This window comes from Cinclus cinclus, chromosome 5, assembly GCF_963662255.1.
Source record: "Cinclus cinclus chromosome 5, bCinCin1.1, whole genome shotgun sequence".
Lineage (NCBI taxonomy): Eukaryota > Metazoa > Chordata > Aves > Passeriformes > Cinclidae > Cinclus > Cinclus cinclus.
This window is the reverse complement of record NC_085050.1, coordinates 29536381-29813929: the sequence shown is the minus strand read 5'-3', so window position 1 is coordinate 29813929 and position 277549 is coordinate 29536381. Positions and strand designations below refer to the sequence as shown.

The 277549-nt window shown below is 38.1% G+C and overlaps 6 protein-coding genes across 14 annotated transcripts; 3 read left to right on the top strand and 3 right to left on the bottom strand.

Annotated features, from left to right (window-relative positions):
* The first annotated feature begins 9413 nt into the window (after window positions 1-9413).
* Window positions 9414-12823, top strand: LOC134044355 (general transcription factor IIE subunit 1-like). Its single transcript, XM_062493543.1, has 4 exons — window positions 9414-9858; window positions 11109-11310; window positions 11826-12040; window positions 12429-12823. The coding sequence occupies exons 1-4, from the start codon at window positions 9414-9416 to the stop codon at window positions 12821-12823; spliced, it is 1257 nt and encodes a 418-aa protein (XP_062349527.1).
* A 2596-nt stretch (window positions 12824-15419) lies between these two features.
* On the bottom strand, window positions 15420-55957 carry PCM1 (pericentriolar material 1). Of its 3 annotated transcripts, XM_062492817.1 has the most exons (39): window positions 55839-55957; window positions 52057-52175; window positions 51215-51460; window positions 49811-50083; window positions 49114-49284; window positions 48822-48938; window positions 45437-45614; window positions 44336-44445; window positions 43687-43903; window positions 42256-42439; window positions 41781-41957; window positions 40820-40977; window positions 40392-40606; window positions 38655-38806; window positions 38444-38573; window positions 37638-37772; window positions 36998-37188; window positions 35624-35821; window positions 34514-34736; window positions 34247-34392; window positions 33174-33364; window positions 31827-32010; window positions 30819-31174; window positions 30130-30288; window positions 27971-28143; window positions 27761-27889; window positions 27051-27168; window positions 26607-26744; window positions 26225-26358; window positions 25038-25172; window positions 24302-24499; window positions 21976-22035; window positions 20650-20788; window positions 19823-19968; window positions 18839-18914; window positions 17618-17868; window positions 17293-17385; window positions 17055-17178; window positions 15420-15893 (listed from the first exon to the last, which is right to left on the bottom strand). In XM_062492817.1, the coding sequence occupies exons 2-39, from the start codon at window positions 52150-52152 to the stop codon at window positions 15868-15870; spliced, it is 6147 nt and encodes a 2048-aa protein (XP_062348801.1). In that variant the 5' UTR covers window positions 52153-52175; window positions 55839-55957; the 3' UTR covers window positions 15420-15867. The 3 variants fall into 3 exon arrangements, with proteins under 3 accessions (XP_062348801.1, XP_062348802.1, XP_062348803.1); XM_062492818.1 differs by lacking the exons at window positions 48822-48938; window positions 49114-49284 and adding an exon at window positions 29306-29362 and having other exon boundaries at window positions 30819-31177; window positions 36998-37191; window positions 42256-42454; XM_062492819.1 differs by lacking the exons at window positions 43687-43903; window positions 44336-44445; window positions 48822-48938; window positions 49114-49284 and adding an exon at window positions 29306-29362 and having other exon boundaries at window positions 30819-31177; window positions 36998-37191; window positions 42256-42454.
* Window positions 55958-72686: 16729 nt separating this feature from the next.
* Window positions 72687-87210, top strand: FGL1 (fibrinogen like 1). Its single transcript, XM_062493542.1, has 7 exons — window positions 72687-72752; window positions 77960-78140; window positions 80526-80685; window positions 81411-81508; window positions 82445-82533; window positions 83030-83217; window positions 87051-87210. The coding sequence occupies exons 1-7, from the start codon at window positions 72687-72689 to the stop codon at window positions 87208-87210; spliced, it is 942 nt and encodes a 313-aa protein (XP_062349526.1).
* A 50427-nt stretch (window positions 87211-137637) lies between these two features.
* MTUS1 (microtubule associated scaffold protein 1) lies at window positions 137638-219183 on the top strand. 6 transcript variants are annotated; one of them, XM_062493535.1, is made up of 16 exons: window positions 137638-139626; window positions 140169-140171; window positions 141768-141954; window positions 153671-153853; window positions 157586-157717; window positions 158965-159069; window positions 160244-160291; window positions 191793-192010; window positions 204575-204641; window positions 212472-212686; window positions 213208-213313; window positions 214005-214078; window positions 214181-214276; window positions 216802-216918; window positions 218117-218214; window positions 218967-219183. In XM_062493535.1, the coding sequence occupies exons 1-16, from the start codon at window positions 137638-137640 to the stop codon at window positions 219181-219183; spliced, it is 3855 nt and encodes a 1284-aa protein (XP_062349519.1). The 6 variants fall into 6 exon arrangements, with proteins under 6 accessions (XP_062349519.1, XP_062349520.1, XP_062349521.1 ...); XM_062493536.1 differs by lacking the exon at window positions 140169-140171 and having other exon boundaries at window positions 158965-159054; XM_062493537.1 differs by lacking the exon at window positions 140169-140171 and having other exon boundaries at window positions 153671-153857; window positions 157593-157717; window positions 158965-159054.
* Window positions 219184-224947: 5764 nt separating this feature from the next.
* PDGFRL (platelet derived growth factor receptor like) lies at window positions 224948-246140 on the bottom strand. Its single transcript, XM_062493640.1, has 10 exons — window positions 246137-246140; window positions 244498-244709; window positions 244265-244445; window positions 244038-244100; window positions 240330-240341; window positions 237611-237896; window positions 230133-230284; window positions 228552-228845; window positions 228128-228267; window positions 224948-225136 (listed from the first exon to the last, which is right to left on the bottom strand). Exons 1-10 carry the CDS (start codon window positions 246138-246140, stop codon window positions 224948-224950), a joined length of 1533 nt encoding a protein of 510 aa, XP_062349624.1.
* A 5130-nt stretch (window positions 246141-251270) lies between these two features.
* Window positions 251271-267275, bottom strand: SLC7A2 (solute carrier family 7 member 2). Of its 2 annotated transcripts, none has more exons than XM_062493534.1 (11): window positions 266891-267275; window positions 265499-265654; window positions 262362-262527; window positions 261885-262021; window positions 261006-261228; window positions 258405-258544; window positions 254572-254674; window positions 253172-253371; window positions 252717-252883; window positions 252015-252123; window positions 251271-251449 (listed from the first exon to the last, which is right to left on the bottom strand). In XM_062493534.1, the coding sequence occupies exons 1-11, from the start codon at window positions 267264-267266 to the stop codon at window positions 251271-251273; spliced, it is 1956 nt and encodes a 651-aa protein (XP_062349518.1). In that variant the 5' UTR covers window positions 267267-267275. The 2 variants fall into 2 exon arrangements, with proteins under 2 accessions (XP_062349518.1, XP_062349517.1); XM_062493533.1 differs by lacking the exon at window positions 258405-258544 and adding an exon at window positions 257863-257999 and having other exon boundaries at window positions 266891-267266.
* Window positions 267276-277549: the final 10274 nt, after the last annotated feature.

Sequence of the window (277549 nt, the reverse complement as noted above, 5' to 3'; positions counted from 1 at the left end):
GAGCCTGAATGCCTGTGCTGCTAAAAAAAACAAAGCTATTCAAAAACAAAACCCCCAACAACTGCCTTACTGTGTCTGCCTTAATATAAAAAAGTGATGAATGTGATTAATTGCTCATCGACTTAACCTTCACCTGTCACATCTGAAAGTTTTCTCAAGCCAGACAAAAAGTTTAATTTGCTTTTGTTACGGATAGACATATCTATTTTAAATGTCTATTTTTACTGCTTTGCTCCTCCTGCTCTAGGCACAGTGATGGAAGCTAAGACCATTTCAATGAAGAAGTGTTTGCAGCTACTTGCAATGTTGGGATTTCATTTAGCAGCCTTTCATTTTATACAGAAAGACACAATGAGAGTGGGTGTGATTTTTCATATTAATTTGCTGCGCACATAGTTGAGATACTTCACAAACACTGAGGGAGTGGTCTGATTACTTTTTCTTAGATTTGTTTTTTTCCCCAGGTTAAGTAACCAGACATATATATTTTCCTCTTCAAGTTTACATAAGAGATTTTTGCAACTTTCCTAATTCTCTTGTGAAAAACAATCAAATTGCTGAAAAAAAAGTCAATATGTAAGCAAAAAGAAAAACATACTTAACTTTTTGATTGTTACTGCATAGCCTAGTTCTAGAAAAACCAGCCTCAGTCTCAGCTTCTAGCAGATTTACTGTTTATGTAAATACAAGCAGTTAATCCAGTTTACTGTAAACTAGATTAAATAAGGTGTTACAGAAGAGACCAAGCTGTTTGGGCGCTGGAATTTAAATGGGAAAAAAAGAAAGTCCAAAAATTTGCCAATTAAATTTTTCACCTTTATGGTTTCAGGAACCCATGCAGTAAAGCCCCATACCATTTCAGAGGAAGAAAGAATCTCATCTCCCATGTTAAAAAGCAAAGCTGCATTTTGGCAGTTAATGAGGACAGGAGAAGGCAGGAATTGGAATCTTGTCAAAATCAAGCAGTAGTTCTGGGACACATATCCAAGTGAACTTGTTTTAGACTCAAATACAAGTCAAGGCTTTGCTTAGAAGCAAAACTCCAGAGCAGGGCCCACAGATGTCCTGGCAAATACCTGCAAGGAAGGCAGCAATAGTAAATAAAAGATTTTCACTGGAGTCAGCCAGTGGATAGAGAGTGGATGGACAAGAAGCAGGTGAGAGCTTAAGGCAGGCTCCAAAACTAAGGAAACACTCCTTCCTCCCAGCACAAGCATGTGTTGTCCTGCTTTCACACAGCCAGCTCTTTGGGCTACAGGTGCAAGGAGAAAGAAATGCAGAGAAAAAGCTTGGATTTCACTGCAGTGGATGGCAACAGCAGCTTATGGCAAGATCCTGCTTATGGCATGGATCATCAGATGAACTCTTCTGCTTTTGGAGGACCAGAAATGTTAGTGAGAAGGGCACACCCAAGTTCTCTGAGCAGTTAAACCTCTCATCCTTTGGACCAGAAGAACAAGATGAGGCAGGAGGAATGCTCAATCAAAGAAGTGGCACAAGCCACAGTTTGCCTTGGAAAGAAAACTCAGATATTTATGCATTTTGTAAGAAGCTGCCTTTGACAGTTCAGAGTCTGGAAACTGAACATACCAGTTGGCCAAAGGCTGTGATCTAGAACCAAGTGGACCATGTGGTTGTTCCCTGCAGCTCTGCCTACCAGTTTTTCAGACCATTTTAAGTTGGCAGAAGCAGAGATTTTAAAGGCCCTTTGTAACTATGTCTGCTCCCACACAGTAACTTACAGGGGAGGATAATAATTAAAAAGGAGCTAGGCTGTTTGCATAGCAAGAAGCACTATACTCAGGACACTTTCTGATCTGCAGTGAATCAGCTCTGAATTCCATTAATTGTTTATGGGACAATCTCAGTCTAATTTGTTTTGCAAAGTCTGTTCTCCTTGCTCAAGGGTTACACATGAGCAATAAAAGGCTGCCAGTGAGACTGCCTCTGTAGGAGATTCTGCATTTAAGGTAACTCCAGTCTTTGCTTAATGTTTTGTACTATTAGTCTTGTCTTTTAAACTTTCTAAATTTTCTCTTTTTGGCAGATACACAGTGTAGAAAAAAAACAAACATCCCGGTGTTTTTTTCCTCTTTATGTTTCAGTGAAAATGGGTCATCTCAGTGAGAAAGTTTTTTTTTTGTCTGCAGTAAAAAAGATTAGCTCACAAGCAGTGAGTTGTAGCAAGGTCCTGCACTGCCATCTTGTTTTTAAAGCGGAACTTTAATTCAGGTACCTGGAGGTGTTTGGATTAGACATAGTCTTTTCTCAGGCTACACCCACCGTCTGAATTGCACCAGTATTTATTTAAACCTTTGAGTAGTTACATATAATTTGCATCAGCTTAGTTTCCCAAATGCTACATTTACATTCCTGCAAGAGGTGTACAGGCATCCTCCCCGAAGAGATGGAACTATTCTATTAAGACAGCCATATCCAGCTCCATGAAATTTCATCCCTTCTGTGTGAACCAGGTGGGAAAAAGAAGTAAAAGTGACTGGATGGAAAGAAGAAAACAAGGCAGAAGAGGAAGAGAAAGAAAAAAAAAAAAAAAGAGTAAAAGGAGCAAGAGCCAGGGGTCAGGAAATGTCAGAGGAAAGAGGAAGTAAAACAGCACAAGAAGACAAACAATAGTGGCAGGCTGTGAAGATTTAGCAACTGCAGTATGTTCCTCTACTGACCCTTCCTCTGCTGTCAGCTGAATCCCCAACCAAAATGTGCCTCCTCATCTGCAACAACTGCTGTCACCATGTATTTTCAAATTATGCTGAGAGACAGTAGATGTAAACTGATTCTTTAAGAAAAGAATATTGAAATTAAAAATGCATATTATCTCAAAACAACTGTTCTTCCAATTTAAAATCAAGATAAGTTGCATTACAAGTATACTCAGGCTGTGAAGTGGCTAGAAGCATAGAAGCCATTCATTCCCCCTTGTTTTTGAATCAGATACAGTCTCTTTGTATGATCTCAAAATTCCCTTTACAGAGATCCCTTGTTTCACTCACTGCATAGGATGGGCTGTGTACCTGTAAAGAATGAGAACAACGTAACAAAGGAGAAACCTGTTCCAGTTTTCAAGACATTTCTCCTGCAAGAGGAGAGGAGGGATGATGTTACAGACCAGACACATCCCAGTACTTATTGGGTTCACTAAAGTCTCACCACCCCAGTTCTGCCAGGTGCTGCACAAGGCAGTAGGCTATGGTGTCTAGTGCTACCCACTCTGTCATACCAGGGGTTGTATTTTGGAAGAACTGATCACAAAGGCAATTAAGATGCAACTATACTGCAATCCTATAAAGTACTGTAAAGTGAATCCTATTTTTTTACATCTCAGTTCAGGCTCTCAAAACTATCCAGCAGTCTCAATTTCAAACTCTGTGTGTCAGAGCTCCAGATGTAACACAGGCACAATATTCCCTTACTTTTCTCATTATCAGGAAGATAAACAAATGAAAAAAGTCTAAAGCTGTCAAAGAAAGTTGATTTAGTTTGATCCCAGCAAGCCTTCAAGGGTCACAGAAGGGAGAGTACCATAGGAAAACTGATAAAACCAAATCACTTCAGTGCAAGGTTTGGATGGTTCACAAAATAAGCAGGGCTCAGAGCCACACCCTCCATGCTGAACATGTGCTGGACCTCCATGCTTGGCTGAGGCATTGACTCTGTGAAAGGGCCAGTGCAGGGAAAAGAGGAGAGATGTGACTATGGTTAAGAGCCCTGTGAGCTCAGGGCAGCAGGTTACATACAGGTACTTACTATGATTCTGGTGTTTTCTTATTTTCTAGTGCTTGAGTTGTCTGAGCTAGACAGGTCAAGATTTTATTTTTTAAACTAAGGGCTGGTATTAATTGATGAGGAGAATGAAAGATATAGGAGATTGTGGCTTCCATGTGCCTGTGTGAGAAAGAGAGACAATAAAGGAACTTGACACAGATCCCATTTACTCAAGGTGTGCACCACAACCTCCCACCATGCCATCTGCACCAGCCTCTACTCTGCCAATGGCTCAAGCATACCACATTTGCTTTCTGCAGACCTTCCCTATACCTTTGCCCCCCAAAGCAGCAGCCCACTTATTTTCTCCTCCAACCTCTGATTGGACTCTATTTTTTCCTCCAGAGAGTGCTCAGTTATTACTCCTTTCTATCAAGTAGCCTGCAAGTGCAGTGCATGCCCATAACATTCTAGATAAACATCCCAGCCACCCAAATGGGTTTGAAAGGAAGCCAAGTGACTTTGCCTATCCCCGTCTCAAGCTCCCACTTTCAATAATGTCTGTGTTACACAACATCACAACAACATACCAGCACAAATCCTGCTTCCCACGGTCCTTGGTGCCAGGGCTACCTGCAGTCTGAAATACCTTCTCAGACTGCACTTTCTTTTTTCTTTTTTTGGCTTGACTCTGAGTGTGCAGAGCTGAGCAAGCAGCTGTCTGCTACATGGGGGTTAGCTGTCCTTGCCAAAGGAGTTGTCAGCCACAGCATGACAGGTGCCTGCCATTTCCTGTTTCTGAAAGCAGTGTTGCCAGCCACATCATCCCTCTCCTTAATTTAGAAAGCTGTTTTGTTGTCATCTGGTTCTACACTTCCACATGCAGGCTGAGGGCTGTAACAGGAATAACAGCACTGAGGTTACACGACACTTTCCCTGTTCAAACCACTGGGCAAGGAAACCCACAGGAATTCTTTATTGTAAATGTTTCCCACAGACTAATTCCAACAGGTAGCAGCAAGCAGTCTTGCTCCCCTGCATTTCTAGTGCAACATGACAGCAAAGGAGCATGCTCAAGAACCACTGTATGGAATGAGACATATCTCTTACATTTTACCCTGTGGACATTCTGCATTTGCAGTTGAAGATTTATGCCAAATATACTTCTCATCTCTGAGTATCTGCCAAGTGGATTCTTTTTAATGAAAAAAAAAAAAGCGCAGTAGCAGAATTTTTCTCAGCATAAGGGATGAAACCAATCTCTGTTACTATAAACTGCAAGCAAGACCAGAGCTAATCTCAGAGATTTTTATTTTTTATGATCACCTCTTCTTGCACTTTCTAAAAAGCAGTCTCAAACCTTTGAAATTTTTGAATCTAAATTCCTGCTTGCAAGTGTTAAAATGTGAAGAGGATTTTTTCTGGTATCCACCAATTCTCAGAGCCACTACCTCCTGTAGTGACATTACAGATGCCATCCCACAGTCTGTCCTATGCAGACAAACACCCACACCTTGAGTCCTCGGTGGACCCACGTGCCTGGTAAGTCAGGGAGTCAGAAATCCAGCAACAAAGAGCTATAGCAGAAGCACAATACATGCTGCAACACGTACAGTGGAAATGTAAGTCGCATCACTACAAAACATTAGCCTCCACTGTGTATATATATTAAAAAAAAAAAAATCCTGAAAGAGGCACAGATTTGAGATGAAATGTAATGGTCACAATCCTAATAGAATTCAGCATTTTAGCTCTGTACAGTACAATGTCTGGCAACCTTATTTCAACATTGTTTTTAAACAGAGATGGCTAATCCATAAAATAGTATCTATAATTTTGTTTATAGTATCTAAAACTTTATAACTTTTGTTTTGTATAACAATTGCTCTCTTTTTCCTTTTCAAGACATAAACCACCTAATAGGATTAATAAGTAAAAATATGGGAACTAGTAAACATTCCAGTTTTTCCTTTAAGACATTAAAATTTCCAGATTGGTTTGGTTCTGAAGGCTTCTAAACAAATTATGCAAATTACCTATCCTAAATACGTGGTTCACAACAACAACAGAAGTAGTTAATGATGACATTACTGTTAGTCTTCTAAAGTTATGCTAATGAAAACACTAATCAAAGATTGCAGTCACATTTTCAGTCCTTGCCGGTTGTAGGTGGATTTCATTGAGCAATAAGATTTATAACTTCACCATGACACAACCTATATAAGGCTGAACTCATTCAGCTGCTAATGAATTGTGATTTGGGGACTCTTGCACCAGCTGGGTGATGATTAGGGCTTATCACAGATAGGTCTAGGAAAAGGCTGGGAAATACTTAAGCTTGTTTTGCAGTTGCTTTGAGCTCTTAGGAAAGGAGCAATTTCTCTACATCAGCCTGAAGTTTTCTGCCTATACAAGAGAGGTAATAATAAGGTTTTTAACTGACTTGCAAGTGATAGGGTTATATGAAGTCTGAGAAAATCCTACCGAATCTTTCTGGTTTAGTGTCTTTTAAATTGTAAATTGCCTTTTAAGTTTGTCTTTCCTTGTCAGGTAAAACAAAAAAAAAAATTAAGCAACTGGCTCCAGAGAAATCTTGCAGAACTTGCTCTATATGATGACTCTTGACTTGAAATCCTGCTTTTAATAGTTGCCTGCTGGCACAAGCAACTCTAGGTTTCCCACAGCAAAAAGGGGATCCTAAATGTAGTTTCTGCTTATGGGAATGGCTCCATATAAGCTATAAGCAGAAGGGCTGCTCAAACATCTAAGTTACTGAATAACTTTAAAAATAATCAGTGCAATAAGAAGGTATCTCCTACCCTCATAACAATATTTTAAAAGCAGAGGAAGTGCAAATTTAAACCCTGATTTTTAAAATATCTTGTCCATCCATGCTATCAGCTGGGGGAAAGAAAAGGGGAGAGAAATCAATGTGAGTAGCAGAATACCTGTCTCCTTAACACAGACTGTAGCTCAGCTACGATTTTGATTGTTTTGTAGCCTAAAGGAAGATTTCTTGATGGGGGTTGTTTTTTCCATGAGTGTCTCTTATTCAGGTCAAATTCAGTCGTTTTTGTATAAGAAAGCCATTTCATTTTCTTTTGAACCAAAGGCTTGCATGTTTTAAATTCCCCTGCAAATGGAAAGAGGGTTCTATGGATTTGTTTTTGAGAAAGAACTGCTCACTTGTATCTTGGATTATGTTAATGATATTTAGAGTATGTGTTTAGGTATGGCAGGGAGGAAGGTTAGGCTCTGTGTACGAATGTGGTGGGGTTTTCTGGAGTTTGAGGGGTTTCTGTTTGTTTGGTTGTTCTTTTTTTTCTTTCCATGACTACTTTACTTGATTGTAAGTCTGTACCTGACAAGCTTTCAATATCAAAGTGTTCAGAAACACTTCAGAGTAGTGCTTGCTTTAGAGGTGCAAGTAGGCAGTGCCAGTCTGAGATAAGGAGTCATCCAGAGAACTGATAGGTCAGCAAACCTCCTGCTTACAGTTCAGGTCCTGCTTCTTCCCTAACCATGTTACCTGCTTATCACACTCCCTTTGAAATAATTTCATTCTGTATTTGAGTTAGGGTAAGAAAAAAGAGTAATGAGAGCTGTACTGACATATTTGCCAAGAACTAGATGAAGAAACAGTCTTGCTCGTTGGTTTAATACTGCCACAATCCAACTGGGGGTCATATGACACAGAAGGCAGAAGGCACCTGGCCCCTTTCTGAGTTGTATCCCACACCAATGCACATGAGTGGTAACTCTTTGATAGGGATGCTGGAGTTGCCCTTGGTGTTCCTCAGTGGGGCTGGGCTGGGTTACAGAATTCCATGGTGGCTGCTTTCCTTTGGGCCTGTCCTGGAGGCTGTAGTGCCTCCATTCTGTGGACTCTGCCCAGTGTGGAAGGACAAGGCTCAGAGCTCTCCAGAGCACCTCCCTGAAGAAGCCCAAAGCCATGCTATTCTTCTCTGGAACTGGCTGAGGACATTGTCTATTCTTTCCTTACTGCTAACTGTAAAGCACTGTACACAAAAAAGTTCAAAATTAGGCCAGAAAGAAGTATATGTTAGCATATTTTTTTCTGTGCATTAAATCTGTTATGCCCCTTTTGAGGATGAGGGCAAAGGAGAAGTGAAAGAATAACATAAAAATAATAATAACAACAAAACAAAACCAGCATTTTTTTTAAAAGTGCTTATTCACGAAGGCTTTTGTAGGAAAGCATGGAAATGCTGCTCTTAGTCTGAGAAAAATTGTAAAGGAGCAGAGTGACATTGCCAAAGCTTCACTCCTTACTTTTGCTAACTTTAACTCTCTTGGAACAGAAGAATTTAGGTTAGGAGGAGGATCTGGAGGCCATCTGGTCCCTTGCACATGGCAAAACAACTCTCAAAGCCAGGTCAGTCTGCTCCAGCTCTTGTCCTGTTCAAGTACAGAGACTCAACCACTTTCCTGGGCAGCCAATTTCAGCGTTCCTTCCCCTTTCCTGTAGGAAATTTAGGTCAGTGTGATACTATCACCTTTAGGATTTCCAGACTCAGACCAGCAGTTTTCCACTGCCTTTGTTTTCCATAAGGTGCACTGTGTGAAGTACAAATTTAATTATGGCCCAAGTACTAGGCTAGTGCAAGTGGCTTTGTTGGTTTAACTAAAGGATTTCTGACAAAAGTTCCCTGGAAGCTCTGATAGCAATATGCAGTTACCTGGGCTGGAGCTTTGCCACTCTTTGCAGTAGGTGCCAGGGCTGGATGTAGTGTGTCATAACATGCCACCCTCTACCAGCTCAGCTCTTGATGCAGTGGCTACACCACCACTCTGGCTGTGCATTGCATGGCTCACTGCAAAGTAATCTGGCTAGATGCAGCAGTGTCAAACACTACTGTAGGATTTTAACACACCTCAAAAAAGGGAATTGGGATTTATCTTTGTAGAAGATTACCTTACATTTTTTTTTGTTTTCCTTCCTTACAAATAAGAAATGGTTAGAACAGTTACACTGATTAAAATGAGTTACTTTCTCATTAATGAGATTAGGAATATGGCCAGAAGTCCTACTTCTAGAGGAGAAGAGCACTGAGAGATAAAATGTGCTACCCCAAATAACCTGTGCTGAATGAGGGCCAGATAACTTGGAGCATCCTGTGCCCCAGCTTTGCAAAATTTTTGATCACAGCAGCCAGCAGAAATACTGCAAAGCATGTGTGAAGAGGTGCTCAAATGCTTCTTGTGGCTTTGCCACTAAGGCAGATACAGTTTCAACTAAGATTTCTTGTCCAGAGCTTTATTTTTGAAGGCATTTCTTTTACTTCTGCTCTTACCTAGCTGGGAGTGAATGCAAGTAGGCAGACCTAGACATGCAAGTTAAATGTGCTGTCTTCTGGGAGGATTATGAATTTTCTGTAACACATTTCCCTAGATATCTTCTGTTGATTATTACACAAGAGGATACTAATATTTCAGGTGTAACCATTATACTTCAAGATTAGATCATTCCTGATGCCTATTAATACCTTTCCCATCCCAAATGCAGTTTAAGGATTCTAGATTCCTCTGTTCAGTGAAGACTCTTGCAGAAGTGCAGCACAGCAAATGACCTGTTTCACACCAGCCAGTGAGGGCTAAGAAGGGTTTGCTACAGCTCACCTCCCTTGTCTTTGTTGTACAGCACTTCTCCACTGACAGTGGTTCAGCTCCTGATGGAGCAAAACGCTCCCAGTGAGGTGCCAGCAGCCCTAAAGCGCCTGGCCAAATACATAGTGCGTGGTTTCTATGGTGTGGAGTGTTCCCTGGCCCTGGATGTGCTGATCCGCTACCCCTGTGTGAAAGAGGATGACTTGTTACAGCTGCTCAAGTACGAGCGTAAGCAGCTGCGCGCTGCCCTCAACATGCTGAAGGCGGACAAGCTGGTGAAGCTGCGGATGCGAGTCGAAACGGGGCCTAATGGGAAGAGCATGAGGCACAATTACTATTACATCAATTACAAGGTGCTGGTGGATGTGATAAAATACAAACTGGATCAGGTACGCCGGAAAATAGAAGCGGATGAGCGAGATTCAACTACCAGATCCTCTTTTAAATGTCCATCTTGCTCTAGCACGTACACGGACCTTGAAGTCAATCAGCTCTTTGATGCATTTACAGGTGTGTTATTTATATTGCTTATTTGCTGTTAAAGAATAACCCTGATAAGACAAAATTGCTTCCTAAGTGAATTTTGCAATAAAAGCGTATTTGTTAGAATATGCTTCTTGTTTGCTGGTGGACAAGGGTTTGGAACAGGGAGGTAAGGGTAAGAGAAGTACTGCCTCTATACCACAGGCTGAACAAGAGGAAGATTAATCCCGAATGTCTGAGCTGGTGTTGAGAACCAGATTCAGGCCTCAGCTTTGCTTTGAACCTGGTTGAGTAATCTTAACTCATCCAAGTCTTGTGAGTCTCACTTCCTCATATGGAAATACGAACACAGTACTGTCTTTGTTTTGAATCTCTTAGGTAATCCATTTTTGTGGTCAGTCTTTCAAAGAAGAGTTGGACAAGATGGGTAAAATTTTTGGCAGTCACCTACTGTAATAAGCATCTTGCAGCTCAGTGGTACCAGAGCAGAGCTGTTCTGTCACTCCTGGGCTGGGAAGTTCAGGCTCCTCACAGGTCAACACAACACATCCACAGCAGAAGTAGTGTCAGAGCTTGTGGATTTTTCTTCTCTAAAATCAGAATAAATAAATAGAGTTATTTTGAAATGAGTCAAAATGGCATCATAGTGCAGTACTTTACTCAGAGCACAGCTACTGCTCTGATGTCTGGGTCATGGGATCTGCAAAGGATGCCAGAGCCAGGCAGAATGAGCTTTATATGTGATTAACCTAAATTCCAGTGGTGAAATTTGTGTTCTTCCAGTTAGCAGAATCACCCCTTTCTTCCAAATGAAGGGACTCTCAAGTTACTGAAAAGCAAATGTTGAGGCTGGTGATATATTTTCACAGAATAAGCCTGAAGTTTTGTTTGTTTTCCTAAAGATATAAATATGGGGTTTTAGCATATGTCTTGACTCAGACTCTGGAACAACCAGATATTACTTATGCTTGAAAATGTCTTTACTTACGTTAAGAACTGAGAAGATGAGTCTGGAGAAGAAGAAAATAAGTTGATGGTAGTACACATCTATCCAGTTTAAATTTCTCTCCTGAGACATTTGTCACTTGCATAACAAGTGTATAATACCAGTCTGTCTCAAGTTTGCCTGTAGAATTGAATTCCCCTACTTAATGTGAACAAATGGATAAAGTCAGAATGTCTGGGCAAGTATCCAGGCTGCAGACTGCTTAACAAGGTACTGTTGATCTTTTTGCATTCTATGAACATGAATGTTCCCACTTTGCAAAATGTTGCAGAGACCTTCCGCTGCACTTACTGCAACACTGAAGTAGAGGAAGATGGCTCAGCATTTCCAAAGCACGACGCTCGAACCTTGCTGGCAAAGTTCAATGAGCAGATTGAGCCTGTCTTTATGCTGCTGCGTGAGACTGAGGATATTGTGCTGCCCTATGACTTGCTGGAGCCTCAGCCAACAGAAGTACCAGAATTATCAGAAAGGTATGAACACCATCCTAGAACTTATGTTCAATGCAAATCCCCCAACAATTTTACAGTTGTAAAATCTCTGGAATACTGAACTTGCAGCCTATGTACTCCATTCTGCTTTGTTCAGTACAGTCTGCTGTTTAATGAAGTCTGTAATATCTAAGGCATCCTAAATCATTGCTATAACTTTTTAGTTTTTTGATACATTTTAGTAAGTAATTTATTTCCCATATTACACGTTCAGCTAATGTTCATAGCCCTTTCTATAAGAAAGTAACATTTCTCTATCAAGTGTGTTTCATCTGGAGATGCACTACTGAAGTGACCTTGCAAGAACCAATGGTTCAGAACCACTTGCCTCTGAGAGAGGTAAAAGGGAATCTAAATTATTAGAGTGATTGTTAAAGATAGTCTGCTGACATGTTTTTGGGGTTGGCTTGTTTGTGATATTGTTGTTTCTTTTTAATGGGAACTGGAAGGGGTTCTTGCCTGAATTCTACCTCTTCAAAATTCGAGAACTCATTCAACTCTGATCTGACATCAGGCTCAAGTGTGCTGGAATCCTGCAGCCCCCCTGAGAAATGGGCACACAGTTCTGCTTTTGGCCTTACATATGCCCAAAACTTAACTATTGATATCCAAAACTCAAAGCAAGAGAAGAAAAAAGCAACTGAAAAGCAACCTATCTGGTTGTCACAGAGGACTATGGAAGGAGCAGCAACAGCTACCAATAATAGTATTGGTAAGTTTACTGAATTCACAAATTAATTCAGCAGCCTTAGCGCAGTTAAATACAGCTTTCCCACTGAAAATGTAGTGAGCTTGGTTTGGAAGACAGTGTTTCAATTCTGTGTTAGTGGTTATCAGACCTTAGTTTCCAAAATCTAATTTTAAGACTGATTGAAGTTACATTCCTAAAGCCAGAGGTCAGGTGGGTCCTGAAACTTCTGGCTTTAGCCATGCAGTAATTTTAGTGGTAATCTTTACAGTGGAAAGCTCTCAGAAATGTCTGTACTTTTCAAGAGAATTCTATTGTGGGTAAAAAAGATGCAGAGTAGAAAAAAATCATCTAGGTAGGATGCCTGTGGTAACTGTGATTGATCCCTCTAACACTTAGTGTTGTGTAATAGGAGTAAACACTTCTGAAGAAACTGAAAAAAATGTTAAAGAAACTGTCACTGATAATGAAATAATCAAGACTCTTCTGATCCATGAATCCAAGTCATCATCTAGCACAGACCAGGCTCCTATTGTCAAAAGGAAACTCCATGGATCACAGAGTGATAACAGTGAGTTTGAAGAGAGTGCCAAGCACTCAAGAGGAGCAGAAATGCAAGTAGCTGGCAGCAACTTTGAACAAGAGGAGGAACAGGAAACTCTGGGTCCTATTTTAATGGTGGCTGGCCAGCCCTGTTCATATGGTGAAGTTAGTGAAAACCCAGAGCTTGTGTCTCTCATGACAAATGAAGAGAGAGACGCTTATATAAAAGTAGGACAAGAAATGTTCCAGTCTGTCTTTGAGTAACTACTGTAGGAATAGCCAACCTTCTATAGAATAGATGAAGGCTTCTGACTTATGTTCTTCTAAGTTTACCACTGAAAGGTTTTGTTTGAACTTGCTCTTAAGCAAGATGGTAATCCTGTAGTAGGTAACTACAGTTCAAATATTATCATTGCAGCCAAAGCAAGTGTTGTTTGTTGTTGCAATGCTTAGACTTTGTGGATGATGTAATTAGTTTTGGAGCATGAATCATTGCAGGATACATTTTGATCTGATTAAAATAATATTTGAAAAGCAGTGATGCAATCTATAGTAAGAAATAATTTTTCCACCTTCCTCCCAGAAGTAAGTTACTTCCAGTAGTGACAGAGTCTAAACCCAGTATGACTTGGTTTCATTCCCTATGTGTTTTCCACTGGTTCATTAGGTAACTCACTGTACAACAGTAAAGAACAGGTGTCACACAACAACCTCCTCCTAAGGGCAGAGCTGTTACTAAATTGCATTAACAACAGAGGAGAAGCAACTGGGCTCTGAGCTTTCATCCTGAGAATAGTTTTTCCAATTCTTTGTACACAGGGCATTACAGAACTGTCTTGAGCGGGGGCATTGGACAGTAATATGCAACATTTCATTTTGGTCCAGACAGTGAGGGAGCAAGCAATGTATGAAGCACAAGACTCTGCTTCTTCCATCTCATTCCCATATTCCCCAGTGTTCTTTTTAAGCAAGAAACAAATTCTTGAAATTAACGACATGAGAAAGACTGGCACTAGGCATGAGAGTTTTTAACTTCTTCAGCAGTTCCACTACTTGAGCAAGAGATAATGAAAACAGACTAGAAGGGCACAAAGCAAAACACAGGAGGTTCCCCCTGAATGTTAGGAAACATATTTCACTATAGGGGTGACAAGCACGGGCAGAGGTTGCCCAGAGAGGTAGTCACCCACCAGTGAGATTATCAAAAGCCACTTGGGCAAAGATCTCTGTTTGGAATCTGTGCTGGAAATAAGTGTCAATGACACAGAGATGTTTTCATAACTGCTGAGCAGCACTTGTAGAGAGTCCAGACTTTCTTGCTAATCACCCCATGCTCCCCCTGGTGAGAAGGCTGGTGATGCAGTTAGGAGGGGACACAGCCAAGGACAGCTGCCCCAAACTGACCAAAAGTCTACTCCACACCATAGGGCATCATGCTCAGCATATGGAGCTCAAAGAAGGAACAGGGGACTGGTGGAGTAATAGCATTTGTCTTTCCAAGTCTATTCACCATGGAGCCCTGTCTTCCTGGAGATGGCTGAACACCTGCTTGCCATTTTGCTTTGCTTGCATGTGTAGCTCTTGCTTTACCTATTAATCTTTTTTTCAAATCCAAATTACTTTGTTTTCCCTCTTCCACTTCTCTCTCTGATCCCACCGGTTGATGAGAAAGCAACCAGCTGCTTGATGCTCAGTTGCTGGCTAGAGTTAAACCCACCATTCCAGGGCAAGAATTCAGGAATGGGGTGTGCTTAGGTTTTCTTGATCTCAGAATTTAATGATTCAACATATAAACTAGACTTATTTCCAATGTGCATACGTAATCTCACTCTAGTTTATAAATAATATCCTATTATAGGTCTGAGTGATTCTTGTGCTAAATTAGTAATTAGAACTTTGATTGTTTCAGGTTCACAGGTTTGCCTTTCTCACAACATATTTCTTTACCATTCTGAGGACCAAAGTTTATTCTGTCTACAGTAGTAGCACCAGTTTATAAACCTGCAGAGTAACCAAACTATCTTCAAACCTTTTGCTAATCTACTTTCATCCTAGGAAATGAGAGGCAAGTGACTATAATCTGCCAATTCAAAATTCATTCATAAAACCTAGAGGTACTCCAAACTAGAAAAAAAAAAAATCACAGAAGAATTACACTCTCATTTTATTTAAACTTCAAGTATATTTAGGCTTCACCATCACTATACTGTCTCCCATAGTATATAGCCATATTATCATACTAACTTCAGAAGCAACACAATCCTGAATTAAAGATGACCAGTACTTTTTAATTACTTTCAGAAAAGCCTTGTGTTTAATGTAAACAGGATCTGCTGAATAAGCTTCTTGTAGCTCAGTTTTATGACTTGGTGGTATTAGCAACTCTGACCTGAAAAACAGTATGTTTTCCCAATCTACTTTTCTGTAATTCTAATTCCACCTTTATCATTTGACTCCATGAGGTGCTGACTTCAAATGTTTCTTAAAAACATTAACTTTAATTGTAGTTTCCTAAATTTCATTACAAAGTCAAACACTTTAGAACAGATTCTCCAGACATTCAATTGCAGCAACTTTAGGTGTTAGCTATGAAAAGACACTAACATTTTCAGACAGATTTAATCCTTTGAACATCAAAAGGATTCTGCAAAAGCAGAAAAACACAGTGGTTTCTGCAGTTATCTACAAACGTGAGGTATTAACTTCACCTCAGATAAATGTGATGATGAAATGGAATTCCACAGGCCATGAACAGGAACTTTTCTGTAACAGACAAGCCTTTAGGGGCTATAAAGACAACATGTAGGTATGTACTGTGTCTATACCTTGTATTTCAAGATGATGCAAGAAACGTGGAGAATTTATTGTCCCAGGAAAATTAGCAGTGTTTCTTGTAAGAGAAGAGCAAACTGTTATAAGCATGCCAACAAGTCAATTAACTTCCAGCAACAAACTCAGCATACCAGTTTGTAAGCCAAAGAAAATTTTTCAAAAGAGAAAACTTACAGACAAGTCCAAACTTTATTTAAAACTACCATTTTGAACAATTTTAAAATTACCAAACAAGTCACAATAAAAAATAAAAAATTAGGACAGAAGAAGAACACTGCAGCAAAACTGAATAGAAGTGGATTCAATTCCAGCTGTTTAAACTGCCACAGGCAGAAGACCACATACCTATCCTAAGAGGCAGCGTGTTAAAAATTTTACATTTTTATACACTTCCAAAATTCTGGGAAATTAGTGTTGATCTTCTGTATGCATTTGTGTATGTAGAATTTATGAATACAGACATCTTCAGGTTATTCTTATGCATTTTGAGCTCCAAAAGTTTCTGTAAAATAAGAATAAAATCATTGTCTAACATTTACAAGGCAGCAAACCGCTCATGATCACATTTCAACTGCTCTTTTATCCTCACAAGCATTTTCAGCCACGATTTACTTGAACAGCTGCAGCCATCCCCCATACACAGCTTAAGAAGAGCTTAGAGCTAGCTCCAGCTTTAGTATGGCATGGCATTCCTGGTCAGACTCTTCCCACAGCAGGCCTGGGCATCAGTATCCAAATGGGCACAACAGGCTTGTGCTGGCAGAGTGTGACAAGCAGAATGCTGACAGGCAGTGACCAAAATGGAAGGAAAGATGCACCTTCCCTCACACTTTGTTCAGGAAAAAAATCTATGCAAATCACTGCAAATGCATTAAATAGGTTCATCAGCTTATACTGTTTGAGGAATTGGAAGGAGGCAAACTAGCAGAAAACTGCTACTTTCAGAATACCCAGTCCATGCCTTTATATATATGCCATTACTGTACACTCCACTGATGAATTACAAGTCAAACAATAAAATAATAGTCTTAAATACTGTAATTTTGTCACAATATTATAGAAAAAAAAAACAGGATTTTTTTCTGTGACCTGCATTATCATTAAGTTTTTGTATCTGCATAAAAAATATTTCATGAAAGTGAAAACATTTATTGCTATCATACACAGTGGAACTTTTTTTCTACCACATGGTATACTTAATATGAAAAATAATTTCTTTTGCCCTGAGGAGATGTTTTGCTATTCTGAAAAGTCTCTTGGATGTTTCTATCACAGAAGCACTAAGCAGTCTGTCAGGAAATTATACTGAGTACTATTAAATCAGATAATAGGAATTATAATTTACAGTATTATTAAACCCAAGCTTGTGTAACAAGAAAAAAATACTGCTCTGGATAAGTTTCAAAACCATTATGTTGTGACATGCACTTTAAATATGCTAATTTTTATGACTATCAGCTACAGAATCTAAAAAAGCATACAGAAGGGAGATGGGCAGCAAGATAAAATCCCTTCATATCAATATGACATTTTCAAATGCATGATAATAAAGCCCAATATTTTTACAGCACCACAGTAACTGCTTACTTCAGTCAATGATATTTAAATTCTAGCATTCCAGAGTGTTTTCCTAATATGTGTGCAGAATATAGAAAATAATTACCAGGTTCCTTCAATGTTTGGCCATCTCCTGCTAATTCTTGATCTTGAGCTCCACTTCCACCCAGTAATTCATCAGACAAGGTCTTTGTTTGGGCCTCTGTTTCCATTTTCTTCATTAAATCTGCCTTTGTAACAGAAAAAGCAAATCTTAAAATTCTGGATAATTCTTACTGATGGTTAACAGAGACATTTAGGGTATGCATTTCTAGACAATAATCCCACAAATAATAGCAAAATACCTCTGAATACACAGCAAGTTTGAGGGGCAAGTCTTCAACTTTCACAAAGTCGTCTTCATCAGATTTTTGACTTACATTTCCAGAACCAGGTTCCTGTTAATAAAAACTGTGGTTATTTAAGAAGTGCTATTTTGTTCTCTTTTCACTCCAAAACTATTAAAGTACATAAAAAAGCCTAATGTACATATCAAATCTGTAGATGGAAACAAAAAAAAAACCACCCAAATTTGCAGATGGAAAAAAAGACTGCAAACCAAAAAATAACACTGAAATAGAAAAAAGCTTGTAATTTCTCTTGGATGCATCTTAACTAAAATATACACACATATTCGTTCACTAGCACAGGTGACTCTGTATCAGGGCTGCCAGCCATGGAGCTTTCAGAACTTGCACCAGATTTGTTTTCTGCACACATGGTATCCTGTGTTTGAGTTTCATTCACTGCTGAAGAAGAGCTTGATCCTTCAGTTTTCACAGTGGCTGTTACAAAGGATTCTGGGGTAACGACTGTTAAAGCTGGTGTATTCTCCATGACACTGAGGTAATGAGGCACAACCGCAGCCACATCTTGTTCACCTAAAACCACAGAATTGCATTTTAACTAGTAGAGAGCAGAGATAGGAAAATCTTCTGAACATAACAAAAAAAATGCCATATTATTATTATTCTTTTAAAAATTACGATCCAAAGCTACAAGTGAGCAATGAAAGTGAATAATAGCCTCTTAGAGCAATACAAAGCCAACGGAAGTGAAACATCAGTTATTTGTATCCTTACACACTTAAGTATTATCAATTTATCCCATGAGAGTATGCAATTTGATTTCTGACTCAAAAAAGTTTCGAAAAACCCAGAGAAAACTACTTGCAGAACTAAATGACCTACTGTAAAATATTCACTCTAGATATGAGGAGATGTAATACAAAACAGTAAATTCTTCAATATTTTGCCACTCTAATATTGATTATTAGTCTACAAAAAAAGCACAAGAACAAAACTAGTGTTTGCAACAGAAAAACCCAGGGAAGGTGGTAGTACCAACAGTTACACTAGAAATAACATTCACACAACCCAGTAATGCTCCCTTCTTTCAATGGAAAACAATTTCTTCATGCTTAATCAGTTACATTACTCACAGAAAAAAAATATGAGGTAATTTCAATAACTAGTAAAATGGTAGTAGCAGAAAAAACAAGTACAAGACAAATCTAAACATCAAAACACTGTAACACACATCAATTCTGATACAGTTGTGTGCCAAGAGCTTCAACAATCAGCTAAAATTTTTGCTCACATCAAGCATCAAAATGACATCTACCTAAGTAAGATTATTCCATGTTTCTTCTTTAAAAGGATTTATTATTGTGTCAATATCAACACAGGTACATCCAGGCAACTGATACAGTTCCATGAAAAAGACAGTCCACTACATTTGATCATCATTCTCTTAATTACATGTATTGCAGGCACTGTCCAAGACAATTCTCACCATATGCAAATTCATATGGAAGTGTATAATCTCTCAGTTACTCCATACAGGGCTTACCTTTAACATTAACAGATTCTTGTTCAGAAGACAAAATCTCACTGCTTTTTGCCTTACTCAACTCTTGGTTTGAAGTCTATTGGGGAGAGTAAAAATGAGTTAGAACAAAATTTTACTAATCAGCTTCATAGATTATTGGCTAATTTACTAACTAGAAAGACATTGTTCACTTGCTTCATGAATTTGTCTTTTCATTAGTTTGAAATAAAGACAGCAAGTTCCTATTTGCCAGCTAGTCAGCAACAGTTTACAAAATCATTAGCACTGATAGGTATGTTTTATCTGAACATTTTCTTTTTACTGCAGTAGTTCCCAGATAAACTCTTTGGCTGCACTTAAAAGATCTACTGTTTTAGCCTTTAAAGAAAAATGTTACAGTTACATCCTTGCCTAATGTTAATACCTGTTGAGCAAACCGAAGTTTCAACAGATTGCCAGTCTTATTTAATATGTAAAGAACTGACAATTCTCCAAAACCAGGTCACACATATTTAAATGTTTTGAAGAAAACTAACAGTGAAATTACAATCATACCCAATAACATCTCACCATTGTTCCAGAAAAAAATATTACAAAAGGGAGGGAAGACAAACAAAAGACATGCTAGAATACAAGAGTGAATTATTCCCAATTAGAACTTGATCTCAGCAAGCAGAACTACTTAAAGGTTTAAAATTCTGCTTTTTTGAAAGTTTAACTTCTCACTTGCAGCTTAACATTTTTTCCTCTCTCATAGCAGATGTAAACATTAGTTTTGTCTCTGTCAATTCATCCACTTTGGCATCAGCTGTAATAAATTTAGGTGAGGAATGCTATATTTTCCATGTAACAGCTACTGGTTATCACACAATTTCTTGTATTGTTCTTTTACTTTCAACAGTATGAAAACATTGCAACAAGAAAAAATGAAGTACATATAAATATGTACTGAAAACCTGTGCACTGCAGAACAGGTTTTTTCTGCTTTTACAATTTTGACGGTACCTGTTCATTTTCAGTTGTTTCACTGCTGGCTTGTAGTGATGTTTGCACATCAACAGGTCCTTCCTCAAATTCTATTTCTTCATCTTCATTCTCATCTTCTCCACTGCCATAGTTAGTCAGAGCTTGGGTTTCTGCCTTTGATAAACCTAAAGGCAAATCAATGTAGAGCCACCTTTGAACTGACAAATCCTGCTGGAGAATTTAATGCAATGACACCCCTTACTTCAAAACATTCTTTAAGATACAGTAACGACTTAACTTTCAAAGATCTGTATGTTTCATATCAGCTATATTATGAACAAACACCCCTGTATTAGTGTGAAATGTCAAAGTTATTAAACAAGTTGATACAAAGAATGTAAATGGTAAAGGAATCCAAGTCAGAAGTAGTTGGTGTAAGACCAAAAAAAAAAGGAACAAAATAAATAAATCTATGCAAGCTTTACTTTAAAGTAAAACCCCATTTTAAAAAGCCACATTACTTAAATGAAAACTGCATAGAATTTGCACAGCTTTCGCATCACTCAGGTTAAAGGCTGAGAAACTTGGAGTTAAGCTGAGACAGGCTATATAACTTAATGAATCTGTTTCTAATATATTTTTACAGATCTACTGATTGCAAAAAAAATGAGCTCCTCTAATTGGAATATTTAACCCTTAATATAACACTAGGAACTACAGTACTGCAAAACTTTCACTGAGAAAGGACTGACTAAAATCTGCGAGAGAAGGTGTCAAACAGCACTACTTCATGCAAATCTTGTAAAATTAGCTGGTCAAAACTACAGTGGAAGCACTGAATAATGAACTATATAAAAGTGCCTTACTTATTGCCACTGGACCTCTTTCACTTTCCTCATCTTCCTCTTGATCAGATGCATCAGATCTAATACTTTCAGGCACCCCGTTACCAGCACACACTTCTGAGTCCAGTACTTGTTTAGTGGTTTCAGTCTCATCCTTGTCCTAGGAAAACATGGAATACTGTGCAATTTCATGTTTATCTGAAGACTACACTAAGGTTTCTGCATAAAGGAGCTCTTTCTCAAAAGTTAAAAGTATCTACTGAAAATCTGTTTAAGCAGTCCTTATGGCCTTGAAATGAATACAGCAGAACAACACTCCTAAAACAGAGCATCAGAACTTCCTGTAAGAGATTATGGCACTGTTCAGACACAGCTTTCAAGGAACTCATAACTACTGAGTAGTTATCTGAAAAGGTTGACATTGATCAGCATGCTAGGTTAAAAAAAATCCTTCAAATTAGATTTGTCATTATCAAGAAGTCAGTCACACCTGCATTATTACCTTCCAGCAACTTCCTTACTCCTCCTAAATGAGGAGTAAAAATATTCCTAACTGCAGCTTTAGCAGAAAGACTCTCCTGAGCAGTCTCCCTGCTGAATAATTTGCTAAATATGCTGAATGAGAACATTCTGTTCTTCCTATATTAACCTCAAGTAAAGCCCTAAGTTTGGGTCCAAATCTTGAAAGGACTCTTCTACACTACAGCAACTGTTAACAAGTGAAGTACAACTATCTACTTTTACTTCCAAAGCAGTGTGACAAAAGCTCTAAGGCCTAGAAAAAAAGCACTGACTCCACCCCCACACATGCCTACTCCTATACCTATATCCACTTAGGAAAGCAGTCAGCATTCTGCTTGGTATATACACCTGTCTCATCCCCTTGGCTGGAGAAAGCTGAACATTCCAGCAGACCATTTAAAAGTTCATACACATTTCCCCAGTGGTATCAGTGGTTTTCAAGAGAAATATGAAAAGAAACAAATTCTGAGCACTAACATTTCATATTCAGAGCACAGCCAGGTTGGACTCTGAGACCTCAAATATCATGTGTACCAATTCAGAACATCTACCTTCTCCTGAAGATGGAAAGTAAATCAACTTACTCCATACCACTAAAAAATACAATGTTAACTGCTAAAAATTGTTGTCCTTAGAAATGGAAATTATAATTTACTTTGTTACTTTGATAAGTCACTGAAAACAACAGAGAGGACATTAATAAATTTCTAAAGACTGGAAAATGGGCTGCTTACAGATACTTGATTCCTATGACAGACATCAGTAAGACTAAGTGACCTATGAACTTATCTGAGGAATAAAGACAGTTGAAAGGCATACACATACTTTGTCCTCATCAAGATCTTCAACAGAAGAACAAACATCCACCTGGAGACCTTTTTTTGCCTAGAAGAAACACAAACTTTCTTCAATTCTAAACAGAAATAACTTGGAAATACTGAATCAAACTACAGCTTCATGAAAGCCAGGTTGAAATGCCAATCTTACTAAGAACTGCCATCTTAGAACAGCAGGAAGCCACAGGGACTTTTGTACACACAGGTGTCTTCAAAATTTCAGAGGTGCAAAGCATTAAAAATATCTGTGCTAACCCTTCTAATTTCAACGATGTTTATATTGGACTAATCCTACAGTCTGTAGTTGAAATATATCTAGGAAAAAAATTATATACATCATAGCAGTGGAGTTGAAACTGGATAATCTTTAAGGTCCTTTGCAACTCAAACCACTTATTTATTCTCACTCTGATCAAGACACAGAGATGTGTTTTCAGCAGTTACTGGACTCAAGAGAGCCAGAAAACTGAGCAAGATCAAGTATGTCTGCATCAGGATTCTAGAGTTGAGATTGTGAGAAGACCATATAGTGATAACTGTGCACATCTGTAAAGCAACCAGGACCTACCACTTCTGGCTCACCTCTGGCTTTGTTGAACCTGAACTTCTCCCACAGCAATGAGGCAAACACTGACCTTAGCCCAGGAGAGAAGAAATGCTGAATCTAAGCTGGCTCTATGCTTTCTCACAGCAGGTATAAACCAACTCTTGTAACAAAAGCCCAGTGGGAAACCTCAGGTAAAACAGGAAGTCATGTCTAAATCTTTCTGGATTCAGTGCTCCTTTGGCTTCTTTACAAGGCACTCCACAGTATTCCTCATACCAGTCCTGCTACTGAAATATCTAAATTGATAATCTTGAAATATAGCTGGTGGTACACCTAAAAATACTTGTAGGACTTTATAACAGGTTCAAAAAATATCTTCTGCTGGTATTTAAAAATTAATTAAGGGTTTGCTTTGGTATTTGTGTTTCTAGAAGAAAGCTCAAAGGACACTGAAATCATGAATACATGAACATGATCTGGTTTATTGTGTGTTTTGTAAACAGATCATATAACTTTTAAAAAAGCAGCTATGCTCCCAACAAAAGCAATACTAAAATTAATAATGTAAATGATGTGAAACCTAGTCAAAGCTTGCTTTTTAGAGCAAGAATATGTCCTACAGTCTCAAATATTTCTGAAGACTTTATATGTATTTTACACACAAAGTCCAGTAACTGATCCTTTCTGCATCAACAAACCAACTACATGACAACATGACAACTTCAGAGTATTTACTCCAATTTGTTAAAGAAGATGCCTAACTAAGCTACTGCAAGGAAACCAGCAGGCAAACCTAAAGAGATGATGAACTGGGACCTCCAATATCTCAAAATACTTAGCTGGGTGTAGCGGGGCCATGCAAAAAACAATACACTGGGATAGAGTTAAACTTCTTCACAGTGGATAGTATGAGGTTGTGTTTTCAACTTGTGCTGAACACAGGGTTGATAGCATAGGGATGTTTTCATTACCACCGGACAGCATTCCACAGAGTCAAGACCTTCTCTGCTCCTCACCCCACAACAAAAGCAACAGGTCAGAGTCCACAGCACTTGGAGAGGACACAGCCAGGGAAGATGATCCTCACTAACCTAAGGAATGTTCCATACGACATGGCATGATGCTTAGCATATAAAGCTGGGCAAAGAGTGAAGAAGGTGGGGGGAGATCCAAAGTGATGGTGTTTGACTTCCCAAGTCACCATTACATGTGATGGAGCCCTGCTCTCCTAGAAGTGGCTGAACACCTGCCTGCCTACGGGAAATGGTGAATGAATTCCTTGTTTTGCTCTGCTTGCATGTGAAGCTTTTGCTTTACCAATTCAAGTGTTTTTATATCAACCCACAATCTTCCTCTGTTTTACCCTTCTGATTGTCTCCCCATCCCACAGAGGGGACCGAGTGGCTGTGAGAGGCTCAGCTGCTGGGGTGAAACTACTCAATGGCCCCAGGTGTTAAAACTATTTCAACACTTGTTTATTCCTTCCTGTGTTCACATATAACCATTAGAAATTTCCTCTAAATTATGAACAAAGTCTGTACAATTAGGTATCTGCAACAGATACTCATCTGTAACACAGGAGTTGCCCTTACTGATGAAAATCAGTTCATACCCCTACACAAACAATACTGTGATTAGACAGCAACTGGTAAAATAAATAAACATAAATATATAAGGTATAAAATAAGGTAATCAAACTAGTTTAGAAAATACACATATTTAGCAATCTCAGAAAAGCTACATTTTTCAAAAATAAAACAAAACATACCTCTTTAGCATAAGACTGCATTACTTCAGTAGCTCCTATTTTTCGCTTACATCTCTGCTTTACAGAAATACTGTTGTTGTCCAAGTCTTGCATGAGTTTAAAAAAGGCTAATTCATTGAATAACACTTCAGAGATCTCCACAAGAAGATCCTCCCCACAATCTTTTAATTTTCTACCAGCAAATTTTGCCAGTGAATCCTGTGAAGAGAAATAATTCTTCAATTTCTGAAACAGGCTTTCAAGCTTTAAAGACTAATTATTTTTCATATTTCTAATAACTCGGAATTAGTTATGTATATATTAGCTCATTTAAAAAAAGTTTTAGCATCCTAAACAGATTTTGCATGGAATCTCTAGTCATGTAACATAGACTTAACAAGCTCATGATTTAAACTCCATGCTTGTTGAAAAAAAAAGCAGAATGAAAAAGTGCAGACTACAGATTTTCAGAAATTTACACAAGATGTCCATGAAAAAAAAGCATCACCAGAGCTTTCCATGAAGACAGCCACAGGCCAGAGATACACCTCTCACTACCTGGCTGTGACAGCAAAGATGTTCTGTGTGCAGTAAATCACTAGTTTAGGAATAAATAATACCTCATCACTGTATCAAAGCTGAGGGAGGACAGCAGCTATGCTATTCAAGGTATAAAATACAACTTCAGAGAAGTTGGGTTATTTGTTGCTCAACAGCCAACTTGAGTGTTGCAAATCAGCACTGAAAAACTACTAACCTGAAGTATACTGCCAAGCTGCTTATGAAAGAACTTCACAAATTCTTTACTTTCATCATTTTGTTGTGTAAGAGTCAAGACCATACGTCTTACTGATGTCAGTAATTGAGAAGAGCATACTTCATCCATGTGTTCCTACACAAGTATCACAGAATGAACTTTGTTACCACTTCAAAAGAAAAGCTAGCCATCAACTCAAATACAGAAATAATTTATACAAAAACACCTGTCCAGTGAAGGAACAGCACACCACAAAAAAAGTCCTAATTAATCTTACAAACACTATACTTGATGAATGACTGATTGGTCACAACACACAAAGATTAATCTCAGTTTTCCAGTACATGAGTATTTGGCATCTTATAATATTTGACTAAACTAAAAAGCTTCATATATTGTGGCTGTGTACATACGTGTATTAAAGTGCATATTAAGATATCTACTTCTATATGCAGCCCTAAAATTGCAAATAAAAAAAATCTACAGGCACTCTGACTCTGGCATGTCAACAACATACTGTTTTTAGACAGCATCAACAAAATACCTTATTAGACAAACCTAGGTTTATACACTCTGCACACTATAAAAGGAAACAAGGATAGGTCTTAAGCATCTTACAACTCAATCATCTCTGCTCTCCAATCTTGCACTGTGGCTATTTCTCCTCCTTTAAAAAAGAATATTTCTTCTCTGTAGCCACAGAAGTTAAAAAGCCCTATACAACTTTAGAGATATTTATAAACAGGAGAAAATAATGCTAAAAATCAACTACTCAGAGGTATTATTCAAAAATACCTTATTACTGTATGTGTAACAGTTTTAATTAGTGATCTCACTTCTGTCAGCTAAAAGGCATGAAATATTTCAGAAGTATGTACTCAAGCATTGCTACATTTAATTTTGTCAGCTCCAAAGCAAGCAGAGTCTGTTCGTGTTGATTGTCAAGTCCACCCACCCTATGAAACCTAGAAACCTCACCATTTATTTCTCCTATTAAAACTACACAGAATCTTTCTGTGGGGACATCTAATTCTTACTTCATCTTCAACAGTCTGCAACTGAACATATATTTATTGGCAGCTGTTTCTAGGGGGCAAGTTTTAGATTTTAAATAACATTCTTCTGTGCAATTATGCAAGTGCTTTTCTTACTTTTCTAATTCACACTGTATGACAAAGACCCTTTACCTTCAGAAAAGGAATGACCTCTTTCATAATTGCTTTAATCTGCCGGTCAAGCTGCTGAGTATCTATGCGAGGACATGGAACTGCAGAAACATCACCTGACTGTGGCACAGACTGACATCCACCAGTACCTGGACCTCGTTTTAAATAAATAAAAAGCAGTACATTTAATACATTCAAGATTACTATTAAAGAAATACCACTTCCAAAAAACTAATTTTCTATTAAAAAACAAACTTATTTTCTTAAGTATGTACATATCCTTTCAAACTTTGCTAAGTTGAAACTTATATTTTTTCAATATAAATAAAGAGGATGGAATTTAACTTGATAGTTACTATAATTACTTTCTAAAACTAAGCAAAATATATGTATATGTGCATACCTTCTAATTTAGCAGCAGAAGGACCCTGAAAATTACTAGAGCAGCCCTCAGAGTCAAGGGTACTTTCAGCTTCAACTTTCATACGCTCATATTCCCTCATCCAAGACAAAGCTTTATCTAAGTGAATCACTGTGTTGCCTAAATTTAGAATAAAAACACTTTTTAATCTAAATAAAAAGTTTGCAATTTATAGACAAATAAGCAATGATAAAAATGACTTTAAGGCCCCAAGTTTTGAAATCTACTTATAACTAGTTATAATATTCTAGTAGAAACTTTGATAAATTCAGTGTTTCACAATTAGCTAATTTAACTATGTTTTGTCTCACAAAACATGTGATTATACACTAAAAATCAAGTAACAGTGTACTAAAGTGCAGACAATTGCAGACATTTAGGGAGGGAGGGAGTAACACTTAAAACACTAAGTCACAAGATTCTCACCAAGGTCATCAGTGGCAAATGGTTCAAAATTTGAAGAAGTAGACATAGTACTCCCATTGTCTGCATCAGGTTGTTCACAATCTTGACATGCTTCTGTAATGTTCTTGCCAAAAGTTTCCTAAAAAATACCAGACAACTGAATGCAAAGAAGGAACACCCCATACTCTCACAGATGTCTGAACAAGCCTGCAATTCTTTTCAGTGACTTGTTGTGGTATCAGCGTTTGGCAGCCATCAGACTGCCTGACTGGAGAACAACCCTACTTCCAAGATATAAACCCATTAGGCAAATCTACCATACTTGCTTCAAACAGTTCAAGCACAAAACACGTAAGAAACTGTACAGAGGTGTAAGTGATTTCTTAAACACAAAAAAGTAAAATTTTTGGAGAATCATGTGATCGGTACTTGCCCTGACCCTACTCAGAAGAGGATTTTGGCTCTTTCTGAATGTATCAGTTTCTGATTTACATCTGTCTCCATGTTTCATTAATCCCTGACACATTACTCATCCGCAGGACCAAGAATCCCATCATATTTTATCACTTTTGCATTGATTTGCTTGCCACCAGTTGTTTAGAAAAGTCTGTGTAAGTCTATACTAATTTTAGCGAAATTCAGTCCTCCGCATATTTCAGCAGACAAGCATACACGTGTGCCAACCGAAATACAGGAAAAGCTGTCAGTAGCTTCTGAATTTAAAAACTTACATCATCTGTAGAGGCAAGGCTTTCACTAGGAGTGAGTTCAGAATTTGAGGCCACCCATGTTGCAGAATTAAGTGATTTTGCACACTTTCCTTTTTCATTTTTCTCAGCTAAATGTCTGGTCACTATATCCTGGAAGAGATAACCTATGCTGTAAAAAAAAGATCTAAGGTTTGCTTGATTCACATACAAAATCAAATATTCTGTGCATACCTGTAGAGCATATAGAGCCCTTTGCCTCAGATAATCTGTATTTAGCAGCTGAAGCTCATGGAAAAGTTCAATAAGAAAGTGGGGACGAGACTCATTTTGAGAAATAAGTGTTGCCACTTCAGAATAAATTGTGTCTCGCAAAGCTTCAAACATAGAAAGATCACTACCAGTTTCTGTAGAGAAAAAGAAAGGAACTTGTTAAGTCCTTGACAGGCATCCATTTAACAGACAACTGCCTATCAGTTACAGGTATACAAATTATGTGTCAATCATTGCAGATTCCCTAATACAGCTGCTTTCATAAAGCCTACTAATTTCCTGAAGGGCAAACATTCTTAAATTGTACCTTACAAAAACTTTAATATATGAAATAGAACATAGAGCAATCATAACAATTCTTTTCTTTGCACTTCTGAACAACAGCTTTAGAAATTATTCTTTATAAAAAAGAATATTGCACACACCACAATGAAGCTTTCAGAATAGGTATTAAACACCGAAAATGGAGTTTTAAGACATTTCAAGAAAGAGAGCGAAAGGTCTCAGGTTTATAGAATATAAGAAGTCCACACTTCTGCAACACAAGCAGCATTAAGAAAGCTTTACTCAAGAAAGCCACTCTTTCCCAACATAAATGCTATGTTCTTATACATGTCTAGTATCACTCCCAAGTTCACAAAAAGCCTCCTACCCTTAAACCTATTACAAATGTACGAGAAGACAGTGTGTTCCCTAATAAATCTTCCATTCATTTGAAAATTAAGGATTATCCTTGTGTCACAACGATCAAATTATTACACACATTCTTTGGAAAGTGCTGAATGGAAACATAGTTAAATTTGGAAAACTCAGTTTAACAGATGTGTAATTGTTAGTATTTAAGTTAATGAAGTTATTAGCGATACAGCAAACATTACCATGCTATTTGATTATCTGCAAATAGTTCACCAACTTTTAAGCACAAGCAAGCTTTTTCAACCTTTGAAAAGTTACCACAAATTGCTTCCCTCCCCCATTACTAATATTTAATAGCAGCTTTTGAACATGCTAAAAACACCTACTGAAATTAGGTTTTTAATGTAGTATCTGCCACTACATTTTTTACTTGTAATTGTTACTAACAAAGAACATGGCAACCACGTTCTCCACACATGTGATTTAAAGCAGTTTGTAACACTGCATTTTTTGCAATGTTACTTCTCTTGTCTTGGTTATAAAGAAGGTGCTGCAATAGCACTAATCTTAAACATCTGCTAAACAGTGAGTCATAGGACCAAAGGTAAGAAAAGAAAAAAAAAATAGGATATTGTTGAAGCTAAGCAGTGAATGCATTACCTGGCGCTTCAATGCATGCATTTCTGTTAGACTGCTGCAGAATTCTCCTAGCATGCGCTGTAGGAAAGTGGGGATAGACAGTGATAAACACAAAAATGCGCACCAGAAATAAAGACAGGGTCTATACAAAACAGCAGGAGGAAGACTGCTTAGTTATCCAAACCACATCAGAGCTGCTTATTGTGAGAATGAGAACTTGACCAGTGAAGTTTATTATGTACACCAATAAACAGCTCCTAGTGTGGACACAGCTACACTGGCAAAGCTTTATATTGTGCTATGACGACTAAAATTTCCGCATCTCTCAAACAAAACAGAAATACTGGCAGAACCAAAAAAGGCACAGGAGAGGTTTTATGATCTAGATACAAGAAAAGCAGCGCAGATGGCAAAAATGTAAGGGTTTATGTGATGTTATAAGACTGAATTTGAATGACATTTGATGGAGCTCATTTAAGCATGAGTAGGAAGAAGACATGTATGCAGTACAGGATGTAGTTTAAACACTAAGCAAAGTTTTATCTCCATAAAATCACCAACAAATGGGTGAGACTGGCTATATTACTGCTTGTTGTACTGTAACAGGTTTCTACATTACTTTAATCAAGTACTTAATATGCAGAAAACACCCAAAAGCAATTAGTATCCAGCTTTTTACACACTTACATTTACAGCATAATTAGAAATTAAAATGCAAAATCCACATACTAAATATACAGTCCCTTCTTCCTTCTTAAATGCACTGCATTTAAATAACAGACTAGCAACTAAGGTCCCTTACTCACAGAAGTTGACAAAATAATTAGATGTTTAGAAAAGAGTACCTGAAGACATTTCTGTAGATCTACTGTATTTAATTATTTTTTCCAATTGTTCCTGATTCCTTTTACTGAACACCTTTGCATGAACCACATCATCAGAGTGTCTGTTTTTATTGTTCTTGCAGGGTTCACACACACTAGAAGCACTTGCACTTTCATAACCTAAGGGGAGGAAATGAAAAGGAATAAAGAAACTGATTACAAAATATTTTTATTACTTTAAAAAAAATCGTTCAAGGGCACTCTAAAAGATGCCAAATACTAATTATGTTTCCTAGAGTAAAATCTTCCTCTGTACACTGAAGCCATACATTAGTACTAAATCCTCAGCAACCCCAAAAGTACTACTATATTAACTAGCACTGTCCCTCTCTTCTCAGAATTGTAATGAAGCATATTTTTCAGCAAATCCAGTTTGAACATGAAGACAATGAAGACTGTACTTGCTACTTCAAATCTCCATGTATCTGCATCCATGATACTTTGAAATCATGGTATCTCAATTGGTTATTCATTTTCTACTTACTGAAATCCTAAAAAACCTTATGCAGTTGCATTATATAAAATGAAGTCATTTCAGTAACTTATTTTCATTATTATAGGTACTATTTATGGGAGAGTAAATTCTCTGGAATGTAATGATCATAATCCAAGCCAAGTTTGCCAATATCCAAGATTACAGTACAACCTACCAGTATTTTTAGTTCTGCCTTTTAGCTGAGAAGAACTCTTCCTCTTATTCTTTGATCTGGGTGTCTTATCTTTTGATGCCAGGCTTGCTTGCGCTGATGCTTTTCTAGATCTAAACGTCTTTGTTACAGTAGTTGGGTCTATTGGATCAGGCATGCTACTGAAACTCTCCAAAGACTCTTCATCAAACTCTCTTCTCCGGTTTGTATCACACTGACTTTTATGACCAGAAGCAATGTTTTGTACTGAAACTGCAAAACCTGCATTCAGCTGAGACTGATCATCTTTTTTCATTTCTTGGCTATCATCAAGCCAAGCTGATCTGTTTTCCATTTCCTCTTCAGGTTGTCTATGATTCCTTCTGTCAGAAAAAAATATCCACAGACCAACCTCAACATACCATAACCTTATCTCTCAGATAGCAACATCATGTATTACCAGGCAAACAGTTTATCATAATGCAAATTATCTGCCCCTGTTACTTAGACATCAAATGAATATTGAAAAATAAATCACTCCAGAGAACCCTTCCAAAAGGAAAACAGAAGAACTTCCCACCTATCTCTGGTTTCAACATGAATATATTTATGCAACTACTGCTGTGCTCAAACAGTGCTACAGGTCAAAACATTTCTTAAAGCAACATTCAGTACAATCTACAGTAGCACAAAAAAATAAGCTTTCACTGAAACGATATTCTCTAGTTATTCAAACAACTCAGTTTCAAAATAATCCCACAGAAACAGAATCTTCCTCCACTTATAGAAAGTGTTACAAAACCACTCCATGACTGGATTTGATTTTAAAATGTTCATTAAATGATACATTAATTAATAAATAGAAAAGCAGAACACTACTGAAAAAATGGAAGAAAATAAACTAGAAGTTACAAAAGTAAAGCTCATATTGTAATTCCACAATAAATTCACTTAATGAATGATGAATTCCCACAAGCCCCAGAAAAGGGAGGAGAAATTATTAAAGGAGAGCTGCAGTTTGAGATTAAATACCTTTGTTTTTCTGCTCCATTAGAGGAACTGCTTTCAAAGGGTTTGGGGAATGCCATATACTCAGTTTTCCCAGAAGTATTATGATCTAGAGGATGTTGTTGCTCCTGCTGCTCGCTGCTGCGCGGTGACACGTTTTGTGCAAAATCTCCAAAACCAGATGGGAACGTTGGATTATAGTTAATACCTACAAAGTAAACAAGAGAGTCAGAAGATCCTACCTCATTTATTTTTGTAGTAAAATTCAAATTTGAGACATACTGTGCAGCAGCATGAAATTATGAAGCGAAAATACAGTGTTGAAGTAAGCAAGAACTGTTTTTATCCTGAAAGTACTGTAAACAATCAGAATTTATCTTTAGAGCAGATTTCAAACACTACTAGATACTACAATTGCATCAGTGGACATAAAGGTCCTTCAAGAAATTCCAGTAAAAAACTCCTAAAAATGAAAGTAAAAATAACAACATTTCCAAAAAAAGGGAGAATTCTATCTGCCTAAAGACTTCATCAATACCTCAATCACCATCAAATTGACAGGAAAATTCCAACGGTTCAAGTACTTAGAGAGCCAAAGAAGTCATAGATTCATACTACTTCAATTTTAAAACCAGAATCTTTATGAAGCGGCAAACTGAATGCAACTATTCTTCTGGGCAGGATCCGTGTAACTTTAAAAATGTTATTAAAGAGAAAACAGACTTTGCAATCTGAAAGTTCTAATCTAGGCCTATGCCTACTTCCTGGTTTCTTAATAAGACTGAAATATATTAAAACAGTTTTGTTTACTTTGAATTATACAGCAAAACACCAACACAATTTTCCTCCAAATTCAAAAGCAGATTAGAGAAAGAGATTAGGAATACTTTATGCAAGTCAACAGGTACTGTATAACTCTGATGGGAACTAAAATTGGTTAACTTGCTCAATTTACAGGCATTTATAACAAACATGAATGTTTGAAATTCTAAGAAAAACAGAAATAATTACCAAGTGCCACCTTCCAATTACATGGTTCACTTAGAACACAATTTCAACTATGAAATTATTGCTGAAGGTATGTAAAAGCTTTTAACACTACTTTTCATATATTGGATGAAGAACATTTGAAACCTTACATAGAGCAAGCATTTTCAAGTACAACTAACTTCATACTGAAAGTCTTGCTCTTCATACTGAAGTAAAAATATACAATAATTCAGCAATAAATAGTAAACTTCAGCTTAAGACCATTTCAATATAAAGGAAAAGTAACAGAGTTTCATTAAGTTCATGTTACAATTTCAATTAAATGAGAAAATGTCAACTTTTGACATTCATATTACTCCTCATACCTACAGTAATACTCACCTGGAGCAAAGGAAGAAAAATTAGTAAATCCTGGAACACTGAAGAGGTTCACAGGTTGTGGAGCGAAGTTGAATGGACAGAAAACAGGAGATGGAGGTGGTGGTGCACTACTGCCTCTCTCTTTTCGTGATGGTTTCTCTTGACACTGCTGTTCTTGTTGCTGCATAAGATCACTTAACATTTGTTTCAACCTGGAAAATAAGAAAAAATAATATCATGGGGAAAAAAAAGAATATTATGGGAAAACTTTAAATTTATACGCAAGTAATTTGAGCTTCATATTATTTCACCTACATCATGTAGTGTATATAAAGAAGTGCTCTATTTAGCTAATTAAAAACCCTCAAGACAAAAATTACTTATATTTAATCCTGAGTCGGTTTAAAATCAACTGCTCTGTACTACTGGTCATGTACACGCAGGTTAAACATCCTTGCAAGAACAAAATCAATTGACTAGCTACTAAACAAATAAGCAAGCTGAAAACTTCAATAGAACAATCAAATACACAAAGGTTGAAATTAATTTTAAGAACTGTAAGAGGAGAGCACTTATATACCACTTACCAAATACAAAACAGAGATAAAGAGCTTCAACTTTTATGCAATAAATTAAAATGACTATTACATCTTTTTTTAAAAAATATCATTGTTCAGAAGGCCAATGTAGTATATCCAAATGGAATGTAAGAAGCATAAATTCTAACTGAAAACACTAAAAAAGGACAAAAAGGTTTTTTGCTGTATATTACCATTAGAATGCAGAATCTTGCCAGGTAGTTAGTGAAGACTACAGACACAAAAGCATATTAAAAAATAGCTATTGCAAGAGATTTTTGCCAACTTTTGGTTCTCTTCAATGAAGATTACTAGAAAAGTACTTTTAAGGGTGTTGAAGAGGTGGTGGGGAAAAGAAAAGACAACCAGAAATGCCGCATACAATTTCCAAAGCTCGTACTCAACTCAGAAATTAAAGAGTCTCATAGTTAACCATTACCTGTAATTTCTTACTCACATAACCATGTTCCTGTTACTGAAGCATTTCAAATTACATAGTTAAGCACTAATACAAACCTTTGGACATTATTCTGCTGCCACGTCAGTTGAGTGTAACACTGGTTTAATTGATGCATAATAAGATGTATTTGCGAAGATGCAACATTATTTGACATCATACCATAGGGGCCTGTTAGCAAAGTCTGTAGAAGGCAAGAGAGGGTCTGCAGAAAGAAAATACGTAACAGTGACCAAATTACAAAAACCAGGAGCTATTGCTAGAAAGAGTTAGAAAGAGAATAAAAGGCAAGTAAGAACAGCAAAATAACTGTTATTTGTATCTACCTGCTGATCCTGCATCAAAGTTTGACAAATGCTGACACTAAATTCATGCTGTTTCTTTAACTGATTGATCTGCTCTTGCCATCGTTCCTTTTCTTCCACATAGGAAAGCTCAGACATCCACCGAAAGTTTTCCTGACGCCGCATACTTATGTTTTGTTGTTGCCTGGCCTTAGACACTGGACGATAATTTCCATCTGCTGAAAGGGGACGGCAATTTTTCCACCTGGGTTGGAAAAATGTGAAGAATAAAGACAAAACCAGATCATTCAAACAACTAATGATACTTCCATTGTTCAAATTATGTTTAAGTTGTACATCAAAAACTCACATGGCACACGCCAGATAATCACACATGCCATTTTGTCAATCCAACATTATCCTAAACAAATGGAAAATAGGAGCCTCCCACCCGAACACAACAGTCAAGATAGAAGGGCTAAGGATGCCTCTGGGTCTCGTTTGTAGTATTTTCCATTACTGCTCTTTAACATGTACTTGATGAAAATAGAAGCCACCAACATAATACATTGACCGGTCTAGCTGTTGATTAGCCCACTGTCTACTAAAATTATTTTGATATCCAAACCAGAAGAAATAAGTGCAGATATATATACTATTTTTAACATGGCATTTTCATTTAATCACAGAAAAGTTATGAAGAAATTCAATCAGGTAAACAAGAGTTGAAATAACTCACAACAATTAAGACAAAGTTTTCACAATGACAAAAGCCAGCAATTTAGAAGGAAAAATTTCAAAATTAGTTTAGTTCTCTGCACTACTATTTTTAAGAGACTGATCTATACCGCAAAAATTTCATACAGATTGGTTATCTTTTAAGCTGATTAAAACTAAATGGGAACACCAGGAACCACTGCCACACAACTGGAGAGCTCAATGGCAAACTTTTAATAAGACTGAAAACAAAAGAAAACACCAAATCAGTTATATGCGTTGCAGCTACAAAGACTCAGACAAGAAACTGTCACTACACACAGCTCCCTAACAAGCCAAAAGAAATTTTCCTTTGCTGTAGTTAATTCAATGCTTCCTCCACCCTCTTCCAAATACACCCAGACAAGCATTTGATCAACAAAAAATGCTACTAACCTGTCTTTGTTTCCTTTAATAAAATAGGCATTTTCTGGTATGTTGTTATTGGGATAAACAGAGAAACTGTCATTCAAACTCGATGCATCTTCTTCCTCTTCTTCTGCCTGACCAACTCCATCAGAGAGATAACCATCTTCATCTCCATTTTCTTCCTCTAGGGCACACTGAGTAGAACCTCCCCAGGTAGCCATTGTCCTAGTGAACATTGCAGGGTCAGGGAGAAAAGGGGTGTTTGGAAAAAGAGTATTTATAAATATTGAGATATAAAATTATCTACTTATAATTGCAAGTCTATCTGCAATTAATCAAGCTGCACCAAAAAGAGTTAAACCGTTCTTAACATAAGCCAGCAGTGTGCCCACATGGCCAAGAAGGCCAACAGCAACCTTGCCTATATCAGGAATAATGTGGCCAGCAAGAACATGGAAGTGATTCTTCCCCTGTACTTGGCACAGGTGAGGCCACACCTTGAGTGCAGCATCCAGCTCTAGGCCCCTCAGTTTAGGAAGGGTGTTGAGATGCTGGAGCATATGAAGAGAAGAGCAAGAAGACTGGTGAGGGGTCTGGAACACAAGTCCTATGAGGAGTGGCTGAGGGAGTTTGGGTTGTTTAGCCTGGAGACCATATTGCTCTCTACAACTGCCTCCAAGGATGCTGTAGCCAGGGTGAGGGAGCCAACCCATCTCCCAGGCAACTGGTGACAGGACATGAGGACAGTCTTAAGCTAAGACAGGGGAGGTTTAGGCTTGACATTAGGAAGAAGTTCTTTGCAGAGTGACTGGGCATTGGAATGGGCTGTCCAGGGAGGTGGTGGAGTCACCGCCCCTGGAAGCATTTAAGAAAAGACTGGATGTGGCACTCAGTGCCATGGTCTTGCTAGCAAGGTGGTGTCAGGTCATAGGTTGGACTCTATCTTCAAAGTCTTTTCCAGCCCAGTTGATCCTGTGATTCTCACTAATGCAAACTTGAATTCTACTTCCAATACTGGGACAGATAAATGAAATCAATGTCCATTTTGGAAATACATTACTTTATTATGCTATAAAATGGGTAACGATGAAAAAAAATTACTCTGATCACTTGGCATTTTCTACGCATTATGCATTTTCTTCTTCTGAGGTGATTCTTTCCCCCATTGGTAGAACAGGAGAGACTAAATATGCTGGGAAAATCCAAAAAACTAGCAAGTTGCTAAACAACACTCACTTTACAAATCAAGAAATTAATTTCCTGCTCTGTTAAATCACCACATTCAGTGCTCAGATGAACACAGAAACTGTCCCCAACACTGACATCCCAGTACACAATGGAAGCACCCATTGCTCAATACAGAGTAACTTGTGCTCAATACAGAGTAACTTGTGCTCTTACTTTTCAGTCCTGCTCTGCTGTGGAGTACACCGAGCTTCTGACCCTTCACTTTTAACAGATGCAGCAACAGTAGATATTGTTTCTGCGAGCTCTCTCCTTCTCTGATCTTCAGCCATTAAAGCTTCGAGTTGCTTTCTTCTCTGTCGCAACTCTTCTCTTAAAATCTCATCTCTTCTCATTTCAGACCATAACTGCTTGCAGTAAAATAAAAGAATTAGAATATAATGCTAGAATAATTTTAAGAAAGAGTAAGTAATATCAAGATCATTATCAAAGACAAATACAGGGGAAAAGGAAGGAAGAGGCAATGATAAATCAGGTTTCAACAAATACTTTCATCATTTTCTCCAAGGATGACCTGCCTACAGTATACATTATCAAATGTTCATGTAAAAATTCAAATTTAATTCAACTTTCACATTAATATTTAGTAACAAGTGCTATACTTGGGGTAAAATGTCTTGCCAGTTCAAGTCAGAATTCCTTTCTTTCCAGTTTATGAAATAAATAAGTTATACATGCTTTGTTAAAATAGCTACTACTTCACTTCCCAGGCCAGCTACTTAGAATGTGTCCAGGCAACCTGAAACTTCCCCTTTCTAAACTCTTTTGAAGTTACTGTATATCAAATATGAAATACCTCATTGCCTGCTAGTACAGATTCACCACACTCAAATAAAGGCTTGCCAGCTGTGTTACACTCATTCATGGCTGGAGTTGACGTTACTTGTGAAGTCTGTCTATTTGCTGGGCAGTTACCCAGGCCAGCTGACAACTGAAAGAGAAAGCAAAATGGCAAAATAGAACATAATAGCTTTCTAAAACTTACCTGCAGTTAAAACCAAAAACAGTTAAGGCTTTATAAGGCTAGAAAGTCAGTATCCTGGAAAAAGGATTTTTGAATCAAGGCAAAACGTTTACTTCAAAACTTACCTAGGAATCAACATAACTTATGTATTATTACATAATGTTCTAGATGTACTGTGTTGATAATTTATTCCTCACTTCACAGAAAGAACTTAATCAAAGAGCATGAAACACAGTAAAGCCCCGTAGAAATGAAGTGTTGATCATGCTTACAAGACACAGCATTGCTCCAAAATACCAGCAAATGACTACTAAGAGAATTAAAGAAGCAGTGGCTGACCAGTATGGACAAATTTCAGGCTAAAAATAAGACAGAAGGTTCTGCATCTTTGAAGACTCTATCAAGGCTTTTTAAGACAAAGTACAGTGAAATTAAGATATACTAACCACTGAACAAAAACCATTGAAAAGTGAATGACATAAGCAGAACTCTAAGTTTAGAAGTCCACCTGCTTACAGTATACAAGTATTACCACTTTTAAGTTTATTCTAATTTTCATAGGGAAAAAACAGCAACCAAGATATTTTAGGTTCCTTTGCTCAACACCTTAAGACAGCAAAGAAATACATTCTACCTACTTGAAGGTCAGGACAAGCTTTCTGTAACACTTGAATTTTTTCCTGGATTTCAATCAGTTTTCTTCTTTCTTCCTGTAACTGCTTAAGCTCCCGTTGCTGCTGCTGAAGTTTAGCTTCATAGAACTTCTCTCTGTGCAAATAAGTTATTCACATGTTACTTGCCAAGAAGTTACCTAAAGCACAGCTCTCCCATCCTCTGACAAAGGCTCACCTTGCTTTTTCATTTAGTCGCCCATCTTTTTTCAACTTGTTGGAACTTGCTCGGACATTATTTGGTTGTTGCTTTGTCTCTTCCACCTCACCCAACAAGTCACCAATATTAGAGGCATTTGCAATTGCTCCTTGAGGTTCTGGATCATCATCCTAAAAGGATGTCAGAAAGGCAGTTAGGCTGTTTTCAGGTTGATTAAAAAAATATAACAAATCAATTTTGTCAGGTTTGTCTAGTTTGATTTTTTCAAAACTCATCACCCTGAATAGCTTTGTCTTTAGTACAAATGAAGAACTGATTTATCACCATGGCATCAAGGTAGAGTTCATGAGAGAATTTAAAGTTATTTAGCTCAACCTCAACTACTGAAACTTCCACTACAAATGCATATAATTTGTCTCATTCTGGAAGCATAAAACACTTGCCTGTGATTCAGTGGACAGAAACATACAAGCATATGAAGAAACAATAGGGGAGGTGGAAGGAGGAACAGAAAGAGACTGATGTGAACAAGACTGTTTATTTACTGCAGTCATTGAAGCTAAATATTAGTATTAGCAACTTATTAATAACAAAACTACTCTTGAAAACTAAATCTAAAATATTTCAGAAAGTCCTAAAGGTTCTCTATTCCAGCTTTATTTTTTTATAATTTCTGTATTTTCATCTCTCAATTTGAAAATATGAAAGCTGCAGCCACTGCTGCTTTTGTTTTCCATTGTGATCATTCTTCATAAAGACTCCGCTGAACAGGAGAGATCACTGGTGACCAAGAATGACACACACCTACTAGCTCACACACCTACTGTATCTTTGCTGAACACATACACGTAGCAAGCCTTGGAAATACGATGATGGAAGGTATGTCATTAAATGTCATTAATTAGGTTATTTATTAAGGAAGCTGCTGAATCATCTCTAATTCCAATTTATACCACAGCACAGTTAGCATCTCTATAGTGATCATAAAAAAAAAAAACACTGATCTAGATGCTGACATATTTCTGATAGGAGTATTATCTTGAAATAACAATATTGTGTTTATGCTGTTGCTATTGTAAAACATAGGCTCCAACTGAGCTTGATCTTAAAGTTCTCACATAAAGCCTTTTCATTTCTGGTACACCTACGTGTATTCAATATGCAGACATTACATTAGATGGTGCTCAAATGTGAGTATTCTGAAGGGACATTAGATCCGTGACATTGTGCTGTTCGCATCACTAAATTAGCATGAGATATTCTAAGTGAAAAACACTTTGAACTTATAGCTGGTCCTCAAAACTCATGAAATAAATAAAACCACAGCCCCCAAACCAAAATACTGCAAGTCAAATGTTGCAACATCCAAAGATTTTACTGAAAAATTTTCATTGACTGGACAGTGTTGTAAAACCCAGGGTTTAAAAACCTAAATGTGTTGAATATTCACCATAATCTTAAATGTCTAGTATTTAAAAAAATAATCCTGATCTGCTTCTTGGTTTGTATTTTGTAATCCAGTGCTAAGGTCAAATATTAAGACCATCGTTCTCTCAGGCTAGCATCCTCCAAGAAAATCCCTGAATTGAACTTCAGGAGTAGCACCCTTGAATTCAGAAAAATCAAACTATCTCTTTTTCCCTAGCCTAAAAATAAGCAATTCAAATGTTGCATTAAGCAAGTCTTCCCACTCAGAAGTTCCACATCACATGAAATAATGAATGCTCGACTGTTGTGCACAAGTTTAAAACATACCTGCACCATAGCAGCAAGGTTTTGTAACTGTCTAAGCTTCTGTTTTGCAGCTATAAGCCTATTGATCTTCTGCTCAAACTCAGCATCTCCAGCAACATCACCCAGGCTGCTTCTGTGACTAGATACGGAATCTTCACTAACTCTATCTTCTTCCACTTCATCATCTTCATCTTGGGGTAGATCGAGGTGTTTGTCTTTCTCCCTATTATGACAGTCTGGAAACAGGGAGAGAAGGAAACAAAACAATACCAAAGACACATTATTGAACTTCTGAAGTCCACTGTAATTAATGGACATTAGAAAAATATTAGCTTAATGATCAGGTTCTTAAATATTCTGCTCATCAAACAAGGATCTCCCGAAGTCTGTGCAGCTATCAGAGTTATCTGCACTAAGAAGTAAAATTACTGGAAGATTTTAGAACATACCTAAAGCAGAAGATGTTTTTAGAGTCCTTATATTAGCAGCAGATCGGTTGTTTATTTCACAGTCTGTATTAAGATGTCTTCCGTCTCTATTATTAGTTCCACATTGTACATTTGAGCTGCTATTTATTTCACTCCAACCACTGATTCCTTGAGGGTTCCTAGGGTAATATAAATCACTCATGATAAGTTTTTAAAACTGGTATGGATACAATTTTACTTTAGCCTTTTTCTACCTAGCTTTTTTAGGAATGGGTGTTCTGACACATCCCCCTAAAAAAAAAAAAAAATCAGCAAAACCCCAAACAAGCAAACAAACAAACTTGAACCCCATATAAAATCAGTCCAGGCATTGGGAGTTTTTCCATATTCATCTCTTCAACAGAATACTTGTTTATTTAAATAATCAAAGCAGCTTTAAATTATGCCCTGCTAGATCTGCAAAAATACATTAGGACTTACAGGTATATTATTTATAATTATATTATATTATAAAAGCTTTACATGATGCATAGCTAAGTGACTGCTCATTTCTACCAAGTGAAGATTCTCAATGCACACAGGTGCCTATAGCTGTATATATATATATATATATTTCATATACAGACTATAGCTGTAAATGCCTCTGTAAACCAAAGGGGTTTTTTACTCCAATTCTCTACTCTAGGACTGTAATCTAGTGAGATTCCACACATATAATTCAGTATTTAAACCTAAAGGAATTACCGATTTTTGAAGTCTTATAGTAATTTTTTTATGTTTGCGCTAGTGTAAATAAATAGGACAACCACGGATTAGATAATTATTAAATGTCTGTGTAATAGTTGCCTCAAATTAAAAATAAATAATTTTGGTAATGTAATAAGCACAGATTTAAGTTACTTCTGGTTGACTCAACGTATTGCAGGTTTCTTGAAGCAACAATTCAGCTACAAAGACTACAGATAACAAAAAATATAACAACCTAATATTTGTAGCAGGCTGTGGATCCTCACGTTCAGAATCACTTTCTGATTCTTCTGTTTCATCCTCCTCCTTAGTGTTTTCATTCACAGCATCTGTCATCATATCAGATGTCTGCTCATAGTAGTGAACTAACTCACGTAACTCATTCAGCCTCTTACGAACCTCATTTAGCTTCCTGAGGAGGAAAAAATGAGTATTTAATCTGTTTTGCCATATTAAGCCAATCTATTTAGAGTTAAAAAGAAAATATATACTTTTAAGTTCTTAGAGTTTACTCCTAGTTTCCAAGCAATAAGAACTTTCCACTTGAATCTCTGAATTCAGTTAACTGTATCAGATTGTTTACTATGTAGTCTGTAATATTAAATTAGGCAGATCAAAAAATGGAAATAGTTACTTAACACAAAACTTATTAAAAAAGTAATACTCCAAATTACTAAAGCAAATGGTGAAAAAAATTAAAGAATTTTTACTGAAGCTTTTCTGTTGGATTTAGATTTTCGTCTTCTTCACTCTCATTTTGAGAAACCAGGGAATCAGGAGGATAGGGAGCAGATGCCAGACTATTTGATTCACCGTTGACAACAGTTACTATGCCTACAGGACCAGAAGCAGCTGAAGTTGTACTTCTTTGATCAACGCTCCTTTGAGGAGAACCTGAAGCAGGAAAAACTACAGAAAGGAAATACAGCTTATGTGATTAATTAGTAATAAGGAAACATCTTGATGGAATTATATTAAAATAATGACGGAAAATATGACCAGTAGACAAAACAGCAGTTAATAACTTCTTTCCTTAGCAAAACAAACTTTGTTCTTATGTTTTGTTGCATGCAATGTCAATAGGGAGTGAGTAATAAGGTAGCTTTTGTGAACAAGACTTCTCTTACTCCCTTTTAGCTTTATCAAATGTCAGTAGTAGAGGCTTTCATGCTGTGAATCTGCCCATGGAGGTTTTTTAAGGTTTACTTAAAGCTGCATTACTTTTTCATAAAAAGTTAACATTTTAGAATTTTGATTAAAAGAAAGATCTTAGTAAATTTTTCACCTCTGCTAAAGTCTTTTGTCCATTAGCTGTAAAACAAACTGGATGCTTGCTTCTTCCAGCTACATGAAATCATATCCAAATATGTTCATATTCCATGCATTAAATATATACAGAAAAATTGGGGTACAGTAATGATAACTATTAAATCAGCATGTCCTTCTCCAAGTGCATACTTCAAGGCCTCATTTCTCAATGCTAACTAGAATATGCTGTGATCACCCCTCAGAAGTTTCCAGCTGCAAGACAAACTTCACCAGTACAAAAGCACTGCTAGAAACAGAGAGTGAGAGCAGCAAGTGGATAGGCCTGCACTAATGAGGAGAGCATTAAAACACCATTAAAAGGCCAAAGCTCTAGTCCAGTCAGACAGGTAAGGCCCTCTAGAATGGCCTGTGACTGAAGTCCCTGCCACCAGTGCACATGAAAGCCTTTTGGCAGAGAGGGAGCAAAGCCACATTGCCATAAAGCTACTAACACGTGGAAGTGCCGAGCACACAAATGCAGATGTACTGTGATAAAAAGACACAAAACTCAAGTTCATATGGCACTTTTTTCACAAGTCAGATGTGTCACAGACAAGCCATGAAGAAAAAACCCACCACATCCTCATTGGTCAACTGACTAATTAGTCAATTTCAATGTTATAAACCAAAGTGCTAAGAGACATCATCATTACTTGAAGTGTTCTTCATTAGGACAGAAACCTCTACAGCATTAAAAATCATTTACATTAATATTGCCCCAGCACAGCTTTTATGTCACTGACCAATTGCAATCTGAAAGGCAACATTACAAACATGCACATTTAAAGCATTGTATTCATGACAAAAATACAATTTTGCCTATACTGACTTACATGAAGAGTTATTTAGATGTTGGTCACGAAGTGTATGAAGTTCTCCTAATAGCTGATCCATTTTTTGCTTTTTACCCTGCAACATTCGCATCTTGTTAAAAAGCTGTGCCTTCTCATCTGACTGGTGTTCAGACATTGAAGAGTTCCTGCTTTGTGAAATCTCTCTGGTAAGTGAAAGGCTTTCTGCTTGCCTTCTATTGTCAGGCACAGATTGTGTCTAAAAAGAATAATTCCATTTTTATTCAGAGTACTACAAAAAAAGGCAAATAAATTGGAAGAAACAAAAAGCTTTCTTATGGGCCTTCTTGCAGAACACCAGAATCAACACCAAATCAAAGAATATTATAAAGGGAAATACACCGAGAACATTCTAGTGACATCCCAATTATATACTGAGTTAATAATTAGACTGCAATAAAGAAACTACTTCTCTAGACCTTCATGGAAACCCATGAGACACAAAGCATATATCAATCAGCTAATAACTCTTAAGAATTTTTAAATTTGCTGAGTTTTCAAGTTTGGGGGGAATTTTGATAACTTCACTGGCAAGTACACACAGATGAGCAAGACAAACATTGAACTGCCTTGTTAAACAGAATAAAAACTGATAATGGCAAAATCTACACAGTACAATCTCAGGACTGACCTGAGAATCATGAAGTTGGTTGTGAAAGCGTTGAATTAAGTCATTCAATTCTTCATTCAGTTCTGATGTAAGACTTACTCCTGAAACACTACCTGTAGTTTCTGTTACAACTGGGCATATGGAAAAAGGGGAAAATATAAGTATTTTTCCACAGCGATGGAATAAAGGCTATTTAAATAAAAATGTGTGGCTTCATTATACATCATTATACTGACCCTCTAAAAACACAGCACTGTATTTCTAATTTTGTATCCTTTCCACCAGCTTTACTCTTGAAAGTAGACTTCTGCAACTAACAAGACAACTCAGAGCTGTTTTGTAAAGGACCAAAGGACAAAAGGACTTTAGGGTTGTACTACGTTTTGTTAAAAACATCAGAGCAAAATGAAAGCAACCCATTTGCCTAAGGCTGATAGAAATTTATCAGAAATAAAACTGCAATTTTTAATATAGCTAAACTTACAACAGTGCAGGTAATTTCACTTTCTCAAAACAATAAATTAATAGGACACCAAGCTTTCATATCAGTATAAGTTGCAATATTTAGATCTGCAAATGGAGTCTTGGAGTTTTGGTCTTCAAAAAGCTTTATGAGAGAAATGAATTTAAAATAAAGCTTTTCTCCCCTGCCTCAAAGTTCACATTCAAACAGTACTAAATATACAGCTGGCAGTTGAAAAACCCCGATTATTCTTCCTATTTCCCTCCAAATACAAACCAACAGTTCATAAGAAAAATAAAGTGCAAATATTCTTTATTTTCCCCATAGATTATGAGTTCATTACACACATAGTAAAGTTTCACTGTTTTCAAATTTTGAAAACATTCATTCTGCCATAAGTTGAATTTGAATCTTAACATTGGGTAGACCAATTCTTATGGGAAAAACCCATGCTTTTAGGATTCTTACAAGTAAACTGCAGTAATTAGCTCTGGGTTTTTAAATGACACATAACTTTATAATGTTACATTGTCAACTCTTCAGAAAGAGAGGCTTTCCAGTAAAAAAAGCCTTTTTAATGTATATTTCACAATTCCACCTTTAATCATTCAGTCAACATGCTAACATGATATAAGTTGAGACACCATCATTCCACATACCAGAATCATCCAGGACAGCAATGGCTTGTTCTGCTTTATGCTGCAAAGCAAGAAGAGCTGCTTGTCTTCCTTGAAGGGCTTTTAATTGCTCCTGCTGTTCTAGCATCCTTTTCAATAAATCATGCTGTTTCTTCAAGTTCTCCAACTCCTCTTTAGCCTCCTGCTGAGGATCTCTGGCCTGAAAGAGATGAAAAAAACATTACCACAACTAGAACCATTTACCTGTTAAGAACTAGTAAAAAAAGTGTCAAAGCAAGCACAACTTGCATATAAATGAACAGCTTGGTTAATGGAAAAAAAAGTAAAATTGAAGCAGCTTCACCTTTCTGATAGTGCATTATTAAAAAAACGTCAGACATCCAAAAGGAAGAGGCCTGTACCACCAAGACATGTTTATACCTCCTGAGGGTTTAAGTTTTCTTTACAAAGCCAGTAAGCTGCCCTAATATGACCCAAAGACTAACCCAAGCCTCCCTCTGTCTTTTAAATCATAACAGAGAGTATTAACCTTTAAGACTGCTAAAGGTAAGCAAGATAAGGCATTGCATCATGGAGCTATATAAAACACAAGATCTCAATTGGCCTAAAAGCTCTTAAAATTTTCAGCAGAATGTTTTAGGCAGATTTAGGCAGTAACTCCTTCTAACCTGTAATGAAAAGAATGAAAGCATGCTGAGCAGTTAAAATATATATAAAAATTTGGTTATTTTCCTCATCCTATGCTAATTCGGAGCTGGAGATTTGGATCAAACTTTTACTCAAGTATTTTAATGAGACATCTGCAGTTAAGATCCTGATCCTGACTGAAGTTGCATTATTGCACTTTGCAGATGAAATAATGGAAAATAGCAAGCATTTACAAAGAACACTACTAACTTGAAAGCACAATCTTCTATCCACATAGTATTAAGTTTCTAAAGTAGAAAATTCAGTCCAAATACTCAGCATCAAATGTCAGAACAGAAGCAGGCATCTTATTAACTAGATCTGGGTACTAAGGAATGCTCAACTTTCCAGCAGTGAAAGCTGGAAACATCCAGAATTCTAAACTCTTCAAAGTGCCACGAGAAGTTGCACTGCAATTCACACTGATGATTGCTGTTAAACTCTCACCTTTCATATGAACAGCAGAGTAGAGTCAAAATAGATCACACACTGAAATCAGCACAGGAACAAACAAGGGGAAGAAAGGGAACAAGGGTATGTGTCTCAGTCTCACCCACCCATTAAATAATCCAGGCTTTATCTGAAGTACCAGATTTGCTTTGAGTTCATGAAAATTGCATTAACAAATTTTTCAAGCTTAGTTCTACATTTAGACTAGTAAGCTTGACAAAACATTTAATTTTAGGGGAAAAAATATTGAATTTAAGACTTTTTAAAAACTAAATCACACGAAGGACAATGATATAGAAAAGCTCATAATGGGTAAAAAAGACCTTTTATACAATGCACCTCTTGAAAGTCTTCCCCCATCAACAAATATTTACATCAACAGCTAAACAAAAACATTTGTGGAACATATAATGGCTACTAATTTCTAATTCATGTTGGTATTTGGTATTAGTTTAAATATGCATTGGCATATTAGTGTAACCATGACAAGTGTCTGAAAGTCACATTTACAGTATGTTTTCCCAAGAAGGTAACAACAAAACTTAGAAGGATGATCTATATAAAATCACAACACCTGCTGTACAGTCACATCAATGCTAACTGTCAATGCTAACAATTCAGAAGAAAAAGCCATGAAACATTCCTATTCAATGAAAAAAATTCCAGGCAAAGAAGATTAATTCAGTGAAAAGACAGCTGGATACAGATGAGCAATCCAGTGGAAACATTCATTGCAAGTAACAAGTACATTTGAAGCAATTAACACGGGAGATGGGGGGAGGGGGAAGACTAGCCTGTATAAACCCTATTTAAGGCTAAAGGAACATTTTGAAGTGTACCTTTGAAAGCAATCCATGATCCTGGCTATTAATCCCACAATGCCAGATTTCCCTGTCATTCAGAGCAGCTCTCTCACTTTTCCCTTTAGGGCTTGGTGTAACATCAGTGTCTGTAACCTGTTCTCGTGAAGCTGAATTCCCTAGTTTGTCCTCAATGCGGGGCCGACAACTCAAACTAAAAGATACCTCCTATATTGGATAGTTTAGTATGTTAGATTTTGAAAATGTGCTCCAACTTAGCATGCATTTTTAAGTTACAAACCTACCCACTTTATCTTGTCAAATAATCAAAACGAATACCTAATAACATCTACTAAAGAGTGAAGACATTTTTAGTAATTCTTAGAATTTGCATAACAATAAAGGTCCATATAGCAATCAACATTTTATGACCGGAAGTATGCACTCCACATGTAAAATATTCAAGCTGCACGTAAAGAGAGCTTAGATGCAAAATTAAAAGCCAACCAAAAAAACTTAACTGCAAATTTTGCAAATATTAAGATAAATGCAAGTTCACATGGATACTTCTTTAACAATGTACCTTTTTCTGAATTTTTCAAATTTAATTTAAGTTAAAAGTGCATCTTCCATGTCTATCAATATATTTCTTTACAGGGATAGGAAGAGTTCTTATAAAGCTAAAAATAATTACAAAAGCTTCTTAATGTTTTAACTGTTTTATTTCCAAGCAGGTAAATTCTCTTTATCCATAGGACATTCAGTGTGCTAACTGGCCAGAAAGAGTACCTGCTCTCTGGTACTTTTCCTCAGTGTAACAGAACAGAAGACCCAAAAGTTATTAAAATGCTTTTGTATCTACTACGAGACATGTCTACCATGTTAAAAAAAAAAAAAAGTTTTTATAAATAGAAAGGAAGACTGGACTGCTTGTCTCAGCACAAAATTCAGAATACATTTTCTAAAGAGAAACCCACCTTTCCAAGAAATGAGAGAAACTTCTGTGTTAGGTCAATACTTTTATCGTATCACTAGAAAGATGCTTGGACAATAGCCCACTAACAACACATTTCTAACCCTCCACTCACCCATCTTCCAAGTTTTCCCCACTAACAGAAACAAACCTAGAGATGAAAAATTGTATAGAGGGGTATTTCTTCCCAATTAAGCCAGTGAATTATCTACCAAAGTACACATTTAATTCTTTATTGTACTTTGAAGAAAGAATAAAGATTTAAAAGATTATTCCTTGCTGTGACAGAATCATTACTTTTTTTCTCACATTAAAAAAATAAATCCACACATGCATGGACACCTGCTGAATGGAGTACTTGGGGATTTTTAACTGTTTTAACTGTTTAATTTTTAACTGTTTTTTAATTGAAATGCAGATTATAGCACTAATAAGACCCATGAAAAAAACAAAATAAAGCCCTCATTTCTACCTTAATTACTAGAAGGCAGCTTACCGTGGTATCTGAAGCCTCAGACTGCACATCAATGTTTAACGATGTGCTCTCACCTACAGAACCAGATCCCACAGCTGAATCTATAGTTCGAACATCATCCTCCTCATTTTCTCTAACCTGAAATATTTCATTGGCACAAATCAAAAGCTATATAAGGGGGCAGTAAAAATGAATTATGGAAGGTACTACATACGAAAATCAACACCCTCAGTAGCACCATCAAAACATAAATGGTCAACTCCTAAAAAAAGCTTACAGTGCAGAAACAAACATATTACGTTCTCAAACTTACAAGCATCTTTTGCAAAAATTTCAGATAGGATTTCTCCTGCTCTTTAAGGTCATCTATAAGGTGTGATAAACGCTCAACATTGGCCGATCTTTCATTTTTCTCTACAAGATCATCCCGCATGGAGCTGGCCTTAGCAATATAGTCGCGAATCTGAACTAGTCTGCTCACAATCTGCAAAGACACTGAAGTTACTGGATGCATTCAGCTAGAGCTGCAATGTATTCAATGCACAAGACACAGTGACAGCAACAGCAAAGGAGTAATCAACGGGGGACATGTTAGTACTTTCACTCCTACAAGCACTCTTCCACAAGTGGTTAAAAGTCAACAGCATTTATAAGGATATATTTATGCATGCGGGCAGTTGCAAGGCTGAAGCACAGGGCTTCTGGTCAACACAGGCCAAAACACAACTGAGCTCATCAACACAGGAAAAAAAATCAACTGTGAGAGCACTTTCTGGAACCATATAAAAGGGAACCAACCTCTAAAATAAAAGTTATTATTACTCCTGTTACCAACAAGCAGAATTTTAAAGAACAGTAGATTACTAAGTTTGGTTTCACATTTTCTTCAAGTTTCAGAAGAGTAGGAAGTAAAATATTTCCCATAAAGATTTATACTTTGAAGAAATTTAGAAAGAACCCCTGAAGATTAAGAGTCAGTATTTTGTAGACTTTATAGGCTGTATAAATACCTGGCTACTATCCATCGCTCGTTCTCCCCTTGCATCTTCTTGAGCAGACACTTGACAATTTTGCAAGAAATCCTTGCTTAGAGCAGCTCCAAACAACTCTTTACATTGTGCTGATACCCCACTTTCCTTCTTTTGGGAACCTGAGGCAGGATCTTTGCTTTTATTAGTGTTAATCTGCAGTGACAGGAAGTTGAATGGCTTTTTGTTTTCATTAAGTTGACGTTTGTTATTAGCAGCCGTTGCCCGGCCTTGAGAATCACTTCCAATGCTTCTCTATATACAAACAAAAGAAAGAACAATTGTTTTATTTTTTCATTCAATATGTTCTCAAAACTGCTTTGTTTCCCTGCTTGTATTACTATTTCTAGGGTATTATTAGACTGATTTTAAAGTTATTAATCAGTCACCAACTGGCAAAAAGCTAGTTGAAGACAGTGTCAATGACTTTTTGCCATGAAGTTTTCAGAAAAAAAAATCCATCATTCCAGAAGAAAGAGAAGCAAAAACATTCTATAGTTTCTAAGAATTTAGTTCCTCATTTTTGCTGTGACCTCGATCTTTACTGCAGCAAAAGGCATTCTACTTCCCCAGGTACATTTGAGAAAATAATAATAAAAGAGCAATATATTCCTGTGCAGAATATAATACCTCAGAACTTCAGCTTTTCTTTAAAACCTTGTGAATAGCAACATGTTGCCCTAACATATACTTGAGGAGGAAGTTATGCCCAGCCTCTAAACTGTAAATCAACACAACAAATCACACTGGAAAGAATCTTCATAACCAAAGAAGTTAGCAACAACCTTTGGTAAAGATGAACTAGCCTCTGTTCTGAAATTGTTGACACAAATTTATGCCTTGTTCCAAAAGAATTAATACTTCATACTTTTCCATAGTTTTGGATAAGCGAAGGAATGAATGCGCTATACTTCCAAAAAAAGTAGTTATGGCTCAAGAATTTGTGCCATAAAAATCTCTAATCTGCCGAGGAGCACTTTTTAATGATAGTCCTCTGCTTAACAGACAAGGGTAACAATGTTTGGGATCACAAACTGGCAGTTGAAGAACAGACTTTCAAAATAAGGTAACAGATATTTTCAAGTAGAATATAAGCATGATGAGTAAAGAAATACTGCTCCAAGGACCCAGAAATTTGTTAACGGCTGAGAGAAAGAAAGTGAAGACAGCCAGTACACAAGCAGAGGAAAGCCATGGTAATGAATTTTTTCTTATTTTCTGAAGTTCAAAACCAGAATTTTCATTTGATTGTCATGGTGCCTATAAGGTTGTCTTTTTTTACCTTGATCACTTGTAAAAGGATTCTTTACTCATCTGTCTTTATTAAGAGATAACTGAATCCATTTTGGAGTCACATTTCTAGTGGGAGCTAGTATTCACACAAACCTGATCCAGATCACTGAAGTTTATTCTTTGTTTAAGCCTTTCTAGTTCAGCCTGCTCTGGAACAGACATCTGAGTCATGTATCGAGCATGAGGAAAGCTATGAGAAGTTCTGGTCCTCCGTCGTTCCATTCCAGGTGAAGATTCTGGAGATATGTCATTGGTAAGTCTTGTTTCACCTTCACCACTAAGCTTTTTCTTGTTTTTTTCTGAAGATCTATTTGCTTTCTTCTGTTGACCTCCCCAGTCCTTAAGGGGAAGGAGAGAGAATATAAAGTCATATTTGTTATCCACACAGACAAAAAGCAAATGTTTGTATTCTGTCAGAAAGCTTACTTCCATTTTAGAAGTACAAACAGCAAGCACACATTGAAATATGCACTAAGTTTTCTAGAGCAAACATCACTTTACAAAATAAAATTTTCTCAATTGCATAATTAAAAATAGCTTGTCAGGAAATTTAAAATGCATTTCATCCTAAATGCATTAAATTAATTTCAAATGAAGCTCAAGTTCTATTTTTCTTCTTTGCTGGGGACTCTTTCAGGAGTTCAGAACTTTTTAAATTATAGCTTTTACTTTCATGTCACCTACAATGCTTTTGTGTCTACCTACTTTATTTACCCAAAACACTTGCCATAAATACCTCGAGACCTCACATTCTTTGAATTATACCCACTGTTTGCTTACCTCTACCTTAGGTTTTCCAGGTAAAGCTGTGCTGGATGCAAAGCCCCGCATGATGAGGCTTAGGGGTTTGCATTGTTACCTGCCACTAACAGAATCTAGCTGGCAATTTTAATGTGCAGCATCAAATGGCAACAGAAAGAAAAGAATAATTTTACCGTGTTGTTCAGCCGGTCATCAAGGCTCTCATTGCTCCAGTTGGGTAAGTCCTGATCATTCATGTGTTCTTCAAAGGGACCACCTCCTGCTGCCATGACAAGCGATCAATAAAAGCAATCTATAAGAAAGAGTTGAAAGGAATGTGATGTATTAAAATCAGTTTACATAGAAAATTTTAAAGATTCATGATAAGATGCAAACACAAAGCTGTTTAGGAAACTAAACTCCTCATTCACTACCCCGTGTTACTAGAAATGTATCAATGAGAAGAACACAGAAACTGGCATTAAAAAAACGAAGAAATAATACTTGTGGGTTTGGGCTTTTTAACCTCTGAGCTATGAAAGAAACTTTTTTTTTTGAGGATTTAAATTCTCCTCACTTTAAAACTAACTATACAGTACTCAGAAAGGTTGCTTTTTAATTCATAAAGCCTACACTTTCAGGCTCAGGGTGATGTCTATTTGATACAAGTGACTTTGGAGACCCAGTAAGTCAAACTTTCACATTCATTTTAATACTGAGATGCTGACAACAGAGTACTGAATGACACACTTGAAAAAAATACAAGGAAAACAGACATCAGTAAAAGGATTTGTACTTTTGTTACCACACATTAAGCTATTTAAGCAGTGAATGACCTGCCACTTACATTACAGTTTCTACCAAAACCAAACAAAATAATGTGGGTTTCACAGAGCTTTGCTGCTCTCCATCTGCATCACTCCGTGCAATATAAAGCAACTTAAATGCGCCAAGTTTTCATTTTCACTTCTTGTTTTGACATTAGAAATAAAAAAAATTGTTAAAGTTAAAAGATCAGAAAAAGTATTCCTTTATGAGAGTAAAATTACATTAGCCTGTTCCGAAAGGTGAAGAATTCGTAATTCTATTTGCTAAGAGCCACTGGCACGATTCCACTGCAGAAAGCTACAACTTTACCTATGAAGAACTGTAACAGATGCAGAAGAAAAGCAGTCTTGCAGAGACTTACTTTTTCCAGCTTATTTCCACTGCAATGTTAGGACATAATCCTAAACTTAACAGAAAAAATAAAAATATAGAAGTTGATAGGAATGACTTTCTCAACATGTATATAATAAGTTTGTTGTTTTTTCTTTAATACCAGTTCCAGAAAGGAGAACAAATTAATCTTGAGTTTAAAAGCTGTCCTAGGACACCTATCTTGCTTAGGTACAAGACTCAATCAAAATCACACACTACAGCCCTCTCAGTAGGCACACTTGCACAAAGCAGTGTTCCTATGCAAACACAGCCTATTAGTAACTCACAGAGGAATGGCATCTACCAGGCACGCTCTTACCCCATAACCACATCTCCGCTCGGCAGTGTGCCAGCCCAGGTCGTGGTCATGCAGACAGGAGTCATGCTGCTTGTGCACCTCACAGCCATGACCAGAACACACACAGAGCAGGTCTAAGTGCCTGCTACTTTGGGAACTTTGCCCTACTGTCCCTTCTTCATCCCAAAAGATGTGCCCACTAGGCCATGCAACCAGAAGGTATCACCTATGAACTAGATGGCCAACAAATAATAACAGAATTAAAAAAAACAAAACCCAGACATGTTTAGAACTTCATAAACTTCCTGATGTACCGAACTTTATGACCACACAAAAACTGTAGGTTCCTTCTCTGCAGCCTTCAGGTAACCTGTCTGATTCAGCTGGAAAATTACAACACAATGACCTTCCACATTTTGTTTATTTTCGTGTAGAAACACAAGCATCCTATAAAAAGTTCACAGGGAAGCTGATGCTAAAATTTACAAGCATTCAAAGCAAATGCATAGTTATCAGTTTTAAAAGAATCATAATTTTAAAGAACTTTCTTCAGTTACAGATGAACTGTTCAGCTTTGTCAATGTGCAAGACCCACCATTTCAACAGACTCTGTATCCTGACCTGCCACTGAGCATAACGAGGAAGATTAGAGGCCATCTGGGTTTACAGTCCAATTCTGTAAGCTGTTTCCTCATCATCACGTTATATAATTCTACTAAAACCAGAGCAAAAGTAGTTTTTCCCTACCATCCACTGTAAAAAGAAGATGCAGTATTCATCTTTACATAATACAAGTAACTACTCACACTTATTTCTTTTAAAATTTTCACAAAACCCATTCTCAACTACCTTTGCTGTAGGAGACTCTCATTACATCTGAAGCAAATTCACTGTCCCAGACGAAATGTCATGAATAACACGACTCTCAATAAAGGAGACCAGGCATACACCAACATGCCCTGATAAATATGACTCAAAAATAACAGTACCTTCATTATTTCCAGCAAGCGGATTCTAAAGTGTTCTAACAGAACTGTGCCCTTTCCAAAAGTTTCTAAACATTCCTATTATAGTCTTTGATACCTCCAAATTAATTATAATCAAGCAAGTTTAAGATCAGAGAGCTCTGATGGCATTTTATCTCTTTAACTCAGCTGAAAAACACAAAGAGGTTCAGCTAAGTTTTTTCTTCTTTCACGTGAAGCTATGCTTTCCACCTTCACACACACACTTCATCAATACGCATTTTTTCTTTGCTTTCATTTTACCAGCTATTTCTAAAAAAAATCCTCATCTAAAAGCTTTGCTATCATGCCATTTTCTACCTATCTATCTACAGCAACCCATTGCCAATTTCAGGTTCTTGCAAGTCATAGGATCTGTATAAAAGCTTTTGAGTATGTACCTATTGCCTTACAACATTTACCAGGGATTTGAGAAAAAAATACTTTCAGGTATACTTTCTACAGAAATAATAACTTCAAATAACATGTAAATGGAGATATATGTTATGGATAATATGTAAGTAGGAGAAACATGTAAGATTAAAGTCAAAACATATTCTGTGCATGTAACAGCAATATGTAGATTGCACGGAAGAAACACTACTTAACATGCAAGCAAAACAAAGGTATGTACTTCAAAAGCCTTTTTTTTAAGAGTAAAGATGCTCTTGAGAATTTTTTCCTATAGCACTCATGTGAATGCAAGAGCTCTTTAGAGCACATAATGATCAAAAAAGAAAACTTTTGGCAAAAAAAAATTAAATGGAAAATAGAAAGTCGCAAAAAGCCATCATACCACCATAAAGGCTGAAAATGAGGCCAAACATTTCTTTTTACGTTTAGCCTTTTAAGACGTGCGCTCCTCACTGGGCATTAACTCCTTAAAAGCAAACCATAGAGTATCATCACACAGAAGCAGTCAACAGAGCAAATCCTGCCCCACCGGACAGCGCTCACACGAACCGCACACTCACACACCCTGGCTAGGAATTGTGTGCCGGGTACTTCCAGCTTCCAGAGCCGGGGCCTTCCCAGCGCCCCGCAGGCTCCGTCGTCCCGACCTGCTCCGATCCCAGGGCGGGCGCCGAGCCCAGGCCCGGTGGGTCCCGTCGCCACCAACGGGGCTGGCGGAGCAAGCGATGGCCCGGCGGCTCTGCCGGCCGCACCGCTCGCTGCCTGAGGCGGCGATCCCGCTCCTTCCCGGCGCCAAAACCCGGGCGCCGCGGGGTGCGTGGGTAGGCGGGCTCTGCTCAAGGCGCCTCCACTGCCGCGAACGCGGCGGCGTCTCCTTGGAGAGCGGATAACGCGCCCTGCCCTGTGCGGGGGGCGCTGCCCGCACGGCCCGCTGCCACCGCGCGGTTTCCCCGCCGCCCCGCGGGCCGTCGCCCTGCCCCAGCGCGGCCCCAACACCAGCAGGGGAAACCGACGGGGAAGGGGCAGCGCGCCGCGCGAGGGGCAGGGGAAGGCGGCTCACCCCGCGCCGAAGGGGAGGTCACCCGGCCCGGCTCCTCCTCCACCGCCACCACCCGCGGGGCCCGGGCTGCCCGGACGAACGTTTGGCCTTCGGGCAGCGGAGGAGCGGCCCGGCCTCGCTTCGCCCGACACGGCGGGACAGGGCTGGCGGAGGCGCTCACGGCGCTCCTGCCTCAGCCACCACCGCCATCTTGGCCGCCACTCTGCCGGGGCGCGGGGGCGGTCCCTGGCGGAGGGATACAGACACAGACAGACGGACGGACACTCACCGTTACCTGGTAACCTCCGCCCGCCCAGGCCCTTCCGCACTGCGCGTGCCCCGCCCGACCCGGACCGCGGGGCGCCTGAGGCTCCCCCGCGCAACCGCCGGGGCGGTCGGGACAAGAGCGGTAGGCGAAGAAACTCCAACTCCCAGCGTGCATTGTGCGCGGGCGCGGCGCTCCCGGGGCCGGCGGCGGTGCCTCCTGGGAGCGGTAGTTTTCCACTTAGGGCACGGCCGCGCCCCAGGGCCGGGCGGGCTCATCAGCCGCTGTTGTGCGCCCGGCAGGGATTGCCGAGCGTGATTTTACTTACGAAATACAAAAACGGCGATGAACTCTGTAAATGCTTTTTCCTGATTGGAAGATGAGGTAAAATCACGTCGAAACTCTAAGCGTGGACAAGGATCAGCTTTTGCCCTCGTTTCGATCAGCTCTGTTCCTGCCAGCCTTTGGCGCGTTTTGCTCCTTGATTTATGGCATGGAATTTACGCATCTAGCTCGGTTCTTTACACTTTCCTTTGGGGGAAAATATAAATAGAGGGTCTGGCATAAAAAAAAAAAAAAAACAGTAGCTGTGTGTATAAAAGTCTGTGTGCTGTGCTCGGTATTGAACCGAAGTTGTTATCAGAATCATAGAATATGCTGAGGAGGAAGAGACCCTTAAGGATCCAACTCTGTCCCTGCACAGGACGCCCCAAGAGTCACACTATGGACCTGAGAGCATTGTCCAAACGATCCTTGAGTTCCTCCAGGCTTGGTGCTGTGACCACTTCCCTGGGGAGCCTGTTCCAGTGCATAACCACCCTCTGGATAAAACACTTTTCCTAATACCCAACCTAAACCTCCCAGGACACAGCTTCAGGCCGTTCCCCCGGGGGCTGTCACTGTCACAACAGGGAAGAAATCGGTGCCTGCCCCTCCTCTTCCCCTCACAAGGAAGCTGTTAGTCCTTCAGGGGCCTGGGCTTGGACAGCACACTCGGGATTTCTGTTTCAGTGAAGCTGGTATCATTTATATGACTTTAATTTGAGGGGGACGGTCCCTTGTCAAAATGGAAAACCCCAGCATTTTCAGCATTTCTATTACACTTGAGTTTCTAAAGCGAAAGTATTTAGCATTCACATAGGCCTCATAATTGATCTTGCTAGAGAAACATTCTACTGGTACAACATGGAAATGCAGTTAGTCCCCAGTTCTCCCATATTAGGGCTTAAATACTAATGCATTTAGGTAAAGAAGAAAAAAAAATGGATACATGAAACCTTTTCAATGACCCATTAATCTATCTATAATCTAGAAAAGGAACTAAATAATTGGAAAAGCGTCAAAATAGAGATGTTTCACTGAAAGTAATTTTGTTATCTCCAGCACATTCCCCCATATCAAAGAAAGAGTTCTGGACAATACTGAGTGAGTGAAAGAGGTGAAAGTAAGATTGCCTATTACAGCAAAAATCTCTCTCCCATTTCTACCACGAGCTACTTGATGGTATAGCCACAAATGAAATCACTTTGAAAACAATCTGCTACAGTTTGATGGAAGCTCTCTGTGTGATGAATATATATTATCAATCTCTACTGCAGTCATGCAACTAATAAAGAAATTAGCTTATCAGTATTTTTATTATACTTTTAACTAATTCCCTATTTTTCTGAACTCAGGTATTATGTCTGGGTATTCATCATGATATTGGCAGTGTTGCTGTTGACAAGATGCTTTCTGTTGTTGCAGTGACAAATCTCCCACAGCGTTGTAGGTGGAGCCAGAACTTAAAAGAAAATACTGTGCTTAGTAAAATAACTATAAGGTTTTTTTGCTGTCCCTTATTCTTAAAATGCAGCTCCCTCATTCTTATTGTTTCCTGCAGAATAAAAACCCCAACAAACAAACTTACATAAAAAACCACAATACATTGTTAAGAAAAAAACCCCAAATTAACTGTAGTATGTTTCAGTAACAATGGAGTATTTAAGTGTAATCCCTTATATGTCACAACTGCATGTTTTTCCTTAGCACAGTATGAGCTTGCAGCATCATTACTCTGATTCCTGCTTGACATTTGGAGGATGATTTCTCTCTTCTTGTTTTCTGGCCCTATCCTGGAATTGTCTGCAAACATGTTTTTGTGGTTTTTTTTTTCTTTTTGTTTGTTTATTTGAGAAAGGGCTCCTTGTATCCATTTTTTCATTTGGGATGGAGAATTCAAAAAGATACAACAGGCACAAAGGAACTATGGATTGTACTGCAAGAAGCATTATTTCCAGTAGGTGGTTCTCCACTACTGTTGTAAAATAACATCTCCATATCCAAACAGGATTTGAATGATTATGAGGCAAAACTCATATGGCTTAAAGAATGTCTTGTTAATTAAACAAAAGAAATATTTGGGGGGGAAGTCCTATATCAATGCTAATGAGCCTCTAGATAGACAGCAACTAAACCCCCCTACAAAGATCTCTGTTAGAAGCACTTCTCTCAGCAGACATAGTAATGAGTGCATCCTCACAGAAACTGAATGGATTATCTTTGAGATAGCCCAATTAAATTAGGATTGAAGGCCATGTCAGAGATGTAATTATGTTTTCCGTATACAGCTGATGGCTGTACTGTGTTAATTTTACTTTATCATTCCAAAGTGAAGGAAAACAAAATACAGGCGTGTAAGGACTGGAGACAAAAAGAAGTGAAAAATTGATGTTTTACTGAGACAGAGGAGAGGTGAGAAGCATCTGGGGAGAGAGATTTTGAAACAAATATAGTAATTAATTGAGCATTTGGTTCAAGCAGTAGTTGTCCATTTCCCCCCTGATTTTATGACAAAGACATTTTTGCTGCAAAATTTAAACTGGCCAAAAATTATCAGTCTACCATAGTATGGTTGCACACTGACTACCAAGCTACTATGCTAAAAACATTTTTTCTTTCTTTGTATAACTTTAGGTTGGAAAGGTCTTTTAAGGCATTAACAAAGCATTTCAAGTTGGTTTATATCAGAAGATGAAGTGTCCACTTATCCCTATGAGGTCTGATAACAAGTTAAGCAGGTGTAAGGGGAGAGGCACAGGCATTTAAGATCACAAAGCTAAGCTTTAGGCGGGTCAAGATTCACCAGTTTAATACTAGTGAAGAAATTAGGACAAAAAGGAAACTGTTTCTGATGATCTGCTCAAGCAAAACAGTTATCAGAAACAATAAAGGAAAGAGGAGTGATTGGAAGATAGGTATTAGCTGACTTAGTCAGATCCCAGGGAAAAAACCTCAGATGAAGAATGGGCAGGATCCACACTGTAAACCTTTTCTACATCCTTAAGGGTGCTTTTAGTACTGCTATTATCTCACCAATCTGTAACATTTGCTGTTATATGCACTCCAGGTATTACATTCTAGTAAAATATTATTGGCTGGAGTCAGACCAAGTGATAAAGTGATGGATGGACCCACAAGACATAACCAGTTTTGTTTTATTAAAAACACATATTTCACACAACCAGAACACATTGGGATCACCAGTGCTGCCCTGCCTAGAAGCCCTAAGACCACATTTTTCTAATTGTCCTCTTTGAAGTCAGACTCCTTAAAACCTATTTTAAAAACTATTTTAAAAGAGGTCTATATAGCACAGAAGTTGGCAAGGTTATGAGTATTATTTCACTCTTTAGAAATTAAATAAAATTTCATGAGCAGCAAGTATGGGGTTTAATCTGGATGTTCCTCTATGTTTTTTCATTCATCATTATATTTGATACATTGTACTCTTAATTACATAATCTGGTGTTTTTTTAATTTTGTTTTTTTAATTTTATTTGTAGTCCATTAGCATTTTCAGTTTATTCCTTGGCCAACTAAGATGAATCAAGAAGAAACATAATACTTCAGTTGTTCTGGAATGACATATTTGACTTAACAAGGTATACCTGCAGATTCTTCAGAAAAGTGAGTAGGAGCAACCTTTAATTCACAGTATCTTGGGTGGTTGTTTTATATGACAATATTGTCTAGCCACTTCCACATTATTTAGATTCCTGGAGTCACAACATAAATATGTGCTACATTGAACAAATAAGTAAATTAAAAAGTGAGTAGGAAAAAGAGAAAATTATAGTACAGCTTAAAAATACCACAGATTTTTTTATCTCTGAATTGATTCAAAGAATAAGAATATGAAAGAAGTGACCCCACCAGAAGTAAGTGACCCCACCACACATAGAGAAATGTTCAGAACCAAGAATTCTCATTTGCAAATTAAAATTTGAAGAGGAACAGTTGTAGATTTCTCTTCCCTATTTTTTGCTTTGTAGCTGGCAATCTGCAATATATCTGATATCAGTCACTCCTGTATATTCATAACTAATCACTTTTTCTGCGCTGTGTGGCCTCAGTTATGTTGAAGACTTACCAGCATTAAAATAATTAGCATATAAATGCTACAGTGAATTCTTCAAAGCTACCTAATATTTTTTTTCATATGTGTTTATATTTCCTTAAATGGGAAGAAGTCTGCTGAAGCTGTGAGTCATTTTACAGCCATTAAGCAGTTTGCAAGTGAACATCCAGTCCAAAAAAAGAAAAAATTCCAAATAACTATGTGGCCTTTTCTTCATAATTAGTTATGCTGATTTTATAAGGTTTTATAAGGAGTTCCACTGTAGCTAACAGAGTTGATTAATTGTATGATGTTCTGCTTTTTGTCCTCTGTCATTAGTTCATTTGAAATAGATACTTGCTTTTGTAATACCAGTTTTGCAAATAGAAAAAGAAGAAGTAGAAAAGGAAGAAACCAAGTAACCAAGAATGAAGGCCTTGCATGTCCAATGACTATATACACACATACCTACATATATATATATATATATATATATATATATATATATATATGCAAATATTTAAATTAGAGTAACTTTGGAAGGTTTTAAGTGACTTTTTAATCTAAAGCTTTCTGTCACATTTCCAATTAAATTACTTTCCTGATTCCTTTCTTTTTCTGGTGCTAGACAGGTTCCAGTTATACTATTGCTTAGGGCCGGTACACATGGACCACAGAACTAAACTGATCAATACCACGGAAGAGAGATTAGTTGGTACACCTTCCCAAAGGCATTCCATACTTTTCAAAAAGTAGAATATAGGAGAAGGATGTCTTTGAAGAGGGCAAAAGGAAAACTGAGGCCAGCAGGAAGCTTCCTGTGTAAAGGCAGGAGAAGGAAGGATATTTAAGATGTTCTTCTAAATAAGGCAGAAGATTATGGGACATTTTCTTTTCTTACACTCACACTAAGATCTTGAGCAGGTCACTTTGCCAGATACATTTCCTCACAGCATAGTTTAAGTCATATTTTTTATTATTTTGAGGGTGATGAAGAGAAGATAAACACCAACAATGGAACTTACTGTGATTTTTTTTTTATAGTTCCTATGGGCCTTCTCTGAGTCCACTGTTTGTTTGTATTCTGCAAAGATGTGTACAGACCTAGATGTTTGTTAGATCTTCAACTCCATGATGTATTCCACCTATGCTAGTTACACTGTCTTTACTACTGCCTATTGAAAAAGATGGGTGGAGCTGCTTATTTATATTTCTAATAAGAACTGAGGATTATTTCCCATATTTGGTATGTGATAAAATAATCTCTAAATATGTTGAATTTATTGGTCTTACTATCCATGATAATGATATGCTGCTGATTTCTGTATTATATATCTGAAATGACAGATTATGAAATTACTAAATTATGCACCTATTTCTTAGAACCCTACACAAAAATGAGGTAAATTATTTAAAACCGGGATTTATTTTTGTATATTTTATCCATACATCAAAAAATAAAGTGCCTTCATTCTGTTTATTCAGAATAGTAAGAAGTTCTTTTCTGCTTATCTCTTGGTCTCATTAGGGAATTGCATTTATTGATGTAACATTTCAAATTGATCATGTGATTATGTAACTTACAGATCACATGCTTTAGAGAACACATACACAGGTTGCAGTAATAGGCCCTGGTCACCATGTGCAATATGTTTGGTGAATATATAAATATGGCAAAATCTTCAGAAGTTTATAGGTGCATTGTTGTATTTTTGGTGCAACTTATTTCTACCACTGCTTTCATTAGGATTGTGACAAGCATGCTAAAGAAAAAGAGAAGAAATTTAAACAATTGTGAAGCCTCTTACTTGTCCAAAAGTAAGCAAAGTAGTGGCTTGCAGTACTCTGACTCATCTAACGTTGAAAAAGTAAAATATTACTAATAATGAATACAATGAAAGAAGCAGAAGCTGAAATACAGGAAGATGGCAACAATGTCCCAGACTGAGACAAAAAAATCAGTAACCCTCAGCAAACAGTAGTAGCTAAGTGGAGAATTGGAATAGTGAATAATGATCCTGCTTTCTTCCATTGATCATGTTGTGTTTGGTACAACAGAACTCTTCATATACTTCATATAATTCCCCATGAATAAGTGGAATTCCCTCGAGGAGGTCAGTTATCAGAATCTCATGAACTTTAGGGATTGGTACTGGCAAGAGCATGTCATTTTAAATTTGATCTTTCATAGCTATTCTAATACTCTGGTACAAGATTCTTGTATATAAATGAGACAGTACAGAAAAGAAAGTTGCTGTCACTTGACCAAGCAGGACTCAGTTAAACTGATATAGGTTGCTCCAAAGGAATACTGAAATTCCATATTGCTTTATTAAGAAGAAATCCACAGAATCTATTCATGCAGAAGTAAGTATGATAGACTCTGGTTTCTCACCTCCAAAGAAACATAAAATATTAACAGCTAATAACTATAGGTAACTTTTAAAAGCTTAGTGGATAAAATTGTTTACAGCAGTCCAAACTGTTGATTAAATACAGTGTAGCTTTTTGTCATTTTATTATCTTGTATATGTGGATCATCTCTTATGTAAATATAGTTGAAGTGAACTGTTGAACAATCTAAAGTAACTCCACTTAAGCAGATAGAGTTGTACTCACTTTCATCAGTAGCCTGATGTTGGAAGGCATTTATCATCCATCAGCTATGCAAACCTCCACAGCTTTATGTGTGAGAATCTTGTACACAATGCTTTTATTTGTAGAATACACTTTAAAAAAGTAAAATATAATAGTATGCAGTAAACAGGCACATCATAAATTATGATAATTACTTAACTGGATTTCCTTGAAAAAACAACATGCAGTTCTTAACATCAGTCTATAAAAAGTACACACTTTGAAAAGAAGGCTACCTTTAAAAACACTAACATGCTGAGTTTTTTAGTCATAAAGCTGAGTATGGCTTATCTTTGATTTCAGCTTTGTTCTGTTTTGGAAACAAAATATTGGTATGGAAGTACCCACATCATTACTATTTCTTGTAAAAAAACCTCTGAAGTTAAGTTTACTCAGACATCATGATTTTCATAGAGCTGGTCAGGATGGGTTTTGGAGTTGTTTTGTTTTTTACCTGCTTTTACCCCTCAGGGAAAAAAAAAAAAAAAGCTTAGCATCTAAGCTATGAAACAAAGTATCATATTCCATTTCAAAGTATTTTCAATTTATTATTGTAGCAATTTAGCATGTGTGAAAAACCATTTCTTTATGGTGGTTGTACAGTGTTGGATGTACATTTTCAAATGCATAATCTCAGCCAATCCTAGAATGAAATACATTACATATTCTCTATTTTGTCCTTAGCATTACACAAATGAAAACAATGCGGAAAAGTGCATAAACAAATGAATTTATAAAAGATAAAATAAAAGTACATTTTGACAAACACAATCAATGTATACAATCTTTGACCCTTCAATATTTCTATCATGCCAAGCTGAAGGTGATTTAAACTTTCCTGAATAAAAATTATACACAAAAATCTATAAAGGTATACTTCTTCTCATTTTTAACACCTATCTAACAACTCAGAAGGGAAGAATCTGTGGTTTCTTGTATTATTAAAATTTATTGTTTGCTAGCAACTTCTTTTGAGACTGAATGACAAAGAATCATATTATGAGTACACTATCTTGTATTTGCTAATTTACAGTCATGGAATTATAAAATTATTTGGCTTGGAATGGACCTTAAAAATAATCTAATTCCAACCTCTCTGCAATAGACAGACTCTTCCACCAGGCTAGGTTGCCCAAAGCCACATCCAACCCGGTCTTGAACACTTCTGGGGTTAAGGCATCCACAGCTTCTCTTGGGAAGTGTGTTGCAGTGTCTAACCACCCTCAAAGTAAAGAATTTCTAATATCTAATCTAAACCTGTTCTTTATTCGACTTAAAGCCATTACCCCTTGTCGTATTAGTACATGCCCTTGAGAAAAGTTTCTCTCCAAATTTCTTGTAAGCTCCCTTTAGGTACTGGAAGGCTGCAATTAAATCCCCCTGGATCCTCCTTTTCTCCAAGCTGAATGACTCCATCTCTCCTATCCTGTCTTTGTAGGAGAGGTGCTTCAGCCCCCTGATCATCTTTGTGGCCACCTTTGGGCTTGCTCCAACAGAGCCGTGTCTTTTCTCTGCTGAGGGTCTATGAGCTGGATGCAGTGCTCCATGGGGTACTATTATGAGAGTGGCATAAAGGGCCATAACACCTGCCTTGACCTTCCAGCTGTCTCTTGATGCAGCTTAGGATTCAGTTTGTTTTCTGGGCTGCAAACACATGTTGCTGGCTCTTAATTAGTTTTATGCACTAAGCCCATGCACTAAGCCCATCTCTTAAGATCTGCTCTCAATTCACCCATCACCAGCTCGTATCCATGTCTGGGATTGACCTAAATTGTTAAGCTTCTGTCAGAAGAGGTAAAATACCTGGAGAGGTACTCAGCTTCAAGTGCTAAAATAATGGAAAAAAACCCCACTGATTTCTTGTGCTAGCTTTTTCTTTTAAACTTCAATAAAAAGCTATACAGTGGACATAATCCAACTGAATGTTTTTGCTTTGCTTGGAGGAAGTCTAAACATCTTGATTTAGTAGAGAAATGAAAAAAAGTGTTTTATCCTTTATATATACTCTATGAAAAAAATGATAGAAGGGTTATTAATGATCTTTGCAATGTTTTCTTTCACTTTTCTCCAAACTCTTCAAAAACAGCAAATGTAAATATCTGTGTGAACGTCCAGTATTTACTGGCCATTAAGGTCTCTGACATTGTAGAGCCTCAGATCTCACTCTGAATTTCTTAAAAGGGATGAAGATTCTTTTACATACCCTGAGTCAGATATGTGCCAGAAAATATCAGGAAGATATTCTTCAAGAGGTCAAAACAACAAAAACTTTCCTGTCAAACTTCAGAAAATCAGTGAACTTTGGCAAAAAGTTGAAAACAACATTCAATCAACAAAAAGCATTTCACAATGCAATAACTTAGCAAACACTAACCCACCTAATTTTAAGTTAATCAAACTTTGAGAAGAGGGAATTAGGGGGAGAAGAAAGTAAAATGCAGAAGAGATACAAATATAGCTACTCCTCCTGGTTCTAGCAGTTATTCAGCTGATCAAAACCCAAGGGAGGTAGGGTCAAGACAATATGTGTGCCTTGTGCTCTGGCTTAGGTACATTTTGGCTTTCCTGGGCCCTTCCCCAGGTGGGACTTCTGGTCTGGTAGCTACTGAGGAGCTGGGTTAGGGGCTTCAGGGGCAGGTGTGGAGCATGGTCTCTGGTGTGCCAGGAATTGGCAGCCTCTGTGGGGGCTGGGATACAGGCCCCAGGGATGGGGTATGTGGAGCAGAGTGTTGCCTTGCCCGGGTAAGACTTAGTCTGCCCCTTTCCCCACACAGGAGCCTGAAATTTTCTGAGCCAGCCACCTCCTCCAATCTCTCACAAACATTTGCCAGTTTTCATTATGGAATGTTTTCAACAACTAAAAAGACATTTCACTCTTCCTTTTGTGCTTATATGATGTCCATCTGTATATTCTTTAAAAATCTTGTATTTAGTATGTTTATTTTTCCAAAACTATTCTGAAGATGGGTAGCATATAGACTTCTTGAATAACACAAATCTCTGATTTGACACTGTATATAACTCTTGTTTAACTGAACCATAGTAATGTATTTTAGCCATCTAGTCTTTGTTTAAAGCCTTCAAGTGATGGACAATCTACTTATAACCCTCAATGATTTTTAAATTTTATTTCTTAATTTGATTGATTTATTGTTAAAAAATCCAACTGTAAAATGCTGTGCCTTTTTTTACACTTTTTAAATTCAGAGCCCACCCACTAAGTAATTGTTGGTTAGGAGTCACACTATGAACAGGTTTGTTCCTCCTTGTAACAGTCATTAGTCATAGTAAGATTCTCAGTAAAAATTATTTGCTGAATGATTTTGAATTTTTGAGTGATTCTTACTGTAGGTTCCTCAGGAGTAGTTTACTGTAATTAATAAAGATTTGAAATTCAGAATATGAATTTAATTAGTGGATGCAATGTAATGTGTAAAGAGAAATACTGCCAGGTAACCAGATTCCAAATAATGCACCAGAAATTATTCTGAGGAAGTTTGCAACAAGTGTTAGTCTTCAATAGGAGGTACGTGAAGGGCAATACAAGACCCTGAGATTAGCTCAGTTGGTCTGATTAGGGGTGCTAATGATGCCATGGTTGCAGGTTTGATCCCTGTGGGCTATTCACTTAAGAGCCAGACTCAATGATCCTTGTGGGTCCCTTCCAACTTAGAACATTCTGTGATTCTGAAAAAAGATGGAGAGAGACCACTTACAAGGGCACGTAGTGACAGGACAAGGGAGAAGGACTTTAAACTGACTACTACTGAGAGTAGATTTAGATTAGATATTAAAAGAAATTCTTTGCTGTGAGGGTGGTGGGACAGAGAAATTATAGATTGCCCCATCCCTGAGAGTGTTTGAGGCCAGGCTGGATGTGGCTTTGGGCGACCTGGTCTGGTGGGGGGTGTCCCTGCCAATAGAAGGGGGTTTGTAACTAGGTAACCTTTGAGGTCTTTCCAACCCAGGGCATTCTATGATTCTGTATTTCTCATGTAATGTAAATGTGAATCTCATTTTTATGGCTGTTGTTCAGTATTTCCTTAAGACTTCTTCCAGCACATTCCTTTAAGCATATTCATTTATTGAACTCTTTGGGAAGAGCCAGCGGAGAAGACAGGCAAACACTCAAAACAGATTGTATTTTAAAACGTTCTTTGATATATTCATCTGGCTCTAAAAAGCTTGTCTAGAAAATGATTTTGTCTGATGAAGTCACTGAGATGCTGTGCTTCTTGATTAAAAAACATATTATACAAGATTTTTTTGGTACATTTTTCTTGTTCCCTTCAGCTTTATCCATGCTATATTTGTTACCTTGGGTTAGGTTTTATTTAGCATATTTCTTTTTTTGTTACACCTCTGACATGTAACTTCTATTCTGAGTGATTACTGGCTTTTTTCTTAAATCCATTGAATCTGTTGCACTCTCTATGCACCTCTGAAGCCTAAGAGATTTAGGCTGTGACTATGGAAGGGACTGGAGAATGGAGTATGATACAGAGAGCAATTTCCTGAATCACAACAGTGAAAGGGAATAGATGATCCTTTGTTATTTTTGGTTTATTTTTGTTTCAGAAGTGTTGTGTTAGGCCCAGAATTACCGTCATCCCCTTCTTATGTTGCAATTTAGTCTTGATAACTGCAACTTCTCAGCAGCATTCCAGCCTGGTGACTCATTGCAGATGTAAGCCTCAACTGCAGAATTTAATAGCAAAAACATCCGCAGATTGGGAAGGGCTCTGGAATTATTTGCATCAGTTTACGAAGATTTAACAACTTTGAGTTCTGTCCAGAAGTTAAAGGTAAACGTTTAAGGTACCTATAAGAGAAGAAGGAAGAAGTTTGGCTAATTTCTATAGTTATGGTTTAAAAGTAATTTGTTTTTGAAGGCCATATAACTGGTGCAATGTCGATAATTATGTGTGGATGTTTCACCAAGATCTAGCTATTTTCTTGTATTTCTATGTAGTTAATAAACCCAGTATTTGAACTTGCAGTTTCTTAATTTGTATTAGTATAGGGCTATATTAATAAGGCTATTTTAGAACCTAAAAGTAAATCAAATCATGAATTGTTTTTCAGATGAGGAAAATGACAATTTTTGTACCACCACCAAATTTAAACAAAGCAAAATCTGTGCATGAGGTTAATCATTTGAATTTTAAGAAATCAAACAAAAAGCTTTCCAGTAATTTTCTATCCTTTTGGCAGATTCTATCTTACTATTATTGTATTTATTAGCAATGGAAGTCTTATTGACACTGTGCCAATAGCAACAGGCATCTGTATTCCGTCTAGTTTCCTGTCTCTTAAATTCAAAAAATATAAGAACATTATAATGGCTCAAAAAATTAATAGCACAGAACTTCTTTAATGTCATCATATCTATTTAGTAATTTGTTATTTAAAGACTTGGAAAAAACATCAAATTCAGGGGAAATTTCAATATAGGATTGGTTGTTTTTGTATCCTTTAAAGAAAGCCTAGGCACAGAGAAGAAAAGAGATGTCTTTCTAGAATTTTGATTCCATAGCTTTGGAGTAAAATTTCTGCGCAACTGTAAAACACATATTCCAGGTGCAACCTTGGAATAGTAAATGAGTAACCCCTGGGAAAAATTATCAAGGTTTCACAAGAATTGCACTTAAATTTAATTTCTTTAAAACAGAAGGTGATTTTTTTTTCAGCTAACCGTTAAGGGCTTGTGTTTCAAGTTGAAAATATAACACCAACTTTTTTTCACACTAGCATGATGTGTGATAATTAATCCGCATGTCTACTGTCTGAGATTAAGATTTTCCTGGAAAGGGATATCCCTTATACAAATTTGTGGGTTTTTTTCTCTTTTTGTAAAATCAACCTAGGTGTTATAAAAAAGGGTCTTGGAAGTCCCTCAAAACTTATTAACTCTTTGGGTTCCTCTGAGACAGATTAAAATTTGTAATTTTTTGCAGGTTTTTTGAGTGAAGGATTTTATTCAATTGTGTATTGTCAGAAAATAGCTATATAACAAGGGTAAATATTTAGAGAACTGAAGAAATTAGTTTAAGAAACTGACTTTCAAAGGAGTCTTCCTAGAACAAGATGTTAAGCTGCTCTTGAACAGAAATTTAGGTTTCCATGTTACTGAAGACCATGGATGTGCACCTTCAGAGATCTGTTACTAATAAGTAACTAAGTAAAAAGTTACCCACATTCATTCCATGTCTGAACCTGATGATGTAGGTAATGTGTCAGAGTGCTTTGAGCATGTAAGGGGCTTGATCCTATTTACCACTTTTTTATCACTATAAAGTTGCCCACTCAGTGAATCTCATGTCACTGAAACTGTGAGGTAGACAAACTACATGAACAGGAGTTTATGACTGCTGAGAAACTGGCTTAAAGCACTGCTGATCGTCCTCTACCTGGTCTAAGTCTACCTGATGGGCAGTGACAGAAACAGAGGAATGCTTTAAAGTCACTTTTAAGCTTTTAAGAGCTTGAGTTTTCAGGTCTCCCTACTACAGGTCCTTCTGTGTTTTGTTTTTTTTTTTTACCCTGTGTCCTCTGTTTCAGTCTTCCTTGTTTCTGACTGGTAGATCTGCCAAACGAAGCTCTCAGATTCTCCCTCTTGTCTTACATTCATAGTGAGCTTATATTGTGAGTGACTACAGGGTCAATACTCCATCTTGAGTTCATTGTCCAGCTTGCTTTCTTAAAAATGAAACTCCAGGACTAAAATCTCTTCACCAATTTATTTAAATTGTCAAATTTAGAAATTTATGAGACTATTTTTATATTTTGATATATCTTTTGAGCATGTTTTAGTTCAGCACTAAAGCTGACATGCTAAGTTGTCTCCCAAGTGCAGCCTTTATGAATTTTCCCACAAGAGGAACGTTCTATAGAAAGAGGCATCCTTAAATAAAAAGGTGACTTCATCTAAAAGATGACAAACTAAACCAACTGTATACACTCTACACTCCTCAGCTATTCATTCTTTTTGTGCAGCCTGCCCATAGCAGCTCATACATGCTGGAGGGGACTTACCTGTCTTTATTGTGCCTCATAGTGTTCTGGTTTTTTTTAACTAGCATAAGTCTCTGAACAGTATGCAAGATTTACTTGATAGTCTTTAAAAAAAAAGAATACTGTAGTTGTAAAGCTGTGCAATCCATTTAAGATTAGGGATTTTTTAAGATTGATTGTGGTGTTCAGGTATTCACAGTCAGTGAAATCGTGATAGAACAGTTCTAATACTAAGGCTAATGTGAGGGAGGATATTGTGGTTTCATAATTATAATGTCAGGGATGAAGTAGAGTATATGAAATATGAATCTTCCGGTGAAGACAAGAGAGTCCCTTCTCTCTTAGAAAACATATTTAAGGTAGGCAAGGAGTCAGGACAGCAGTTAGCAGAGGCAGATCATTTGCAGGCTCTCCAGATGTACTCTTTGGTCACTCCTGTCACAGACAGTGTCATCCCAACAGATGGCAATAGCTGCTTTCAAAACAGAAGTGACTGTAATAGCTATAATTACTAATGTTGTAAGGTGAAAGTGTATGTTTTATCATGGCAGAAACTTCTGACATTTAAATAACTGATTTAGTGACAGGTAATTCTTGCAGATTCCTCACACACACACCACCAACACCCATTTTTTAAGCCTGTAGTTCATAGAATTTACTCCTTCAAACAAAATCAAAACTTGTTCTGAATTCTAGTAAAGTTTCTAATTAAAATGGTATAACATTTATTTGGTTAGCATGAAGAGCAACTTACAGTTGTAAATTCAGAAAGTTTATGGCATAGAAATAACTTAGCCTAAGATTTTCAGTTCACATTTTCACTCAATAAACATTTTATAGGTAATTTTTAATGGATTCCTTTGGAATCTTCAGAGAAAGACATCAGCGTAGTATAGTGTTTTTCAGCTTAATGATAGATATATGTCCAAAATGCTTAAAAAGACTTCTGAATGCTGTAACATGGGTCAGTGGGAACAGAGTACCTCAACACTTCGTGTCACTCTTGTGCAAGAGGTGGGATGAGCTTTGTACAGATACACTTGGGCCTCAAAACTCTATGCTTTCAGATATGATACTTTCAAACAGCAAACAGCAAACTTCAGAAGTGAAAAAAAAACAAACCATCACCAAACCAATGTTACTTACTTAAATAACTGTAATTTTTAAAAGCATCGTAAGTATTTTATAGGTAAGTGTTGAAATCTGAGATTTGTCTGGGCTGTAATTTCCAGTCTTGCATTAAGTTTTCAGAAACTGGAGAAAATACAGTTGGACTTGTCCAATTTTGCACGAAGTTAAAAACACACTTCACATAAGCACCTTGCTTATCTTTGTACTGTAAAAATCACAGTCTGCCAAAGTTCCATTCATGTTTTATATTAATTTGTGTAGAAACATGAGTAGAAATTTTTGTAAAGTTGATGTTTCAATAAACACATGCTGGTATTGAATTATTAGTCTCTATTATAAGCCTTACACTTTGTCTAACCGCAAATGTTTTAATGTGTCACCATCCCTGAAAGCATTCAAAAAATGTAGATATGGTGCTTAGGGACATGCTCTCGTGGTGGACCTGTTAGTCTTGAGTTAGTGGTTCAACTAGATGATCTTGGAGGTCTTTTCCTTAATGACTCTATGGTAGGAAAAGCAGAGTAAACACATATTCCGGTTTAATTAGATGTTAGCATGTGCTAAATGAAAATATTTGTAGTTACAAAAGAAAAAAAAAGATACCTCAGTTGATAGCTTACAGAAGGTTAAGTAATTAATTCAGAATAGTTTATGTATAATCTGTGTAAATATTTTACTGACTGGAGACTCTGGTTTCTCCTTTGTGAAAAGCACATATCTGTTTTACAGAAGTTCTATCAGCTAATATTTGCAAGGCAGTGAGATACAATGGTGATTGGTTAGGCCTATAAAATAATTTTCATAAGAAGAAATGGGGTTTAAAATGCTATGGATCATACAGTACAAAGTATCCATAGTGATCAGTTTAAAGATGTCATCCTTATCACCATTAGAGTAAAAGCTGATAACTATTTTTGATTTTCCTTCCAAATTACTCTATGATAGTAAAATTATCTTGATGTTCTCCTGGTGCACAAAATTTGAACAAATCTGTAGATCAAGGATAACTAGTCCAATTCAGATTTTAATTACTTGTCTATGACAGAGAGCTTTATCACAAATTTAAAGGACCAACAAGGAGTATTTCCCTGTTTTTCACCTTGTTTAAAATGTTTCTTTTGCTTTTGTCTTGAAAATAAAATGTGTGAGTTTGAATCTTGAATAGCTGTCCTAAAATACACAGAGAGGTATAAAGCAGAGTGGCATAAAAGGATAAATTATGATTTTATTGGCTTTTGGAGTTGTATTTTATCAGACTATAAGACTATTTATCTGATTATTTTAGACATTGAGTCCTGCATATACATTTTTACAACTTGCAAGAAAATAATTGTAGGATAAATAAGCTCTTTTGAATAAGATTTAAGATGTCAAGTGTAAATTTTAGTTTTTATGTTTAAGTTAACTAGTGTTTCCTTTGTTCCTCTACTTCACAGCTTCCAAAATGAAGATTTTGATAATGATTGATTTTGTCCTTGCTGCTAGCTTGATGGATGTCATTGGCAGCTCTGTAAGTTCTAGTAATTGAATTTTTCTATAGAGTTTCTTCTATAGACTGCATACCTTATCCTCTATAGTGCTCACAATGCACATCTCCTCTGTAATGCTCACAGTCTCTACACATGATGGCAGAACGTTTGATGGAAAAGATTAGAATCCATTAAAAAATGAAAGAATGAGGAAATATCTTCAAATGGTGTTCACTGGGGACAAGTTTCCAATAAGGAAAGAAGAAACAAATGCATAAATTTACAGTGGAAGATTAATCTCTGGGCAACAGCACCGAAGAAAGAAATCCAGTCAGTTTGTGACTGCATCTGATATGAAAGAGGAGACAACACATCTTTCCTAAAACAGATATCATATGGTGCATGGAGACACATTGTACAGAAGGCACACAGGATGGTGATACTACCATTCAGGGGTGATTCTAACTCAGAATAACACCTGTAGTTTTGAGCAGCATACTTACAGAGTAAGGAACTCCTAAAAGCAGTGGCTGCAGCAGGGGTATTTCCAGTCACTGACACCTGCTCTGCAGAATGTTTCTGTCCTTTTCCATCTTGTCCACTTGCCATACAACTTTTTCTCAAACAAGATCCATAACTTCATATTCTTACTTCTTTTCATGTAACTACATTATAGTTCACACTCAGAAACAACAATCAAAGCTTCTTTGCTTCAAGCTCCCTGTGTTGGTTTTACCCACTCCCAAAACCCTCTCTATTCTGTTTCTCCAACAAAAACCCGAATAAAATCACACTTACCCCACACTTCAAAGTATCTCAAGCCTCACCAATCCTTCACTGCATGTCATGGCTGTCCTTTCTAGTTTTATATTCAGGTCATAAATAGCAGAGATTAAAAGGATTGAATTCTTGATTCATAATTGCCTAGGTGGAAGCAGTTGCTGAATTTTCAGCTATTGTTTGTGGCGTACATTAACTTATGGAAAACATTGATTCAGATAAGTAGCTTTACAGAGGTAGAATGGGAAGTACCTGACTGTAATCACTTCTGCTCAGTGGAGAAAAACATTACTAATTTCTGTAGAGGCCTACTGAGAAAAGAGGCATCACAGTTAAATGCATTTACTTATTTTTTAATTGTTAAAATTAAATTATATTTTTCATTTTTAATATTGTGGACTTTAGCTAGCTGACCTTCTGAGTAAAAACTGGGAATATTCAGAACTTCATCTCAAAGTTTTTACCTTTTATTCTCATTAAAACAGTAATCTTACAGTAGAGATATTTTGATGCTAATTTATATTCTGAAAAGTATAGGAAATAGCACCACAGGAAAAATCTTGTATTTTTATAGTTTTCATGAAGTATGCTGAGTCTAATATGTAGCAATAATTGTAGTGAAAGGTCACTGGCTGCTAAATAATTCACACAATAAAGTGAATGCACATTAATTGCAGCAGCTGGTTAAATGTGGGGCTGTGTGCCCAAAAGCAGAGCTGTCAGCAGTTGTTAGATAATTGCTTCTCAATGTGTACTGCAAACAGTTGCTTCACTGAAACAGAACAGGTTGTATTCAGTCTGGTTTCAGTCAGTGAGCACCACTGTCCACTAGAGACTGCCACAGTAAAATTTGCATTTTGTTGAGTATTTCCACATTTTAATGGTTTAACTTTGGTCCACAACAAGCAAATGGAATAGCAATATGTTATAGCTCCTTACTTAGAACCCTAATTTACATTTTGCTTCTTTATTACTCCAGCTGTGCAGTGATTTAACTCTGATAGTTTTTAAAGGACTATCCTGGGAAAAAAAATTGTAGCAGCACATTGAAAGAACAGTCCGGTAAACTGAAGATCTAAAAGCCACATTGATCCAATTGAATTTACAATTACCTTATGATTGTCCTATGGACAAAATAGACATGGAATTCCAAATGTGAGAACTGTGATTTTGCTGTTCAGCAGAGAAGTCTAATGGGATTTGACTGAGAGAGACATCAATGAGAAGGCTGAAGTCAGGGAGAGAAGAGAAAGTATCAGATACCAGTACTTTTCATATGTAGGTTACTTTCAAAACTTCATTTCTGATCAAGCTATTCTTTTTCTTACGCTGCAGTTATTCAGTATGGCTAGTCATGTCTTGATTGTCACTTCTAATTTACTGTCACTTTCTAAGCATTAGGAGCTTAAAACCTTTTAAACCTTTTAAATCAGGAGATTGCTGTGTGTAGGGTAGATGTATCACTGTTCACCCCGTCATGAGTGTATTGTCTATAAAGCAGATGAGAATCAGCTCATAGTTAGTTTTTCATTTTTATGAATTAATTCATAATTTTTAATTAATAACAAAAGATGGATTTAAAATGCAAGTTTGAGAAAAATATTTAGAGAGACAGCCTGTTTCAGACTTGTGTTTAATTTGGTTCAAAGGAAAGGACCTTTTATTGTGGTGTATGTAGTGTCATACTGAATTTAGATACCAAGTTTTTCTAAGGTAAGATAATATTTTTTTCAGAAATTCTATACTTGTACCATATAATTTAATCAGAGCAGGAGAATGGCTTGTAGCAATATCAAAGAGGAACTGATAGTGGCATTTCTTTCACCTGAAAGAAACACGTAGCTGCTTGTAGCTACCTCTCCTCAAACGCACTGTCCTGCGCTCCTTCCAGAATGGAAGGTAGCTCTTTGTGGCTCTGATCTTGCCACGTGTCAGAGAGGTTACCCACCTGAAGTCTTGTCTATGAAATGGCAGGGGCCTGGCAATGGGGGCCACCATTTCCAGGTCTCTCCTGTTGTGTTTTGCTATGTTCTCCAAGGCTGTGAGGACTGAGTTAAGACTGATACAGGCTTTCTCAGTAAAACTGGTAACCGTGTTATAGTGGCTGCTTTATCACTCTTAACTTAGTATGAATAAAATAAATATTTGGTCTCACTGGGAACATGGGAATTTTTGGACAGCTTTTCTTTTGTAGTTAGCATTAGTTAGGTCACTCACTAGAGTGAGCCTGGAAATGGTTTTTCAATACTCTTTTAAGGTATTCACTCTTTCTCAATCCACCTGTGCAGCTCTCTCTCTCTCTCTCTCTCTCAAGCTCTGCAATTCTCTGTAATTTTCTGTATTCATACAGGCCTAGACTGACAATCAGCAGACAGCTGTCAAGGAAGCCTCTTCTGAATCTTCCATTGAATTAATTCCAAATGAATAGAAAATACAAATTTTGTGGAGGTTTTGTATAAAGCTGCAGGTACAATTGGGACATCCACCCTGGAAAGGCTGCAAAATAAATACTGCATCTTTTCTTTGTAATATGCAACATGTCCCACATTAACCAGTGCATACAGTCAGATAACATCCATCTAAGCCACTATAGTAACTTTTGTCTCTGTATGTCCATATATTTTAACTATTTTCTCCTCTTGTTTCCGGCTAGATGAAAAGGATGATATTCTAGACATCTGATATAGCTATCGACAAGTGAAAAAAACATTTTCAGGCGAAGGTTCTTAAGATTTTTGGGGATATTACTGGGTCCTTCGGGATGTTACTGCTGTGTCCCTCCCAAAAAGGTGTTTGGGAAGTGTGCCTTTTGCCTTACAGCGTCCCCTTGTGGCCAAGCTCGCGGGGCTGGGCGCTGGGCACACAGCGAGCCGAGCTGCCCGCCGTGGGCAGCCCAAACACCGCCTGCTCAACCTTTCCTTCTCCGACAGCTCGCTGACAAACTGCCTAGTTACGCCGCATATGTATATATTCCCCCCACCACCCCCCACCATTATTTTATTTCACGGTGTGTTTTAGATTGCATTTAAGTACGAATTAAAAGCAACTCTCTGATAGACTTCAGTAATACTTTAGTCAGAAGTTTATCTTCAGGATTGTTCTGCACACATTTCAACTAAAATTTAACAAAATATTGCAGACTAATGGAACAATTTTGTTGGAAGTGTTTATGGACAACGGGTGAAGCCTGACCTTGACGCAAACAAAAGTATGCAGACACTGCTGAAGTGCACCTCACTTTGCACAGCAGTATGCTATTGCACACATTTCTATACTTTGGTGTGATAGGACAGTGTTCTGAGATAGCAATTCTTCCATATGGACAGCAAATACTGCAGGTTTGCATGTAAATAATGTTCCCTGTGAATAAGGTAGCATCAATTTAGAACTACTGCAAATTTGATCTTAAATGTCAGATTTCCAGAAAGTCACCCTTTGATTTTGCCTTTGCAGTGCTAGTTGTGCTCTCTTACAAGCTACTAAACTCTGCTCATGTAAAATTTCAGTGTTACTGATGCAAAACATGCATCATGTTTCCAAAGGCTTTTCTCCCCTCACACTGAAATCAAATTTATTTAATATGTATTTTAAACCATACAGACTGTTTTAATTTAAGCTCTCCAGATCGGGTTCTGTTCACTTTGGCTATTTTACCATAGTCTTTAATTTAAAACCAATTATTTATTGTTCAGTATGCATTCAGCATGTCAGAATTTGGAACAGTTATTCCAGCTCTTGAGGGTTAAGTGAGTGCTAGGCAAACACTGTATCAGAATTGCCACATTTCTCACCCACTCTGCATGGCAAAAAATAAGTACACAAGTAAAAGCAGAACATTGACTTCAACTTTTGTTTTAACTTTTATTTTTCATGTATACCCATGGCTTCTTAGGGACTATTTTAGCATGCCAAAAATGAGCTTAAAACTTAACAATATTTATGTTGGCAATGTTAGGATTCTTATTATAAGAAGTGTGTAATTTAAAAGCATTCAAAAAATGTATTCAGTATTCAACTATGAAGTTGAAAACATATCCATGTGGATTGCATTTTTAAAAACTCTTTAGAACCTTCACAGTGTTAGTAGCAGGCTTCAATGGCTAGAAAATCTCTGTGCATAGAAGATGATAGACAGGGCCTTGTTATGATAGGGCCTGTATTATAGTGTTTTTCCCCAAAGTCCCCACTTCATGCTTGCAGTTAGAGCCGGTAGCACTAAAGAGAAGGTATCTTTGCAAAGCATTCATAATATGTATGTTTTATATATTACATGCAGTAACATATGAAATAATTTAAACAACACAGCAACAGAGATGGAAGTCAATATAGTGTCTGTGGGAAATTGTGACCAAAATGTTTTATTCAAGTTTGATTTTATTTATGGTTTCGTTGGTTGGCTCTTTGTGTCACATATTAAATATCACAAACAATTTGTTGATTTTATAGTAAGATATGTTGTCCTCTTTAGGATTTACAGAAATGTTTTCAAGAGCAGATCCGACTTCAGGGCCAGGTGAGGCTTCTGGAACATCGTGTGAAACAGCAGCAGTTAAAAATCATACAGCTCTTAGAGAAGAAAGAGATTCAGTACAGTGACAGAGAAGATGAAAACAGTGTCATTGACTTGAGAGGAAAAAGACAGTATTCAGGTTAGAAATGAAGCTATTCTTTTCATTTCCATTCATTGTAATGATACCCAGAAGCTTTAGCACAATTGGGCCTATTGATTTATTGTTTTAAAAACTCATCGTAGAATGTTTGTTTAAAACACAGAGCTCAGCTTTTACTGGGACCTGCTGTGCAGGGAAGAATTGTTAAGGTCAGATGGTAGAAATCAAATTAGGATTTAAGAATTTTACTGATTTATTAATAGTGCATAATTAAAAAAAAAACTAGCAGGCAATAAATGAAGCATAAATATCAGCAATACAACAGATAAAAGCCAATAATAGACATTTAGAAAACGTTAATCAGGAGTTACAGATTTCTAAACACCATTCTTTGACTAATGTCAGAAGTTCTAGCAATCTAACAGGGTTAATTCACATTCATATGTTCAAATGGTTGCCTGGGTTAAAGCAACTGACTGTTCCAATCTCTAAAGTCCCTGAGACATCCATATTTACACACATAAGCTTGGTATAATGACATCTGCATCTCACTTTAATAACATTTGCATGGAGCTGGATTCAGCTCATGACATCACAGCCTTTAAAATACTGATTTAAAAATGTTTTTCTAATTTCACCAGCATTCTGGTGGTGATCCACTCCTTCTACAGTGTAGAAGCTGCAGTATATAATAAAACACTATGCAAACTCTTGATATAATAAAACACCATCCAAAACAATAGCTGGATTGAAAAAACAATTTAGAAGTCTAAGTTCTAGAGGGTGTTTGTTTCTAGCTGCCCAGTGCTAGAAGGTCTTAACTACCCTTATTTTAATAGCCTTGTTTGAATTTGGTTGTAGTGCTTATGCTGTTGGAAGAAATACCAATATATATAATGTTTGATCCCAAGGCATCAAATATAATAAAACACCATTAAAATGAAATTAAAAGCAGTTGTAAATCTGACTTTAAATTTTAGCTCTGTATTTATGCGCTCAGCATCCTGGAACACTTTATTTTTCTTATTGGGGCTGACTCATTTGTTACTGGAAAAGATTATTAAAGCCATGTTTCTCTGAAAGGTATTTGTCCTTTCTTAGGGTATGCCTCAATTTATTCTTTTATGTTATTCTAAAAAACAGATCTAACTTGTTCCCATTTCTGATTATTTTTCCCCCATTATTTTTTCACTTTCTTTACAGCATGGAAAATGCCTTTCCCTGTTCATACTGCATTATTTTCTCAATAGCATTTTAGTATCAACAGAGCTGGATGATTTGAGTTAGATAGTGAGGGGGAAATTCCACACTATATACACCGGCTAAAATTAAGATACACTTGGGTTTTGCTAACCTACTAAGAAATTAATGGACAAGAAAAGTTATTTTCTTTAAGCCAATCACACATTCTCTATGAAGACAACTTAGCTGTTATTTAAATTATGTTTTCTATTAGAGTTTACTGAAATTCTGGCATAGATATTTGTTTTCAGTATAAAGTGTTTATTTTCTATGTCTAATCTTCACTGACACTTTTCACTGGAAAGAAATACGAAGTTCATGAAGTTCCAACCAGGCCTAGAAGTTCAGCCAACTCAGAGAATTCTTTAAAGTTAGACAGCTCTACCTTAGCCAGGAAAAACAGAAAAAAAATGTGTCTTTTCTGTATGACTGTCTGATGGTAGATGACATATAAACAAAGAACTCCTTTCATTTCTTAATTCCTAGAGGAAAAAATACAAGATTATACAATTACATTGCTGTTATAATTCCATGAGCTCTGAATTTTGTTATTGTTGTAAATGATATTCATCAACATCAATGCAGACCAGCCTGTGAATGGTACCAAGTCAGAGTATCATTTTACACATATACTGCACTTCTTGGGCGTAGTCTTGTGTATAGTTTTGCACCTATTTGGCAGAAGGGACTGAATCAGGCCTTGCAATTGTTTCCTTTTTTTAACACTGGAGATTCCATACTTTTGTTTTTTGGCACTTCTGCAGACTTTCTGGACATAGACTTCTATGTTTGTTTTTAAAGGTTATTGCATGTCTTACATGTAATTTTATGGTTGTAACAGAATTCTAATGTGGATGATACCACTGTAAATGAAAAGTGACACCACTTAGAGGAATTATTTTCCAGTCAAGTAGAAACAAAAATTATAATATTTCATGGTGGGAAGATACTGTTTCAAAGATATATCAAAATAATTACAGCCCAGCAAAGCTGTAAAGCAACACAAATACAAAAAAAGTACCCAAAAAGTCAAAGAAATGGGTTTGCAGAGACATTTCATTAGTGCGGTTTATATGTAACTTCTACATAACATGGGTTGATTACTGTTTTTGACTTGCTTTCTGATTTTTCCAGTAAGTACGGGACTAAAAATGTTGTGTCCAATTAACATTGTGTGAACAGATTGTGCAGAAATCTACAATGATGGCCATAAGCAAAATGGATTTTATAAAATAAAACCAGCCCAGAGTCCTAGAGAATTCCTTGCGTTCTGTGACATGTCTGAAGGAGGTGGCTGGACTGTGTTTCAGAGACGTTCTGATGGCAGCCAGAATTTTGATAGGTGGGTATTAGACTTGGTAATTAAAACTGGAAACAAAGTAAAGAAACATTAAACCAGATGGAGCTAAGTTAAGTCTGAACTTTGAAAGTATATGAGTGAGTTGTTATCCAGAAAAAAGGGAGGAATGGTTGTTCTGGGAGAGCCTCCAGATGAGATACCACTTCTGGTTCTGGCTGTCTTCTGTGAGACATCCATTCTAATTTTTTTCTGACAACTTGTGCATTTGACATGAGGACGCTTCAATTTCAAGTACATTAACAACTGTTGGAGCAAGGACTCTTAATGACAAGGAAAGAACTAGATTGTCTTCCACAATTAGAAAAAAATCTAAAAAATAAAAAAAATATAAGCAATCTGAGAGGTCTTTGAGTAAAAATATTCTTCACAGATGTGTCTAGTGGCAGGATGAGGAACGAAGTACCTAAGTTGAAACAAGAGAAGCTCAGACTGGATATAAGGAGAAACTTTTTTGCCATGAAAAGAGTCAACGGGTTGCCCAAAGGGAATGTGCAGTCTCCATCCTTTGAATTTTGCAAGATCAGAAGGGACAAGCCTTGAACAACCTGGTTTGATCTCAAGGCTGATTCTGGCTTGAGGCTGACACTGGGATAGCATGCCTCCTGAGGTTCCTTCCAGTTTGAGTTATTCTGTGATCTAAAATTGTATTATAAAACATCCAAACAAACTAGCTTTTTTGAGAAATTACTAATTTATAACCTTTTCAGACTATGGGCTGACTATGAAGAAGGCTTTGGAAATTTTGTTTCGAAAAATAGTGAATTTTGGCTTGGAAACAAAAATCTTCATTATTTGACTAATCAAGGTAAGATTTGTATTGTAACAATAGTCTTATTGTTCCTGTTTCTTTGCTCTTTAAAGGCAGCTTTTTTATTTTCCCTTTTTGTTAGCATAAATCCTGAGTTCTGTTGTTAGTCTGCAGGTACTTCTCTAAGTTTCAGAAAAAACCCCACATTTGAATATATGTTTTCTAGCAAGAGACTCAAAACTGTCTTTAGGCCAGTGGCATACTGCGAGCCCCTGTGAAACAGGGAATAGGAGACAGGCATCTACCTTAGAATTGTATCTATCCATTTTCCATCAGCATCACTAACAGTCCAGAGACAGGTATATGTTGTACCAAGACTCTTAGTCAGGGTTTTTTTTCAGTGTGGGCTATTACGAGGAGGTAATTCTAGTCCAGTTCTGTTGATTAGGCCAGTAGTAGAAAGTTATTTCCATCTTTCTAAGAGTCACAGCGTAAGTTAACTTCTGCTTTGTTGTAGAATGCTGCAGATACAAAACTTTCCACTGGCTTAGCCAGATAAATCATATGGAAATCAGTGCCAGCAGGATGTGATCTCATTATAGCTTTTTTATTTTCAGTGTGAAAATCTAGTTTTCATAGGTGAACATTTATTGATTGATTTTCACTAGGCTTTCATTACCATCTCAAATATCATAGTAAAATGTAAAACCTTTAAGGCCATCTCTTTTTTTGCAATTTTTTTCCTACATTTGAAAATTTGTATTGGAATAATTCTAAAATTTTCTAAACAGACTCAGGTGAATAAAGGCAAAGAATAGCAATATATGCTTTAATATGCATTGAGAAAGAAGATAAAACCCCATAAAATATGCTGAGGTGATAGAGATTCACGATAAAAACATTTTCTTTTAACCTCCTACTGTAATGCCCAGTTCTGAAATGCAGTGAGATAGGCTGGTTTAACTAAAATAATTTGTATGTTTTTTTTTAAAGGGCATTATACTTTAAGAATTGATCTAACTGATTTTGAAGGAGAACGGCGTTTTGCACAGTATGCAAGATTCAGAGTTGCAGGAGAAGAGGTAATAAAATACTAAATAACTAAAGGTTTGAATGAAAATGTGGATTCTGTAAACAAACAATAAACATGCAGATCCCCTATGCTTATAATTTTCAAATACCTTATAAAAGTGGTTTATTCTAATACATTAATTTCACACTTTCTGTAAGAGATATGAATCATTTGGTTTAGCAGACATGAACAAAAGCAGTTTTTCTATTTTTTTTGATATTACAAATAATAATAATGGTACAAGATTTTCTGATTTGCTAATGTATACGACAAACTAGCCCTATTGTTTTTATTAGGTTAATGACAAATTTTATCCCTGTTAAGCATCTTTACAGCCTTTCATTATTAAGTACATCATTTTTAAATGGCATGACATTTCTGATCATAAAAATAGCAGCAAATGGAACAGATTAGGTTCTTCTTGTGATTTCACTCTCTGACATGCTAAGGGCTAATGATATATTGGAATTTCATTTTTTTTCCCCTTTCTTCACATTTTTTATTAGCATTCTTATGAGATGAGTTGTGGTGAATACTCTGGTACAGCTGGTGATTCCCTTACTGGTGGATTTCATCCTGAAGTAAAATGGTGGGCTGATCATCGAGGAATGAAATTCAGTACTAGAGACAGGGATAATGACAACTATGAAGGGAACTGTGCTGAAGAGGAAAAGGCTGGCTGGTGGTTTAACAGGTATTTTAATTTTATATGGGTATGGTCAACTATTCTGTTCCTTGTGTATTCATAAAATAATAACATATGGTAGAAGATAGATTGGGATCATTAATTTATTTGCAAAGCAGAGATCTCAGTGCTGCTAAGACTGAGGCTCACCTTTGAAGGGACAGCATCTACTGTGCAGCTCAGGCTGGCCTGTGATAATGGCATTTGCCACAGGTCCTCTTTGTTGTCAGGCAGTGAGGAGGAGATAATTCTGCCCCTCTGAGGTAACCAGTTTTTACACAAGTAGGTCATGCAGAGTTTGCAGATAAATCCCTGCTGTACTTCATTCTTGTATTGCACTAGACCAGATGTGGCAGTACTGCAAATATCTGACAAGCTAAACTAGTTCCAGGTTATCAAGACTCATTTTTTTCACCTCACTTCACAGTATCTCACTCTTGTTACTCTTTCCAAATGGAGATGGTAATGTGTCTGCTCAGTTTCTGTCAGCGTGCATGTCTGGACTGAGTGATTTTTTTTTTTTAAATAGGGTTCAATAAGAGAATTTAAAAATTCTTCTTACATGCAATATACCAAATCAAAAAGAACGGATAAAACTGGTGGCCTTAGCCTGTACAGATCAGCTATGTTTTTTCCTGTAATTAATTAGATAAATATAGCCATGAAGAGAAACTTTGCAATCTAGCTGTGTAAGAGAGGTTTAAAATACAACTCAGGGAGGCATACTACTTTCTCACTGTGATCTCAGTTCACTTGACAAGAGGTGCCAGGCTGGATCAACTCCATTGTTTCTGTTGAGTCATCCTTTGTTTCTCTTTTTAACTCTTCATTTGCCGAATTTTGTTTTCATAAGTAGTCTGTGATCACCTTAGCTGATATGATGTAGCTATTAACTCAGTGTTTCACAATTAACTACTTATTTTAATACATTTTAATATATTTGCATGGATAGCCAGTCAGCAGAATGTTTGAGACTTGGAAAAAGTCACGTGTAGACAAAGTTCTTTTGCATTTCTCAGGAAAGCTAAGATATAAAAGGGAAAGGCAACAATGTTGGAGCTTCTTTTCCCATGAAATCAGAACTTTTGTAGATTTAAAGGAGTATCTGGACCTCAAATCACATAAAACTGATACCATGTCATGGATTTCATTGAGACTGAATTACTAATCACATTTATACCACTGAATAAATTTTTTGCCTTTTAAAAACCTTTTTTTTTTTAATATTGGATTGACATGGACAAAAGAATGACCACTTTGCAAAAGTAGCTTCAAAGCAGAACTTAACAGTTATTTATACCTTGTAGTTGGTGCTACATAACTTCTAAAGATAGCTGACTCCTACTAGGCTAGTTCTTATTATGGTTGTGTAGCTCATGCTCTTAAAGTGACAGTCTAGCTTGATAATGAAAATGAGTTACTAATATTGTTATTTCACTGCTTTGTTATTGACATTTTAATGTTCAACCTAACATAAAAGTGAAAATTGCAAAATACTAGAAAATGTCAGTATCATTAAGTCCTACCCAAAAGAACAGTACTGGCAGAGATAGGAAAGCACTCAGAAACACATATTTGTCATGCACAGATTAGCAAATATAGAAGGAATTAGTGCTCTTGGCTGGTTTGCATAAGAGCTCCCAGCTATGAAGGAATTGTTTATAACCAGCTCTATGCTATCAGTAGTATTGAAATACAGAAAAGCCCAGATAATATGAAAACCAAGGGATGTGACAGAAGTGAGGCCACATGGAAGTAGCTCAGAGCTAATTTAAAGCTACCAGTCTTGCTCCAGCTCAGCATTTGTTATCCTGGACTTCTGCAGAAAAGTGGTCCCTTTTGCAAACAAAGCTCTAGCAGAGATTTTTATCTTGAATGCAAATCCACAGAGCTGGGTCCACTCTAGTACTACCTGCAGATCATAAGCTTTCCAGCACCCACGGCATTGCAAAGCTCAGTAGTTTCCTAAGCAGTGAGAGTGAACAATTCCAGTTGGACATCAGCTTATTCTCTTCCAGCACTCCCATTTTTAGTTATTCCACGTGTGGATGGAAACAGGGATCTGTTAGGCAACAACTTGGGGCCAGATATCACTAACTGAAGCTTCCTGCCTCACCAATCATCCCAGAGACTGCATAACTACATTCATGTAGGGTCAACGGAGTCAGTAAATCCAGACAGAATTCAAAGGGTTCTTCAGGGAAGCAACTCCCATCTCTCCACATCTGTCACACCATTAATACATAATTCAGATAAAATATCCATGGACAGTTGAGAGTTGGCTGTACTTTTGAAACTATTGCAGTGCAGTTTTAAACTTTATATTAGCCTATTGAAAAGACTGGAGGAACACAAGCTAACTTGAAGGTATTTATTGACTCGTGAATAATGAATGTTTTTTACAACATCATATCAATAATCACATGCCGTTTGTTAATTTAGGATGTACAGTTACTTCAGACAGCATCTAGTTGGATACTGAATACTGTAATTTTCACTATTCATGCTTCCTGGCACTAATTAAGACTTTTCACTGGCTCATATTGCTGTTGGCAAAATTATGGTGTGCCTTCTTATGATTCTTTTAATGAAATCTGTGTTTTGATTCAAAGTAGGCAGAGTGCCTGCTCATTGCAGAATTTTTATGATTAGAAAAATTATGTCAGCTCTGATACAAGTTTGTCATTCTCAAAAACAAACTCACTTTTGATGTCCACAATTTATAAACTTCCAATTAACACATTAACAAAACTGAATTTAAAAACTGTAAGCAATAAATAAGGATATATAGATGAGAATTTTCCTGTGGAGTTTCTCCTCATAGTTTTTATCTCAGTTCTCAAAAACTTTGTTAATGAAGTGCAAGTAAAGCCAAAAAGACTAAGATTTGCCAGTAAAAAAACTCAGAAGGTTTATATGGAACGTTTTCTGTTTGCATATTTTCTGAAGTCTGCTTTTGGAATCCATCATGGTGTTCAATAGCTAGATATTAACAGCATTTATAATTAAATACTGAATTGGCAGACAAACCAAGCTGATTCATCATAATGTGCTGCAAAAGGAACAGCCATTTTGCTCTCCATATGGTCACATAAAGTTCTAAACTTGTTTCTTGTAGAAACCAGGCAAGTATCAAGGTTGTACTTTTTCCTTTTCAAGCCTTTTGGGTTTTACTATGGTTTTTTGTTTCAAGCCTTTTGGGTTTTACTATGTTTTTTTGTTTCAATCACTGTATTTAATAAACTATATCTGCATTTCTGCCTCAAAACCCCCTCAACTTTGTATAGTCAAATAAAATGCCAGCTCCAGTGATCCAGTGAATTGGTACACATGTGTAATTAGCTGTCAGAATTCATTTATTTGTAAATAAAAGTCCACAGGTGTGTAGGCAAACTGATGGCAATATTCAGGTTTTGTCAGAGAAAATACCATGTGGTGTAAAAAAAATTAAGTGGAGCTACTCTGGAACAACGTAAAAACACAACAGTATTTCTTCCCCAGAGTATGGTGTATGCCCTGCTGTTATCCATGCTGAAAAACTCAGCAAGAATTTTCCACTGAAACAAATCAGCATGAAAAACTCCAAGAGCTAGTAATGTCAGAAAACAGGGAAAGAACAAACAGCACTTTTGGTTAAAAGAAGCAAAAAACATTTGCAGTTCTTCCCTAACTGAACCCCTATTGTTTATGTGCACAGAATCCACAAATGCAAATTTATGCAGCTGTCAAACTAGGCTGGCGTCAACATGGCAAAATTTTTGACTCGCAGAGAAATAAATAACAAATGCTTTAAACTTTTCAGCACGCGGCCTTATTGCTGTTTCCCTTTACTTTCCCACCAGGTGTCACTCTGCCAACCTGAATGGTTTGTATTACAGAGGTCCCTACACTGCCAAGACAGACAACGGGATTGTTTGGTACACCTGGCATGGGTGGTGGTATTCCCTAAAATCCGTTGTCATGAAGGTCAGACCTGAAGACTTTGAACGTAGTATTGTTTAAATATTCTATTAACATGATTCACCCGATTAATCTTTTAGGAAATTCATTCCAAATTAAAATGGGCAGATTTTTACTTCTCAATCTATGCATGTATAAATCTGGAATAATTCCTCTGCAACCAGCAGTTTTCTGAGATGTAAGTAAAAAGAAAAGTTAGCCTTTGAACCTTTAGATACAAATATTAATGCTAATGGGTCCAGTTTATTTTAAAAAAGTTTATTTTAAAAAAGTGTTCACCTAGGAATAAGGATATCTTCATTAAGATGGAGAATTTTTGGCTTTACAGTAACTCCAAATCCTTTCACCCTTAAAACCAAAAGTATTATTACTGTGCTGTCTCAAAAATGAAAATTAATTCTACTTACACAATTTAAAAAAAAACAACCCTACAGAAGCATAAGGTTTACTCAGTGGATGGAACATACCTGCTTTGGAAAGGTTCAAGACTTTAGAAATTTGTTTCCTGTAAATCCCTGATGTAATGGTTGCATGTGTTGTATACATATCATACATGAAAGGTTTAAAGAATGAGGCAGGGGACTGAAGAAAGAGAAGGGGTGCTACCAGGGTACAATCAATTGAATCCAGCATACAGAAGTGGATTATCTGTTGTTTGCTGAATGCATTTCTAGGGCTGGTCCCAGCATTTCAATCTAACATTTTTAAAATGCTTGGTAATTATTCTTTTCTCCTTGCTCACTGTCATGCCTTGCTTTTCCTGTTCTTTTTCCTTTTTCTCTTTTTCTTTTTATTTTTTTTAAGGACTTTAATATACTGATATTTGGAGCTTTAACAAAAGCTGCAATTAATTTTAATGTGAGCTAAACTTTGAACAGAAGGCATGTATAGAGGGAAGTGTATTTCATGTGCTACAAAAATCTGTCATTTTAGAGGTTCTTAGTGCTTGACACTATAAATATCTACTTTATTTTTGTATCTGTTAGACTTTACAACTCTCTAAATTTGAATCTCCTGTTCAGTCACCTCCTCTCTTTTTCCTTTGTACTTGCCTAGGCTCTCCAGGCTTTTTCTCCATCTCGAGCTGCATATCCATATTTTTCTTGTACAAGAATAATGGTAATAGAGACTTTGCCTACCCCTGGCTTTTGTGCCTAGCACTACAATAGACTCAAATAGCCAGAAATAACAAGTTACTAATTAGTGCTTGCTGCCATGGAGAAGATAGGAATAATCTCTGCAAAGGTATCCAATAAAATGTAGTCCATTTCTGCTTGGCAGATGCAAATGAAGACTTAAAAAAAAAAGGACCTAATCTTGCTTTCCTAAGATAGTTTTTGCTTTTGTAGTTGAACTGCCACTCTCTGTCCCCCTGTCCAAATACAATTTTGAACACAGCAGCCACTTTCAATCTTGCTTAACATAATTGAAAGCAAGTTTTGGTAAAGGTTAGTTTATAACCACATTGCTATGAATACAGATCAGCTGAATGGTAACTCTCTGCATGGCAATTTTTCCTTCCATTTTTATCCTCCCAAAACAAAAATTTGTAAAGAATCCTTGAGAGAATTGCATGGAATAAGGGAGGGAGGATGTTTGGAACAAGTAGAGGGGAGGAAAGACAGTTCTTATGAAATAATCTCACTCGAAAAGATAAATCATGTTATACCTAAACAAAACAAAAACAAACAAACAAAAAAATAAGTGTGGAGAAAAAGCAGGGCTCAGGCAGCTAAAATCATGTTATAATATAAAAATTGTGCCAATAAAAATCTGCAGTATAGAGATTTTAAGGTCTCTTCTTTTTGTGGTAATACCAGATATTCTAGATAATCCAGTTGTTTTATTGATGTATCAATTGATACTGTGCTAGAGATTTCTAGCCTTTAGCACATCCCTGTATGCGTGCATGAGAGGCCAAATGAGCAGCTCTACAACTGTTTATTTTGAACTTTGTTTAATTAGTTACACCAAATTACATTCTGTGTCTGAGAGGAAGGCCTATCACCCGATATGTATATGTGTCAGGGGGGTAAGGGGGAGGGAGGAAAGTAGAGATAGAGAGAAAGTGAGAGAAATTCACAATTAAAACAGAAAATCTGATGAAGTATTTTCATTCCATTTTATTACAGAACTTAGATTGGGTTCCTCTGTAACTATGCATATGTCTGTAGGTATGGGTTATTAATAATGTGATGGAAGTTTTGGAGTAGTTTAAAAAAATGTTGTAAGTATAGTATTTCCCATAATGACTTTCAAATGCTTTTTCTACTCTAAGAGAAGAAAGCTTTAATTATTTGGAAAAAAAAAACAGAATGCCATTATGTAGAAATTGTAAAAACATCTTGAGTTTTTCACAGGAAAATGGAAAGATTAACTCATTAATTTGGAGAGTATCAAGGCAGATCATATTCGACCAAAATAAAAGACAAGGAGGATTTATATATAAGAAAGTTGGATCTTTAGCGCGCACACACACACAAAAAAGACTTTCAAAATGTACAGATTGTGCTTATAAAATCTGTGATAGATTTTTTTTTTAATACTGCAGCATAAATCCATCCTCTATTTATAGGAACCCTAATGAAATCTTTTGGCTGAGTTAGGGTGCTTTTGACATATTCTGATATAAAATTTGACTCCTTTTCTATCCTGTAAATCATAAAATGAAGAAGAATCAGATCTGACTGTACATCTTCTAATGCACTTATATGTTTATTTGGACTGAATGCTCTTCAGAACAAGGAAGCATCTAGCATACTGTCAGCAATATGCAAATATTGTATTTACTTTCCACCGTTTTTCCATGGCCTTTTTTCGTGCAATAAATCTTTCTGGCCAGATGAAAAGCATGTGAAAGTTGTATTTCAAAATGATAATATAATTGTTCTTGAATAAACAAACCATTTATTTTCAAAAGGGAAGTTTTAATAGCTACCAGACAAGAGACAGAGTTGGAAGAGAATTCTTTCATCTGCCAGCCTTGCCTGTTCACATTAATTTATTGCCTCATCAGGTACAAACATGTTCTAAATAGTCTTTATTATTACAAGATAGCAGAACACAGGCCAGTTTATTTTTTCTGGTGTTAGACAGAACATTGTTCCCAAATAGCTAAGAATGAATACATACAATTTCACAGAAATCATATAACCCAAAAGAAGAAGAAGAAGAATTGAGGAAATAGCAATGAAAATGTTTTGTCATTCATGTTAATAAAGAACATAATGATATCTGCCAGTAATGTGGAATCAAAAATATATATTTTTGTAATATCTGTTCAAGGAAAACACTCTTGTATTTTATTTCTATGTCTGTGTTCTTGCATTTGCTCAACATATGGGAGAGTAAAAGAAAGGAAACCACAATTTCAGGTGAATTAAATGAGCAGTAACAGAGCATTTTATGTTACAGCAGTTGTTTTCCCTGGAATATCTAGAATGTATTGATAGAGCTTGGGTACTGCAGTCTGGCCTACTGCTTTCCATTGGGATTCTTCTCTTCAGCTCTACTGTCTTGCTACAGTCTACCTCTCCTTGCCATTCCCAAAACTGTTACTCCTCACACCAATTCCTGAATGCCTTTCTTAAGTATAACATTTTGTTCTGTCAGAGCTACTTCTTCTTGTTCTTGAAATGGTATACCCAGCCAGGGGATTTGAACCACAGGTTGCCAGGTCTGTGAACATTCATGTCATGTTCCTTTAGTTCACTCCTCATTAGCTCAAAAGAATGAGCTCATTTTTTGCTCATTTTCCTTCAGCAGTAGGTTCTCTTTGACAGTTGTAAAAGTGGTACAAAGACAAGAAGTATCCAGGGAAGTATTCTGTATCTAAATTTTGAAAAATTTCCACTTACTTATGTTTTTGCTTGTTTGTTTGTTTGTTTTTGGTTATTTTTGGTTTTGGTTTTTTTGTGTTTAAGTACTCAACTGGGAAAGCATAAATGGAGCCTTCGAAACCAGGAAGTATTTTGAAATAAGTATGCTTGCTATTTCCTCAGAGTAGGTCTGACAATTGGGAATCTGGTAAGGCTTCAAACATTCAGCTAAAATCTATATGCTCAGAGGAAGGTTCAAATTTTTGTTGTTAAAGTGCTTCTTGGAAGAGGGTATAAAAAACTTCACAGTGATAGTGGTTTTTTGATACTTAATTAAGCTTTTTTTGCTGAATGCAAAGTGTTCATCAAAAATTATCCTTTTCCAAATACCTGAGGGCTATCTTAATCTTTGTTTAGTGCAGGGTCAAATTCAGCTTGTCATTTCTATACCTTCAGTTAAGTAAGACAGTTCCTCTTAATCCCACCCTAATGCTAAATAGATTGCATCAGAAACAATGCTGATACACAAACATTGAATAAACAACCTTGGGGCCAAATTCATGTTTGTTTGCTTGCAGAAGAAGCAAAATATGGCCTTTGCATAAAGACCTCAAGCAAACCATCTTGTAGCTTACATTTCTGTCTTTCCTCAGCAAGCCACAAATACCTGTGTATAAGTTCATTTTACCTCTCTCTCCTGCAGAATTAAGTTGTTTGGGGTTTTTTGTTTTTGTGGTTTTTTATGTCTTCCTGTCTAAATGACAGTCAGATTAAAGACCTGTTAGTTGTGCTTTGCATACCTGTCACTGTCTGGCTTAAGGAACCTGGGTGGCTCTGAGGTAGGTTCTGTAGAACCTGAGAAGCTAAAGGATGTTCTTAAGGCACCTAAAATGGCATTTGTGAGAACAGACTGGATTGAATTATTTAATGGATATGTCACCCAACACTATGGGCAGGAAGATAAACAGATTCCTGTTACAGGTAAATGGTTCTCAGAAATGATTACCTGAGTTTCATAGCATCCAGTTTTGTTGTCCTTCCAAAAGGTCACAATTTTCAATCCATGGTCTGTCATGTAATTGCAAAATTATATTGCCATGGGAGCTCCTGGTCTGGCACTGTATGCAACATGATAGTTCATATGAAATTAGTTGAACACAGGCAAGTGGCATATGATCCAAGATGCTTTTATGTTAGTGATATCCCACACTAGATGGTGCCCTGTATGTGGGTTTTCTTAGGCAGTACCACATTTGTAAATTAGTACAACATTTCTTCTGATTAAGCTAATTATTAAATGATAGAAAATAAGTGAGAAATATTCAGGTGAACTTCGCCCTTAACTACTTTTTAAAATAATACCCGAGTTTCTAAGTTTACCTAAACGGTAGAAGTTTACAGCATCTAATTCGTTTGAGGTACAGCTCATTTAGGTAGTTAAATTGTGTTTTCTTTTTTTTTTTCTTCTTTTAAAGTTTTGCATTACAACAGTAGTTTGTGTCTTCTGATGATTAGGAAGCAGAAACAAAATTGTGCAACTTCCAAACACTATCTGAACCTACTTATCTGCACTACTGCATTCCTGCTGTGATTCCTCTACTGCTCTTCCCTGCTGGGATATCATCTGTTTTTCATATCTCAACTACCTGGAAATTCAAGGGGACTTCACTGTAGTGAGGCCTATCATAACACCAGTAATACAGCATTTGAATGTTTCTTGTGATCAAGAAACTGAGATTCTGCGAATACTTGTGGCACAAGCAGGATGAAATAAATGCTTGGGTCATACTGAATTCACTTCAGGGAGAACAGGAAATCCATCTCCTGCCAAAATGCCATGCACCCATCTGGGAAAAACTTCCTGACAGAAATCAGTGGGTTATTCATGTGGTACTCAGCAAATATAAAATTCATGCTGCATGTCACTGCTAGATGTCTTGCAAATCTTACTCTGTAGGGTAATAACTAAGTTTGAATTGTTAATGCTTGCAAGATGTGCAGTCACTTTGCCTTGTGATAAAAGGGTTTAAAATTATTGCCATGTATCTCTTTTTAAATTTTTTTCTAATAACTCTGAGTATTTAATTTTAAATATCTCACTGAAGTTTTTGAAATAAGGCTGTTTCAAATTGTTCCAGTCCTCTGTCACTGAATCCTACCTCTGTTACACATCATGCTTAATGAAAGCTCTCAGCACAGTTCTCATCTATTTCTCTGAGTGACTTTTCCCAAAAAGGGGTTAAACACCTTATGAATTAGTTTCACTAAATCTCTGACTCAATATAGGAGAAAAAGCAAACAGAAAAATCATACCCATCTGGAAGAACACAAACCTCTCAAGCTAAAATTTCTAAGGAAAAAGGTCTAAGATACTGAAGGAAGGGAAAGACTTCCTTCTTATGTTTACACAATCTGAATAAAACAAGTCATTAATAATACAACTTGGAAAAAATAGTCATTAAATATTTGCGATCCATGATAATAACTTTAAATTCTACTTTCTATTTCCCTTTAACATTCCAAACTTGAGCTACTAAATCTGACCTAAAAGTTTCATACATAAAAAAATAACTGGACATTTTTCCTGCTCTGTAATTCTCAACTTTTTTTTTTTTTCTCTCCCCAAAAGAATTAGGAAAATTAATCTCATGCAAATCAACAAGAGTCCAGTAAAGTTATACTGGGGACTAATTAGGTATGTCATCTGCTTTTTAAGCAGCTCATTTATGTTTTATTTCAAAGAAAACACAGCTTAAACAACAGAACTTTTCTGTTATTCTACTATCTAATTAAAAAGATAACAACCACATCCATTATTTAGTATTCTGTAGTGAGTGTAGCCCTGTTAGTCTCTGTAATTCCAGATATACTAATGATCAACCACCTTCTCTCATGTTACCAGAACAACAAAAATATCTGTGTATGTCCAGCAAGAGCTGAGAAGAACTACATCCAAGAAGGCAAGGGAGAAATGGCCCAAAACATCTCAGATGTACTTGCTGATGCATGTGATAAAAGCCTGTATATTTTCTAGAGAGGTCACATGGTGTCTTTGTTATTTGTACACTAATTAACCCTCAACCCCAAAATTCAAGTGGAATTAAGACATCCCTCAGCTTTTCAAAGAACACCATCAGTAAAGATGAGGAATGAGCAACCGGCTGTCCAACATAGGAAGAATTCCTGACAGATATAAGAGTGTTATGAAATTCACTGTTGAGATATTCTGGTACATCAAACAGTGACTGTAGGGAAATAGTACAGACTTCCTTAGAGAACAGCACCACCATAATAATTTCAGCAGGTGAAATATAATTTAAATGAATATTTACTTTTGGTTCTTACTTGATGGGCAACCTCTTCATGTAAGACAACTTCAAAGAAAATAGTGAACTCTGTATCCTAGACTTCTCTCATGAAAAGCTCTTATCAGAAAATACAAAAGACTGCCTGTTTCACAAGAATACATGCCACATTATGGTTCTGTATAATATCAGTGAGGATACTGATATTTTTGAAGTACATAGTGGAAGCTGATGTCTGGCAGCTGCCCTGTCTCTGTTGGCTGTTATTCACCTCCATTTTTTTAACAAGATCTCCTTTCAGTTGAATAGCATTGGAACCAAAAATGTAAAATGAGACTTGGGAGAAGTCAGCTGCTAATAAAAGGTTTCAGTGTCCTTTCTTGCTGACCCACTTATTTAAATGCAAGCAAGTCTGATGTGATATCAGAGAAAGCCTTAATTGAGGTGTATTTATGCTTACTCATTAAAAACAAGTGAGTTTCAGCAGACTCCTTCTTGGAAATGCTGTGATGCACATCCTCAGATATAAATGTGTGTTTCTTATTTTGAGCAAAGCCTGTACTATTCTCTGAAAGTAAAAAGTACTGCAGTAGTGTTCATTTCACTGCCTATTTTATTATCCAATCATTGTGGTAGGAAAACAAGTGACCAAAATGAAAATCCCTTCTTTGGGACACAGAGATTTTGAAAGCAAGGAAAACTTGGAACCTTATGACTCATGGAACTAATTTTTTAAATATGATGAATAAGCCCCAAATATATATTTTTTCAGTTTAAGAAGTGAAACCTAGAATTTGAAGATGTAAAAGTGAACATTAACATTTTCCCCCATGACTTCTTATATTCTCTGAATCATGTAGCAAGTCACTGAATTTTTTCATACTATCCTCATGTATGGAAGTATGTTTTAAACATTTTACAGAGCACACTGAAACCTCTTCAGGAAACGAGCAATTCAATAATTATATTTTATTCTAATATTAGCCTAGGCTGATAGTTCTGTATGATCCTCATCTATAAGAAGAAATCTTTAGGTTTATTATTAGAATAAAACCTTATTAACAGCAGTTCCTAAAATATACCCAAGATAAGAAGAGATGTTAAGGCTTTTGTGTACTTTTTGCATACAGGTTTACTGTAGAAGAACAGTTCCTTTTCAGAAGCATTTTACACAATGATTAATTCATTCTCTGGGAGGGATGTACTGCAAAAATGTTCCAGGGTACATTTAAAATGCCCATCGTTCTCCCTGAAATATTATCTTTGATAGCTTGCATCCAAGCTGTGTATGTAAAAGAAAGAAGTGCTGGCTATACCAAAAGGCTCCACTATACTTAGCCTTTATTGTCTTCAGTTTCTGGACTGGCAGGATTAATTAAGGAAATCTGCAGTTTTGACTTCCACAGAGACAAGCAGCACTGAAGAGGAAGAAGTAATCAGCTCTAGTTGGCACCACCATCCATTATGCCAATATTCACAGAGACAGGATCACTTAACTCTCAATAAGACCACTGCCTGTTATACCCATTTTAAACACTGCAAGCTGCTCATTGTAATTGGCAAATAAAATCCAGAGGTACAAGTTAGTGTGCATAGTATGATATTTCAGTCAATTTTCTATGATACATGCAAAGTAGGAAAAAAACCTCAAGCCTACAGGGATCCCTTGGGGAATTCTACCAATTCTGGGCTTAGAAAATGCTACCTGTTACCCCATTTCCATGTCAGACTGTGGAAAATTATAAAAACTGACAAATGTCCATGAATAGGAGGTTCAGCAAGAAATTGTGGTTAAGGAGGGAGCCATGTGGTTAAGGGGACAGCACAGATGAGTATTCTTCCTCTGCACATTCCAGCTCTGACTCAGAAGCTCATCACAACAGAAAATATGATTTTTATAATTCCTTGTGCAAATTAACTGACATCTGCCTTCAAAACACTCCAACATTGGATCTTGGTGGCTTATCTAGCCTTAAGTTCAGGTACAAGACAGCAAGTAGCTGATCACAAAGAAACAAGTATGTTTGTTCCTATACCAATTTAACTTTTCTTCCTGCTGTCCAGGACTACTGACCAATCAGAAAAAGGAACTGAAGTTAAAGCAACAAAAGAAATAGATTGCCCAGACACTGTTAATGCTAATAGTTTTGTAACTTTGTATGCTTGGCTTTTCCTTTTTCTTACAATTCATTAAACTTCCAATTAACACTTAAGAATGCACAATAGCCAAAATAGCACATCTAAAATATTAATTCAACATTTATGTATTTTATTAATTACTATATTTACATTGTCATTTACCATATGATATACCTACAACGCATAATTTCACAGATAAATCATACTGAATCCCAGGTGAAGAGTGCTGTAGACACAAAGTACATGCCTGATCTCATTCACCTGCAGTTTCTTCAGTAAAATAATGCTGTTCTTATTTCAGATACACCTGATTCAACAGTAATCTTGTACAGTTTGTAAAGGTGAGTGGCTTGAACACTAGACAGAGCTAAATTTTCCTATGTAGTCTGTTCAACCATTAATACTATGCCAAAACCAACAGACTTAGAGGTTTTTTTCCCTAGCAAAGCTTCCTTGATCAGTTACAAAAAATATTGGGGAAAATTAATATAGCAGGCCTGTTCTAAGGAAAATAAGGATTGGCTCAGAAATGAGTTCATGTTAAGATCTCTAAGTGATCTAGGCTGCTATAGAAAACATGGGCTAAAACACATCAAATGCAAATAAGAAACTTTTTTCCCTCCCATGGGTTTATTTCTACTCTAAATTTCATTGCCTTCTTCCCTGTGGCTTGGATTACCACCTAGAAGGGAAAAAAGCACTACATTCATTTCAATTTTCTTGCTCACAGTGGATTAATAACATTTCTTTAAAATGACAGGCAGAAAATACTTGTGTTTTCTTGTTTGTCCCTGACCTCTTCCTGTCCATTCAGTAACCACAGAGAACATAATTCAATTTCAACCACCAAATCAAAAGCATATGCTATCCTTGCATTTATGTTTGAATTCATCTTTCCGTGTTAGAGGGGATGGGAAAGAGAAGAGGAAAGGGTTTAATTCCCCAGTTATCTGACTTAGAGAAATCAATGCTAAATCCTGTCATAGGCTGCAGCAGAATAGCTTCCCCACAGCATTTTGTGCTCTTGTCTGAGTAAGGCTCAGGAGGGGAGGTCTTGTTGCCACACAGAACTGGTTTCAAGCTTCTCTGTATTTTGTTAGTGCAAGCTTCTGTTTAGTACACAGTACCTTTATAACAATCACTCCCATTCTTCTGTTGTTTCTGTCCTGTTACATTTACCATACTTCTAATTAGGACTACTCCAGCCAGTGTGAAAAATGGCATAACTTATAAATAATTGCTGTATGTCTAATGAAATACATTCACATACATAGAGATCTGCAACCCATAGAAGCCATTACTGATAGAAGAGGATCTAACCAAAAGTAGTGTGGTACACAACATTACATTGTCTTGTGAGCTCAGAACCACCATCAAATTAGCACCTATTAACAACTTACTGTTCATCAGCTGGTCTGCAGAAATTATCAGCATGTATTACTTTGCATTTGCTGTTGGAAATCCCTGTGCAAGTTCACTCAGCCTCCTCTCCTGTTAGAACAAGTCACGTCACCATGTATTTGCTGCTGTCTAAGAGCTTGTTCATCCCCATGTCCATATTCACCGTGGTGCAAATGATACTTGCTAAACCTGGCTAAATTAATCTCACATCCAAGCTTCACATTGGGAAGATGCTGCAATAGCAGTATTATGTGTTCTGTAATCATAGAAAAGTGACAGAAGAAAGTCATATGCAGCAACATTTAAGCAGATAAGCTGCAGATAAGCTACAGATAAGAATGACATTGCTTTGACTTCAGCAAAATTTTATTTTTTTAAGACATTAGGTCTATAGTGAGCTAGTGATGAAACCATTGAAATATAGGAAAAGAAACTGCCCATGTGATTTTTTTCTTCTATTAACTTCCCTTAAATAAACCTTAATTCTAATCATTCTTCTGCAGCCCCCTGTTAACCACTGTTACATAGCTGAAGGCTTGGAGCTGTGGCACAGACCCAGCCCCTAAAGGCTCAGAACAACTTGGTTTCCAGCAAGACACACTTTCAGATAGGTATGTGCAAATAGTCACTTGGAATTATATCTTCACCTTCATTTCTCTGCCACGGATGGTTCCTTTAACAGAAAGATCTTAAGGAGAACTTTTAGAAAAAAAGGCTTTCCTTTAAATAAACAAAAAACCCCAAACAAACAAACAAACAAAAAAAAATCCACCCAAACATGAAAAAAAAAGGTAAGAAAGTGTTGTGTTGTCTCTAATGGTTAAATTATCTCCCACTTCAGCTTTCTGATTCATCTGCCAGCATGTTGCTTGGAGAAACCCTCCACTGTCACCTCTTATTTGTTATCGGGTGTCACAGAAATTTATTGTCAACCATTGTCTCTTTATCTCATCAAATAACCCCATCAGCTAGCACCTCTTGGTACTTTTTTTACAGGTCTCTTCCTCTTCTTTGACCAAATCACTCATCACATTAGTGTTCTTTTGGTTATTTAACTATCAGCTCTGGTTCAGCATGACTGAAAACCAGGACTCTAAATGTTCTGTTCAGTCATTTCTTGACATCTACAAAGAACACCACTACTTTTCTTAGGAAATGGGCAGGTTTGACTGGAAATATTGACATTGTGGCAATATATGACTCTCTCAAACATCTTCCCATGATCTGTGATTTAACCTTTCCTAGCAGCCATCCTCCCAGCCAGTATACTTCTGCAAGGTTTACCCATCTTCCTTGCTGTAATATCCCTTCCCTGTGGACTTGACAAAGGCAATTAAACTTTCAGCTGTACTCACATGGAGACTGAATTGCATTAAGGATTACTCTGTTAGTTCAGCATGTCCACTATACAGCATTTCCCCCCCTCCCTTTGCTGTCAGAATAACAGCTATATTTTGGGTTGGGTTTTTTTTGTTTGTTTGTTTTGTGGTGTTTTTTTGTTTGTTTGTTTTTTGGTGCATAAATCTGCTTCTGTGAAAGTGTTTTCTTAGGAAATGGTGTATATGGAAAATGCCAAGGTGTAACAGTCAGTGTAGAACAATACAGTTGTCATTCTGCATATGGCTATGTAAACTCATTAAAATGACAATAAGAAGGGGGGGGGAATTAGCCCATTTTTTATCTAACTACAAAAAAGTAATTAAAATCCTCTAGAAGAATATCACAAATATTTTTGATCACTAATATCAGAAAGAAAAAAGCCTATATTGATTTATTGACATATTAATGGGAATAAAGCAGTTAAAGAGGTATTTTAACTCCACAGAAGATGAAACATGTTATTTGCCATAGGAAAGTGCTTCCTAAAATTATTGAATACATTTGTTCTTATGAATTGTGCTAGAAACCATGAGCCAATTGTTAAATGTCCATTTAAGAGTAATGGAAGGAATAAATAATTAATAACATCTACAATGTAGAGGTTCCTCTGACAAATAATGGCCTGTGAAGCAAAGAGGTTATTATATTAGGGAATCAAGTAAACTACAATTAGTCTAATTGTTAAAGCATTCAGAGTATTTTCTAGTTCTTCACCAGAGCTACCTGTAAGTAGGTCTGAACCTTGCTTTACTGGAAAGCATATGGAAGAAAAATTACACATGTAACTAATTCAGCTGAGAGAGCAGTGATCTGTTCACCAGTACTTTTTGTGAGGACATAAACAGTCTGTCTGATTGTTTTCCAAACTGTGGAGGAAGAATACCTAGGATTCTTAGAATGATGTTACTTTTAGCTATTACAGAGAAAATCATCAGCAAAATTTTAAGATCAAACACAAATTACTATCCAAAGACATTTTCAACATTTTCAGCAGCACCACTAAATGATTTTCTCTGGTATACCCCACCAGTATCTTGTTAAGGCAGTAAGTATACAGTTTAATTTAAATAAGTCATATGAATGTGAAATTTGTGGTAAAAAAAAAAGAATATTCATTAGTAATTGAGCCTCAGAAGATAATGAAGACTTTCAACTGTGGTGCTATATTTCTCTTAAACCAAAATTGGCACTGGTTGGCAGAAAAGTTTGTTTTGTATTAATGCAGTACTTTAAGTGTAGTCTGCATAAGCAAAGGGGAACAGTACTCATCACTTGCCAAACAATTTGAATGTAGTTATGAACAGTCATTACTGGCCCTCTCTCCACCTCAAAAAAAACCCCAAAACCAAAAAACAAACCAAAATCACCAAAAAAAACCACTAAACCAAAAACCAACCAACCAACCAAAAAAAAAAAAAAAACCAACAAAAAAACTTCCAGCCAAAATAAATCACAACAGAGAGCATTACTCTCCAGCTTGCACAAATTTCACCTAAGAGAAGTCAGCCTCCTGATGCCATAGAATCATACATGAACAGTGTGGTGTAACATAAACAAATCCACAACATGGTGTTTTCCCAAATACAGCCCAGATAAGACTTATCACAGACTATAAATCCACCACAGCCAAGTTGTTTTGAGTGTTAAGAGCTGCAGCCCCTAAGTTCTGGCACCAGTTTGCTATCCAGGAGCCCACAGCCCTGGGCCATGTGCCCCTCATTCCCCACCACACCAGAAGCAGCAGTACCTGGGACCAGAATCTCCAATAAACAGTGTGAGAAGCACTTGAGTTGTCAATTACTGACATTCCAACTACAGCCTTCTTGGCGTCTAAAACATTTAATTCTTGAGATGGGCTTCAGTGGGGTCTGCACTTAATTTTGACATTTTTTAAAAATATGTCAGAAGGAAGGAGAGGTTCTCTCAGCAGCTAAACAGGCAGATGTAAGACCTGAAGGGTCATGAGGACAACAGTGAAGTCCTATCTGAGAATTCCCAGGAAATTCCCTTCATCATCAGGCCAGAGGCTAGCTGGGAGGAATGTCTTTCATTGTGCCTGCTGAAAGTCTGTTATTCTGAGCAAACTAATCCACATTCATTGGACCAGGGAAGCAAGGCATCACTTTGCAATGCAACAATTAAGGTCCTTAGCTGGGAGTAGGGAAATTTAAATTTCAATCCCTATTACAACACTGCCTTTCTAGGCAATTACTATATAATATTAAAGTACGAAGTAACCATTAAGAGTCAGGAACAGAAACTGAGTTCCCTAATAACCTATTCAAAACCATCTATTACCCTGGATACCAGCAGGACACAGACTTGGCCATCCTGTGCTGCTGCATTTTTACTGTTATTGATACTCAAGTTACCTGGTACTATTTCAAATTATTTATACCTGCTGCAATCATATCTATTATTAAAGATAGACATACATTCATCTTGGAGTATGAATGCATCTGAAAGTGTCTTTCAGAACCATTTGCGGAGCCTGCTCCTGACTACTCCTACCGACAAGAAACAGTGAAAGAATACAAAAAAAGCTCTGTTAGCCATTTATTCCCTTTCCCATCTATTCTGATATTCACCACTTGCTTTGGTGTCTCCAATTCTTTCCCATGCTTTATTCTACTTTGGGTTCCAGGCTACTTTACCCCTCAACATCCTTTGTCTTTCATTTCTCTTCCTTATTTAAGTGATTTTGTACTTCTTCCCTCTTTTTTTCCTCATTTTCCTTCCCTTCAATTTCAACATTCAGTGACATGATCCTGCAGTATTCCTCCTATATTTATAAAACTCAAAAATGCGTCAATCAGAAGAGTTAAGGTAGAAATAAAAAAAGGCAGAGAAGCAAAAGACATTACCTCATTAGTATTTATTTATTTTAAAAAATCTAAGTATCTGGTTTTAAATTTGATTTTTTTCCTTGATTACTGCTGTATGAAAGGCCTAGACAAACAACAAAACCATGAAAAATTAAAGAGCCATCAGAGTGGAATGGCTGCAGCAAATGCTGAATGAACTGTGATCTTTGGCAGGATAAAGATCAACACCACAAGCTTTCAGCTGTAGCGATCAGTCGATACTTTCCAGACCATCCCCACGGTGACAAAGACAGAGGCATTTTTAAGTTGTAATTGAGATTAGCCTTGATACATACAGTTGGAGCCATGCCTGTGAACTTTGCTAAAAGGCTGGCTATGTAAACTATCTATCACTCAGTTTCACATGAGCAGTAACCTAATAACACCACAAAAATCTCACGATGTCCCTTGCTCCACATATTCAGCCACAGCGGCACACTCATGCCAGGGAGCTTCAGCTATGCTACTCAAGTGTTTGCCTCCCAAGGTCTGGGGCGCTGTATAGACTCTCCTGGGGTACCCAAGTTTTGTACAATGCTCACCATTGTCGCCCAAAAGCACTCTTGCTCTGATCCAGCTTAGGTTTACAGTCATGTGCCAACTGAAAACCCATACATAATAGTACTGACTCCAGCACGCTTTGGATGAAGCTCATAAAGATACACAACACTGCGTTTCATGGATGGGAATAAAATATTTTGTTTGTTACTACTAAGCTAACCACAATAAATAGTTCTCTTTCATGTGGTGATGAAACAAAACAATCATGCTGTAGTCCTTTTTTAATTATTAGGTTGAAAGAAGCAGTGTCTTCCTGGCATGTTTAATTCTGAATCATATTCATCACATATATAAATAGTAAGCAACTGTATATAGTAGAGGAGGACAGAGAGGAAGGTCAGGGAATTAGCTTGATGGCAAGAAAGCATTTCCTGTGGAGTCACCAGATCTCTCCTGGATACAGACTCCTACGTTGGCATACAGGGAGCCTGAAGGCTGCTGTGCCCTCATGCACCAGGCATGCCAGGCAAGCATCTCCAACCTTGCTGGCAACTGAAGCTTCTCCTCCCCAGAAATCACATAGGCATAATTTAGTTCTTGGGGCTTTGTAATGATAAGTAGAAGATTTTTCCTGTCTGCCTCACGTTACAGGGAGTGCCACCGTGAAAATACAACTTTAGAGATGAATTGCCAGAAGCTCCTCCACTGGGACAGGGAGACTACCACAATATGAAGCTTCTCCACTGAAATCCGAGTGGACAGATCCTGGAGGGAAGTGCTGGCTCTACTACCACTGAAATCCAGGATGTTGAGCCCAATGAAGTGGAAGCAAATAATACCATGGACAGAGTGCTAAAAAGAGCTACAGTAGAGTTAAAAGTTGTAGTCAGTCACTAAACTCACACACTTTCTATCTGGTTTATTTTTATAAACCACTCTGCATAAACACGAACTTAGCCCAAGACTGTCATTGCACAGCTTAGGCCGTCAAGAAAATTATGCCTGAACCTCCTGAGACTTTTTGCTGCAACCTGGACATCACCTTTGTGTTGCTACACTAACCTCAGACCCACGGCAGCTCTCAGCTGACTTCACAGAGTCCTCGAGGTTGGAAGAGACCTTTAAGATCATCAAGTCCAACTGTCAACCCAGCACTGCCACTGGAACCACTAAACCCTATCACCAGGCATCAGATCCAGACGCCTCTTAAGCATCTCCAGGAGCGACGACTCCACCACCTCCCTGGGTATCGCAATAGGTTGCAGGAACTTCGCAGGAGCAAACTTTTTTTTTCCACGCTCCCTCACCCGGGACGGCAGCAGCGGGCACGCGAGCGAGCGAGCCGCCTCCCGCAGAGCAGCCCGGGGCGGCAGGGATGGCAGCCGGCACGGCTGGGGCAGGGCCCTGCCGGGGGAATGCGGCCCGGCCAGCCCAGCCGCTGCCCCGGGCGGGTGATTTAGCCCGGCTTTCCAGCACCGGGGCATCCCAAAGTTTCTCACCCCGCGCGCCGGCCGTGAAGCCACACGCGGTTTAGGAAGTGAAACGAGACCGGGCAGGTTTTGTCGCCGTCGGTTGCGAGTTTGAACCAGCGCACTTTGCCCAGCCGGAGCGAGGTCACTGCCTACCCCGGCTCGGCCAGGGCCGGCGTCCCCCGGGTCCCGCCGACAGCGCTCAGGAGGAGAGGCCGTCTCCCCGGTTGCCGCGGTCGGATCCTCCTCTATCCCGTGCGGTATTTTTAGCCGCTGACCCAGTTCCCCGGCTCGGCTACCTGCGCCTCTCTCACCGCCCGGCCGGGCCCCCCCGCCGACAAACGCACCAGGTGAGGGGGCTGCCGCGGGGCAGGTGCAGCCGGAACGCGGCGGCGGCGCCTCGCACAGGACGGCCCGGAGTGGGCGCGGGGCTGCTGGAGGGGCGCAGCCCGGGGCGGGAAAGCCGCGAACGCCAACCCGGCGGCGCTGGCGAGGAGCGGGCGGGCTGGTGCGGGCGCGGCGCTGCCGGGGCCTCCGCGGGGGCGGAAGGGGGGGCGGTGCCGGCGGCGAGAGCGGCCGCGGCGCAGTTTTCTGCTGCGGCGCCGATCTACAAGTGAGGGGTAGAGTGTGCGTACCGCTGTAAGTGCTGACTTTTACGCAAGTGTGAGTGCCCCCCTTTCTTCTTTCTCTCCTCGCTGTCTCAGCGAGGGCTTCCCGGGGTGGCCGGATAACGGGGCACGGGAGCGGAGCGCGGCTGGGGCTGCCGAGGTGCCGGGGGGGAGGGGGGGGGAGCCGGGTCACTGCCGCCGCTGCGTCCTGCTCCAGCTCGCTTTCCTTCTTTTCTCTTCGGCGATCGCCTCCCGCCGCGCTTCCGCGGCCCCGGCGAGGTGAGGCTGAGCCGCGGCCTCGGGGCGCAGCGCAGGTGCGGCCGCAGCGGGGCCGCCCCGAGGGGCCTTTCCTCTGCACTGTGAGGGGTCGCAACTTAGGCGGGCCCAAGTTGTGTGTTTGGAGTTTTCGATATTGTATATTGCTCTTGCAGCTTATTTATTTATTTATTTATTTTTAAAGTTTTTAATCTAGATGAGCCCTGACACAGTGTTTGATATGTGCAAAATGTGCTACAGCGTGCTGTCGTGCACCCGGAGTGCTTTGGTCCTGCACTACAAGCACGAACACTCCTGAGGTTTTTAAAGGAGCGTTTTTAATGCCTGCTCCTCTGCTGGCTGCTATTTATACCATGCAAGGTTGGCAAGGAGAGGAGAGCCAGAGTTTGAAAAGGACATTGAGCTTTAACTTGATACCATTGTTCCAAGGCCAAGGCGACAGAGTGCAGATATTTAAAATAAAACAAAACAAAGAAATGCCCTGAAAACAAGCCCATGAAAACACCCTACTCTCTGTTTTTCTACTGCATTGTCAATGCAGAGAGCTGAGCATCCCCTTCTGGTTAGGGTATGTAGGTGATGCTCTTCTATGGGGTCGAAGCCTGTGCTTTGGTTTTATTATTTGATTGCTTTATGCTTGTGATGTGATGGACAGTACAGCTGGTTAAACCCTACACCGGGAAATTATCTGAAAGGTGAAGTCTCACACTGTAGCAGATGCATGACTTTCACTTAGGTAAACTAAATCATTATTGGTCACTGCCTATGCATCGCAAGGTCTTGAAGTAGCTATAATGGAAAATATTGTTGACACTAAGTGTAACAAGTTGGATAATACCTGCACTGTTGAATATAAATTAATGGGTTCTTTCTTCTGCCAATTTCTTTCTTCTAATTCTGAATTAATTTGATACACATTAATACCTCTCGCTAAAGTGAGGAGATATAGAAGCTTTTCATTAATGAAACTTAAATTTTGGGAATAGAAGAGCTTCAGCCTTCCTCACTTACATCACTAAGATTTTCAGAGTGGATGGTGATAACTAATATAATGGATCTCCCTCTCTGGATCGCTAAATAAGATTGGTGTTAAAAATTGTTTGTTCCTCGTGACTTGTGCTGTGCTCTGGTGGAGCTGCAGGGCAGCACCACTGTAGTGGCTGGCTTGCGTGACTGCAGACCAACCACTGGGGTTAACTTAGTTCTCCTAGTGCTAATTATCATGGGTGAGCAATAGATTGCATTTGAGCTCTGTTTTTTATGGAGTAATTATACTTGTGGTAACAAGGCCCTGGTAAAAATTTCTATAGTCACTTTCAAAATATTGCAGAGCTTTGACTTCTGGCTGAGATCACTCTGCTTCAGAGCTGTGGCTGAAACAGTGATCATAATCTGGTAACTCTGATGCCAGAACTTTACCTAATATGATTTTCCACTCAGAGTAAGCATGGTTCTGTATGTTAAGATTCCATAAGTTGAAAATATTTGAACAAATGTTAAAATTTTAGTAGCTAGCCCGTTAAGCGGGTTTTATGATACTTTTGAGCAGTTGCTTTTCAGTAAATAGGAAGCCTTACTGCTGGATCCATAATTGTTCCCTATTCTCATGTGTTTTACTTCAGCTGAAATTAATATCTGAGAGTTGACTAACTGCAGAAGTGCACTGTCAAGGCCTTGAAAAAGTCAAGATTTGGCAGAGTAATGACACTCTAAAGGCATTTGGAGCTTCTGTTTCCATCTCTTGGATTTTGTGGTTTCAAATTTTTGTCTGCAACCACATATGTAGATTCTTGTACAAAACTGTCAACTCTATGGAGGCTTTTAAAAAAAATCTTGTAGGATTTACTGTTGAGCTGAGGTTTAACATGTTGGGTTGCTAATGGTCTCAACAATCTAGCAAAATAATTGCTAAGATTTGTAATAGGAACTGTGGAATGTAGATTAGCCAGCTGATAGTGTGGGACTGATTTTTTTTAACCTACAGAAACAAAAATACACTTATATTTTTATACATATCTATGTGTCATGTGTACATGTATAAATATATATGTTTTGTGTAGAAATGTGGTATACTGCATATTCCTATAAGATGCTAAAGTGTACCACTGGTGTATATTGATTGTTTGATGATGAGAGATAATTATGTGATCAGAAGTGCCCCATGTGGTATATGTGATTCAATGGAAGCTGTTGAAGTGATTGCCTGCTTGAAGTCCCTATTTCTGTTCAAGTTTTTTTGTTCTGTGCATTCAGTTTCATGATGTATCCTGACTAACTGTTTAATTGGGAAAATCAAGCATTTTTAGTTGCCTTTGTCCCATTAATTTAGAGGATTACCTGGTGAATTTGTGAAATGCTCATTCTATGGAGTAGTTTGGAGTTAAAGCTGGAGAAGTTAATGCTCTTTAGTCTGCTTTACTTGATTGCAAGAATTAGTGCTTCTTCAGTGTTTATGCTGTGGAACTGGCTGTTGTACAGTTTGCTCTATGCAGACATTCAAGTGAGAATGATAACAGCCTACTTCTTTTTCAGGGAGTGCTTGCTCTGTGGAGTTTTTTGCTTTTCCTGCTTTATGTACAAAGATGTTTTTAGACTCAGTAGTTGCTCTGATAGATGCATGGAGATAATTGTTTTCTCCTTTCCTATTTCCTCTGTTGTGGAGATGATTCCACAGACTATGTTATGCATAGGTGTGCTTTATTATCTGACTAAAAATTCAGTGCTAGTTGATAATCTTGTGTAAAAAAAACCCCAACTAATTATGAGTCTTTGTTTTCTACACGAGTGGACTTTTTCAGTACCAAGAAGTTATGTCGGGATTTAAATCATACTGTTCAGTGGGAAATACTAACTTTGGTTTTATTTCATGGACTTCTTCCCTTGAATGAATTGCATTAGTCCTTTTGCACTAAGTTAACTCAAACTGCTTTGGTTACTACTCTGTTTAGTTCTTGCATCAGGAAAAACTGAAGCTGTTCTTAGTGAATGACTTCGATGTGATATATGAATTGCCCACTTGTATCAACTCCCCAATCTCTGTTGTCATTCCTCTTTAGATGGTTCTCTTATGTCTGTCATTTTGTTGGCTTTGTCATAGAATTTATTTGAGCATTTCCAACTCCGCTCTGAGTTGCAATGTGTTCTCAGCAGTCTTCAAATATTTAAACATTTTACAATTATTTTTCTTTTGTAATCTTGGATAACTATTTTTAAAAATGCAAACGAGCTTATTTAATATAAATGTGGATTTAAGGATTGCAATATGGTAATTGTGCAGGGAAGTGAAACTAGTGCACTCAAGGCACTGGGAGTTGAGATATTGCAACCCACATTGTGTTTTGATGAGCTGGTTCTAGTGCAGACCCCTGTGAATGTGCATACAGAGGTTGTCTGTGTGCTCAGAGTGACAGTGGTCATCATCTGTATGGCAGAATCCCTGAGGTGGGGTAAAACAGTTTGAAGTGCTACACCACACACATTGCTTCCAGTGGCTAGTATCCTAGTATCTCTAATAACTTTTACTCTGTACTCTCTATATGGTGTCTAACAGGAAGAAATAGGACAAACTATTTTTCCGGAGTCAGTTTCCCTGCTGTGTTTGCTCCATTCATGTCAGTGAAGAAATGGATAAGCCTTCCTCAAGCTAAACCAGAGCATTAAAGGAGGAATTGTCTTTACTATGAAAACTATGGTTGTAGATACACATTCTGTGGGCTTTTTTCCCTGATCTCTTGTCAATGTATGAGTTCCATATAGTGTGTTCTGGATTTGTTAGTTTAGTTTGATGGCATTAGCTGACACCAGTGAGGTCTGGATGGAGTGATCTTTGAAATGGTTCTCCTTTTTTCTTTGTGAGATCAGCTGTAAACCTATGCGACTGGCCAAAAAATGAATTATTTACATCACTGGGCTCCTAAAACAGTGTGATTGTACTCTTGGATGAGTGTGAGTAGTTGGTGCTGCAAGTGTTAAAGACTGCATTTTGCATCCGTTCATCCCCTGTTAAGAGTTGTAGCTGAGGCTGCTGCCTTGTCATGTATCTGGTGTCGAATTGCAGCAGACTGAATAATCTTGACCGAAGAATTTAAAAAATAGGAGGATTTTGCTGCACCTGCACCATCATTGCACACCATCATTGCGGGAGGGTTTGGGAACTAAGGATCTGTATGCCCTTGGGCAGTCTGAGAGCAGTGTAGTAAACACTATAGGCTGATGAATAAATTGCTGTTAAAGAAAGAAAGAAAGACTATGACTTGTTAGGTATGGTTTGTGTGTGTATTCTCACAATTAACATGATCTGCCTTTCTTATTTTACTTGGTGCTTTATCTGTATGCTTCTAGTGAGTCAAATGTGATTACTCTTACCTGAGGATGCTAAAGGTAAAATAGTTGGACTATTTCAAGACCATGGTGTGAGACCCTCTTTAAACTGGAGGAATAAATGGAAGATGCTGCAGTGCTGGCTTATGCGCAGCACACATTCTGTTAATGCATAATCTACAAGAATTGTCAGTTCTTGGACGGAGTCTGAGTTGCTTGCTCTTAGCATCTGATTCAGATGTTTTAGTGGCAGTGAAATACTTGTTTTTACTGTGATTGTTTGAGGTATTTGAAATACCAGTGATGTGACTTCAAAAGGGAAATCAGAAAGTGCTTTCATAACATTTTTCTTGGGTTTGTATTTTTGTTTAAAAAGTATTTTAATTTGCAGAATTACAATTTGCATGGGAGGTACCTTTTTCCAACCTCCAAACTGAAGTAGGACTACAGGCTGTGCTAGATCAGGTCAGACATAGCTGGGTGCAGCAGAGTCTTTAAAATCTGTAGTTGGAGTTTCTGTAACCTCTTTTGGGTAATACTGCAAATTTAATTTCCTTAAACTTCATTTAAGGAAAGAAATAACTTGAACCAGGATGACTGATGAGCCATTTACAATATTACAGACTAGTGCTGTTACAGAGGTTAGTTGGCAGTTGTACCTGGTTTTGGTACTGAACTCTTTCAAATGAAACACAGAGACCTTCAAGGAAATTGATCTGAAGTAAGCTCTTGGTGGCCCTTGCCTCTGAAATGATGCTGATCAGGTGATTCATCCTGTCTGTGAGCAGGACGATAGCTCTTTATTGCACCTCTGATTTGCAAGAAGACTGTAGTTCTGCAGTTTTTCTGAATGCTGCCTGCTGCTGTAAGAAATTCTCATATGCTCCCCTGTGAGCCTGTCTTTTCATCTGGTTGAATGAAGTTTTCATGTGTCAGATGTCCTTAGCATTGCTTTTAGTTTGAGGGGAGAAAAAAATATCTAAGTTTTCTGGGCAAAATTAGCATATAACTTGAATGTTTTTAGTGGTGTATTGATAAATGGTGAAAAATTGGAAGGCTGCTTAGTGGATATAAGTAACAGCTCGATAAAAATGATTCTGTAGAGAAGTGGCATATATAGAGTGTGTAAAACTGGAAGTCTGTCTTTGCAAACTTTATTTAAAAGGTTGGAGTTTAGTAACCTGTGCTATGCAGTGGTCAGTACAACTTCCACTCTGTGGAGCAAAAACAACAATACGTGGCTGTTGTTACTTTTAAACTGGGTGTCCAGTTTTAGAGACGTAAAAAGGATTGTTCGATTGGAAATTGTAAAAATTGGATGTATTTCTCATTTTGAGTAGCTTTGTTTATTTTCTTCTCCTGCTTATTTTGTTACTTTTGATGTATTGAATTCTGTATTATTTAATGTCACTTCTGTGTAGTAGCAGTATTTCATACAGATAGTTTTCTTGCTTCTATCTTGGCCTTTTAAGTTGCTCAGTTAAAAAGACAGCTTATGTCAAATTCTTTCACCATGAACATGTGGAAATAACTGGGGTAGGTGTTCATTTTGGGAGATGCTGGTTGATACAGAAGACAAATATGCAGCATGCATCCCAATATTAGGATTATTTTTACCAATATTAATTCACCATTTAACTTACAAAGCTACATGAAACTGTAAGTGTCAGGATGCTGTCCTCTTGAATCTTTGATGTTCTTTTGGGAGAACCTGAAGAATAACTTGAAATTTGGTTTGAAAGGCTTTTAACACTCCTCTCTGCCTACAGGCAGTGCTTTTTTGGACTGTTGTGTCATCTGCAATAATGTCCCTTGGAGATTAAACTCTTCTGGTATTCCATTGATGGAGTTTTACCTGTTGCAAAGCATGAACTTCCCTGACATCTTCATTACTGGGCTTTCTTTAAAGATTTGTTAAGCCTTCTGCTGATTTGCATTGTTTTTGTTCATGTTTAAATTGTGCTCTTTGGGGTTGGCAAACCTAAATGTCACAGTTTTCAGAAAATGCAGCTTTTAATGAGTCCCATCATTAGATCAGTGTATAACTTTTCCAGAAACTGGAGAACTAAATGTAATAAAAAATGAACTGTTGCATCTTGATTTACTGCCTACATTTGTCTGAAAGCTGGTCTGAAAGCTGTTTTTGGTGAAGGAGCTGACAAACACACTAAAGGTCAAATAAACCCAAAACCTACTAGAGTGAAAGGATGGTTTGTTTGAAGAACTAATTCTTGCAGCAAGGTGTATGCAGTATTAGGGTTGTTACTTTGTGGAATGTAAGAACTATCTTCTGTTAGTGGCCGTGTATCTTAATTCCTGGGAGTATACCTTATGCTCAGCATTTTGGACTGAAAGAGTGAGCTTGTTTAACTTGTCTCTGAAATGAGCACTGAAACTGTCTTTTCATACTGTTTTTCAGCACAGACATCTAACCTGGCTGGTTAGAAAATTTTCTGTGGAGAATGGACAACTGCGCTTAGTGTGCTTGTGAAAGCCTCCTCTGTCGTCTTTGATGCCGTGTACAGGTTCTTCATCTAAGGCTCAGTGCAGTTTGCTACAGATGATCCTGTCCTGCTTTTTTTGTTGTTTCGGTTTGGGTTTTTTTCTGTAAAAGCATTGGTTGAAACTAGATGGTGCTTTGTCCATCATTGCATATGGACTTTCTGATTTCCTCTAAGAGGATTGACAGCTTTTAGTTTCGTAAATGTGCCGGTGTTCAAACCATTACTGAATTTTATGGCTCTTTCTGACACCTCCTTCTTTCTGGTTATTCCTTTTAAGAAAAAAAGAAGACAAGGAATGCTTGTGTTGAACTGCTCCTTTCCACCTTTTGGACATTGGTCTTTCAATTCTGCATGTACGTGATTATTTCTGACTCCTGGCTCAAGCTCTTAATAGTCCTGTGGCTTCTTTGTTGACGCTGTCTAAGCATGTGAAGCACTGACGCTGCTCCACTGTGTCCGTGTTGAGTTGCAGAGCAGCTCCCCTTTGATGCTGCTGGTTGATGGCTGTGGGATGCAGAGCATTTCTGGATGTGCTGGCCTAGCGGTTCTTGGCAGTGTAAGCAGGCTCCATCTGTTGCAGTGCACTCTCATGTGATGCGTACACTGGTTATTGCTTTTCTCCCATCAGTTGTCAAGGATCTTAAAACCATTACTCTGTGCCTGACTGTTATCTAATCTTAGGAAGCCAATTGGTTGCTGTTCCACTGTTGCAGTCTTACCTAATTGCATGGCCTGTCTGCCAGTTTCACTCCTGCAAGACGCCCTCAGTGCTGACTTGACCGTTTTATTGCATTGTAGATATCTAGAAGGTACCTACAAAAAATTACAGAAATTTGGTGTTTCTTTGTGTTTATCTGAACAGCTCTGTTTCAGGCATGCTCTCTACCAGATACTTTTAAGTGGCACCCTATCTGGTGCTGTATCATCTCAGTAATACTTCAGTTGTAAGTTTGCAGGATCTGAAGTCTGGTGCAGATTTCCACCAAGTAGAATGTTATTTTGTAGGCTTTATTTGCTCCCCATTTAGTGTTACAAGCCAAACTTATGGAACTTTGTTCCTACTCTTTTATCTTTCAAGAAGTGTGGAAGGAACATGAACTGTTTTTATTGTCTGTGAAATCTTAGCCTTTTCAGGTCTCTGTTAGCAGCAGCTGCCATCAGCAGCCTAAAGGTGCTGAAATAAAATCTCTTGGTAGGATTAATATTTCATACTATGAACTATGTGTTATAACATGTGACTCAATTTAATGAATTTATTGCCAGAATTGTCTAAGAATTATTTTTTTTTATCACATAGTACATTATTTACTTACCGTGTACTTTTTTTGATGTAAGAGTCATTTTATTTGTTGCTGAGTTCCAGGTAATGAAATTCTTGTATCTACAGGTGGTTTGCTGGAGATGTTCCTTTGCAAGCCTTCCCTAAAGGAAAGGAATTCCTCTGGTACTTTGCACTGTTTGCATCCTTACTTGTCTCAGTACAGAGGCATCTCAAAACTAAGGATGTTCCCTGTAGTGCGTCTGTGTTCCCTCTGCTTCGTTTCATTGTCATAAACAATTCATAGGACCTGTTGAGGAATTGTTACAGTTGAGTTATGAAACTGAACTGTCTGGGTGTTGTCTCCTGACACATTATTATCATCAGCCAGAGCCTTGATGCCAGGAGATAATAATGGCTGGTTCTGAAATCAGCAGAGGTTGGTGGCCTTGGGCAGTTGGATGCCTTTAGGCGTTTGCACTCTCAGTATCTGCCTGGAAGGACAGCAGAGGCTTGCCAACGAGCTGGGAAGGTCACCTACTTCCATGTGCTTGAATCTGTAGTAACACAATGAGTGTTCTTGCTCTGCTCTGATGTAATGAATAGCTTTGGATTTGGAGTTGTGCAGACCACTGCTTAATCTAAGGATTCTTTGTGCTCTGTAGATCCTTGATATTCTAGTAACAGCTAATACAAACCTTGTGAGCTTGGCAATTTTCTCAGGAGATTGGACATCCTTTTGGAAATCCACTTCATTATGTATACTGCTTGTGGTAAAAGCTTGCTTCTATGTTATTGCACAAGCACACAGATCAAGATATCTGAGCAGTTTCTGTATGTGGTTAGGACTCATCTTTGCCTTTCTTTCCTTGCCCTGAACTTGTTTTGGTTTGATTGCCACAGATTTTGTGTAATGAAATGTCCTACTGCTCAGCAAGTGGGCTCCAAAGTCAGATACTATAAAGCCAGTCTTCTGTGTTACAGATTTCTCATGGGTTTCATAGTAGTTGTATTGGACAAAACTAGTATTTATTTGTGCTGCTCTGCTTTAATCAAGCTGCATCTCAACACTTAAGGAATTAGTAAGTCTCGTTCTCAATTTCAGACAGCTTGAGCTGGTAGTTCATTTAATACCTTAATTGCAAGGTGATAATTGAATAGGAGTTGCCTTCAGTTTCCTACATGCAGAGGCTGTATCATTAGACCTTCTGAAGTCTTGCTAAAAGCTGCCTCTGCTGAAAGATGTATTGCAGCTTTAGCTATTACTTTAACAAGAAAAGTCTTGAGCATGTTTTTTGTTGGTGTTGTATTGGACTAGTAGCTTCCCTGCTTGCCCACATGACTGTGGGCCAAGTGCTTCGAGCATGAGGTGGTGGTGCATGCCGTGTTAGTTGGGGTCTCTGAATGTTTTTCAGCATTTGGCTTTTTCTACCTGTCCCAGCCTAGTGGTAATCAAGGACTGTAATTTTTCCCCTTGGTGCTCAGCTATCTCTATTGCAGTCTCTCCTGCAGGCTGAACTGTGGGCCTCACACAGGTCACAGTGCTGCTGTGCTGGTGTGTAAGCCTTACTCTACAACATTTTACAAATGTGTGTTTGTGTAGTCACAAACACACAATTGTAAAAAATGCACCTTTTAGACAAAATAAGCACTGTGGAGTCTTGAAGGGAATGACTAATGTACTCAAAACTGAGAAGAGTGAAGGTAAGAGACTGCAGTGGTTAGAGCAGCCCTCCCAGCAGAACACGTGACACTTCAGTGGTGTAGCTTGACATGTGGGCATGCCTCCAGCCTTTACTCTCCTAGGGGCTACCCTGTTGGTAAGGTGTCACCTAAATATAGTAAGCCTGTGTGGTGGGGATGGTTTTTTCCCCCTGCAATGGGCTATTTTCAGTGTGAAATAAGCAGGAAAGCTTTGTCTTCTACAAGGTTACTCCATAACAGGCTTTCAGATACTTCCAGTTGTTTAGCTTTTTTATTGAAGGCCATGTAGAAACTCTGTGGCAAACCTTAAGATCAATATTTCTGTTCTCTAATCTGAAATGGGGTGCATATCATTGATAAAAGATGTCTGGTTCTGTAGAGGTCATTCCATAGTATGTAAGTTATATTTAGTGCATGTTTTTATCTGTTTGGTGTCAGAATAAAGCTGCTGTTACAAACTGCTTACTTATTTATAAGCACAGGGAATGTAAGCTTCCCGTAGAGGGGCAGCCTAGAATTTTGTTCTTAAAAAAACTGTGAGGTAAGTGGTTTCTAGGAAAAAAAAAAATTAGTTCTGCCTTCTGTGCCCTGTTCCCCCCCCCCCCCCTCCAAAAGCCATATTCATGTCTAGCCTATTTATATTTACTTATGAGTGAACGCTTGCAATAGTGTACAAATGGGCAGGTCCTTGAATCTAATTGCTAATAGCCTTTCAGTGTATATGTATTGTTTTCTGCTTTTGGTGTAGAAAAGTCTTAGGTGGAAAATTAATCTTACTTTGTGCCTCAAAGTAACACTGAATAATCATACTGTCTAAAACTATTAAGAGTAAATGTAGAAACCCTGTTGTTTTTTCATTCAGCAGAGGACTAGCATTTTTAAACACAGAAGATGAATCTCTAGTGTTGAAAAGGGAAAACATCAAATAACGTGCGTCTGTTCTCTCTTGCAAAGAAGTCTGTTATTGAACTGATTATGAGTGCATCTTTTCCATGCTCTTCAGCTCTTCCAGAAATCACTTTCAGAAAGAGGCAGAATGGCCTTTGTACTCAATGATACTGCCTGGAGAAAAATTTAATCTCTCTGGGCTAACGGCTGCCTTCTACAAACCAGTGACTTTGAGGTTAATGTTTAAATATTTAAATGGAATTGGCATGTTGCCATTTAAGTGGAACAGAATGTGCTTAACCTGAAACTCAAACAGTTCCCTGGGTAGCAAAAAAAATAAATAAGTTACTCAATAGTGCAGTGATCTGGTAAATTGAAAGATTATAGTTTCATGCTAATCCTCAACAGGGTTATCCCAAAGGAGGAATATCTGTTTGATTTTTTTTTTTCTATTTAGTTGAGGGGAATTTTTACAGATGTTATTGGAACTTTTTACTGAAGTCCTTAGGCTAAATCATCTCAGCACTCATTTGTGGGTCAAAGTTCAGTATAAACAAGTTCTAATGTAGGGTAGTAAAAATAGTCCTGAAGGACACTGCTCTGCATGAAGGAATTTTAAACTTGTTGAAAACTAGGTAACTTGCTAAATTCGGATGATTTTATTTTTACTTCTCTTTTTTTGGGTTGGAACATAAGGGTTAAGCAAAGATTTGTTGTGTATAAAGCTTAGTTTGGGAGTCTTGATACTTACAACTTGAAATGGATGAAGTTAAAGAATTAAAAAGGCCAGAGCAAGTGCACCTGGCATTCTTCACATCTCCAGGGCTCTCTACCTTAATCCAGAGGACTGGGTTACCAGTGCCTGGAAGAGAGGTGGGAGCATTGACCTTGAAACTGCATCTCTAATCCAGTTGGATTCTGACCTTAAGTTTACCATGAATTTTGCTACAAGCATCCTGCTCAGGGGAGCGTATTTTGTCTCTTGTGCCAAATGATTCAAACCCAGGTTTTCTGCCAATGATCCCAAGGATTTTCTCATTTTCTTTACATTCTACACTGGTGACTGCATGCTCTCTGTAGTTGAGAGTATGAGGCAACATTCAAGGCATGCTAAGGTAAGCTGGGCTGGACAGGGGAAATAATTTTCTTTCCTCATCATGCTTTCTTAAACAAATCTCATGTTCAAGTTACACAAGTGTGTGAATTTTTCAACGTGTATAGATGGGAAACGTTACACTTTAGAACTCTTAATGAAAATAATTATCAATCCCATAACTCCAAGCCTATGAAAGAAGTATTTGAGGGTGCAACAACTTCCCAGACAAACTAGTATTTTGCTTAACTTTGATTGTGTGGTATTTGTACTACAGCACGGAAGTGAAATTGTCTAGGCCAGTGTTAGGTATTTGCTTGAGCTCATGTTTGCATCCTAAAGAAAGGAATGGTACTGCAAATGTCCAGCACAGAATTTATACATCACATATTATGATGTGATTTATGTGAACCAAAGGGGGGGGGGGGGGGGGTCCCCTCATAAATGATTAGGAAATCTGCACAGTACCAAAAAGCATCTTCCACATGACTGCTGCAACTCTAAAACTGGTATGAACTACTTCTACATCATCTATCTTAGTAGCTGGAGACAATTTTATCACAGTTTAATGTATTTGGTGATTTCCTTGTAAGTAAAAAAGAAATGTCTACTTAAATAACTCTTTCACGGGCCATTTCAGGAGGGGAGGACAGACAGACTGCTTTTCATAGACCAGCCTCTTTCTGCTGGTGGTTCAGAGGTAAAGGGAAGATCAAGAAAGAAAATGTTTACTTTTGAGTGCTTTATAGATGGGCAATAAAAGGACAATCTGTGAAATAGTGCATTAAATACATTGGCTAGAAAACTTTCAGTAGGAACTTTTAAGATGAAATTTTAAAATCTTACTTCGGAAGAAAAAGGCTCTTTTCTATCCCTTGTGTGTTAAATTAGATGAAGGAGAACAATGTGTTCAAACTGTCAGCTTAACTCTCAGAAGATTATAGTGATCTGTACCAGGTGCTGCCATGTGTAGTCAGCATGCTCCCACAGCATTCTGTAGCATCCTTAGTCTAGGAAAACTTTTCCTTAGGGAAAAGACTCTAGCAGTCAAAAGTGGTAAGCAAGAAATTAGAAAAACCTGTTCAGGAAACCACACAGATTGCATATTTAATCAGTTTACAAAATATGAATGGATGGGTCAAACAGAAGATAAATTTGGATCTGTTCTGAAGGGGAGAGGAGGAGGAGGAGAGCAGATGGTCAGTGATCACTTTTTTACAGGGAGATAATTTGCTTTATTTAAATAGAGTGAAAGTATGTTAATCTCCATGAGAGAGACTGTTATGGGCAAAATGGGGAATAAAGAAGTAGAAAATCAGTCCAGAGCTCAGTACTGACCAACCTTGAAGAGCAGCTTTTAAGAAATCATTGAAGTCATAATCAAGCCATAACAAGTTCAACCAGGGACCGAGGAAGGTCAGGTAATGATGAGATGAGGCAGGCTTGGCATAGCAGGGAAGGAATGGCCTGTGTGTGCAAGCTTTCACTGGTGCTGCTTTTATTTTGGGGGTGCTGTTAGCACATTGCTGTTAGATGGCTGTGATTAACGTACCTTGTCCTTTGTGCCAGCTGAGCTGCAGGAAGTTTCACCACCCGGTGATTCTGAATGCAGAATGCTTGTGGTGCTGAGGGTGAGGTTCTTCAGCCTGAATATCCTCCCAGTCAATAGATACATGTTTACTGCTTTAGTTCCTCCTGATTTCTGTGTCTGTGTGTTGTTTTTATTTTTCTCTGAGAGATCCCAGAATCATAGAATGGCCTGGGTTGGAAGGGGCCTTAAAGGTCATCCAGTTCCAACCCCCCTGGCATGAGCAGGGATATGTTCTTTTAGACTAGGTTGCTCAAAGCCTCACTTCAACCCTGGCCTTAAACACTTACAGGGATGAGGCATCCACAACATCTCTGTTCAGCCTGTTCCAATGCATCACCACCCTCACAGTAAATAGTTTCTTCCTAATATCTAATCTAAACCTACTGTCTTTGAGTTTGTAACCATTCCCCCTTATTTCGTCACTACATGTTCTTGTAAATAGTTTCCATCTTTCTGGTCAGCTCCTTTCGGGTAAGCGAAGGCTGCAAGTAAGTCACCCTGAAGCCTTCTCTTTTCCAGGCTAAATAATCCCAATTCTATTAGCCTTGATGATTATAGCCTGCAGATAGCTATTCCTATTCTGAAGGTGGTCAGCTCTCTACTTTTCTATTAAATTTCTGATGCAGTGTTTTTCTAATGGTAAGTGCAATGAAGTGGTAGTCAATATTTGAGGCTGTGAGATGGGATCTCAATGACTCTCAAAGCTGTGTAGTGCCAAAGTCTTGGCTCTTCCAGTATCATATACTTTCATTGGTAACTCTATGGAGCTGTGGTATGCTGTGTGTTAGATGGAGTTCAAAACCTATTGCCGTCCACTTAAGTTTGGCAAGGCGGAAAGAAACTTGGATTTGCCAAGTTAGTTTGACACCTTGAAGAACTTAAATGCTACAAAGGTATAGAGAGGTTGTCATCCAAGAACATGGGATAGCTGAAAGTTGTTTCCTCTTCAAAGAGCAATCATTTTATTAATTTAGCCTCTGTTGCTAAAAGGATGTAGTGTAGTGTAGAAGTTGTCACATACTTCTCTGGAGGCAGAACACTGAGTTGATATTCTATGGCTTCTTCCATAATGATGCATAATCAAGTTTCACTTATAATTAAAGATAACTGCATAATTTCTTGTAATACTTCTGTATCACCAACTGGATGCACATTATCCACTGGATACCTTAGAATCATAACTTTGTTTCTGAAGTATTGGAGGTCATTTTTAAAAAAAGGTGTTTAATTTTGTGATCTTTCAAGAGATTTTAATTGGCTTAATTCCTTACAGCTTGAAAACTCAGACATTGAACTGAATAAATTAAATTAATGCAGAGAAAGTTCTCAGAAAGAGAAATTTTTCTGGAATGTTTAACTCCTCAACTCTAAATGTGTGTACCCAAAAGTAGTGGTTTGTGTTTAGAAGTGTCAGTGAGCACATACCACTCAAATGGCTTAATTTAAGTTATGAATATGTGACAGTGAAGTCTGTTGTAGCTATTATAATTTTACATTTAAATTGAGTTTGTTAAAATGTACTTGTTTATATTTATTACAGCTCTTTCATACCCTGAGGAAAGAAATATTTTCAGAGGGTGAAAGTTACTTTAAGACTGTTTCACGTAACTAATGTATTCTAGGTTTTTTTATTTCCCTCTTCCCACTTTTCCTGCAATGATGAATTAATTTAGAAGCCTAGAGTAAATAGTTTTAGCAGCAATTTATACACTTCCAAGTTAATTCTATGATGTGGTTACATTAATTTAATAAAGGAAAGTCTTCAGTGTTTTGGAAGCACCATTTTCACCTTTACTTGCCTGTAGCAGACAGGAGTTAAGAGACTGCAGTTTATGTCACATTAAAAAGGTGAGGGAGAACTGTTAGTTCCATAAGGCAAAAGTGAATAATTGTTTGATGTGTTGCAATATAATATGACTTTTCCAAACAACTGTTCTTTTCTCAGGCTGTCTGAAGGTAGGCTAAGATTACATTTATTCAAGCTGCTCTGCAGACTTTTCAGTATAAAATTCTCTTCCAGCAGACTGTATGTTGTAATTTGTGATGCAAGGGGAAAGGACAGTGACAGTGGGGGGGAAACACCTGCTTGTGTGTGTGTGTGTGTGTGTGTTTCTCTGTGACCTGGAGCACGGGGGTCAGTGTTTTGCCATTGCAGCACCTGTGTGCTCTCAGCACCCAGTACCTTGTGGAGCCTTGTGCAGACAGCACTAATGGCACTGTACTGCAGGAGCTCCTGGGCAGAGCACTTGCTGTGAAGTAACTTTATAGCCTGACTGTGTTTGGGTTGTGGTAGCCCACAGCTTTATGAAAACAGTAGTTTGTGGTTTTAAAGTCTTCTGAGTTCCTCAGTTGCAAAAAAGTGAGTTGAGTAAGTTCATCCTCGTCTTACTTCAGACCTAGCCAGGCAAAGGTGTGCCTATTGTGTTAACTAGAGGTTTTGTTCCTCAGTGTGAACAAGATACGAAGCATTACAAAAAAGACCTCTCTTCAAATAGCATTTGTCAAATTCGTGAAGTCCTTGTCAAACCTACCCTCTGGATGTGTTGGTAGCATGCAGGGAGTTTTTGATGCAGTGCTGGCAGAGCATCTAAGGAAAATTCCTCAGCCTGAGTCTTTTATTGCTGCATGGCTGAACTGATCTTTGAAAGCTGAAATCTCGTAAGAGGACTCTCTGTAATCTGGCTGCTACAGTTTTGCTTTGGTTTGGTTTTTCTTCTCTTACTCCCACTGATCACTTGTACTCTGCTGTATGCTACTGAGGAGAGGTTTTTATGACTAACCTAACTCGGCCTCGACTTGTCTCTTTTGAAAGGCTTCTGCTTTGACTGTCGTAAGTAGTTTTTGGGACATGTTTCTTTCTACCGTGCCCTAGTGTAAGTTGCTGTTATACACAAAATAATTTCCCATATTTATTACTTGAAGTTTTCTGTTCCATAAGCATAGAAACATGCTTTTATATGTGGCACTTACAGTTTATTCTTTGCTGCTTAGAGATTGAAAAGATCATTAGCATTTTCTGAAGCTGCTTGCTCAAAAGTGGTTCAAAGTAAATCTTTTAGTTGTAAAAAATACATAGGAAGTGGTAGTTTATGATTGGTGGCTTGTATTGAATGATAAGCATATACTGTCATTGATTTAATGTTCCCTGGTGTTTTAAATTTTAGAGCTAAAACAGAAGTGTTAGTGGCTTCCACAATTAAGGCTAAAAAACATTCCAGGCTGAGAGACAAATGCTAAAGTACCCCCTTCAAGTAGTTTCCATGTGTTGCTGACACACTATTTCCTGGAAGGCTGGTTGATGTGTTGGCAAAACTAGTGTAAGACACCATTTTCTAATAGAAGTTTAGAAAGAACCATCAAGTTCTAGTTCTTAAAATGGGGAGTTGGGGGTGATAAAGGACCTCTACTTAGTGTTTCTTTTTTCTTTGCTATTCTCAGTATTTGAAGTGGTCTTTGATTGTTGGTATTTGCATGCTAAGGTATTGCTTTTCTGTATCTGATCTTTTCTGATCCTGCTATCTTTAGCTAAGCTAAAATACTGAAACAGGATCTGCCAGTATTTGAGTTCTAAATTAAAAGGAAATATCAAACCTTTATAGGGGATAACAGAAATGTAATTTGTTTCTCTTTATGGAAGGGGTAAAGACCTAAAACTAGAATGGGGGAAAAAAAGAGGAAATTACCATTACAAAATGTATTCAAGCCAACACAGTTACTGACTTGAATATATTATTGAATTGTAATAAATACTCTGTAGGCAGGACTAATTTGACCTACAAGTACAATCCCATGCTCAGGTGATAGTGGGCTGGCTGCCTCTTGCTGCATCAAGTCTTTTGGTGGTTCAAGGGTTTTTCCATGCCAGCAAGTAGCCGCAGCTTCACCTTAACTTTTAACTCCATGGTGGTTGTTTCAGGAAAAAAGGTAAAAAGCCCTAAACTCTGCAGGAGGAAATGCTGGATGCAGCAGTCTGCATATGGGTCACTGTTAGATAAAAGCAGTAACTATTGCTAAAGAAATCTTCAAAAGTAGCTTTTGAAGGATTGTAGTGCAGTGACAGTATCTTAAATTTATGATTGTCTTATTTAGGTTATTTAACAGCCTTTTAAGAATATTGTCCATTTTCAACATTCTCCCATTTGAATCCTGAAATGGTAGAGGAGGAATTAGTTTTGTGCCTGCATTTCTATACCTCACATCTTCACCTGTGGCTTTCTGTTGTCATTGAGTAGGACTGGTAGCAATGTTTCTTCCAAAAAGCTTAAGATTTTTCTTAATAAAGTGTCTTTATCTTATTGATGCTGAAAGCGGAAGAGTGCATTCAAGAAGGTGTGAACATGTGAGGAATAGTGTCTTAAACATTCAAAATGGAAGCTGGTGCGTGGTATCAGTGGTGTCTTTGACAACGAAGCAGATTTTGCCTGTAGCATAGTGGGCTAACATCTCCAGCCAAAAAGTCTGGAAAAGTGCATTAAGCTGAATCTGCTTAAATATTTAACAAAACTGCTGTGGACTCTGACCTGTATCCCTTTCTGTGTGTAAGCACAGATATGTCTTTTCAAACTGAGAAAGTGAAACCATTGTCACAGTTCACTAACATATTTCTTTTCATTTCTCTCCAAAACTGGTAATTTCCTCAGCAGATGAAGTGAAGGGGGATGCAGGCTATGGAGACAGTGGTGGGGTCCACAAACTTTGTTTCCCTTACTATGATCTGAGGGAGCATGGGATCTGAGGTGTTTGCACAGTACCAGTTGTTGGCCTGAACTGTATGATTCTTGAGCATGTTGTCCTCTTCCTGGTCACTCTGCTGTAGATGAGGCTGTCTATGACAACTTATTCATATGCTTGTAAAGCAGATGTGCCCACCTGTCTTGCAAGCGAGGGTTTCTGACTTCCAGCTTTCAACTTGGTTCTGATTTACCCATGAAGTTTTAGTTAGTGAAAGCAGGTAATTTGTATTTGCATCAGTATAGTGGCTGAATTTGTTCTGTGTAGAAAATACACTGTTGCCACTAAAGCATTTAACCAATACCTGAAAGTCTGCAAGTACCCTTCTGTCAGAAGCAGCTAGTGACTGGTGTTTCTCTATATATATTCTAAGTAAGCATGGCAGTACTGGCATCTTGTTTCTTTCTGAATATGGTAGGCTATTAAGCACAATGTGTTCTCATGACTCTCACTCACCTCTAACTCTTTCCCCCCCACCCCCCCCCCCAAATCAGTAGCCAAAGCCAGCTTTGCCGTTCTGCCCTGACTGGGGATTTCTATTCAGGCACCCTTTTCTGAGAGGGGCCTTGATTTTTCTTCCTATGTTTACGGGAACTTTTGTGTTTTTTTTTTTCTCCCAAGCATCACTTGGGGAACTTGGGGTTTATTCTAATTGTGGGGAAGATGCAGCAGCCTACAGTCAGGAGAGTCTGGTATTGGGGTGTCCCATTGTCTTGATGATACTCTTTGTAGTTGTCACTGTTCAGGTGAGTGCAGTTGTGATTGCTGCATCTGCTTGCCTGTTAAATGTGCTTGGGTGGTTGCCCTTGTATTGGAGAAGCTGTCAGCTTTCCTGGACCTCAGCTGACTCTGCATCTTGGCAAAGAGGTGGGATGTCATTCCAGGGCTGTCAGACTCATGTAGCTCATGTAATACAAGAGACATGAAATTTGCAGCCTCAGTTTGAAAGAAATCTGGTGGTGAGACCACAGGAATGTTCTCTAAGTTGATATTTGGTTGCTCCTTCCATAGTTAACTTTTTGAATGTAGTGGCCTTCTAGGTACATGCAAGATGGATCTGCCCAGGCCATGGGGTGAGTCTGTGTAAATGCCAACTTCTGCTCATGGTTCCGGTGCTGTAATTTCAGTTAGCAGAGCCTGACTTTGACTTCGTTATTGCATAGTTTGATTTAGAATAGAATCAATTCACATGTGGTTGGTTTGGAATCCAAATTATTTGCCGATGTAACTGTTATTTTACATATATATTTAATGTTGAAAACAGGGATCTTAGTAAATATGTTTTGCATTATTTAAAGAGTGAGCATTTTATAGTTAAATCCTGGAATTGTATTTTGTCCTTGTAAACTGTAAATTAATTACTCTTTATATCAAAGAATAAGGTAGAGATAGGCATCTGATACATCAAGTTAACTTAACTGCAAACTCCAGTATTATTACACTGGATCAGTGGTCGTGATAAGACTCGTGATTGTTTTGTCAAATAGCTTTTAAAGTGTTTTTTTCCATTGTGTGGTCATATAAGCAAACAAACAGGAACTGACATACAAGTAAACCTGACTACTGAGGTTTATTTTATTTTATTTATGCATATGGAATCTAATGCTGAGCAGGCCTGTTGAAGTAAGCATAGTGTAATATTGGTGTTTCTTGTGTTCAGTCCATTCTGTGCAAAATAATTGAACCATGTGATAGGAAAAATTGGCTGCTAAGCTGGAGCACAGAACAGGAGAAGGCATGGATGATAGGCAGTGTTCTTGTGTTTGTAAATATTACTCTGCTTAAACCAAAACATGCTTTCTGGCTTATTGGTATGTGAAAGCAAGTTCTCTCTGTGTAAGGCTCTTTGCTCTTTCAGTGGAGTCTGTGGGAATTTCTCAAGTATATTGAATATAGAGGGCATTCTCATAGTTTCCAGCCTCTCTGCTGTAGCATGTGATTGGCTTAGAATTAATTTGTATTACCACCTGCTATGTGAAATTGCAGTTTCTTTATAGTACATGGGATTGCAGGTTTGTATACCTAAATAATTTTTAGGGATGAATGTAGCTTGCCCACAGCACTTAAAATTTTTAGTAGCCAACTTTTGATTTGAGGTATGAATGGGAATATTTGAAAACCCCAAATTCTCAGTCTTGTTATGCAGACTTGGAATTCAGGGACACAGCGGGGAGAAACACACTCCAGTTTTGGTGCAACTACTAAGACAGAGGCAGGTAGTAAACTGCCTATAGGACTTAAAACTTTCAGAAACTGGAAGTTTAAGCAGGCAGTCGCTCTTGCTTCTGCCTTGGGTGAGGAGATGAAGATTTTGTGAAAGAGTTCAGAAGACTTTGGTGCAGCTTACTATTATGTAAACAGTTGCTTTTGCTACCTTTCACGCCTGTCATTCTCTGTATTACAGTGATTTGTGAAGAAAACAGTCAAAGGACTCAGTCTAACAACTTCTGTTGTGGAAGGCTTGATTATCTGATACACTACTTGATTTTGAGACCAGTATTTTGAGCCTCAGTAGAGGCTGATTACCTGCCACAGGATCATTTTGAAATACACATTTTTCTCCTTTCTAATAAAAAAAAATTCTTATTTTTTCCTAAAAATCCCTTACCAGTGGTCAGAAATAAAGTACTTGTCACCAGTCAGTCTGTCATGTGCAAGATCAGAAGAGCAGGGCTAACTTGACCACTTAGTACTTGCCCAAAGATTGAACCTTGGTCTTCTGCATGATAGTTATTCCAGTTCTGGGTGCTGCCCTCCCTTCTGACTTCTGGCATCCTTAGTTTTGACCAGGAACTTCCTTGTTGATTGAAGAAATTCAGCCCAAGGAAGCTTAGTGTCAACGCCCTATTCATAGAATCTATCTTGCAGACTACCATTTCTTGTTACCTATTTCAGCAAACTTTTTGAACAGTTTTAAGCCTAACTACCAAATACTGCTTTGCAATCCTGAAGGCTTTGCTATAGCTGAACTTCTCAAAGGATGGAAGCAAGTGGTTTCCAGGTGCCAATCCCTTCCACCCCTGGTTCTTGTGAGGCCATTTCCTCTGGAGAAAGTTTCTAATGCAGCACTAATATCTTCTAGTTGACATCTGTGAACAGTATACTATCCAAATGGCTTGTGTAAACACCTCTGGTATGTTTTAATTTGGCTCAGAGAGAGCAGAACCCCAGTGGTGGATTTGAAGGAAAAACATCAAAGTGGAAACAGCCTCCTCTTCCAGGAATATCCTGCAATACCTGGTGAAGGAGGGAGAAAGGACTCTTAAATAGTCTAAAATTAGAGAAACAGAAATGAGAGATGCAATGAATCTTGTGGATTCTCCTGGCTGCTCTGCTGAGCTCTATTTTTTTTTCCTCAGCCTTTGGCAGTTAGGGCTATGTATTTTCCTTGCAGGAGAAGCTTAATGACTTTTCCCCCTATTTATTTTCTAAGATTACTCAGCGCTGGGTGTGTGTCGTGGTTTTGGTTTATTTTTCTGGGGATTTTTTTCCCCCCTGTGCCTGCACAGGCAACTGCTCTGTATTCAGCCTGCTCCAGCATTCTGGGATTTCATTTACCAGATAAGTTGTATCCACAAGCTGTGCATGAATAGCCCTGAGTGAGCAGGACATGAGGATCTTTGTGCACTGTGAATTGGTGGATTTCTAGGTGGAAATTTAGAAACTGCAGCACTGTTGGCAAGCTTTGTTGAACTTGCTGCTGGTAGAGGAAGTAATTTTGTCATGCAGACTTAAACGAAGTTCTGACATTGCTTTCAAAAGGAAGTTGGTTACCCTTCACAGGACAGTATTTGGTTGTGCAGGTTTAATTAACTTTTACTAGGTACCTGAACATTAGTTTTTTATTTATTTTCAAACAATGTTTCTTCCTCATTCCCTAATGCCTCTCCCAACCACCCCATGCAATGTGCAGCCCAAATACATGGCCGTGTGTGAGAATTGTTTTCATGCTTCTTTAAGCTGAAATGCAGGAGTTCCTTATCTGTGTTCCAGGTTGATGTCAGCTGTATGAAGTTACTCAAGTATGCTCCTTTGTGTTAGCCCTGTGTAGGAGCTTTCCACCAGTACTGCAGAGGGGTGAAGTACTTGCTTTATCAAAGTGTTTTTGACTTACCTTTGATATAGATGGTAGTTCCATAGATTTCTGTACTGTTAAGTGACTGTTCAACCCAGAAGTTGTCATTTGGTGCTGGTACTTAGCAGAACTAAATAATGAAGGCCTGTGACCAATGTAAATCCAAGAAGTAGTATTCTCTCTGAGTTAATGATAGATATGTTTTATATTCTTGGATGAACAGCCTGAAAAGCACAGCTTATGCATAGTGATGCTTTATACCCTGGTGCTCTCTACAGTTTTGAGTCAGGGAAGCTTTGAATTTTTAGTGTAAGAATATAAAGGTATCATTTAAATAGAATCTTTGCCTGTCCCTATGCAGAATCTATACAAGTTGCAGTATTTTTTTTCCCTCCTAAGATTTTTTTAGATAATACTAGTAAAAGCTCCTTTATCTGTGTTCTTCCAGTTCCTTACTGCTGCAGATTTGCATGTCTTAAATACGTTTTAACCTAACAAATAGTATATTGTAGAATGACTGCTTGAAAATGTACCAGATCAGTGATGATCTCGGAATTGTAGTGCTGCTATTACTCCCTATATGCAGTTTCATTCCATCAAGCTTATAAAGCCAGTGAAGTCAAAGCCAAAAGGGTTAAACATGAGACGAGTTGTATTACAGACTGGGTAGTTTTTACATGGCAGCAAGTCCTAAAGACTGCAGAGGACTAATCCACGTATATAAGTGAATTGCCTGACCGAGGGTGCTGTATGGCATAAGTTAATGTGTGATCAGTCCTTGCAAAAAAGACAAAGCTGACCCTGAAAAAAACTGCCAGAGGAAGAAAGAGGCAGTTTTTGCCTGTCAATCATAAGACTGTGTTTGGTTGTCAGTTAGTCAAGGGTTATGATCTAATTTATTGTAAAATCAGAGGATTGCTTTTTCACTTGTTAGCACAGAGACAGTGCCAGAGCGTGCAGTGTCCTCTAGCTGTGCAAATCTCTCATCTAATAGAAGTCTCTACAGAAGCTGAAACTCATTGGGGAACATCAAGTATGGATGTGTCACTGGGTGTGCAACATTTCTATCACTGCCTGTGGCATTTATTTTAGTCAGTCTTGAGTTGAAATCAAAGCTAATGTTCCCATATAACATATAACTGTGGCTTCAGGGTGTCTGCAATGATGTACACTTTACTGTTGTGGAAAGTTGTCAAGTCAGCTATTAGTTGAACAGGGAGAACTTTTTGAGGAGTTTACATTTGAAATTATAATATCCTTCAGCTTTCTGAATAAAGTTAGGGAAGGGGCTTGGCTATACCGTAAAACATGTAGTCTATAACAAGCACCAGTTGGATTTTATGCTTGACTTTAAGCAAATTAATTAAAGGAAATACAGTAAAAAAGGATTTGTACCACTTGAGTTTTAAGGAAGACATTTATAATTGTTTGCTAGACTAAAACATTCTTGTGGGATCTCAGATGGACTGACAGGATATCTGTACAGGAATTCTAAGTCCTGGCAACTCTGTTGCCCTGCGAATGCAGAGCCCCCCTTTCTGGGAGTGCTGCTGCTTAGGGCTCAAGTGGAGCCCCATCCCAAGAGCCAAGGAGAAACTACAGGGCACAACTGGCAAGCCTGTATGTCTGGATCCCTCTCAGGGAGTCCCTTGAGTAACCTTGCCTTGGCAGCCTTTCAAGCAACATGTGCTCAGCTTGCCCTTCTCTCCAGTCCTGGTGAGAAATCCACTCCATCCTGGGTCCTCCAGCCTCAAGGTCCTGGTGGAATTTCAGCTCTGGTGGAGCTGCAAGCAGCCTGTTGTCAGCTCTGTCAAGTGGCATGGTGAGCTCATGCTTTCCAGAGAGCATTGACTGCAGGCTGATACCCAATAGCATCACATAAACCAAGCTGTTGCCTTTTTTTTTTTTTTTTTTTTTTTTTTAAACCAGCACTGCAAAACTGCCACAACATATTTCTTGCCATTTGTCTATTGCAGAAGTGCAGTGCTGTGTTCAGCTTTGTGGAGCCTGGTTCCTCTTGGATTTGGGGACTTTTGTCTCCTTGGTCCAGAGGGAAACAACAATTGCCCCCTTCTTCTGGATTTCAGCTGTACAACACTGCAGGTGACATTCTGGCAAAACTGTTGGGATTTAAGCTACTATACAGCAATACTTGCTGAAAATCCTCAACAACCATTATTCTTTTAGGACTTCTAATCATTGGGTTGGTGCTGCTTTCTATTTGGCTACCAAAATATTATTTCCTGTAACCAGTTTATTGCAGTTTTGTTAGATTTTTTTTCTCACTATGTAGCCTAAGTATTTTTTAAGCCTGGAAGCACTTTTTTTTTTAATTGGCAAATGCAGTATCTTCAGAATTAAATTCTGCTGTCATGATGTTGCCGTGCAAAAGTGCAGTCCTAACTCAGTGGTAGAACTTGATGTGTCAGTGGAAACTGTTCTTGGCTGGCTGCAGTCTTTACTGAATAAATGACCACTTCTGCACAGCAGACAACTTTTGAGTCTGCAAATACTACAAGTTGGTTAAACCATTTCTGACTTGATTAATGTGAGAAATCCTAAGCATATTGAGAAATTCTTCAATTTCTACTGCAAAACAATATGGCAAAGGTGCTCCACTTCCAGTCATTAGTTACCATATTGGTCTGCTTTTTCATAGAAAGTAATCAAGCTGTAGAGGCATGGCACAGAATATTCTACTAGAACTAAATATTACTGCTGTACATACAGTATCTTGCTTCACTATAGGTTGAGAGTACTCCAAATCCTCTATAAACCAGTTCATATCACATGTCTGTGTTAAATATAGCCTAATGCTGAAAGGCTTCTCAGTTGTAGATGAAAAACTGAAGGACTTGCAATGCATGGGAGCAGATGAATCTTTCTGTGTCTTCAGTTGTCCAATTCCATTGATGTAGTCCATACAAATAGTACTGCTAATGTCAGCTCCCAGTTGTATAGCACTCACACTAGGGCTGTGGGCACAGCTGCTTCAGAAATATGAAAAGTTTCAAGTTAGCACATAACCTTAAGAGCTCTGTGTATGCTTTCTGGCACATTGTGGTAATGATTAAAGCCATTTCTACTCTGACCTGCCAAATGGTGGCTCATTCTTAGGAAACAACAACCTTCTTTTTTTCTCCCCCCTCAAGGTTACACGTGGCATTTCAGGCACCACACTTGCAATATTGTGCTGCTTCTGCAGAGTATTCTTGCCTGTTGTACTTGCTGTTTTGTGAAAGCTTTGTACTTGTCAGACAAGAGGAGATTAGCAGCAGACAGTCTTCACTTCAATATTATTTAGTAAATAATCAGGATATTTAAACCCTAAATTTTAAAAATCACACACACAAAAAACCCCCAAACAAAACCTGAAAAACAACCAAAACCAAACCACCATAAAGCTACCAGTAAAAACACTTTGCCTTTGTCTTGAGAATCCAAGGTGTAATAATTATTCTGAACTGCTTCCCTGTGTACCTGCTTCTCTACTAGATTTGACTTAGCTAGGATGAGAAGAACACGGGGCGAGTTAAGAGGATTGACAGGTCTGTAAAAGAAGAGAAACATATAATGGAGAATAGAAAGGTTGGTGGGAGGAATGACCTGTTAGTTTGGAACGGCTTCTATTTTGACTGCTTTAAGTTGGATTAAAAGAAAGTGGGCAGCAACGGTGCTGATGGATGGAATTTTGTCAGAGAACGGAAACTGTGATCAAGAACGTATGATGAGAGGCATCAGGAGTATTCTTGGATATCTGAAGACTAACTTGAAATTTTAGGACACTCTTGAAGAGCACAGACCATATTTGATCTGTGTCAGCAGATGGACAGACCTAGCAGGAGTTCTCAAAGTATTTTTGTTCTTTATAATACATGACTGCCTTTCTTTTTATACTGATAATATTTCAATCAGTAGGGATTAATATTTCAATCAGAGGGAAAATTTCTGTGAATAATCCTGGCCCACTGTTTCATAGCTTCAAGATACCAAAGTGTATGAATGTATCCTTTAAATGGTAGCAGTGGGCAAAGCTAGTTTAGCAGAATTCCAGGAAGCAGAGAAGGTGATCTGATTTGTAATCACTATCTAGTCAAATAACTTGAACACTGATGAGTATTGTTGAACACTGAGCTCTGACAGTTCTCAGGCTTGTTTGTGCCTACTTATTCAATAAAGTCTTTCAAAAAGAAGGACCTGAACTTTGACCTTGCAAGGAAGTGCCATAATAAATGTACTGTTTGTTTTTTCCAAGTTCCAGCCCCTTACTTTCATTTTGACCTGAAAGTTTATCCTTCCTTGTATAGTGACATGTGTTTTCTCTAAATAATTGTGATATAATAGCAAAAAATAAATCCCCAAAGTCACTTTCTGAAAAGGTAATGTCTAATTTGCCACTAAGAAAGAACTTAATAGCATTCTTGCAAGTTCCTAAAGAGGAAAAGGGTGAGTAATGATCTCATGGAAAACTATGTACAGGCTTTATGATAGCAGTGGATAAAGAAGTTATAACTAAGTATCTAAGTGACCATGTGTGCAGTTGTGTACTGCACCATATTTTGAAAACCTTGTGAGTAGTCTGACACTTCTAGCAATGAATGCTCTCTTAATGAAGCTACAAATGAGAGTCTTATTAAGTTATGAGAATGTGCTGGACTATTCAGCCGAGGGGATTATTGCTGTTCTCATCTGCACATTCAGATAGGTAGCTTTGGTTTTGTTTGATCATGCACTTAATCTCAGACAATAAAGTAAACTTTCTTACTTGAGGTGTGTTAATAGCTGGTGTTTGTCAGTGGCCGGTGTTTGCTTAGCTCTTAGTGAGTTTCGTTCTGGCAGTTGCTGTAAAACCCAGTGAGGGGAAAGACATGTGTTTGTAGAACACTCTGGTCTAGGAGATTGCATGTACCTCCAAATCCCTGGAATAGTGCATGACATTTCTAGACAATGTTATTAAGTGTCTTGGTTATCTAAGTAAAAGATGGGCTTTATTTACTGCTTTAAACAAAATTACTGGACCAGCATTCCACTAGTGAATACAGAGTTCTTCTAAAGCTTAAATAACAAAAAAAATTCAAAAGTTGTCAATTATTAAAGGAAGGATTGTTTTATCAAGACACTGCATAAATCTGTTGGAGTATCTCTGTGTGTTATGTGCTTACAAATAGTCTGAAATTGAAAATGGAGAGAACAGCATAATCTCCTTAAACATGGGACCACAAGGATGGCCAGAGTTTATAAGTAAGTAAATAGATAAGGACTTTTCATCTTAGCAAAGCAATGACTGTGGGCAAGGAAAATAAGGGTTTGAAAGTCTTTGAAACTTGCCATTGAACCAACACTGAGGGGTGAATCACTGGAGACTGAGAGTTGGGGAAGGTGCTAACATTGCTGTCTCATTTGCTCACTTCTAGGACAAACTACAAGGGTTAATGTACTTGTTACAATCAGCTGTCAAGTTTTCGAGTAGTCTGATGGTAGTGTCATGGTTGGAACATCTAATGGGAAATCAAAACATCTTGTACAACTTCAGGTTGTCTGATTCCTGCAGTGGAACCGCTGTTCTACTTCTTCCATATCTAAGGGCCAAGATGTAACTGATTAAAATTAATGCTTCTTGATTATTGTAATTTTTGTTATGCTGCTGCTTAGCCCAGTAGAAGGCAAAACATGATGGTTTATGCCTTTGGAAGTTCCAAACATAACTTGCACATTGTTTCTGCTTACTGTATCAAGTGTCTAACAGGGTTTCTGACTTCTAACATGTCTTCGACTAAAGCATACAGATATTGCTTAACAGCCCTGTGAGTGGGTTTGTTTTTGATTTAGTAGTTTGTTGGAGTTTTGTGTTCTTTTATAAACACCTTCACAATGTACTCACTGGTGATACTGTGTATTCTGAAGTAAGCAATGCCATGAGCATATGAGAACTTAATGTAATGTACTTTTAGGAGTAGATTGTACTTGAACGTTATAAATGTTTGTGTGAAGTTGTTATAGGAGCTTAATTTATCCTCTAGAATAGTTTGAATGAGCTTGGCAATAAGCTGATTCGCATTAGAGTGTGACATTACTGAGGCAGCACAGAGAGCTCTGAAATTTGCAATTCTGTGTAAATGCACCATTATATGAACCGGTTTTTGTTTTCCTAGTGCTTTCTTATGGGGCATATTCAAGCAAAACTAAACATCATGTTGGGAGGAGTGCTTGGTTGCTGTGATTGATGCCATCTCTGCCTTCAGGTGTATATGCTGAAAAAGTCCTACTTCTGTGATTGTGTTGTGTTCCAGGACATGGTCGAGTAAACTGGTTGTAGTGTAATGCATTAACATATGAAATGCTTTATATGGTTTTTAATTTCAGGGACTGTGGTAATCATGATCATGTAATACAGTTTTCTGTGGGAATGCTGATGCTGCATTTTGTCTGGTATCAAAGCATGTTCAGTTAATTAGAGCACTACTAGGCTGCCTCCTTGCATGTCTGGGCACACCCACCCTCTCCTTTCAGATTTCTTCTCCACCCCCTGTCCCTATTCATACAGGCTTCAAAAACATAGCTGATAGGTTTGAATAAATGCTCTGTGATGATTTGCTTGAAAGAATCAAGTACCAGGAAAAGTGAAAATTATGTCTGCATATATCTGTCTGCCTTGTGACACTAACACAACCTGACTTGAATTCTTGTAGTAATTTGTCAGCCTGTGAGTTGAACTATGTATTTTAATTATCTGTTTTTGATTCGTGTTTACCTCACACTGAACAAGTGACTGTCCCCCTGCACTTTAACAGCACACCTCTTGCTGGTTAGCAGAAGTGACAAGCTCTTGATGTGAGCCCAATTCTGTATGTTGTGTATGTCTCCTGGATCTGGGGTTGTTGGAAGCCAATCCCTCCTCTCTTTTAGGAAAATCTACTTGCCAAACTTATTTATTTATTTATTTATTTATTTATACACACACACACACACACACACACATATATATATATATATTTATTATTATTATTTTTATTTCCAAGTGGTACTACTCTTACTCCAAGCTCTTATTTCAGTTGAGGAAGGGGAAAACTTAGAGCTCGGGTAGTGAAGACTTTTTCTGCTGTGTGTAAGTACTTGAGGTACACAACTGAAATTGGGTGAGCTGAGCTTTACTGAAGGCAAAAACAGCTGAACTGTTTTGCACTGCACTGTAGTGTGTTGTGGAGGCCAGGCATTCATAATGCTTGATGTAAGACCAAGTCAAAGCAAATTTATTAGTATTTAGTGTAGAGAATTCCTCAAGTCACTAGTTGCCGGAACAGTGTGTTCTTAGTGAGAGCAACTGTTGTGACTGTTTGTCTGCTACTGACCCCCCCCATGGAGGATATGCTGGGCTGAGGTTAATTTTTCACTTAGCCTTCTGTGGCAAATCTAAAACTAATGAATTTCCCATCACCAGGAAATGTTTTCATAAGCTTAATGAACATACTGTTATATGGGGAGTTGCAGAATGTCAATTCTTTAAGGAATAATGTTCATCTAGGTTAGTTTTTTCAGTACCATAGCTGATCCTTTGGAATATCTCTCTTTTTATGCAGGATGCTTTCAGGACTCTAAATGTGAATGTGAAACTGTATTTGAAGCTGGTCTACTTGTTCGTGGAAGCATTGATTACTATAGTGAAGATTTGTTTTAAAAATAGTTGAATTATTAATTTATTTCTACATGTTGCCTGGCTATGTGGCGGTCTAAAGTACTGAGTAAACAGACTTATGTATGTATATGTACACCTTGCTATGTGCAGCTTTAATGTGCTTCCTCATTTCTTTACTTAGCATCAAAACTACTTTTATTTTTTTAGAGATTCTTCTGCATCAGTTGGATCAAACTTTACTTGTGTTGTTTCAAATTTTGGCATTATTAGCTACATATACTGTAAGGTAATGCACTATTCTTGAAATTCTTGGGATTTTATTCTTGCTAAGTCTTGATGTATTGAGGCTGCCTGTTTTCTGCAGAAAAAAGCATCTGGAAAAAGGTAAGACTTCCAGTTTGATCTGAGCTACTGCTGAATCAAAATGGAATCTTAACTTTTATTGCATGACTAGCTGAGTAAGCTGTGTTAAGGGCTAGTATCCAGACAAGTAGAAACAAGTTGTAATGTGTCAAAACAACAGTGAAAGCAAAGTTTGCAAATATTTCTCAGCAGTTGATTCTGTGATTGACTTAAACTAATGGCAAATTATTCAGAACAGATTCTTGCCCTGCCTTCAGGGAAGACTTTTTTTTGAGGAACTCTTCAATCTTCCTGAAGTTTCCTAATTGAAGGTGAAAGTGAGAGTACTACAGTTGTTTATGCTTCTTTAGGGATTGAATAATAGTGGGTAAGCAAAAGATCTAGATCAGCCTTGAGGAACCAGGAGATGTTTTAGCTAGACAAGCCATTTCATCTTGGGGGTGGGAAGGTGTGCTGTCTGCTCTCGATAGCTTTTGTCTTCTTGTTTCATGGTCTTCTTACCTTCAGTCTGAATCAGGTGTTGTAAGTACCATGTAAAGACAAGGTTGTGAGCCAGAAGCCAGTCTTTGGTTCACAGTGAGCAGAGAAATTCTTGCAGTTCTAAAATAGTCTTACTTTGGGTGGTGCTTTTTTGTACTCAAAACTGTTTATAGGCCCTGCAGCTTTATACTTTTCATTAGTATGATAAAGGCTTTATTTTGAATGCAGTTACTCAAGATGTTTCCAGCTGAAGAAAGTAAGGTTTAAGGAAAAAAGGGAATTTTGAATAATGCAAGAACTTCCCTTTCACTATTTAGTGTGCTGGCTTCATTTTATGCTTTCAAAAGTGTGCATAAGAGTTTGTTTTCTTTCTCTGTTGTTGTTTTCAGAATGGCTTATATGTTTTTTTGTGAGGATTTAAACTTATTTGTTAAAGAACAAACCAAGAGTTGCTTCTCTTTTCAGAGCAAACTTGTTTCCCAAAGCACTCTTTGATTCCTCTACAAAAATATGATTACAGAATTGTTCTTCAGTGTGCCTAATCAACATTGCTATGCCAGAAATCTATTATTAGTATTATTAATATTACGTCTTTTCTAATCATGTTCCATCTGTCTTGTATTGCATCCGGTATTGTCACTGTAGTTAAAACAGTGAAATAATTTCAGACTTTAATATAATTCTTAAGTGAATTATGAGCTATTCTTCCCACCATCCATACTTAATCTTGATGTACATGTCCTGCTGCCCCAAATTTCAGGTGTATCGTTACATCAGTATCCTTGTCTGAGGACACCACACTCTGATGTCTGCATTTTTGTTTAAACACCATGGTCCTGTTTGCTTATTGTTTTTGATAGCAAGTGTCCTCCTTTTTGCTCTTTGATTGGAGAGTATAATCTGTCATTCCAGACAGGTGAAGGTGTTCAACAGGTGTTCATTTTCCTCATGGGAGGCTGACCTTTGTCCATTAATGCATCTTGAGCCAGGTTGCCTTGTCAGATCCAGTGAACTTCTTTCCACCTATTCAGGTTTTATTGCTCTGAAAGTGAGTCTCCTTGCGGCCCCACGCACTGCAACCATATGCTATAAATCTGAAGCTATTCCTAACTCTGACCTCATTTCTGGTATTAGGAGCCTTTCATATGGAGTGCTGTGGAGGTCATCCTGCTGCTTTGGACAGGTTGATCTTCTCTCATGTGCATCCTTGTGGTTTTGGTACTTGGGTGCAGTCTTAGTGCTTGTCAGGAACTTGTCACTGTATGTTGCAAGGGCTCTGTGCTGTTTTTTGTTTGTGAACCCCCACCCCACGTGTGGTCAGCATCCTCAATTGTCTGTTCATGTCAATCCTGCCCCCTCCCCTTTCCATAGGGTTTTGAGTGAGGATATATGGCTCTTCTGTGCTAGAGAGGACAGTGGAATTGTTCTGTCATTTGGCTAATCTCTCATCATCTTTATAGAAGATGGAGGCAGTTAATTGCTATGGGATTGCTTTCCAGTGACTCTGAAGGGGTCCCACATGTATCTAGAGTTGGCTTCCCCCCCAGCATGGGGGCAGTGTACTGCTGTAGCCCCAGAGCTGATCACAAACCTCCCTCTCCTCTCTTTATTTCAACTCAGGTGTCTTAAATAACCCCTTGATAATCTTTGGCTGCCTCTCCTATGCATTGCTGCCTCAAAGGGCTGGAAAAAGGCCTTCACTGCAGAGAAAAAATAGTCCCTGGGGTTGTTACTGCTCTGCATCAAGGGATGAGGACTGAAGTTTTTCTTCAGTGGGTTTCTGAGTCTTGCTTCTGTGTTGCTTAAGACCAGGGGCTTAGCAATGCTTACTGTCTTGAAATCTTGGTTTGCCTAATTTCTTAAAATTTCTTCTTAATTCCAGAACATTTGAATCTTCTTGGGAAACATGAAAACAAAGAACTGCTTTTTAAATATCTTTCAGGACAACTGACACATTCACAGGAAAAAAACCCCACAAAACTGCTTTTCCCCAGAAGTTCAAGAGAATCTGCATTCTCTGGGATTTTAAAGAATTATAAAATGAAAACAGTTTAAGTTAGCCTGCAAAATGAATGTTGGGAAGTCCGATGACAAAGCAAAGAGTGGCCTGAAGTCTTCCTTACTTATAAGGGATGAAAATGGAAATAGCTATGCATGTGACAGCGGTACACCTTCCTCAGAGGATTGTGCTGACGAGATACATGATAATTCAACTGACCAAAATACAGTGGCTGAGCATGAAGGTGATACCATTTTTGAAAATAAGGGTGACTTCAGAAGTCTTTTAAACAAGCAGTGTATTGAAGTACTTGATCTGCAGAAGGTGTCTGGTAAATACAGCTGCACAGGAACTCCAATGGGAGATACGGATGCTGCACGCAAGTCCTCTGTGACTCAACAGACTTGTATGTGTCCTTTGAACTGTGGCTTGGAAGCATCAACAAGCTTAGTGAAAGGTGATTTTGCTGTGACAAAAATACAAAATCAGAGTATTGAACACTTAGTGCCTTGCAGTCAGACTAACTCTGAGTCTGTACTAACTCTTTGTTCTTCAGAGCAGAACATGCAGTCCCTGAAAAATGACAGAGCATGCTGCCGGCTGAGCACATTGGATGTTACTAATGTTACAGCTGAAAATCTGAGAATTGATCAAAATGATGACATGCATCTGAGGGAAACATTGATCTCTTCTGAAGTATGTATCAGAGAGGAATTTGATAGAACCAGCTCAGAAAAAACACCTAATTTCACCTCTGCAGGTGCTGAACACTATCAAGAAAACATTATCAAGACTGATAAAGGCTCACAGGAAACAGCAGCACAGACTGTAGAACTACCTGCTGGATGTATAGATGCTTGTAAGTGTGATGCATTATCACCATGCATTAATATTAATGAGGATGACCAAGTGAAATCCTTGCAGATTACTCTTTACCATGATGAAACTGGGAATTCCAGTAATGAAACGTGCATGGATAGTTTTGTAAATAGTGTTCACCTTCTCCCAGTAGATCAGATGGATGGAAAACAAGTATCAAACAAAACTAGTGAACCTTTAACCAAAGAACAAAGTATCTCTGGAAATGCTTCTCTTCAGAATATGGTCAACATTCCTTCTGTATCTTGCAGTGTTCCAAAATTAAAAAAGACGGTTATGCCTGAGCTGAAATGTGAAGCAACTTTTTTGGTCTTCAGTCCAACAGCTGATGGAAGGGATTCATCTCTGTGCACTTCAACTCCTAAAGAGCAGTCAAAAAATAGGACTTTTTCTGTTTCAGCTTTGGAAGAACTTGGGGACAAATCTTCTAGACTAAAACCAAGCGAAGCACTTGTAGGAGGGAATAACAGAAGGTCTGGGCTTAAAGCTAGTTCAGATCAGACTGCAGGAAAACCAATGGGCAGGTCCCCTATTGTATCGACAATAACCAAAGCAAAGAAATCAGAGATAGTTAGTTTTCCCAAACCTAATTTTAAAAATGTTAAGCCAAAGGTTGTGTCTAGACCTGTGCTACAGCCAAGAGACAGTGCAGTATTAAAACAGTCTCCCAAGTCCCGTCAACTGTCATCTGTCTCCTCACCCTCAAGGGGTGGTTCCCCAAGGCAATTGTCCTCCTCTATAAAAGTGCTGAAAAAAACAGTAGATCTAGCTAAAGATACTAAGGTGGAATTGCCTGTAAATAAACCCCACAAGGTACATGTTAACAAACCCCTCTTCACTAGCCAAGCCGGACATGCCACAACAAATCCCAGAAACGCTTCCCACAAGGTTTCAAAAACACCTGCATTAAAGCAAAGTCTGCAAGAAACTGACAAGGCAAGTGCTATCCATCCACCATGCTTCTTTGCTTCTGCTGTGCTTCCAGCATCTAGGGAGAACTCAAAAGAGATGCTAAATGATAAAATGGAAAGTTCAAACTCCTTAATGGTAACTTGTACTCAAAACATTGACCTGACCAAAGGTGAAAAAGAGCAAAGCAGCAACATGGGAGTGCTTCTGGAAGCATCACTGGTCAAAGATGTGGCAAATGAAACATTTGATGTGCACTCTGTTCCTTTGGTAAGTTTTTTTGCTTTCATACTTGTATGTTTTGTACACTTGCAAAGAAGGAAATACAGTATTGCAGTGTAGAAATTGTGGAATGGGTTTGGTGTCTACAAATGTAACTGCAGTGTTGATTTCTACATGGAGTCTCTCCCTAGTAAAGACAGTGAAGAAGTATTGCTTACAGATTGGTTGCAGTTGGCCTCAACTGCAATTTAGTGTCTCCACCTTCATCTTATTTTTTTTAGTAAAGTCCTTTTAAGACCATGCAGTTGGTAAGATGTCTAATAAAAGCAAACAATTCTTAATTATGTCAACCTTGTAAAATTGCCCAGCATAACTGTGAGATTTTCTAAATACAGCTTTTAATGTATGATTTTTCAAGATTATTCTAGTGGTGCTGTAACTTCAAATAGATATTAGAGATAAATTGTTTTTGGTAGTTTCTCTTCTTTGCAAATGTGCTTTAGAGCTAAAGGAGACTTTTTTGAATTAGTTATATAAATGTTGTGCATATCTTAACAGTAACATTCAGTCACACAAAACCCAGAGACCAGCAAGTTGCTGACACATTTTATTTTTAACATCTTAATTTCACTGTCTCCTTTGTATAATTTGGGAGTTTATTTATTTGAAGAAGAGCTGGGACTCATTAGAATAGTTGGGAGTAGCCAGGAAATATTTCTCATGCAGAGGGCATATACCTGGTTTTAGGCAGTCAGCCAGCTGGAAGGTGCAAACTTCCTGGCCGGGAGGTATGCATGCACTGGTTGGTTGGGAAATATTTTGGGATGAGTTAGCTGCCTGTCAGGAGAAATGTGCTGCTTTCAAATGCACTGAAAGAAGGTTGAAAGATAAAGAATGGGGGAAAGAAGGGAAGAGTGTTGGGGTTGGATTGACCAGGATTTCTGGAGGTGCAGCAGGGACAGAGAATTGGAGTCTTTTCAGTTGCTGGAATGTGGATTCAACAGCCTATGTTAAATTGGTGAAATGGAGGCAGCAGCTGTTATTGGTAAAACTGTCATTGTCTGAATTTTTGACAGGCCTTATTAATTTGCCAGAAAAATTCTAGTGAAGCTCAGTATATGGGGGCAGCTACTTAGAATATTTTTGAAACATTGCACAAGAAATTAATAAGTACCATTATTTATTAGTTATAATTTAACTTGAAAGCCTAAGTAAGCATGAAAGCAAGATGGTCTGCTTTAATTCTACAGTCTTTAAGAGTTGGCATTCTTTATCAGTCCCTGCTTTTGGTAGGAAGTGTTGGAGAGAATGCTTTTAATTAATTCCATTGCTAAAATGAAAACTTTGTCATTTTAATTGTTCTGCTTGTACCTGGAGAAGCAACAGAGAAATTTCTATAAAATGTACAGTAGACAAATCAGGTGGATTAAATTTAGTAAGTGGTCTTCAGTGGAAAAGTACAGATTAACATCTGAAAATGAAGATGAGGATTGTAGTCAAAAATGGAAAGTTTGGTACTCTGAATTGCTGCAATCAGCTTGAGTCACAGAAAAGCATGCAAAGAGCTGAACTGTAAAGTGTGTCTTTACAGGCTTGACAGGAGTGGCTGTGAACTAAAGGCTGCATAAACTGGAGCAATTCACACATATACAGCAGTTATTTTAAACCTGGGTCCACTCCTGCATTTATGTTTTATCTATGGCACCTCAGTGTGAAGGCTTTTAAGCTGTTGTGACATAAGACCTAGACCAGGAAACTATTACAAGGGCTGTGACATATCAGGTAGTACAGGACAATTAATTTCGCAGGGCATTAACAGGTGTAGTTTGTTGGTTGAGATCTTGAGATTAGGTGTAGTCATGTAATTGAGTGGCTTAATTAGAGTTTGGGGAGGAAGAGGAAAAAATTCATGTAAAATGACCTCTGTAATCTCTTTTTAGTGTGTTGGTCATTACTAGTGATTGGCTTCACTCTAATAGGTTTGCGTTGCTGAAGGCCATTCAGGAGATTGTTCTTGAGGTTCTGAACTGCAGATGTGGACAATGGGATAAAGACTAAGCATGTTTCCTATCTTGGTGGTCAGTATTTCATTACAGATGCAGCAGAGGGAGATCTTTAGTTTCTCACAGTGGTGGTGTGTGGATTGAATTGTTGTTGGCTTTTTTATTTCTGTTTTTTTCTTAAAACAGATGCCTTCTGTGAAAGATGGGACAACACAAGGGAAAAACATACCAAAGAAAGACCAAAGAAGTGTATTAACTCCCAAGGTTAAAATGGTGCCATCTGTGTTGACCTTGAAGAGAGGATGTGACAATAAAACTATCAGCACTATTAAAACGCCTTCTCACAAAGAAGCTCTTTTGTCATCAAGCTCTGGTAAGAGAATTTTTTACTGGAATATTACCACTTACCTTAATTTTAAGAAACTGGTTATCATACTTAATGTACTTTTATGACACAACTTTTAGGGTGGTACAGAGCTGTATGTCAGTGTTGAATGCAATACTGTCAAAATTGTGAATTGCTAATACAGGGGCAAAAAAAACCAAACATGCAGGTCACAACTTGTAGTTGTAAAATCTCATCTTGCAAGTAGTTTGTTTAGGAGAGTTGATGCTATTAGAAAAATCACTATTAAGTATTATTTATATTTGGTTATATTATAGTATTTTGTGAAATTGGAATTAAAATTGCTTGAAAGAGGAGAAAAGAGAGTGCTGAGGTACAATGCTCTTGTGATAAGCAACTGCATGCTATCCCAATGGGAATGAGTCCTTATTTCAGGATGTATCATATTTTGTTCAACCTAATTTTAGTATAGCTCTGTGGTTTCTAGAAAGAGGAGAACATAATTGAAGGTGAGACTACTGCTTGAGCTGCTAATTAAACTCAGACTTTTTAATAGCAAGGGCAGGGATGAGTCTCTCATCTAGTCTGTAGGCTGCTATTCGAATCTCATGACTAGAAACTACATTCTGAACCTGTATGATAGGGATTCAGAAGTACTCTGGTAGGTTATGTGCTGGGTGTTTTTAACAAAGTGTGGTAATCTAACTAGTTGCAAAGGTAGCCTGTCTATGAATGTCTACGCCACAATGTACTGTAATTTGCAAAGTACACACCCAGTTATACCCAGTAAAACCTGTTCCTTTTTTTTCTTTTTTTAACCCACTCAATCTAAGATTATAAAACAGTAAAAAATAGTCCTCTTAATTATATATAGGTGGTGAAGTGTGATAAAATCTGTATATATTTTCCTTTATGGGATGAGAGTCTCTCAAAGAAAGTGGGTATAGGCTATTCTCCCACCAGAGGCTTGCTCATGTGAAGCACTTGCTCAGTGAACCAGGCACCATCTTGTAGGCTGCCAGTTTCTTGGAGGATTCATCACCCCTCTAAATACCAGCCTAGAGCTTTCCTGTCTGTAATTATGGCCTTAGAAGAAGAGAGATGGATATAGATGTAGAGTTTTCCTTTAGGTTATTAATCCAGATAAGATTTATGTTACTATCACTAGAAAGAAATGTAAGCATAGGTGAGTTGTAGAACTAACTTCCTCCCTTCAGAAAAAAAAAATAGATTTACTTTCAGATGAAACAGAAGTAATTTGCTGTTTAAAATAAAAACATTTACTCCTCAGATTTTTATTTTTTTAAGATAAAACTGTCACTCCATAGCTAATTGATGTATGCTGAAATTATGGTTGTCAGTATAATATTTTCCTAATTTCTCCTACTTGAAAAAGGCTGCTTAAACTAAAAGCATGAAGCAGCACTTTTAATATTTCAAACTTGTGGTGTGATCTGGTAAGACTGCACCTTTAATACTGCACATGAGAAGAAACTTGTTTTCTCCATGCCCTTTCCCCAAGTCCCCTGTTCCTAGCTCACTGCTCCTAGCACATATTACCCTTCATCTTGCTTATGCACTGTTTTAGTGCTACAAAGTAGGATATGCTGCATTCAACTGTATCAGGTTAACTTCCCCATCCCTTACAAAGGGAGTTTTTAAACATGTGTCCTTGCTCCCTGGTAAACCTTGTACTGATGCAAGTCAGAGGATAGGATTATGGTGTGGGAAAAGGACAAAGCAGGACTTACTTGGTATTGCTGCTAAACCACCACAGTATTATGCGACCACACCTTTCAGGTAAAACCATATCTACTGCTGCTTACTCCTTCTGTTTTTAACATTTTTGAAGCAGAACTGTACATACACTTTTTGTGACAAAGTGGCAGTTTGTAAACCAAACCTAGTTACTTGTTTAGGCTAAAGCATTCCTGAAGGGAATAACTATTTTTTTCCAGTGGAGTCATTTGAACACTTTGATATTAAACTTCAGCCCCCAGATAAATCATTCAGTAGCTGTATGGTTGTTTGCTGTCAGGATTTTGTCAGACTACAGACAGGCTAGCTAAATCCAGAAAGGAAAGGACTTCTGAAGGTCGCCTAGTCCAGCCCTTGCTGCCTCTAACTGGGTCAGTACTGAATTCAGACTAGGTTGTTCAGTCATTTGTCAAGCGGAGTTTTTAAAATGTCCAAATCCTAGCGAACTTGTTTGTTCCTGAGGTACTAACATATATGTAGCTATTTCTTAACCAGTTATTGATAGTATTTGTATTATTGGGCAGCAAGAGAAGCTTATGTAGTTGAATCCATTAAATACTCTGAACAAGAGAAATGATAGTGTAGCTCCATGTCAGCTGTCACATGTGTATGGTGAGGGACAGAAGTGGTGCATCTGTCCAAAATGTGCTAGGGTGTGTATTATTCCTAGAATAATCAAGAACTTGTGAGGATTGTATTAATACAATGGCTGTTCAAGAAATGAAAGAAAAAAAAGCCATATATAAAACACCAGTTATGAGATCCTTGGAACTTGTTAGAAGTTGAGATTTTGATAATTTTTTTTCCCACTTGTAATACTTAAGTACTCGATGCTAATATACTAACCGAATAGAAAGCATTTATTCTCAGGAGATGTCCTGATTCTCACCTGAGCAGAAGACCACAGAAGGAGAGCAGAACTCGTGTCCCAAACACTGCATTTTGTGAGGTTATTTTCAGAGCATATTAGGCTAGAAATAACTGGGTTTGTTTATTCCAAAATAGTTGCTGAGCTTTGTTCACCAGTATTGGTGTAACTTAACTGAAACTTGAAGTTTTTGCTGAATTAGAAATAGGTTCTCTAAGACCTTGATGCAGTGTACCAAAGTGATTTGAGAATTGGTGAAGCCCCATTTCTGCAGCTGTGACCAGATTTCTAGATATGTTGCAAGCTAGATGCCTCAAAATTATTTCTGTTAACTATTCATCTCTTTCTTTTTAAGAGGGGATATGACACTCTCTCTGAGACAAAAATTTTAATTCTCCACAGGTAACTTTTCCATGGTGGTGTGTATAGGTTTCTTGGTCTGGATGGCAGTACCAAGAAATGGTACTTTTGCTGTCTTTTTTTTTTTTTTTTGTCTTTTGCTGTTTGTTTTTTGTCAATGAAAACGTTTATCAGAATTCAAGACAGAGAATAACACATTTTACTTACCCGTTTTTCCTGGAAGGGATATATAATTTTGGAGCCCTGGTAGAGGACTTTGAACTAGTTTCAAAATCAAAGCAACTGTTGTTTTTGTTCCCATGAAACACAGAGAGCCTTCTAATTTGGATGTACCATAGCCAGTATTTAGGAGTAATAGCCTGATAACAGTTGAGGTGTTATGGTTTGTGAAGAGTCATATCTTTGCCTCACTTGAAGGGAGGAGTTGAAGGGGATTGGAGAAGCCAAGGAGCTTTGGTGTTCCCATGAAACATCACTCCAAGATTTTCTGCTGTCACACCTGCCCCAGCAACTGTATATTACCACCTGTGCAGTTGAACCAAAGCACTGTGACAGTTCAAGCCACAGGAGATTATTTGAACAGCATCAAATAGGAAACTAAATGATTTACAGTGAATCTAAAAATGCATATGCCCACCAATACCCTTTTTACCTTTTTTGCTGGCTACAACCTGCCTGAAATTATGTAAGGGAGAGCAGCTTTACCTGCAAGTAAGACTTCTGATATGCTGTAACTTCTTCTCCAATTTGCCTTAAAATTGCACCATTACTTTAAATAATTTCTCACCGTAAGAAACTTTTCATTGTTGATGTCTTAGCTCTGTCAAGCCTTGCATGTAATTGGAACTCTTTGGGAATCTGAAAATGTCAGTAATACTATTCCTCTGCTTACTGTTAAAGACTGGCAGAAGTCAATGGAAAACATGGAAATCTGTGTAACAAATGTCTATTGCTATTTGGTGGGGGGTTTTTTTTGACATTTCAGGTTTCCTTTTGTGTCTGATTTAAGTCACTGCTATCCCTTCAGCAGTATAGTGGCCCTGTGCTTTACTTACCATTTTCATGAATCTAGTCCAGTGGTCACTCCCTTTGTCTCTTGAGGGTATTTTCATAACATTTAACAAGACCAATGAAAGCTTGGGTCCAGAGAAACTTTAAAGTATGAGTTCTGTGTTTCCTTAAAGGTGTTTTTGAACAAGTGAGACCTTTCCCTTTTGACAAGTTGACCATACCGAAGGACTTTTCCTGCAACTACCAGAAGCTTAGGAAAAATAATTTCCCAAATGCTATAGAAAATATGTGTATGCAGGTTTAGTGATACTTAGAAGTACTAATTTTCCTTTTAGCATAATTGCTAAATTCATGTAGTTGAGTTTTGGCTTGATCATACATTGAATGTGTAATTGAGAGAAGCTTCCATAGTTAAAACCAGAACAGGCAGTGGCAGATTGACTCAGTTTGTTATTGAGTATTATTGCTGTTTATTGCACAAAGAAAGGCTTCTCAGATGGAAAATTCAAACCAAATGGTTTCAGTCAGTTTTCATACAGCTGGACACATATATAAACTTGGTAATTCAGGACTTCTTGGTATAGCCTTTCACAATACTAGTAAAGAAGGACCAAAACAATTTAGTTCCACTAAGCATTCCCACTGTCCTTAAGTCTTTGTTCTGACACTGAACTAGGAGCCAACCCAAATATAGTAACTGAAAATAATTTTTCAGCTTGTATCGTTCCTGTTATTTACCATGTGACTCTTTAAAGCTGGATTCACATACTGCCAAGAGGAAACAAAATATTTAAAAAGACAAACATAACTTCCAGGTTCTCTGGATTGAAACAGTTGTGACTTTACTCAAAATCGTAGACTAGACAGTTGCTTGTAAAGGTGTTCATATACTTTCTCATAAACAAGTCTGGAATGCACCAGGGTCCACAAATAAGGCTTAAAGTTTAGTTCTAGCCAGTCTTTTTGCACTTTTCTTTCACAGGGCAGACAGCTTCTCTCATGGATTCTAAAAGCAGGTTCCTCATACACTAATTTACCCAAGATGATTATTCATCCTTCTTAGTCCAGATTACTGGGTTTCAGTCTCTTTTTCTTTAATATATCTGTATTAATCAAAGCCTGTGTTGAAAGTGAACTTAAAACTTGCATGTTCCCCTTCAGAAGCATAGGAAGGAGGAAACTAATACATGGGTCTCCACAGAATGTAAGATCTGTAGTCCGTAGTATGACATGAAGCTTGTCTATGATCCTTTTTTGGTCATCTTAATCCAGACATCTCCACTGCATAGTGACTCTGTATCTCATAACAGGTTCTCTAAACTGGGGGAAAACTTACTGATGTATCGAAAAGCACTTTTGTCCAATTGATGAGCTGGTGAGACTTAAGAAAACAATGTTAATTGTGAGGGCCTGGGAGCCTTGCTGGTAATTGTTTCTCCAGTCACTTGAGTTGGACTTGCCTGGCAATGTTTCCAGTCTACTTTGCCCTCACTTCCTGGACATCCTCAACTGGAATGGTTTGCTGGAAGCTGCCTGGAGTAATATATTTAGTTGTGTTTAGTACTGACCAGTAAACTCCTGTCCCAGGTGATGATCATTCAGCTACGAAATGGTCAATTCACAATTTGAAGCCAGAAAGGAGCCATAAAATGATGCAGTCTAAAGGTAGCTTTGTCAGTTTGCTTTTAGCCTTGACTACATACACTAGCAGAAAAGCTTACCGTTAACTTTGGTACCTTTTTTCTTTTGAAGCTTTCCATTAGCAAGAAACTCTTCCTGTGGGATAGGTTCTGCTTGTTTTTGCAAACCTTTCATAGGGTTCACCATAAAAGCATATTTTGGAATAAAATACTTCTTATTTAGTTTTGGAAGTCAAGTTGACCATGAGAAACAAGTAAAAGTGGAAGGGCTTTTGTGAGGTAGAATGGAATATGTTGCTATGAATGATTTCAAAGCAAGCTGGTTTATTTCTCTCTGGATGATTTGGATGTGGTTCTCTGTGTTTGGAGGGGATGGGTGAGAAGAGGCAGAGGGAGTTGGAAATATATAAGTTTATTATTCAGATAATCTACTGGCTTTCAAAAGGGGTCTTTGATCCTGTCAGCTTTGTTTAAGGCACCATCAATAACCATAGTTAGGGAAATGAATTTTTCACATATGTTCCCAGACTTTTTACAGGCAATTTTGTGACTAGCCCCATTGAAGTTTTAGTATGTTGTACCTGTACTGAGAAGCATGATTGTACTTGCAGACACTGATTCTAACAGTCAGCTTATTTACGCTGTCAGAAATGTGGATGTAACTATAAGAATGTTCTCCTTTAGGAGAAAGGTGTGCATTACTTCCCTGCAGGGGAATTTCTTGGTGCCTAGTCATTTACTTGCAAGGACATGCTGGTGTGTCATCAAATAACTCCTTACCTGCACTGCTTAGTTCTGAATTCTCTCAGGGTAAGGGTAAAGGAGGAGAGAAATACGCATAATTGTCTTCCAGAAGAAACCTGTAGTTGTTTTGCTGCAATGAGCTTCCTGTTTCATTCAAGAAAAAATGAAGTCCTGCAACAAGAAAACTTGTAGATAATGCGAGTTCTAAAGCTGCAATCTAAGTAAAAAAAAAAAAAATCAAAAAAAATCAGTGCCTAGCATGAAGGGTGTATGGTATGGAGAACTGGACAATAATGAGAAGTGTGATTGGATGAGGTTGGTGGCTTTCTTTTGCCTCAGCTTATCTTGCAGTACATTGATTTGACTTCTTGTGGCCACTACTCCTAAACAGATAGTACTTTACCATAGCTGTGTAAAAGCTGATGGTTGGGATTGGATTAAGTCAGCATGCAGTCTCCTGGCAAAACCTGAGTGGGCGAGCTTTGCCACTACTGTGCCTGGGAAGCTAGTGTAGAACTATATGCTGTCCAGAGACAGGCTTTTCTTGGGGTTATAGGAGGTGGCAGCATGACTGTGCAGACATGGTCTCTCATGGGGCTGCTCTAGGTCAGCCTACAAAGGAAAACCCTAAAATGGACTAAATCCAGGCAGGCGTCATTATGGGCAGACAGGAGGTGAGAGTGGGTGTGAGCTCGAACTTGAGGCCAGGGAAGAGAAGGGCTGTTTCTAGGTGCTGGAGAGGTCACAGTACAAGGGATTGAAGGAAAGATGAGGAAGGAGCAGTCTCTGATTCTGGAAGGGTGTAACTGGGAGGAAAGCTGCCGAATTCCAAAACTGGACCGGATAGGAAGCGGGGAAAGTGAAACTGAACAGTAGGCATACATGAGACCCTACTCTTCCTCTCTCTTCTTGTAATTGAAAATACCTCACTCCTCTGATGGTAGGATGATTTGAGGGAAGAAAAAGGATTGTTTTGGTTGTTGGTAACTGCTCATAAACACTCTGTAATAGTGATGATCTGTTCTCCAGTTTTAGTCCAATAATATTTAGCTGCAAAGGGAAGAACATGTGAATACATGTCAGCATGGCTACTGACACCCTAGTTCTGTTTTTGGCACTAGCTTACTGCTGGTTCCTTGCTACCAGTCTGAGGATTGTAGGGGAATGGGGAGAATGCTGTGGAAGTCTGTATCAATGGAGAATTGAATCTTGCCTTAGTAAATAAACTATTCTCTCACTAGCTGTTATCTGCTAAACAAGTAAATTTCTTTCCTATAAATATTTCAAGACCCAGAAAAAAAAACTTGACATTCCCTGGTTTTATCCTCGTTTTTGTTGGATGTTTAAGCATTGATAGCAACATAATGTAACTGTGTCATGTCTTGTTGGTAATTTTGGTAGTAATTTGAGACTTTAAAAGGGAGAGATAACTAGAAAGGCTTTACCTTAGAATTATGAAATATACTGTAACTGCTCTTCCTTCCTTCCTTGAAGGAGCACTGATACATGTATAGCATAATAGATAGTATAGTTAATAATGCTGGATGTCTAATCAGGCAAACTGGGGAGCTTGCAGCCATCAGGAAATTGTATTGCTACTGCTTTACACTGTTTAAAATGGCAACCATAAGCACTCTTACATATTAAGATTGGTCTGCTGGAAACAGTACCAAAGTCCAGTTTGTTTTTCCATTATTTACTTGCACTTTTCAATAGATGGCAAAAAATAGCATGTTTTCTTGAAGGTTTACTACCTATGCTTTATCAAGACCTTGTACTGTAGGCTTAGACATGGCTTTTTCACCAGCTAAGAAGCTTGGCGTTTTTAAAACAGGGCCCTTTGGATTTTTAAGCTCACAGGGAAAATCAGAAATGCATGAAGCAAAAATCCAAAATTCAACATTTTCAAGAGATTAGGCATTTAAGGGTCAAACCAACTATTAGTTAGCTTTAGCTTTAAACAAAAGCAGCAACAACAAACAGTATCCTTTAAAAAACTCCTTTTGCACTTAGTGTGCCCAAAGTTGATGTTTGGAAAAGGCTTCCAACTACTCATTTCCGGGTGTAGCTCTGTGAATGCCAGTTGCTCAGTGTTCAGCTCGAGATGTAAAAAGTGTTGATGTGTTTTGAAATGGTGGACATGAGATTTCAGAATTTGTGAATATGTATTTGGCTTTACAGTCCTCCTTATGTCAACATTCTGTCAATGTGTGTTTTTTTTAGGCTCCAGTGCTGTTTAAAGGAAGCCTTAACTTTTTATTGACAATAACAACCTATGATGGATTGATTTGAAAGGATGATTATTTGAGTAAGGATATAAAAGCTGACTTCAGAGCTTCTTGAGAAGAGATGAATGAGCTTTGTTCTTTGTTTATTTCCATTGCAATACAAGAGAGACTTTAACATAGTTCAAGTAACATGGTTGTTGCATGGAGACTTTTTTTCTAAAGAATTGCCAACTCATTAGTTCACTGTAGAGGAATGTGGTATTTCTGGTATCCCACTTCAGTGACTAGATTAAATAACTGATGAAAGCCTGTTAACTTTGATGCTACTGCTTGTTGTCTTTATAATAATGGTTGACAAAATATCCTGCTTTTATGCTTATTTCCACTACTTTTGTTTGTATTCCATAGCTTCCTGCTTCTGTCTTCAAAACCTTTACATTTAATTCTGTGTAACTTTACTGGGGAATGGTACTTAGGAAAAAACCTTTAAAACCATTAGTTGAAGTAATACCTAGAGTAGTTACTTAGTGATCTTGTGTCATGACATTAATTCTCCCTCGAGCTGGGCTTTTGAAAATGTATTTGAGTGCTTGAGTAATTACTTTAATAGAGGTATTATAGGAAAGTACCAGGCAGCAGAAAAACTTAAGAGAAAAGCTCATCTGTTTGACTGGTTTTTGAAACTGGACATACTAGAGATGGCCGTGCTCACTGCATGGGTTTGAGTTCAGAGCACTGCCGCACTCCAGCCTCTGCATGGAAGTTGGGCTTGCTGCAGATCATATATAGGGAACATGCTGTACTAGATTTTGATTTCTCTTGAGAGAGAGACCAAAATCACTGTAAAGAAAACAGGATTTTGTTCCTGTGTGTTTTGGACTGGATGAATGAGTCTAACACAATAACAATCAAACATGTACCTTTATCTTTAAATAATCAAGTGCAGCTGAAAAAAGGAATTTGTTCCTCTAGCTCCCTTTTGTCCTGTAGAGCTTTAACTCACTAAGTCATACAAACTTAACACACAGTCTTTGTACAGTGGCACTTTTTTTCTGTTTGTTTTTTGGGGGGGGTTGTTGGGGTTTGTACCTTATTTTGCTAGGAGGCTATTTAGAAAAGGATCTCCTGATTGGTTTGGATTAGTTATTTTCCTGGTATGTTGACCCATTAATGAAACAAGGTTTTAGAAGACATTGTGGAAAGTTTTATAAAGCTGTCAGGTTTGTTCTATGACATGCAAAATGTGACAGAAACTTTTTTGATCAAACATACAAAATTATTTCTATTACATTGTCTGGAGTGCTTTTTCAGAGGTGTTTTTAAAAATTTGTGGATTTGTGGTTTGTGGTGTTCTCATAGCACAACAAAGCTTGTGTGCTTTTGACCATGTTCCATATATTCAATTGTCCCTTCCAATAACTTTCAAAAAATTTTCAATATGGCTGATAATTTCCTCTCAGAGGTTTAATACCATGCTACGGTAAAGCTATATACAGATTCAGAGTTCTGCATAGTAATGACAAGTAGTAATAGTGCACCTGTGAAGAGAGAGCTGAAGCAAAGCTTGTTTAATTGCTCACTGAAGCTTTTGTGTTATGTTCTGTGAACAGTAGTATGTAATATGCTAATGTAGGTTTAGTATATGTTGTGAAGTTTCTCTTTTGTTTCTGAATTGGACTGAACTGAGAAAAGTAGCTTGGACATACCTTTCTTTACCAGTCCTGTTCCTGTTTTGCATACTTGACACGGGATATATTGAGACAAGTTACCTAATCCTGTCACACCACCTACTGTTGAAAGGCAGGCATTGGGCATGTTTTTCTTGTCTAAAATTTAGTGCAATCCCCTTAATGTCATAATTTCTTGGGTTTGGTGTTAATTGAAAGTGTCTTGATCTTTAGTATTTAAGAGTAGAAATCCTTTAGTAAAACTAGTGCTGTTTAATTAAGCTAATTTAGTCATATTTCAGTAGTTTTCTAGATAAGCAAAGTTGAAATGTTTATAGTGACAAGAATAAATGGAAAGATGTTCCTTTTAAATAGAAGTTTGATTGTTCTAAGTCAAATCTGAGACACAGTTGCTTCTTTTCCATTAAGATAAACTGTCATTAAGAAAATGGAATTGGAATAAGCAATTAACATATTTTAGATAGGTTTTTCTTACAGTAGATAAAAAAATACTTTCTAAAAAATGTAAGTCTGTCTTCTATATCTCTGTTTTTGTACAATAATAAAAAGCTGTTATCCATATGCAGAATGCACTATTAAGATCTTGATACTGAGGCTGATAGGAGTCACCTCAAAGCTGGCAAGAGAAGTCTGTGTGTATAACTTCTCTGGGCCATTGAAATTTTAATCTAGGTGTACACTTTTCAGGAAATGAATCTTAATTTTTCTAAACTCAGATTTTCTTGTGCAAAGTGTATTTGCTTTGTTAGTAGTGCAAGAGTGAGCTTGTCCTACACTTACCTCCTGTTTAGGTGCTTTTCCTATTTGATCAACTTAGCTGTTGGGTTTTTGTATTCAACAAACTGAAATGAAAACTGGACTTAATACAAAAATGTTTCTGCACCAGCTGGCCATTAAGAACCTGGTTTTGGAAGTGCTGTTAAACTAGTCCTGTAGAATTACTCAGTTTTCAGGATATTATGTGAGTACAAAGCCATTTGATACTCTCATGCTTAGTCCTTGAAAGGATGTTATCTTTTAGAGTGTTCTGTCAAAGAGGAGTAGGGTTGTGAATTTGTTTTTGGGGAGGATCAAACAGCAGATTCCTTTTTTAGATTGTCTTAGAAATGGAGGTTATATATTCATGGGATTGCCAGTACAGTGAACCATAATGTGAGGAAGGAAAATGCAGAAAAAGACTTTTTTACGTGTGCAGATGTCTGTACTGAAGGCAAATCTGTGAGGCTCTTGACTTATTTCTAAGACTTTAAGTCCTTGAAACTGTTTTTCTGCATTTGCAGCACTTTTTGCCATGTTGATAGGAGATAGATTAAGCCATTTTATATGTATTTTTACTGCGTAAATATTTTTATTTGTAGGCATATGTGTAAAAGAAGCAATCGTTTGAGTTTCTTTCCTACTCGTTCTGTTCTTATTTCTCCCTCCTCTTTCGCCCCTAATTGACAGGTGTAGGATCTTTGCCAGGAGAGAAGCATGCCTCAGTGAAAAATTCTCCAGTCTCCTCGACTAGCTTTGGTAAATCCCTTGCCAAATCCAAAGTGCCTGTCAAAAGATCAGTGCTTGACAGAACACCTAGCTTCTCATCAGTCAGCAGTGCTCAGAGTGAGCAAAGTCTTTTCAGCACTAATTGTAAGTATACGTGAGGTTTATGGGTTTTAACTGATTGCTAGCCAGCATCAGTTGCTTGTTGATAAAAATCCTCTTGGAAAGGAGTCCTGTGTGACAAGTACCTGTGGTTATTCTGATTGTACTAGTTATTAGTTACTAGTTATTAGTTCTAGGTCTTATTCTTTTTGCCTCTTTACTTAAAATTTTCCTTTTTGAGACGTAGTGCCTGAAGGAGTTTTGAGCCCTGGATTTTGGGTTGATGACTGGAGATTTTGGTGCAACTTCTCTTCCATCCCGGAACATTACATAACCAGCATGTCTTCTCAAGCAAGAGTTTCCTAGTGCTTACATGTAGTGTAGTATGTCTGAATAGAATGGTTTACTTGTCATAATACTTGGAACAGCATGTTAGAGGTTTTTTGATGGTAAATGTTTTCTTGAACCAGTTTATATCTGCTTTCAGAGTTTTAGGACAAAACATGTAGATGAAATTACAAGCACGTCAGTGAAACTTGTTTTAGAAGACAAATCTTTGCATGGGTAGATTTCTGTAATTTCTAAACATTGGTGTATGACCTAACCAAATCAATCTTGATTAAAATTAGTGAGGAGAACATCAGGACTTTGTTCGTTTTGAAGTTCTACAGCAGTTCTTAGGGGTTCTGAGGGGAAAAAATGTGAAGCAAATAACATATAGCTGACTATCAGACATATCAGTATTCCCAGCTATGCATATGCAAATAAGTACATGCAAATATTCTGCTACTATCATATCACCTGTTATGTCTTGAAGACTGGGCAAAGGCCTTTTATTTTGCCAGATGTCACTTAACTCTGTCTTCAATGGACTGAAAAAGAGAAGTGTGATTTAACATGCGCATATGCATACACACATAACTACTTATTCTTGTGTTCTTCTCCCCACCCCCTGCCCCGTACTGCCTTCATTAAAGTAAAACCTAACATATTCCTCTAATGAATAAGAGTATGTGTAATAAAATATGTATGTGCATCTTGCTGTGTAATGAGATCGGTTCTGATACCGTGACAGCCATGTTGACTTTTGCTGTTCGGGTTTAGGACTGTATCTGGAATGGCTAAGCAGCTTTGTGCTCTCTTCGTTTTGCTCCCGCATGTAACAAAGGAAGGGGTCATTGCTTCATAACAAAGGAGTGTATTCAGATTAAGTGTCCAAACAGATGACTCCTTATTTAGCCTGATTTGCTAGCTGCTGTGATCTGTTTTGTCCACTGCCTTCAAGCTTACAATTTTTTCCACTCCGATTCACGAAGACCAAGCAGAGCAACATGAGAGGTTGAACATGGCTGCAGTCTCTTAGACTTTAAGCTTGCTTAGACCTTTTTTAAATGACTATTCCAGGAGGACTCCGCAGTTGCACAGAAACTAATTTTTCTCCTATTATTTTCTTCAATTCTACACTAACACCACCGACTGACTCAGGAAGCCACTATGATATTACCTTACTGACATTGCTGGTAGTGGGGTCTTACAGCTTTTGTATTGTTCCTTTGTTAGCCACGTTTACTGGGAAGAGAAGTAGGTTGTGTTCTTCTTATTTCTATTCTAAAGCATGTATTTTGTTTTGTGTAGGTTGGTAAATATATGCAATGTTTTGATCTGCTGATTTTCTGTGTGATTATTTTGAGAATTTTTTACACTCGATAAGAATTATTTATATCTAATAGTAAGGTTTTGTGAGTATAATGACTTACTATTATGTGTAATTCATATGTTAGTGAAATTTTTATGACTTTGAATCAAATTGCAAAGAACTAAGGAATTTACTTTGTATTCTAATGCTAAATACAGTGATGTTCTTGTTTTTTTATTCTTTCATTTAGTATACTACGTAATAATACCAGAAAAAAATTTAAAGCTGAAGTGTTTTTATTACATTTGTGGGACACACAAAGATCAGATGGGAGGCTTATGCTGTGTGTGTCATGTAACATATGACAAACTACTGTGATCCTGTCAGCAGTATTAAATCAAAAAGGTGCTTGGCTTGTTTGGAGTTTGTCTTCTGTTGACAAAGCAGAGGAAGAAAAATGACAAGAGCATTTCTCCTGTGTTGTCAGCTCAGCCCTTTGTTATAGGATGTCCTTGGATTGGTAATTCCATGTGGTAGCATTAGGGTTTGGGTTTTTTTTTGTCTAATGAGCAGTTGAACTTTGATTCTTTTCTCTAAAATGACTTCTTATTTGAGAAGTTCAGAGATCATGAGGTTTGAAACACTGTTGTTACTAAAAGCGTATTTTGTGTGCAGTCAGCTTGAGCATTGAAAAGCAGATTTTTTAACAGTAATCTTAGTTATAATGTTAAGCTGAAAATACAATCCTTAGAACATACTGAAATGTTTAACTCTGAGGTTAAGAAAAGGAATCCAGATTTTAATTGCATTAGAATAATTGCATATGTAGTAAATAGTGTTTCAGAGGTTAAAAAGCTGATCCCAGCAATTGACCTACATCAGCATTTTTATACAGTCAATACTTCATTAAAATCCTTCTAATGAGTTGAGTTTTCAGGTCTTTACTGGGCTGAGATCACTTCATACCTGTCCATCTGTATTCAGGATTGCAGTAGCTGCTCTGAATTCTATGAATGAACATCTTTGAATCTGAAAGCGATCAAACTCTGTAAACTTGTGAGGTTTTGGTGAGGACATTTTGCTTTGGGTTTTTTTGTTTCTTTTTTTTTTCCTTCCTGCACACAGTCTGGTTAGCTGACTCCAGAGTTTTTAATAGGACAGAACTGTGCCCTAACTAGTCCTGCACCAGAAGGCAGCTCATACACCCAGAGTGTTACTTCCATGGTGTGCTGCTGATTTAGAAGAGGAAGTAGCACACCAGTTTGCAGGCAGTTGTTAACTGCTTGCAGTGAACTCTGAGTAAACATTCTAAATTTAGTGATTTGCAAAAATGGTGAAGGACTGCTTCACACCTTTTGCTCTACTAAAGCAAATTAATTTAAATTATCTAATGTTGATCAGGGTCAGATTCCCACAGAATAGCGATGTTACTGATGTGTTTTTGAAATATTTAGTTTTTGTGCATTTAGAGAGACTCCAACTTCCTTTTTTTATAAAAAGATGATGGCTTCAGTTGCATGTGTTTCTTAAAGGGAAATAGTCTTTCTGTGGTAGAAAATATTTAGTGGCCAAAAAAGCACCTTTTTGAAGTAGTTAACTTACATGGTTTATGCAAGTCGGTTTAAAGAGGATAAAATTATCTCGAGAGTGTATCATCTTCTGATGAACAATATAGGACATGTATATTCACGTTGCCCTTTAAAAAAAGTGTCACTAAAAACAAACAGTAATCTGAGGGAAGCCTGGTAATATATGACAAAAGCTCCCCCCCCCCCCCATTATTTTTTCAATGACTAGAGAGAAAGGCAACACTGACAATTCCACAGTGGCTTAATTTTTGCTTGCCTCTGTGAATTCTGACTCTTTAATGTGTTAGTATACGTCATTTTTTAGTGCCCAAACCAAAGTCTACTCAGTCTGTACTTACTTTAGAAATATTTTCATATTTTTTCTGAGCAACTGAAACAGTGTTTTTCCAAAATCTCAGGTTTTTGTTTGTCAAGGAAAAATTTCCATTGTGACCATAAATTCAAACCTCATTCAGGGTCCTTTAGTCTCTGGTAGAACTAGCTTGTCTTATAGTTTAGAGAAAATCAAATTGGATATGCCTAGAGCAAATTTGCTGTGATTCTGTTTTGCAGCTGCAAGTGCCACAGTCATCAGGAATGGAGAATGGTCTTCAAAACCAGCCTGCCAGAATGGCACTTCGGGGTCTGTCCCTTTGAAAGCATTACTGAGACCTAGATTGCAGTCACTGAGGTCAACTCCAAAAGGTACATGACTCTGTTTGTAAACAGAGGAGGTAAAATCGCATCAGTGGTGCTCCAAGTGTTGTAAGACTTCATAGGAAGGCTAAAATAATCTTTGTATTGCTGCAGATAAATAAGCTTGCTGTGTCTCTTTCCTGAGTTGTAGCTGTAATCAGCTTGCTTCTGACCATCATTGTGGTGAACTGGTTATTGTAATTGGATAAACCTAATTAAGTGTTGTATTCCTGCATTAGACTTACATTTTAAGTTGGTATCTGACATAATTGAGAATAAATAAGGGATGCCTGCCAAATACTCCTCTGTAATGACATGCTTTAAAGAATGAACAGTGAAAAGAAGCAGAATTTGCCACAAATTATAAGTCACTTTGAATCAAACACAAATCATATGGCTTTCTGGCAAGCTGATGCTTTCTGTTGGGGTCCAGCACATGGCACAACTCTGCATAGCTCATCATCTTCAGTGATCTGGCAATGTGCCTTCAGCACCTGCAGGAGCAGGAAGCAGGAGCAGGCCAAAGGAAGCTGGTAGTCCCCTTCAGATCAGTATTACCTGGACTATGGTGTTGTTTGGATCCTTCCCAGACCAAGAGGGTTGTTTTGAAACTGGAAAGATCCAGTGGAGACTTAAGAAGATGGTTGGGGTCTTTGTCCAGTGAGAGGAGGTTGAGGGAGTTGAGCCTGTGCAGTCAGTAACTTGAAAAGCACAGCTACAAAGGTCATGGTGCCAAATTCTCAATAGCACCAGATCACATAGCAGTCAGAAATGCTTGCAAATTGTAGAGTGGGAGATGCATCCTTGCCCAGGAGTGCCATAAAACCACCCTTCCTGGAGGTTTGCAAGGCTCATCTAGACAAAAACATGGTCAGTTGGTCTTGTCTTAATGGTGACCCTGCTCTGAATGGTAGTGTGGATATCTGGCCTCTGGAGATTTCTTTCAGCCAGTGTTTACTTAGCTGCATTGTATTTGCTGCTGTTTTGAGACTTAAGTAACTTGATCTTAGTGCTAAAATGAAGTCTTTACTGGTATTTTCTCCTGCTAAGAAGGCTTTTAAAATTATTTTTTTATTTCTTCCAACATGAGTTCTGGCAAAGCAGACCTGTTTAAATACAGCTTAAACATTCTAGAAGGTGTCTCTTTTTATGTTTGAACAGATTTGTGGATCTTGTGCAAAACTGTAAAAATGTAAGGTATGTTTTTAATTGCTGACGTGGTTCTACTTTAAACTTTTTTCTACTTTTACTTTTAGGAGCCAAGACCAGGTCTTCTTCACTGAACCAATGCACGCCAAAATCATCTGGGCCTCTACACGTAGCAAGGAAAGTCGGTGAGACTAGAGGTAATCACCTGTGGGGTAGACAATTTTTCACTTTTTCTTGGATTTCTGTTTTGAGATTTATGATTTTGGAATAATTGGGATAGTTGGCTCATTTTCTTTGCAGTTCACCACATTGGAAGCTGGCTCTGTAAAGTTCTGTTCCTTACCTATTTGCTTTAGGGGCATTCACTGTCTACTGTCTACTTGAAACTCACATCCCATAAGGACTAAAAATACAGGATAATTAATCTGTCTGTTAGATGATGTTCTGTCACCTGCTTATAAGGTTGTATGCTTGAAAAACACAGTGTAGACTAGATTTTGCCAAGTTTGTGTTTAATTTAAGCAAGATTCCTGTGAGAGCATGCTCATCAGCTCTGGCTGTTGAGGATATTTACTCCACTTTGTTTCCGTATCAGATGTTTGTTTCATCTTTAACTTTGAATTAAAATTAGTCCTTTCTGCAAGAGTGAATCAAAAGAACATACATAAGCCTTTGGACAAACTTTGTAAGACCCAGTTTTCATTTTGGGAGCAAAGCTCTATTTGCAAAGCTGAGGCGGGGGAAACAAGTACAGTGGTGGTACAAAGCAGCTTGTTTCCTGATGAAACCGGTGCCATAGGATCCACACTATTCCTAAAGCCTGCAGAAAGGTGATGTCAAAAGACCTTTTATGTACATGACTTTTGCACTTACACCCAGCAGTCTAAAAAATTGCTTTCATTCAATATACTTCAAAATAAAAAAGTTTGTAGGTCAATTTCTGCATAACTTTAATGTGATACAGTAAGGGTAGGTTAACTTTCTCAGTGCTTTCAATGTTGTTAGTTTATTGCTCCTCTATGCAAATAAAATAACTATGGCATACAGAAGGAAAAAAAAGTTAAAATATCGGTATGGATGGTAGTTTTTCATTATCTGTGGTCCTCTTTGAATGAGTAAAGTGAAACAGTGCTACCTGGCTTAAATGAAATATGATAATTGTAACGAGATAACTGTAATTGGGAATGCATCCTGCATTTTCCGGTTTCTTCTAATGGTAAATCTTGCTGTAGATCATGCCATCAGTCATCAGAAGAAAGAAACTGAAATTGCAAAGTTTGAGGAGCTTATGTGGAAAGAATCTTGAATCTTAAGAAGAGATTATCCTGCTGCGACTTATTAGCTCAAAGTATAATTTTTTTGTTATTGTTTTTTTTCTTTTTGAAGGTACTCCTGGAAGAAATTTACACCAAAGCCTATCTTGTTTGGGTCCTGGTGAGTTTTCTGAGTGCATTTTATTTTTTCTGTGGTGCAACTCAAATTAAGTTTATACATTATATTAGTATATTGGTTCTTTTCTGGGAACAGATGCACAATGAGTAATTCTGTGAACTATCACTGACTAGTTTCAAGGAATATGGAAAAAAAAAAGCCTATTTTCTTGGGTTTCGTCTATTTCCTGTCTTCTGGCTACCTGAATGTTAGTCTGTGCAGTCTGTTCTGTTCCTCTGTTTCCAGAGGTTTAAATTGTACACAAAAAAACCCCAAAAAAACAAAGAGTATGGCAATGAAATTTGGGTGTCATTTTTACTTTTTAGCCAAAGTAAGCAATGAGTGAACTCGTGTTGCAGCATAAAAAAAAGAAAAAAGAAAAAAACCCCTAAACAAATAGAGGAATCCCACATAGCCTTCCTTTTCTGGAACGTTCATTGTGGGTAACCTGTTGGTCTGAGCTGTCTTTGTGTATCAGTGTAGACTACATTTGTATAACAAGTTGAAACTATCAGAGCATGTTGATGTATGTGTCTGCTCATATGGCAGAGGGAGAAATCGCAGCTGATTAAGTGGCAGATGGTGTTTCAAAATCTGGCAGAGTTTTAAGGACTTCATACTGGGTTTGTTTTTGGTGTTTGCGCCAGTCAGGACACCTGGTGCTAATTGCTATCTGCCAAGAGACTGAAAAGTCTTCAGATTGTGCTTCCACTTGCAGCAGTTTCCAGGTCTTTTCAAGAGAGTTGGCAGTCTAAATTAGTTTCCCAAGAATCAGCACGCATTTGTTGAATTAAAAGCTACTTGTAATTAATTACTCGTTGAAAAGCCCTTTTTGAAAGATACTGAAGATCAGTGTGTCACTGTGAAGGCCCTGTGTCCCCTGAGTGAATAGCAAATGTCTTTCTGAAAGAGGTGCTGTAGCCAAGCACATGTTGTAAATTTGAGTCTGAAATTACTGGGCAAATCAGTTCTGTTCTGTAGTTCTGTTACTGTGGCAGTATTTTCAAAATTTGCTGTAGTCATAACATGCATTTAATGCTTTTATCTTTTACTCTCTTGGATGTCGAATGTCTACCTAATAATTGTGGCAGAGTACTTTGAGATCTTCTGTTAAGTGTCGGGGCTTCTGTCAGACTTTGCCCAAAGTGCTTCTTCTGTTTGTTGCCTTTATTGATACTTGGCTGAACTAATGTTTGTTCAGATAAAGCCTGCCACTGGAGTTTCAAGAGCTCAAACGTAGTCTATTGTATAAGCATGTAAGGGATGATTCAGCTAGCAACATAATGTCATGATTAGGTCAATTGAGGAAACTCCTAATAAACAATAAAATCCATTTCTGGACTAGAAACTAGAAAAGTCAGTTTCTCTTACGCTTGCTTACAGTACAGTCTCAAAATATAATTATTTCTCCCTAAATTTAGTGTGCACATTCTCTCTACTTTCTAGAAATTAGGGTTCCTCCCCTTTTTACTGGTTTAGTAGAATTTTGCTTATGATTCATCTTTTCTGACCCAATAAAGCATGTTGCTACAGAACTTTGAAGTGTTGGATTTGATGCCTTAAAAACACAGCCATAAACTCCAAATTGCCTGTTATATTTAGCAATATTTTAGTAAACTTTCTTTACTCATACTTTTGCCAGTAAAATGGCTATATTTCAGTGTTTGTCTTAACAAACGTGAACTTCTTACTGTACTGAGTCAGTTTCCAAAACTGGACATGTTAGACATTCAACTGAATGCTTTTTTAATTTGTACAGAGAATTAGTATAATTCCCATTTATGAATGCAGAGCTGTCTGGTGGAGTATTTTGCATTTTTAAGAACTTCTTTTCCATCCTTACAGTTGCAGATAGTTCTTACAGAATAAAAATACTGTGTGACTGCTTGGATATTCTGCAGTACAATGTCTTACATTTTAAGAAAAGACAAATGTTCTTTTTTGAAATGAGCTGAAATAATGCCAGCCAGTACCATGTAGAATGAGGCCCACTATCTTCTTTTTTTTTATTTTTTTTTATTTTGGCTTTGATATTATAGTGAAGCTTTGTTCTCATGACTGCAGCTAGTATAAAGCTTTTGTTCTTTTATTTCTGTGCCATAGTCAAGTCTACAGTTTTTAGTTTTATCCAGTCAGAAGTTCCAACCTCACTTCTATTTCCTGCCCATGTGTCCCGGAGTAATTTGTTACAGCAGGACTCTGATAATTGATTACAGTATTAAGGTATTAACCAAGTGTCTAGCTCAGTTGTTCATGCTGCCTGTCACATTTCTTCAAGAATGAAAAAATTGATGGCTTTTCTAAACGTGCTTTGTTCCCTTAATGTTGGTGCTGTTTCTCCATTTTCCATTCGTTTACAGCAATGATGCACAGCCAGAATCTGCTTGACAAAGCAAGCCACAGCCTACTGTTAGTGTGCCTGTAAAACTGGACATACTTGCCTGTTTGCAGCTGTTCATTTCTTGTGTTAAAACATTCAGAAGGCTTCTTTTTCTGAATTCCATATTTTTTATGGGTGATGTTCACTGCATCAAATAAATTCTACAAGTTCTGTGGTATATTTCTTCAGTACTGGCTTTAAAGCTAAGGCAGAATTAACTTCTTGGGAATAATATATTTTATTGTACTTCTTAATTTGCCAACTTGAAGTAAGGGTGTTCATGTGCACTTACTGTAATGTCTTAATGTATATATGAATAAAATATTGCCTCTTATGAGATGGAATTTTGAACTAGATACAGAACTGCCTCTAAAAATGCATAAAGTTAGTGCTGTTTGCCTTTTTCTTCAGCCCTCCCTGTAGAAAAAGCTGGCTGTGTCTAATCCTTCTGTAGTATATTACAATGAAGTGTGTGTGAATGCAGTGGATATTCACATCTCTGGTCTCTGGTATTGACCAAACCTTAAGTTACAACACTGTAATCTCTGAACCTATGTGAGCCAAGCAAAAGCAAATATCCTGTCTGGCAGTTCCAAAGGTAAAGCAATCATTTTGGGAATAAAGCATGTGAATATTTGGCTTATCCTATTGTTCCATGACCCTGAAAGGGATCTGTGATGTATTATGGATAACAAGTTACAGTTACATGTGCAGCATAACACCATTGTCAGGACAGCAGCAAGGACAGCTTATGGATACACCTGTCAAGTGTTATTAAATATAAACAGTGTGATTTATGTTGTATCTTTTAGCGCTGCAATGGAGTATACAATGGAGCCTAGAATCAGTTACTAAAGGCTGTAGAAGCCATGAAAACCAAAGAAGCATTATCAAAAAATGGTACATGCTCCATCATGGTGTTCTGTCTTCTTACTCCCATAAAGAAAGGATGTTTGTTTTAGTTCAACTGTTTGTTAGAAAATGCGACACTGGGAGAGAGAAGAAATTCAGCCAGGAGCTTATTGCGAAAGTGAATAATAGTGGTGATCAAGGTCAAATGGAAAAATAAGGTATAAATCGTACAGTTCAAGAAGTTGTCCCATGTTAAAGGTTGTTAAAGGTAGGGTCTAGCTCTTCATTCAAACCCTTATACTGGGATAAGATGCTTTTGCTAGCAAAATACTCTGGTACACACAAAAGTTGGAGGCATACTTTAAGTTTCAGTTTACACCCCTTTCTTTCATGCTCTTAGTCATCCCTGTTGAAACCTGAGAGGAAACAGTTCTTATGTTGTCAATTCTTTGATAGAATATGTTGCTCTCAAACTACTTGCACTTCACACGTCTGAAAAACAAGGATTGAAGTTTATCACACTCTGATTGTGCTTCGACAACAGCAAAAAAGACTAAATGTTTTAAAATTGTATGTTATGTGTATATTTTATGTGTCAAAATATGTATTATCTTTAAAAATTGGGAAGACTATTCTGAGATATGCACATTGTTATGAATGCCAAATATTTAGCTCTTCAGCTGACTATCTGTGGTATTCAGCAATGTATGGCAAATTACCCTGACTGATGAGGGATATCTGCTCAAGTAACACATTAGAGCTCTGTTTCTCTTTTTGTATCTGACTAGAAGATCTTTTGGGGTTTGTTATTGACTGGGGAGTGATGTGTATTTGCTTGTAAGAGGTCTTGCAAGTGTAGAAGAAATTGTGTAGGCAGTGGTGGTGCTTGGAGACTTGAAAAGGCTTTGATATGTATGGGAACATTTATGTCCTGGCAGCCAAGAGGTCCAGGTCTTCCATATTGCAGAAGTGGCACTTCTGACTAGCTCTAACTGGGAATTTCAGTATAGATGTATTGGACAGACTGGATTCTCAGTCTCTGGTCTTAAGAGCTTCAGCATTTGTAAGTAAGTTGGTTTCATCAGGTTTTCTGTCTCTGTCCCTATCACCAAAAGAAAGCCAGGAAATCCTGCAGAGGAACTTGGAATGGTTTTGCATGCTCTGGGATGACACAGATTAGTACAAGATTAGATTCTGTATTCATTTAATGTAGTTAATGTTTTGCACACTGGAAATTCTGGGAGTTGAACAATGTAAATTAATATTTTCCCTTTATCCCTTGAAAAGCAACAGACATCAGGCTTAAACCTCTTTTGCAGATATTTTACTGTGGCTGGACTATTTTGTTGTCTTCCTAGCTGCAATGAAAAGCCAGCTATAGTCTTTCTTTCTTTTTTTTTTTTTATTGCTGTGAACTATGAGGGCTATCTGATTGATTCAAGTGCCTTGTGATCTAACCTTAGAATACCTTCAGGCTAATGCTCTTATAAACAGACAGCAAAGCTACTAAGTAGACCAGCTACTGCATGTGAACTAGCTATGAAAGCTGGCATTTGTTTTGCCATTTCTATATAAATAAATACATATAATCCAAATGTATGAATTGGAGTTTCCTAATAAATGTATTCATTGGGGATGTAAAATATTTAGTTTTAAGAGTTAAGGGAATATCTATAAATCTGAAATTATCTTTGAAACACAAGAGCTGTTGCCTTATTGCCCTGATTTTTCTACTGTGACTAAGTAAAGTATAGTACAGCAACTGGATCTAAGGATTTGAGTGAGAACTGGAATGCTCCAGAAGTCTTCAAAGTGAAATGGCTGGTGCTGATATTCAGAGAATGCCACTCTAAATTCTGAAGTCTTCTGTTTTAAGTGTGGGTTTTTGTTTTGATTGTTTTTAATAATTAAAAAATAGGTGTTTTCCTGATGTAATATGTTTGTTAGAATAGGCAATAGGGTGTAAAAATCAGAGGTACATGACAACACAGTCTTAATGTATTCCAGATTTGGTCCCTTCAGCTAAGTCTATCAGTGTATTTGCATTCATGTTCCTTGTGTTCTTCTCATATTTCATCTTCTGAAAGTTAACAATTTGGGAAGATGGTCTGTTCTGTACTAATAATCAACATTGTTCCTTGTGCCTTCAACAGATATTTTTACAAAAAACAAGGAATTCCAAAAGCGCAAGGCTTGCTATAGAGTAACATATGAGCCATCTAATTCAAGTGGTATTCTGTAGGCAGTTTCTCAATTGATTGACTGAAAATGTTTGGATTATATTTTAAATGCCAGCAATGAGGACTTGGTAAGGGTTTTATCAGTTTTGCTATTATGACAGATAATCGTTCATTAAGGCCTTTCCCAGCCCAACCAAAATGGTTTTCATACTACAAGGTCTATTTCTTCTGTTAATGCTTTTAAGTAAGGACCTGTTTTCTGGATTACAAGTCAGATATTTCAGAGTTCTTTGTTGCTGTTTTGTTCCAAACTTCTGTGGGAACCTTGTTCTCCCAGCAAGTAGTGATGCATAGGTATGCAGGCTTTCTGCAGCAGGAGTGTTTGTAGTTTATTTCTGTGGTCTCTGTTCTGTTGTGAGGAGGAATGTCTGTGGTTCTCTTCCCTGATATTTATTTTGATGTTTCATAATTACAAGCCACACAGGAAAGCAACACAGAGCTTCAGTTTTCTCACACATGTCTAAATATTGGATAGACCAGCCACTGTGTGAGTAGAGAGGGCAGCTGAAGGGAATATCTACAGATTGCATCAGCTCAGTCCAAGTGATAGAGAAAGTTCCCATATTGGGAGTTGGAGTTCATTAGATGCTCTTATGGGCTTAAGTGGACATAATACTTGAAACATCATTGTCACAGGAAAGTGAAACTCATGGTCTTGTGTCAGAGATGGTTAAACAACTTGCCACTTCCTGCAAATGCACTTCCCTTAAATCAGAAGTTAAAAGTGAAATTATTCTTCCAGTGTTTTGTAGCTGTTGTTAATTCTAAAAGAGTGAAGATGATGTAAATATCACTGTTGCATCAGGGAGACACAGATCAGCCTGATTCCTGTATCAGTTTGCCTGGAAATCCACTGCAGCATCACCTTCAGTTTGACAGGCTGCTGAATTTATAATGATTAAAAGCTTTTATATACAGAAAAAAAGAAACATAAATTATTTAGGATTTTAGTTCCCGCTCTGAGGAAAGGTGATGTTTCCTTTTTTCTTCAGGAGAGGATGTGAGCTTAAAATTAGTCTTGAAGCTGCAGTTTGCATTCGTTGTGGCAGCAGGTACTGTTGCCTGCAGGACAATCAGCTTTTCAAACTGGAGCACTGGCTAGAGCAAGGTGATAACAGGAAAGTGGAGTGGGAGCAGTCATTTTCCAGAAATAAAAATGAGGACACAGATGACCCTTTGGCTTTTAGTAGGTTCCTGCTTCTCTCATCTTTCTTTGCACAAGCAATCACCCTTCAGTTCTTCCTGTAGTAAAACATGCCAGTAAAATCCATCTGCTCTGCACTGCTCTTGCTGTCATGTGACATGGAGCCAAGTGTCCTTTACGTGGGTTTCTCGATTCTAAATACTTAGCTCCCGATTTAGACTTTTATACAGTGAGACACTTAACTGTGTTCCAATGCCATTCTTAGTGATTGTTGGATGAGGAGAGAAGGAAAGGGACAGCAGAAATGCAGTTACTGTGGATTTCACCTCATGAGGCTGAATAGAGAGCCTACAGATGCCAGTGTTCTTTGCTCCTTTTATTGTCATGTTTCTGATGTTCTCAGGGAGTGGCAGATATATTAGATCTGCTGGGGTTAAAATAGGTCTGGCCCCACCATCTGATGGTGTCATTAGGTACTGATGCATTTAGCAACCCAGACTGAATTACATGGTCATAACAGGGTAGAGTCCCAAGTTCTGCCCTTGGAGTCAGAGGGAGGCCAGCAGTAAGGTGCTAGTAAATAAAGTCTATTTGTCCTTTTGTCCTCTGTATATTGTTTCCTGTTTTATTCTTTTCTGGTGCTGTTTTCTGCCACCCTTCTCTAATGTCAAGAAAGGAAAAGACCTGTCTGTGATGCTCATGTTATGTGTGAAATGTAGACAGTGCATACTCTGTTAAGATCCCACTGATTACACCCTGGCTTTGTCATCTGCCAGCACAAGGCCCTGGATGACTATCATGGGAGTACAGACAAGAGTTGAAGGTGCTGCTTTCCTGAGCCAAGGAAACCATGCTAGCACATGCATGGCTGCCACAGTGGAATATACTGTGGTGTGACACTGAGCTCTAGAAAGACTATACTGGAGGAATCTCTCTGCAAGTTAAGTCTGGCCTGGGTTCAGACTGGCACGGGCAGTCCTCTTGCTGGCTGCTGTCAGAGCACTCTGAGCATTGGGTACTAGATGGCACTAGATGAGACATGCATCCATTGCTTTTTATTAGTGCTGTCAGGTCTGCTTCTGTACAATGCAGACTTGTTTGAGGTTTCTGGGGTTTAACAGAATTAAAACTCTAGAGGCTCGAAAGGCATTTTTGTCAAATCAAAAGGGTTTTTTACAAATAATATATCTGTTTCTTCATGGCGTATTTTCACCCAAACAAAGAGCAGGAAAGAAGAGGCAGTAAAAGTATTATTTGTGTATCTCTGTAAGAGGAGTTTTGGTCTTCCCTACAAGATTTTTGTCTGCTCATATTTTGTATGGTGATTCATTCCTTCCGCAGTTTCCAGACTGGTTCATTTCATCATGTTTGCCCTGTGGAGATTCTTTGTTCTAGCTCCTATTCCTAGGAGGTTTCAGTGGGGTGTTCCTCCTTCTCTGGTTTTACAGCTAATGAGGAGTTCTTTACCCTTCTCCTAAGCACTATTGCAAGGATGGGGAGACCTGGTGGGTTGTTTTTTGGATTGTTCTGTTGGTTTGTAGTGGTTTGGGGTTTTCTTTAGCCTGACTGGACTGTTTCCACTCTGAGAGCATCAAATTGGGAAGGTGAGAGAATACTTACTACATAGGGCAGCTTCTCCCTTGGAGAAATGTGGTAACAGGAGGGAAATAAAGAAATTCTTATGGGTGCCCTGGCAAAACCTGGTGTGGCTGGGTGCTAAATGATGTTTGAAGACTGGCTGTAAGCCCAGTAAAAAAATCACAAAATGCCTTAATTAAAAAGCATTTGACAATAATGATGTAATATTTGATGAGATGTGCTAATGAACTGTGCATGTGTGAATACACAAGTCTGCTGCTGTACTATGCTGTAACAAGCCTTCTGGTTTACTGCTCAGTGTGGTTTTCAAGTATGCAGCCCAGAAAGGGGAAATGTCTTTAATAATAGTATTGGATTAGGAAAGAGTCTGGAACTGCAGGGTGTTGGAAAGATAGATGAACACACATTGCTTGTGCCAAAGCTCTTCAGACTAGAAGGAATAATGAGGTTTTATAGCAGTAATGATATGCATGCCCTGCTGTGTGCAGAGGCTGCCCTGGGAACCAAACAAAAAAACCAAAAAAAAAAAAAAACCAAAAAAACTAATTTACTGTCTTTGTACTTATTTTGAATGGTTTTATGTGGACTGAAGATGTATTATAGTACTTCAGAGTTGGTGTTTCATCAGTGGGCTGGGAAATAAATATTTTGGTACCTGCTTTGAAAACATACCGGGGTATTCTCACGCAGTCTGCTATGGAGGTTGCCTTGATGGGTCTGTCACGGCGCTGCTCTGCAGCTCTTCTGCTCTATATACAGTGAGCATCTGCTTCACTGTCACTGCACCGGGCTCTGCGTGATATTAGAGATATCCGGATACACCAACAGCATGCTATTTTTAGTTCTAGCTGATGTGGAAAATAAGCTCTGTAATTTAAAGTGTTAAGCATCCTGAGCAAGTAAGACGTGCTATTAAAATATAAAAGTTAGATTTGTGGAGGTAAAGAGAGGACAGGTAAGGCACTGCTGAAATGAGACCTTTCACAGTGATGCTTGATTTGGCTTATGCTTGTTTCAGACTAAGTTGGGTTAATTGTATCCGGAAGTGGAAAAACTGTATAAATGTTAGAGGACCTTGACTGGGGTTTGTTGGAATGGTAGAAGTGCAGAATCAATGGAAAAGTTGCTTATTTTGTTGTATCTTAAGAGTGACAAAGTCTGTGCAGGCCAGCTCTTCAGACAACCCCAAAGAAGTATGAGCTGCCACTGTCTTGTTTCCGGCACTGGCTGAGAGTACTTGGGTGGTCCCTGCTGCAGTGGCTACCTGGTAAGGCAGTTGCTGACCTCAAGAAAAGTAATGAAGAAAAGCAATGTTTCTTTTTGTACACGAAGGTGGCCCGTGCATGTATGTCTAGTCATGGTTGCGGGTAAAAAATGTGACATTTTCTAATCTGTAAAACAGTTAAGTCTTTTATTTTCTAAATCTATTTTTAATTTAATTGTTGCTAATGGCAGTGGACTTCAGCAAAGTATATGCAAAACTTTTCAGCTCATTAAATAGTAAGAGGAAACTTTTAATATGAGGGCTAATCAAATATGGGAAGAGCATGTATTTTGTAAGAATTCCTCCAACACTGCTCATTTGCCTCAGCGTTTGGGTGCCTTCAAAACCCAGCTGGCAGAGAACTGTCTTGCTATGAAGTAATGCCCGAGTCCTCCTCTGATGATAAATGGAAGCATCTGCAGAGTTGAGCTGCCAAGCTAAGCAGAATTTCCCTTAAGCAGCTCTCAAATACTGAATTGTTCTTAGAGAATACATGTGTCTGTGGATTTGTTAACACTTTAAATATTGACATAATACTTGACTGAAATAAACAGTTTTAAAAAGTGCATCCTGAAAAGGATTTTGGAGAGCAAAGCTGAAATATGCCTCCAGGAATATTCAAATAATGTTCCTTATAGTCTCTGAAGAAAAATTACATGGATTGTGACATTGCCGGATGATCTATTCAGCTGGTGAGACCACCCACTTCCTCCTCCTCCCTCTTCATCCTCCTCCTCCCATTTCTCCTTTTCCAGTTCCCAGCCCACAGAGTCCCATAGCAGATTGAGCATCGGTACTGTGATGCAATTCAGAAGCTGTTGGTTTTCAAAATCACTAAGTCGGTTTTATTCTGAGGACAAGCTTTGTTTTCAGAACATCTGGTGAGGAGAAGCTGCCAGCAGCATTTACATTGTGGATATCTGCTTTTACTGATTTTTTGCTTGTCTGTGCATAAGGAGTAACAGCAAAGGAATGGAGACCTGAATATTTCTTCAAGCCTGTTTTCTTCAGCAAGAATTGTTCACTTCTGCCAGTAGGGATTTAAAAGCATAGTATGTGACATTACATGGAGGCTATTTCTTGCTTGTTTGTCTTCCAATTGCACTGAAGACATGTTATGGTCCCCGAAATTTTCCTTATCCAATATGCGCATAAGGCTGACAGCAAAGGGATTGCTTCGAAATATTCGTCTACCTTCTGGCTACAAGAAAAGCACTGTTATATTTCATACAGGTTTGTGCATTTTTAATATGATGATTAGAGCATGCATTGAGTGAACATCTTATTTACTTCAACAGCATCTTATTTTTAGCAAATAAGAACTGCACTGGGCATGAAGGTTTTTGAATTTTAGACAGAAGTCTGACTTTTAAGCCAAGTAGTTTCATATTCTAAGTCTCTGCATGTGTACTGAACTGCTTGTTTGGAAGATAGTTATTCTGTTTATGAAATGCAAATTGGGATTTCCTCTTTCCTTGCATAAATACAAAAATGGTATCAGGAAGTTTGTGCTATTAAATATTTATCTAATCATTTTAATGGTTATCTGCTGGGTGCACTGTCTTTTCTATATCTTGATTGGGTGCGAGGGGGGAAGCAGGGAGGAAAGTGGAATGAATACAGGCTGCCATGGTGTGGCTCTCTGTGGGAAATATTTGAATACTTACCTGTAGATATCTGTTATCACAGATGTTGTGCTAAGTACATCTTATTTGCAAATAGAACAAGCAAACTTCTGTGCCTCTTGTTTCGAGGCAAACATAAAAGGTACAAAGTTTTGAGACACTGGAGACAAGTGTGTGTGTTTAATTCACACAGACACACACAACACAACAAACAAAAACATTACAAAATTTTAAACTCCTTTTTATCTTCAGTGTCAGGCAAAGCAAATAAAGCAAATTTATGGAAGGTGAGCTTTATTGCAGGACCTACATGTTTCATTTTGGGGATGTGGGGTGGAAGTTGTTTTAGTTTGAGCTGTGTGACACCTAGAGATACCAAAAGCATCTTGCATAAGTATTTTTCTCCACTGCCCTATTTACAATTTTCTTGCATTTTACTTAGAGGGGAGCAAGGAGCTACATAAGCTGGTTTTGCAGAAGCTCTTCACTTACGAATTTCCTCACTTGAATGCCACCCTTTCTGCTTTTATTTTCTTGGAGTTCAGTGCTACCAGACAGCTTTCCTTACTGTCCTGTGTTTTCACATGGCAGCTTAAACCGTTTGCCTTGTCATTTCTTATTCTTGCCCAAGTAAATCCAGCTTCAAAATTCTTCTGGGACACTAAATGCATTTATGAACATAATATAAGCCAACTGTACAGACTTCTGTTTGCAGGTCACTTGCATTGGCTCTAAACTAGGATTTAAATACCTTGATGCCAAAAATTCTTATGTAAAGCGTGTGTTTGTGCATATAACTATATAAATAATCTGAGATTTCTACACAGCACATAGTCCAGGACCGAAAATCCTGAAGGAGGAGGTGAGGGGGAGATCATGTTCAAATGTTCATTAAGTGCTACAGAAATTTGTGTAATTTTGAAAAATAAATCTCAGTGCATGTATCAATAGAATTTTACAATTAAAGGCATCAGTTTTTGGTTTCATCTCATTTGAGTGGATGGGAAAACAAAACCTGCCTGAAGGTCTCTGTGAAATACAACATGTAAAATAGATTGTAAGCCCTGTGTTCTAGGAATGGAGCACTTCATTAAATAAGAAGTGCTGAACAGACCTTCTGTGTGTTTTCTCCATGTACAATGTGTACAGACTAACAGTACAGCACTGAAGCATGGGAGGTTTTTGCCTGCTTTCCCCCTTCTGCTTTGCTTGTGTCTTGTAGGAAGTCAATATGTTAACAGAAAGCTGACCAGTGATTAGCTGGAGCTGAGTATACCAAAAAAATAGGGCATATGAAAAACAGGTCATAGTCAGTAGTGGAGAATGCAAGTATGTATAGATAATACTGCAGTTTTTGAAACAGCAGAATGCATCGAAGCTTATTAGTGATTATTTCAGGTTCATAAAACTCGGCAACAGTACGTGAGGCAATGACTGTATATACCACATGCATAAAAGGTTATTTTATGTTGTTGTTGTTGAATGCCAGGAGGAGCCATATTTAGTTTTGCAGCACCAATATGACTGTCTTTTCTTGTAGTGGTTTAATTTGATTAAAACTACATGTAGCTTCTTTCCAAGGTCACATAAGCAATAGGCACAGTAAACAGTAAGAAATGGTGTCAATAAATAAAGGAAGGGGTAACTACCAGAAAAAATTTCAGGGTCCATCTAGAAACATGAATATGTATGAGTGTTATATAAACAACACTGAGTTGCAATTCTGGTGTAGATTGCACTTCTAATAAGCATTATAGTGGATTTCATTCTTTGCACCCTTTGATCATAGCATAGATCGACTACCTTTATGACTGTAGACCATCCTTGACATACTTAGAGCAGTTTTTGAAATGTAGAATTTTAAAGTAATCTAGAGTACAGGTCAGGTTGGATTCTTCTGTTGTCGTATCATGCCTGACAATTGCAGTGCAATAATTTGATGAAGTTAGAATGTAAACACTGTTGGGAAGAAGAGGATGGAACTTGTTCTTGGGTTTTCAGTCTGACTAAAGGGTAGTACCCCACAGCCTGATGCAGTTTCTTCACGTGGAGCATGGGGGGGGGGGGCACACAGCTATTTACACAGGTGTTAACGTTATTCTAGGTTAGTCATTGCACTTAGCTTAAATGGATTCTTGGGCTAGATGTTTTTGCACTACTTGCACTGTCATCCATGTGGAGGTGTCAAATACCTAGAGTAATTCAGATATGTTGCAGCATAACCATGCAGTCTGTTCCGGGGAACCCAAATAAAATCAGATATTTTTCCCCTAGGAAGGGAATAAATCCAGATGAAATTTAATGTAGTATTTAAAGTGTCTTTAAGGTCTTTTAGCTTGTTGCCTTGTGTCCAACTTCCACGACTGTGCTCTGCACTGATTTAAGGTCAAGATATCCAGAAGCTTCTTCTCTCTCCATAAATGCAGACAGGCATCAAAGTATCATTTTTGTCAGCAAGTGGAAGTATACTACACCTGCATTGTTAGCTGTATATAACGAGTGCCCGCTTAAGTAAAACAAAATCCTGAAACCTTAAGGAAGTAATTTATTTTCCCATCCTGTGACTGACAAAACTTACTTGTAGCAAGTAACTGCAAGAATCTAAATACTTCAGAATTGAATAAACATGGCAGAGGAGAGTGGGAATCACTTTTTTCAGTGTTGAAATACTATATTTTCTTCCTTTATTGAATCAGTTAGGATTTTTACCAGAGTGACTAAAGTGCTCTTATGTTCTTCATGCTTCAGTGGTGTGACAGAGTAAATCATCATCTCTGTGTAGATCATCAATTCTGTATAAACTGTGAGAAAAAGACATCCTCTTATGCATTATTCAAAATAGTAGTTTTGAGTTGCTTATGTTTTCTCTTGTATAAGATAAAAGTCCATACAAGAAACTACCTTTGCAAATGGAGGTCAAAGCTCTTATGCTTTTTGTTGAGAATTTATTAAGGTTTGTATCTTGTTTTGTCTCAAAATGTTTTCATCCAGCCCTTGCTGCTTTTCCTCTTTCTTTCCTTCCCATAAGCAAACTGTACTTTCTTGTCTTGTCTTGCTGGTGACTTCCACTGCTTGCTAAACATGTCTTTTCAGCAATACCAGTTTTAAAAACTTCCTTGCTAACAACAGGCAAACATCATAGATGTGTTTACTTGAGCAGCTGACCTCCTTTTTTGATTACTTCTTCCCAAAGTTGTTCTTTGATCACATTTGGAACGATAAAATTACTTCTGTGTGTTGCAAAGCAGGGCCCTTAAATAAAGGATTCTGAAAGCCTGAGGTGTCATGAGTTGCTTAAGTGTTCGTACTGCTTTTGTTCCATCTCCCTGAATAATAAGTGAAGTATTGGCAAAATGTCTGACACTACTGTTTAATACAGCAGCATAGAAAGATACCCAACACACCGAATTCTATTAGGTATTCTAAATCTAGAAGTCTGCTGGAGAAATTTTATACAGGAGACAAGTACGTTAAATATTTGTGTCGCCCACCCTGGAAAAAAATAGTTCAGAAGTAAAGCCAGCTTATCTGTTCTGAGCAAAAGAGGTTGAATAGCTGGAAACCATTTGTCATGGGGGATTTTGAATTTAATCATGTTCCTGTTTAAGTCAATGAGATTCTGCTCCAGACTTAATCTATTCAAGACTGGGTACTAAATGACCTGCCTGATGTGCCTGATTTCAGTCTTAACAGGTCACAGCTTCAGTAGGCATGTACATGATAACTAAATGGAGGTTCTTATTTTCAGGCATCACAGCTCTGTGTTTTGGGGTTTCTAAGTACAGTTTGTACTCTATAAAAGTCTCACCCAATGGCTGTGTTTACAGTAGCTATAAAATGAATTAAGATAGCACTAGTAATTTCAAAGGAAGCCTTGGTAGCAGAAATGATGTGCCAAACCCACCCAAACCCCCTACCCCCCAAACAACAAAAGAAATCCCCCAACCCAACAAAGAACAGGCCAGAGTCAAAACAGAGTAGCTTATATGTGATGCTAGCACTTAACCTGTGCATGTATTTAATAAAGTATGAAAATTAATTGAAAGGGGGAGCTTTGCCCCAAAAAATCTGGAGAAAGAACAAGTGGTATGCTGCTGAAAAGAAGATGAATAGCAACTTGGATACTATTCAAGTTGTAGCAAGTCATGTTGGATGTTGTTTTTCCTTCATTTAAAGGGATTAATTATATGTGAAGGATGCCCCAAGTATTTGTCAGTAAGAAATAAATAGAATTATTGCTTCAAGCTCAACCTCGTAGAAGGAAAGTTAATTGGAGAGTAAATATAGAAGACATTACAAATAATCTCTACTAGTACCACTGCATTTTCTAAGTGTGCATTTTTTTCCCACTTGACATATCTAATAGGTGAAAAGGGTCTGGCTGCAAAGTTCTATTGCTGTCAAGTAGGTTAGGGTTTGAAAATGACAGGCAGCTACGCTTACACTTAAAAACTTGAATAGCTTTTAAATTACTTCAGGGGATTTCCAGTCTGGTAAAGCAAGGCTTATACTTCTAAAATCTGCCTCTTCCAGTTTTGCAGTTTGTGCAAATGAATCTGTTGCCATAGTAAAAATGGCTTACAGCATTCAAACAAATGAAGTATTACTACTTATTCATCCCTTCTAATCTGAACTTCCTAAAACATACAATAGCTTTTTTTTTTTTTTTTTTTTTTGTTGTTGTTGTTGGAGGAATATACCATGAAATTTCAGTCACTTTCAGAATGCAACATTTTTGAGTATTTTCAGCCAGTTGTCTCGCTGTCTTGTGTTACCCTTCTTTCTTTGCTGGCACAGAGAACTCTGGTGTGGGAAGGACAATAGAGTTTCTTCCATTTATAGTTGATTTCATTTCATGTTAAGTAATATGTAGATTGGGACCACAGTTACCACTGTCCCTTCCATGAATGGCAAGAATTGGCAATTTCTGCTTATAGAGATTTGCTATTAATTTATGTCACATCATGTAGTGAAGCAGCATTTCTACTTTTATTATTTTAAAAAGTTGTAATGTCTCAGTACTGCAATGCATAGGAATAACCTGGGTCCAAAGCTGATGGATTTGATGTCTTTAGGGAAGTTGTGATGTTCCAAATAGTTCTTGACTTTCACCCAATATCGTGCCAAAACCTAATCTATTTGGAAAATTATTTGTAAGCAGACCCTATCTATCTTGGCTTGTCTTCTAGAAAAAAAAATATGAGAAGGCTGCACTGTCTAGCTGGAATAGTGCCGTTACAATCAAACAGTAAGAAGTGAAAGGTTGTTACTGTTATCAACTAAAAAAATTAGTGCTGTTACCAGCACCTTTCTAACCATGTCCACCAACAGGTCATGGAGTATTGTTTCTGTTCTGTCTCCTACAGGGACAACAAAATAGCATTTGATTACTGAAAAATGAATATATTGGCAGTGTAACTTACATCTTTAAATAGTGTAAAAAAAACCCTCAGCATCCCATTCAATTTAGTTGTCCAGATACTTAAATGTGGAAATAACTCACCTTAAATAACCTGAGTTGTATCTGGACATGATGCTGCTTTACAGCTGCTATTTACAAACCTTTCATTGGTATAATCTTTACTGATGGGTAGTAATTGTAGCAAGGGCATTAAATAACCTGGGGTCCTGTGTTCAACTCCTGGTTGAATTTATATTTACTACTTCTTGTCATGCTACTGGGCTGCTTGTACACTTATAGCAAGTAAAATATCTTCCTCAGGATGCTTGTGTAAACAGTTTGTATGTGATGTTATGGAAATACTTCTAGTTAGGCAGGAAATAGAACGGCTGGGAACATCTGTGGTGAAATTCTTTTAATTAAAGCTCATCCTTTTCTCAAAGAGAACTAGCAGTCCTTCAGTAGAAATGTCACAGTATTGCAAATAGTACTCATTAATTACTTAACTTCCAAAATCATAATTTTTGACTCTCAGATACTGCTTATATCAGAAACATCTAAATTACTAAAAATGTTACATTTGTATTTATTACACGAATAGACTTTGTGCTAAGCCTTTTCAGATATTTTAAGTTGTAAAACAGGATTATTGGAAATGTTTTCTGTAAAAGAATGTGACCTTTCTTATAAAGCCAGTTGCAGTTTATTCTACTCAAAAAAAACCCCCAAGACTAGAAGAAGACTAGAAAAAAATTACTTTTCTTAGCCACAAATGTGGCTATGTTGTGTAACTATTACAATACAGCGTGCTTATTTCCACAAATATTACTGTACTGCAGGTCTGCCACCTGCTTAGCTCACCAAGTCAAGACATTTTGCCAATTAAAAAGATGAAAGGTCTTGATATGAAATGAGCAGCATAACCCTATTAAACCTGTATTTCTTTATTTCAGAAGGGACCTCAGTCAGGATTTAGGGTCAAGGAAAGCAAGGTGTGTGTGTGTGTAATATGCAGTGAATATTTTTCTTGCTGCCTTTGTTAGTGGCACAAGTAAAGTTGCTAATATTTTGAGATTTTTCTTGAGGATTAACCTCACCTGTGGGTTTTGGTCCTTGTGGTGAGTTTTGGGTATACCCCACACTTACCTGAGGTGTCAGTTCCTCAAGATTTCTGTTGTCTTCTTTCTCTCCCTTGCTCCCAGCCCACCACCCAGTTAAGTAAAAATCTGTCTGCTGTCTTTGTAGTTTGCTAACTTGAACAGAAGAGACTCAGGGTAGTGCAAGGAATGATATACTGAATGTTCTAAACCTTCTCCACAGGAACTGTTTGGTCTCCACAGCAGGCATGACAAGCAGTCCCTTCTCAAAGGGAGCACTGGTAGCTGTTGGGCAGTGTTTGCCAAAATGGTCTTCAGTTGTGCAGCTTGGTTAGGAGTGGCTGGTAAGGGAAGACCCTTAACTGTTCAGCACACAGCAGAAGGACTTTGTGCCTCTCAAAGGGTTGAGATATATTTTTAGCTAATGAAAGTGCTGGATGCTGCTCTGTTCTCTGTTTTGTTTTCAGCTTGGTGAGATATTCTCAAATAGGCTCTGATATGTTGCACTCAGGCTGTTCCTGAAACAATGGTGTGCAATGTTCTAAGCACATCCCTGGGGAGGTATTTTTACTGTTTAATAGCAGGAAAACTGCTTAACATGACAGGAAAGACACAAATAGCTCCTTGATGTGGTGACTGCCAAAATCTATATAAGTGCATTTTGTGTGTCTTTTGAAAATGTGGAGCTCCAGCTGCACTTAGAGCTGGTATGAGGCACTTGAGATGTGATATTTTCTTCTTAAATTTGCTGTGAAGCATGGAAGATTGAGTTCACATGGATGATTTTAACCAGCAGCAACTGGAGTGCTTCTATTAAGATGCTGTTCTATTCTATTGATCAGTAAAGGGTTTTTCACTGCTAGGGTGGTTTAAAGTGCCATTTCAAGTTCAGTTTTAGACACATGTTCATCTACATTAGTGTTCCTTAAAACATGGTATGCTGCTGTCTCCTTAAATACATTATCCTAAAGTTGTGATTTTAATTTTGATAGCTTAATATTTTTTTTTTTATTCTTCAGGGACTTAACGTTAATTGTGCTGATATGTGTAATCAAAAAGATGAGAAGCATAAGTGCTGAAATTTCAAATTAGGAAAACGACTTTCACTTGTGTGAACCAGTCCAGTGGGGGTGGTTATGTGCAAAGAACATTTTAGTGCTTTAGAAAATCACTACTGATCTAGAGTAACTCAGAGGCTTAACTGAGCTGTGAAACAATGTAGAAATAGACAATCCTTTATGTAGACACAGAAAAGTTTATTGCAACTTTCCTTATGTGGTCTTGTCATGCCAAGGTGGTCATCTGCCAAGAGGATAATGGTATGTCTCTGCCCTGTTGCTTGGAAATAATGGTACAGAATAACACTTTTTGTCAAGTAATTGCTTGCTTATTTTTTAGTCGTGGGAAGACACCGAATCTGGGGCTGATCCTGAATTCATCAAGTGAAGTCAGTGCAGCTGGGGTGGAGCAGCTGGGTTGCCATTTTGGGATGTGATGAAAACCAGTCGAGAATGATTGGAGCAAAGTCAGTGAGTGACACCATAGTCAACAATGTTGAAATCACTGCATCAGTGTTTTCTGCATAGCCCCTAAGAGTGCTAGGACTGATTCTTGAAGGGATTTGGGAAGTTGATCAGTTACTGTAAACTTTACTTCTCATAGTTCATTTCCAGCCTGTAAATTTGGAGCCTATGTCATCATTGATTTGTGTTTGTTTTTTGTTTTGTTTTTTTTTTTTTTTAATCCATGGGGAAAAAAATAATGTACTAGCTTTGTCTCTAAATTGTTTTATACTCTATCTTATACTCAGAAATTTGTGACTTCGAAGTAAATTTGTATGTACTAAAAAAGAGAATTTGGGTGCTAGCTATTAGTTTTGTAACCTGCTATTGCAAACTGCAATACCTTGCAAATTGCAAACTATCAGTTTTATGAGGAAAATGTTAGGATTTTGAACTTCTTAGTGATCTTTTGGTAGATAAAGTATGATTATATCAGATAACATAGCACTGATTATAGTGCTTCCTGTGTGCTTAGAAGTGCTGTCACCTTGCTTTTTAAGTAATGTTTTAAGTAATGAATTTGATCATAATCTGAATTTGCTTTTACATGGCTGTTGAGTTTCATGAATTCAGGAAGATATGTTTCAGCTTCAGAAACACTTTTGGCACAAAGGCAGTAATGCAGGGAAGGCTCTGGAGGCTCTTTAAATTCCCACTGTCTGCCCTACTTTTTCTTCTATAATATCCTTTAGGCAGGATTTCAGTGCCGTAGTTATGTCAGTGACATTTGTTAGAGTCATATAACATCAGCTTGGACTAATGTGATTAGATAAATAGCTTCTGAGTTCAAACTAAAAGCCATTCTGTCCTCTCTATCCAAGGTAACTGCAGATACTGCACAAGAAGAAATGTTTTGTATTAATGTGCTAGTCTTGTGGTCAAAAATGTATTTTTCAAATCTCTTGTTTGTACAGTTGTTTTCAAGGGAAGATTATGGTTCCTTGCAAATTACTAAGCCTTACATGTACTCTTCTCTTGAGGGACTTTGACTAGCTGAGAAGAAAAAAAGGAAGTTCTTGAATCTAACATTAATCTGAGCTAATGTATGTTCTGACCATTAACTATAGAACATAACTGTATGTTGGTTGTGAAGAAAGAATTACCATGCTTAATTAGAAGCAGACACAATCAATAAAGTGAAGTTCTGTGATTCAGTCAAAATTCCAAATTCAGATTGATTAGTTTGTTGGTTTTCTTTGCCTTTACTGCAGCAAAGTACACCTCTATGGTACATCAGCAGATAGTAGTTTGCAAACTTAACATCTCAACTGTATATGCTATAAGAGTCCTGTTTGGAGTTCTTCCTAGTCCTTTCTTGGGTTGTTGAAACCAAGTTTTGTATGTACATATAGATTTAATTTATGATGCAAAAAATTAAGTCTGTGAACTTCTCTTAGTTGGATTTGTAAGTTACTGTCTCCTGGTTACTGTTCTCACATCTGACTTTCCCGAACATGGGAGAGTGCTCTGCATGTGTGAGAGCACAAGAGAAAACTCAGCTAGCCTTTTAGCATCTGTATGAAATGTGTCATGAAGAAAAACTAAAGTCAGTGACGACTTCTATGTGAAATCAAGGTGGGTTTCATGTGGAAGAAAACATACAATGAAAAAAATGCAGCAAGGTGTTCTGTGGTAAGACTTAAAAAAATTGAGCAGTCTGATGAAATTCCTTTTGTGTCTAGGTAGTGTTTACTTTGCTTCGACATGGAGTGATGTAAATGGTTTCAGGAGGCTTTTCCAGCCCTATATTCCTGATGCTGAACGAGGTAGGGCTGCAGTATTGAAGAAGGAATGCGTTCAAGCATTGCAGCTTATTGTTTTCCTCCTTTCTGGCTGTTTTGCAGCCATTTCACCCCGGATAACATGTGAGGGCTGGGATCTTTGCCAAGGCTCGAGCAGGAAGAGGCCTGTATTGGCATCGTTCTGCTCTCAGGTCTTGTGTGAGAGTTTTCTACACGTGCCTGGTCTTCTTCCTGTAACATTACACACACTCTGAGTGTATGCAAGGAGAATATGGAGAAACAAAAGGATGAGGATCTGTGCTTGGGAGGCAGTTCATTGGATTCATTGGGAGGGTTTGCCAAAAGTATGAATTAATAATCATGGTGAGACCCCTGTCCCCAGTGACTCTAGGTCATGATTTTTGTGGACAGAGGTTGCAGGACAAAGGGCAAAAATGTGGCATATCCTGTACTTGAGATGAAGCAGTAGAGGGCACCAGACAGTAAGGAGCAAATTTTTGTACAGGAATTAGGGAGAGAATAGACTTGGAGTAAGTAGGAGCAGAAGGGAAAGGCACCAGTCTTCAACATCACTGCATGCTTGGATTTTTGGGAAGTTGTGTACTTCATGGATGACAAGGCACAGCTGCAACCATAAGAAAAAGGAGAACTGCTTCACATGTTTCTTTGCCTAATCAGAGAAATACCTGAACAAGAAACTTACTGAAACACAAACTCCTTATGTAAAATAAGTATAGCTTCCAGTATATTGTATGTTTTAAAGTCAGGGAATTCAAGGATTTAAGGTTGCCTGTAATGTATACGATGAACCGATTCAGCAGAGTTCAGATATTTAAACTGAGGATAATACATTGATATGTATTTCAGTCTTTAATTCAGTCCTCATTGGCACCAGCACACTGTAATATCTTCATGCAATTACTTTCTGTCTTGTTGTCATCTTTTTCATTAAAAATGGATGACAGTGGGTTTTTTTTAAGGTGGATGAAGTATAGTTTCATTAATGTAGATATCAATCCTTCTCATATCAAAATACCCATGCTCTAGGCTTTCTAGTGCAATAAACTAGTTCTGCCAACTTCCTTTTCTTTTCTTCCAGACAGTGCTATGTAGCACTGTATGGGTAACTAACATGTTAGACTTTGTCCTAGTTCAGAACAAGTTAAGGAGAAGAAAAAAAAAAAAACAAAACAGCATCAGTATCACCCATGGTTATTTGGAAAATAACCAGGACAACTCTGATGCACTGGTAGTCTATCTGGTGGATCTTAGAGTTGTTTTCTGTGAATTACATTGCATTCCAAATTTGTTTGTTTTGTGGTCATCTCAAAATGTAGGATGGGCTTATTAATATTTTTATCTTTGTAGTAGACATGTGGTTCATATTCATACTTGATATTTACTAGCTAGATCACACAGAATTACACAAAATTTTCTGAGGTGGAAAGAACCCACAAGGGTTATTGAGTGTAGCTCCCAAGTGAATGGCCATAGAGGGATGGAACCCACAACCTTGTCATCATTCAAACCATGCTCTAACCAACTGAGCTATAAAAACTTAATTCAGCTCTACATATTACAGTTCCTGTAAACTTGACAAAATACATTGTAAACGCAGAGGCAAAATCACTTTGTGTAGTAGGTGTTCAAACCCCAACTAGTGTTTCTGTAAAACACACCTGTGGTACATAAGTTAAAAATGTTATGGAAACCATGGTGAGATTTTAGAAGAACATAAATACTTCTGAGATTTCCCTTTCCTTTTCATTATTGTGTGTATAAAGATAATATCCAGTTCTGTCTGGAAGTGGAGATTGAAAAGGGATGTATTTAAAATGTTGCACTGAGGCTACAAGTCAGTGCTGTAATAAAGTCAGTAGATGAGGAGAGACAGAGACTTCAGGAGCAGTACTTCAAACTGAATACCTGCAATAATATGTGATGACTCTGCGTTCCCCCTCCAGGCTGTACGGCATTTAAAAAATACGTGCTCAAGAACCTCTATACACCTGAAAAAAAAAAAAAAAAAAGATTTCTGCTCTGTGTTTTACTCCTGCTGAGTCAGTTTAAGCATCTAGGTCAGGTTTCACCTCTCTGCAATTAGATTTTGTTCAGTTCTTGCGTGTTTCTGAAAAGCCTCTGTAGTGGTTGATTGGTTTCTTCAGAACATCTTGAAAAGGAATTGACAGCTGAAATAAGCTGATGTTCCTGGACATGGGCTAGTACTAGACATTAAAGAAGGGAAACTCAGGAGGTTACATTAAGAGTAGAGGAAAGAGAGAGTTGCTGTACTGCTTTAGGAAGCATTTAATTGTCATCTTGGGCTTCACATCGTGTTGATGCAAGGGGAGGTGCAAGACAAAAAGAGCTGTCTCTCTTCACTCATTTGCTTTGAGACAAGACCACAGATAAAGACGCTTCTGAGGTACAGCATCTTAAGCAGTTCCATTGAGCAGGTTATCCAGGTACAACTCTGAAAATGAACTCTTTGCTGTGAACTAGAACTGGCTCCTGACCGGCATGCTTGAAGTGTGAATAGAGCAAGTTGGGACTGTCTGCACCAGCTTATACAGACAAACCTGAGGCAGAGCTTAGAAACAGAACATCACTTCTTCAGGAGTGTGTGTTTGTATAATCACCAGCCTGGACTGTGAGAAGCACAGGAGGAAGGTGTGCGTTCACCACTTGCCAAGATGGATGCAGGCAAAAATTACAGTTGACCAAAGTGTAGAGAGCCTGGGAGGGGTATGAAGACTTCCATCCAAGTCCAACCTTGCCAGGCCCTCTGCAGACACCATTAATTTAGTTTTGTGACTGCTTTCCCTGTGCATTTGCCTGACCTGGGTTATATTATAGCCCAGAGAAGGAGTTTTGGAAGAATGTAAGGTGGTAATTTACATCTAGCTGAATTTCCAGGTCCTCTCAAATGTCGTGTATGTACTGCTGCAGATTAAACACAGCAGCTTCCTTATTTGCATGAATGTTCTTAAGCTGTCCTCTCCTAATGGTCATAGCATGTCACAAGGCAAACTTTAAAATTACAGCCATGAGATTAAATGGCTGATCAGTCTTCCTGTTGCATTGCTCAAATAACTTTTACAGATGGTGATGGGGGGAAGGCAAAATTAGTGCTGTAGAAATAAAGGGTTTTTGTGTTTGCTGGTTGGTAATTGTCTAAAAGATTTCCGTGTTTCTGTAATGCGAAAGACATACCTTAAAAACAAAAGACACCCCTCCAAAAACCTCAAACATAACCTCACACTAAGTAGACCAGATTTTATTTAAGTAAAATAAGTCCTTTTTTGTTCTGCCCTAATCCTTAATGTACTTTTGAGAGGAAATCCTCGACAGTGGTTGATTCATGTTAGTCTATGAAATCAGGAGTCTTTTTCCTAAACAGGAAAAGATGTTAAGATACTTGAGATGGATCAAGGATACAGACATCTTAGCTGGAGCAGAAGCTGAGGTACAGCAGATGAAATGGGTAGTTCTGAGACAATGAATTGTAGATTTGGAAACTTGGGCATTGATAAGATGTTCTCCATCTGTCATTAGCTATCAAGTATTCCTGTTGAGAGACAGATTCTAAAATTCAGAGTAGTAGCAACTTCTGTGGATTTAAAATTTGCTTTGTAGTATTAATGTATAAATTTAATTTCAGATGAGGTTTTAAAGAGTGTCTTCCAGAGTGGAGAGAGTAAAGGAAATCTGCCTGAAATCTGTGTCAAGAGGGTGATCTTTACAAAGATTCGTTATGATCAGTCAGCCCAGCTTAGTTTAAGTGAGAAGATATCAAAAACATTGACTGCATTCTGAATAATGTATTCATATAGAGCAAGAGACCAGCTTCCAAGGACAGGTTTTCTTCAGCGTATTACAGTACAGCAGAGAGGCAATTAGGGTGGGTGCACATGCCTGTAGAAAGGAGGCTGCAGCTTTTGGATTTGGTGATGTTGGACAGGAATGACAATTGCAGCATCTAATTTAGTGTCACCTGAACTTTGTCAGCCAGGCTTTAAATGTAGCTTACAGGGAAAGGCTTCCCTCAAGCACTCATTGATGTTGTAGTTCGGATTCTGCCAGAGCAGAATCAGAGTCGGTGTCTGCAGCAACCTGTTCCACTACAGAGGGACCAAGGGATATCAGTTGGAGACTTTTTTTTTTACCCCAAACCTTTTTTTTTTTTTTGTGGGGATGTGTTGGGTTGGTTTTAGTTTTTGGTTTGTTTTTTTTTTTGTGTGTGTGTGTGTGTGTTGTTTGTTGTGTGGGTTTTTTTTGTTTTGGTTTTCAGGTTTTTTGTAAACTCAGGTGAAATCACTCATGGAATCACTCTTTGTGGAACTATACCTTTAAAATCATCAGAAAGTGAAACTTATGCAGGATGGCACTTAAGCTATTTATCTTAGCTTATAAACACGGGATTCATGTTAGCTACCTGAAGTTTCTAGCAAGCTTTAGATCTTGGAGGTTACATCCATGAGTCTGGCACTATCTTCCCTTTCACCTGTTCTCCAGCTGTATCACAACAGAACCAGTGGAAGTAATTTCAGATGGATTTTGCTGTCTGACAAGATCTTTGCAAATGGTTCACCAAGTGAGATTTTTAGGAACCGCTAAGATATGGTGAAGAGTGGAATGAAAACACTGCTCAGCTGAATTACTGCAGCTGATGGTCAAAGGATGCAGAAGTACTGCTGCTGCTCTTACCTGGCTTTCTTCACCTATCTAAATCTTTTGTCAAAGATGTTATCTGGATTCATACTTGAGACTGGGCTTCTGCAACCCATGAACTAGTCTTTAGTGATGACTGTGTGAATAATAATGCTTAGGAGCTCTTGGGATAGCTATTCAGCTAGGAATGGGGCAGGGAGCCAGAAGGGGAAGAGACTATACCTGTGGCCTGTAGCTGTGCTGGGAAATCCCATCAGAAAGTCTGTGTTTGGCCTTCTGGCAGATGATATAGAGACTTGGAAAAAAACTCCAGCATCGACTTTTTATTCACCAGGGGCTGTGATAGCAAGAGTCAGGGAACACCTGCAAGCCATGAGGTGTGCTATGTGGAGGGGGCATCTCTGATACTTTCCTGGTCCCATTAGTGTGCCTGGACTAGTGTAGGAGGAGAACTGGCAAATCGGTAGTAAACTTTCACTGAAGGCAGGAGTCCCCAGACTGGCCTTTTGGCCAGCAGCACTATGGTGATTTGGAAATCCTGGATCTCTGCATGCACGGGCTGTTGGCATTCCTAGTGATGCTTCCCAGCCCAATACAATGCTGATTGGAGTTACTGCAGTTTTTGACAGATAGCATGGGTTTCTGCTCTGGGATCATCACTGCCTCTGAAAGCATCCAGGAGTCATGACAGGGCCAAAGGTGTGGTGTATAAGTTCTCCTGAGCTCCAGCTTGTGTGGTCTAAGTCCTGTTCTGCTAAGTGTCATGCTCACCTCTTTAAAATCAGAGGCTGACACCTTCTGTAGACCAAGATCTACATGGTGTTGGTAATTTTTTCCAAACTGAATTCAGTGGCTGGGTGATTAAACTGCTGCCTAACACAACAGCTAAACAGCCTGGTGCCATTAATCTACCTGTTTTCACATGGAACTTGGACTTATTAAGAGTTTTGTGTTTAAAAGTAAGAAACCTCAGCTTTTCCAGAGAAAAGTTAACACTTACACCTGGTGGCTAAAATGCTTGGCCTCTTTCACATAGCAAAAATATCCCATTAGTCATTTTTTCCATGTTGCTGTGATTAGTCTTCATTGTTGGTGGATTAGACAGTTTCCTCAGGAACTCTCTTCCAGAGATTGCCAGAAGGGTATTGCTTGCTGTGTGAATAAGGAGAACACTCAGTGAGAATGGGGCAATATCAAATGTCTCTACAGATGTACACCTGAACCTCACATTAGCAGAAGGACAGGTGCATAATCACCTTGAATATACAATTGAAATAAGTACACACTGTTGAACTGTGTGGCTTTCAGCTCTCGCAGGCGATTCAGGCTTCCTTTGAGCCTTTGTGTTGTAAAGGAAGGGCCACTGTGTTCTCACAGAGTGTTTGGCTGCGTTGCAACAAGCCTGGTTACTGATGCCCAGGCATAATTTGATTGATGCACAGATCAAATGACTGTTGGGAGTGGCTTTTGGGGTGACGTCCCACGTACAGTGATGTCAGCAAAAGATTTTAAAAAATTCAGGTGTGGCATAATCTGCCAATTAAACTGATTAGAGCTCTGGCTGAGTCCTGAGAAGGAGCTCTGACTATAGTCCTGCTTGTTGAAGTCTTTCATGTAGTGCCTTTGGCTCACCTTGTACGAGGCTTTTACCAAGTACCTTCACTGCTGGTGCTGTAAATTGTGGTAGGATACCATACCAAGGGCTGTGTGCTAGCTCGCTTGCCATCAGGGGAAATCTGATACTGGCTCATAAATGTCCCTGACTTCTTGGAAGCTGTGACACTGGAAGAGCTCCTGCAACTCCCGTGGGATTGGGATGGAGTGCATCGCTGCTCTGTTGGCAGAAGTGAAAGCTAGCCAGGAGGCAATGCAAGCTGGGCAGAGGGCACTAAAGCATGATATGGAAACATCTCAGAAGGAAATCAGAACGGTGTTAGCATTGCAGAGGAGCCAGCAACAGGTGAAAGAAGATCTCAAAGCAGAGATGAAGTCCAGTCACTTGGATATAAGAACTGTGCTTGAGGAAATCCAGCGAGTAAGAGAAGAAATGCAAGCTCGATTAAATACTCAGGCTGATCTGGTCTTACTGATCAAAGAAGTGAGCACCAATTTAACATGTGTAGACAAGGCTTTCCAGAAAATGGAGGAGAGGCAGAAAGTTTTTACCAGCCTGCATCTTCCCACAAGAGAAAATGTTGAGCAAGGATTTTTCTTTGAAAAATGCTTACCCCAGACGCATATGGGTTTTGAAAGACCTGTGGAAGCTAACAGTTTGGATGAGGAATATGAAAAGAAGGTGCTTGGGGGTAAGACAATTGTGACTGCAAGTGTGGGGAGAGAAATTAGGTTATTTCTATTTGTGCTTGTCAAGAAATGTGTTTAGTCTGCTTTGAATGATTTGAAGAAATTGAACAGTTTTTAGAAATTGAATCTCTTGCTTAAAATAATTTTTAGTTAGTGTAGATACTACTACACATACCTTCCTGGTACATGACATGCAAAGGAAGGCTTTGATTTGGTTCTGCAAACCATAGAAGTATGTTAGAGATTCTTCTGGTACTCCAGCAACAATGCACAAGATAGAGAGGCTCAGGAAACCAGTAGCACCATGAGGTAGCCAGTAGCACTCTGAGGTAGCCAGCCAGCCAAATACTATGTCAAATACTTGGCAGAACCCCAGCACCTAAATGTAACTCTATGAAATACACCCTGTGTACTGACAGTTGTGCATTTCTTGCTTCTGAATGACTATTAACTAGAGAAGCTGTGTATGAGAACCGGTTCACTTCATGGAGAAGTTTGGAATGAGTTTAACGCTCTCCCCAGTAAACTGGAGTTGGCTGCTATGCCATCCATAGAGGGAGTGAGAGGACTTGTGGACATTTTCCAAGATCCAAATCAAGTCTTCTGTGAATGATTCAATGATAAAAGGCTTAGTCTTTGCCAAATCACTGCTATTTTTTTTTTCTTTACTGGTATGAAGGAGGATAGAACTTTAGATGGCAATTCTGTCCAGTTACTGTACTACATGTAACTTGAAAATCTACTACAGTACTTGAAAATCTGATTTTCAGTCTTCCAAAACTAAGCTTTTCAACTACATTGGGAAAAGTGGTTTTCAGCCTGCTGGAGAGGAGTCTATAAACTGATTTAAAGGCAGAAATTGTTCTGTGTTACAAGTCTGACTGTATAGTGGTGGCAGGTGAACTGGCCCACGTGAGAAGGACTTGGACTGTTAACCTATGCTGTCTTTAAATTAGACTCTGTCATTGATGTGGTGGTATCAGTAATCAGACTCAGGATGCTTTTGTCTTAATGAAAGCATGGCTTTTCTTTTGACACCACAACATGCATTCTATACAAATCTGGAAACGATCTGTCATTGCCTAGAGGTACGTAGGCCATAAATAAACATCATAGTGTCAGTTGTGTTAATCTGTAGAGGCAGTTCATGCTACAGAGGGTTCATGCTTTTCAGCATTTGAAGTGGCTGTGTATAGCACGTGTCTATAATAAAATTGCCAACAGGAATGTCATTGAGTTGCATTTCATGCATGTTTTGTGTTCAGCTTTTTTTAGTATAGTATCAAGGGCTGGTTTGGTTGGGTGCTTGAGTGAGTTTCTTGGAAAATATTTGGTGGTCTGGGCAGCGGGATAAAAGCAGTGTTATGAAACTGACAAAGTGATAAGGGCTGGCTGAACTCTGGAAACAATAGATATTTGGAGCCTTTTGTCATTTGTGTTTAGTTGTTGTATCACTGTATTTAAATGAAGCTTCTTCATTAGGTAAATAACTATGTGATGTGATTTTTTCCCAGTGTAAAAATTGTCTGCAATTGTTCACATTTAACACAGCTCTGTCAGGGTCCTAGAAATGGTTGCAAAACTCATTTCAAATATTTAATTAAATTATGACACTAGCATCTGTATCAGTGAATTTACCCAATACTCTTACATCAAGAATAATGCTCTAGTTCTCTATTTGTCAGAAGTGGAGCATTCAGGAATGGAGGTGGAATATATGAGAGAGTAGGAGTATGTAAGCCAGTAGGGAAGGGAAGAACTGACTACGTGTTTATTCTCTAGTCCCTGCTCTATTTCCTCCTCCCCCCCTCCCCCCCCTTCATGATTATTATCTCTTGTGATTTTTGAAGGAGTTTCAGAAGGTAACCAGTAGTTTCCTACACACAGTATTGTCCATAAGATTGCTGGAAATTTGACACAGTTGCTCTTAGGTATGAACTGGCATTTGTGTAAAAATGTCTACTGAAAAGACATTGTTATATCTTCAAATGGAGAAAAGGAGTAATCATGTTAGTTAAATGGTGGTAAAACTAACTAGAAATGGCAGCCAAGCTCGACCCTTTTGTCCTACAAATCTGTATTTTGATTTGAGTTGATGCACCTTTTAATAGCTCTAATATTAAACTGCACGATGGTATGTTTCTAATTGAAAATACACCTTTTAACAGTCTGCGTCTCTGAGCAGGGAAATCTCCAAGAATACAAGGGCATTTGAATATTATAAAGCATGGTGTGCTGACAGTTCTCCAACTAGCAGAAAATCTTGTCCAGAGAGGATTTATCTGGAAAATTAATAGGCTTGGGAGGCACTTTATACCAGGCTCATAAAAGAAGGCACAGAGGACATTAGTAGTTTGAACAGGAAACCTGTTTTCAAAGACTTTAAAAACAAATGCACGCTGTGGAAGACTCATGTATTCACACAATAGCTGATACATATGTCAGTCAGACTAACATTAACTGAGAATCAAAACTTATGTTCTTAATACTGTCTCCAGTTGTGAGATTGAATCTTACACTGATGGGGTGATTCTAGGGTCTTTTGACTGTCTTCAAACCAGGTGATTTGGATTCATAAAGGATTGCGTCTTTGTTGCTTAGTTTGTCCCCTGTTTTTTTCTGCATATTCCTATCTTTCTTTTCTCCAGATCTCACTTCTCAGGTTTTTTCACTCTATCGTGAAGAAATCTTGTTAAGTTGAAACTGTACAAAGTAATCTGCTTAGATGTCTTCATAAATTGCCAAGGGATATTTATCTATTGCATCAGCCTTTTATTGCAAAATTGTTTGCTCATTCCATCTGTGATTGGGGTGGAAGACTGGCCCTGTGTGCACAGCAGTACTGTACTCCCTTTCCAGTCTCAAGGCAGCAGAGAAATCTGAAAATATGAGTCAAGTGCTGATTTATGTAATCTGGTTTCCTCTGACATGAGATGATTGTGTACTGTGAATGTATTGAGGTTGCCAAAAAACTAGGAATATTAAATCAATATTGTAATTTCAGGACTGTGAATATATATTAAAATGTATTACATGGTAGAGCTTTTTAAAAGTCTTATCCTTGTGACTTAAAATTGCCAGCATGAAGAAATGCTGCAAGACCTCTAGTTAATAGAACTCAGGCCTCAGCTGCAGAGAGGGGATTTTTTACAATTAGAATTTTAAAAGGAACAAAAATAACAAAGGAAATATAGATAAAATGGTTTTGTATTCAGCCATACTTTAGAGTTCAAGAAATACAAATTGCATGTTGCGCAACAAAAGTGGACGACTTTTATATTAGAAATAAGTTACTGAATACATAGGATGACAGAGATCTTGCATTTTATAAAAGTATTTTTTCAAAGTCCAGTGTGAAGAGTATGCTAAAAAGTATGCCACAGAATACATGAAGGTGACAATGAAGTGCAAAACCCTGTATCCAAGGTTATGGTGTTAGCAGTTAATAGACTGACGGTGTCTGCTCTGCAGTGCTACTGAAATAACCCTTTCTCCTAGTTACTATTTCAGCAAGTGTTTATAGGAATTTGCAGCTACTTTCTTTTGCACCTGTCCTTTACATTTTGGTGAGATTTCAGCATGAAATGCATATTAATTAGTTGTTGTTGTTGTTGTTGTCTCAGTTGACAAGAGCAAGCAGCGGAGTCCCAGGAGCTCATGCATACGGACTCAAGCCTCCACAGATGCACGTTCACCTGGCACAAAGGCAGCCGAGTTGACACAGTACAAAACAAAATGTGAGACCCAAAGTGGAATCATCCTGCAGCTGAAAAAATTCCTGACATCCAGTAACCAGAAGTTTGAAGCATTAACAGTTGTCATCCAGCACCTGCAGTCTGAGGTAAAAACTCACAGCTCATGAATTTTGGCTTTAATTGTTTGAACTCTTCTCAGCAAGGGCTTCAGAAAATATTAATGTATTGATACTAAATTTTGTGTTTCCATTCCAGTGGTTTCTGTTTTCCTCTTGAGGTTATACTTCTAGCTAGGAGGCTATACTTCTAGTTGACTAGAAGAAAATCAAACCCATGACACTAGGCTTTGTGGCCTCTGCACACTTAACATACTCTTTAAAAGAGTTTTAAATGTTTGTAGTCTGAGAGTCCTTCAGGACTGAGTAGCTTTCCAAGTATGTACTTCAAGCTCTGCCCTTGTAGGAAAGTCCGGTTTCAACAGATAATCTACATCGCATTGCTTTGTTATCTGACATTGGATGGAAGAATATTTAAGGGGTGGATATGTTTTTGAGCTACTTGGAATAAAGTCTGAGTTGTTACAGTTTTATGTATTGAATCCTGCATTGGCAATGATATCTTAAAATTGTTAATAAAAATACAGAAATGCATCTGGAATTATAAAGTGGAATGAATCTGATGTGACTGAATCTTAACTTTTTTAATCTGTTTGAAATATACAATGACTTAATCAGCTTGATACTACACTGTTGGTCTGCTTTGAAAACTTTTGAGAAAACAAAAATGTGACGTCAAGGAAATTATAACAGTTACGAGTTTATACTGCACAGTTGATGCAGGCTTCAATAGCCATTTCTCTTGCTTTTGTAACTAATGTTCTAAGACTGGTATCAATTTCATTTCAACTCTTCTGCTACATGGTGATTTTGCAGTCTGTTATACAAAAAAGCACTAAATTGTCTTAATATTCTAGCAGAAATGTAACATTCTCATGGGATAATATCTGCTTGCTTTCATTTTATCTAAAAATACTGCATTTATCTCCTAGTCTGGTTCAACTCTAAGAGCAGTGACTCTTAGCCAGTTTTCTGAGATTGGTTTGGTTGGGTTTTTTTAACCTCTTGGTTGAAACACCTTTCTCTGCCTAAGGAGCTAGTTGGAGATCTCCAAAGCAATTTGATCCAGGATTTTTGGATGCCATTTGTTTAACCTGATATTGTAAAATTTTAACTGAAATTCTCACTCTTAAACTTCTGTGCAATCTTCCAATTACTGTAGAATAAGTACACTGGTTGTTTTGGTAACTTACAATTAAATCTCTTGGACTACTTTCTTCTCTCAAATACTTTTTATTGCAGCATTTTAAAACTCACAAATACTTAATAAATTTCATGTTTAGTAAAAAGGCCCATCATACTAATTTACTTCTAGGCTATTTTGCTGGTTGCTCTAGTCTAAATGTGGGGGATTTTAAAGAATAATCAGGGGTTTAATTGAGGAAAAAGTGATTTTAAAGGAGGGAATAGAGAACTGCATGGAAGAAACTAGTGATTTTGCTCCTTATTCCTCTTTGCTAAGTTTTTTGCAGATTGAAAGAAAAAATATGTCTGTCAAATTATGTAAAATTAGTAATCTTAAACAGTTAAGTTTGAGCACATTAAATTGAGCTAGATGTGACACACTTGTATTTTCATACCAGTTACTGATTTTGAGGTTGCTTCCTTCTTTCCTGGGATAAGACAATATTTGCTAAAGACTCGTTGCCTTACTCTTGTGGAGGTAGTACCATAGGGATGAGAAAGATTCTTCTGCCATGGAGCTGTAAGGAATACTTAAAATCTGTTAGTTAGCTGTGGCAAACATCCTCAAGGATTTCACTGGTCTAGGCAACACTGTGAAGCATAGTTGTAGTTTTGGTTTTTTTGAGTATTTTTTCCTTTAGGGTGGGGGGTGGAGTCTGGTATAATTAGCACTTTTAGCTGCCTGTATGATTATTTGTCTGAAGTATCCCTTGGGGATCCCTTTGATATAGTTTTCAAACTGGATAAACTCAGGGAGAAACTTCAAGTTAGGCTCTAACTCATTAGATAGGGTCTCATAGGTAAACTACTGCAGAGCCAACTGAAAGTAGCTTCAGCTTCTCTGTCTTTTAAAAAAAAATTAAAGACCATGCTTAGCTGATTACATGAGGAACAAAGCTGTGCTTGCATTTTTCCCATTTGAGCAAGTGTGAAGTGATACGGTGCAGCCTAAGAAACGTTTTGCTGGAGCCAGAGGGAGGACCTGCTCTGGACTCCTCTGGTGCTGCTGTGTCCCTACAGAAAGCCAATTCAGCCTGCCACTTCCAGAAAGCTAAACCAGCCAAAGAGCGTTTCTTTGCCAGGTGGTGACTTGGATTGTCCTAATATTTGGTCAGAGCCAGTGTGAGGGTGAGATGGGGTGAAGGACAGGCTGCCTGGCCAAATGGAGTAAAGTACTGGAGTGAGAACTTGGGTCACTTAAAGGCTGGATGGCCCAGCTTGAACCTCTTGGCAAAATCGGCTGCAGCCTCTCCTGCTTTCCCTCCAAAGCTGAAGTGACTGGGATATGATTTGGCTGATAGATTTATTTTTTTATTGTCATGTTGGGTTTTTTTGTTTCCCAAGAGTTCCCAATGTATTTCTGCACAGAAGTTTAAAGTTGTTTCTTATGAGCTCATGTGAAGTGGAATATAGCTATGAACAAAATCAGGACTTGCTGGCAGTGACTTCTGTCAAAACTGCAGCTAGCCCATTGGAGTGAGATTGAGAGGCTGCTGTCAAAGGGTTAAATGGGATTGAGCAATGCTGCTCTGCTGTGTCTAGTTGAGCAGGAATCTCTCAAAAAATCCTGAGCTCAAACCTGTTTGTTGCAAGAGTTACCTTGGAGCTGTCAACAGTAACAGCTGCTTCTGATAAAACCTTCACACTTGATCTGTTGGTGTTTCTTTAGGGAGGGTGGGGAGGGTGTCTATGCTTAGCTACCTTTACCAAAACTCTTCCAAGTTTAAAAATCCTAAAAACCTGATTTCTACCTCACAGGAGCTATCCTTGCACTGGGTTAATGCTAGATGGAAAATCTCTTGGCATCTGGAATAGTTGATGGCAATGAACAGTGTGGTTAATGAGAACACAGAGTTTTTCCATTGTTGGACAGCTGTGTGTGTGCTGGCAGTGATAGGAACACATATTAAACTGTGCACTAATCACAAAAGCAAGTTGAGTCTTTCTAGAGTACTGTGCTTCCCTTGATCCCCTGGTAATTCCTGTTACTTCATGACTACTTTCCTGTTTTTTAAGTTCAAGCAAGAAACAAAAATTGGCAGTACAGAGGAAATGGTGAAATTGGCCATTTACAATAAGCACATGAAGTGCCAAGGAAAGTCGTTTTCCATTAACCTTCAGCTTCATAGAGCTCTGAAATTTGCACTACTGCATTTGAGTTGATCTTTTAAGTATTAAAAGTATTAAGAAAAAGTATTCTTCTTGAAATTATTGTCCCTTCAATAAAAGATATGTTCACGGAGGCTTTAAATACATGGTTAGCATGTCTGTGATAACTCAGGTTGGGGATGCCATTCTTGCAGCTCTCCCCTCTCTTCTCTAGCCCTTGTGTATGCTTGGGCTTCTTTGGGAAGCCAGTAAAAAAATTACTATGCATCTAGTTTTACAGGTCTGTCCATGTTGAAAGTGTTTCCCATGCAGTGGTTCACTGTGGGAAGGACTGGAAGTGAAGTGCCAGGGGTGGGGTGGGGTGGGAATGTGTGTCTGAGAGGTCTGCAGCTGTTTCTAGGAGCCAGATACTTCCTTGGGAAGCAAAAAACCCCAGTACATCACCAGCTGATGAGGCTGAGGCTATGGCAGCTCCTGCCTGAGCCTCTGCTTCTTGTCTTGTAAGAGGTGTTCAGTCCCTTGCCCTGCCTCAGGGCTGCCCCACAGGGCTATGTGAGCCCTGCAGTTGGGCTGTTCTGGCCTCCAACTCACTGCTGTGTATAAACTCTTACATCTTTGGGAGTAGAGGGTGATTGTTTTAGCAGTGTTGTACTAGCTTGGTTTTAAATCTAGTTTTAAATTTGTCTAAGGCAGATTTACCTGTCCAAAAAAAAGGTAATGTGTAGTTAGAATGGCTTTGTAACTGTTCAAATTGTGAATTGACAGATATTTCACATTCTCATTTTAGTGTTTAAACTGCTACATTCAGAATTACTACCTAAGCTGTTTAAAAAATGTAGAATGTAACATGTTTAGTTATTATGCATATCCATTTTTATTTTTCTAGTTTAATAATGGAGTCCAATTAAGCATCTCAGTAATTCTCTACAGATTCTGCTATAGAAATGGGTTTCAAATTTGTATCTGTGAAACAGGATTCTATACAGATGAAAAGAAACTCAGTTTCACTGTTGTGCTTTTCTTGGTATGGTCGTGGGAAGACTGCTATTTACAGGTCAGACTTTATTTGAGAATATTGTGGTGCCATCTTTAAGAAGTTTCCTTAGTAGAGGAAAAGGCCATTTGAGAAAAGTATTGTGACAGTAATGTATGGATAACACTAATTGTGGATGTGACACAGGAAACAACATGGGGAATGTGCTAGAAATCGTGTGACTGAGCAGGCTTCAGCATTTCTAGGTGGAAATAGAAATTAACCATTAGTACATGACCTGTTGCAACTGGCATTTCCTGACATGTGCGTGACTGTAAGAGTCAGATACTAGTTTCCTTGGGAACTTAGCAGTTTAAAACAGGGTTTTTTCCATTTATACATGAACACATCTAATACAGAAATGTTTGTCCTGGCCTTTGTGGAAATTCAGCAGAAAATGTTTATATTTATCAAATGAGAAATGCATATCTAGGTTAAAGGGCAGAAGTACACATTGCATCACTCTAAACCCCAAGAGTTTTGGAACAGTCATATCTTTTGACCTATAAGTCCTGTTGTTTAGAGCAGCTGTCTTTGAGTAAAACTTTGTTTTGATTTTCTAGAACCTAAAATCAAACTTGACCAGTTTCGATTAGAATTTTCACATGAGGTGTATATGGCTTCCCAAAATATGGACATAACTTTTTACAAGAGAGACAGAGAATATGTAATTGAGATAATTTTTGTTTCTTTACTTTAAAAAAAGGAAAAATTACAAGGAAGTTAAAATATAATATCCTGATTTTGAGGAATGCAATTATTTTCTGTTTTGTAACAGAGTATTACAATAATACCACAGTAGCTTCCCAGTGTAGAGAAAACCTAGGCTCTGGAAACCTGTGTCTGACAGGTAGCAGTTGGAAAGCAAGGCAAGGAAGTTTCAGATGATTTTCAAGGTCTCTATAAAATGTGGTATGAATGAACAGGAATGTTTTTGGCAACAGATTGAAGATTTGTGAGCTCTAACATCCAGAAAAACATTTTAATCCATTAATTACTATGAAACTAGGCTCTGATGGGAATACCTTTTTAGAAGATGAGTCAGTTAAGCAATTTATTTTTGTACACCTGGATATTCAGAATTGAATACAGCTGAAGAGAACTGGGAGTCCTGTTCTATAGCTGCTCCTAGCAAAAGAAGTCTTGGAAAAAGATACCTTTGACTGAAACAAACTTGATGTTTCAGGCAACCAGTGTTGCTTTCCACAAAGAACCTGATTTGCATGACTACCTTGTTATTACTTGTAATTATTTTTTTTTCAAAAAGCTGCAGAATTAATGACAGGAGCAAAATAGAGGTATCTGTTGCCAAATTTAAGGGAGCAGTTAGTAGAAGAAATTAAGTAACATTTTTCAATCATTTCCTTCTTGATTTTTACTACCGTTTCAGGTGAAATTCTAAACAATCTTAAAAATTAAATTAATAGTGTAATATGTTCAAGCATAGGCTGTTGTTACAACATTTTTAATAACTTTAAAATGGTGATAACAGTTTTATAGACATGAGAAAAATTGTGACGGTATAACTTGTCAAAGTTGCATGGTATCTGGTGAGTATTCTGTCGTGTTCAAATGAGTTGGACTGAGAGAGAAAGCTTTAGAAAATACTGAGAAATAAGTAATTGCTTAGATGAGCTAAACTTAGTTTTTATGAGATTGGAGTTTCTACAGGGAAGGAAGGAGTAATTCTGTGTGAGAAGTAAGAGTTAATATTAGCATTCAGAAATGCTGTGAAGTGGTAAACAGGCTGTTAAAGAGAAGTAAAATTAAATAGCCCATCTTACTACATCTGGACCTATCTTTGCAGGGCTGTTGCATGAAGGTGGACATAACTTCTAAACGGGAAAACAAAGATCCCTGTGAGCCTAAGATCCTATGTAAAGTTTGCAAAAGCATGAAGAGCCTGCAAGTAAATGTGTTAAATACTTAGTGACTCATAGGAATCCTGTGTGGCTGGTTCTCTGCTTTAGTGTTTTCCGCTTTAGTGTTTTATATTCTTAAGCATCAGGGGAAAAATGTCTCATTCTCCCTAGATGTACCTAGTAGATAAAAGAAGTAAAATATTAGAAATCACAGTGAATCTCTATCAGCTAATTGTGTAAATGCTGTATTCTGAGTCTTAATTCTGCCTGAAGTATGTCAAGGTGAAAACTGATGGTATATTTCACCTGGTAAAAGGGCAGTGCATAACACAAATGAGGCCAAGAGTAAATTAGAATTATTCATTTCACTGTATATTTATTGTTTGGAGATGGTTAATAGCATTTTTATTTTATCACAGTAGTAGTCTGCTGCATCTTTCAAAAATATGCATGGACCAGAAAGTGTAAATCCTGTTTATTGTACTGCTTCCTTGGTTATTTCTTTAGCTTGCTTTTGCATCAAGTGCTGCAAAGGAACTGACATTGCAAGGAGGTTTTTAAGTGAGGTACAGAGTAGGTGAGTTTAAAAGAAGTCAATTTCTAAAATTGCCCATGTTTAATGAGAAGACTTACTTAGAGGGTTGGATCTTGGTAGGAAAGAAGGAACAGGGACAGTAGAAATACTGTGATATAAGGACCAAAATCATCAAGTGTCATACTGCAAAGTGGATAAGAATGGCCCTTTTGTTGTCCCTTCATAATTACCTTCAGGTTGTAGCTGATGACACACGAGTGACTGGAGTTTATGCAAAGATGTGACTCAATTTGTACACTACAGCCAGTGATGATGATCATGTTTTTTATGATTGGAGCAGCACAGGGATGGAGTAGACATAAATTTCTAATGCTTCGTACCCAAGAGGAGTATTACCTTTGGATGACAAAGACATCCTGTTGACAACTGAGACTGTACCAGTATTAAAAATTATTTAAATTATGATTTTTTTTTTTTTGCCATACAACCTCTGCACTTCTTCAGTAGGGTGTAAATATACATGTTACAGAAATGCTTGTGAATTTACTAATTTATTAAGACTAATGTATTATGGTTTTAAAATAGATTTTATTTGAGAAATGCTCAGCATTTCTCTCTAAGTTTAATTTTAGGAGTAAGTACTTGTGGTTTGGTTTGATAGTAAATGGCTTACAAAAACCAGACTCTGCTTTCCAAAAATAAAATTAATTTGGCCCTGAATATGATAATAAAACACATTTAAGTGCTTCCATTCTTTGCATCGATGAATTTGATTTATGCACTCTGAACAAATTTTATCTAGTTTGTTATAGTAAAATGCTTTTGGAAAAAAAAGCATCACGATTCTTTTATATTTAGTTTTCTACTCTCAAGTTCTGAGCCTTGAAATTACTTGTTTGTGAAGTGTATTGCTGCAGAAAACTAGAAGGCTGATTACAGCCTTCCCAGTCAGAGATGTTCCCACCTGCCAGTTATCCCAGTGAGAGGTTCAGTTGCTGCGCTTTTCCTGAGACTCGGAGCTGCCCATCCTGTCTGCACACTCTAGAGGGTTTGCTACTGGCATTGTCAGAGCCCTTCTCCACCTTCTCTGGGCAGGCACCACATTGCATCCCAGCACTGAGATGAACATTCCAGTATGGCTGCTCTATTGTGTAATGGGAAAATTCCCACAACACAGCCTAATTCACTGGGATATTTCATGGCCTAAAAGCAAGTAGTGTGTCCTCCTTTGCAATGTACCAGTTCCCTGTAGTTTTTGGTTGCAGTGATCTAGAATGCTGCTTATGAATCTGTTACTGCCATAGACCAGGCAGCTGTAGCTTATGACAGGTGGCTTATGACATCGATATCAGTGTCATATAGCTGCTTGAAATTTAAAAAAGCAAACAATTACTGTATTTCAGTATGCAAATGTGAACTTTTTGTTACTGGTTCTTGTGAATTTTTCTTTCTTTAGTCCAACTGGAAAAGAGTATTTGTTTCCCAAAGGACCGTGCTTGTTTAAAATGTGAACTGTGATGTTTGGATAATTACTACCAGATTGGGCAATGTTAGCTTATTTGGACACACATACTCAAACCCCATTTTCTGCTTTGATTTGCTTTTTTATATTGAGTAACTGTTGAATGACTTGCAGCTCTTAACATGGAGGAAAAATTTACAAGAGGCGATTAGGACTTTTTGACCAGGCACAGCCTATCTGTGGCTCTCAAAGCCTTGATTTGCAGGCAGAACATGGGGGTCCCACACCAACATCACCCCACCTGGCCCAGGAGTGTGCTGGGAAACCTGGAATGGTTAGTCTGGCTAGTTGCACATCCTCTCAAGGAAATAGAAAGTTGCCACTTTGCTGTAAAACTTCATGCTCTTGTATTTGTGGTCTGCAAAATTGCTGTGGCATACTTGAGGAATGCCCAACTATTCCAGCTTGAGAACTGCTCAGAATCTGATATCTTGGAGGTAACTTGTGTCTGTCCTACATGAAGATTTGATGTAGGTATGTAGCCAGGAAGGCTGTTTGTTTGTATACTTGGTACAAATATCCCTCTTGCTTGTTCTGGAATGTGAATTTTTGTAGAGCTTCCTGCTTTCAAAGCAGAGAGCAGTGAAAACTGTTCAGACAGTGATATGTCCTCATTCTTGTTTGTATCTAAAATGACCCTAGGTTGGTCTGTTTGAATCTCAAGCTGTAGCAAAAGACAGCTAGTTGCCAGGAAAAATACTCTTAAGCCTGTAATTGGGCTGCATAACTGCCAACAAAACAAACATGAATGACAAACTTCGTCTTTTATTCCATTCCTGACTAGGTAGTTTTTGTTATCTTGAAGCTGTTATGTTCTTTAACCTTTTGCCTTGGGCCTCACCTTCCCAAGTGTCTTTGCTGTGGGCCATATGTCTCCCTGAACTTGTCAAATTTTCAAAACTTCCAGGATTTTGTAACTGGCTAATCTTTCTCAGAACAAGAAATGTCCAAGTCTCCCTTGTTATGCTGAGAACTTTTTCGTAGCATTCAATGGCAGAGGTGCACCACTCTAATATAGCCTGTGGCAAGGCTTTTATCCCTAAACTCTGTTGTCATTCTTTTCTGTAGTTTCCATGTTTATGGCAGGGGGGATGTTTTTGTTAAATGCAACCTTTGTAAAAAAGATAAAAATAGGTACCAAACAATATACCTGATTTTCACATAAATTCATAAATTGTACCAGAGGAAATAGTAAAGGGGTATGAAGATCCTGACAGCTAAATGAGGATGGTCCTTATTGCTGGATTTATCTGGATAACAATGCCAAAATTGCTCAATCCTGTATGCTCCAACTTGGTTCTGCTCTTCTGATTTCTGGTATTGATTTTTCAACTATAATCTTGTTAAGCATGAACTAGAAGGTTGCTGGATATTCCAGCCCAAAGCATATGCATACCTGTCTTTAAATTAAATACTGAACATAAGCCCTTACTGGATTATTCAAGTGCTTTTGGTATTTTAGTGCATTTAGATTTCAGATTTTGGAAGCTTTAAAGTTTTCATGGGGAAACCCCCATACCACCTGCAGCTTCAGTTCTCTCAGAACTTAGATAAAAGTGTACTAAGTTAACTGCTAGTCAGTCTGACTACTTTTGGGGGCTGCTTATCCATGTGAGGAATTTAGTCTTCTTATTTTAGGCTGGCAGTTTTTTCTGAATGTGTTCGTGAGCAGTAGGTGATTATACAAATCCATCTCGATTTCTTGGATTTGTTGAACTATGAATGGGAAGCTGAACTGAGGCAACAGGTTAAATAACACCAGTAAAAACCAACAGGGCTTAGGAACAGCAAGAAACATGAGAAAGATTACTAGGGCAGTGTTATTTGATTTTGTTTTGAATTTTTAGTCTTAGCCTCTTTTTAGTCCTTAGTATGTGCAGATTGCACATGCCCTTTTCTCATCAAATTTCTTTAACTGAAAGCAAATACTAAATGTATAGACCATGAGGAAGCCCGTTTGGAAACACTGAATAAAAATGTTAGCATGTCCAAAGGGTCTTCAGCATGGTACAGCTACTAGGGACAATTTGAGGTGTTTTACTGATAGTGGGCTGGAAGAAAGCAGGTTGTGTCACAGTGTGCAAGGATGCAGCTCAAGTAACTCATTGCAGCATTCCCATTTTCATCAGCAGATGCTGTGTCCGTAGTGGCAGCACTGGCATTGAACCGGAGTGAGATGACTCATCTCTCCTTTCTGTGCAGAGAGGCAGGGAAGAGCAGGGCAAGTCCTTTCAATAACTGAGCTCTCTGCTCTCCTGAGAATTTGCTGTGGAGGATGAGGCGTGGTTTTCAATCTTAGCCTACTGACACTGTAAAAAGCCTCTAAGTGCTTAATATGAAACTGCAACACGGCTGCTTAATAGCCCTACCAAAGTATAAAGTGTCCAAAGAATTGTTAAGGCTGCTTAAATTGAGTGATTAAAAGAGAATCTTTGTCATACAAGGTCAAAAACGTAAATATTTCTAATAAGCAGCTGTCAGATTCTTCTAACCAGCCTTTACAGCTGCATTATAATTTCCTAAAACTTGCAAATGAGTGTGTAGCATAAAAATTACTTATTTTGATTAGTGTTGTGTCAGACCTTAATACATGACTGAGTTTTGGGTGCTCATTTTTTCTAGTTTTTCATAAGAATGGTATCTTCTACTGCTTTATTTGTTCTGCAGGCTTGCATTGAGTATTCCCTGCCTCCAGGACAGGGTGCTCTTAAGACATCAGCCTGTGGTCAGGCTGCAGTGAGAGTGACCAGGGGCAAAGGGGGAGTTTGCTGTAGAGGTGAGGTTTTCCTTGGGGAGAACCAGCTGTAGGTGTGGCTCGACCAGTCTGCAAATTCATCTACTGCGCTCAGCTGTGGACAAGTCTGTGTTATTTTTGTGCCAGTGATTTTTTTTTTTTTAATTTCCCTAATGTATCCTCTCTAAAGGAAAAGCATGCAAAGTGAGTTTCGAACTGTTTGCGTGCGCCGGAGCTATTGAACATAAGCTTGGGCATTGACAGCAACAAAGCTGCTCTATCTGTGGCTCTCCAATTCAGCTTAGGCCTCCTGTGGCTTATTTTTGCATCAACAATTAAACGCGAAAGCAGCGTACAGCAAGCTCGAAACAGCTAAAAATAAGCTCGGTTATCTGCAGAGAAGGGCAGTGATTTGCTCAGTGATCCCGGCTGCCGTCGGAGCAAGTGGCCATCGATCGATCTAATGTCTGGGCTAGCCGTTCATAAAAGAAGGGCTGTGGCTTTAAGTAATCGCTGGCTGCTCGTGCCAATTGCAGAAGCTGCAGTATCTGCCGCTGTCGGGAGCGCTGGGCGCGGAGGCAGGATAACCTGCGGAGGCAAGGTCCAGCCTTGACGCTCGGCCCCGCCAGACCTGCCCGGCTCGGTGGTGCCGCCGCCCCCCGCGCGTCGCCGATGAGGGCCGGGGGGCCGAGCGGGGGGCTGCCGGCGCTGGAAGATGGGCTGCTCTAGCAGCAAGCTGTGCCTCTATTCTCAGTGTGCTGCTGCAGCAAGGGTAATGAGGGTTTGTTTCGCAGGGAGCCGGCCGGGAGCACGGTGAACACTGCCAGCCGGGCGGTGTGAGGTGGTGACCGCCGTGCCACGGAGCGGCTGCGCCGGGGCTGTGGCTGTGCCTGTGCCTGTGGCTGTGCCTGTGCCTGTGCCTGTGCCTGTGGCTGTGCCTGTGCTTGTGTCCTCCTCGGGTGCGGGTCTGGGGCACAACGGCCTGGCCGGCCGCCTCATCCTGGCCAGGGCACAGCTCCTGGGAAAAGCAGGGAGATGGGTGCTTTTGCTTTGTTATGATCTGTTCACACATTCCTTATGATTGTCTCGGTATTAGAAACACCATCTATCTTAACATTAAGAGCTGTGAGCAGCAGGGTGGGTTGTATGCAACTTTGAAACCGGGCTGTGCCTTTTCTTCATGGCAGAATGCGTATTTAGCAAAGTTCTTGGTTTTGTGTTTGAGTAAGCTTAAGATAAATATTTAATGCATGCCTCTTTCACATATACACTATACTTCTGTGCCCTTGACAGCTATCACTTGATTTGTTCTGGAGGCTTATGTTGCTACACCCACCATAAAATATATAATTAATTGCTTCAAAGTAGGATTTTAATTGCAGAGCTATCCTGGAAAAAGCTGTTCTTTGTTTTAAAGTATAACTTCCTTAACAACAGAAGAACATCTGTGTATATTGTAACAGCTGAACTGTTATCCTAAATGAGTCATATCTTGGCTTCTTGCTCCTGCCTCTTGTTTTTCCTACAGAACACACGTAGGTTAATTATTGGAAGGTGCCCTGCTCAGGCCACTAGTAACCAAATGTTTGGGGGTTTTTGTTCTTTTCTCTGCAGAGGGAGGAAGCGTTGAAGCAGCGGAAAGAGTTATCTCAAGAACTAGTTAACCTTCGAGGAGAACTAGGTAAGAATTTATTTTTGTATTCTTCTTGAGAACAAAAATGCAACAAAGCAGATCTGCAGAAGACAGATGCCCTGGTATTGTAATGGCAGTCATTTAATTCCCTGACTGAATTCCACTCAGATGCTTTAAGTGCTGTGGGGCCCTGACAGCGTGACCCCAGGTTCACCGAATTCCTGGCACTGATCTGACTGTGCCTTGCAGGGCCTCCTTACGAAACATGCATCTGATGACCAAAGCACTCACTTCCAAAAAATGGGAGGATGGCTGACAGCTTACATACTTTTGTTTGATGCCTAACTTTTGTGCTGTCTTGTAGAGGTTTGATGGCAAAAAAATTCATAAACCTGTAAAACATCCTGTGCAAAATTTGTATTTTTGCCTTAGTGACCTGTAGGTGAATGAGTGTAAAATTAACAGAAGGAAATGCTTCCCGGCTGATGAGATTAAATCTTTGAACTCATCCTAATGGACAGCTATAACATGAAACTGAGCTATAATGTGCAGGGCATGGTTTTGCCAATTTTGAAGCTTGATTTAGCTGCATTTAGTGGTAACTCCATGTAATGTATTTGACCTTAGCAGTTGTTCCAGGCAGGTCTCAGTAGGGGCTGGCTTTGAAAGAGCCTGGCCTTCCCCCTCCTTAGGCCAGCATTGCTGCTGGAGCAGCCATGCCCCCACTGATGCAGTGAGCTGCCTGGGGACCTAGGCCAGCTGAAACTATTGGCTGGTAGTGCTGTTTTGCCAGAGGTGCCTGGCCTGACTTCCGTATGTGACTGAAGGATCACTGGGATTGGGGCAGAGAAAGGGAAGGAATAGCAGGGTGCAGGGTCATGTTCCCCATTAGCTGATGTTTCTATTATCCTAAAAGTGACAACAGGACTAGAGTTTTAATGTGGAAATGGCCTTCTTACATCACTAAAAAGTTGTGTTATAAACTTTATAAGCCAGATTTCTTTATGTACTTCATGTGATTCTCTGCACAACTCCACTTGTATACCTCAAGAAAATTACTTCAGAAGGACTGCTATCAGAGCAAGAAAGTATCTTTCCTTCTCTAGGCTTGCATTTTCAATACTGTTTTTCCTTAATCAACTTAGGTACCATGTTTATTGCTTATCTAGAAAGGGAAAATTCTGCTTAAATGGGTAGACCAAAAGCTGGCCAACACTTTTGCCCATTACCATATTTGAGGGTTTTGGTGGAGTTCAGGTTTTTTTGAAAGCTTAGTTCTTTGTAAGGATGCCTCATGCTTAAATGAGCTTTCCATAAACTTATCTTCCTGCTTTGATTAGCAGCCTGCTGAACTCATAAATGAGACTCCCATTGCAAGCCATTCAGTAGGCTGATAACTAGAAAAAACTTTAAATGCAACTGTGCCTGATGGATCTGTGACACCCAAGTGCAGAGAGCTCTCAGAAAGGGATGCTGGCTGATGTGCTCCTGGATGACATTGTCAGCTGTTCCCCTCATGGAGCTGACCTTCCTGGGTCAGTTCTGCAGGAGCATCTGAATGGCAGCCTGGGGCTTACTTTGCTTTGTAAGGTTTCCAGACCATGGTTTCATGAAGCATTTGTCTTCATGCAGCTCCTTTGTCTTAACCACGTCACATGTCTAGCCTGTCTGTGCTGCTCTCCTCAGCATGTAAAGGGAGTGGATTTAATTACAGAAATGAAAAACTATCCAGGTCTTCAGTTCTTATCTAGCTTTAAAAAGAACTGTTTCAGTTTGGTTTTAATGTTAAATTAACAATTTGTTGACAAGGTGTGAGAAAGGCATTCTTATAACAGTAGCTTTGGCTGAAGATAATCTGTTTAAATGCATACGTGCTAATCAGCTTTCTGTTGACACTGTTAAATGGATGCAGCTGAACTTAAGATTTCCATAGACTGTTTTGACATAAGTAATGTGAATTTTTATCCACAGTATGATCTACACATAGGTTTGCTGGGAAAGTTAAGTTCAATTTGAATGTTACTTTGGCCGTGTAGATGTTTTGTGGAGTCTCAGCTGCCGTGTTTTTAATGACTACTGGTTTGGGGACAGGCAGTCTCAGAATAGGAACCAGGTGTGCCTATCCCAGTGTAGCCTGTTCCCTGCATGCGGCCGAGTTTGAGAGGAAAATGAAGTCTCCTGCAGCTTGTATCCTGCATAGTTTAGGCCTCTTAGTTTCTTGCTTTGAAGTTTAATTGTGTACATTCTGAAGCTCTTTGATTTCCCTTGCAAGACCAAATGGACTTGCTGTCAGATGGTCTGTTTTGCAAGGTTTTTATGTATGACCTTTTCTACCAAAATACCTTCTTGTTTAATGGCTTGAATATGCATTCTGGTCCCAGAATGTGTCTTTGGCAGCCACCATGTGACTGTCAGCCATGGGGCTGAGGGTTTCCAGGCAATGCTTTCTGCTCTCGGTAGCTGGAAATGTGGAAAGATTAGCAGTGATATGTATTTGGGGATGGGCTTTTCCAAAGGGAGTTCAAATCCAGTAACAGTTATGTTCTGAATTTGGGCTTCCTTAAAATCTCCAGCTACAAAGACTGAACTTTGTGGTTTGAATGTAACCACCATAGTTCTGCAAATCATAGTTTCATAGCTGCCTGGAGCAGCTAGGGATGTCTTGCTTGTCAACTGTTTATCTTCTTCAGATGCAAGCTAGTGCCTAAACTTCTAGTTACTTCTTTAATTACGTAAGTAAAAATTGCAAGGCCTGCATTTTTCTTGAGAGGTGCAAAACTATACGTCACAATTAACTGCACTCCAAATTGTTTCAGAGCCTCCTCCTAACCATGCTGGATGTGATCCAGCTCAGTCTTGCTACAAAGCAGCAGGTGCAAAGTGGACTCAGCCTGCGCCCACCTTGGCCCTTTGAACACTGCCATTCATGAGCCTTTCTCTGAGGCCTGTGTGTACCCTGGACAGGCAGCCAATGCCAAACCACTCTCTCTCACATCCAGCTGCTGCATGGCAATCGATAAACTGCATTTTCTTCAGAATACCTTCATGTTCTTTTTTATTAATAAATTATCTTCAAGATGCTTTGGAAGTTCACATAGAAGAGACTGTTGTATTTTACAGTGAACGTGATTTGGTTTTCAGGTTAAGGTCTTTTTATTAGAGTAAAAATACTCTAATAATAGGTAAATGTTTCTTTCACTTATTTGAGACAGGGCCTGACTTGCCACACCTCATAGACTTGTCTGCTTAAACACTCTGTCACTTGTAGTTTTTGCAGCATAGGGGATGTGAATTTACTTCCCGGCAGAGAATTGAGAGCTTCATGTTATTTTTTTCAATCATACCTGCTTAAATGTTGCATAAAGCAGTCTTTTTTGGCTACCTGCCTTGTCTAACTTGCCCAAGAACAAAAATATGCAATGTGGTTTAATGTCCTGTATAGTTAGTCTCATTATGGAAGTAACACCAAGAGAAACCTGGAAAGGTCATAAACTTCAAAGTATGTTTAAGTAGAAGATTTTTTGATATTGAGAATCTGGTAATACCATTAATTAATTACTGTATACATATAAAAATATATATTGTATAGAGAAGGAAATGAGCCTGTCTATCGCACTTACTGGTCAAGTGAACATACAGCTTGCAGTGTGAAATAAAAGGTTTCAGCAGTTAAGTGTTACTGCAGTGTAGTATCACATAGTACTAAATACTTGGGCTTTTTTGGTGGTAATTATCCCCATTTCACATCTCCCACATCTGTTAAAATTCTGGTAGTTTACTGTCCTAGTGAACTCTGGTTTAGAATTTCAGACAGTCTGCTGCCTTTTCATAAATCATAACTAGGCCAGTGAGTGACTTGGGAAATTTTATGAAGATAACTACTGTTTGCAAACAATTTAATTCAGGGTTAAAAAAAAACCCATTATATTTTATCTTAGAGCTATGGTTATGGTTGTTCTTAGGGGGAATGTAAGTTGAAAAGTGTTTTCTCTAAGTAGTTTAGCCATAAGGGCTGAATGGGATGATGATTTTATAATTAGAACAAGATAAAAAATTTGAAAGGAGAGATGCTGCACAATTGTAGGGTCTTATGTCTTGGCTACTTTTAGTGAAAATACAAAATAGCTTTCTTGGAGATAGAAAGGCAACTTTTGTATTCCTCTCCCTCAGCTGCAGCAACTGTTGCTGAGGTTTGGATGTGCTGCTGTTTGTATCCTTGCAGGGAGTTCATGTGCCTGGTTCTCCATGCTGCTCTTGCAGGCATTTCTTTTATCATTTTGGCACTTAAAAAGCTTTGTAGTGAAATAGCCAAGATGCAAGTGGCTGTTGTTTAATACTACAAATAAAAGGTAATTTTACATTTCAAAATCAGGATTTATGCTCTGAAGATTTGCTGTTACCAAATCTCAGAAACTTTCCATGATTTCCAAAGGTCAGGGTCTGGCCCAAAAGAACCAGGCTCTTCAACTAAAGGTGTTAAGGAGCCAAAAAACACAGATTAATCTTGCTCCATATTGTACTAATACAGGGATAGACAGTAGTATGATTGGGAAGAGAGGCTGGGACAACCAAGTGGAGGAAAAATATTCATATTTGGAGAAAAAATATAATAATGGCTCTGCTATATAAATAAAGAAGTATAAATTGCTTCTGGCTGCCAAATATAGCATTCTGTATACACTGTCCTTAAAACTGTTTAGTGTTACAGGTAAAATTGAACAAACTTCACAGACAAACAAATAGCACATCTTTTCATCTCTGTGGCTTGATTTTTCCCTGAAATGCTGTGGGACCATTTGTTTTCCATTGGGTTTTTTGTTCTTGTTGATTGTTTGGGGTTTGTTTTGTTTTGCTTTGTTTGTTCTGATTTTTGGTGGTTTTTTGGATTGTTTTGTTTTTTCCTCAAGGTTTGTGATGTAAAGATGATGTGGAATTGTAGAGGAAAGCACTTCAAGAAGGGAAAGGAAACACAGTAGTAGTGTACAAAAACTCTGTAGTATGCACTTCTGATATCTCTGAAGTGGATGAGAAGTTGAAATAGATTTGTATGTTTGCTACTGGAAGAGCACATGTTCCAGTTACAAATCTTTCCTCCAAGTTTAGCATGGGTTCAGTGAGAATATTCTTCAGGAGAGCAGCAATCAAGTTTGGTTAATCTGTGGCTAAATGGCCAAATTAAGGAATTTGGGACAAATCATGAGAAAGGCAACTTTGTTAAAAAAAGGCAGAGCAGTCATAAACTACGCGATGCAGTCTGCAGATGGATAGGGCTGTACAGAATACTTGCTGGAGACATTTTAATCTCAAGTATTTAGACAAGCTTTGGTTTATGGGACATCTCATAATTTCAAATTAGCAATTCTTTAGTTGGTGTTTTTGCTGAAGCATTACATGGTCATTACATTCTTGCACCACCATAATACTGGGAGCTCACTGGTTGTGTAGTTCTGCTTCTTGTTTGGATGGAAGGGATTTAAGTCAGGCTTGGGATCTACAAGGAAGCGTTGCAGCCTCCAGCTTTGTGGAGGCCGGTGTTACCTTTACGGTAACAACTTTTAACTGCCAGTGCAAGATTTAGAAGTTTTTTGTTTGCCTTTGTAACATTAGTCTTCTCATAAATCTGAATTGCAAACTGCCTGAAGGGGAACTGATGCGTCTGTTTTCTTTGACAAAGGTGTGGTTAGCTCTTTGCTTTAGTCTGAAGTGCTTTGCATCATCTGAACTTCTGCATGCTGACATATAAAGATAAGGCAATGATAGGCAACATATTCTCTGGCTAACTGGAAGCAGATGAATAGCTCTGGCCTTGCAAATAAGGAATTTGATGCTTCTTCCTCTGTTGGTTTTAAATAAAGTGGATCATTTGAAGTATTTTGCTGAAGTTTACCTCAACTGAGCCATACAAGTCACCTGCCTCTCAGCAATGCCCTTACTCTGCTATAGAAGGTCAGCTCCATCTGCATGTGGTTGGCTGTGTAATACTTCCATTTGGCTTGCTGCCTGGTTCTTGGCATTGTAAAATAATGTCCCCTAACAATGATGTTATCTCTTCTCCAAAAATATGGCAATGCAGAATATATATATATTCAATAACTTCATGCCACTGTGATGTGGTAGAAGTGTGAGAGCTATTTTTTTCTCATTCTCTCAAGGAGCAGTTCTAAGAGAAGTTCATGGAAGGAATAAAGATAGGGGATAAAACGTTTTGGTGCTGGTTGGTGCAGAAAGTAGCAAAAACTGTGAAACCTGCAACTGTGAGTTGTAGAGAATATTGTGGTAGGTTTCAACTGAGCTTCTGTTGCATCGCTGCCAATCAGAGAATGAAGAGCTTGGCCTAAATCTGTCCAGATCAGCAGATCTTTCACACAGACACAGCATAGCTAAGCTTGCTGTTAAGCCTAATTCAGGTAGACACAGATGCAGATTGATTTCCATGCAGTACAGCTCACTCTCTTAACACTTTCTAGTTCCACTGCAGGTTCCAAGTGATGGTAGCAGGGCCAAGACTCTTTACAGTTCCCTTAAAAGAGAGTGCAAGTATCATCCATCAAGTTACTCACATGCTTTTAATGAGCTATAGCAAAGAAGAGTAAGGCACGTGTAACTTGAGGCACCCTGCTGGGGCAGTCTGCTTTCCCTCCAGCTGACCCATTACTGCTTTGGGAATCAGTCCTTGAAGATACTGTAATTTATTTATCTTAAGGCTCAAACACAGTTGTGATGAGAATTTCCTGTACTGCCTGTACAAAAATCCTTGCCTCTTCCCATGCTTTTACACAGAGTTTATATTTACACTGTGTGGGCAGCGTGCCAGTCTGCTGTGAAGTGCATGCATGCATGCCTTCTCTTGCCTTTGAAGATCAAGTTAACATTTTAGCTGATTTTTCTCTTAAGCAACCACTCATCTGACTAATTTATTTTAAACAATAGTACTAGAATCTCTATAAAACCAGTTTTGCTCAAGGTCAGTGACCACACACTTGTGTTAGAGATGCTGTTTCATCTTGCTTCCAGGCTTTAGGTGCAGCTGGAACTGCATAAGGCGCTTACTGATATTAACAGTAGGAGGGTGACTCTTCCTATTCAGGCCTGGCTGGCTGGACTTGGGAATGCTAAATTTCAAACTTAAAAATGCAGGTTGCTAACTTCTGTTTTGCCTTTCAACTAGCTGCAAATATGGGGAGATAAACCTTCTTAGGAGACCTGTTTTAATGCAGATGCAGAGAATTGCACAGCATTTCTCTTTTCTTAATACCTGGCACTTTTTGCCGAAAACCATTCTCTGTCTTGCATATTTAAATATATCAGGCATAAACACATAAGCAGTACCTTCCAGATTGGCAGATCAGTATCAGGCTGTCCATGTCAGGCTAGAATTGATTCTTTGCTGTATATCTGAGTGTGGGTGTCATTAAACATACAGTTTTCAGAATATTAAGACTTTCAAATTTAGCTAAGTGGTTTTATGTCAAAAAGTGAGGTACTCTGATAAATATTCTACTGAAATGGGATCAAATAAGGTAAAGTAGCAAATGCAATTAATCTTTTTATTGGAGCTCTTCAGTATCTCTCATGAGACATTCCTTCTTCCATGTCATGTCAATCTGTCACACTTCAGCTTTTTATGTGGGCTCCTGGCTTAACTGGGTTCAATTAATTCTCAGCCTAAGAAACATAGAATTTGATATTTTTATAAAATCTTTTCATGTGCCCTTGGAGGCACACATTTAATAGATAAATCATATTTATCTTTGTATATAACCATGTTGCTGTGCAGTGTGTTCACTGTTTTTAACACCTGTAAATGAAGATGTGACTTTAGTATTGAACTTGATCCAGTTGCTTTTTTTCTTTTTCTTTTTTTTTTGACGTCTTCAGTAACCACTTCTGCAGCTTGTGAGAAATTGGAAAGAGACAGGAATGAACTGCAGATTGCTTATGAAGGGTTTTTGCAGAAGTTAAACCAGCAACATCATGATGACTTAGCTGAGTTGGAAGAGAGGCTTAAACAGTTTTACACTGCAGAATGTGAGAAACTCCAAAGTATCTGCATTGAGGAAGCTGAAAAGTACAAAGCCCAACTCCAGGAGCAGGTTTGTAAAACACTCAAAGTAGAAAAATTCTCTAGTAACTGCTTTCTGCTACAAATGAGCCTTTAGAGAATCCTGGGTTTTGCTAATAACAGTTATTTTATACAATGTGAAATTCCACTTAATTGTAGCAATAAAAATACTGCCACACTAAGCTGTAGGGGTCTTAAGCTTATGTTTAAATGTGGTAGAGATTTGTTGTGTTCTGCCAGCTTAATTAATTTCTAGAGCTCCATGGGATATTTGAGTCAGCTTGAGTTTTAAGATTTACAGAAACACACCTGCCCTCTGACCTTGCTTTGCAACTCCATGTGTGTGACAGGTGCACACATTATCCTCTTGGTAGTGTTAAACTGTAAGACATCACTCTCATTTATTAAGTCTTGTACATGGCTTCTACTTTGAATCATGCTAGACCACTTAAAATGTATTTGACATAGTGCATGAAGCCATTGAAACAATGCTTTAAACAAGGGTTAAGTTGATATGTGTAAAGGGATAAAAATCATGTTGGCATGTTGCAGGTGGACAGTTTAAATACCACACATGAAAGTTTTAAGCTGGAACTCGAAAACAGACACTCAGAAAAAGTACAGGAGCTTAAAAAGGAGTATGAATCCTCTTTTTCAGGCAAGTATTTTGTACTTATGTACATATGCTGTAGTACTGCTAGTCACAAACAAAAATATTCAGGCTTTTTGATCACTGTGTCCATTTCACTTTTCTTTGTGGCCAGCTGTCTTTAAAAACATTGGCTGAATTCATTCCTTTGGAACTGATGAGTCTTATTTTATGTAGAGCAAAAACCACGATACCATTGTAGTTGAATGAAATTTTACAAACAGTTTTGAGTTGAAGTGACTTTTTCTTACAGTAAAAGATACCTGAATTGCTTCCATTGCTTTCAAAGAGCAAACCCCTCTGCATGGCACCCAAAGTAGGAAAACAAATGTTTTTCTAGAAGTTCGTGGAAGACACAATTTTAGTTTTTACTGTTTCCTTTTATAAACTCAACTTTTGCCAGATGTGGTTCTGTGCTTAGTATGTCCATTTGTTGCATGCAGATGAATGCTCTTAAAACTGACAGGCTGTTTGGTAATGAAATGGAAATGTGAGGTGACAGTCAGCAAATCTGAAGTGGGAATAAATGTGATACATCATACATGCTTTGCATCAGTTAAGGATAAATGTTCTTTCTCTGTGTTGCTATCCACTGTATCTATGTATATATATGTAGGCTGGCTCTTCAGGCTGTTTCTTTTCAAAAAGAATTTTCATGTCTTACGTGGTATTAAAACTCTGCAAAAATCATTTGTTTTAGAGCTCAAGAGTACCCATGAATCTGAGAGGAAGTCGCTTGAAGATTCCTTTAAAGAGAAGCAGGAATTGCTGGAGGTTTGTTAAGGGCTGGGTCCATTGCAAGTTCAAAACTTGAAAAGCAGTTTGGAGATGTGCTCTGAATTCTTGGCCTAACAATACAATATATTTGCATTGCAGAAAAAGATCAATGAACTAACAAATGAAAACAACTCTCTGAGTGAGAAGCTGAAATTAGAAGAACAAAAACAAATAGCCAAAGAAAAAGCCAGTCTTGTAAGTCTTGATCTTCCTAATTAATGTGGATGAACAGATCTTGCCTGGGTTTATTTAACTGCATAATGCAAAAGATTTGCAGTGAAGTCTGATAGGGCTCCCATACTTAGGATATTTTGTTGTAAATGGCTCACCTGCCAGAAGTTTTTCACAAGTACTGTGATGCTGTGTATTAACTTTACCATTATAATTCTATAAAGCTGTTGAGTATCTAAGTCAGGGGTGTGAATTGTAGCCTAAGCTAAATTAAAGACCCATGTGCATACAGGAATTGTACCATAGCATTTTTCTGGACAGTTGGTAACTGTTGTACTGGTGCTGTGGGCTTGCATTACTACTGCAAAGCTCATTTCTAATGCATTTATTCAAACATTGATTCATACTTTTTGCTGATTTATCCTTCAAAGAAAGTTTTATGTCGTCCTGCCTTTCCTCCCAAGGCTGCTGTTGCCTCTGATGCTCCTGGGATAGAAATGTGTTCTGAGAGAGGGGTTTTCTAATGCACTGGGTGGGGAGGGGTAGACACAAGCATGCTTGTGTTTCTGGTTACCCAGACGTAAGTGGAATACAAGTAGTATTGCTTATTCCACAAATAGAAATTCCATGCTTAAAGACTAAATTAGGATGCCTGTAGTGGAAGTTGCCCTAGTTTTCACTGGAATTTATTTTGTTTTCTCTTATTGCTTATTCTAGTGGCAGGACAGAGCTGCCACAAGAATCTGCAACCACAGTATGTTGCTGTGGCAGTGGGAGTTTGAACTGTAACTCCACAGGCACGCTCAGATGTTGTTTGAATAAAAAGGAGCATTAGTCAAGTGCCTTTACATAGCTGCAAATGTGCTTTGTGCTTTCTTGACAGCATAAGATGCATGATAAGCTTGAGACTTCTCTTTGGAAAAACACCAGTTTGACTCAGCATACTCTTTAGCACTAAACACAAATTCTGCAGTATCGGAATCCCCAACAGCCCTTTGAAGACAGAGATGTATTCCTTACTCTCTGGTATAATTTAGATTGTGCCACTTGATATTCCCAGGTTTTTTGCTGAAAACTTAGGTAGGCCTTTCAGTCTTTTTATCTGGCTGTGTGCTCTCCTGAGTAACTAAAGTGGGGGCTCAGACTTAACTTTAAAAACACTTTTTGAGACCATTGGACTTGAGGAGGGAAAGAAAATAAATGGAATATTGAACATACTGTAAGCTACATTTAAACTTTTCAGGATTGCTTTTCTTATTAGCTCCTAGATTCCATGCTAAAGTCACAAAATAGGAACAAATTGTCTGCTGCATTCACTGAAGTAGGACAGCATGCTTCACCCCTGCAGAGACTTCTCAAAATAAGTAAACAAAAAGCTCTAATGCCTTAAAAAGCTCTAACAGGCCTTAAAAATAGACAGGAGAATGAGTTGTGTGTGTGATGAGTTGTGTATGAGCCCCTGTTACCTGAGACATGTTCTGGCACTGTCCTTCTGGGACCACACCCCGGAGAACTGCAGGCATTGCCCTCCTGTCCGAGGTTTCTGGTGTGGCAGTGAAGCTGTTACTCAGTGCAGTGCACCTGTGTGCTTACCCAAATGCACTAAAACAAGTTTTGTTTGATTTTGAAGATTAACCTAGTTACACAACATACTTAATCATTGATTAATTTTAGCTCATGTTCCATTCTCACTACCTGGAGAAATGGACTAAGACTTGCTTTATATTTCTTTTTTTTTTTCTTTTTTTTTTTTTTGGCTGTGACTGCCTTGAAATGCAGAGAATGTGAGAATGTGTTTTGCTCTGCCGTGTTTGAATTGTTTCTTACTCTGTGAAACTGGTCCTTGAGGAAACTGCATCTTACCCTGCCTATGGCCTCCTCCTGCTCTCCCTTCCACCTCCCAGAAAACAATAGAAGAAGGAAAAAGAAAAAAGTCCCGACTTGCTATATTGTAGATAAGTCATGGATATGCACCAGTGCAAGATTTGTGTATATAATTGCATTTTCAGGCTTCAGAAGAACGTAAAACCAAAAGCTTTCAATTTCAGCTTCTGAGCAGGCTACCTTCAGACTCAAACCAGGGAAGATAAGAACTTAAACTTCTGTTGCTTTTTTGAACTATTCCAGTGCCTAAAAACTCTTCAAATGTTTACTCTAATTATCTCTTGGGATGGGTTATGAGTAATATGAAATAAATTTTGGAACTCCTAGCCTTAAGGCCTTTGGGCACTCCTGCGAAACAAGTTTTGCTGTGACAGCATTCATGCCTTCCTTTGATTCACAAGGGTTTTTCATGTCTGTGCATTAAGTGTTTTCTGAACAGCTTCTAATGAAGCAACTGCAACTGTCCACCTACCCTGAAGGACAAACAAAAACTGAGGAGCAAGTGATATCAGATCTTGTTATTTATTCTAGTGTTTGACTTGATTTCACTTAGAACAACTAACTCGTTACCATAATTATTTTCTTGTTTTTTCTAAATAGCAGAGAAACGTCTAAATTATTCCTGAAATTTGGGGTACTAAGCAAACTGTCTGGCAATCTTTCAGAAAAACCCACAGATTATGTACCTGGAACAGGAGCTGGAAAGTTTGAAAGCAGTGCTGGAGATCAAGAATGAGAAACTCCATCAGCAGGATATAAAGCTAATGAAGATGGAAAAGCTGGTGAGTGTTCCTTGGGGTCTGGCAGGCTGGGGCTGTCTCTCTGACTTATGTTCCTATAATGTACTTGGGCTGGGCAGACTTACATACAAGAATTGATCTTTTTTGTTTAAAAGGAAACAGGAATTCATGATGGGATATGCTCACATTGCAGGTACAGCTTTGGGATGTATGTTAGGACAGGACAAGAATGATCTGATGCTTTAAATGACCTTTTAACATCGTAAGACAACTACTGGTTTGCATAAACTATTACTGTGTTAGTACAGATTATCTGGGAGCCTCTTCCCCCAGAGAACAAAATCCTTACCTGCTACATTGCTCAAGTGGTATGGAAGATAGATTGCAGTGTCAGGAAAACATTAACAAGGAAATTATCCTAATTTAACAAGAAGGGATCAAATATGAAATTGAGTAAGTCTTGATTAGCTTAGGCCAATCATTTTAGCTGTTAAGCTGCTTGTTTAGCTGTGTGCCTGTCTTCCTGGCCTGTTTGTAATTCTGCATGAAAAGTCCATTTTGGAGGCAGGACTTATAATCACCTAGTATGCTCTTATTTGTTACAGAACAGGGTCCTTCTCCTGGGTGGGGTCTTTGAACACTGTTGTAATACTTGCTTAAGCAAGACTTTAATGAGGAATTATAGAAAGAGGTTTGGATACAAAGGAACCCATTCATGTCAGTTTTCAGTATTTTGCAGCAGTGTAGACTAGTTAACCTAGTCTACAATTACTAGCAAATTACTAGCAAACCTTCATCTTTTCCAATAGACATTGACCACAGTGTAGAAGGCCTTAGACCATCCAGCCACCTAATCAGTTTTTCCTTTTATTTTGGATAACAATGACATGAAATCAGAGAAGCAATAGGGAAAGTTGTTTACTCGGGGGAACTCTTGTCGTGTTATTGCTAGACAGTCTTCTGTCTAGAAGAGCACTAGAGTGTCTGAAACTGCTGCCCATCACTGGCAGAAGTTACTGGAATGTGCTGGTTAACAGTAGATCCCTTATCCAGTCCTCCTTGTTGGCATCTAATCAGCACAAGTGGCCAAGTGTTATGCAGGGATAAGGTAAGTAGGATGTTTTTTATGTACTGTAACAAGTTCTGCAAACTCCAGATTTCCAAGGTCTGTGATAGCTCAGTCATAATCTTGATGAGTGCCCACATGGGATTTATTTCAAATTGTGACCTTCTTTCCAAGGTGGAGAACAACACAATCTTAATGGATAAATTAAAGAAAGTTCAGCAAGAAAATGAAGAATTAAAAGCTCGGATGGACAAACACATGGAGCTTTCAAGGTGAAAAATATCAGTGGACATTTAGGTGCCCTTAATGAGGGGGAAGGGGTTCCTGTGACAAGAAAGAAAATTCTGATGAAGTATTGTTGAATATAATTTTGTAGTACTCTGTGAAAGAACACATCCATTTCTTCCCCAGTTGTCACTCTACAAATGTGCATTCCTTTGTAGAGTAACAAGCAGGAACATTTTGAATAGCATGTTCTTCAATATTTTAGGGGAGAAAAAGCAACTCGGAAATACTAACATATAAAGATTGTCCCTTTTAACTGGCTTGTAAGCTAGACCTGGGTCATAACCACTTCAGGGAGTGATTTGTCCCCAGTTTACATCATTGTGGTTTATTTAGCAATAACACTAATATTTAACATGAATAAAACAGATCTGAGGTCCTTAACGGTTGCTTAAATGGATGGCCAGACTCTTCCAGTGTGACGGAATCTGAGCCTGAGCCTGCAACAAGACCCAAAGGCTCCAGCACAGGCATTTAAAAGCATGTGTTGTTTAAAGCCTCACTCTTCAGATGCTTTTTCTGGCCCTTAGGGATGTTTCTTACTGGGAATTTCTCCTGCTTTCTGCAAGCTACCTGTTTAAGTATAGCTAGGATGAGAACATGCTCAGTCCTCCTATTAAAGCTGGAATTCAGTTGTGAGCCAAGCAAAGGTTTATGCACTTTCAAACCTTTCTTTACATTTCAGTACTGCAGCTTCTAAGTTGGGTTGTATGTTCTGATGTAAATCTTCCATTTGCAGGCAACTTTCTACAGAGCAAGCTGTTTTACAGGAGTCATTAGAGAAAGAATCAAAAGTAAACAAACGCCTGTCAATGGAAAATGAAGAACTTTTGTGGAAATTGCACAATGGTGACCTATGCAGCCCAAGAAAACTGTCTCCCAGTTCTTCATCTGTGCCTCTTCAGTCCCCACGGAATTCTGGTAACTTCTCTAGTCCTGCAGTATCACCAAGATGACATCTCTTGAGAGAAAGAAGGGCCTGCATTTCATTTCTGATCTGCAGAACCTTTCCTAACTTGAATCACAGGAGCAAGAGCTGTATTAGCCGCTTATGACAACTAAACGTAACTGGAAACTATCTGGTGCAAAAACAGCAATAGGAGACTGTGAATATGGGAGTAAGACATTCACTCCTCCCAAAAAAGACTTATGACCTCTATGGACATCGTTGCACAAAGCACTTACAGAGCAAGAAAAGACTTGTTCATTGCCTTTTCACCTAACCATAAGAAGAAGCTCAGGGGCTTAAAGATCACAACCTTTATAATATGTTCCTTCCTTATCACCGACACTTTTTTAAGGCTGTGTGTGTGTGTGTGTGTGTGTGTGTGTGTGTGTGTGTGTGCGCTGTGGATGGAATGGGTGCAACACACTGTGCGTGTGTCTAATGCTGCCTTCTTTGCTGTGTATGTAATAAAGGATAAAACCTGAAGACTATACATTGACATGTACTTCCTTGATACTGCTCTCAGTATGCATGCATAACATAGTACCCTTGCCTGGCAGTGAGGAGAAACTGGTACTGTAGGATAGTTTCCTTCATCATTCTGGCTGGTAAAAATGGCATGAAGACCGGTGTCAGCTGACTCATTTAGTGTCTTGGCCAACTTGAGTATGCAGCTTTGAATTAATTTTACAAACAAATTGAATTGCAGCTGTATTTTGCATAGGTTCTTGGTTTCATGTCCATGCACAACTGTGCCATTTCTGAAGAGAACTTTTTTCGCAGGGTGCATTGAATTTTGGATGCCAAGTCAATAGGTGTGTAGTCAGAACCACAGTAGCCCTGAAGGTTGCAAGTTCAGAAGCCTAGACCTAGCATCGTACCTGCTGAAAAGGAAGCACTAATTTCCCCCAAATAGCATGTCTGTTCCTGAGGATAAACAACATGTAGATTTGAAAGCCAAAGAGAAAAATGCAATAATTGTAACTAGGTGCATTCTTAATTCAGTTCTCAAGAAGATTCAGTAACTTGTGAATTCCCATGTAGCTGGTGACAGTTTGCCTTTTTAAGTATTAGCATTTGTATTAACTTTCCTCAGGGTTGGCTAAATTCACCTGAGGATGAGGTGGTATCTGTGTATTTTATCTTGCTACTCCTGCCATACTTTTCCTCTTAGACTGAAGGATATTGGTGTTTGGACAGTTCATCAGGTGAAAAATCCTATACAAGAGATTTTGTAGAGTAGGGGAAAAACTTGTCCTGGCTGCTGGAACTGGAGGATGAGGGTGTCAGCATTTCTGGAAATATCACATGCTGAGTTTCGGCTTCAGCAGGGTAATTGGATAGCCTTGCTCCACCCTCGATCAGACCTGTTTAAGATGACTGCTCTGCATCTACTAAACCAGCTTCAGCTTCAGATTAGTCGTAGAAAATACTACTGATGCCTACAGTAGCTTGGGCTTCAGAGCAGGGCCAGGACATTGTTATACTGCTGGTTAGCTAGTGCTAGTAGCTGGCTGAGTTTCCCTGTCTTTTTCAGTAGCTTGGGGACAGGAATGGAGGGCATGGAAAGCATTTAGGGAAATCAACTGGAGAACCACTGCAAACTATTTTACCTAAGACTTGCAAAATCTTGGCTAGTAATGAGGAACACAGACAAAGAAACAAGACAGTGCTCTTACAGTAAGTAAATTCATAATATATTTGAACTTGTGATTGACTGTTTCATCATTAAATTTACTTAAACCTCTCATAATGTACAAGTTAAGGGTGCCATTTCTATGAAACATAATGCTTTCTTTTAATCCTTTTTAGGGAACTGTACATACCACTTATTAGTGGTATCAGTACTTCAAATATTTACTAGGAGGTTCAAATTTAACTATAAAAATCCTGTTGGCTACAACTTGGCTTTAAGTATATCTTGGAACATTCTTTCTTTCTATGGTCAAAGAGATTTGATTGCATGTATTTGAGCTGAATGCTTTACAATAAATTTTTTGTACCAACTGAAGGATTTTTGTTCTGCTTCTGTTAGTCAAAGGATCTTTAATCTAAGGAGGAACATTTTTCCAGCTAATAAAAACTCGTAGCATGTCCTCAGCACAGCAAAACAGCAATGGTGAAGCTTCATGGCACAAATTGTTAGTGCTCAGCTAATCCTCAGAAAATTTTCCCCTTGTTATTCCACTTGTAGGTAGAAGATGCGTGGAGCTTTCTTGTGATTCTTCAGAACATGCTGTGTGTGAGAAAAGCCACAGTTAAGAGGTTAATACTGTAACAGGTCCTGTCACTAAGGACACTTACCTAGCCACCAGTAAGAACTTCATTACTTTAGTTGCAGTGGAATAAAACATGAAAGCTGAGTGCACACAAATGTTTGAAGGTCAAATATGGCATAGTCCTTCCTGTAGCAAGAGCAGGGAAAGCTTTTCCAGACTGCCATATGGAAAAGTAAGTATGGTATAGTAGATAATATAAAGACTGTTAATTTGCTCATAATTTACCTCCACAATACAGGAGACTCTTCATGTCTTCGCTGCTTTCAAGTAGACTCTTCAGTGCTTTTATGAAGAAATGAAGACTGCTTCTATGTAGAAATCAGATTACAGAAATACCTGTTCAGTGTTTGTCCTGCTGGTCTCAACGAATTAAGTAATTCTGCTAATCTGTAAATATTGTTTCAATGCTTTTCTCTGTTATAGTATTTCAAGCTTTAATTTAAGTACCATGTGTTAGTAAAGGCTTTCTTCAATCCAGTAACTTTTACATATTTTGTGTGTTTTTTTTTCCTTTAGTATAAGGTTTCCTTCAGGAAAAGCTAGAAACCTGCTCACCATCATCGTAAGTCAAAGGTCAAGCAACTGAATAAGAGATTTTCCTCAGATATTCAACTTCACTCTCAGTCCCAATGCTAATGATAAGTTTCAGAGGAAGTTATGATGACATTTAACAGCTGTACCATAGTTTGTTGCCATTTGAACTATTCATTAGTATGGTTCGCCTTCAATACTTTTCTCTGAAGGTCATTGTATGAGTTGCACTGTATTTTCTATAAAAGTTGAGGTGAATAATTTCCTTGAGCTAACTAAAGACTTGATGTTTCTCATTACTAACACCGAAGACACTTCCATGTAAACTGGTATCATGCAATTCATGCAGGAAATTCCTTCTAGACAGTAACCAATCACTGATCCTGTCTGACAGCCAAGAAGTCATTTAGGCCTGAGCTGCAACTAAAAAGGTCATCATAAAGTTGGGATAACCACTGAACCCTTAAGAAAAAAATACCTTCTGACCATTGCTGCTGCCTTCCCTTGGAAGAGCAGTGACACAGGTATGGAAATGGAAATAACAGCACTGGCAGCTTTAGGCTTGTAACTTTGACAAGTCACTTAAATTTCATTTCCAGGGCTTCATTCTCTTACCCTGTCACTGTTTATTTAGGTGGAAATGTGCAATTAACCGTGTCAGTGTAACATCAGCTCTGCCCAGGAGGCTTTTGGTAAAATAAAAACTATGTAAAATACATAGTAAAAGAATTCTCATCGTTTTCAATTACTGTAATTATTTTGATGCTTGGTGGGAGGACAAGGACAGAAAGGACGGACAGATGTGACACCCACCAAAACTCTTCCTTAGAGGCACTGTTTCTGTGTCAGTCTTGAGACCTGCAAGTGATGGTTGTGTTACCATTACACCTCAGGGGACTGCTCAAGCAATGAATTTACACCAGCTTTTTCTCTCCTGCCAAACTGTCATCAAGGAAGAGATGCTTCTACTGTGCTGTTGAACAAGTGTGGGCAGGTGACGATCTCCCACTTCCCAGATACTTTGAGGGATGTCAATTGTTGAATTACCAGCTCAAATGTACTTTGAAATTCAAAAAGCTGGCAGAACTCCTTTAGTTCAAAGCAAAAGATACTGGTGTGAGAAACGAAAATGCTAAAAAGGAATTAACACATTGCAGTCTCATCTAGAAGCTCAAGGATTATTAAAAGTTAATTTAGTCAGTCAGAATGAAAAAAAACCCACATGGTGCAAGGACTTTTTTTCCCTAAAAGATGGTGCAAATACAGTTTCTTGGTATTACTATGAAATTGCGTAGCCTACTTAGTCCTTTGGATTGTAATGTTCTTGATGATACATTTTAACAGATTAACCTTGCCTCTTACACCTTCAAAGTTAGTTTTACTGCATGCTGTTTTCTTTTTTTTAGATACCTTATTTTCAGAGGCCAGAGATGTAAAAAAAGTGCCTGGGGAGGGTTCTCCATGTAGCCTACTACATGAGACCTGCACAGAACCAGTTCAGTCTTTGCCATGGCTACTTATCAGTTAAATTGGTTTAGGTTCCTGCATGGTGAAGAAAAAGCATTCAGCAAGTTTGTTTAATGTTTTCATTAGCTACATTACTAATCAGATCATTGACTTTATTGGGAAGCTGCCATTTTTGCATTAGCACTTAGAGCTGTCACTATTCCAAACAGTGCCATACACATCTGCGTAAAGGTCTGAATTATCTGGAGCACAGGGTTACCTCAGGCCTTCACCAGAAGAGAGTTTTAGGAATTCCAGTCAAATGCAGGTTGAGACAGAGGGAAGTGTGCAACCAAGGGACCAGTTCCTGCTTTGCTTCCTTGTGTGTTCAGAATAAGCTGCTTTCCACTTGCCTTGTGAATTTTTTTTTTTTTTGTCATTTCACTGCTAAGGAGTAGATCTGTATTGGAAGTTCTAGTCCACATAAAGCTGGTGCTTGAGACTAAGGGAGAAAAAATCCAAACAACATTGCCAAAATGTCCAACCATGTTTTTATCAAGTTCTTTCCTTGTACTCATAACTGAACTCAGGGTGAAGGAAGCTGAGGCTTATTTATCCAGATGTAGTTTTGTATAAATGAAAATAGCTTTCCTTTTCTCCTAAGTAAATTAATACAATGAAGTAGATCTTGTTATTAACCTGAGAAGAAATTCTGCTGTAAAACTGAACATTATTCTAGTGCTTGTTTTTTTGTTTTTTTTGTCCTTCTGTAAATGTTAATACATAAATAAATGGAAGTTTTACCTTTAGCAACCATAATTTGCTACATACTTTACTAAGCATAACACCAGACATCTACTGAGGAGTCTTATAACCTATTGTAAGGTTGTAAGAATGAAACACCATAAGGAAACTCCAGCATACCCAACTGCTAACAAGTCTCTGGAGATATTAACTGAATATTAAGGTGCTAGAGGGTATTATTCTTCACCAGGAGAAAAAATTGTATTTGTGTTTGTATTTACACATATATGAAAATGAGTGCACACACATTTATGTTTTCATAATGTTCAAAAATTTAATTATTCTTGCAAAATAAACAACTACTATTGGCTAACTTTATTACAAGGCTTTTTTTGTTTGCTTTTTTGTTGTTGTTATTTTAACATGTACAGTAATCTTAATGTTAAAATTGCACGTTCCACACAGCTGGCTGACCTCATGCAAGTCTGAGGGAAAAGAGCATGTGCAAAGGAAAGCCCAGAGAGCACCTGTTTCTAAATGTGCACACACCCCATGCATGTTCAGACTTAAAACTTTAATGCTTCATCGGAGTTTCATTAACTCACAACTCACTACTGCTGGACAGAGTGAACTCTGTTGGGGCCTGTCAAGCTAGTCAACATGGAATGCATTGACATATGAAAGAAACAGAAGCTATATTTAAACAATAAAGAAAATTAATGGCTATAATGTCAAATACCATACAGGTCAGTCCATGTCCAGAAGTCTTTTCTATCACTTTAGTTCAACTTTGGTAGCTACTGTTGTTTCTCCTTGTAGGTTCTGAGTTATACAAACATAGTTTCCCACATCTATGTCTTCAAAATCCTCCACAAGAAGAACACTCTTTGAGATTCTTGTAGTATGTCCAATTCCTCTGTTTATCAATCTCCAGAAGTTTTGAGTAATCACAGGCCTCCCAGACTGTTAAAAGAACAAAACAAAACCAAAACAACCTCACCCACATAAAACAGGTGATTCCACAAAGTGTATTTAGTGACACCACCCCATCACCTTGAAGCAAGAGGTTGGAGAGTAGAAGCCTATATCCAGAAGTCAGCTGTAAGTGAGGGAACTGAAGGTGTCTGGCAGTCGCAGCAATATTCCTGCATTAAATATTGATGTTCCAACAAGCTATGCCAAATAAGGATAATGTAATGGCTCTTCCACTCCAAGCACAGCTACTGGGCTTGCCCAAACTCTGCCTGGAGCTCAGTTTTAGGCCACTTATTAAAGTTGTATTTGGGTACCTGATCAAATAGGTGAGGTGTCCTGGGGGAGGTGTCCGGATACATGTGTGAGCTCATTTTCAGATTTTAGGCATGTCTCAAAAAGAAGGCAATAGTGGCATGAGTGGCATGACTGAGCTTTCATCCTCTAATAGCACACCAAATTGCTCTAAGTCACATGTTGAAAACTAATTCCTCCTCGAGTTTTAGAAAACACTGCATAAGGTAATATACAAACAAACAAGAACAATTCTCAAATACTTCTGAGTTAATCCTCACATTTTGCTTTCCAAAATGTATATATAAATTCAAAGCAAAAAACACAACCCCGCAATGTTTATATTGAAAAATGCTTTTTTGGTTTTTTTTCTTATTAAATAAAAGGCCTTTTTTAAAACTGCGTAAGAGAATTCTCTAATGGACTGGTTCACACTTCCTGGCACCTCTGAAGGTCACAAAATACTGGATAAGAGAAACTGGCCCAAAGAGAGACTAAGATAGTCTCTTCCAAAATCCAGCAGCTGCTAGTCAGCAGTTTTAAGTACACTGGCATCTGCTATACCAAGAACTGAGATAAAAATGCAAGAGAGAGGTTTCTATTTGGAAACCATCTTCCCTTGCTTCATGACATAGATCGGTTAACCATTTACCAATATGAATGCTACAAGGCTTAAGTTAAATGTAGCAACAAAGTGAGCTACTTGGGAGTCAAAGCAACAACCTCACACTTGCAAAATGACCAGAAAATGCAGCTCCCAGTCATCCTGAAACTTGGGGATGAGTCACAGTGCAGTCAGGGAATGCCTAGGAAGTGGCAGGCATTATCAGCTTCAGAAAAAAAAATGTAAAACTTTTTGGCAGCTGTAAATGTCATAGAAAATCTTAAACCTTTAAAAGTAATTAAGCCATTTAGCAAAGCACTACCTCCTGTTCCAAACCTGAAAATTAAGTGCTACGTACAATCAAGTAATACTGCACACTTAATTCAAGCCTAAGTTAGTTCTTAAATATAGCAAGTGGAACTTCCTTGACACTACTGAAAGTGAAGGTAAAGGCTGTGCAAGGTGGACCCTGTTTGCCCGGTTGGGCTCTTGCTAGTTCACTTTTCCTCAAACAAACTGCCTTCTGCTTTGAAGCCTGTTGCACGAACAGGCTGGTAACTCAGATTAAGGGTGGATCTGTATGCATCCACAGCAGGTGAATGAGCAAATGTCAGAGAGTGGCAAGGGGAAAAAAGAAAAAAAAAATGAGTAGGAAAAAGGGCAGAGGAAGAGGCTAGTGACTACAGACATAAAATGAGGGTCTCCACAAGGCACCATACCTGGGGACAAGCAAGTACTGATGTGCTGCTTCTGCTCAGGAATTGGGCAGTAGGTGAGAGCCCAGCTGCTGGGTGGTGTGGGCTGGGACAAAACTATCACTGAGCTCCCAGCACTGAAAGCAGCAGCATAAATGGAAACATCCAGTGAATCTCAGAACATCATCACTCCTTTTTCTTGCATAAGAGGTCTATATAACCAGCAGCACTGATGTTCTGTCTCTTCTCCTTCCACCCCACCTTTTTTCTTTGCAGTATGTGAACACTCTCAGTTAATGTTAAATCTCCAACAGCATACAGTGCTTCTACTCTGACATTTATTTGATCCTTTTGTTGGGGCAGAAATGCAAACACAACTCCCCCCTCCCTATTCCTGGGCACAGCTGGAGGTGAGATAGTTTAGTGGATAAGCACCTCAGCCCTTTCCAGGGCAGATGCAGGCCACGGGCCAAAGCCTCTCTCACCCCCGTAGTGGGGTGCAGTGAGAGGGTGTAGTCCTCTACTGATAGTGCATGTGCCTTGCACTGCAGCTCTAATATCCATAGCAAACAAGGGAGATAACCTGCTTTAGCTGTTGATATTAAATCAGTACCAGAGAGGTGTAAACATGCACATACCATCATGTATCAGGTGCTGTAAAACCACTGGGAGCAGCTGGGGAAACAGCCAGCAAACCAGGCTGGGGCAGCATGGGAAAGATGCAAAACTAGGGTGGACACTAATGAGAGAGAGAGTTTTGGAAGGCCAGACTGGGTCTAGAATGAGGCTGAACAGGAATTGAGCTCCTGCTGTAACAGGTGAGGGTGGTTAGAGGAAAAAGAGAGGGGGACCTTCAGTGGTGCTAGTCAGATACATTGTATTTTGTGCAAGAAAAGAGACCACAGAATCACATTGTGTTTCTTCTGGATTATTTCAGATGAGGGTGGACAGAAGCAGACTCTGCTTCTGGATATGGGAAGGCTTAGAAATTCTGTGCTGGGATAATTCATGCACCCAAGCCATTAGAGAAAGAAGGGATATCACATGAAGAGGCACCAGTGGGCCTTGTGGCTTGCCCTAGAACAGCCTCCTGCTGCTGGTGGGCTTTGACCCTGTCTGAGGCTTTCTTTGGAAATGCTGCCAGAAGCCAAGTACCTCTGGAATGGAAATGTGAGGGAGGAGTGAGATTTGCTGAATTTGATTTTCACTAACAGGGCTCTCTAGCTTCATCCCTGTGCTACTTCTCAGGGAGATTCTCAGGGAAAGACAGGCTGAAGTTGAAAGGGGATATGCTGCCTCCTCCTGCCAGCATGCCTGAACTGGCCAGAGCATTCAAAATGCTGCCTTTGTGAAGGAGAAACCATTTCAGGCAGGGCATGCACCTCTTACCTCTTGCCCTGGATACTGCCACCTGAAGTTCACATCCACATCTGGCTCCCCGAGGACTGTGCAGACGACCTGAACTCTGTCACTGAGCCCAGCTCTACTGGAGGAAACTGCAATTGTGGCTGAGGGCGGGCCCTTGGGAACTGAGACAAAACAGTGTTTACAAACAGAAAATTAGCTGCTGAAGTTAAATAAAACTGATAAAACTGAGTCAATTTTCAACTCAGCTTGCCTAATGTAACAGGTGTTTTACACCTGCAACTTTCCCCTCTAAACCGAGAAAGTTGCTGGAATTTAAACCTGATAAAAGGTTTATCATATATACTTTTGATCAAGATTGTAAAACTCTCATTACATTATTTATTTTACTTTCTAAAAATTTTCTTAATATCAGCAGAAGAGTCAATTTAAACAAACTGCCCTTTACCTTCCACATACAGTAGGCGATACTTGATGGAAATCTGAGGTGCTCCCTGTGACTCTGCTTTGCAGTAGACAATACCTTTATGATCAGAAGTAGGGTTCTGGAAGACAAAACCCTTCTTTGCATCATAAATAATATCGGTTCCATCTGTTTCAATTTCTTCTGCTGGAAATTCCCTGTGAAGAGTCACTTTTGCTGAAGGAGTAGTAACACGGCATGGGATGACTGCAGGTTTATCTGGGTTCAGGTAGACAATCTCAAAATAACTGGGAGTAGGTACAAAAAGTTCCTCTTTGTCTGTGCAGAAGAGTTGACATAATTACAGAAATATGTACATCTTGTTTCAACAGAAAGAAAAGTACATTTGACAAGAGAAAATACCTGTGAGCAACATTTAAAGCTAAAAGCTTTGGCTTAATTTTAATACGCACACACAAAAGAAAAAAGAACATTGCTTGAATTAAAAAACATTAAATTGAAAATAAATCGAAGTATTTTTTTAATCTTATTAAATTCTTTGGGATGTATTTTAGTAAGCTTCCAAATACTTATCTGGATCCCATCCCCACTGGTAAGGTAGGGACTACTAGAAAAAAGATACTTTTTGAAGCTACAGACTTTTAATACCTATACTTTTAGGCAAAATGTTTTGAATCTCTGTCCTAAGTAGATGAAATATTTAGTGCCCTCAGAATCACAGTTAAGGAATATTTCCATAACTGGTATCCTTCTTAGAAATATAAATCTGAAATTCCTCTTTCTAGCATGAGCATTTACATAATAATTTGACTGAAAAGTTTATTCCAGCCTTTCTAAGGAATGTATCCTAAAAACATCAAGCACTCCTGTCTCATGGTCCAATTTAATTCCAAAATGTATTGCAAACAATCCTATCTTAACATTTTGTACTAAAACATTTTCTAACCACGAATACTTTTAACTCTAATGAGGCATCAAAAGTTGTTTTACTATTCAGAACGGTTTCCAGAAGAAACAATGAACCATTTGATTTCAGCTCTGTTGTACCAAGCAGCAGTAAACTGTGCACAAGCTCTGGGGGACATCACATGCACTTGAGGAGTGTTTTGCCTCTCAACATGGTATAATGACTCCTCAGAGAAACTGTGGCCTTACCAAGGTGAGCAGGGCCAAGTTTTTTAAGGGAGTGCAAGTAACTGGAATGAAGTGGCAGTGGGGAAGAGTCCATGGGGTCATCCAAATGCCATGACAAAATTAATCTTCTGCACAGATTTATTTTCTTTATTAAGACACATTTCCAATAATTAAAAAAACTGTTATTGGTTCTGTAGAAAATCCTCAGTGTGTTACTATTTTCTAAGCTATGCACTTTTCATTGCATTATCCATTACTTTGGGTATTTTGCATAATCTGTAGGGAAAATGTACTCCAAAAAAATCACAACTAAGTAATTTTCTGCCCACCAGCACAGTCTTCCTTAACATCCACTAAAAACAGAGGAAAACTGTGGCAGTAAAATCTTGCAAGTGAAATCACTGATTCAGCTCTATTTCTGTCTTACCAGCAAATATATTTCCATTAATAATCCCCCAGTGAGTTAATTACCTGTGAAAAAGATGTATGTTGACCCTGTTTTAGTCTCATCCTTCCTGCATTTGTTGCCATTGCACAGCTGAAGCCAGCAGCTGTATTCACCTGTGTCTGCTGCAGTGGAGTTTGCAAGGATCAGCTGACTATACCTGTCAAGCTGCTTTATGCTGTGGAAAAATAAAAACAAAAGACAAAGTCAAGTACAGATGTATTTCCTTGTATATTTTCGTCAGCTTATTTCCACTTCTGATATTTTTATTCCTTCTCTGCAACTGACCCACTTTTCACTTTTAGAGCTCTTTGCAACTTCCCCTTTTGCTCCAGCAGAGACTGTTTACATGAGCAGTTTTATTGATTTTGACTACATATAAGGGCTTGCAAGCTTTTGTCTTGTACAGTTCATTTCTGGATTCCTTCAAGTCTCCATTTTGAAAGTGGGCTGTGACTGTTCTAGGCCATATGTTCATCTATGTTTCGTCCTAGTTTGTCTATGTATAGCCCTCTCCTTTACTCCACAAGTCAACCCATATGCATCTCAGTCGTTTTTTAATACTGTAGCACTGCTTCAGTAGTATCTAACAAAGATAATTCACAAGTAATTAGTAGCAGGTACTCTACTGAGAGTTTATTTCATAACTTCTGCCTGCTTTCAGTGTGAATGCTTTACCAATCTTTAACATACTGGTCCAAGTTTCCACTTGCAAAGAGCTGGAGCTTGGATTTGTCCTGCAAGTTAAGTAATTTTGCATCACCTACTCCTGTGGTCTAAGTCACCTCACTGGAGTTTCCTCCACATCCCTTGGCTATTGTAGAGCATGACCCTGAGAACTGCTGGAGGTGTACTGGCAGTGCCATCACGTAACTACACAAAATTCAGCTTGTGGGATTATTTCAGACTCAATTTGCTACTGGGTATTTTTGGGTTTTTTTCCCCTTCTCCTGAATTCCCCAGCCATATCTCTCCATGGATTGACATTTGCAAATGTGCTAATATTTATAAATATGTAGACATATACATAGATACTGACAATTTTTCTAAGGGGCAAAGGTCCTACCTTATGAAATACAGCAGCTATGGTCCCATTTTGTTCCTTTTTTATATATATACGTTAAGATTTACTTTCCTGGCTCTTTCTGGCAGACAGATGGTGGTGTGGTTGGCAGTCTGCTGGGTCGACTTTTGATGGATTGCAAAAGCAATGGTCCAAGAGTACCAGCTCTCAGGGAACCCTATCAGCACAGCCATGTGGCAGTAATGATGCATTCTGCTGCTGCTCCGACCCTTAAAAATGTTCTTTTCAACGAGCTGCCTTTCATGATAGTGGATCTAGGTCATGAAGGGTTCCCTCTTTCCTTTGCAAGACATTGACTTACTTACAAGGTAATTTCTTTTCTAACCAAGTCAGGAATAATTTTTACAAGTTTAAGTATTTGATAATGAACTTCTTTTTACTGTTTTAAAAGGGATTTTGACAAATACGCAGCTGGCATGAAGTCTGAGCAACTGTCATACTCATTCATCTGTGGGTTTTTTGAATATTTATTGCCCTCCTAATTCTTACTAATGTGGCAGTTATTCTTTAAGGTAGAATAATTTGAATAATTTCCGACTGAGTAATTTCTTTCTGGGATTAGCATCTTTGAAGAAATTTTTATCCTATAAAACTCTGAAACCTCATGACTGAGTAAAAGCAGTACTACAAACAAACCTGAGTGTACGGTGTTACCTAAATGTTCTGTTTTGCTTAACTATCCATTGCAGGCACTACAGCTCTTTAAACTGAGGCCACCACTTCAGCTCCATGTGCTTCCCAGTTCTGACTCCCCAGGTGTTCTGCTAGCAGTTTGCAACACAAACAACTACCAGCAATCACAAGCAGCAGTTCATGGTACCCAACATTCAGCCTTCAGTCAGGCCAGCAGCTTAGAGACTAAAAGCACACCAAATACACACCTCAAACAGATATAACTGAGAACTGCCTTTTCCAGTAAGCCCTCAGACACTATTAGTACATGGATCCACCACAGGGCAGTTTTGAGGCCTGCCTCAATGAACAGGCAAATCACATTTCCTATCCACTAATGCATTTGTCCTACACAACCTTGTCTGATTCAGTTTCTTAGAATCACTTAATCACGGCACAGTAGCCTCTCCATTTTTAACATATACACTACCTTACATTAGAAACCATCTTCAGTTTTTTGATAACATTTGAGAGATTCCTATCTGTGCAAGACAACATGCTGTGTATCATACCAAACAGGAAGAAAAGACAAATCCAAAACATGTTCCAGTGTGTATTATTACTATTTAGTTTCCCAGTTCACATTCCAGAGGCTATATGACTATCTCAGAACAAAACGTTTTCCAAGGATCAAGTACTAAATGTCAACAATACAGAGAAACAGAGTATGCCAAAACACTTTTGCCTCCAATCTTTAATGCAGACACTGAGCTATAGCTTGAAATCCCAACAGATAGCGAAGTATGGTCAGAGTTAATTAATTATTGCACAGTGTGTTCTTCTTAACTGAGAACAAGCTATCCAGTAATCAATGGAAATAACCTAGCAAGGTAGTCATCCACAAACATGCAATAACAAAACCTGGCATCTGAGAGTATAAGTGTTGAAACTTGAGACATGACCATATTAAGCAGGCCATATAAAATAAAGTATAGGTAAATCCTGAAGCTGACAAATATTTTCAAGGTAACTTACTATTTTATTGGTATTTCAGATGCTGGGAAATCTGACCCAGAAGCCAAAATTTTGCTGTATTGTCAATGTCACAAAGTAAAAATGTTTCATATACAAACATTACCAGACTGTTTAAAGAAACTAGACAAGTAGCCCAAAATCTTATTCCATACATTCATCTTATTAAACTTTATATAAAGTTCAGAAGATTTTTGCCAGAAAACTACGCCACATTTAGAAGCTAATTTATGTATTTATATTTAAAATATATATGAAGACAGTGTACATAGCATCACTCAAGGAGCATCTAACAAAATCCTCTCAAGCAGCTGCATTCATACTGACAAAAGAGAGCTTATCTCAAATACACACTCACTAGGACAGGAACATAACACCTCGCTGTTTTACACAAGAAAAAACTCCTTAGCTTTCAAACTTCAAAGCATAAGCAGCAAAATCAAATTCAGTTATACACATAAGCCCAACTGACATCCCACTAAACCTGTGGGAATCTGCATTCAGTGAAAACAGTCTAATTTTGGCCCCTACCACACCCAGTTTCCTCAATATTTGTGAGAGTGCTCCTGTGCAGACACCCTTCTCTCCCACAAATGTACATGTGATGCATGCCCAGCTGTTTACCCCAGCTTCTTCCATTGGAGCAGCTCCATTTCATGTCAGTATACTTATCAGACAAAGCTAAATGCAGCTGGTCTTCAGCAGGGGAGAGACCCATGCTCCAAACAGGCAGCACAGAGACTGTGTGAAGTCAGAGCAGCTTTCTGCTATAAAGCTTTAGTAAAGGGAAAATGTGCCTGCTCTTATTTTTATTTTCATCCCTCTCATATGTTGTAGATCCAGTTTCTGGGTGAGCCTCCAGTCATTAATTTGTTATTCAGAGTCTTACAAAACAGCATTCCAGCCCTTCCATAGTGTGGGTGCTAGAGCAACCTCTGGCTGTTAACACCACCAATGATCTTGTCCAGTTCAGCCAGCACACAAAATTTTCAGACGAAAATTATTTATGTGCTGCACAAAGCAAGAGAGCATTACAGACAATAGGCTAGTTCTGAAGTAAGCTTGTGTGTCCTTTAGCTGGGAAGCATGTTTGCATGATTTGAGCTTTCTCTCAGAGTTGTACGGCACACTACAGTCTCTAAAGCTAAGGAAATTGTTTTAGTGTGTACTGTTGTGTACTCCAGTTAGAGCAGTGGAAAGGCAAAATTTCTGCACCATCTCAGCAAGAAGCACCCAGAGTCCTCCTCCTCCTTTCAGTCAGCACCTCTCACTCCCTCGGATATGATAATTTTAGCACATGTAACAGCTCCAGACCTATTAAAAACTGAGACTCTCTAGTACGGCAAGCAAAATAGTTTATTTACCAGGTTGTAGAGTATGGCTACAAAGACAAATTCAATGAAAGCATAGCCACTAATACTACAGAAATGGCTTTTCTAATTAAAATCTTCCTCCTTAGGAAAGGCGTATTGCTTCCCAGGTTGCTGTATTCTCCTGATCTTATGGGTGAGTTAAAAATGCAGTAAGCATAGCATGGAGGCAAAACATTTGGTTTTTATCCCTACTTCTTTTTGCAACCACCCATAGAAAACATATTACGTTGATTACATATTACATATTTACATTACATATTACATTGATGCTAAATTTGACTAGTTGCAAGCCAAAATGCCAGAGTAGCTGAATTTGCACGTCCCTTCTATTATTAAAGGGAGAAGTAAAACCTGGATGCCTGAGCATCTGTTGCTATAGGGACATTAAAACGAACAGAAGAATTGTAGTCGTTAGCCCCCAACAACAGCAGGGATCTCATCACCAAGTGTCTCTCCTCCTTTTCACTTTCCCTCCAGCATACCAACTCACTCCTTCTTCATTTTCCATGACCTCCTCTTGGCCCCATCATGTCCCCCTGTTGCTGCCATCAATTCTGGTTTGCACCAGTGCCCCAACTCCAGCAAGACCCACATGGAAATCTAAGGTAAAAAAGGCCCAGCCCAGTTAATTAGCTTGGGTTTTGCCCCACACTTCACTGACTGGTAATGAAGGGATTATCTTATTCTTGGTCTTTCAGTACTCAAGAAGATACTGGACATATATCTACCTAGAAGATTAAACTATTTCTGCTGTAGGTTATTATTTGCTATCCATTTTACTGAATCTCCCCCCCTGACCTACATTTATAATTTTGTTTTAAAACAATGAAGGTAATGTATTAATAAAATGTTTTAAATTGCCTATTGCAGTTGATGCTTGGTGCATGGTCTTGCATATGCCATGAGGAAGATCCGAGCTCCTCTAGAAAGACCATAGCTTTGCTGACCTTTTCTGGTGCAAGCTCACTTACAAACACTGCCAACTGGGCTAAGTAACACAGCACCTTTATGGTACTTCCAGTTAAACTCCATCACACCTTTCTGAAACCACAGAACACAAATTTCAAATTTCACATTCTATGGAGCAGACATTGTTTCATAGGCTCCTATTAGAATTACAGCAAAGACATTGAGATAATTACAAAGCCGTGCTAAAAATGTGATGAACGTGTAACTGCACAGGGTTCTGTGGTTAATGTCTCTGTAAATTATTACTATTCCATGACTCTGAAATCTGCTTCTAATCTGTGTTTTCAACTTCTCTGGTTAATTTTATGCTCTTCTGCTTGCATTCAAAACTGCTGATTTAGTCAAGAACAGCTTTACTACTTTAAACAACTTATTTCAAAAGCACTGACCATTATATTTCAATACAGATCCTTAAGTATATGCCTTACATACTTCTAAAAGAAAATAAATACTTAGGCAAGTTGCATCCACCCAGTGAAAATGTTTTATAGCACTTACTTTGTGTGGCGTAACTGACTTTGTTGTATAGTTAAATTACTACTGTTGACTGAGTATGGAAATGTAAATTGCTGAGGCAACAGGATCTCAAACTACTTCAAACTGGAAAACAGAAAATTACACAATCACAACACAATACAGATCTTTTTTCTGTTTTCCCAAACTATCTCAATTTCTCAACAGAGAACACTTAATTTTTCATGAGAGGCACAGACAGTCAAATAACCAATTAAGAAGCATTCAGATTCCACTCCAAAAACCCTGACTACTTGCTCTGCCTTCTTCAATACCAGATTCTGACACTCAGCATGGCCTGGAGGTCTGCAGGACCAAACCACACCAGCAACCTATTTGCACATGTACAAAACTTTAAGAAAGACTTGAGAACGACAACCACCACCAACATACACACCCCCTGTTGATATGCACATCCAGCTCTGGCCTGCTGGGAGGCCAGGTCTGTACTGCAGCTAATAAACGCCACCTGCTGAAAGAAACCTGGATAGAAAGTATTCCTTGCAAAGAATAAGCAGTAGCACTTTAAAACGGCCACAAGATCTTTTGACAAATATTGCTGTGATAAGCCCACAGCAGAAACTGCCTTGCCGCTGTAACTTACTGTGGCAGAAGCCTGGCACTCAGCCAGGATAGTTCTTGAGCACTTCAGCCAACAAGGGACAAGCAAGTAATTGCACAGAGAACTGGCTTATGAATTACAGGAGGATGTGCTAGAGATCACACTGGGTAACTACCATTCATCAACACTCATCTTGGGAAAGAGAAGTGGAAAGAAGAAGGAAATATCTGAAAAACTAATTAACCAGGAGTGATTTTTAAGGTAACATCACACCTGTAAATAAGTGAATAGATCACTGAGATTCAGATAACCTAAATTACTTAGAGAGACCATACACACTTGTACTTAATTTACGAACAACATGACAAGAGCAGCTGATATCCTGACTGATACCTCTGTGCCCCGCTCACCTAATAATCCAAGATGGTAACAGCTATTTCTTTGGGTATCACTCACAGTGCTTCACTGTCTCCATAAAATTGCTAGTGAAAACAAACACTTCTCAGAGCAATAAAATGCCTGTAGAAGTCATCCGTAAGCTCCTGATATGCTCCCCCTCTTTCTAATTCAGAGCTAAATTACTACATTTAATCTACATTTAGCTACGTGTACTGTCCTCAAAAACCAGGAGGGCAATGTATGGAGAGTCTCAGAAAAGACATTCAGAGGAACAGGACACTTAGATGGCAGGGCAGTCAGTCCCTCTTCCTGCTCTAACAAATCCTTATACGGCTTTCATTAAGATGACACAAGATGAAAGAAAAAGCTTTCCTCAATTTAAAGTGACAATCGTCAGCATTAAACTCTGATGTAACACAAACCCTGCAATTTTGTTTTGCATGCAAAGGCAACTCTGACTGAACCATTACTCTCACTTGCTCCTTAGCACGAAGGCTGGTGTATTTTTTGGTAGTTAAGAGATGTTGGTTTGAGTCTCTTCAGGAAATTAACCTCACTACCTCACCTGGTAGCCACATTAGCAACCAGTACAGCCCAACACGAGCAGGTCTCTGCAGGGCAACAGAGTTGGTAGTGAGCACCTGACATCCACACTCACACACTTTGAGTTTCACTTTGGACCAACCCTAATGTAGTTCCCTGTTTGTGGTCGGAGCACAGTGGTGAACATCATCTTCATCTGAAGGAAACAAAGTTCACATGCTGTAAGACTACCCCACAAGGCAGTAACTGGTGATGACTAAAAGTTGCTTATACTTTTTCCTGACACCAGAAACTATTAGATAAACATCATGTGTAAAAATGTAAATAAACAAACAAACAAAAACACCAGTGGTGCTGAACACAGTAAAGGGAAAGAAAGTTCTGGATTTTTCCTGCAAAAAATGAAAAATAGCTTACCTGAGTCTGGAGTCTTTAAAGGTGTCTAAATAAGAAGGATAGTTCCAAGTAACATTACTCCCCTTACATCGCAGCTCTATGCTTTGTCCTGCAGCCAGGCTTAAGGTAGCAGCTAGTTTCTGGAAATGACCTTTTTCCATCACCTGTGTCAGTATGGACTGGGACTTCAAAGAGGAGTCCACAGATTCTCTCTCCTTCATTTTGGGAATCTTGGGTTTTACTTTCTTGTTAACAGGCTTAATTTTGTTTTCTCCAGGTTCTTTGGGACGCTTACTCTTCGCAATAACTGGTAAAATAAAGAAGGCAATGTTACTGATCAGAAAATGCTTATATAGTCTTATGGGGAAAAAAAAATCTTCCTTATTATCCCAGACAGTAACTGAAGTTTTGTTCGTCCTAGAAAAGATATATAAAACTTAGTAAGAGTTAATTTCCTTAAGTTTTTGAAGTCTGCCATGACCCATTTTCCTGGGAAAAAAGGAAAAAAAAAAAAGTGTTTTGAAGAACATGTGGAAAATCTATACTTACATAAACAGAGAAATATGCAAAGTATGAAAACTTTACAAACGGTAAGGGAAAGAAATACAGCACTTCCATCTCCAGCCACTTTTGTTATTTCCACCTCCTGGCATTGCCACACAGCAGTCAATGCTACACAAGCTCTCCATGTTCATGTCACATGCCCATCACTTCTGCATGACCTCTTCACACACCACACTTCCATAAGAGACACATCAGGAACTCGCAAGTGTAGAATTTCACAATTTATAAAATACCAACACAGTTTTCTTTGTTTACAGTAACTACTGAAATGCAAGTGATACTTCAGTCAATTAGGTGACTTCCTTAAGTTGTTACTTTTCCATAAGAGCCATTTATTTTCACAGTCCAGAAGAAGACAGAATCTTATTTAGAGACAAACAATAAGAGATTTCATTACCTCCTAGAGACAACAGGGATTCCCAGTTGCCTTAACAAACAAAGGAAACAGAAAGAAAAAGTGAGATGTCTGAAATATTTAAAAATAAAACCAAAAAATCTAACTTTAAGTGACATCAAGAAGCAAGTCCTTTTGTGAGACAAGCCTAAAACTACTTTTGCCAGACACCAGAAACACCACTAACTGCACCTAACAGCTAATTCTTGTTTTGCAGATGGAAACGCTGAGATATTTCTTTGTACAAATCAAGCAACAAGCTCCCTCTGGAATGAAAAACTCTGCATAGTCATATACTCAGCTTAATTAAAACTGGTGCTGGCTGCCAGTATGAACAGCAGGACTTCCAGATTCCTGCCACTGATGGCTCCTGTGACTCTCTTCAAAGCCCAGCTGGACACCTTGCACCACGTCAGCTTTGACTTCTCCGAGTCCAGGCTGATGTACAACACATTTCTGTGAGCATGAATTTAAAACCAGGAAGTTCTAGCATTTTTTCCTTGCATTACGTTAGAAAGGCTACAGTCGGTCAGGCCAAAATCACTTGCACCACCTAGTGTCAGATGTCAATCTGACAGGGCAATCATCTGCTCCTTTGATACTACTCTCCCAAGCTTCCAGGTACCTTCAGCTCAAGGGGTCTGTGAACCACAGTTGTCATCTTTTTATCGTGCTTGGCAGTTTTTGGTTTCGTTTGGTTTGGGGGTTTTTTTGTTTGTTTGTTTTAATTATATTGCCCTTGGATGTTTTCCTTCACTGATTTGTCTGGTCAGTTTTGAAAATTACACAAATTACACATAAATACTAGCTGCCTTCTAGCTTTTGTATTAATTAAATATGTTTCTATGTTTCTCCAACAACATTCTCTTCAACACATCTACTTCTACAAAACTTTAGTGTTTTCTTTCCGGACTGAGAAGTCCTACTCTGTCTCACTGTTCCTGTAAAGAATACACATCTTACAACAGTTCAGCTATACCACATTTGGGTTATGGCAGGAACACAAAAGCAGACTGTGCATCAGGTTCAAGGTATGCTCAGATCCAGTTACTATTAATGGCATCTTTTTTCCTGTCTAAACAGCTCATTACTTTTCAAGAAAGTAGTATTAGGAGTCGACTTCTTAAAAAATAATCAAGTGTAATTCTAAGATCATTTTCCTAAGTAGGAGCTATTGGTTAAAAATTCGTAAGTAGAAACCCATCAAGGCATACATGAAGTTAGAGCAGTGTGTTATTTAGTGTCTACCAACATGAAATTTGAGGTCCTATTTTCCCTGCCCAGTCTTTCAAAATTGAGAGATCATTCTAAAACTCTTTACAGACAGTTTTCTTTTTCTTTTAGCAGATACTTAAACATGCTGAAAAGCATGTGCCTTACAAGATCCCTGTTAAATTCAACTGGATAAAAGCAATTCTATCCATATTGCAAAAAGACTAATTCCTACTCTTTATTTCCTATTAGTTATTTGTCCATGAGAGGTCATCCCTTGTCTCAGAGCACACTGGTTCCCAAGGAATCTTCTACAACAGGCTTAATAAAAGCCTTTGGGAATCCAAATACATCAATCAATTCATCCATGGCTACACTCTTACAAAAAGTCCTCAGAGAACTCAGCAGATCTGAAAAACAAAATTTCTCAAGGACAAAAAAAAAAAAAAAAGAAAAAAAGGAAAAAAGAAAAATAATAAAAAAGGGGTAGTCATGCCCAAGCCATACTGACTTTTCAGCAATTCATGAGTTCAGTTTACAGAATACAGACATCTGGCTTTGTACATCTACCTCTACCAAATACTGTAAAATACATTTCCCTGGAAAGGTGTAGTGATATGATATGATACAGTGAGATGTAGTGATATCAATTTGGTTGGAAAATACCTCTGAGGCCATGGAGTCCAACCTCTGGCCAAAACCCACAATGTCAATTAGGCCATGGCACTAAGTGCTATCCAGTTTTTCCTTAAACACTTTGACAGATGGTGATTCCACCACTTCTACTGACAGCTCATTCCAATGTCTAATCACACCTACTGTGAAGACATTCCTCCTAATGTCCAACCTGAACCTCCCTTGGCCCAGCTGGAGGCTCTGTCCTCTCATCCTGACATCTGCCACCTGGGAGAAGAGGCCAAACCCCATCTTCTTTCAGGTAGTTGTAGAGAGTGACAAAGTCACCACTGAGCCTCCTCTCCTCCAGGCTGAGCAAGCCCAGCTCCCTCAGCCACTCCTCATAGGACTTAATCCCTTCACCAGCTTCACTGCCCTCCTCTGGAAAAAGGTAAAGTTATGACAAGCTATGCTCCTGGGTTAAGGCTTCACCAATTTCAGATTCAAATTTATTTTCAAATTTTACTTTCTATATATGCTCATTTTTATCCCCCATTCTTATCAGCCATAAAAATTCTGGAGCCATGTCTCCCTGCCCCACCATGTTATATAAGAAGACGATTTATGTCTGTTTTTATCCTTTTGTAAGCTGTTTCTCAAACTCTGTCAGTTTTATTCTGGCTTTTACATTTAACCCACATGTGAGTTAAGGAGCCTCCTCCTCTTATGTAATTGTTCCTTCCAAAATTAAACACATCAGTGGTTTCTTTGTCTTTTATTATCCCTGCAAGAATATTAGAATTTGAGTCTAGCTGTTCCACAACAACATCTGAATCCAATTACCTGAGTAATGATCCAGATCAAGTCAAGAATTGCTGGTATTTTGAGGGGCTCTCTGAATAGCAGCTCTAAGTCATTATTTGTGGCATCTAAACAATTGCATTCTGCACCACACCTCGATGTGTGTGACCCACCCAAGTGAGGGGAAGTTATTCTTCCTTTTGCTTTTCTATCCAGTCCTTGCTGCCCCTCTGATTTTCCCTAGCGGAGCAGTCATTACACATTGGGTAGTCAACTACCAGGCTGGTTCTCCAAAGGGCTGTTATTTCAATCCTGATGACTTTTACCACCAAAACCCACCAGGAAACAGTTTTAACACTAAAGGTTTCTTCAACACATACTGCCACTTGTCCCTTGGGTTAGCTATTCCATGTTAGTGAAATTCCATCACACTACTCTGCCTTAGTATTGGGAGGTTCCACTGACAGGCCTGATAAGCCTTTTGAATAAGCATTCCCATTTCAAATTGGCCACTCCAGTTCCCTGTTGAACTTTCCAGATTACTCTGCAGCAGCACACAAGTTTGGTTTAGCCATTCTTTTTCATTTTTTCCCCCATCAAACCCTACTTAAATTTGTTCAAACTGCTCTTTGACATTTCCACTAGTTTTTGCCAACCTCAATCCTGATTCTATTTCAAAGGCACATGGATCCTGCAACCTCACCCCTAGGAAACGCTTCATCCCATACTGTGTGCTCTGCCACAGCTGAGACTCTGCCTTTAAGAAATTGTTAAAAACTCCCCTACGAAAGCTTTTCAATTTTAAGTGCCAGAAACCTGGTTTTGATTTTGTCAAGATCAAGTTTTTTCTCTCCACACAAGCTCCCTCTGTTCCACGTTTCTGCAGTTCAGCGAGCCTGAACACTTTCCTCCTACACCACACTCCCAGCTGCTCAGTGAGAGCCTTGTCTGCCTGACCTTGCATTTCCCTGCAGGTGACAGCAGGGGCACTTCAGGAAACACATCAGATGAACTTTCATCTTCCTACACAGAAAACCTGGTTGTGCCTCTGTTGCACTTCCCAGAGAAGTGAGTTTCCAAGCAAGCTGTGGCTGTGCTCCTCCCCAGCACTCCCTTGTAAGTCTGCCCAGATATCTAGTGACACCACCCCTTCTGAACCTCACAGTCCTCTCTTCTGTCCCAGCTGAATTAAGTCTTTCTATGCCAGGTAACTAAATTACCTGCTACAGCATCACCTAAGGTAAACAAAAATCACATCCTTCACCTCCATTTCCTTGCCCAATCTGCAAGACTTTCCCAAGAAAGGGAACAAAGTCAACTAGCTCCTTGTGTGAGGTTACCATAAATTTAAAAAATAAATTTAAAAATATAAATAAAAAATAAATTAAGTGCAAGGTTACCACAAAGTGTAATTAACCAGCAGGATTACTGTATGAGGAAAGAGTCTTTGTGATTACAACTAATAGAACAAGCTGGATGGATCTCATCACTTATGATACTTCAAACAAAAAGTTCATCATCCAAACACAGTGCCAATCTGGAGGGGAATATTTCATTAGTTAATAAATAGATAAATTAGGAAGACTATTTTGAAAATACAGTTCCTACATTAGGACTTCTGCATTTAGCTTTAGATAAGAAATTCTTGTTAAATATGCCTGGTTACTTTCTCCCATTGCCAAGCATTTGGATGGCAGAGTGGGAAGCACCCAGTCACACCTCAGTCTAAACATGACAAACTGACAAAAACATAGAGTTGGGAAATCTAGCCCAACTAATTTCTTATTCTATGGTTTTATTGTCCATCTGTCAAACATAAAGCACTTTTCTTGATGTGGTATACCGACAGACCTTTCAGCAGAAATCCTCTCCCGTACCACTCCAATCCACAGTGCAATTCCTCTGCACATAGTCGTGAGAAATACGAGGCTGGAAAAGGCTCCTGGAAGTCTCTTTCCCATCTCTGTTCAGCTGCTCTGAGCCCGGTCCAGTTGAGCTCTGACTTTCCCAAAGGCTGGAGACTCTACAGCCTCCTCTGACAAATTCTTTCTATGTTTAACAGCTCCCAGGGGGGGAAGAATTTTTATGTTCTGACAAGAATGTTTTCCTTATGACCTCCTAAAGTACTTGTGGAAATGGCTTCTGCCTTTCACACTCACCTAAGAGCCTGCCTCCTATTTCTCTACAAACCCTGCCATGGGCTACCCAAACCTTGATCCCCAAGCCCTTCCACGGTGAAAAACAACTGAATTTTTTGATGTTGTTTCTTCCGAATAAATAATAATAAGTTAATTCACATTTTGCAAGAGGAAAAGAGCCTCTCTTTTGCTAGTTTAAGTCTACATAAGTCAAGAATTAGTTATGAATGTCTCTTGCCAAAAACCTGCTTTTCCCCACCAAGACTCTCCCACAGCCTGAAGAGGAGTTATGAGTGAAGTTCGATGCTGCCAATCGAACAACGATGCACAAAACCGAAAATTCTTTTGGTCGTTTTCTAAATCCGAGCACCACGTCCAGCACTGTCCCACGTCCGGCACCGTCCCCTCCTCAGGCTCCACAGGGGACCGGACGCGGATTCAAACCTTTTACCCCGGAGAGAGCAGCCGGGGCTGCGCGAACGCCGCTCCCCGAGAACCCGCATCTTGGGCGGAAGGCTTGGGCGACCCGCCGGCCGCACACGAAGCGAGCACCCCGCCTTCCCTCCGCCTCTGCCCAGCGGGACGGGAGCCCCGCTGCCGCCCCCTCCCGTGATGGCTCCCGCTCCTGTCCCGGGGACGGCCGGACCGGCGGGTACGCCTGGGAAAGGGGAAGCCCGCGGCGCCTCTCCAAGAAGCGGGGGGACCCGTCGTGGCGGCGGCTCACCGTGTGGCAGCGCTTCCTGCAGCAGCAGCAGGCTGAGGAGCACCCAGAGCCGCACGGCGGGAGCGGCGCGGGCGGGGCGGGGCGGGGCGGGGCGGCCCCGGGGCGCCTCGGCGGGAAGGGAAGGGAAGGGAAGGGAAGGGAAGGGAAGGGAAGGGAAGGGAAGGGAAGGGAAGGGAAGGGAAGGGAAGGGAAGGGAAGGGAAGGGAAGGGAAGCTCCCGCCGGATACCCTGCGTGCGGAGCGGAGGGGCTGCCGCAGAGCGCTCGGGAACACTCGGGGCTCCTGTCCTGGAAGCAGCTCGCCCCTCGCCGCAGGGGTCCGGCTGGTTGCTGGCTGCCCCGGGGCGGGCAGAGCGCAGCAGCCGGAGCCGCTTGGGCTGTACCACAGGCGAGCCCAGGGCAGTGCTGGCCTAAGACAGCAAAAGTACATCTTTACGTCAAACTGTTGCACTCGTGCCACACCGAAGAGATTCCCGATGGCTCGGGAAAAGCTGTCTCGCTGTGGAAAACGGAGGAGGTCTCTCTGGTCCAGCCTGGGGCTCCGTCGGCCACGACACAGTTTCCATGGATGCCCGTGTGAAGCACGGAGACGGAGCACGTCTCTCTGCTGCTAGCAAAGCGATGAAGGTGGTAACCTTGGTGTTTGACGCACGTATGTTTCTGCCCACAGTGAGCTGTAAAAAGCCATTCTTTGAAATTTCAGGGTTTCCTTGGAGGAGAAGAGAGAGCAAAATGACTGGAGGGGCCACAAAGATAGATGAAAGGACTTCAAGGGGGGGGGGGGGGAAATGGCTATCAGAGGTCACAGGCAGACCCTGTAGTAGACACAACCACAGTTCAGTGTGAATAAAAATAAATAAAAATTGTGTTCCTGACCACAGCTCCAGGGCCACAGCAGAAGTGAGAGCAGAGTATTTACAGGTTGCTTAAAGGAAGCCTAGGCTTCATCTGCATCCACACACACAAAAAAAATTAGAAGGCCCGTGCACAATGCTGCTCATAAATACATGCACATGCGGAGTTTGGAGACTTGCTTGCCTGACCCTGCTCTGAGACCTCACCCTGGGGCACCTGGTTAGCATAAAGAAACCAGTAGGGCCCAGGAGTGGAGTGAGATGATGAAATTTCATGATCTCTTTTTCATTCTCAGTGTATCATAAACATGTAATCCATTACCTCTAACAAATTAAGAAAAATAATATTTTTGTTGCTACAGGATATTTTAAAAGTGTTTTCCCCGAAACAATTAGAATACCAAGTTTTATGTCTGAAAAGGTTATCAGTCTTTACTTTAAGGTAAATGAATCTCAGAGAGAATTCAGAAAGGTTGTGTAGTATAAACTGCAAATTCACAGTGGAAATATTCATAACTCCTGCTTATGATGAAGAGTGGGCTATTTTCCCCTGTCATCTGCAAAACTACTATTGCAATCCTTATGTGCCTTCCTAGGTGAAATTTCCCTTTTGCTTTCACACACAGGGTAGGTCAATTGTCTAATGGTGTCTGAGCTTCAAGTATTGGTGTATTACGGAATGTATGGTAACTGCACCTGGAAATAAAACTCAGACTGCATTAATTTTAAGACATATTTAAACTGACATATTCATTTTTTCTTATGAAAATGTATACAATGAAGAAAATTATTTTATGAATTTTACACATCCTACTTTACAATAGGTATGCATGAAAAACATTTTCATTTATAGCCATCAGAAAAACTAATGCAAACCTTCCTGTGATGACCCCAGTCTTCCACATGAGTAAACTGATAGATTAAATACATCTTTTCAAGTAATATTATAAATGTGATGAGATGCTTGCAGAATGGGTTGTCCTTGTTTAAATCAGTGGCCCTATTCCAGTGCTTCATGGGAGCAAGATTTTCAAGACCAGTCTTAGTACATCTGTATGTACAGTAAGGTGATTATTCATAATTTGAATACTATTACATAATTCCTTATAAAGAATATACCTCAGAAAAAATACTGTCATAGCTACTTACAAGTCTGTGAACAAAGATGACTCCTGAAATGTCTTTGAAAGCAGTGTCAGATGATATCTTGTCCTGTCAGTAGGGTTCTGTGTCGAGATCATTGTTACCCATTGCCTAGATACATGCTTTTGTTCTCTTGCTATACTCACTGCACTATTCAAAATTGAGGAATATTTTGGGTTTGTTTTGTTTGGGGTCTTTTTGTGTTTTGGAGGGGGGGTGTTGTAGGATTGGAGGGGGAGGTTGTTGTTAGTGTTGTGGTTAGTTGATTTAGTTTGGGGTTTTTTTCACAAAAAGGGAACAAGGACACAACAATGAATTTATACATCCAACTCTGAGGTTGGGTGAATACCAGGACAAGGCTTGGTGCTTCAGAAAGTTGAGCGTGAACACTGAGGGCTACTTCCTGCCTCTGTAAGTCAAACCTAACATCATCTTTGGTTTGGCAGTGTAACACAAAATGCCCAAATCAAAGGCTGTTATTTTCTATTCCCTCTATACAGTGCATACAATGTTATCATGTTATTCATTTTAAATGTGCTGTGATTTATATAATGTCGTGACATTAGATATCTGGCATACTCATGATGTTAGGTCACAATATTATTTTAGTGTAAACTATATCTGTAGTCACAGTTAAAGTTACAGCTGCTGTATGAAGGACATACAAGTGATATTCAACTTTATTTTAAAAATATGGAACAAATGCACTACTGATATCCCACAAAGCACGTTTTACAGTAAATGAGGACCAATGTAATTTCCATTAAAATTTGGAACTAAGGTAACTAAAAATGTCACTGATAACAATTCTGTTGTAAAGTGGGAAAAAAGCACCATATTCTTAAATACAAGCATTTTTACATTCGTAAAAATTCAAGACTTTTCATTTTGCTAGAGCACTTCAAAGAAATACAAATTTGTAGTTTAAATTGCATCATAATCATCCTATCTACACTTTGAATGCTCAGCAGCATACAATACAGAAATAATAATTAAAATGTACATACGAACAAAAAGAAAATATGGATATGAATGCTAATATTTTTAAAAGGATGCACACATAATTATTTTTAAGGATATGTAACACATATTTCATGCTTTACTTTCTGGTACCACAAAAGAAAAACGCTCCCCTAAATATTCAAATTCTCACATTCTGACTCCAACTAAATTTGGTGAAGCTGGAGTTAACCTCTCACAAGGCTCATGAAAACATACAAAAACAACAGAATTTGTCTACCTGACAATAAAAAAAATATATACACATACAGCTCTTTGTAAGGCATGTCTGCATGTCTATGCACGGAAATCCTTCAACTTAGCTCATGTTAAGGAGTTTCGTTTCTAAGATCAAATGGAAAACAGATCAGCACCTGATAAAGGCATTATATTTGTCTTTGAAAAGGTCCAACTATTAAAAGTGCAGAGGTCCTCAAAACATATACCAGAAAGAAGTTCTAAAGGTACAGGAAATTAAAAACAAACACAAAGATCCTATACTATATGAAACACCACCCGCTCCTTCTGTAAAATTTCTATTTGCTTAACACTGAGTAACCTCAGTGCTTTCAGTGAACATACTGCAATTCATACGGATTTTCCAGCGTTTCTAGGAAGAATTATGGCCCAAGAGCATTAAAAAGGTGCTTTCATTTTCCTTTTTATGCATGCAAGTAAGACATACCAGCCTTCTTGTGAATTAAATTCCTACTGTAAAAAATGTGCCTCAGTGTCAAAGGCCTCATATCCAATTGCACAGTCCCAAGCAGGTTTTCTGCACTCTCACCACCTCAGGACACTTAGGGCACATTGGTATAGGCACTTATTAAAAATTCTATTAAAAACTTTATATTTTTAAAATATAGATGTATTTAAAAATAAATTTTAGGGGAAAGGTGACTAGACTTGCAAATTTATCACTTAATAAAACACAGAATATATATTTAAGCTTTACCAAGTTTTGCCTCTAAATTCATTGTATCATTCAAAGTTTCTGGATGACAGAGGTCAATTCCTACTTAAGTACATAAGTAACTCTGTATCAGTATTATTGACATTGATTGCTGCTTGTTCTCCAACAGCAGGTAATATAAATGGCTTTAACACTTGGCAAGATAAGCACAATATGACAGATTTCAGGAATCCAACCTGCATTTGTCGTGCAGGAAAAAGCATACTATTATTAACAGAATAGTTTTGTCCATGTTAACAGACAATGAAATCTAAGTTACCTCATAAAACTTCCTGTTGCAGAATGAGGACTGGAGTACCATAGGAAGATCAGTTAACATGAATTATTCGGAAGTGTTTTATAACTCCTGTACATCAGAACAAAAAGATTTATTTGTTCTCTGTTAAATATGCTTTGGCTTACTTTCTTAAAGCCAAGTAGGTAAGAATAATTCCTTTGCCTAATGGCATGTCCAGAATGTACCAAAACAAATAAAGTTTAGGAGAATTTTTTCTACAAAAGAAATAAAAACCCAATACGCTACCTTCAAAAGTAGGTATTTTGTATTAACACATACCATTATTATTTGCACAGAACAATTGACAATATCAACAACTGTGTTAAAAAATAACAGCGATTTAATTCCAATGGACTTGTGCTTTCAGCTGATCTTTCAGCAAGCACAGAGATAGAGCAAATGTGAAACAAGATCAGGATTTCTTGCATCCATAGCTCCTGTGTAAGGCCTAGCATGGCATGTCCTTTGCTTCTGCAGAGTCCCACTAAAGCATCTGGAATTTAAGACTGCATATACAAATGCACATCAAATTTGCCATAAGTATCTTACTTCTGGCTTGTCTGTTTTCACTTAGCCACTGACTAATAATGACTATAAACATATATAAATAAGCTTTGTGCAGTTGAAGCAACTAAGAGTACCCAAAGACTTTGCTTTAATTTCATTTTAGAACTCATTGGTAATGTGGATAGTTCTGGTGCTGCAGCTCCTCCCATCTGTCTTAGCAACACTTGTAGAGGCACATTCTACTATTTTAAAATAATTAATTTCACTAACAAGGGGAGAGAAATATTCATACAAGTTATAGGGGAATCTGTCAATACACAAAGTGCCGATACATCCATCAGGTAAATAAGCTAGAAAATTTACCTCCTTTAGTTCTCTCCAGAGGCTTTAGCTAGCACTTGCTTTAGTCAGAAGCTAATTATATTGGCAGTATCACTTCAAAGGAAAAGTCCAGTGCAATACAGAAGTTATTTTAACCAATACCTCAAATTCACTATGGGCTAATTTCAGGCACATGCAAATGCATAGACAGGTGTGCACACGTACTTTCTCTGTGATGGCCTTGGGAGGGAATGGAGTCTTTTTGCACATCACAGAATATCAGCAGTTTGTATCTTGGGAGCCTGGCTGGCCTGTTCTGTGGCATCCACAACCATAGCAAAAAGTAAGTCTGTGCTTCCCACATGCTGAGATGTGGAAGGAACTTTAAGAGCTGTGCTTCACTGTAGGCTTGCAAAGACATCATGCAAAAATCTTCACGTGGGCACAGCTGATTTGCTCCCACAGTAATTGCTTTTTTTTGAAGCTGATGATTTAAGGTTGTTGAGAAAGAAGTAATTTTAACATTAAAAAAAAAGCAACTTATTGCTCTGAAAAAGGAGAGAGATAGAAGCAGCCTCACTAGTTTTTGTTTTGTTTAGTTTGTTTTTTCATAGAATTCCAGCTATTATAAAAAGTAAGGTGCTCTTCACTATCAAACAACATAGCTCTCATAGCATCTAAAGTTCTTATACCTAACAATAGAGATTAATACCAATGGTCAGTACCAGCAACAGACTGCAACTCCCCATGACAAAGTCCAAGACAGTTCTTACTCTAGGGAAGGATTTTTTGTAAATATATTCTTGCAAAATTATTTCATACTGTAGAATCCTTCATGGGACTTGAACCTACTCCTTGCTGAGAAGAAGTGTTAAAATATCTGTGTGCCTTTGACAGATAATATGACTGATGTTGAAAGAAGAACATTTTCTGGTTTTACCAGCATTAAAATAATTGTTTACCCTGCACTGCCACACCAGTTTGTTTCTTTACATAAATTAGCATTTAGATATCATACCCACATGAATGAATTAGTGGATGTAGGCTTGGCTCACAAAAAAGTGCTACTCTAACGTACATTTAAGACTTAGTGAAACACAAATACTGTTTTGATAAGGTTTTTTTCCAAAGTTCAGACCTCTGTTTTTTTAACCCCCTCCCCCCACCATCTTTTAAGAAAGCTGTGATTTTTTGCATTATTTTTTCTTAGGAGAAGCAATGTGTAATGCTAATCTCAGTCATATCAGTTCTGGAACATGTATAAAGGAGAAAATACAGGGGGGGAAATGAGTAGTAAGGAAGAAAACTGGATGACTGTTGCAGTAAGTCCAAATGATTAAGTCATATGAAATTCTGATCCTTCTGAAGTCAAAAGCACAAAATTTGCTGAATCACGTTTGCGACTGTCAATACTATAACCAATAGATTATTTCCCAGATGATTTTGCAGAAAACAAGAGCTTCTCTTGTTATTATTATTCTATACACACAGTGTCTTTCAAAGAACAGGCATGCACGTAAGTAGAAATCTTGAATGCTATTTAGAGGGACTAAAAAGCTTTGAAGTATCTTCACTGCTTGACTTCTCCATGACTATGGATTAATAGTCATGATTAGTAAAGATAAGCAATTACTTCTTTTTACATAAATAAATGCTCCTCTAATTTTTACAAAATATCTAATCTGTACAATTACCATTTGTTTTGCAAATACTTTCCAGGCCTGTATGAATGAAATTTATCTCCCATGAGTTACTTAAACAGAAAGAACTTAGATTGTTACCAAAACACATAGCAAAGATAAGGAGAACGTATCAAAGGCACTTATGTTCAGAGTGCATTGTCAAATACTCAGAACTTCTTGCAGACAGTTCTAAAATTCTTCATGTCTGATAATTGCCAGTGTTTTTGGATGACACTTCAAACAATGTCTCCAAATTTTTGCTTACCAAAGGGAACTTAAAAAAAACCCAAACAATTAAATATTAATCTCCATGCTGTCAGTTCTGAAATTATGAAGATGGATTAGCAGCTTGTCCAAAATATCAGTTAGGCCTGTAGTAAACACTTTCAAGAGGCACATGTTGGCAGAAAGCTTCTGAAATTTCAGTCTGCAAGTAAAATGCCAATTGAAGGTTTAAAAGATTTGTGTGTTTGCAGAGTTTAACATTCACTTGTCCTTTCATGTGGAAGAAATTGATCCCTTTCATTTGCATTTTCAGGGTCATCCACTGGGTTCTTTTCTTGCATCCCACTATTTTCTGAACAAGAATCATCATCTCCATCACCACGATGACCTTCAACACTGTGTCTGATGCCATAAGCGAAGTAAATGAGGAAGCCTTCCAAAAGGAAAAAAAAGTTCATTGGGTTGTCAGGCAAGTAGTGCATCAAAAAGTAGATATTTCTGTCTGAACAGATTTTTGCAAAAGAATATTCTTCTTCAGGTATCTGAATCAGAGCTTATGATTCAGGTCTTCCCTGTTTCTACAGAAAATTCCAGTTCATAATTTTTGCATAATTAAATGCTCTAGTAAATTATGGAAACTATTATCCCTAATTTATGTCTAGATAGAATTAATACCATTTCCTGCATCTAAAAGACGACAGACTGGTATACTGGGAAGAAACTTGTTACAAGCACATTTCTGCATAATTTTGTCTATATGTACTAGAAAAAAAATCATGGTTTAGTGGAATTCTTCCTATTACCTAAAAACTGTATTTGTAATTTTGACTGCATACCAATACTTCTTCTGAAGCATGCTCTTCCTTTTTATCAGAAATATTAGCTGATTTTTATTAAATCACAGAGATTTTTTTCAAATATTTGAAGGAAAAAAATGTTCTAAGATGGGAATCATGGTTCTAGTGTATGAAGTGACTGAAATCAACAGAAGTACATACCAAGTAACATCCAAAAGCTAAATCTCATCCAAGTCTCTCCACTTAATTGTACCATCAAGTAAATATTTGCCAGTATGCTGAATGATGGCAAAAATGGCAATAGTGGAACCTAAAAGGAAATATTTAATATGTTTGTATTAAACATAACTTTTTTTGCATGTCGCACTTCAGATATGTAACACAAACCCGAGGTCATGTGTAATCACTAATAAGCAATTGAATTTTTTTTTTTTTTTGCTGTTGTAATGTAGTGAAATTTTCACTGGGTTTACCCAAAAGTTTCTACAGATCTTAAACTTTTGAAATACATTATTTTTAATAACTATTCTCTAAGGCTATAGAAAAACTTGGCAGTTTGTGTGAGACATATACTAATAAATTCCTGTCTTTACAGCTGAAAAATAATCTCTCTCTCTCTCTCTCTTGCTCTGAAATGCTCCCCCAGCTCCACCAGATTCTTTGATGTTCATCACTATATTTCATTATTTCCATTAAAATAACTGATCTTAAAACATAAGTAGAAGTGCATAATGGAAGGACTTATACTCTGTACTAGATCCAAAGGATTGTAGATTACACAGACTAGTGCTTGTACACTCATCAGTTTCTGGCTTGTTTTCCAGCTTTTAAGTTCTCTTTCCCACTCATTAGAATCCATCCAAAGCTCTCATTAGAGCATAACATAGAAAATAAGTAATTCACCATAAAGGCTACTTTCTGCTGGTTCTGAGGCTGCCTTTGGATGAGAAGAATGGTAACTATGAAGGATATCACCAACAAAGCAAGAAGGCCAATACTCCAGGGCTCCAAGGCAACAATGAAATGAATCCCATATGTAATGAGGACACTCAAGCCACAAATCAAGCAAGCTGTATGGAAAACAAAATTACAGAAATAGGTCACTTAATCTCTGTGTTGAAGAGAAAGTGACTTTTAAGAAGAGTGATAGCAAGCTTCCAACATATACTGTTTTTATGAATATGCTTAATTAAATGAAAATGAATACAGATTAGATCAATTCAAGAAGAATAAAAGCACAAAATGACACATGTATGACTGAAAGAAGGCATGTTGCCAGTGGATTTTTAATTCTGTCTTTAATAAGATTCCACTGTAAATGTTAATGCATACATGAGTTTGGACAGCCAAATACTTACCTAAGAGACCCACTAAGAAGTTAACTATAGCTGCAGTCTGCTCAGTTGGTAAACTGGATGGATTAATCAAGGCCTGAGGACGGAAGCGATTCTCTTCTATCATGTTTATCTGTGACTCACTTACTGCAGATTCCCTTTCAGCTGCAGCCAGAGCTGCTTTTTCTGGAGAGTATTTTGGTTCCTCATAGGTGGGTTGGTACCTATGCATAAAACAGAATAATAAAAAAACATTAAGCATACTTCTGGATTTGAAGCAATATGACTCTAGGAATGTACTGAAGTACTAAATTCTTTATAGTAGAGCATTAGAATTTTCCAAGTTATAACTGCACTGCAACAACATTATTAGTCACTATCATATATAAAAACACTATGGCATCTCACTTTTTGGATTGGTTCGGTTGGAGATTTTTTTTTTGGCAGTTTTTTAAGCTACGTGAATGCACCAATAACTCAGATAAATGACCAGTCCTGTACAGAAAGAAGGGACAGGGTCAGCAAGGGACAGCAAGGAAAGAGTAAGGGATTTTGTTTCTGACTTGCTTCCTATACTATAAGAGGCTTCTAACTGGCGTTAACTGAAAATTGATACCTGTTTAGTTAGCTTTAAAGTGCATTTTTAAAAATATATATGGGGAGTCCTTCTAAAATAGAACAAGCTTCTCTTTCAAAGTGTAAATTTTTGCAACAATGAATTTGAGCTGAATTTAGCTGTTACACTTTTCAAAGTTAATTACTTAGCCTTAAGTAATAAAGGCTGACTTTTTAAACTATAAAGAGCAATACATGCTAAAGTGAGCTGTAGCTAGCAATATATAATTCCATAGCTTTATAAACATGACCAGAGTTTTACTGAGAAGTATTTATAATCTCACTCATTGAGAGATATTTGCACTCTCTTCTAAGGCTACCACATCTTAAAACACTTGTCTGGTCTATAGTTCTGACTAGGATAATACAAAGCAGTTACATGAATTTGTTCATCCTGTGAACCACCTAGAACATCCAACCCTTTCACATATAGTCCCCAAAATGCAATATGCCTAATGTTCAGCATAGACTGTACTCATACACAAGTATCATTCACTGAATTCTGTACTCAGGCTTAGATTTAGTACCTTTGGGACTAATGCTTGGACCAATACTTCTTCTGGCAAATAATAGGTGTCTAGATTTCACCAGAAGCTTCAAGTTGACTCACTGCTATACTTATGTAACAATATACCATTGTTTTCTTTGAGGAGTCACCACTTCTTAGAAACCATTTATATGCTTACAGCTACTGGCAATCTAACAAAAAACATGTCTTGTACATATTTATTTACAGTTTATTTACTGACCAACCAACCAAAAAAAAAAAAAAAACCCACAGCAGAATACAAACGATGTTTTTGGCTCACCTAAGAATGAGGACACAGGTTGCCACAAGTGAATAAGCAAGAAGTGTACCAATAGACATCATGTCCACTAAAGCCTTTAGGTCAAACAGAAATGCCATTACAGCTAAAAAAGAAAAGAAATGGAAAAAATTCCATGAGATTTATATAGAATTGTAGAATCATTGACACTGGGAAAGAAGTTTAAGATCATCAAGTCTAATATTAATCTTGGCACTTAGGGTTAAAGATATACTAAACTAAGATTTTAAAATCTGTCTGCAGTACAACTTACTGTTTTACTGACAGCAATATGAGTGAAATCATGATAATCCTTAAAACCACATCTTTTAAGCTACTGGTATCATTCCAAACCTAACTCCCTACAGTTGGGAATCTCATTCATATAGATAGGCACTGATGTGTTATACAGCCATGCTGCATAATCAAACACTTATATTGGACTTATTCGGATATAAGCATTTCCACCCATATTGTTGAATTTAGGCCATATTAAAAATACACTTTTATAGAATGAAGTTCAGATCCTGCAGCAGAATCTCACCAAAGACGAAAGGACGGATCCCACTGCCAAACAGAAAAAGTCATTGTAATACAAAAGTCCTGCTGAGCTGGGAAAGAGCACCGTGTGAAGAGGACTTTCAGAAGTTGTCTCAAATAAAACAGTTTTGTGGGTTTGTTTCTTTTAATGGTTATCTCACTAGAAATAGTTTTCAACTCACCTTCAGGAACACTACCATAAACATCTCTCAAGAATTAATATTCTTATAAGCACTGGACTCAGAGTCAGAAACTTCCATGACAGTGGATGTAGTTATAGAAATTTTGTGTTTATAAAAACTAATGCCACATTCATTTGAAGATTCTGGAATACCTTTTTTTGTCTATGCTGTTTGCACACAGCAACACATTATTTATAAAGAAATTAGGAGAAGCTATCAGTAAATGAAAAGCTAATTCAAATTGATATCAAATACATGTGCTCAAAGAGCCTCTTAAATTATTTGTATTTTATTAATATTTTTGAGGTGCAGATTTTTTGAATCATCAGTAATCTCAACATCAAAAGAAACTGTTAAATGCAGTCTTTATACACTGTGTATATGCACACCGAAATTATTCTATATTCAAAATATTTATATTTAATGTTTAAGGTATGCATTCGTTAATGTATTTGTAGACAGCTACATAGGTGCACAAACACATGGACACATACTCCCCTGGTATTTGATCCTAAAGGAGGACGCAAAATATGATTTTCTGAAAATAAAACTGCTGGATTACAGAATTTTTATATAATATGGGAGTCTCTTTTTCCAATTAAGAAAGACTATCCTGTTTTCTTTAATGGGATTGGACGTTCCTAAATCCAAAAACACAATTTGCAGTGTAGATTTTTGAATACCTCTCTGCTTTTTATGCTCTAAAGAGCAAAGCTGAGGAAGAACAGACCTCATGTACAGTAGCTATATTTAATTTTTAATCCCAGCTTCAAAAGGCTACTCTGTAGCCTAGATATTCTTTATCTTTGGAAACAAAGTGAAAAATACCTGCAAGTTTCTTCTTAGTAGTTCTTCTCTACTAAGAGAAAAATAAAAAAGGCAGAGTATTTCTTTTCTACCTCTCTTAATTCTACCCTAAGAGAAAAGGGTAGGTCCATTTATGGTGAAACTCGAGTGACACCATAACGTTTTGCCATGTGCAGAGGTCTGCCATGGTGATCACCTCCTGTGAAAAGGTCAGTCACATAATAACAAGTGACAGTTGCCTCTGCTGTAGTCTTGCCTTGATAACCTTAATTAAACATCTCATCTCCTTAACATTTCGTACAGCTGTAAAACTCTTCATGCTACAAATGCATAGAAAGGCCAGAAATATAAGCTGCCACATATATACATAGCTATTCTGTCAAAACTATTTACGACCACAAATTACCAAATATGGATTAAAAAAAAAAAATTAGAAGAAGAAATTACTCTTTCTCCAGCAGTAGATAAAGATGTATTCCAGTGTGCTGTTGATGCACCAAATTCCTCAGACTGTCTAAAAGCAGTCCAATGTCAGCTGCGGCAGATCTACAGGCAGGGCTGTATAACTGTATCAATCACTTTACCAGCTGGGTTACACACTATTCTTTCTTCTCATCATTACTGTGATTTCACATAAAGATCTTGATTTCAACCCACAAAACTTCACTTCCAAATTCTTACAGAAGAATATGCCAGTAACATAAATTCAAATAAAATAAAGTTGAAATAACAAAATTAATGCTATGCAATCTATTAGTACTCTGACCAAAGAAAAGGGAACTGATAATAATACTTAATGGGGGAACTATCTGGACAATGACTGTGCTTTTCTGCATTATTGTCAAGTACGCAGTGTGAGCAGTTCCAGTCTCATGGCATCTTGAGGATGATCCTGATTATAAATAAAAATATTTTAGTCTCATTCCTGAACCTCTTATTTGAGATTAATTTTAACCAAGATTGCTGAAAGTTCTAAGGCATATATTTGATATTTGAATTACTTAAAAAAATATGTATTTGCCTTTGAGCTAAATACTTCTAAAGCTTCCAGTTTTCCTGGGTGATTAGACATCCCACTAAAATGACAATGAAATTTGGGCACAGCTATATGTACTTCTTCAAGAAGTATGAACAAAAATGAAAGAGTTGTATGTTAAGAATTTACATTAGGAGTTGGCAGTGGCTCCCAAAATACTGTTTTGGTAAAATATATGTAGGCATGTATGTATATACATATATGTACAGATACATAAGCCCCCAACACAAACAAGCCCCTCAACCACAACTTGGTAAGCCTATAAAACAACAACCATTTTCTTTGGAAGACATTTCAAAAATCTTTGTAGTTTACACAAAAGTTGATCCTGCTGCAAATGTAATTTTTTTCCTTATATCTTATAATTAAAAAGTGACATTTATTTTTCCCCCATTATAGATAAATAGGTGCACATCAGACACGGAAGCCCTGTCAGTAGAGCATCAGCCTAAGGGACTCAGATTAAGTAACAAGTTTATTCACCATACAGGGGGTTAATGTATTAAAAAGAAATAAATTAAAAATTGAATTCTGTGACATTAAGGCCATCACCACCACCATGATTGGCTTGATCTGGAGTTCTTATACCCGTTGATTACTCAGTAATTTTATTCCCATTGTACATGCAAGGGAAGTTAACAAGCAGCCCTTTTCAAAATATAAAGTACCATGCACGTGCATAGAGTGTTTAAATCTGAGCTTTAAGTAACACGGGCTTTGAGAGCTTACCAGAGATGACCCCTGCTGTCAAGGTGGCAGAAACTGGTGCCTGCCTCTTATTCACTTTGGCAAGAAAACTAAAGAGTAAACCATCACGTGCCATGGCAAACAGAATTCGGGGCAAAGGGAACATAGAGCCGAGAAGACTAGAACAGAAAAATGTACAGTTCAAGTACAGGTTATTAAAAGCACAATGCTTTACTGGTAAACCCAACTACACAAAAAGAAAGCTTGGAGGAGTTAATGGGTTTAGGTATAGTTTTGCTTAGGCTCTGTGTTGCTGCTCTTGGGATTTTGTTTGGTCGACTGATGTTCTTGGTTTTGGGTTATTGTTTATTTTGACCCTAGGCTTTGAAAGCACTTGAGATAAACAACAGGTAAAAATCTTGGCAGAGGTAAAGAAAAGCTTTACTGGTAGACTACCTAGCAACAAGCAGATTTGATCATTTCAATCCAAAGCAAATCAAAGCTGCACAACAGTGGTTTATTTCCATATATGCAACGTGTTTAGCAGTGCACCTTTCTTTACAAGGATCAACTCTTAGTCTCACCTGCTACTGCACCAGACGATAGAGTAGCAACTAGTGGGGTCTTCGTTTTGCAATTGATTTGAGCTAGACATTTGAAAAGCAACCCATCCTTCGCCATAGCATAGATTACACGTGGTATTGGGAAAATGGATCCAAGAAGACTGAGTAAAAAGCAAACACATGCAACATGGCAAACACAATTCATGCAGAGTTGTATTCATGGACAAAATAAAAAATGTTAATTAATGGCATGTATAGAAACAAACTGTATGGTTGTAAGACAAAACCAGAAAGCCCCATAGCCCAAGGTACTACAGATCAGACACAAATAGATTTTTTTTTAACTGCAAAGTTGATTTTTTTATTATTATTTAATTAATTTAGGTAATGAAATTGCTTCATCAGACAGAATCCAGATTAGCAAGATAACCCTTGCCGTCACTGTAGTTCTTGGGTGTTAATGGACCAGGAACATGTTCCAGATCACACTAACAATGCAATTAAGCTTTAGTATTCCTGAGAAAGTCTGTCAGTCAGCAGCAGCAAATAAATATGCATAAGCAAAATCCCTTACACTCTACATTTCCATGTAAGTCTGCTGATTAACGATAATTCAAAGTAAGCACCATACAAGTGTACTTGGGCAGATTAATTCTTTTGATTAAAGCACCTCTAGGCAAGCTGCATTAAGACTTCTTTTTTAAAGAAGTAGAGCTAATTAATTTAGATTTGTTATTAGCAGAACATATAAAGCTTTTAAACTATTGATAACTTGAAGCTCTTAAACATACTTCTTAAATTATGTGGTTTCTTTCCCTCAAAGAGAAATACTTTTAATTAAGAAAACAAAAGGCGAAATCACAGCCAGTATAACTCTGCAGCAAGCACACATGTTTTTAACCAGGTGAAGAATTTCCTTTCATACTTGAGAGAAACAACTGTATCAGTTGAAGAAGGCACAGCTCTTACATTCCACAAGTGCTATGTACATCCAGTAACGCTTGTGGGACACAAGTATTAAGGGTAGACAGGAAAGAAGTTTTATTGCAAATGAACTGATTTTGATATATGAGTGCACCTTCTGCAAAGGTGGTACATTCAAAAAAATTCCAGGAAGTTTTTTGGTATTTAACTTTGTACAGTTCATTTATCCTACACTTCTTTAAGTGCACTGGCATACATAATGGCAATATTAATAAACATCTTTACCCCGGTGAAACAAGTTCATGACATAGCCCAGTAAAAGGAAACTGTAAAGACCAAAAGCAATTAATCCCAATGTTTTTTATTAATTGTACCTCTAAACTTAGGAACATGAAACACAGTTTCCTTTGTTTTGTTCTAAACTACCATCAGTCAACAGACTGAAAGATTAATCCCTCCACAGGAGTAAATATAATTCTTCAGAATACCCTGGAAAAAGACCAGCAGTTCAAATTTCTAAAAAGGTATTCTTACCATACCAGTTCACTTTGTTTTCCAGTATTAATTTCTTTAATCTAGTTTCTTATACATAATTGCTACTACATATCAAAGTAAAGAAAAAATCTATGAAACCTTCCAACCCGAAGGGACCATGTCAGCTATATGGAAGATAACTATAATCTCAGGATGAACTGTGTAACTGGGACATTCTTCAGTCAGTCCTACATTTCCTTTAGTCTTTCTGGAGCTGCTTCATGTTTCTATTCCCTCCTGCATCTAAATGTTCCTTTAAACCATTGCCCACAGTCAACAAACCTATATTCAGGCTAATGCCTACAGGGCTATGTTGAAGTGCTGTTAGTACTAGTACTTCCACAGGCAACTTGTTTTCCTTTGTGGGAAGGAAGCCAGTGTTCTTACCACTGAAGTGCATGGAAATGATTCTTTACCTACACAAAGTCAGGTAAAAGACTGGCATCAGCATTTTTCTATCCCTAAATTCAAGTATCAAGCAATTTTCTTTTTTATTAAAGTGTTTGCATCATATTACAATTGGGGTGTAATATATTAGAACACACACTAATATATATTGTGCCCTCCACGATCTTTTTAATCAAAAAATATGTTAAGGTTACATTCACAGTTTCACAGAGGGGAATAAATTATAATATTTTCACAGCTATAATCTACATCTCGAATACCCACACAGAAAACACAGGAAAGGGTGATGTCAGAAGACAGACTAGCTCCTGGAGGAAAACAGAGACAGGCAATGAAGATGAGGAGTGGAGCTAATTAATTATGTCTTCAATTTTGCCTGCAAATACACAGAGCCCATAAAGCTACTGAGTCACTGGGAATGGACAGTGAAAAAGGATAAATGGGTGGGGTTTACTTTGTCAGTTAATAAAGATAACTTGCAGGTCATATGTTTAAAAATACTTACATTAAAAAAATTGGTGTAATAAGCTTCTACCAAAGAGGTAGAGTTCAATAACAGTTCAGGTATTTTTTAAAAAAAGGAACTTAAATTAACACAACAACTGTCATTTAGACCAGCTTAAGACTTGCTTATAATACTTACTGCTAATTCTTTGCATTGACTGAGCCTTCAAAATGAACACATGAACATATATATAAATGTAATATATTATTTATCAGCTTTTCCCAATAGAATTAGTATTTCAATGTCTTTACCTCGTAGACAAAGCACAGAGGGATCCCACTGCTACAAGGTATTTAGCAGGACCCCATCCAACATATTCAAATGCTACTGGCAGAGGACTTTTCTCATCTAGCAGATAGTATGGCATCATAAGTGTCAGTGCAGCTGAAACCCCAAAATAGGCCATGAAGCAGACAAGTAGGGACACCACAATTCCTATGGGTATGGCTTTCTGAGGATTCTTGACTTCTTCTCCTGAAAAAAGGAAAAGAAAATGCCCCACCAAAAATTTGTACTAATTTTCTCCCTTAGCTTTAAGAATAGCATCAAAGACAAATCACTTGTTAATCTAAGTCATGGAAATCATATCTGTAAAAGAAGTTTTAAAAACCTGAGTAAAATAAACTGAGACACACAGAACAGAACTCAGTATTTTGTTGTCAGAAATAGCATTTAAATAGTGGTAAACTAAAGGTCATAAAAAAAATTGTATATTCAAATACTCCAAGCCCACAATTTTTAGTTATTCACCTACCCTTCCAATGTACTCAACATACTCATTCCCTATCAGCCATTAGGAAAGACACCTTACGTCAGAGAACTGTAAAAGTGAGCAGGTGATTAATATTATTTGAGCAGAAAAATTGTATACTAAGCACTTTCCAGACTTACAAAGCAACAATCATTTCATTAGAGCAGGAATAAAATAAACAGAACCTCCTCCTTCCCAGAAAGATTGCCATGTTCAGGAATGAACTTAGACTCATTCTACATTGACTGAAAGAGGTTTGGAAGAAAGCAAAGCAAGAAGAGAAGACAGATTATTATACTGTTTGTGGTTCTTTGGGGTTTTTTTCCTGCAAAAATCTCCCCATGTTAAACATACATATGCACACATATAAATACTATACCAGTTGTTGCAATGCAGTCAAATCCAACAAAAGCATAAAAACAGGTTGCAGCACCAGCCAATGTTCCTGAGAAACCGTATGGCATAAAGCCACCACTACCATACATACTTGTCACATTTTCATAGGATGAGCGGTTCCTATAAAGAACAAAAATACAGCAGAAATTTTTCCCCCATTATTGGAAGGATAAATACATGCACTCTCCTACCCTAGAACTCTGAAAAAAATGTTTTAAGTATTCTCATCATGACAGAGGTCTGCTTTAAAAATTACATTAAATGACATTTTTATGTCCAAGCTTGTAAGAAAAATAGTAACAGCAAAAGGAAAAATATCTGAATCAAGTAACTATCATCTTACTTGCTTTGAAGTTTGTGACAAAACATATTTAAACACTAATAGTGTTTTTTATAATAAAGCATGTGTAAGAGAAAACTTCCTGGAATATGAGCAAGTAAATAGATTTTTAAAAATTACTCTGTTGCTGCAGTAAGGTTTCTGAGATATCCTTCACTTATCTTCCAGTTGTCAACTTCACCTTTCACAAAACCAGAAACCATAACGAAGAGTAGGACCAAGATGTTTATAGCAGTGAAAATTTTATTCACCCACGCAGACTCTTTTACTCCAAAAGATAAAAGACCTGTAAAGGAAAAATATTTTATAGATGTGAATGGCCCATTATACTAATAAAATAGCATTTGAAAGAGGTAAAAGTAGGTATATATATAAAAGTAGGTATATATATATATATATATATAGAGAGAGAGAGAGAGAGAGAGAGAGAGAGATGTATATCTATATGTGTGTGTGTGTGTGTATATGCAAGTACTGTGAATCATATTGAAAAACCATCACCATATTTTTATAAAAGTATTATCACAAATTTGCTAGACTCTCTAACAGCATGACAATGGGCAAATATATTGGAAAGCACAAAAGAGAAAGCTTCTTCTTTAAATACTTTAAAAGTATTTTTAGCAGTGGCTACTATTTACTTCTCTGAGATGCCAATCCATATCTCTGTTTTATGCCATGGAGTAAAAGTAGCTACAAGAATTCTCTGTTTTGTAAAAACAGACTGGTAGAATATATTCTTTACAGAAGAATTATCTGTTAGATTAAAAAAAGAAGCACAATTATTAAATTAATTGATTGATTCTACATTTTTCAGGGCACATCCATCAGAGTAAGTCCCATTTTCTTGTTCATTAATAAAAGCTGTAAAAGAAATGCACACCTCCTGTTTGTAATACTAATGCATAGAGATTCTAGGATACAGTCAGATGCGAAATACATGTGGCTTTAGATTACAGAATAGAGCATTTAAACAATCTGAAAGTTATTACATTGGAATTTTATTTTATCATCAGATTTTAAACAATTCTAAGTGTTAAAGTGTTAGCAGTTTAATGGAATAGGCAGTGAGCAGATCAGGAAAAATTAAATACAACTGGAAAGTTTTCACAGGTCCTTTGTTCTCTAAGCATTTCCACTAATATCACGTACATACTTTCCCTCATTATTTAGAGATTAAGTCTGAAAATTTTAAGCCACTCAAAATAATGTCTACAAAGTTTCTGAGTCTGTTAATGAGATATTTGCTATCTTATCAGAACACAGAAATTATCTTATGAGCTGCTCAGCTTTTCTTCACCAATGACATTTTTCTTGAAATAGATGTATGCTTTCTTCAGCTCAGTTTTTCCCAAAAAGGCAGTGTCTCAATCAGTCTAATGCAGTATGAATCATAATATGTGCATTTTTAAAGTCTTTTCATTGTCCAAAAAAACAAAACAAAACAGAACAACAAAAAAGTGCACGCAAAAACCCTCCAAAACCCCCAAAAATCAAACAAACAAAAACCTACAAAAAACCCCACAAACAAAACAAAACAAAAAAACCACCCCAGATTTCTGTGTACTTTCCCTTGTGCTTAGCACATAACATTTTTTTGTAAAACATCACCTGCTACTCCTATGATTCAGCTTTACACAGCTCACAATCCAATTACTGTATCATGCTCAGCCTACAAAGTCCTGAGCCATCCACACTGCCCCTCCTTTCAGCAGTGGGGAATTCCACCCACTTCAATCACTGAGGGTTTGGCATCTTACCAGACACCTGGAGAGGCAATTTGCAGCATAAATGTGAAAGGAGTGAAGATGGAATGATTGTAGTAGGGATGAAAAGACAGGACACAATTGAAAACTCAGAAGCAGTGATGAACAACAGGGAAACATTTCATCTTTTTTCAAGAACATCTAATTCTTATGTTCTGAAGCACCAATGGCAATGGAGAAAACATAATTGACATCAGCATCTAAACTAGGATTGTGTAGTTTGGTTTGTGGAATTTCAATGCTCTGCTTTTCAGAGTGTTATTTTTTCCCTCCTTTATCTGGAAGAGGGGAAAGGTCTGTTCCAGTTATTTTCCACATTAATTCCCAACACTCCTGAGGACACAAAGGCCTGAACCGGTCCTATAGACAATTCTGAGCTACAAACATGGCAGGATGCTGGACTAAACCTAGTCAAGTCAACTCCCAGATCTTCCTAAGTATAGGAAGCCATTCTTTTATGTACAGAGACCTAATATATCTTCAGATGCACTGGTCACTCATTCTAGCAGTAGGTAGAACAGAAATGTTTTCCTGTGTCAAAAAAAGCCCTGCTCAGAACAAGAGAACCAGAGAACAGGTTATATACATATAAATTAGTTTCACTTTCCAGAGAAGAAAAGCTCTTGCTTTGGTTTAATCCAGAGACCAAATATGACAAGTGTATGAGATATGGGTAAGACCTCTACTAAATACTGAAATGCTTCTAGTATTGCCTGAAAACAAAACAGCACACTTTAGAGTACACTTCCTGCTTCCTTCATTCCCAGTGGCAGTAGGAAAATTTCCATGTGGTAAATAATTGATAAATGCAAATATAGAAAGATGCTGCAGTATTTTTGAACTTTCTGATCTCTCAAATAGCATGTAACTAGTGTCAGCGTTGCAACTTAAAAGCATGATGCATGAGTAAAGACAAAAAACAGGTCTTGGAAGGGTAGACCGGAAAGGTTTACTCAGGTTTCAAACTGGTCTGTCAGTCCATATAAGTACCTTGAGGTGCCCTTTAGGGCAGACAAACTCTAGGATAAGCAACTGAAGACTGAAAAAGGGGAATGTTAATATATACCAAATGAGTGAACAATTTCGATGGAGGCCCCCCCCTTACAAATGCCCACTACGTGCACAATATATAATTTAAGGAGGCCACATCAGCAAATGGCAGAGCTTAACCTCAAGGCCAGTCTGAAAGCATTTATAGGTGATAAAGCCATGAAAACATAGGGAACTGTGTAATTTTCCTGTTACCATCAATCTGTATCATGGGTTTTATAAAAAAAAGTACTTACAAGTGATTAGTTCATATCTGAGTTTCTAGAGAAGAGAGTGCATGTTAAAATTTGATTACATGCATTTGATTCACGGAGCCATTGTGCCAGTACAAAATGTGCCTCTGAACTTCCTTAAGGTATTTCTGGTGCAAAACCCTGAATTTTAGGACTTTTAACTGTAAAATGTCACAACCACCATAAATTAAGGCATATATTGTCTTACCTGATAAAAGTAGTATAAGGAACACAGCAAAGAAGTCAGGATACTCTGCTAGCCCCGAGTAATTCATTCTGAAGTAGGCGCTGAAGAAACGACCAATCTGTTTTCCAAGAAGTTCATCAAAGGTGCCACTCCAGGCCCTTGCTACACTTGAAGTACCTTCATAAAACATATGCATGTTTAGGCTTTTACATCCATACAGTGGTATACAGATACTTCTACTGAAAAAGAAACAACACTAAACCTATTGTTACTTGTATTTTAAAAAGCAGAGCCTGTGATGTTTGTTCTGCTGAAGAATTTTAATGTTTAAAAATTTTGCTTGTTAAATGGTAAAAAGTTTTCTAGAACCAAAGTATATAAACTTTTGCCTCATTTATTCCCAAAATATTGGAGACATTATTTCTGTGTCATTTATGTCTGATCCTGGAAGAAGCTTATTTCTAGAATTACAGTATTATATATATTAAACAATAAAAAGTAATGTAAGAAAGCACTTTAAGAAAGAACAGGAAAGAAAGTTTGCCTACCTGTAAGTAAAGCAAAAAAGAAAGAAAAAGAAAATTACTAGCAAGATGTATGTTACTAGAGTCTGTACTTAAAATTAATACTTTCCTGTGGTAAAGAGTGCATGGCCGAATACAATCCTATTTTTATAACTCTCTTCTCATTAAATACATTTTAATACAATACTGGGGAACATCAGTTTTATAATAATTTGAGTAACCATCCTGTAGGTACGCATCTAAAGCTAGGCATGCTCATACACAATATAATGGAAGTTTGGAACCCATTCCTCTGGGAGAAATAATTTTTAAATCCAAAATTGTTATTTCTGCTGAAGCACTAAAATAACTTTTTGACTATCTGCCACATAAGCATTGATTTTATTCAAGTCAGGTCAACTTGGTGTTTTATGGGATTACCTGATAGAACACCACTTAATTAGCACAAGGATATAGTAGCAAGTTAGTACTTAAACACTGTGACTTTCCTGTAAGGTACTAGGGCAGGGTCCCTGTAAACGTCCTTGCTGTGTATATTCAGGAAAAAAAAATGCTTATTGATTTTACTGAAATTATTTTTGCTGACCAAAGATGGCAAATAAATGCTGTTTCTTCTTGTGCATCACCACTGAATTGTCTGACACAATCTTCATATAAGGTATGTGGTTCATACATCAAATTGTTACAAAAATATCTTGCAAAAAACCTGCTTGCAGTGGTGATGCACAAAGGAAATAACCTAAGCAAATTAATTTGGCTATTTCATCTCAGCAGGACTAAAAAGAAATAGTAGCTAAATGTACAGACAGAAAAGAAGAGCAGCCCTAAGTCTGCATCTTGTATCTGGTGTCTCAGAAACCCCTGGGACAGTGTTTGTTCTTATGCTTACCTATAATATATGATAAAACGAGGTTCCAGCCAGTGATAAAAGCCCACAGTTCACCTACTGTAACGTAAGTGTACAAATAAGCAGAACCAGTCTTGGGAACACGAGCACCAAACTCGGCATAGCAGAGACCTGCCATTACAGATGCAAGGGCAGCAATGAGGAAAGAAACAACGATGCTAGGTCCAGAATTGGATTTGGCTACTTCTCCAGCAAGGACATAAACACCAGCACCAAGGGTACTTCCTACTCCCAGGGCTATAAGATCCAGTGTTGATAAGCATCGGCACAGCTTGGTGTCCTCGAGACTTTCGCCACCAATGTTCTTCTTCCGCACCAGACACCGAATAAAGGACAGAGCTGGTCCACAGGGTAACATGCTGGATGTAGAGCTCTGAAATTAAGGAAATTATTCCAGTATGAAAAAGGTAGTGTAGACTCTGGTGAAAAACAATGGGAAAAAGTATTTGCATGAAGAACTGTAATGACAAGTACTAATAAATTCACACTGTTTTGTGACATTAAATAAGATGGCATGTGCTTTTTCCCCAGGAAGCAAATTTGGGATACACCATTCCTAATTTTATATGTAGCACTTATGTCCCCAGGGAAAGAGATCCATTATCTTTAGGTTTATTACATTGCCATAAAAAGAGAAGAAAATATTTCTAATTACCTGCTTATGGACACTTCTTAACCACTTCTAAAACAGAAATGGCCTATTATCTTATATATTATAGAGCCTTTTAAGATAAGAATCAACACCAATATAAATAAGGGGCTTTGTGATCTAAAGCTAAGACTATAAACAGCAAAAGTTTAAAATACATTATTCTGACAGCACCAATTCAATGTTCTTTTGTCTTCAAATACATACTTTTTGCCTTTAAAATTTGCTATTATATATTTTTATATATATTATATGCTATTATACATTTAGAGTATTTTAAAAAGGCAACATTAATGTACAAGTTCTGTCTTTATGCATTTGTTTAAATTGCATTGCTGATGGCTAAGAGTTTGGTAAGAATCAAGCAATACCATCTGTCATCTTCCCAAACTGATGTTTGTCTTTGCAACTCATACCATAAATATCTATGCTCTGCTCATAAATTTTTAAGTGGAACCCTCCTAGGAACTGAAAATCTATTTAATTTAGATGAAGATATTCTGCTGTTTTTTTCCTTACTAGTCTGTATCAGTTTCCTTGAACAGTAAAGGACATTTCTGCTCAATCTACTAACAGCAATCACTTTGTATGAAGATGGATAGCTCAATTAACAGTGTTTGATCCTAAAACAGAGATTCAGATGCAGAGAGTATCAGGGACTCTGCCATCCCTATACAAGATTATTGGGGGGGTGGGGGGGGAAAATAGCCTGAGAAAAGAAAGAACATTTTCACCCTATTGCTGTAACAGCTCCCCATGTACACTCAAACATGCCACTTCTGCCTTCAAAGAGCACCCTTAAGAAAGAAAGGTCTCCATTCCCTTTTAAGTAAAGGGAATTTGACAAAGGGTAGTGAATGGAATTGAATAGCTATGGACAGTGATGCTTAATCCCCTTAGCAAGGTGATAGGTGTCCCAGGACAGTGGGAGGAGGCAGACAAGTTTCCAAAGCTGTGCTGCCATTAGGCAGTCCTTTCAGCACACCAGGCTCCCAGAGACAAGAATCTGCCCATGGTACATAGACTCACCCACTGTGAAGATTTCAGTTACAAAACTCAGATGATATTCACGTTGGCAGAGATCCACAATATCTTCTAAGGGAATTAGCATTGAACTGTTCAGTCAAAATCCCCTGCTGTGTCTGCTGAGCTCTTCAGGAAGAGCAGCTTTTCTTTGGGCCTGAGGCTGAGGCACTCCATTCCCACATAGCCAGGTTTATTTTCCTGGGCTGTACTTACACAAATATTTTGAGGCCTTTTTTTTTTTTTCCTGACAACAGTTCTGAAGCTGTAGCAACCACTTAGGATGTTATGTTCTTATTAGTCTGCAGGCCATGTGACAGGCAGCAACACTCTTGTGACGCTCTTTGACATGCCGTTCACCTTAGCAATTTCAATGTTGCAGAAACAGAGCATTTTTAAGGAATTATTTCTCCCTCCCCCAGGTAATATTTCATTTGTTAATTCATTAACATGAAAAAACACTCTGGCAGCTCTTGTTCTCAGACCACTAAGGAATTTCCAATACTCCTGATATGCAAATAGAATGTCGATTGTTTTGCTTCTCTGCCATTTGGGACAAGAAATCCCAAAAATTGTGCAGCCATTTACCACAGTGGGCAGTAAGTGACTGTATATTATGGTTATCTCTGTTATATAATATCTCTATTATATGGTCTGCTATTATATACTAATATCTCTGCTGGTTTTTCTCTGCTGAGAAGGAATCCTTATTGCAGTATAGGAGGAGTTTTTCTGCTTCTGATTTCTGCTTCTTGGGGAGATGAAGGAAGTTATTCTTGCTAGCCACATGCCAATAAAAGACACATCTTCTGACAGAAACCCAACCTTTCTTCTTTAGCCATTAGAAACTAGAGCACAACAAAAGACTATGTTCAATATACAAACTTTGTGTCTATAGAGAGTGAAAAAAACCCCAGCCACCTCATGTGCTCAAACTTGTTGCACCTCACCTCAAACTTCTCTTTGTAAGCATATCCATCGTAACGTGGACTTGACAAACCTATGTCCTTTTACAACAACCACTGGAATTCAGAACATCTTCTGCAGTTTCCTATACTTAGTATGCCTAAACTCATAGAAAAAACTGCCTGAACCCTGCTTCACAACTTCATTTGCTGCATGCCAAGTGCAGCACTGTACCTCAGGCATGGCCCCCTTTCAGATTTGGATGAGACATTCCAAGACTACATACTTGATAAAACAGTGCAGCAGGAAGAACTGATGAGCTTACAAAGCTATTTGGCTTCACACAGGACCAAATGACATAGGTATGAGGTGACAAGTGTCTTCAGAGATAAATGACAAGTGTAATGTAATGTTTTTCTGAGGTGTCCCTTGTAAAACAGATCCTTTAATGCTTTACCCCTGCAAGAGAACAGCCTGAGCAATGGCTCGCTGCTGATGTGTGCTGACTCACAAGCAGTTTTATCAGAACATAGAGGCAGAGCACATCTCATGCTAAAATACAAACCTACAGAAGCAAAGAAGGTAACAGCTTGATGTGCCTTTTGGTGGCAGCATTGCCCTAGACAAGCTTATACTGACTGTACTGACACTGGCTGTGCTCTGACCCTTCCTGGGAAGGGCCACTTGACAGCTTGGGAAAGGGAGTTTTTGATAATTACCTCCTTTATCAAGTGGGTAATCAGTCAAGAAGGAAGTGAGTGCTTTTGAGGCATCTCTGGTGCACCCGTCCTACTTTTCTTGGATAACCTGCCTGCCGTTGAACAGCAATGTTAGGTATGTAGCCTGCAAGGACCAGCAGTCAGGGTGGGCTGTATTGTTCATGCAGTTTAAACAGAGAAAAGATAGAATCCTGATTTTATACAGAATTTAAACACAGGCAATGAGTGATAAGAAACCACAAAGGAAAATGCCATTGAACTCACCCACGGTATGCAGTTATTTCTAATTAAGGTGTGGAGCAGATGCAACTTCATGAATCTCTCATGCATTCATTCCAACCTGTGCTAGGCTCAATTTTGTCACAAGCAAACACCTGTGAAGTCTATTTGTTACTGACGTTGGCACATTCCTTCTACTGCATACAACTGAGGTGGCAGCTCTTTGGCCCTGCATGTGCTGGGTCACTGCACTACTGAAGTCTCTTTGGACTAAGTTTTAATTTAGCTACAGGTTACGCTATAAACATGGAATACACCTCCAATGGTCCTCCAAAAAAGGCAGGTGTCAGTTCAACTGCCTTAGACTTGAGGACCAATGACCAGCCCTTATGGAAACCTCCTCCTTCCTTGAATGAATTCCTAGAGAAAACTTCTAAGACATCCACACTACAGTTTAGTTTTACCCCTTCAACCACCTTTAACACAGATACAGGTGGGAGAATAGGACATAATTTAGACAGGAGAGGAACTTGACAGATATAGATATATAACAGGGAAGGAAAAAACAAAAAAACACTTTCTTATATCTAATAGACTTTCAGAGTATTTGTCAGAGTACCTGAATAAGCAGGTATTTCTCCAATCCCTTTTGTTCTTTACTGTCTTGGTTAAGTTTATTCTCTACAGTATCTGCTGATAAAATTATCTTAATTTCAGCCTCTCCTGGCAACTGTAAACCAGATAATTTACTGCTTGTCCACTATACATCTGAATGCCAGTCCAAAAAGATGAGTTCAGCCTTACAATTCATACCAGCTCTTTGTTCTGGTGGATGATCAGGAACGTTTAATCATCATCTGTTGTTAGCCCTCTTCTGTCAGGCAACGTTTGGTATCAAAAAATTTGCAACTAAAAACACAATGCAAGGGACAAAGTCTCTGCAAAGATCATATTAATATTAAAATCTGCTTTGACTGCTTCACATTTATATAAAATCTACCATTTCTGCAAGGTATTTTTCACTTAAAAATAATCTAAATTAGCCTCCTAACCCACACAAAAATTTTTAAAAGAGTGGATATTGGAGCAAAAAAAAAAAGAGATAACTTACATCATGTGTCAGTAATTTTATTTCCATTAAAATAAAATTTTAATTTGTCTCATACATGGTTTAAGTTAGCACACATTAAACCCAAGCTACACATGGGAAAATCTAAAATTTTGCTGCAGTTGCCATCCAACTCTTTCCACAAAATTTTCCATTAAAAATTCTAATAAATAACCCATAAAAATCTCATATGGAAAGCAAATGCTATAAAGCAATATGAAACCTCTGAAAGATCTAGTACTGTTATTGAGATTTATGTTTAATGATCCATGAAGCCAAAATAAAATAGATTTTACTCAAAACTATTCTGTCGAGCTAGTATTATATAATATATTATTAACTTTAGATCCAGTAGTTAAACATTTTAAACAGCATACCAATTAAAGATAAAGTGCTCCAATAAGTTTGTAACATACGGAAAATGGGAAAGCATAAATGTGTACAGTGGTTAATATAGATGAATTTAGCATCTTTCTTCAACCTCAATTTTCCTGAAAAACCTGTAAATGGTTTTTTCCTACTAAGTAGATGTAGCTTTATTCAACAGTGCAGTATTGCATTTATTAGATCTTGCACAATAATATATGAAAGTAAGATCTTGTGAAATAATATATAAAAGCAATAGAATTCAGAGATGAAGCAAAACTAGGTAAACTGTTATTTGTGTGTTTGTACACACATGCACAGACAATACATTATTTTACTGCAAGGGTCCTAAAAGTTCATGTGGTGCCCAAGACTTTCAAAAAACTCCTAATGGCCTGAAATATTTAAAGTAGTGTATTTCAATAATAAACTGTAAAATTGGAAAGCAGCACATATAACAGAAGTATAAGATGCATAAAAGGGGAAAGCAAAGTAAATTTTATCATTCAAAAGCAGAAACACCTTCTAGTCAGACTGGGAAGGAAAATATAACTGCATCTTCTATATATTAACACTGAATTTTTACTTTACCGAAGACAGAATAATGCTGTAATGTAATGTAATGTAAACAAACTGCATACCACAGCTCTTGCAACTCAAACAGCACATATGTTAACGGCAAGGTTTCCTAAGATAACCTAGGTTGCTTTCAGGTTACTTCTTTTGGCAGTAAACTTCATTACTAACCTGATTCAGAGCAACTTCTGCTGGGAAAATTTCTGCTCCTCTTAATTCAGTCCCGAACTCCTGCTGTCATAAATGGAAGAGTAACAACATAAAGTGATTTTATTAAAAGACTTGCTTTAAAAGCCAGCTGCAGGTGGTGAGGGAGTCCTCAGTTGAGGGGTGGAGGCTTGATAGCCCAGGTGATTGGAGGGCTGGGAGCTGACGGGCTATTTGCCCAGCCAAGCAGGGAGGGAGGGAGGGAGAGAAAGTCTTGCTGGTGTTCAGATAAATCCTATCCACTGTCTTCGTGACACAAAACCCAACTGGAATGCCATTTCCTGCATTTAAACACACCTATGTCAGGGAAACTATTCACACATCCTGAAGGAAATATATAGGGAAATCTCACTGTGGTACCAAGCAAAGTCCTTCCATTGCCCTTGTGAAAAACAAACCGGTTTTGAAGCATACTGAAGGATGCTTTGCAATGTTTTGAGACATGAGTAAATCTTAGAATAATATAAGCAATTTTAGAAGTATTGCTGTGGCTAGAAGCAACACAGAAGGCAGTACATTTACAGAAACGGGTGAGAGCCCACAGATGTACATAGATGGCACAGAGATGTACCATAGACGATCTTTTCCTTGATATAGCTTGAAATGAGAAATGCTGAAGACTGGACATAGAACAAGCCAAACATTCCTGTGACACAAACAATAAATAAACCTCAGTTTCTTAAAAATTAGCTTCAAGAATAAACCAAACCCCAATATACAATTTACAGCTCTATTTTTATTACTTCCAATGGCGGACAACACCACTCCAAACATGTAGTATTTCTAGCCAGTATTATTCACAGCATATTGTTTCCTTCTAAACACTCGTTTCAATCACTTTATTTTTGTTCAGCTAACATAAGATAAACCTTGCAGAGAAAAGTGCTCATTATTAAAAGGTCTTTCCTAGGAAAATATGTAGGACAAAAACATTGTGTGGCAACCTGCTACAACTTTCTCTCAGCTTTTACTTTTCCTTTAAAGTCTGCCAGTGCTCCAGAAGCAGAGAAGGTTCCTACTTTTTGCTTCATGAGTAGCCCTACTTCCTGGAGTGACATGCAAGGGAAGAATCCAAGCTTTCCTCAGCTCTCCCAGATCCAAAGAGAAATGCATCCAAGAAAGTGTGCTCCACAAGGACAGACTGTGTTTCAAGACCAGGAGTCCAGCGTACATTATTACCCAAGGCAATTATCTTCTTACAGGCAAAAAGGTATTAAGAGAAAAGGTCTATTTTGCTGAAGGTCTGCTGATGACAGTGCTAATGCTTCTCCTCATGTTGACGTCATCCTTGTTAAAGATGAACTTTATCTTTTTCACAGTTAATACACAGTCAGGACATAGAAACAAGAAGTTTTGCTATGGGCTGGGTTTCTTGTGCAGAAATGCATGACAACTACTTTTAAGGAACATCACTCTGACCTGTGACAATATCTAGGCATTTTTGTCCCAAACTAGCACTTTCTAACAAGTCCAAGAGCGACTCAAGAATTCTCAGATGGTTCTTGAGTATCTCCAGTCAAGAAGACTCCGAATCTCTCTGAACAATCTGTGACAGTGCTCTGGTCACCTGCACAGTAAAGAAGTTCTTCCTCATATTTAGCTAGAACTTTCTATTAATTGTTTTCTGCCCATTGCCTCTTGTCTTGTTGCTTGTCTCCTATCTGTGATAACAATTCATCTCCAGTAGCCACAATACACTTACGGATCATTACAATGACAGGGCTGGGCTGCTTTGGTTTGTCTGACTTTCTAAAACTTAATTCTGAGCACACAGAAGCTACACTGCTAGAGGCCTTCAAACCTAGAACCCTCCTGGCTCACAGTCAAGAGGCAGGGAGCATGCTGGCCGGTGAAATAAAAATCTGTCCCACCTCAATCCGGCACACTGTGGGGTGATCTGTGGGGTGATCCCCATTACACAGTGTTTGGATCAAAGGTCCCATGGACAGACACTCAGACATACTTTTGGGTGTGTTTTCAGTAACACATGCTTGAAACTACAAGAAGACCATGTTGCCACCGAGCAAAGGAAATTTTTGTAGATTCATCTGAAAGGTGTATTTGTGTGGTTGAGGGTGTGTGACAAAGCAGTGTGAGAGAGATGTTCATAAAGGTCTGGGTGTAATGGGGGATCAGTGAAGGATGCCACATGTGGTGCTCTTTGGACAAGACTGAGCAGACAGAGTGCTGACAGGTGGGAACTACCTGTATAGCATACCCAGCTTCCCTCTTGGAGGAAATTGTTTCTCTCCAGGAAGGAGCTGTGGTAGATTCACTTTGTGGATCCCAGTTTGTTTCCAGTTACAAACCCAGCACTGTTTGGACCAAAAGCATTAAGTTCTGACTTTAGAGACTTTTCTGCTCCTTAGAAATGGTATCACTTGGATTAATCTAAAGAGCCTCATCCAAGAGTTCTCTGATTTACATACCCCAAGGACTTTTGTAGCACATTCTTTCCATTAAAAAGCTGATCAGGAATTCTTTTCTTGCCAGGAAGCAGTTGGCCACATTAGAGGGAGTGAACTGAAGGACAAAATTATTTTATTTTTCTATGGAAGGGTCCTTTTAAGATTTTCCCTTAGAGTATCAAAAGAATACAAACATATTTTTATACAGTTATGCAGAAATTCATACTCAGGGGATTTTAGTTTTACAAAAAACCCTCAAACCAATAATTTTGAAACTCTTGTGCAAACAGAGTTCTACAGATGCCCAAGTGACAAAGTGATTAAAAGCTGCCCTGTTGTTGGTTCTGACTTGTCTCACTGGCCCAGCCTCACAGCTACAGGCCAAAAATCTGTGGAGTTTTACATAACTAGAGGTGTTAACTGTGCACGTGCATATCCATGTGTTTGCCCATATATTTCACCCAAGTTAAATATGAGCAAAAGTTGCTCAGGCCCAGGCCTTAGTGAACCATGACAATCCCTCTACATTGCAATCAACTTTAACAAACTCAACTTTAGTCCTGCACAATGAAAAAAAAGCACAACATGTTTTGCATACCATGTGCAGCTCTGATGTGTTATGAGAAGATGTACTGGTCTTCATAAGAGGATTCATGAAGTAGCACGAATCTTTTCTAGATATAGTAATTACATTTCAGTGGTTCTGATTTGTGGTTCTGATAATTAAAATCCAGTGCAATCTGTGTGCCAGTCTACAGAAGATGATCATAAACATTCAAGAGAGAAAGAAATCTTCATAAAGCTCAACAGTAGTGTAGGCTGTCTCTATAATGATAGGATAATTTCTGAAGAGAATAAATTACAATTCAACACTTTTTAAAGGACTTCCTATTAATTAAAATAAAAATATATTTATTTTAGATTGCCTCTCATGGTTTTAACAGATTACTGAAACTAGTTCCTACAAAATATTGTACAGTTTAAAATAAAATTTCACTTACCAAGTCCCTCAATTTTTCTTTAATAATTCTTTTTTCAGTTGTTCTTAGGAAAATACCTAAAATCCTGAACTTCTGTAAAAGAAATTTAATACAACCTATAAAAAATAATTGCATACTACTAGATTAATCCAGGCAGTAAGAATAAACCTGAAATCCTGCATCATTTCATACGTAGCAAGAAGAAGGGCTACATTAGCACAAGTTCCATTTAGTTATTTTGATCTAGGAATGAGTAATTTAACCTAATATTAACCATGTCCCAAACAGCTACTAGCTGCCATTTGCTGACTTCCAAATATTCCCGGGGGTCCAAAGGAAATTTTTGTAGTACTGACTCACAGTGCTGTCCCTAAGTCTAAAATCAGATTTTTGAGAAAGAAAGTAACTATTTAAAGCCAAACTACCTATAAAAAAATCCACACATACTTTTCTGGCCTTGAATACAGGATAAATATAGATAGGAAATTTAGATGAAAAAGTTTATAATATACAAAGAAGAACTAAGAAAATCAAAGCTGTAACTAAGACTTGATCTGTAATTGAAAATAAACTATGATGCTGTGTCCTGCCAAAACTGACATGATTCTGTTTTGCATCTCCCTGGACACCTGGGAAAGGTGCGTCAGCTACAGCTCCACCTTACAGCTTGGGAAGGAGAAGGAGAAGGCACCAGCAGCCAGCTGAAGTGTGAGTACACTTCTCTCTCAGAGGCAGGAGGTTTCAATAAAAGCGAGGAGAAAGATCTACCAGAAAACAAACTATTAAGGTATTGTGGATTTTTTGTGGTGCAAGCTATTGGGTAACATCTTATTCTGCTGCTTTTTTTTTTTTTTTTTTTTTTTTAATAAGCCTGTTTGAACTTACACCATACTGGACTGAAGCAAACGTTTAAAAAAAGGTATTCCATTTCTGACAACAGTCGATGTTTGAGCCAAAGGTGCGACTGCACATCTAAAGGCCACCTAGGTAGGTAATTAGGCACATGTCAGAGAAATCATCCCAGTCTGTGTAAATGCAACTGACATTTAAAAGTGGTATTTAATGTGAAAAAAAGAAATACACCAAGCTTTTTTTACCCAAATAATGAGGCTCTGGCTTATTCATTATTGAAAGTTGTATTATCATGTACGGAGATAATAGGTTTTTAGTTGTTATGAATGCTTCAGTTATAGCTTTTCAAGGTGACACAGTTCAAATTATCACTTATTACCTGAATTAACCAACTGAAAGTTTATTTCCCTTCTATAATACAGGACTTCCTTTGACTTACTGTTTTTCATCCCAGCCAATCAGTCTCTTTCCTCAGTTTACTTGGATTTTTTATTGCTGAAATATTTGTAAGGGGTTTGGGTGTTATTTTTTTTTTTTGTTTGGGTTTTCTTGTTTGTTTGGTGGGTTTTTTTGGTTTTTGTTTTATTTTTATTTTAAAATTTGTCAACTGGAAAGGCTAAAAATTATC

Coding starts and splice junctions, on each gene's coding strand:
- LOC134044355 (XM_062493543.1), top strand. CDS start 9,414: ATGGAGCAAAACGCTCCCAGTGAGGTGCCAGCAGCCCTAAAGCGCCTG. Junction 9,859..11,108: donor GCTCTTTGATGCATTTACAG/GTGTGTTATTTA, acceptor AAAATGTTGCAG/AGACCTTCCGCTGCACTTAC. Junction 11,311..11,825: donor GTACCAGAATTATCAGAAAG/GTATGAACACCA, acceptor GAACTCATTCAA/CTCTGATCTGACATCAGGCT.
- PCM1 (XM_062492817.1), bottom strand. CDS start 52,152: ATGGCAGCAGGAGGTGGTCCCTTTGAAGAACACATGAATGATCAGGAC. Junction 31,175..31,826: donor AATGGAGCAGAAAAACAAAG/GTATTTAATCTC, acceptor TTCTGACAGAAG/GAATCATAGACAACCTGAAG. Junction 26,359..26,606: donor TTCTGCTGCTAAATTAGAAG/GTATGCACATAT, acceptor ATTTAAAACGAG/GTCCAGGTACTGGTGGATGT.
- FGL1 (XM_062493542.1), top strand. CDS start 72,687: ATGAAGATTTTGATAATGATTGATTTTGTCCTTGCTGCTAGCTTGATG. Junction 81,509..82,444: donor TCATTATTTGACTAATCAAG/GTAAGATTTGTA, acceptor TTTTTTTTAAAG/GGCATTATACTTTAAGAATT. Junction 82,534..83,029: donor TCAGAGTTGCAGGAGAAGAG/GTAATAAAATAC, acceptor ATTTTTTATTAG/CATTCTTATGAGATGAGTTG.
- MTUS1 (XM_062493535.1), top strand. CDS start 137,638: ATGAATGTTGGGAAGTCCGATGACAAAGCAAAGAGTGGCCTGAAGTCT. Junction 141,955..153,670: donor TCTTTTGTCATCAAGCTCTG/GTAAGAGAATTT, acceptor CCTAATTGACAG/GTGTAGGATCTTTGCCAGGA. Junction 213,314..214,004: donor GTATGAATCCTCTTTTTCAG/GCAAGTATTTTG, acceptor CATTTGTTTTAG/AGCTCAAGAGTACCCATGAA.
- PDGFRL (XM_062493640.1), bottom strand. Junction 244,101..244,264: donor CCCTCCGCTCCGCACGCAGG/GTATCCGGCGGG, acceptor CCGCCCGCGCCG/CTCCCGCCGTGCGGCTCTGG. Junction 228,846..230,132: donor AACATACATCTTTTTCACAG/GTAATTAACTCA, acceptor TCTTCTGCACAG/ACAAAGAGGAACTTTTTGTA.
- SLC7A2 (XM_062493534.1), bottom strand. CDS start 267,266: ATGTTACCCTGTGGACCAGCTCTGTCCTTTATTCGGTGTCTGGTGCGG. Junction 254,675..258,404: donor ATCGTCTGGTGCAGTAGCAG/GTGAGACTAAGA, acceptor TTTCTTTTTTAG/CTGTAATGGCATTTCTGTTT. Junction 251,450..252,014: donor TAGCTTTTGGATGTTACTTG/GTATGTACTTCT, acceptor TCCTTTTGGAAG/GCTTCCTCATTTACTTCGCT.